The 265,178-nt window shown below is 42.3% G+C and overlaps 13 protein-coding genes and 7 long non-coding RNA genes across 37 annotated transcripts; 8 read left to right on the top strand and 12 right to left on the bottom strand.

Annotated features, from left to right (window-relative positions):
* Positions 1–5,696: 5,696 nt before the first annotated feature.
* Positions 5,697–33,025, top strand: grm2b (glutamate receptor, metabotropic 2b). Of its 2 annotated transcripts, XM_052075454.1 has the most exons (6): positions 5,697–6,251; positions 10,962–11,577; positions 23,762–24,599; positions 26,881–27,944; positions 31,810–32,002; positions 32,164–33,025. In XM_052075454.1, exons 2-6 carry the CDS (start codon positions 11,065–11,067, stop codon positions 32,235–32,237), a joined length of 2,682 nt encoding a protein of 893 aa, XP_051931414.1. In that variant the 5' UTR covers positions 5,697–6,251; positions 10,962–11,064; the 3' UTR covers positions 32,238–33,025. The 2 variants fall into 2 exon arrangements, with proteins under 2 accessions (XP_051931414.1, XP_051931415.1); XM_052075455.1 differs by lacking the exons at positions 5,697–6,251; positions 10,962–11,577 and adding an exon at positions 20,799–21,068.
* Positions 33,026–34,297: 1,272 nt separating this feature from the next.
* On the bottom strand, positions 34,298–38,482 carry rrp9 (ribosomal RNA processing 9, U3 small nucleolar RNA binding protein). Of its 2 annotated transcripts, none has more exons than XM_052075484.1 (15): positions 38,263–38,482; positions 38,048–38,136; positions 37,844–37,956; positions 37,705–37,772; positions 37,553–37,594; positions 37,355–37,481; positions 37,152–37,276; positions 36,989–37,081; positions 36,651–36,751; positions 36,150–36,284; positions 35,956–36,018; positions 35,703–35,860; positions 35,455–35,534; positions 35,291–35,364; positions 34,298–34,450 (listed from the first exon to the last, which is right to left on the bottom strand). In XM_052075484.1, the coding sequence occupies exons 1-15, from the start codon at positions 38,344–38,346 to the stop codon at positions 34,348–34,350; spliced, it is 1,455 nt and encodes a 484-aa protein (XP_051931444.1). In that variant the 5' UTR covers positions 38,347–38,482; the 3' UTR covers positions 34,298–34,347. The 2 variants fall into 2 exon arrangements, with proteins under 2 accessions (XP_051931444.1, XP_051931445.1); XM_052075485.1 differs by having other exon boundaries at positions 35,715–35,860; positions 38,263–38,481.
* A 132-nt stretch (positions 38,483–38,614) lies between these two features.
* LOC127607306 (uncharacterized) lies at positions 38,615–43,760 on the top strand. Of its 2 annotated transcripts, none has more exons than XM_052075504.1 (6): positions 38,615–38,914; positions 39,130–39,284; positions 39,373–39,520; positions 41,339–41,514; positions 41,591–41,819; positions 42,731–43,760. In XM_052075504.1, the coding sequence occupies exons 2-6, from the start codon at positions 39,147–39,149 to the stop codon at positions 42,886–42,888; spliced, it is 849 nt and encodes a 282-aa protein (XP_051931464.1). In that variant the 5' UTR covers positions 38,615–38,914; positions 39,130–39,146; the 3' UTR covers positions 42,889–43,760. The 2 variants fall into 2 exon arrangements, with proteins under 2 accessions (XP_051931464.1, XP_051931463.1); XM_052075503.1 differs by having other exon boundaries at positions 38,617–38,914; positions 39,370–39,520.
* A 1,158-nt stretch (positions 43,761–44,918) lies between these two features.
* Positions 44,919–47,962, top strand: cav4a (caveolin 4a). The gene is made up of 3 exons (XM_052075516.1): positions 44,919–45,336; positions 46,412–46,599; positions 47,476–47,962. Exons 1-3 carry the CDS (start codon positions 45,115–45,117, stop codon positions 47,624–47,626), a joined length of 561 nt encoding a protein of 186 aa, XP_051931476.1. The 5' UTR covers positions 44,919–45,114; the 3' UTR covers positions 47,627–47,962.
* A 3,177-nt stretch (positions 47,963–51,139) lies between these two features.
* On the top strand, positions 51,140–51,977 carry LOC127607330 (uncharacterized). Its single transcript, XR_007964057.1, has 2 exons — positions 51,140–51,542; positions 51,652–51,977. It is a non-coding gene; the product is annotated as an uncharacterized LOC127607330 (long non-coding RNA).
* On the bottom strand, positions 51,377–56,557 carry LOC127607298 (isotocin receptor-like). The gene is made up of 2 exons (XM_052075494.1): positions 55,440–56,557; positions 51,377–52,557 (listed from the first exon to the last, which is right to left on the bottom strand). The coding sequence occupies exons 1-2, from the start codon at positions 56,368–56,370 to the stop codon at positions 52,313–52,315; spliced, it is 1,176 nt and encodes a 391-aa protein (XP_051931454.1). The 5' UTR covers positions 56,371–56,557; the 3' UTR covers positions 51,377–52,312.
* A 639-nt stretch (positions 56,558–57,196) lies between these two features.
* On the top strand, positions 57,197–64,597 carry LOC127607333 (uncharacterized). Its single transcript, XR_007964060.1, has 3 exons — positions 57,197–57,975; positions 61,412–61,524; positions 64,526–64,597. It is a non-coding gene; the product is annotated as an uncharacterized LOC127607333 (long non-coding RNA).
* A 4,987-nt stretch (positions 64,598–69,584) lies between these two features.
* On the bottom strand, positions 69,585–102,647 carry LOC127607273 (SLIT-ROBO Rho GTPase-activating protein 3-like). Of its 6 annotated transcripts, none has more exons than XM_052075441.1 (22): positions 102,201–102,644; positions 94,544–94,739; positions 89,803–89,965; positions 87,702–87,764; positions 85,103–85,294; positions 84,158–84,286; positions 83,856–84,077; positions 83,655–83,756; positions 82,201–82,398; positions 82,008–82,092; positions 81,138–81,165; positions 79,395–79,497; positions 78,417–78,477; positions 77,730–77,807; positions 77,336–77,470; positions 75,489–75,594; positions 75,183–75,410; positions 74,349–74,440; positions 74,083–74,263; positions 73,740–73,883; positions 72,957–73,230; positions 69,585–72,720 (listed from the first exon to the last, which is right to left on the bottom strand). In XM_052075441.1, the coding sequence occupies exons 1-22, from the start codon at positions 102,265–102,267 to the stop codon at positions 72,262–72,264; spliced, it is 3,306 nt and encodes a 1,101-aa protein (XP_051931401.1). In that variant the 5' UTR covers positions 102,268–102,644; the 3' UTR covers positions 69,585–72,261. The 6 variants fall into 6 exon arrangements, with proteins under 6 accessions (XP_051931401.1, XP_051931403.1, XP_051931402.1 ...); XM_052075443.1 differs by lacking the exon at positions 79,395–79,497 and adding an exon at positions 78,705–78,735; XM_052075442.1 differs by having other exon boundaries at positions 74,367–74,440; positions 102,201–102,643.
* A 2,072-nt stretch (positions 102,648–104,719) lies between these two features.
* On the bottom strand, positions 104,720–106,677 carry LOC127607326 (uncharacterized). 2 transcript variants are annotated; one of them, XR_007964053.1, is made up of 3 exons: positions 106,524–106,677; positions 106,045–106,207; positions 104,720–105,048 (listed from the first exon to the last, which is right to left on the bottom strand). It is a non-coding gene; the product is annotated as an uncharacterized LOC127607326 (long non-coding RNA). The 2 variants fall into 2 exon arrangements; XR_007964052.1 differs by having other exon boundaries at positions 106,062–106,207.
* ptgis (prostaglandin I2 (prostacyclin) synthase) lies at positions 105,209–117,974 on the top strand. Its single transcript, XM_052075479.1, has 10 exons — positions 105,209–105,518; positions 105,922–106,045; positions 109,753–109,928; positions 110,014–110,154; positions 110,718–110,830; positions 110,904–111,088; positions 115,788–115,956; positions 116,079–116,260; positions 117,168–117,319; positions 117,650–117,974. Exons 1-10 carry the CDS (start codon positions 105,448–105,450, stop codon positions 117,804–117,806), a joined length of 1,470 nt encoding a protein of 489 aa, XP_051931439.1. The 5' UTR covers positions 105,209–105,447; the 3' UTR covers positions 117,807–117,974.
* On the bottom strand, positions 110,035–114,916 carry LOC127607332 (uncharacterized). Its single transcript, XR_007964059.1, has 3 exons — positions 114,702–114,916; positions 112,721–112,861; positions 110,035–110,166 (listed from the first exon to the last, which is right to left on the bottom strand). It is a non-coding gene; the product is annotated as an uncharacterized LOC127607332 (long non-coding RNA).
* Positions 117,975–119,129: 1,155 nt separating the features above from the next.
* Positions 119,130–162,142, bottom strand: LOC127607325 (uncharacterized). Of its 3 annotated transcripts, XR_007964050.1 has the most exons (5): positions 161,314–162,142; positions 161,033–161,209; positions 159,498–159,645; positions 121,541–123,740; positions 119,130–119,272 (listed from the first exon to the last, which is right to left on the bottom strand). It is a non-coding gene; the product is annotated as an uncharacterized LOC127607325 (long non-coding RNA). The 3 variants fall into 3 exon arrangements; XR_007964049.1 differs by having other exon boundaries at positions 161,033–162,142; XR_007964051.1 differs by having other exon boundaries at positions 119,134–119,269; positions 161,033–162,142.
* Positions 119,187–167,906, top strand: kcnb1 (potassium voltage-gated channel, Shab-related subfamily, member 1). 2 transcript variants are annotated; one of them, XM_052075453.1, is made up of 7 exons: positions 119,187–119,317; positions 121,486–122,140; positions 164,675–165,103; positions 166,207–166,305; positions 166,422–166,567; positions 167,548–167,679; positions 167,753–167,906. In XM_052075453.1, the coding sequence occupies exons 1-7, from the start codon at positions 119,199–119,201 to the stop codon at positions 167,871–167,873; spliced, it is 1,701 nt and encodes a 566-aa protein (XP_051931413.1). In that variant the 5' UTR covers positions 119,187–119,198; the 3' UTR covers positions 167,874–167,906. The 2 variants fall into 2 exon arrangements, with proteins under 2 accessions (XP_051931413.1, XP_051931412.1); XM_052075452.1 differs by lacking the exons at positions 164,675–165,103; positions 166,207–166,305; positions 166,422–166,567; positions 167,548–167,679; positions 167,753–167,906 and adding an exon at positions 151,374–156,859.
* Positions 130,000–132,017, bottom strand: LOC127607336 (uncharacterized). The gene is made up of 2 exons (XR_007964063.1): positions 131,083–132,017; positions 130,000–131,049 (listed from the first exon to the last, which is right to left on the bottom strand). It is a non-coding gene; the product is annotated as an uncharacterized LOC127607336 (long non-coding RNA).
* A 642-nt stretch (positions 167,907–168,548) lies between the features above and the next one.
* On the bottom strand, positions 168,549–176,644 carry stau1 (staufen double-stranded RNA binding protein 1). The gene is made up of 15 exons (XM_052075466.1): positions 176,451–176,644; positions 174,216–174,489; positions 173,698–173,819; positions 173,459–173,615; positions 173,230–173,380; positions 172,971–173,142; positions 172,805–172,900; positions 172,510–172,722; positions 172,109–172,252; positions 171,457–171,603; positions 171,290–171,365; positions 170,899–171,212; positions 170,690–170,812; positions 169,341–169,420; positions 168,549–169,238 (listed from the first exon to the last, which is right to left on the bottom strand). Exons 2-15 carry the CDS (start codon positions 174,412–174,414, stop codon positions 169,151–169,153), a joined length of 2,082 nt encoding a protein of 693 aa, XP_051931426.1. The 5' UTR covers positions 174,415–174,489; positions 176,451–176,644; the 3' UTR covers positions 168,549–169,150.
* LOC127607323 (uncharacterized) lies at positions 169,462–170,683 on the bottom strand. The gene is made up of 2 exons (XR_007964047.1): positions 169,887–170,683; positions 169,462–169,549 (listed from the first exon to the last, which is right to left on the bottom strand). It is a non-coding gene; the product is annotated as an uncharacterized LOC127607323 (long non-coding RNA).
* An 826-nt stretch (positions 176,645–177,470) lies between the features above and the next one.
* Positions 177,471–191,190, bottom strand: LOC127607267 (protein polybromo-1-like). 4 transcript variants are annotated; one of them, XM_052075407.1, is made up of 30 exons: positions 191,024–191,190; positions 190,610–190,768; positions 190,434–190,531; positions 189,686–189,833; positions 189,417–189,566; positions 189,129–189,245; positions 188,972–189,040; positions 188,227–188,325; positions 188,047–188,132; positions 187,704–187,795; positions 187,404–187,620; positions 186,863–187,004; positions 186,693–186,778; positions 186,326–186,605; positions 186,113–186,218; positions 184,068–184,707; positions 183,476–183,684; positions 183,201–183,389; positions 182,778–182,935; positions 182,456–182,701; positions 181,806–181,951; positions 181,562–181,719; positions 181,282–181,465; positions 180,994–181,201; positions 180,695–180,893; positions 180,463–180,618; positions 179,405–179,569; positions 179,112–179,176; positions 178,345–178,531; positions 177,471–177,978 (listed from the first exon to the last, which is right to left on the bottom strand). In XM_052075407.1, the coding sequence occupies exons 1-30, from the start codon at positions 191,153–191,155 to the stop codon at positions 177,815–177,817; spliced, it is 5,055 nt and encodes a 1,684-aa protein (XP_051931367.1). In that variant the 5' UTR covers positions 191,156–191,190; the 3' UTR covers positions 177,471–177,814. The 4 variants fall into 4 exon arrangements, with proteins under 4 accessions (XP_051931367.1, XP_051931370.1, XP_051931368.1 ...); XM_052075410.1 differs by lacking the exon at positions 179,405–179,569; XM_052075408.1 differs by lacking the exons at positions 187,404–187,620; positions 187,704–187,795; positions 188,047–188,132; ... (6 more) ...; positions 190,610–190,768; positions 191,024–191,190 and having other exon boundaries at positions 186,693–186,766; positions 186,850–186,915.
* A 107-nt stretch (positions 191,191–191,297) lies between these two features.
* camk1a (calcium/calmodulin-dependent protein kinase Ia) lies at positions 191,298–206,084 on the top strand. 2 transcript variants are annotated; one of them, XM_052075493.1, is made up of 12 exons: positions 191,298–191,598; positions 193,488–193,606; positions 197,414–197,545; positions 198,215–198,289; positions 199,495–199,606; positions 199,685–199,811; positions 200,054–200,129; positions 200,982–201,094; positions 201,171–201,249; positions 202,019–202,106; positions 202,184–202,346; positions 203,669–206,084. In XM_052075493.1, exons 2-12 carry the CDS (start codon positions 193,521–193,523, stop codon positions 203,770–203,772), a joined length of 1,155 nt encoding a protein of 384 aa, XP_051931453.1. In that variant the 5' UTR covers positions 191,298–191,598; positions 193,488–193,520; the 3' UTR covers positions 203,773–206,084. The 2 variants fall into 2 exon arrangements, with proteins under 2 accessions (XP_051931453.1, XP_051931452.1); XM_052075492.1 differs by having other exon boundaries at positions 191,431–191,598; positions 199,468–199,606.
* A 2,611-nt stretch (positions 206,085–208,695) lies between these two features.
* On the bottom strand, positions 208,696–213,807 carry si:dkeyp-67f1.2 (uncharacterized protein LOC556106 homolog). Of its 2 annotated transcripts, XM_052075514.1 has the most exons (9): positions 213,599–213,807; positions 213,422–213,517; positions 212,878–212,919; positions 212,324–212,441; positions 212,187–212,245; positions 210,663–210,713; positions 210,486–210,570; positions 210,261–210,387; positions 208,696–210,169 (listed from the first exon to the last, which is right to left on the bottom strand). In XM_052075514.1, exons 1-9 carry the CDS (start codon positions 213,609–213,611, stop codon positions 210,083–210,085), a joined length of 678 nt encoding a protein of 225 aa, XP_051931474.1. In that variant the 5' UTR covers positions 213,612–213,807; the 3' UTR covers positions 208,696–210,082. The 2 variants fall into 2 exon arrangements, with proteins under 2 accessions (XP_051931474.1, XP_051931473.1); XM_052075513.1 differs by lacking the exons at positions 213,422–213,517; positions 213,599–213,807 and having other exon boundaries at positions 208,696–208,913; positions 210,034–210,169; positions 212,878–213,091.
* A 17,675-nt stretch (positions 213,808–231,482) lies between these two features.
* On the bottom strand, positions 231,483–259,694 carry cfap20dc (CFAP20 domain containing). The gene is made up of 17 exons (XM_052075458.1): positions 259,351–259,694; positions 259,163–259,252; positions 258,848–258,941; positions 257,813–257,885; positions 257,094–257,208; positions 256,848–257,001; positions 255,502–255,648; positions 253,602–253,774; positions 253,419–253,494; positions 251,744–251,863; positions 251,534–251,659; positions 248,062–248,387; positions 242,183–242,530; positions 240,871–241,110; positions 238,462–238,523; positions 233,671–233,765; positions 231,483–232,242 (listed from the first exon to the last, which is right to left on the bottom strand). Exons 1-17 carry the CDS (start codon positions 259,369–259,371, stop codon positions 232,124–232,126), a joined length of 2,379 nt encoding a protein of 792 aa, XP_051931418.1. The 5' UTR covers positions 259,372–259,694; the 3' UTR covers positions 231,483–232,123.
* Between the last annotated feature and the right edge of the window lie 5,484 nt (positions 259,695–265,178).

Raw genomic sequence — 265,178 nt, 5'->3', positions numbered from 1 at the left:
CAGTCATATCCAGCCGTAGCCTTCATCTCCGAGCAAACAAGAGATCACAGCGAGCTTTTCACAGCAAGCCACTCGGTGGCTGCGAGTGTGCAGGCGGCACACACACACATCATCAAGTCACAGGCGCGCCCTAAACCTCGATATGGAGTAAATCGCCTTTGCTCATGTTGCCTGTCACGAATGTTCATTTAGGACTCTTCAGACTGCCATGTTGGCCTTGATGAAAATGAGCAATATAATGGCTTTTGTCTTGTTTTAAATCAAAGTTCGTGAAGCCCCACCCCCCTCTCCCTCATACCCCCCCTGACGCTTTCATCACTTCATACTTGATGATAGTGTGAGTCACATGTGCAATGGTTCCACAGCTGCCCCAGTGGACTGAGTTAGAGCCTGCCGCAGGATACGACTATTCATTCTTAGCACTTATTACTTTGCACCGTCAGAATTAATCGGGAAACATTTTATCAAAGCCCGAAATAGATCACATTTGGCAGCCCCCCCCAACACCAAAATTTTTGCTTATGCAGATACTTGCCATTCACACGTCGAATATCGACTGCAGTCAATTCTTTTGATTTCAAATAATTCTTTTGATTAATAATAATTCAAATAATTGGTTTCAAAACATTTTTTGGTCATGCAGCCATTCCACTTTGGGGGGAAACTAAACTATCCCGGGATGCCATCTGTTTTATTTTATTTTTTTAAGATCTGATGTTGTATTTCAAAATAATGGTGGCCTGCAGATAAAGCTGTCACAGACCCTGTGGACATTCATATCGGTGCTTATAAATCTCAGAAACTCTCCCAAGAGAAGCGTAGCCCATAACCTGCTGACCTGAGAGCACAAGCCACAACTCTTCCTGCATTTATAGCTTGGTGAGCTGGATTTTCATTCGAACAGCAGTCAGAAATGTCTACTCATCAGCCAGATCTTAACATTAGGTACACCGACGCAACTGACCCATAAATCAATGAAAATATTAGCATATGTATAAATCACAAGTCAGACCAACTCACACATGCCAAGAACATATATATCTCATCATATATATCATATATATATAGATATAGAGAGAGAGAAAGAGAGCGAGAGAGAGAGATAATGACAGACAGAACAATTGAATGCTTTCCCCATTAGACAGCAGCGCATCCGCCATTCACACAATAAAAAAATCATGGCTTCCTGCAAGCATATCAGCTTTGTGTTCAACTAAATTAAAGGTCAATCTTTAGAGATATTTTTGTTTTGGTAGAGTGCAGTAAGATCTACGTGTATATATATATATATATATATATATATATATATATATATATATCCATCCATCCATTTTCTGAACCGCTTAATCCTCACTAGGGTCGCGGGGGGTGCTGGAGCCTATCCCAGCTGTCTTCGGGCAGTAGGCGGGGGACACCCTGAATCATATATAAAATTTGTTTTTGTAAAACATGCACCTTGGCTCAGTAGAGGTTGGAGAACACTGTGCGTGGGGGTTGTTTTAGCATTTGGCATCAAATAGATGGCAAAAGAGAGGGGGGGGGGAACCTACGGACATCACTAATTCTTTAATTTACTTGTAATCGATACGCCTCTGTGATGCTGAAAGAATGCTGAGTGTTCATCTGTTAAATGTTCTCCAAATAAGATAATCTATAGTTGGTTTATACGTTCTAAATCCCAATGCTAAAGGGCTTTTTGTCCCCCGAGGATAAACGTGATGGATGAGATTCACGGATGTAATGGAAGCCCTGAGGTGCTATAATTACCAGCAGCAGATGTACCCCAGCCCTGGTTTGTTTACTGTGCACACACACACACACACACACACACACACACACACACACACACACACACACACACACACACACACACACAGATGTACTGCTGAAATAGCTTCAACTTCCCTCAAAGTCTGAGAGCTTCGAGAAATGCCTTCACACACAAGTCCGTATATGAGTGATGAGAAGAAGGAGATTGACGGGACGGAGGGCATCAAAAGAATGGGACAGAAACAAGGCGCCTCGTAAACACTCTGAAGATTGGGCAAACCTTTCGATCGTGGAAATGTGAAAATCTCTTTCCACGCTGAACTTTGAAGGTTGCCTCAAAGTGGAATGAGGCTAAAGAAAGGGCAGAGTGAGATCATACGCTGATATTTTGGTTATCAGCAACATCACCAAATTGATTCCGAGTCTTGCAGGAAAGCAAGGACAGGGGGTGGCTTATCAAAATCTGATGATGTACAATTCAACCGAAACTTTCAAGATAAAATGTTGCCACGTAAGCTACGCACATGACGTCACGTCAGGCTAAACATAAGAGATATGCTGCACACATGGTGTATTTGAAACAACCGCATGCCTTTTCTTAAAAGTCTGTGAGCTTAATGCTAACACATTATAGAAAACACCATAGACAAGCTAACGAATTGCATCTCTATAGCGGTGTGATAAATCTTTAAGCAATGAATCTTTCCACACTAACGATGCCACAACACACGTAGACAGACAATATAAACAATACAGCCATATCTGTGAAGAATGACTAATAATAATGACTGAGTCACGTACAGTTTTTCTTCCTTTGCATGACTGTATTATTAGCCTACTGCCTTGCGGGTGCCAAATCTCGCAGAGCAATAGGAGTTGCAATGAATTAATCTTGATGCACAAATTATTTAATTCCTCAAACAGTCTATTTCATTCTTGATATATGATTTTACAAAGTACAATATTATAGCTTGCTTGTTTGCCATTCTAAAATATATTGAAAATGTGTTTGCTTTTTTTTTTTATGGTGGAAGCTGGAACCATTAATTGCAACTTCATTCATTTTAAATGGGGATTGACAATTTGTGATATGAGGGTTTTGAGTTACAAGCATGGGCAGGGAATGAATTAACCTTGTAGCTCAAGGCAGCCCCTTTAAAATAAAGGGATGGGAACTTGGCGGTGTTTATATAATAAAAAGTTATGTTCTCCATTATCGGTTAACTTCTTTGTACACTTGTATGACAGTCAACAATTCTTAAAAAAAAAAGTGAATTTACTTTCCCATAGACTTTGTATCCAGCATTAAAATTTGAGTACACATATTTATTATACTGCACTTTGTTTCTTTTTACACTTGTATAACCGTTTCGAAAGCTTGGTGGCAGTTTAACCCCGGGCGAAATGAAGTGGAGCGAAGTAAGAACAGATGAGGTTATTTACATGGACGACTGTATTGCTAGACTTAATGTTTGGGTGAAGAGGGCAAATAAACTCATTAACAGCCGCGGCAAAGTTATCAGCACCAATGAAGAGAACACATTGCAACATCCACTCATTGGTGGTACGAGAAGTGGGTTTCATTTGCATAAAAGTCAGATAAAATATCTTCAACATGGCAAAATCATTTAGCCAGATGTCACCTTTAATAATTGGGCCTTCCTTGCACATGATCTATAGACAACATTTTTTAAATTATTTATTTTTTTGCAGCTCTGGCACAAATGTTAAGCAGGATTTTCAAACCGTTCTTCTCACGCATTTTATTGCGAGCATTAATCTGCTTAATCCAGATGATTTGAAACAATTTATCAGTTAAACAAACAGCAACAAAAAACTATTTAACAAACAAACACATTTCATTATCATGCACTAAACGTGCAACTATGCAAGATTTAAGATTAATTGACCAATTAGTCGAGCTTCTGTCCTAGCATCAATTAATGATCGGGGGGCACTTTTGATTCATTATTTTATTTTTAGTATGCGGCCCAAGAAATCACATAGAATACTGAAATAAATGGGATGAAGCATTTATGGTCAATTCATGGATAATTAAAGGTAGATTCGTTGTCAACGGTTTTTACTCTTTCCGACTTATTCCTCATTGGATACATTCATTGCCTGTTGTCACTGCTTAGCAGTTATTTGTCACTTTTTAATAATTATAATGAGACCCAAGACCGCCGCATCCTCACTACAAGTTAGCAGCATTTTGTTTCAGTCCCCCTAACCCCCTGTTATTTGCCCTGACATTAATTGGCATGTTTCTATCTAAAGTCTGAATTCCGCCCACTTGCCATCCATCATTGTAACGTAAACTACAATTGAATTTCAGGAGAAAATTGGTCCCTTTGTGTTAGTTGAGAGAATTATGTAACAGGCAGGACCTGCTCGTCATTTTAATTGCCGCTGCACAGCGAAAGACCTTATTTGCCCAACCCGTCCTGCGCAGCTATTGTCCTGCGCTGAAGTGTGTGCGGTTGCGCATGTGCTTGAAGTATGTGAAGGTGTCTGAACTGCTTGAAAAACGAAGCCGCAGTCACATATTCTATAGAACCAATTTGATGTTGCTTCCTGAGCCAAATGATGGACGTAATTTGGTTTGTGTAGCCCAACACCTCGCCACTGCTGACCAATTACGCAACAGAAATGCTACTGATGTCACATTCCCCCGGGAAAAGAGGGTAATGCTCAATTAGCTGCGATACAGACTCTTGAATATCCGCTAAATCAGGCGTCACCAACTCTGGTCCTTGAGGGCCCCTAGCCTGCATGTTTTAGATGTTTCACTCTTCCAGTGCAGCTAATTCAAATGATCTAGATTGTTATAGGGGCAATTTAAAGAGTTCCATTCACCTGCCACACATGTTTTTCGAATGTGCGAGGAAACCAGAGTACCCGGAGAAAACCCACGCATGCACGGGGTAAACATGTAAACTCCACACAGGAAGGCAGGAGCCAGAATCAAACCTTGCGCCTCCGCACTGTGACACCGACGTGCTAAACAATGCCGCCCCATCTTGATTATATATTTAGAAATTCATTGCGGCAGTGCACAAACCTGTTGACAGACCTCAGTTTTAAGGGAGGCACAAGACATGCATGGCGGGATTTGGTTTGGTGGGTGGGATGTTGATGGCCCAATTTCATGACCTTACAGTCAGTCTACAGTTTAGTTGAAGACTCTAAATTAGCTGCGGGGGAAAAGGCTTTATGTACAGTATGTGCCCTGTGATTGATTGGCGGCATTCACGGCCAGGAATTATTCTGTGCGCACGTTGTGACTACAGGATATTGTGTGTCCACACTGTGAATGTTGTGTCCAATCATGTCTGGGGTTCCGTAGTAACCAATGGAAATGATTTATGAAGATTGCCTGTCACATGATCGGTGTAGTACATGTTTTAAAATAATATATATTATGATGATTACTACACCAGTTATAATCCCCCAAGGGGAAGTCCACATTAGACATTTCTGTATATGTATTTGTTTTTGTTTTTTTTTATCCTGCACACTACACGGAACCAAATCACAGACATGGAAGTATGCAATGAGAGATCATATTGTGAAAGGGGCTCACAAACACTGCCACCCCTCTTGAGCTCTGGAGGAGGTTATATGACGCGTTGCTCAATGGCACTTCCACTGTAGCCAGGAAGCAGATTAGCATCTCTCTGCATTGGGGCTTAAATTGTAACCCTACGGTTTCAAAGCCCAAGTCCTTCCAAATGCGTAGGAGCACACACACAAAAACCTCCAGCTTTATTGTCGAGTGCATGCGCCACTTAACTGGAGTGTGTTTGGGCCTCAGTGAGATAAAGGTGAATGGGGTTGCCAGGTCCCGAATGAAAGGTCCTCTTTTTGTGTGGATCAAATTCGCTTTATATGTTTATTTATGTATTTATTATTATCATAATTTATGTGATCGCTCCTGTTCGCCAAGCTGTAGTTTTGTTTAAAACCGAGCTTCTCCCAGCCTGCCTCGTTTGGCTTTGTCTGGAAGTTGTGGCAGGCGGGAGCGCGCAGCGTGGTCGCGTTGCGCTCACTGAAGCAGCAGAGGCGCGTCCGCGTTGCACCACTAGCGAGATTTTGCAGCTCCCTCTTGTTTCCAAGTTCGTTCTGACCACTTCCCCGCGAGGAGAGCTCGTGAAGTTTTTTTTAAACAAAAACAAAACAAAACCACAAAAAAAAAACCGCCACTTTATTCACAATCTAGATCGGTTCCATGTATTTTCTATAGTGGCGAGTGGCAGCTCGCGCGAGGTTGGACCTCGCTTGGTCCAGCGGTGCGACGGCTGGCAAGTTGGAGAGTACGAAAGAGTTTTTTTTGCCAGTGTCAGCAAACACTTCAGAACCAAGGACAGATCCCAAGCAGCAGCCTGGCAAACATCTTATTACAAGAGGGCTGGTCACCTGAAGCGGCTCGCGCTGCGTGCGCGATCACCAAGGAGAGCTGCACACCAATAACATTTTGGGTAAGACACCACGCTTTCTTTACTTCCATTGAAATGTATTTTTTCTGCATCATGAGCCTCAATTCACTCTCCATTTGTTGTTGTTGTTTTTTATATATACATATCTGAATGAGAGATAATTCCACATTGTATCCCAACCTGTCTTCAATTGAATACAATTTTAGATTAAAAAAATAACCTAAAAAACGAATTAGTTTATGAAGCAAACTTAAAGCACTTGCTAAAAACAGCAGAAACAATCCAGGTCTGCGAGGGACATTTTATGTTTGTAACGTTTGCTCCAAAATATGTTCAGACAAAATACCACTCCATGGCCTCTTCATTAGGTACACCTGTAGGTACTGATTTTAGGTCTGATAAACAAAAATCTGCTTTGACGAAAGTAATAATGCAAAATCTTTATATACCCAACTATGGTTATTATAGTATGTTTTTTTTTTTTTTTTTTACTTTGATACAGCTCCTGCATTAAAATCCGATCTGTATTGTGCGAGTGTACCTAATCTAGTGGCCTTCAGATGTCAGATCTCCACAGTGATGGATGACAAACGCGGTTGGAGCTGTCACTCTCACTTTTTGCCTTGCTCTTCCACACGGTGCAGCAACGTGTTTGTGTGGCGTGAAAATCAGGGTTGAATCTAAACAAGTGGCATTGTTGCACAGCACTTTTGTACACTTGAAATGCCACACCGATTTAAAAACATCAGACGCCAAGTGAATTGTGGACGCACAGGAGACCAGGATGAAGTACAGGCAGGTTGTCCATATTAGCTGAGAGCAGGTTGATGATTTTAAATGGAGAATCGCCCTTCCTTTATTTTCAAACATGGTCACTTGTTTTTTCCCCCCCATTAAATCCATTTGGTTGATATTGTGTGCACAGAACCTGGTACTCAATCTCGGATATGAATGATAATCTTGTCGGTGGTGTAAACACGTGGAAGCTTTTTAAAAAATGTTCATTCCTTATACCTCACGGGAGGAGTGCCGCGTTCTGTTAGTACTCAAATTCATATGTACGCACTCAATTTAATGCCACCGCCAGTGGGCATCTGATATTCATTCAACATCAATTGATGTCATAATGATCCTTGCACATTGGAGGATTCCACCAAAGTGTGCACAGGCTGATTAGTATCCGATACAGCTAATCGTAAACGGTGCTTGCTTTTGAGTGATTTTCTTCAAGGAGATGCTGAGCATTCACATCGCATCCAAAACATCCAATTAAATCTCATTTGCACCCACCGTCGACTTTATCAGCATAATGTTATGAAAACCAATAGGAGGGATGGATTAAACTCTGCCTTTAACAGACTTATAATACATGCTTTTAATTGTCACTGTTAGAGCGGTATTTATTGAACAATAGTGTATGTTTACTGCGTATTAATTTTCATGATCGTGAGGGACTCTTAACATTCTTTTAGAAGTTTAATTGATCGTGAAGTCTAGTGTATTTTGTGGAATTGAATGTTATCTTGTAGCGAAGCAATATAGAGTGTCCAAACTCAACTCATTTAATTGATAGGTTGAAGTTACTTACCGTAATTACAGAAGTTAATGGAAACGGTTCTCTTGTAATGCACTGGAGTTCAGCATAAGACAGACGAGGGCCAAAAGAATAATCACAACTCTACTTTCTATATAGAGGACTTTAAAAACACCTGCAGCTGCATACAAGGTGCTGTACACAAAGTAAAACTCTTGACTCATTCAATGACGATAACAACTATAACTTAAGAACATAAATGCATCCATCCATGCATCCATCCATTATCTGATCCGCTTATCCACACACGGTCATTGGGCAGTAGGTGGGGGACAACTTGAACTGGTTGCCAGCAATCCAAACTGGTGTACCCAGAGAAATCCCACGCAGGCACCGTGGGGAGAATATGCAAATTAAATGAATTCCAGCATGGCACCCTCTCTCTCTCTCTCTCTCTCTCTCTCTCTCTAGGGCAGGGGTGTCAAACTTATTTTGGTCGCGGGCCACTTCAGAGTTACATCTTGCCTCGGAGCGCCATTACGACAGTGAAACCGAATGAATGTTCAATCACCACACTTGTACACAACAAATCAAATAAGAAAAAAGATAAGAAGAAAAACCTTTATTAGTCTCACAATGGAGAAATACATGGATTACTAGTTTTAAAATCAGTCAACTGGTTTTTTTGTTGTTTGTTCAATAATTGTCTCAGTGAGTGTAAACAAATGATTGCAAAATCTCAACATTATTTATGACACATGACAATTTGACATTGCGGTCCAAATTTGAGCACGGATCATGGAAGCTGATACACGTGATTTGCTTTCGTGGGCCACGTAAACTGACGTGGCGGGCCGGTTCTGGCCCCTGGGCCTTGAGTTTGACACCTGTGCTCAAGGGCGTCACTGAGGTCAACTGGTTAATACGTCTGCCTCACAGTGCGGTGGTGCAGGTTCCGGCTTCGACCTTCCTGTGTGGAGTTTGCATGTTCTGCCCGTGCCTTGCGTGGGATTTCTCCGGGTATTCCGGTTTCCTCCCACATTCCCAAAACGTGCATGGCAGGATCATGGAACACTGTAAATGGTCCCTCGGTGTGAGTGTGAGCGCAAACAGTTGTTTGTCTATGTGTTGCACTGCGATTGTCAACTAGTGGGGAAGACTCAGTTGTCCATAGTTGTGAATGTGAGTGTGAATGGTTGGTTGTCCTCATAAGGCTTGAGCTCACTCGCGACCCAAATGAGGACAATCTCTATAGGAAATGGATGCATGGATGCTTCACCAATGTTCACAGTACAGGTGGTTCTTGTTATGTCGGGCTCCCACTTAACATCTTCACAAAGTTACACATCGTCGTGCACACCGTGCGACTGTACGTGCCAATCACAGCATAGCTGACAGTGAGTCTGCACTGACTCACACATCACACACTGGCTATATTTGGACGAGACAATGAAGAATGGTGTTATCGAGGCATCTTTTATGCTAATAGGGAATGGACATGTACTCTCTGACTGCCTCCTTACGTTTGAAGTTTCGGAGACCGAACACACTCGTCCGCTGCGTCTACATCGGCGTCCTTTTAATGACCTGATTGAAAACTGATGGCATCATTTGAAGGCTGATTGAGCCCCTGGTTATCTTTCAAATCGGAAATGCCTTTTATTTTTTTTTTGGATTACTTGCGTTTCATGTCGTCTATGGCGTCTGACTGCATTTGCACTTCTTAGGGCTTTGAGAGACCTCCAACCTCCATTTGGCCTAGTTTACAAAGGCTCGCCTAATTGGCTGTTCCTTATGGTGCCATTAATTCACACAGCGACCTTGCCTTTGCAACCAGAAAGCTGCCATCTGCTCCAGTGCGGAAGCGCAATTAGACTTTTTCCACGCTGGACGTGTAAGTGGCACTCTGACCTTCACTCTATTAGGTCAAACATGTTTGACGACTGACGACGCCTGCGCCTCTTTTTCTGCTTTTGTGTTGCCCCCCCCCTCAGACGTAACTTCGATCACATCTTCACACTCTCTGCGAACCTCCTCGCTGGATACAAAGCAGCGCATTCATCAATGCGCCGCTCTAGCTGCCACCCACAACCTGATGTAATATTTATCCTGAGCGGGAGAATGCAGCATTCATTAGACACTTACCTTCCTGCTGTTTTCCTGTTGGGAATGCCACACAATATTCTTTGAGCACATTTTGGGGGCGAGCTGCCTGCAAGCAAGGCGGATTGATGAAATGTCAACGGTTCATTTTGGGTCATCACCTGTTTCGGAAATATTACGTATCATGCGTGTGGAAACACTCAAAAGTTTAAAGAAAACGGAATATGAATTCATGAGCGTGTTCGGCATCGCTATTATAATTTAATGAGCGCCCGTCATTTTCATTCGACATCACAACAACTAAAAAAAATCCCAAAGCCCGCCTCTGTCGAGATCCATATTAGCATACACTGCCCGCTTCCCTGCAACCCTCACTTATTTTTTTATTTTTTTTGAACCCACCAAGTTACCATGGCAACCCCCCTTCAATGAGGAGCACCACCATCTACGTGTCATCTCCTAGTAAGCTGGGAAAATCCTCCTGACTTGAGAAGTGTCTGGAATATCTACAGCTTGGATGTGTCACGCCTCATGAAAAATAAATAAACATTTTTCAGGGTTGCCCTATTATGTCCTAACAGAAAGATTTGTCTACACCAGGAGAATGGCAAACAACAACAACAACAACAACAACAACAAAATGACATACTCTTATTGAGAAAAACTACGTTCCTTTATGTTGGTGAGTGTATCATAATGTTATTATCATCATGGAAACGTAATGGAAAATAAATCCCAATAAAGACAATCGTTTAATGGCAAAATTGATACACTTGATCCTTCTCACATTAATATTTTTTTCCCCTCACACAAGCGGAAAACGCGTTTATCCACTTTGAATAGAAAAATGATAAAACACTTGCCCTTTACTTTGATCACATTTGGTGTCACTCGACTTTTACCGCTTTGAATGCGAGTCTTCTTAATTCACCTAATTTCCTTTGTAAATTCTTCCTCTTTTCAAATGTTCTTCCTGCTTGACTGCTCTGGACTCCAATGTCACATCACTGCCAAAAATGTCCTGCTAATCATTCGTCTCTCTTCTATTTCCACCCATATTTTCAACCGTTGGGGTCACATTAATGACCATATTTAATTCTCCATTTCATTTCTAGGAAGTGGTCAACATGCTTTGTCCAATATCAGGAGACACGCACTGTCTGTAAACCACCACCTTCCTCCACTTCGATTTACTGAGCCCAACATCCTGCTCCCGCCATGCTGAGCGACACGCTTCGCCTCGGGTCATTGGCCATTCCGACACCTTCCTACTGGCCCCTCCATGTCCTCCTGCTGGAGCTGCTGGTACCGGGTAGCCTGCCCAGCATGTCCAGATTCCCCCCTGCGGCAAAGCGTGAGATCCTCATAGACGGTGACTTGGTGATCGGCGGCCTCTTCCCAGTGCACCACAAAGGCGAAGGGACGGAGGACTGTGGTAAAATCAACGAGGAGCGAGGGATCCAGAGACTGGAGGCCATGTTGCTAGCCCTCGACGAGATTAATTCCAGTGATCGCATCCTTCCCGGATTGCAGTTAGGGGCGCACATCCTTGACACTTGCTCAAAGGACACCTACGCTCTGGAGCAGTCCCTCGATTTTGTCAGGGCGTCCCTCACCAAGGTGCACGACCCAGGCTTCATCTGTCCGGACGGGTCCCGACCCATCCAGAATGAGGTCCAGCTGGCCATTTCGGGGGTCATCGGCGGATCCTACAGTGATGTTTCTATCCAGGTAAATGTGAGAATTCATTCATGTGTGAATTGAAGCATGCAGCAGTCCAGTATATGTATTTACCGTATTGGCCCGAATATAAGACAGTGTTTTTTTGCATTGAAATAAGACTGAAAAAGTGGGGTTCGTCTTATATTCGGGGTCGAGACATTATACCCATTCACGACGAAAGATATCATCAAAGCGAATGCTGAACTTGACTCCCCAGGCCAAAGTGAACCCCTGCCAGGTTAACCGGCAGCTGAGGAGAAATTATGATGTAATTTATATTTCAAAAACCAGAAGCCATTCATTTATGAATGTGATTGCATTTTAGTTTAAATATTTAGATGTTCAGATTTTAAGATTTGAATGAGGCAAAATAACATGCTTTTTCTCTCAAATATATTGTTATAATAATTTGTTTCAGATGTACTGTCATTATTTTCTGTATAAAAATTAATTTGGTGTTCAAAAAGTCTTTTTTCAAACTTGAGTCTTGAAAAAGAGGGGGTCGTCTTATAATCAGGGCTGTCTTATATTCGGGCCAATACGGTATGTATTTGTAGTGTATTGTACACACTCACAGTACAATACAGAGAAGGTGGGATGGGTGAGTACCTATTGTATACGAGGTATCCGTCACGACCCGATACATCTTTATTTTAAGGTATCGGATAGTTGTGCAGTTCGTCGATACAGAGAGTTAAAAAAGCTGACATTGCGCTAAACTGCGGCAGTTTGACACCTGTGTCAGAAAGAAAGCAAAAAGAAAGGGCGGGGTGTCGGATTGGCGAGTCTGCGTGCGAGTGTCTGTGTGCGAGCGATGGCTGACAGCAGCTTCACTGGGCGTTCCAGCACCCAGAGCTGCCCATTCCCTAACCTAGGTTGATAATTTGGTCACACAAAGTAGACAGCGTTCAGCATAAAAACCGACGCATCTCCATTTTTGTGCTGGGGCGTTCACGTTTTGTGGAATTTGTGGAGTTTTGTGAATTGATCAATGGATTGACTGTTTTCTTGTGTGTTGTCATAAACACTTCCTGAAGCGGCATTGAATTAATAATTGACATCACACCTGAAGTGTTGCCGACTAAGTGAGCTCGTGAATAAGCAGATGTGTTTGTGCATTTTAGTCAGTGTATTTGCCGTCGTGTATGTGGAATATGTGGATTTGTGCACCGAGTTGATATGACTCAACTACAGACAGCTTGATAATGTGTACAGTATACAGTGTTCTAAATCACCGTATAGAAACTGCTACATATTGCTGATTTGCATAGCAATGTCATCGTGTATGTGCTGGTGTGCTCAGTTTCCATCTGTTTACTGTCGAGAAATACTCCAAAAGTGTCAGTTGGGGACTAGTTGCAATGTATGTCTTGCTTTTCGTATTTAATTTTAAGGGGGAAAAAGGAACTATTCAATTGACAGCTTGGATTAAAATCGAGGCCATCAGGGTGCCATTTTTCTCTTTTACTTTAGAAAGCCTTTAGGGCATTGGTGTCAAAGTCAAGGCCCGTGGGCCAGATCCGGCCCCCACGTCATTTTATGTGGCCCGTGGGAGCAAATCATGTGTGTCAACTATTGTGATTCTTGCTGAAATCTGTAGTAGAAATGTCAAATTGTCATGGGTAAAAAAAAATAACGTTTTGAGATTTTGCACCGGCCCACCGAGGGAAGCCGTAACTCCGAAGTGGCCCGCGACAAAAAATGAGATTGACACCCCTGCTTTGGGGCGAAATGTAAAGAAAGATGCCTTTGCAGAGTTTGATATCTCTATGCAGGCACTGCACTGAGTTTGGAGATTCTCAAAATGATACCATTAAGATGGCAGATGCATTATTACAACTCGAGGAAAGGCAGGCATGTCACATTTCTATGACATGACAACCATGCCACACATGAATTATATATTGCAGTAGTAAAACCTTGAGAACTGTTCCTACATTCCATCGATTTGAAAAAAATAAAGCACCACATCATCAATTTTATATCACTCTATGGTTGCTTTTGACATCTGGCCGCATTTAATCTTGTGTTTAAGCTCGACTGAGTCTCTGTTTGAGTTTTGTGCTTTGCATTAGAGCAAAAGTGCGTTGGATGGCTCCTCATCACCAAATCTATTTGCAGTTCCTTTGCCTCTCCCTGTGGGAGTTGAAAAACATTTTGGCACTGTAATTGCCAGCACCTCCACATAAAAAAAACATGAGAGGAGGAAGCAGCGATTCTTTGAATAAGGCTATAACGCCGGCGCCTGATTTAAATCGTTCAGTCTTGAATCGCTTCTGGGCCCGAGTCCAGCATCTCTGTATTGATGCTAAATGATGAGCATATTCATGAGCGTGTCTCCAAAAGACCGCCATTGAAAGTCACGGGCATAATCGCAACCTCCTTTGCTCACTGTTATGCCGACACCTCTGATAAAAGAACAGCATGCTGGTGCCACTTTTCTGCCAAAGTGCAAGAGACCACCCAGGGCCAAAATGAAGCTCATAACGCCACTGTCTCAACGCTCAACTGTCTGTTTTGATGCAAATTTTGAATCGAGCCAAAAGTGTAACCACGCAGTGTACATACTCCACCTAAATATCTGAGGATGGAAATTCTGGTTGAACTTCAAATGCATTATAACTTCCAACTGTTCAATGCGACAGTACTTTTTTTGCGCAATTTGTTCTCTGTTCACAACAGGTGTTTGATCCATGGGAAATTCCAAGGGTGTTCCACTTTTTTTTTGGAGGATTTCAGTCTCTCTGTATCTCTGCTGGAAACTGCTGATGACACTGCGGCATGCTAAGCTCAGCGGTCACTTCCTAAAATCATGAAGATGTTCTGTTGAAGGCGGCCCGGTAGTCCAGTGGTTAGCACGTCGGCTTCACAGTGCAGAGGTGCCGGGTTCGATTCCAGCTCCGGCCTCCCTGTGTGGAGTTTGCATGTCCTCCCCGGGCCTGCGTGGGTTTTCTCCGGGTGCTCCGGTTTCCTCCCACATTCCAAAAACATGCTTGGCAGGCTGATTGAACACTCTAAATTGTCCCTAGGTGTGAGTGTGAGTGCGAATGGTTGTTCGTTTCTGTGTGCCCTGCGATTGGCTGGCAACCGATTCAGGGTCTCATGGTGTCAAAATTTAAACAGTGTGGTGAAGCGGACTGTTTCAAAACGAATTCTATGGATTGAGCCATCTACTTGTTAAATCTCTCAGCCATTTGCCATTCTGAAGCAATCATTGAAGTCCTATTTTCAATAATAACAAAAGACAGCCCAACGGTAAATACAGTTATTTCGGTGTAAAAATGTTAATTACTCATTATACTAACAACCCATTTCAGTCTTACGGTAAAGACCTGCTCGTTCATTCAAATTTGGACACCCAAAACAATATATCAGACATGACACCATTAATTTTTCTGCTATTGTGTGAATGCAAAATGGCTGCCCATCCTGGCACGTCAGATCAGATCAAACATGTTCGAGAAATATCCAATTTAAAATCATGAAATGTCTTTTGGAACACATAAAAGATATTTTAAAGTGTGATTAAGATGACTTATTTTTACATATCTATCTATCTATCTATCTATCTATCTATCTATCTATCTATCTATCTATCTATCTATCTATCTATCTATCTATCTATCTATCTATCTATCTATCTATCTATCTATCTATCTATCTATCTATCTATCTATCTATCTATCTATCTATCTATCTATCTATCTATCTATCTATCTATCTATCTATCTATCTATCTATCTATCTATCTATCTGTCTGTCTGTCTGTCTGTCTGTCTGTCTGTCTGTCTGTCTGTCTGTCTATCTATCTATCTATCTATCTATCTATCTATCTATCTATCTATCATGCCGCATATATACAGAGACGTTTATATGAATTTCTTTCAGAAAATTGCAGGTTTACATAGTCTCTATAGGGTACGAGTGCTTGCCAAGACTGATCCTCATAAACTTTGGGGAAGTCTATTCTTGCCATCTGTGAGATTTCTCCGTTGGCAAGGAGCAAAAGCATCCACCTGTGTGTGAGAAAGAAAGCTGATGGAAGACGAGCCAGTCTCTCGTGAGCCTGACAAGGATTCTCTCATAATTAAACACTTTCATCATCTTTTTTTTTCTTCCCTGTCTAGTCTTAACTGAATATAAAAGAAGCAGTCGGAACCATCTGGTGGAGGATGGAATTAGCCTTGAATACTGATGTTCAGTTACACTGCTGGTCTGAACGCCCAATTTGGATTTTGTGCCAATATTCAGTTTCTACAACAACAGAAGAACCTTCAGTGGAAGTGCAATGCTCTTACGTTGCTCAATTTTGAAATGTGATCAAAAGCTACATAAACACACGCGCACACACACACACACACTATTGAACTACTGGCATACATTAGACAGAGGTGGCCAAACTTTTGACCTGAAGTATACATTTCATTATAAAAACGAACAGATGGGCCACTTTACTCATAAATAGGGTGATTTAAAAAACAACACCAGCACCAGAACCAAAAATAATAATAATAATAAATTAAAATGTGCATGTTAAACATGCCAAGTAGGAAAAATTGGGGCTTGATGTCACACTTTTTTCTGAAAGACTTTTATATATTTCTTCAATACCAGATGAAATATGTAATTTTCACATTACGGTAGTGTTGTTTTTCTGTTTTCTTTTTTTTTTTTTTAACCATGAAAGTGAACACTGAACTGCACCAAAGAAAAAAATCCTTCAAATAGGTGCCCAATCTCAAATGAGAAATTGGCATTTATATATTTCCCACTGGTGGCTATTTGACATCGACATAGTTTCGGTGAAGCTCCTGAAATTCAAGTGCTCCTGTCAGTGCACCGCAAGTGATTGACACTTTGTCAGTTCCGCCTTATGTTTCTAATTGACTGATTTTTCCTCGGGTACGTGTTTTCCTTAAAAAGGATAATGAGGGCAGAGAGGACTGATTTTTATTTTTTCACACGAATCATTTCACTCATATACTCCTGTCAGGTTATACTGACGGTTGGAACAAATGTGACAGAAAGTGATTCTGGAAAAAAAAAATCAGAAAATTCCAAATCTCCTCTTGAAATAGTTTCAATAATAATAATAATAACGGGTCAAAGCAACATTTTGGCTTTGCTGCTCTAAGTCCTTAAATAATTAAACCACAAAGTCAGTCAAGAGGGAATCTTGTCATTTTGAGGCCTTGATCACCAAATGCGCCATATCTGCTTGAAATTAAAAACGCAGTCATAGATGATCGCACCAAACATCGCTGAAGCGACAATTTTTTTTCATATTTCTCCATCCGTTGCGCTGATTTCATTTCAAATGTCTGCACTCACTTTTGCACACAAACCGGAAAGTGGAGCTTTCACGCAGAGGGTGAAAACACGAATCGTGTTGACAAAGGTGTTTTAGTTCATATCTACTTGTTAAATCTCTCAGCCTCCACCATCCTTTCCTCTCACTTGCCTCACACTGTCGTGTTTGTGCCTGAACCTCTGAACATATTCTGTGCAACACACAGTACAGCTCTGCTCCCAATTAGCACATCACACCGACACTCACAAGTCAAGCAAGGCTGGATCACGCCAATTCAGGACCTACACGGTCAGTATTATTGCGTACTTACTGATGACCGGAGTGGACGTCGCTTCGTCGTGTCCATCTCCAGCATGTTTTTCTTGCCTGTTCTCTCATTGATCATTCCTAAGGAATCTGTCGCCATGTGTATCGGCCAGCACAAAAACGGTGCAAAATATACAGCAAGATTGTGTAATGCAAGCAATTCTAAGATTTATGCGAAGTCAGTGATTGGTGGTCGAGTGAGTTGAGTTTGCCTCATTTGTCAATTGGCCTTTCTCAAAAGACAGGCCTGAATCTTGGCTCAAGTAGATCGAATGTCATGACAGATGGCACGGTAATAAACGTCAGCATGGAAGTCTTATTCTATTCTTGTCATGTTATTTTGATATAAGGCACGCAATTCACTGGCATATATTGAGGAATGAAATTAATATATAGCTATACATGCGCATTGGCTAGAAGAAAAATTCCTGAATTGGACATCTTTAACAAAACATTTTAATAAGAGATTCATATAGACCATTTTTGTTAACTAAAATATGTAAATTGCTATTCATATATCGAGAGAGAGAGAGAGAGAGAAACAGAAAGAGCGAGAGAGAGAGAGAGAGAGAGGAATGTGTATTTTTTGTGTGTACTGTATGTTTATTTATCGCAAAAAATAAAAATAAAAATAATGTGTACAATTCTTTGAAGCAATTCCCAACAGTATGTCCAACCATGCCGGCCCGGTAGCCCAGTGGTTCGTGCTTCGACCTCAGTGCAGAGGTCGTGAGTTCAATCCCGGCTCCGGCCTCCCTGTGTGAAGTTTGCATGTTCTCCCCGGGCCTGGGTGGGTTTTCTCCGGGTACTCCGGTTTCCTCCCACATTCCAAAAACATGCATGGCAGATTAATGGAACACTATAATTTGTCCCTAAGTGTGAGTGCGGATGGTTGTTCCTTTCTTTGTGACCCTGTGATTGGCTGGCAACCGCTTCAGGGTGTCCCCTGCCTACTGACCGAAGACGGCTGGGAAAGGCTACAGCACGCCTCGCTACCCTTGTGAGAATAAAGTCGATCGAAAATGGATAGATGGATGGATGTCCAACCATTCTTAAAAATCCCATGCTTGACTCCCTACGGAACAAAGTAAACAAAATATAATGGGGAATTTTTTTTTCTTGCCCCTTTGGAACCCTTATCACACTTGCAATCTTGCTGGATAGATTGTCACATGATGAATTATGCTTCCAGTGGATGATAGAACACTATAGAGTTCCTTCATGCTTTATCTATTATACAAAAGCGTGAACAGTTTTTCTGGAGCGTTCGGTGAGAGGTTGAACCGGAGAAAGCCGCAGGTCTTCAAGTGTCTGCCTGAATGTCATCCGCTGGAGGCCTCCACTTGACACGCACCTCTGAGACATGCAGATGGACTTTCTATGTTGAGATGACGAAAATAATCGACTGAAATCATGACAGCGACATGAGTTAGGAAGCAGTCTATATTCCGAATGTCTTCTCTTTATTTCCGACTCTTTGGAATTTGAATCCCGTAACGCTGCCATAACTGCAAGACATTGCTGTGAACAAATCCTATTTAATTTCTGTATTTGTGAATGAAAACAACACAGTGCACTAACCGCTTTAGATATTCAGGCAAAATTCTCGAATCACGCAATGACGTCAGAGAGTCTGAGCTTCGCGACCATTCCCGATAATCTCATTAGCTCATAATACTCACGGATGTAGAAGTGTAATCCTCCATAACGCATCTTTTAGCGCGCTCACCGAGGCAGAAGTTGTGACACGCAGAAATCAGACCAATTTTTCGGGGGATGAAAGCACTGAACTGTAAAGAGCATCTAATCTGTGACATTCTGGTTGCTGTGCCAAAGTCAATGTGTGAGACTTTGAATAGGATTCTTGGCCAAGTCTCACGCTACGCATCCATCTCAGGCACACGTCGCTGAGCTGCCTACCTGGTGTAACCTTCACGCTTTGCTACTCTACGGAACCTACTTTCCGAATACAAAAAATACTGACAGCATATATGACAAAGTTAACAAGACTGTTTGACAGAGTGAAGATGCCTGCAGGCAGTCGCTTAACCCTTTCATGCACCCTGTAGTAACCCCTGTCCCTGAAAGGGTTAAACATCGTTCAGTTTCACATGCGTGATCCCACGTTCCACAAGAAAAGATATTCCGAACATTTTAGTCCTATTTACGATGTTTTGTAAGACCTTGAACAAGAACAGCAGTGACAGGAAAAGGATCAGCACACACAAGAGAAAATTGCCATTCACGCCAAATGTGGGGATCTCGCTTTATTCTCGTTCATCCACAGCAAAATGAAAGCAGCCCGATGATACGTTGTCCACTTGCTCAGGCATGAACCACGGAAACGAGCAGTTACTTCACCTTCCGTTGCAGAAATGGCAACCAGCCGTCTCTTAACATTTCCTGTGTACGACCTGGCAACAGAGGTGGCTAATCCAGGTCTAGAAAGTAAACGGCCGGCCACTATAATCACTCATATATCCATTTTCTTTTCAACACATGTTAATTTTTACATCTGATTCTCCAAATCCAATCCGGCTTTAGCTGCACAAACACCCGAGGAGAAACACCCGTGGCTAAAGCCAAACTCTGGGTTTTTACTTTTGGACCTGGATTTGTCACTTGCGTCTGGCGGGAACTTTCTGCGTGAATTTATCCACCTAAATAAGACAATCTTTATCATACATTCATGACACTGTCTACCGACCAGCCATGGCTCAGGAGTTAATGCGGGCCATCCCGTAATTGAAAAGTTGGCTGTTTGAATTCCGTTCTGTTCGAGTTTTTGTTTGGTCCTCGGGCAACACTTCACCCAATTGGCCTCCTTTGTCACTCACACGGGTGTACGGCTGGGTGTAAATGTTTGATGCTACAGTTGCTTACTGGCAGCCACACTTATGCCCGCCTGCCCCAGGGCATCTCTGGCTACAGCATGTTCACTGAAAAAAAATTGTGTGTTGGATTTGCTCAGTTGTATTTTGTCAAGTGGTTGTATGATATAAATCCATCTTGATCAAGATACATTTTTTAAAATTTAGATCATGCATGGCCCGCTGACCCAGTGGTTAGTGCGTCATCCTCACAGTGCAGTGGTACCGGGTTCGATTCCTGCTCCGGCCTTCCTGTGTGGAGTTTGCATGTTCTCCCCGGGCCTGCGTGGGTTTTCTCCGGGTGCTCCGGTTTCCTCCCACATTCCAAAAACATGCAAGGCAGGCTGATTGAACACTCACAATTGTCCTTAGGTGCGAGTGTGAGTGCGGATGGTTGTTCGTCTCTGTGTGCCCTCCGATTGGCAGCCAACCGGTTCAGGGTGTCCCCCGCCTACTGCCCAAAGACAGCAGGAATAGGCTCCAGCACACCCAGTGGCCTTTGTGAGGATAAAGTGGATCAGAAAATGGATGGATGGATGGATAGAGTATAGATCCATAATAAATGTACCTCTCTACAGATGATTCAGTCAGGAGATAAAAGAGGGAAACTTTTTTGTGTACAGGGATTTTTTTTCCCATCAAAACAGGTACAGTATCGTATATAATTTATCCTAAATATGCATTTTCACCTTCTACTTGAGTAGATTTTATAATCTGTCTTTTTTTTTTATTTTACATGTGCAGAGTTTGAGTTCTTTTGCTGCTACCTCTGCTGTTGGCTAAAACCATTTTTCAGCCCATTGTATGAAAAACATCGTCCGTATTCATCGTCGAATTCATATACATTCACAAGCCCGCTGCACAGACAGAAGAAGCAACGAGCGGGTGTGTGACGTGCCTGTCTGAATCCATTGCACTGACTCACTTCATACCCTCAAGAGCTGCAGCTAGGGCGCTGCCTGTGCTGTCTCTTGTCTTTGGGCTGTTGTAGCAGAAGGAGGTCAAATGCGCGGGTACGTGCCGATGACAGCTAACGTTTTTAATTTCTCAGGCAACCCGCTGGTGCGTGTTATTGGTGGTGATATATGCATTGTGTCTCTGCTTGGTCATATATGTTACTCTATTTTCAAGGGGAGCAATACCCTTAATACACCTAAAGCTATTAAAGCAAAGTATTATTTGGGAAAATGAAACTAGGCCCTTCCGCACTCTGGCTGTTTCAAATTATGGGCAGAGAGAAGTTCTCATTTGTCTTTTTTTTCAATTTTTTTTTAACATCCTGTGTAGTATTTATCCCTTTCAGGGACAGCCGTTACTACAGTGGACAGCTTATACTGAGTTAACTTTATATGAGATGAAGCTGACCTTGGCTACTCGCGTCACCTTTTCATTTTTGTGTTGATTTACCAGTGCAGTTTTACATTAAACTACTGCCACAGTGACAGCCATATTGTTAAATGAATGCCCCTTTTTACAGTGACAACCAAACCTGCCGTATGTCATCTTTGTAAAGGCAGAATTCCTGACACAGCTTCTTGTTTTGGACAATTAGTTGTGCACACTGAGTGTGTAAGACGCCAATGAACAGTCAATTTCACTCCAGGATGAATGGCTCCCTTTCCTTGAATATGTAGGAATGAATTATGTTATGAAAACATGTTAATTAGGCTTAATCTTAAGAGGGGAATTGTTCAGAGAACATCATTGTTTGGGAAGCCCCCAGGCTTACAATAAAACAAGAGGAAGGCATAATAAGCATGTGTGTGTGTGTGTGTGTGTGTGTGTGTGTGTGTGTGTGTGTGTGTGTGTGTGTGTATGTGCGTGTGTTCAATAATTACCGTTGTGCCCTCGTGAGGATTCATAGAAAAATGCATTTTTTTTGTTAGCCTTCTTGTTTTTTTTCTTTGCTTTGTTGCCCCAATAATGCTGCGTTCAGCACCACGCAGATACCATGTCAATGCAATGCGTCTCAAAGTATGGATTCTACGACGATGACGATACTAATTCATAAGATACAGCAGTTCAAAGAAGAGCCGCCATAATTTAAAACACAAATGCATTCATTCATTTGGAAGGAGTGTGATGAATATGTATGAAGTGCAAATGAAGGTTTCTGTCTTTGTTTTAAGGGAGTTTTGCTCTGAGCCACCTATCAGAAGATGGGAAAATGGGGACGTTGTTGTGTATACAGGTAGCCGGGCCCCCTGGGGGAAAATTTGAAATCCAGTAGGTGAGAGGTACAGACCCAAAAGACTGACACGGCAGCACGTACGAGTCTGAAAGCTTTACCAAAAAAAAGAAAAAAGAAAAAAGTTACCTGTAAATAAAAGGGTTAGAAGGACAGATAGATTGGTGCAGGGAAGGGACGCAAAAAGCCTTCAGGAACAGCAGAGACGCTTAAGAGCAACAAAACAGCCTGGTTGAAATAAAAAAAAATCCTCCTCCGTGGCCATTGCGGGTGTTGGCATTTAGCTACTGATCTTATGGCTGGAGCTACGAGTGATGCAAGCCCTGACGGAGTAAACAGCTTGATATTAACAAACACTCCACTGCTCCATTCAGCCGAAGCACTGCAAGTCAATGAATGGTCCCACTTAACACATGGATGGGTAGAAGTGACGTGTGTTCAACTGAAACAAAGTTGTGGCTTTTGTTTTTGGTGTGTTCGGAAAATCCTGTTCAAGTCATCAAATGATTTTGTTTAGGATAACATTATTCGTCTACATGACCATTCGTTTCATATGCAGTTCACTGCATCAATAAAATCCCTTCAACAATTTCCAACTTTATACCCTTTTTTTTTTTTTTTTTTTTTTTTTAACGAGGTCAGATCCCCATTTAATCAAGCAGATGGGGGTGTTGTGAAAAATCCACAAATCCATCCTTTTTTTCATCTGCTTATCCTCACAAGGGTCGTAGGCGTGCTGAAGCCTATCCCAGCTGTCTTCGGGCAGTAGGTGTGGGGGGGGGGGGGCGCACCCTGAACCGGTTGCCAGCCAATCCACAGGGCTCAAATAGACGAAGAGCCATTCATGCTCACAATCACACTAAAGGACAATTTGGAGTGATCAATTAACCTACCATGCGCGAGTTGGAGTGGGGGAGGAAACTGGAGTACCCGGAGAAAACCCACGCGGGCACAGAGAGAACACACAAACTCCACACAAGAAGGCCAGAATGGAACCGAGCCTGCTTTCTTTTTGTGTCTTACAAGTGTACGGTTCTATGTCTCCAGATATTGTGTTAAGAAGCTGTTATCTATCAAAAAACATCAACAACAACAACAACAAACAAAATAAGCAGTACCTCCCCAAAGTGTGGTGCAGGCCCCGCATCAGGAGGCGTACACACACAGATAAAGCGTGTTGAGTTCCATGCAAATAGCCTCTTGCTTGAGATGAAGGTGGAATCGCAGAACAAAACAGTTACCGGAGGGGCCAAATTAACAAATGCTAATGTCTCTCTTTTGGACGCTCCTTGGCAATAAATGTCCCCGAGTGGACCGTTCCCACAAGCATTTTGCAACCTAGCTAAAGATAAATGTTTAATGCATGTGAGAGAAGCCACAGGCGGGTCATAAACGTCTTCTCGCAAAAAACTGCATTTACTATAAATGTCAGTGTGCCGCATTATATCACGGTCAAATCAGGTCTTTTGCTGTAACATTGTGTCCGAGCGGTAAACTTCCTTTTGTTTTTCTGTGAAGGTGGCCAACCTCCTGCGACTCTTCCAAATCCCTCAGATCAGCTACGCCTCCACCAGCGCCAAGCTAAGCGATAAATCCCGTTATGACTACTTTGCCCGCACCGTGCCGGCGGACTTCTACCAAGCCAAAGCCATGGCGGAGATTCTGCGTTATTTCAATTGGACATACGTGTCGACCGTCGCCTCGGAGGGCGACTACGGCGAGACGGGCATCGACGCCTTCCAGCAGGAGGCCCGCTCTCACCAAATCTGCATCGCCACTTCGGCCAAAGTGAGCCGCTCCATGAACCGCCAGGGCTTCGAGAATGTGATCCGCTCCCTGCAGCAGAAGTCCAACGCCAAGGTGGTCATCATGTTCACCCGCAGCGAGGACGCCAGGGAATTGCTGGTGGCCGCCGCCCGCATGAAAGTCTCCTTCATTTGGGTGGCCAGTGACGGCTGGGGGGCGCAGGAGAGCGTGGTGAGGGGCAGCGAGACGGCAGCCGATGACGCTTTCACCATCGAGCTGGCCTCCTACCCCATCAGAGAGTTTGAAGACTACTTCACGAAACTGAACCCGTACACCAACACCAGGAACCCCTGGTTCAAAGAGTTCTGGGAGCACCGCTTCGGCTGCAGCCTCCAGGAGCACGGATGCAGCGACCGCAGCCTCAGAGACGGCACTTTTGAGCAGGAGTCCAAGATCATGTTTGTGGTCAACGCGGTCTACGCCATGGCCTACGCCCTGCACAACATGAGGCAAGCGGTGTGCTCTAACACATCCAAGGTCTGTGAAGCCATGAAACCGGGCAACGGAAAACGCTTCTACAAGGAGTTCATCCTGAAGACCAAGTTTGAAGGTGAGCAAAGGAATGATAATATCAGACTAGACCAAGACTCGACCCCAACACTTCGGACTGATCGACAGACACATATTAGTCACTCACACTGGAATTGAGTGTTTCAGTCATCTGAATTTCAGATATTACCGATAGGAAAAAACATGATAATATTATCGAGATGTATGTACCGTATTGGCCCGAATATACCTGGAAGACGGCCCTGATTATAAGACGACCCCCTCTTTTTCAAGACTCAACTTTGAAAAAAGGCCTTTAGAACACCAAATGAATTTTTATACAGAAAATAATGACAGTACAGCTAAAACAAATGATTATAACAACATATTTGAGAGAAAAAGCATGTTATTTTGTCTCATTCGAATCTTAATATCTGAACATTTACAGGAAATATGTAAACTAAAGCGCAATCACATTCATAAATGAATGGCTTCTGGTTTTTGAAACACAAATTACATCATAACTTCTTCTCAGCTGCCGGTTAACCTGGCCGATCTTCGGCTGACTTTTCTCCAGATTGTCGCGACGTTTCTCCATTTTCTGTTGTCTCTTCTATTATTTTCTTCTGTTTTCTTTCTTACCGCTATTTTTTATTTTTCTTCTTCGTGCTACCGCTATTTTTATTTTTATTCTTCGTGGCAGGGGTTGCTTTGGCCTGGGGAGTCAAGTTCAGCATTCGCTTCAATGATATCTGCCGCTATCTAGCGTCGTGAATGGGTATAACGTTTAGACCCCGAATATCAGAATCAGAATCAGAATCAGAATCATCTTTATTGGCCAAGTATGTAGAACACACAAGGAATTTGTCTCCGGTATAACACGCTGCACTAGTATCATCGTAAACAACAAAATCATTGAACCATTTTGGAGTAACCAGTAGTTTTGTAGTACCATTTTGTGGTGCAAGAAGAGTGACTATGTCAGTGACTGTTTAAGGAGTTAATGGCTAGAGGGAAGAAGCTGTTTAAGTGTCTACTGGATTTGGTGCGCATGGATCTGTAGCGTCTGCCTGAGGGGAGTGGCTGAAAAAGGTGGTGGGCAGGGTGCGGGGGATCCAGGAGGATTTTCCGTGCCCTTGTCTTGATTCTTGCAGTGTGCAAGTCCTCAAGAGTGGGTAGGGCGGTGCCAACGATTTTTTCTGCCGTCCTAACTGTCCGTTGAAGTCGGATTTTGTCCTTTTTTGTGGCGGCCCCAAACCAAACCGTGATGGAAGAACACAGGATTGATTCAATGACTGCCGTGTAGAACTGTTGTAGCACCTCCTGTGGCAGGCCATGCTTCCTCAGCAGCCTCAGGAAGTACATCCGCTGCCGGGCCCTTTTCAGGATGGAGATGGTGTTGACTTGCCACTTCATGTCCTGGGAGACTGTGATTCCCAGGAACTTGAAGGTCTCGACGGTTGACACAGGGCAGTTGGATAGTGTGAGGGGCAACTGAGGAGAAGAATGTTTCCTGAAGTCCACGATCATCTCTACAGTCTTGAGCGTGTTCAGCCCGAGGTTGTGTCGGCCGCACCACAGCTCCAGCTGCTCCACTTGTTGGCGGTACGCAGACTCGTCGCCGTCTTTGATGAGACCGATGACCGTGGTATCGTCTGCGAACTTTATGAGTTTGACAGCTGGATCTGTTGAGGTGCAATCGTTTGTGTAGAGAGAGAAGAGCAGTGGCGAGAGGACACATCCCTGTGGGGCTCCAGTGCTGGTGGTGCGTATTGATGATGTTGTTGCTCCCAGTCTCACCTGTAGTGTCCGTCTCGTCAGGAAGCTGAGGATCCACTGGCAGATCGTAGGGGACACACCGAGGTGGAGTAGTTTGGGGGTGAGGAGTTCCAGGATGATGGTGTTGAACGCAGAGCTGAAATCCACAAACAGAATCCTTGCGTAGGTCCCTCTGCTGTCGAGGTGCTTGAGGATGTAGTGCAGACCTATGTTGACTGCGTCTTCCACAGACCTGTTTGCCCAGTAGGCAAACTGGAGAGGGTCCAGCAGGGGTCCAGTGACGTTCTTTAGGTGGTTCAGCACAAGGCGTTCAAAGGACTTCATGACCACATACGTCAGGGCGACAGGCCTATAGTCGTTCAGTTCCGATGTTGCCGATTTCTTGGGAACTGGGATGATGGTAGACTGTTTGAAGCAGGATGGGACCTCACACAGCTCCAGGGATATAAGACGACCCCCACTTTTTCAGTCTTATTTCAATGCAAAAAACTAGAAGTCTTATATTCGAGTCAATACGGTATGAAAACTTCTGAAGTTCTAATTCTTCTTCCTCTCCCTCCCAGCTCCGTTTCGACCCGTCGACACAGAGAACATGGTGCGCTTCGACTCGGTTGGCGACAGCATCAGCCGCTACAACATCTTCCACTACCACAAAGAAGACGGGAAGTTTGTCTACAAGAAGGTCGGCTACTGGGACCAGAACCTGACCCTGAACACCACGCTGGTGAGCTGGCGTGGCCTGTTGCCGCCCACCTCACAGTGTAGCGACCCCTGCAGGAAGAACGAGGTGAAGAGTATGCAGCCTGGGGATGTGTGCTGCTGGATCTGCATCCCCTGCCAGCCCTACCAGTACCTGCAGGATGAGTTCACGTGCGCCGACTGCAGCTTCGGGCAGTGGCCCCTAGACAACCTGACGGGATGCTACAATCTGCCCGAAGAGTACATCCGCTGGGAGGACGCGTGGGCCATTGGGCCCGTTACCATCTCCTGCTTGGGAATAATGTGCACCCTGTCTGTGGTGGGTCTGTTCTTCAAGCATAACGAAACGCCCGTGGTGAAGGCGAGTGGACGTGAGCTCTCCTACATCCTCCTGCTGGGGGTCCTCATGTGCTACAGCATGACCTTCATCTACATCGCCAAGCCGTCCACCGCCGTTTGCACGCTCCGCCGACTGGGCCTGGGCACGTCGTTCGCCGTGTGCTACTCGGCCCTTCTCACCAAGACCAACCGAATCGCTCGCATCTTCAGCGGCGTGAAGGACGGCGCCCAGCGGCCGCGATTCATCAGCCCGGCCTCCCAGGTGGCCATCTGCGGAGCGCTTATCTCCTGCCAGCTCCTGGTGGCCGTCATCTGGCTGCTGGTGGAGGTGCCCGGCGTGAGGAAGGAGGTGAGCCCGGAGCGGAGAGACGTGGTCACCCTCAAGTGCAACAGCAGGGATTCCAGCATGCTCATGTCGCTCACCTACAACTGCGTCCTCATCGTCCTCTGCACCGTCTACGCCTTCAAGACGAGGAAGTGCCCGGAAAACTTCAACGAGGCCAAGTTCATCGGTTTCACCATGTACACCACCTGCATCATCTGGCTCGCCTTCCAGCCCATCTTCTACGTCACGGCCAGTGACTACAGGGTAACTATCATTCTGTTAGGATGCTGCAGAGGGAGCTCAAATGTATTTTTATACGCGGTATCATGTATGAAGGCATGATACATATTTCACTGCGCAAAGTCTCCCACATGTTGAACTGATCATATATTAACATATACAATTTACTTTGAACGACATTTGATCACCGGAAAAGCGGCATTTGTTGCCTTTCCACACTTCCTGAATTTCGACTTGACCGCAAAATCCAATCATTTTGATCCTTTAGAAATGTTTATGTTTTGCAAATTTTTATGCTACTCCTTATTTCAACGGTACTTGTGAAGTTTCATCGTTGAAAGAAAGAAACAAAAAAAATGACGCCATTTACTTTCGCTCCTCTTAAAACTGGACTTTCAGCAAACAATGCCACAAAAAATAAAGTGGTCTGGGATGGCACAGTGCACATTTTGACTAGTGTGATCAAAATTTGAGTTGATGGAAAAAATAATCATCATTTATTTTGACAGCATAATAAGAAACAAAAGTGAAAGAACGCTCCGAAATGAAAATACCCATTGGCTCTGCCATCCTTGGTCTTTGGCAACTGAAGCGTTTGTGTATTTTCGTCATGCATTCTTGCATAATTATCACCGTGAAAACAAAGGTGTCACTTTCACTTCATATTTGATCACTCACACGACCATGAAACGTTCTTCTCATGCCTTCTCAAGTTGGAGCGAAAATGTGAACATTTCATTAACGACTGATTCATTCGAGAGTGACTCATAATAACGAGTGAAATTAATTGCAGCCGAAGTTATCCGTGAAAATAAAACAAAGAGTTTTGCATCGTTGTTGCACGTGAATGAAGTTTTGCTTTAGGTGTTACACATATGGCTGAAGGTGGGCTTTAATCTGTGTGTCACAAACAATCAGGAATAAATAGACACATTTTGCATAACTGTGTTGCCCGGCTGCACTGCCTCATACTGATGGCTCTTTCCAACATTTTTCTAATCTAATTTAGTTAAACGACAGGCAGAAAATGACAGAAACAAAATAACAACTCCAAAATAGGGGTTCTTCGGGGTTCAACATTACAACTTACCATTAAATAGAAATGGTTGCAGAATCATTTATAAAAATTTAATGTGGAATATTACTGACTTAAGCAATAGGAAAACACTAGAGTGTGCCAAAGATCCTCTAGTGTGAATTCAGAGATTTGTTTCTAAATACAAATATTAAAACTTCAACACCTTCATGTCCCGCGCGAGTCATTTAAGTGATTATTACCATTTCTCCCACGAAAGCGTGAGCATAGCTAGCTAGCTATGCCTACATGCCGAAAATGTATCTTTCCTGGACATCACAAATTACCTTACATATCTGTGTCATTATTTATATCGTCGAGCGAGGAGGTGCCGTGGACGAGCCCACTGCCCGCCGGCCCCCGAAAAAAGGATCAGAAGTCTGTTAGCTTGTGAGCTAGCTGATTAGATCCTACCTCGCTCGTGATTTAATCATGTAGCGATGTGTAGGCATAGGAAAATTGCTGGAAAAAGTAGCATCCAGTTTTCAGCGGGAGGGGACAACAGCTTGATATTTTTTGAAACGATTTTGAAGCTTCATTTTACGTACTCGTTCAAATTTGAAAGGGTTGTGGTGCAGTGTGTCAAATTTTCACAACATTTATTTTCACCTTGCAGAGACTTTAAGGAACAAATCAAGAGACTATTGGGAGTGAGGCAAAAATATCCAACAGCCTTTGCTGAAGTGTTTTTTTCCCCAACCCACAGTATTTTTCCAGGTGAAAGTTAAAACATGTGAGGCTCCTCCTGCTCGTTTGGGAGGTCATGGGGTGTTTCTATTCACTTCATGCTGCGCATCTGCAAATAGAAGTTCCTGGACTGTGGGGATAGCCAGTGGCATTGGAAGATGCTCGGGCAAATGACCTCACCGGTCAGCACATATTAGAGGTTGAAACATGACTAACATGCCCCCGACTGTTCATTACAACTACATATGATCGGCACGCTTATCCGCTATTGCCTTCACATGCAGTACACACACTCACATTTAGGCTTAAAAAAATATAGACATGTAAGGACAAAAGTCCTTAGAGGTGCTGACTGGATTGCTAAAATCAGTATATTATGCTGTGGGTGTAATCACCACCTCACTGTGTTGTTGTGGGCCAAATTTGTGCAGTACGTTTCTTGAGTGAGTTCTGCTCTGCCATATTAAGTGCCCTGGAGCAAAGTGTTGAACTCTCTGTCTCTCCTCTTCCTAATAACTGTGGGGTGCGATGGTGTGATTCAGCCCCCTTACTCTGACATCTCAGTGTGCAATGAATTTGCCCTTAGGGGAAAAGCAAAGCATTCTATTTATTCATAATACTTTTGTTTATATAATTGTGACCTTTGAAAGGTTCTATATAAATTGTTACTATCACTATTAGTCCGTAGTAATAGTAGGATATACTATACATACACACACCCATGTAGATTGACACATGACTGAGCATTTTTGTTTGTTTGTCGCTGGTAGCAGGCCGAATCTTTGTTCGGCCGTACCTCCAAAATAATCACGTTTTACAAGACCCCAAAAACGGCATGTTTGTTCAACCATGAACATTGCATCGGCAAACAGAATAAGTCTTTTTCAACGCTTTAGATTGGTCACTAGTTTGTTAAAAAAAATAGCACCCACAGATGTGGACTGACAAGGAGTATCTTATAGATTTGTGAAAAAATGTCACATTTAACAAATTTTACAAAGGAAGTTCTGACCCAATGCCAGCGATATATAGTATGATCAATTCAAAACAGGCGGCCCGGTAGTCCAGTGGTTAGCACGTCGGCTTCACAGTGCAGAGGTACCGGGTTCGATTCCAGCTCCGGCCTCCCTGTGTGGAGTTTGCATGTTCTCCCCGGGCCTGCGTGGGTTTTCTCCGGGTGCTCCGGTTTCCTCCCACATTCCAAAAACATGCGTGGCAGGCTGATTGAACACTCTAAAAATTGTCCCTAGGTGTGAGTGTGAGTGCGAATGATTGTTCGTTTCTGTGTGCCCTGCGATTGGCTGGCAACCGATTCAGGGTGTCCCCCGCCTACTGCCCGAAGACAGCTGGGATAGGCTCCAGCACCCCCCGCGACCCTAGTGAGGATCAAGCGGCTCGGAAGATGAATGAATGAATGAATGAATTCAAAACATTTTATAAATAATGAGCGCATTGACTGGAAAGAAATAAATCTGAATTATTCGTTTACATTTTGTACACATTTGTGTGCATGTTTGTGTTTTTAATTGAATGTTATTTTTATTTATTTCAACTGATGGTCTGACATTTGTGTCCATCCATCCATCCATTTTTCGATCCGCGTTATCCTCACAAGGGTCGCGGGGGCTGCTGGAGCCTATCTCAGCCGTCTTCTGGCAGTAGGCGGGGGACACCGTGAACCGGTTGCCAGCCAATCGTAGGGTGCATATAGATGAACAACCATTCGTGTTCACAACCCAAATTTAGATTGTTTTGTCAACCTGCCATGCATGTTTTCGGAATGTGGGAGGAAACCGGAGTACCGGGAGAAAACCCACGCAGGCACGGGCAGAACACGGAAACTCCACACAGGAAGGGCGGATCCCAAATTGAACCCTTCATCTCTGCACTGTGGAGCCAATGTGGCAACCAGTCGGTCACTGACTGGGAAAATCGCACTAAATATTTCAACGTTTGGATATGCACAATTTATGTAATTGGTGACTTAATCATCCGGTGGAATAATGAATTCTTGGTTGCTATGTGATGATGGGGGATGGTAGGAGCACAGCTGATGCATTCAAGTGATTTTGGAGGACGAGTTGAATGCGCATTGTTCACCCTCTGCCATCTCTTGTATCCTGGCAGGTCCAGACTACCACCATGTGCATCTCTGTCAGCCTGAGTGGCTCCGTGGTCCTGGGCTGCCTGTTCGCTCCTAAGGTCCACATCATCCTATTTCAGCCTCAGAAGAACGTGGCCTCTCTGCGGGTCACAGCCAACCGCTTCAGTGCCACCGTGTCGGCCTCCGCATCCGCTCCCAGCTCCAGTTACTCCAAAGGTGCAAACATTCACACAACCATCAACGCCCCCAAAAATCCATAATATACAGTATGATATGCACCAAATACGGTCACCAAATATGGTTCCTAGCCTGGTGACGTGTTTGATAACATCACATGATATGACATCATTGAAACATTTGTTCTGAACATCTCTCAGGGTCAGCGTCCAACTATGTGCCAGCGGTGTGTAACGGTCGCGAGGTGGTGGACTCAACGACTTCCTCTTTGTGAGCGCATGCTATCATCGGTGCGAAAAAAGTCCCGGTTGCTAGAGAGACAATGTGCAGGCTGAACCGATGTTGCCCCAGCGAGGAGTACGGATGGCTTGTATAGATTTCATATACTGTGACTTGTTTGATTTACACTTTGATGTGGACGTATTTTGGTGAAAATGTAGTAGGAAATCATTCAAAAAGTTGGGCACTCTAAGGCCGGAATACTCTGTTGGGGAGAGATGGGGTGTGGGGGGTCAAACTGTCATTATTGTGAAATCTTTATTGACTGTACAGGTTAGCGTGGTAACATTGTCAACAATCGTAGTGTAAAAAAAAAAAAGTTGACCGTGGAAATAGTTTAGCAAGCTTTATTTTTGCTCATTTCAATTCAAAATGAAATTCATCAAATTGCAATCATGAAAAAGGCATTACAAATAAAGCACAAAACAAAAATAATATTGCTTTTTTTTTTGCTCATTAAAACATTTTTTTGGTTCAAAATCCTAAATTCTGGCGAGAAGTGGCTCGTGACACCTTGCACCGTGCCTTGTCCTGACTCGTGTTGTATGTCAGTAGCGTAATTCGGATGTTCTTATACCTTCTTGTCCTTCCAGTGCTGTGAACATATCCAATGTTTGAAGACTAATGATATTTAACTTTGTCTGTAAAAATGTGACCAACCGTAGTAAGCATAATATGGAAAATTAGGCAACTACTGATGTATGAATGTGCCGATATAGACATTCTAGAACGTGTGCTTTTATGTAACTAATGTAAATAAAAACATGTTTTGTAATATCAGAATAGAGTTGTATTTGTTACAAAAACGAGCCAATGAGAAGTGTTATTGAGAAACAACTTGACGCCATCCTCCAAGTATAAATAATTATTTTTTTTTTGTTATTGAGAAACAACTTGACGCCATCCTCCAAGTATAAATAATTATTTTTTTTTTGTAAAGTGTATCGAGCATGAGCAATTGTATTCATAAGGGCATAACCTATGTCTGCTTCCAAGTAAACCTGAGAGCCATCCAATTTCATAACACGAACATGTTGCTTTCATTTGTGCAGAATGAAGTCATTTGCTGAATGTATTTAAATTGAAAGTCTTTCACCGCTTTTACGTGCATCCCCGTAATTTCTTTTCATTTTTTTACAAAAAGGGGTAGCTTGGCGCCATTTAAGTTAAATGGCATCTTTCAAAGCTCATTACTTTGTGTGGAAAATAGTAAGTCAACCTAGAGCAGTGGTCACCAACATGGTGCCCGCGGGCACCAGGTAGCCCGTGAAGACCACTTGAGTAGCCCGCCAGTGCCTGGACATTGTGATTTGCTAGTAGAAATTATGATTTAAAAATGCAAACATTGGCAGTACTGTGAGACATTTCGAAACACGATCAAAGTCTGACAATTTAAATCATCAAGTATTAAAAATAACCCATCCTCATATTATTGAAGGTATTTTGGACAAATATGTTATTTCAGACGTGTATCAATTTGGTAGCCCTTCACACAATCGGTACACATGAAGTTGCTCTCACCCTCAAAAATGTTGGTGACACCTGACCTAGAGAAAGACCTGAGCTAAATAAATCCATTTGGGCACCTGATTCAAGTTTTTCAATACACTGGACATTAATCATTTCAGATCCACTTTCAGACTTAACTGCTCGTCAGCTCCTTGCGGCTCCTTTTTAAAGGGATTAACAGTACAAACTTAAGTATAGATTAGCATTAGCAAACATTAGCATCCATTCAGGAAAAACATTCCAAACATGAATTTTCCAAGTTTAGATTACCCCAAAAAATGTTACAAATAACCAATTTTCCAACACTAAATAACTGAGAAAGATACAAATAGTAATTTCCATCTCATAGTCATGTTCTGGTGTCGAAATTTAAGGTTTTCGGGGTACGGCAAACAAAGGAATGAGCCTCACTGTTTCAATACTTTTGGAGGTGAGTGTTGTGATCCACCCATTTGTTCTCACATCACCCTGTAAATTTTTTCGCTGTCAATGGTGTTACCAAACAAATATCATTCTCAAAATATGTTTTTTAAATAAACAGCAACATTGTGGCAAAAGGTTTGGAACACCTTTAATCTACAACAGAAAAAAGTCCATTATTCTGCTGTCGGGGCTTCATCTTGATTGGGAGGTTTCCTTTTCAGGGGAATGATACAGATGCCGTTGCGAGCCTCTTTTTGTCTCCACCATCGACCCAATCTGCACAGAGAAAGATGAAATGTTAACACCGAGGCTCACAAATGTAAATCCCTATTTTCCAATTGATGCACGGACAACAACTAATGCACTTTAACGACAAAAGTACTGGGATAAACCATTTATTCAAAATGATCTTTTCCTCCTGATTCTTAATTCTTTATTTCATCAAGAGAGTTTGTGCTTCCAACTTTGTGGGTCCAGAATGAGGAAGGGGTTTTGTGATAGACAGTATCCCAAAGAGATGCCCTCTCTCTGGTCCACTTTAAGTGACCTCTGACACCACAATGTTCAATAGTCCCTGGAGGGAGAGCTGCAGAGGTGGAACTTACACCATATTTTCTTCGTGTAAGGTTCAATGGGCACTTGCCCCTCCAGTAAATGCTCGCAGATTAACAAATACTACTACTACTGGTAGGTGTGAAAATTCACAACTGATTACCCGTATATGCCAACGGCTACCTGCTCAACATTAGGCAGAGTAAATGCTCAACTTAAGGTAAGCAGTCATCAGCGACATACTGTCTAAATATATATTTTTTAAAGTACCGTTGACCCATGCAGTCATGATGCATGATGAGTTTCAAATAACAATGAAATGGGGTAGGATCACATTTTGGGTTAGGGGTGAAAAACTACCATTAGCTAATTTCTGTGATATTAATGCTTTATGCTTTAATGCTAGTGACAAGCAGGTGATTTTGAACAGGGAACAGGTCATATGACCTTTCGCTTAAAAGAAAAGTAGAACACTCCCATCTAGTGGACCGAGTACAACAACTGGTGCGGAAAAAGAGGTCAGAGCAGTTGCCATGGAAACAACAGCATTTCTGCAAATCTTACCTGTGCTCCTGGCCGACACCCGCCACCAAGAAGTGACCAGAGTGTGAAAACTTCAAACTGTTGACAAAACCGACCTGAGGGAGGGAAAAACGGGGATGCACAATAAGAAGACATGAAGGCTCACGATGTTGCGTGACGGTCAGTGTGTTTCAAGATGCTTTTACCACTGGAATACTGAAGAGAGGCTCAAGCCCTCGATAATTCGGACCACACTTCCACACATGCACCTGAGAGTTGCTGGAACCTGTCAAAAAGAACCTGCTGTCACCCTGGATCAACGGGGCAGTGTTTGCTGTTGTCGAGCACACTCAACCAAATGGAAATGTGTGTGTATCACACTGAGCAGAATACATTTGCATATTTTCAGATGGGTCATGTAGGTCTGTGAGTGTGTGTGTGGAAAGACGTTCACAGCCAGAGGCACCTGAGGCTACGACGTCGGTGTTCTGAAGTGCGGCCACCGCGGCGACCCAGTGAGGCTGCTCTAGCCCGGCGTCGCCATGGCAACCGTGAGCCTCCTTCACCGTACTGAGGGGCTTCTTCTTATTGACACTCCAAAGACACACTGAGCTGAGGAGGGGGGCGGCCCAGAAACGGAGCCAGACGTGATCAAGTTGACATGCTGACAACAATGGCGACTGTCAAAAGCCGATGACAGGACGTACCCGTCGTCAGCTCCTGTGATCATGTGCTCCTCGTTGATGAGCTGGATGCAATCTATCGAACCCCTGCAAAAACCAAACAAAAAAAAAAACTGTTGTGAAAACTTAAAAGTCGATGTCTGTGTTTTTATTCATTTTAGAAACTTCAACAGTGCAACACTGGTGCCATCAAGTGATAGATATATGCAAACACCCACTCGTGGCCGTGGAAGACGAGTTGCGACTCCTCTGCGATTTTCCACACCCGCACGCTGCGGTCACGACCGCCAGCCGTCACGCAGCGTTCTCGGCTCAGGCTGTCCAGTGCCGTGATGGCGTCTTGATGGCCGAAGCTGTGCGAAGTCATCGTGGTAGGTAAATGCATATTATTAGAAAGAAAGCCATTTCTTTTACAACTACGTCACCCCACTAAACATAAGGTAGAAATATTGATCCCACAGAAGAGAATTTCACTATGACTGTGACAATCAAAATCAAGAAGTACATTATTATTGCAAAAGGTGATTTTTTTGGACAGTTCCTTGGTGTACAGCAGGGCTGGTCTACTTAAGGTGTCACATAGGGACGTCCCGATCAAGTGATCGGAAATTGGTGTTGATCATGTCATTTTCAGTTGATCCAGCAACCCCCCCGCCCCCCCAAAAAACATGATCGGGACATCCATACTCTCACATGAGTGTTAGAGTGAAGTCACCCACAGTGTCTCCACGTAGGCATTTTCATCCACATTCCACACTTTGATGGAGCGATCGTGTGAGGCGCTATACAGATCGTGAGTTCCCCTCCTGAACGAAAGACCCTGCAAACAAGCACGTTCACTCATAAGCGCTTCTCCATGTGCTGAGTTGGAAGCTTGTTTCAACAGCAGATCAGCAACATGGCCTTAAAAAGCTCAATCTCAGCTGCTGCTTAAAATATATATATATATATATATATATATATATACACACACACACACTGTATTATAATAATAATAACAATCACCCTGAAAATACCCCCAAAACTAATCAATGAATTGCCCACAGTGACTACCTACCGACACGGCGCCTTTGTGTCCTGTGAATTTGTAGAGATGCTTGCAGGTTTCAGCTTCCCAAATCATGATCAGCTTGTTCATGTCTCCGGTGGCCTTCAAAAGGGCATTTTGTTACTCAATTTGTATGTGACTTTGTTTGTACTGCAAATGTGTTGGTCCTCACCAAATATTTTCCGTCGGATGATATGGACATGCACAGTACTTGAGCCGTGTGTCCAACATGGCGATCCTCCGTACCCTTCCTTCCACCAGGTATGACTCGCAACTTTTTCCCACTCTCGATATGCCCTGAAGAAATATAGAAGTGGACATTTATAACATTTTCTTTACATCCACAATGCTGAACATACACTGAGGGTATCTTACATTTAATTATGGAGCAGTCTTTTGCAGATGAGAATATGCACTTATCATCGGGGCTGATGACCAAGCAAGTGATTGGGAGCTTGTGTCCTCGTAACAGACGAATTTCAGAAGTGTCGGGTGGTAATAGCTAAAAGACAAAATATTTAATAGACATACAGTCACCAAGTGCACCAAGTGTTTAACTTTGTTATTTCTTACATCTTTGGCAATAAGTCGCTGTAGCTTTCCTTTCTGTTCAAGCTGTAAAAAAATAAATAAATAAAATAAATGACACAGAAGGTTGCATCCCAAATACATGCACGTTCTTCCCACAAAATGAGTGTGTCCATACTCATAGCAGTCAGTCTCACCACTTCTTCTTGAAGTCTTCCCGCAATCAAATCAGTCTCAAACGATTCATCTTCTACCTTTTCTTCTTCTAATGAAGATAGGAGGAGTAAGTGTAAGACAATGTCGACTAAAGAATAAATGACATTACAAGAACCTAACCTTGTTCCTTTAACTGGTTGAGATAAAGTTTAGCTAATCTGAGTTTCTTCTCCTGTGGAGTCTCATCGTAGTCATGCTCCTCTTTGGCCGGTCTTTTCTTGGCAACAACCGGACTGTGCAGCAAAAATAAGACACGTACAGTATATATATTAGTTGTTAGTATTTCCAAACATGTATCATAACAAGTTTATCCGAGTTGTCTACCTCTCCGTCTCAGAGTCGCTGGAAATCTCTTCGTTGTACTTTGAGTTCTGTTTCTTGCCTTTAACTTTCCCAGCCGTGTCGCCGTCACCCTGTGTCAAAAAAGATGTATTTTAAATAGATTAATCGTGACATGCAATGAAAAGTGTACATTTCGACATGCAGGGCTAAATTTGGCGATTAGCAGTGGCAAGCGTGTCCCAGCTAGTCACACTTACTTTCCGCTTCGATATCATTGTCTTTTTCCCAATTTTCGCTATTTGAGGTTTTTTGGACCCCTTGATAAAGAAAGACGACGACATCGCGCAACGTGTCAACAATAACTACGTTGTCGTGGAAAAAAAGAAAAGATCCCAACTTTACGAAGATTCAGTCAACATTGGACCCACATGGGTAACATGCAGGTCAACCTCACTTGAATTACATCGGAATGATATTGGTGCTCATTGGCCGATGCCTACTACATCCCGCCTTTATTATCAGGATCTGTTATCTTATTGGTCTCAAAAGATTTCGGAAGAACAGGAAACAGTCCTCAGGAAAAATAGGTCCCTCGGAGAAAAATGAGTCGCAGGGTGTGTTCCACATATAAAATTTTAAAAAATCATACAACACCGTTACTCCTGACACATTCATACCACATATATTCAAAACAAGTTGAATTAGTTTCCTTAGTGAGTTGAGCCAAAAATCTTCCAAGCTGCTCATGAAACAGTGGGCAGTATCACACCGGGCTCCATGTACTGGAGTACTGCAATAGTACTGCTACTTCCTCTACTACGCAGTATTCGCATTTGCATATATTGCACTGCCTTTGTCCTCAGTGGGTGTCGTTGCACTTTAATTCCTCGATACAAGCTGAGGGACCAGGTGAGATTCATTTCCACCACTGTGTCCTTAAAACGCAAATTTATTTGCTCCTGATACACACAGATAGTGTTTATCACGATGAGCTAAATGGGCAGCGGAGGGGTCGAGCTGAGGACGCGGCGTCAACTAACTTTCCATTTTCGTCTCCCCCTGTGGGGGAAAGTTAGACGCCGTTCCCTAGGGCGAACTTTACAAAACGTGTCTTCCCTCTCTAGATTTCCCTTGAAACCTTATGCCACCTAAGAGAGAGGCGGGGGCGATTCCATCCCCGACGCCGGGAAAGATGCTAAAGATCAACACGGTCCCACTGGAGGCTGGTCCAATGGAGGAGTTGGCCGAGTCCACTTACTCTCCTTTTCTCAACACCGAGGTAGGATACGTTTGTCTTGAACGCCGCACACACGCGTATCGTGCACTTTCCCCCACTATAGGCGTGATTTCCTCCCACCCGACAGCAGGAATTTGAGGGGATTGAAGACGTCGAGAGTCCAGGCATCCGAACAGACACAATCAGCCTGCTGATGAAGATAGAACAGCTGCAGGCCCAACTCAAATATGAACGCAGGTGTCGAATTCTGGCTGAGAGAGAGCTGAGGGATATGAAAGGTGGGCGTAAAGAAGAAAAAGTTAAAAAGATGGGGAGCATCTCTGAACGTTCTGAACTCCTGTTTCCATGCCATTATCGTGTTGAAGAGGATAATGTGGAGCTTAACTTCATAGTTAAGACGGAATATTCCTTCCTTCCTATACTTGAGCCCAGGCGTGAAAAAAACACAAGTTATTGAAAGCAAGTGTAGAGTTTGTAGTGATTTAAAAAAAAAAAAACTTTGTCAATCACACATGCAGAGGTGTCAACAATATTCATTACTCAAGTACAAGTATGCATATTGTGATTTTGTAATACTTTAGTCTAAGTTGTAACCATCAACTCCAGCTTTTGACTTAAGCAAAGGTATACAAATAATGGTTTAAAAACTACCTAAACTATAACAGTAAAAGGAATACAAGGAGAAAAAAAATAATTGAAGCGCAAGTCAACTCTAATGTTTTTTTTTCCAAAATGTTTTATGTGCCCTGATCGTCTAGACATGTTTTTCTGATTTATCTTGCATTTGAGAAACAATAATTAATCTGATGAATCCACACCATCTCAGAACATTTGACTTGACTTTAAGGTCCAAAGCTTGAGCTACATCACAAGTGCATAAACTGTATATATGATCTAAGAGGAGAATATTATTTTGGGAAAATCATCCCTCTCGGGACCCTTCTTATGCGCTAACTGAATTTTTGTTTATTATTTCGTAATTCATCACAGCGTGACTGAAACGAGCCAATCAGAGACTGTAGGGACAAAAGTCATGACCAAAGGATGCACAATCATTTGCTCATGAGCACTGTGGCTCATAGAGGCTCATGAGGAGACAGGCAGGCTCTCACAGTGGAGACTACTATAGTTAAAAAGGATCAATTGAAAAGCTCTCCACTTCACGTGGAGGGATATAAATATAATGTTTGAAGCTCAGACGGCTGTATGTGGATGGCTGCGACCACCGACGTGACTGTTCCCATCAGGTCCTCAGGTAACTTAATCGCCTCTTTTATCTTCTGAAAAAATACATCATCAAACCGGTAACAATTCATTTTGAGTCAATGGAGAGGAAGTCACATTAAGATAAGATAAGAAAATCTTTATTAGTCTCGCAAGGGAGAAATTCCCAATTCACAGCAGCAAAGTTATGAAAGGAAGAAGTAGAACAACACAATATAGGAGCTGCTGGAAAGGCAGCCACTCTCGCGGCGCCATTTTGAAGTCAAAATAACACAACGCAGTTATAGATGAAAGAGGAGAGGATCAAAGTGTCCTTTCACCAGTGGATCAGAGACGTCATGCTAAAAATGTGCACACGTCTACTACAAGCTAAGTTTTGAAAGAAAACACGAAGCTGTCGCGTCCATTGACGAAAACAGATTAGTTTACTTCTCCTGTCCCACGTAATCCGCTTCAAACTCCAAGCCGCGACGCCCAGTTCCAAATCCGCATCGGCGCTCCGCTCTAACGCTCCTTTCTTCTCATCGTCGGCTCCTCAAGCCTTACATCCATCCAGCCGCAGACCGTTCAACAGCACCGATTTCTCCGCTGAACAAACGGGGCTGTGAAAAATGCTGCCCATGACAGGCGCAAGACAAGCGCCCCGGGACGGATTAGCAATGTTAGCATGTTGCCGCACACGCATGTTAGTAAGCAAATAGGTGAGTTTTTCAGTGAATTTCTGACAATTCGTTTCACCCCCCCCCCAAAAAATCTGTAAATTGGGACTATGTTCTCCCCCCAGGGAATTTATTACAGTATTATAATTAAAGCCGTTAGCCTAGGTTGTGGACATGCTAACACATAATAGTATTTTGTGACGCTTGGCGCAGAGATGAACACCCTAATGGTGGAGATGCGACACACGGCTCACGACCTCCGAGCCACACTGGACCACATCCTCCAAGGCGGCGACCCGATGATGGCCACACACAACTCTCAAGAAGATGGCATCTCCTTCCTGTCGGAGCACGAGGCTGACATCGTAGCAGTAGGCGACAAGCCAGAGGTCGGCACTCATTTGTCAGTGTCGTCGGACCAACTCTCTAGTGTGTCGTCACGCGTTCATTTTTTGTCACCCTCAGGACAGCAACAACTACATGTACCTCGCCGAAAACCTCCGGGTTCCGAGGAGTCTTTACGAGCATGTGGGCGAAATTGCAGACTTCAAGAAATACACCGGAGCGCTGCTCATGATGCTTTTTGACAGAGAGACCCTGGCCACACACTCGCTGCAGGGCCGCAGGAACGCTATGAGTGGGGACGAATGCCCCAAGCCCCAGCTCCCACCTGAGATCCTCAGGAGTATCATCGGTAGGTTATTGATTGAGAACGAATGTCATGGAATGAATAATTAAGCTTTCACGCCAGTGTTGCCACGAGTGAGGCTTGCGCCAGATTTTGTTCTGTATTTTATTGATTCTTGTTTGCAGTATCAGTTGGGCATAAGCGGTAGTGCTCTTCAGTGGATTAGATCCTATTTGGCATATTGAAATTTGTGTGTAAGCCCTGGTTGCTCTGCCCCACTGTTGATGGTCTTCTACAGGGTTCACATCTGGGGCCTCTGCTGTTTTCATTGTATATACTGCTCTTAAGTTCCATCTGAAGAGAAAACTTTTTTTCCTTCCACTGCTCTGCGGATGACTGTCAGATCGATGTCCCGCTAAGAAAAAAATGTGCTTTCTCAATTAGGCTACTTGTCCTTTCTGGAAGAAGTCAAGGCCTGGCTAGCACAGAATTTCTTTAATTTCAGTGAAAAGAAAGTCATGTCGTTTGGTCCCAATGGCCCGTGTGCATTCCACCCTGCTGACTTGGGGCCCCCTGGCGCCTCATCTAAAACCAACAGTCTCGAACTCGGGTGTTAAACTCGATAATAATTTCAAATTTGACCGGCAAATGGTTATTGTGTACATGCTCGAACTCACTCCTGACAACATCTGAGTATGCGCCTGAAGAAACAAACGGGGGGTCTCATGTGTTGGAGCATCAGTCTGTGGTGAGTAGTAGATGCAATGCCTTAGGTTCTCACAATTGGTCCATTGCTCAAGCAGTCAGGATTGCAGACTAGCCTCCTTCCCACAGCCACTTTTTAACCACTGTTGCCCTTACTGGATAAGAACTCGGTGAAGGAACACAAGGGTGTGTCCGTGTCGAGATGCGGGATTCACCGGATGACATCATCACCTTTCGATCTGTCTTCATTATCGTCTCGTCACTCCCTTCAGAGCATGTGGCGGTCAAGTTTGGCGTGGACAGAAGCCAGATCAAGACGGCTATCCGGACCAAGTTGAACAATGAGGACAAATTGCTGAAGAAGAGAATGGGCTTGGTGAAAGTGGAACACAAAGCCGACGTATCTCTGCCCGACAACGCGTCAATATGATTGATGCCACTCGGCGGTGTGCTTTGGCCTTCATCTTGTCTGCTCGTGTGTGTGCTGTAATGTAACCGTGTGACAGGTTGCCTCTCCTAATCAACATTATTCAATGTAGTGCTTGAATTAGGTTATTTTTACAGTAGCGACCTTTTTGTAAACTTGGGACGGCTCTCATTCGACAGTATTCTATATCCTGGAGAGCAAATGTACAGTGCTTTTAAGCTCACGTTTGCTAGAGGCGAGTTAAGTTCTTATGTTAACGTTCTATGTTTGCTTTGTCGAAAAGCTATTCGTTAGCCAACAAAAACACTTTTACGATTCACTTTCATGGATGTCCAGCCTTACACATTTTCAACCAATCTTCAACATTTCAATCAGTATTGCCTTTTTAACTTTGAGTAAGATTTTTTTTTTTTAATGAGCACTTTCGGTTGCAGTTTTAAGCACACTTTCTTACTAATCAATAATTGCTTAGTTTCACACGGTTCAACTCGTTGGACACTACTTTAGCTTGTATCCAAGGTACTAATTATTTGTAAAGGGCAAAAATACAAGAGCTGTATCCAAAAATCTTCTTTGACAAAGATACCACCGCTCAGTTTTGATTGATGCAGTCAGACCAGAGCTGTTTTTCATAAATTATATTCTGCCAGGATACATTGTCATCTTGTTTCCAAGGGTCCAAGAGTTGAGGAAACGAATTGAACACCTTCCATAGTAGGTAGCGGGACTACAATTCCATCTGAATGTTCAGGAATGCACATCTTAGATTGTGTCTGGTGAGGTTAGGTGCACATAAACAATATTTGATTAATCACCTTGTTGTTGTGCTTCATTGCATTTGTGCCAATAATAAACTGAAGGGAATGGTTATGTTCCGCTCTTGCAAATTTCATTAGATCCGTGTATGAATGGGAATTTTCTCCAGCAATGCCGTCAGTGCTGAACTGCAATTTTGAAATTTGAAACTCTCAAATGACCCAGAAATATGATCTCAATTCATCCCAATGTTTTGGAGGACATTTTGGAGATAGAGCAGAGTCATCTCGCTTGGGAAATTCCGTTTATATTAATCAGCCTTGGAGGAACAATATACTTATGTTGGCCCAGACTATGGAGGAACTGAAAAAAAAACTGATCACGTAAAGACACAAATTGATGCCTTGACAGCTTCTGCCAAAATAGTTAGTTGCCCTTGAGATGCTCCATTTATTGAAGAGATGAGATGATTAAAAACGAAATTTGTATACACTACCACAATAGCAGGAAGAAGGAACACCAAACCAGTTTTTGAGGTAAACATGCAGTCACATTTTCCGTCTTCATTTGCAATCGTGAAAAAAAAGGCATATCGTGCATGAATCCGTGCTATTCATTCGTTTTGTGAATGTCGGGGCTTTGCAGTGAGATGACTAACACATACAGTGAAGGACCATCGCAGCCACTTGTGTGCAGCTGCCCCTTCAACAAGAAGGCTCATTAAATCCCATTTCAAAAGGATGGAGCAGGCTGTCGTCGATGAATTATTCTCATTGATCACATCCCTTCCGTGACGCGATCCCTTGTTTTCAAAATCCGACTAAATTGCAGCCTAAAAGCATGCAGCCATATTTTTGGGATGACACTGCGAAATTGCAATGAGCATCTCTCTTCTTTTATCTATCACGCACAAGAAAAAGACTCGACAAAGAACCAGTGTGAACAGTTCAAATGTGCAGTCCTCTTTAAAAAAAAAGGAATGTGTGCTACAGTAGCTGCGGGGACTGTCTAAAATGTATTTTTTCAGAGGAATGTAACAAGATTTCTGTTGCAAAAAGATATTTTTACTCAATGTGAACAATAAGACAATGTGCAGTATGCGTTTCTGCATTTAGAAGTGAGAGTTTTGCAGTCACAGCTTTGCGGCAGCAACACTGATCCATAAAACCAGACGAGTTTTTTGACCTCTGACGTAAATGCATTCATGGATCTGCCACATTTGTGAGCCACTCCTATTTGTCATTTAATATGATGAACTGGCATAATGTGTGGTGTGTGTGTGTGTGGCCAGTATTTATATCCCTCGATCGTCTCACAGCTCAGGAAAGTGATCCAAGTTGAAAGGTCATCTTAAAATACCATCCAGGCCAACGCATCCATCTCAATATAGCCCCCCTCGCCCACAGCTGAAAGGGGCTGTGGCCTCAGTTGGGAGTTTGTACTGTCGGTACTGTGTTGTGTTCACCTATCTCAATGGACGACCTGAGGAAGGGGGGCGATTTGGAGGAGGTGGAGATCGACCTGAGGGACTCCAGTGACCCCGAGGAGTTTGAACAACCGGAGACGCTATGGAAAGCAGGGCGCTTTCATGACCAGGAAGAAAAAAGTATTCATTCGTCTTCCCTTGTGGATATCAGCGATACCAAACCCTTGCTCGATGTTCGAGACCCTCGGGGGATGAACGACTGTCTTAAGGTAGCAATTGCTAATATGCTCAACCAATTGAACTGTGGACAGTGACTCGGATGAACAGAATTGTTCACATTCTTTTTTCATATCATCAACCTGTTGCTGGGCGGAATTTAGGGAGCACGATCAGTCACAAAAATGGCGCCTGGCAGCCACGCCCAGATTTATTTACACCCGATTATTCTACATCATTAGTATTCATCCATCTTTTCTTCTTCAATAGTTTTTCCTCTTCAGGGTCATAGGTCAATCTTCATTTAGGGAAAAAGAAAGACTACACCCTGGATTAATCGCCAGCCATTCACAGGGCACATATAGTAGGGAGACAGCCCTTCACATTCACACTATCACTGTGTGGGTACTGAACTCATGACCACTACACTGCGAGTGACAAAATTGCTGCTACTCTGTATGAGCTATAAAATACTTACAGAATGAATACATGAAAGACACTTCCCCAATGCTGATACTACTGATACAACGATGATACTAGTGCAGCGTGTTATACCGGAGACAAATTCCTTGTGTGTTCTACATACTTGGCCAATAAAGATGATTCTGATTCTGATTCTGATGCAATCATAGTCAAGTTCGAAATTATTAAAACACCACAATCGCTACTCTGAATTAAATATAAAATGAATGAATGAAAGAACAGCCGGTGGACCGGTAGTCCTGTGGTTAGCACGTCGACCTCACAGCACAGAGGTACCGGGTTCAATTCCAGCTCCGGCCTCCTTATGTGGAGTTTGCATGTTCTCCCTGGGCCTGCGTGGGTTTTCTCCGGGTACTCTGGTTTCCTCCCACATTCCAAAAACATGCATGGCAGGCTGATTGAACACTCAAAATTGTCCCTCGGTGTGAGTGTGAGCTCGGATGGTTGTTCGTCTCTGTGTGCCTTGCGATTGGCTGACAACCGGTTCAGGGTGTCCCCCACCTACTGCCTGAAGATGGCTGGGATCGGAAAATGAATGAATGAAAGAACAGCATGTACTTTTTGTTCCCGGCATTTGGTCTTGTCAAAGAAACTTAAAACCTTGACCCATGGATCAACATACAATGTTTTTCTCTGGGCCTGCAGGTGACGTTTGAAGATGTTATTGCTGAGCCAGTGTCGGTGCGCAGCGGGGACCGAGTGTGGATCTGGAGCCACGCTTTGTTTGAAGTCTGTCGAATTTGGGTATACAGGATCATCACAGTGCTTCTGGCCATCCCCATGTCCGTCCTCTCTGGAATCCTCTTTGCTGTTCTCAGCTGCATACACATATGGTAATTGTCCCGGTTTGAAGAAAAAAAAAATGCTAACAGTCCACTAGTTTACACAAACACAACAAAAGTTTATGTTGCTAAATCATCTGGTTGAAGTTATCAAAATGCAATCGTTTGGAACGGGTGGAAAAAAAAGTCAACAATCAGTCAAGGCTGTCCTCTGTTTTAGTTTGTTAAGCATATTTTGCAAAGAAAAAAATATTTGGTTTCCAAATATTTGACACATTTTTTGTTCAATCCAAAATATTAACAAGTAAATTTTGAATTGATTCAATGTTAATGTTTAATCACTAAGCATTTTATTTTCGTTTTTTCACAAAATGCAATTGCGTTTAACTGTTTGACATAAAAGTACAAAGTAAATTCAATGTTTCTTTTTTAAATACTCACATTAAGGTAATATAATCTTTAGTTAGCTATAAATAAATACTTTAATCTGTGATTAATGCTTTTGTTGTCATCACAAACATATTAAGATTATCCAACACAAATTTTAAGAAGACTCAATCGGTACCGTTTTACATAAAATCACATAAACACATTAAGTTATCAATGATTTAAAATGAATCACTTAGCTGAGGGCCACGACACGTGTAAAAAAGGATAAACCCTGAAATGTAAAAAAAGAAGTGTTTTATGAGTGAATCTGTGCTCGTATAATTATGCTGTAAATGTAACTTAAATTATGAAAATGGACCATGATGTTGTTATTCAATAGATAAATCAAGACCTTTCACTTTTGCATCCTGCAAAATTAAAAGCATTGTTGCTTATCGCCAAAGAGAAAACCATTTATCAAGCTGTCTGCAATGAGTGTACATTAAATGTACATACAGGACAAAAAAGACACTGGTTGTGTGTTGTTGTGTTCACCAGGATGATCAGCCCCTGCATTAAGTGCATTCTTATCGGAACACGCTGGCTGCAGAACCTTTGGGGCGTTGTGCTGGATGTCATCGCGAGGCCCTTGCTGACCAGTGCCGGGCGGTGTTGTGGTGGCTTTAGCATTCACTTGGCCGAGGAATAACACATACCTAGGCTACCTTTGATTTGTAAAGGACACACAGCCACCAAGTGGATGACCTAATTGTGGACTTCATCATAATGTGTTTACAGCAGCTTTGCTAAGAGTTTGACAGTGTATGAGATTTGTAAACGATAACATGTGCCTGCCACATTTAATAGTTAGTAACAGTGTACAGTTTACAACTTTACGTGGTACAAACCTTTCTATTTTTTATTTCCTTCAGATTTTTTGAAAAATAGATTTTTTAAATGAATGAAACATCACACTCCCGCACAGATGAATTTCTGGAAGATTAAAATAAGTGACCCCTCCAGAAGAGGATAACTTACCAAACTAGTAATGCATTTATGTCTTCTTCCTATTATTATTATTCCTGCATCTTGTCCCAAACTGACCTTTATAAGAAATGTCATTTGATTAAAACTAGTTCTTTACATATTACATTGCATGGATGATTTAAAAAAAGACATACCCCCTCTTCCATCATAAAATTGATTACAACATAGTATAAAACAAAACGTTTTTTGAGTAGTGTACAGTATTGACAAAAAGACCACAGCAGAAGTGTCCCACATCCCTGATAGAGCGACGTGTGGCCACAGGGGGGCAGTCTTACCACACACAGAAGGTACACTTAGTTTGATGCTTTGTAACATTTTGTAGCAAATGAAACGCACGAAAATGAACAAGGACAGAAGTGCATGCATAGTTGACTAAAATGAGTTTTCATTGTATTCAATGTCTCCTTCCAAATTAAAATCAGACTTTCACTTCACTTTCACATGTTCATAGAATATTTCAAAATCGACTGCTAACATAATATGAGAGATATCCTGTCTGGTTCTCCAAATATAATCACAATGACATTTTACATATTCAACACGTCCCCAGAGGATGCGGCAGTAAAAAAAAGCTTGCTACATATTGGGTGGAGAGTAGCCTCATCCGTTCTTTTCTCTGCTGTGTGGCGCATCCCAAGTTTCTGCGGGAAGAAACAGCATAATGTGATTTTAAAGGAAGATTGTTTAGAATTTAGCGCCATCTTGTGATGAAATACTAGGATGCGACGACCAAATCTCGAAATACGTGCAGTCAGAAGCACTTGCACTGTCAGTCGACGAGAGTCGACTAAGCAAGCCTTCCACCTCAGCAGACGTGCAAGCAAACGTTTTTAAAAAAAGCTTCTATAAATCCTTCAAGTGACATTGCACGGATTTTTTGAACCCATGCTGTCGTCATCATGTGACTTCGTTAAGTTTGTCAGTTTTGAGTGTCCGTAGCGGAAAGATGGCGGCGAAAAATGGCAACTTCCCGTATCGTAGGCACGTCCTACGTAATTAGCTATTACAGTAACATTTAAAAATATACGTTAATGTGATAGAATACAGTTTTTGCACAGTATTCAAATAAATTGTGTTTTCGAAGCAATAAACATTGAAAAATAACACATTTATGCACACTGTCCCTTGAAACGACACAAGCCGTTTTAAATTTAGACACTGAGGATTACAGTGGGATAACTCCACATCGGGTTGTTGTTTTTTTTTTAAAGATAAGTGAGGAAATGAACAAAGTCATACATGGTATTTCATCAAGGTCTAATTTTACATCTGTGACAGTCAACTATTGCATTCAGCACTTTTTTTTGATTCATCAGTGCAACACCGGGCCAGCATCCCAGAAAGTGAGGATCAGAGATTGAAAGAAAAGTTGCAAATTAAGTTGTACTTTATTTAGCTTGGCTGCTGGGGCATCAACATATTAATCCAAATGAATATTATGAACTAGGATTAACCCAAACCCTTTTCCTTAATCCCAGTTTATTTCTTATCTTTCAGGAAGTTTAGATGACACTGACTGGGATCCAATTTACAAACTCATGCGATCCCAATATTGTATCTTAGTGGCTAAAAGTATACTTATGTTTCATCAGAATCAAACTAATGATGTATGAAAAAATGCCAACATCAATTGTTCTCTTGTTATCACGTGGCTGCAACTGCTTGGAAAGGATCCCAGTCAGCAAAATTGGTCTGGCCCAGCTCTGGGGCAGACACGGCACGTACACTCGGCCCACATACCTCAATGAATGACGGTCCTGCAGTGGCCCATGTCTGGCATCAATGATGTGGGCCGCGTTCGGCCCAGAACTGAGCCGCATTGTAAAACCATATCTGGCCCTACTCCAGCCTGACGCTGGACCAGAACAGGTTCCTTATATCAGCCTGAGTTCAACCTCAACTAAGCCACATCTTTAATGAGCCATATTTGACCCACATTAAAAAAAAATCTCAAAACCGACAGTTATAAAAATATGTTTATTGTCATAATTTGTGAACCACACATATAACTCCACATACACTGGAAAAATGCACTTTTCTTTATTTAAGAGTGAACACAAAGTCCAAATTGGGATGCAGCTTACTCTTGAACAGTATTTTTCTGTCCATCAAATGCTCTCCTTCCTGTCACCATCACATCTTTGAAGTGAACGATGAGCCGTTTTTTGCCAAAAAAACGACCATGTAAGGCGTTTTAACAAAAAAAAAAAAAGACCATGTATAGTAAGGCGTTTTTAGACAAAAAACACGACCGTGTGAAGTAAGGCGTTTTTTGATGAAAAAAACTACGATGAATGGTAAGGTGTTTTTCTACGATAAAAACGACCATGTATAGAAAGGCATTTTTAGCCGAAAAAAACGACCATGTGTCATAAGCCGTTTTTAGCCGAAAGAAACCGACTATGTATAGTAAGGTGTTTTTGGCCGAAAAAAAACGACCATGACTAGTAAGGCGTTTTAACCAAAAAAAAAAAAAAAACCCGACCATGTATATTAAGGCGTTTTGAGCCGAAAAAAAGGACCACGTATAGTAAGGTGTTTTTAGCCGAAAAAAAGGACCACGTATAGTAAGGCGCTTTTAGCCAACAAAATGATCATGTATAGTAAGCCGATTAAAAAAAAACAAAACTACCATGTAAGGCATTTTTAGCCCAAAAAAACCCGACCCTGTATAGTAACGCGTTTTTAGACGAAAAAAAGACTAGGTATAGTAAAGCGTTTTTCAAATAAAAAAACGACCATGTATAGAAAGGCATTTTTAGCCGAAAAAAACCAACCATGTACAGAAAGGTGTTTTTAGCCGAAAAAACGACCATGTATAGTAAGGCGTTTTAGCCACAAAAAAAAGTCCATGTTTAGAAAGGCATTTTTAGCCGAAAAAAACGACCATGTATAGTAAAAAATGTATAGTAGAAAAAACGCCTTACTATACATGGTCGTTTTTTCGGCTAAAAACACCTTCCTATACATGGTCGTTTTTTTTTTTAAAAACGTCTTATTATTCATGGTCGTTTTTTATCGGCTAAAAACGCCTTCGTAGATACATGGTCGTTTTTTTCGGCGAAAAACGCCATGGTTGGTTTTTTCATCTAAAAACGCCTTACTCTACATGGTCGTTTTTTTCCAAGTTAAAATGCCTTTCTAAACATGGTCTTTTTTTGTGGCTAAAACGCCTTACTATACATGGTCGTTTTTTCGGCTAAAAACACCTTTCTGTACATGGTTGTTTTTTTCGGCTAAAAACGGCTTACTATACATCACTGGTGTCAAACTCATTTCACATGGTGGGCCACATACGGCCTCGGTAGATGTCAAGTGGGCCCGACCATTAAAATGATACCATACTTTGCTACAAACATCCAAAACAATATGTTTTTCCTTTGTTTTGGCATAAAGAAGCACAAGAACATTTGGAAAATGTTGAAATTTCATGAATGTATCTTTTACAAAACATTTCATGAAGCAACTTACATTTCCTTCAACAAATGTGCAATTTACTTTTATCATTCACATATATGCATTGCAACTGATCCCATTGATTGTACAAACTTTAACAAGTAATTGGCATTGAAAAAGTAATGCACTTTATGATTAAACAAGATTTATCAAGAAAGGAAGTTTTAAACCATTTACACGTGCATATAAAATCTAAATGTAATCCCTGCCTACACCTTACAAACTAAGGAGAGTGCTATTAATAAATGAGTTAAGGTGAGAGTGCTATTGATAGCGTCTGCTGTCATGGGTCTGTCTCAGTGACGGACTGAGGCTGTTTTCTTCTTCTCTGGACAAAACAGTGTCCCCTGGCGGATACTCAATGAATTGCACCTTATTAAAAATATTAATTCTGTCTTTTATGCTTTTTTTTCATTTTTAAATTATCCTGCGGGCCTGATTAAACCTCGCGCGCGCGTGCGTGTGTGTGTGTGTGTGTGTGTGTGTGCGTGTGTGTGTGTGCGTGTGTGAGTGATGAATGGAATTCCGCATCGGTGTGCAATTGTAAAACAAGGCTGTGTGTTGAAAAAATAAATCTGACACTGCATTTAAGGGTGGCTCAACACTGGCTGGCCATATACGGGCCGGAGTTGTAAATTCATTTCTGGCCCAAATACTTCACTCCACACTCGCCTTCATCTGGTTTGCCAGAGTCAAGCCAGTGCCTCCTTTGCCACTCCTGGGCAGTGTTCGGCCCACATACATGCCAGTGCCGACTCAAGGCCAGCTGTGCCAGCTTCATGCCGAAACCGGGCCAGATGCCTCTGCTGACTGGGATGTTTCCATTTAGGCTGCGGAAGTAATGACGTGCCCGTGAAAGAAGATGCCAAATGGACTGTCGGATGGAGTCTCAGTGTGCTGGCTCCCCTGTGGTAGATGTGTGCGAGAGGCTTTTATGGCTGCCGTCCTTCTTGATGGCGTACGCGGAGGAGTTGCTGTGATGGTGGCTGCACGAGGATGCCGCCACACAGCGCCGACAGCAGAAGAAGTCGCTCGGCACACCCTGGAACATGTGACCGGCGAAGAACATGTAGATCCACGGGTTACAGCAGCTGTTCAGACTGGCCAGCAACATGGCGATGATGAAGGCCGTGTCTGTCAATTACAAAATGTTGTTCAGTATGACTACATGTCCAGTTGTAACTCCACTTACGAACGTTTCTCCAACGCGAATTTCCCAAGTTACGAAATTCCTCAACAGGAGAGTATTGCCTCAAATAATTTTCAAGATACGAAAGGTAACAATATTCGCAGCTCCGACTTCCCTGAACGCAACATACTAATAGCTGCTCTATCATTGGCTATTACCTAGGATCATCCTGGAATCCCATTGGCTGGGAGGGAGCTATACCCTACTTGTCTGTGTGTGTAGATAAATAAATAGACAGATTTGTGTCTATGCAGCATCCTCATCGTTCGCCCCTTGGGTCACGAGTTTTATGTGGAAAACGCTTCTGTACTTACAAACTGCTCTAGTTAAGAAATTTCTTCCAGAATCAATTACTTTCATAAGTAGAGGTACCACTGTAATGTAAAACTGGTGTCCCGTGTTTATCGGGCAGTTGGATGAAATAAAATAATTAATTTAAATTAATTAAACATGAAATTAATTAATTAATTTCATGCAATTTAATTTGTTAATTTGTTCCAAACTCTGACCATTTTACCTTTCTTTGTGCATCTTTGCCAGTTATGTTGATAGGCAGAACAATGAAATGCTCCTCATCACATACATGTCAGAATGTGGTACTGGGCCTGTGTATCTGGTTTTTATTTGGTTGTGTGCTGTGCGATTTTTAAAATTTTTTGTTTTTCAAAAAATAATGCCAACCACACAGAGGGATGCCAGAGGCACGATTAAAACCTTGAGCCTTAGAACTGTGTGGCAGACAGGCAACCGCTTGCCCGGCATGCCACACTAACATGAAGTTATTTCTTTAAAAAAAACTCTTTGATACATTTGCACGAGTGGAAAAGAGACATTCGACAATTTCACTTATGTACATCGACAGTACCAAGACCAGCCACAACTTGGGTCAACTGGGGTGATCTTCCAAATCAGCGATAAGACCGCAGAAACATCTGGCATTATAAGTAACCTTGATGGATGCCACACAAATTAAACGTTAGGTTGCTTGGCGCTTTTCCGTTGGAACAAGTAATGATACATTTCCTCAGTTCGTGTGACTTTCCTGCATGGAAAGAAATAATGTATTCATGAAAATGATGACAATTCCAGTGATGGGAGACACAAAACACACAGGGGGGAATTTGCCATTGGGAAAGGGGGAAAGAATCCCTTGCATGGAAACATGCAAGGGATTTAAGCTTCGCCAAAGGGTTTTTTTTTCTCCTGAAGATGCTGACCTCTCGTGTGCGAGATGTTAATCCTGATGAATAAACCGGGTGGGAAAATGATTGTGACGGAGTAGTTCCGCAGGGAAACGACGGTGAACTTTCAACCTTGTTTGACTTATTGTTGACATATATCCGAAGTCAGAGATGAAACACTTGTCTTCATTTCACGCCTCTTTAACGAGCGGCGGTGCGAGTATGAAGTTGAGGTCGTGTTGAAATCCAATTTTGATAACACCATCGTGTTTCCGATTAGGAGCGTGTGCGATATCAAAGACCAGAAGTTAAGCAAACAGTGGATGAGTGCTCCACAAAATCCCGTTTGGAGTTCAAGCCCTGTTGGGCTCATTAAAGTGAACTTCCCTACATGGCTTCGAAACATGAGAACCGACCGGGAATCCAGGGATGAAACTAGAACGGAACTCGGGAGAGCGCAGACACCCACTCAGAAATGAAATATGCCAAATAAAAATTCACGTTAAGTTATATTGTGACTAAAAGTGGAAACAATTCCGAGATATGCACTAATTACTCATCCGTTTTTCTCATCCAGAAAATCAGATCGATTTTCCGATCTGCTTCATCCTCACAAGGATCGTGGGGGTATACATCTGGAGCATATTCCAGCTGTCTCCAGGCAGTAGTCTGGGGACACCCTGAACTGGTTTCCAGCCAATCACACGGTCACAAAGAAAGGAACAACCATCTGCACTCGCACTTAGGGGCAAATTATACTGTTCCATTAATCTGCCATGCATGTTTTTGAAATGTGGAAGGAAACCGGAATACCCGGAGAAAACCCACGCGGGCACGGGCAGAACATGTCAACTCCACACAGGGAGGCTGGAGCTGGAATCGGTACCTCTGCACTGTGAGGTCGACGCGCTAAGCAGTCATGGCAACAAATTAACACAGCACATATCGTTTGTTTTGCTTCTCACGTGTTCGAGCGACGTTTGTATGATTTGACTTTATCGTATACAATATTTACCTCTAAACGATGAAACGCTTAGAACGCTGCCAACTCTGTATTTCTGTCTGCAGAAGACGTGCGACATCCATGGCTGTCTGAGGACAGTTCAATGCACTTTGTAATCACCACGAATTGACCGTTTGAGATCATCCGAAGACTGACTTGATGTCGTTTCTCCCAATGGAGAGCATTGATCCAAATAAGAATATAACCCTCGAATTATAGAAGAAAAAAAACTACTTCATTAAAGATTTGCACGATTGCATGACAAGAATAACTGAAAGATAATGAACTTTGAATCTTGTGTCCACTCTTTGGAGTCCTCCATTTCCCTTCCCTTGTGGCTCCGGGGGACTTTTTCCTTCCACTGATAAACACTGTCAGTGATACCCTCATTCACTGAGGAGAGGTCCCATTGGGAACATCTTTCAGGCCCAATACTTAGAAGATATTCTCTCTTATCTTCTCTGTAAATGAACGACTTTCCAAACACATGACCCTTTTTTTTAAACTTCAACTGCGTTCAACTGACTCATCTGTTAAACTCAAAACTTCGCTCTTATTTATTGATGTATTTATTTCCGGTTTGTCCTGTTGGTCAAAGTTAGCGTCTATGAGCGCGTAAAAGTCCATTTTGAGCGCAGCTTACCTTCCCGCGGAGCCGCATCATCCCACGCAGACCACATCTGGACAAAGAAAAAGGGGGTCCAGCACACGATGTAGGCCAAAACCACCACCAAAGTCATTTTCACGGTGCGTATCTTGGCTTTGGAGATGAGCCTGACGCTGCTCACCCGACAGAGATGACGCGCGTGGTTGAGCGACGGAGCCAAGACTTGCTCCCTCCTGGTTTTCAGGTTAAAGTTCTGCCAGATTTTGACACAAATCAGGCCGTAGCACACGCCGAGGACCCCCACGGGGAGGATGTAAATGCTGATGCTCATCCATGTTATGTAGGCCTTGGCGCCCCACGGCTGCACAAAATCCCCCCAGCAGTCGTACACGCCGTCCCCGACGTCCCGCAGGGAAAAGATGTACACTTGAGGCGTGCTGAATATCAGACTGAGCAGCCACGACGTGCACACGCACGCGCGGTCCCTTCCCCGGCGCACCGGTCGGAGTGGCTGGCATACGGCCAAGCACCTGTCGATGGACATCAGCACCAGCATGTAGGTGGACGCGAACATGCCCACCACCTGCACGTACTTCACCAGCCTGCACAGCGCGTCCGGTCCGTAGAAGCGGAACGTGATGTCCCAGATGAGCTGCGGGAGAACCTGGAAGACGGCCACCACCAGGTCGGCGATGCTCAGGTGCCTCATGAAGTAGAACATCCGAGATTGGCGCGTCTTGGCGGCGCGGATGGCCCACAGCACGCACAGGTTGCCGGTCAGCGCGAGAAGCAGCACCAGCACCAGCACGGCCACTTCCGCTTTCGCCACTTCGTCGTTGCGTTTTAAAGCGTTCGCGGAGGCGCTGGCGTTGGCGTTGGCCGAGTGACTCTCGTTCTCCCACGCGCGACACCTGGTCCACGACGAGTTGTGTGGTCCGGTGTCGTCCGCGCCGAAAAAGTCCTCCATCGTGCGTCAAAAGCGCAGCCGTGGTCACATCATGAAAACGGAGTCCACACAATGTCCCGCCAATTGGGTTCCGTTTACTGCTCAAATAGAAAAATAGGACATGATGTGGTCTCGAGCATTCCTTTGAGAGTTCAAGAACACAACTCTACACGTGTCTAACTGAGTGCACTGTGGAGGTCTGTTCAGCGGACGGCCTTTAAGGGTACAGTAGTCTCCTCCCCTCATCGCATTTTCCTCTGGGGAAACCAGATGGATTATCATAAATCACATGCAAGCTCTCTGATACATATTGCATATGTACAATCAATATGCATATCTATGTCTGTCTGTCTGACTGTCTCTATTGGTTTAGCTGTCGACAGTGAACAAAAATGAGTGTTGAATTTACTCAATTTTGTATCATCAGGTAGTCTCACAAAATGAAATCATCTGGTTGCAGATAGATGTGAAGTAGATGTACAAAATGTTTCTGGATCCATATTATTTCATTTCGTGCAATCGCATGACGAAATAAAATTGAGTAAATTCAACAAAAAAAAAAGGTTGTTTTTAAACATAAATACTCTTTGGCCTCCTCTCCCGAAAAAAAGTGCTTAAATGTGACCTGTGTTTTTAGATATCCTCCTCATGAAACAAGTGGTCATCTGAGAAAATTTCATTCAGAAAAAGATTTACAGGCAATCAAAAGTTCTTAGAAGAGGCGATGCAGTTGAAAAGAGAAAAATCAGAAACTTGGCTCAGGAAAAAAGACCACAAATTGGAAAGGGTCTATGTTTTGGCTATTTATCTTCATATTTTCTCCACTTTATTCTATTTATATCATGGGTGTCAAACTCATTTCACAGTGTGGGCCACATACGCACTCTGTAGATGTCAAGTGGGCCGAACCATTAACATTATACCATACTGTGCTATGAATCACCAACATATCATCATTTTGGTCTCAAGAAGCATTGATTGGCGCTTTCATCTCATTTGCTACGTTGGGTCGATCGCAGTAACAGACGGGGACTGCTATTTTCTTCCCCTATCAAAACAATGTTGTCTTCTGCTGTGATCAAAACAGTATGCCTATGCCCCCTAGCGGATAATCCACGAATTGCATTTTATTTAAAATATTCATTCTGTGTCTTTAATGCATTTTCTTCACTTTTAAATGATCCCGCGGGCTGGACCAAACCTCCTTGGGGGCCGATTCCGGCCCGCGGGCCGTCTGTTTGACACCTCTGATTTATATATACATTAGGGTCATGTTTTGTCATTTTTCATCCGTTCATCAATTTTTATTTCACTTCCCCCGATTGCAATCCAAGACACAAGGCCACATTCTTTTTTAATTTAAAAAAAAGAGGGCAAGAATAGAACTTACTTTCAAAGGTCATACAATAGACATTCATTGGATCCTAAAACGTAACGTTCCACCTGATATGGACTCCAACTGCGCACCCCAAACGCATCACCAGACTGGCATGTTGTGACAGTCAACCGTGATATAAGCGCAAGCGCCGCGGCACCGTGGGACTGACAGGGAGCCGGCAGAGGTCACGGGAAAATACATTCCGCTCTTTCTACTGCCGCGTGCGGCGTCTCTGAGCTCTTGCACAGGTATGAAAGCGGCGGCCCTTCCGTCTAACCTGAAGGATGTGTGTGGCGCCGGAAAGCTCACAAAGCGGGGTCATTTTAGTAGCTTGCGGGACCGCTGCAAAGCTAAACAAACGCTCTCGCTAACAGTTAGTCTCTTTCACTCACACGCCTGTTGTGTGTACGAAACGGCAAAGCGCATGAGCTCATGTTATTTCCCGTCTCGTATTATATTCAATATACTGTATTGTCATCGCCGCAATGTGAAAACATACGAGTTCTCTTTCAAACACGAAGGGGAATTTAATCTCATTTTAACTACGAGGAGTAAATATGATGTCGTTGTGGACTAAGAGGCCACATTCATGTTGTGTTCATAAATGTTTATGCAGTGAATTGAAAGCAGGAGCGGTCTCAAATGCAGACACGTAGGTGGTCAACGTGCGGCTCACGGGCTTGATGACACTCCGAGGATCACCTTTAAAAATATAGAAATGAAATAGTTTTGAAGCATAAATAAACACTCACCATTTTGTAGGAGACTGGACTGTCTTGTTCAATGTTATTTATTCCTTTGTTGTGAATGTTGTGAATTTTGTGATTTCCTCACTTGATTTTCTGTTCTGATGGATTATTTTTGATTTTCTTCGTGTCATTGAAGTTATCGTTAATTTACGATTTTCGGAGGCGGTCCTTGAACGTCTCTCGAAACGAACGCAAGAAGAGAAGGCATGGAGAAGGCGAAGGACGTGCCTGTATTGGTTGACATTGTGAAAAGCATTAATAAACGTATAAATAAATTAATAAATAAAGCATTAATAATACGTTCTAAAAAAAAACAACACCGCAACTCTCCTTTTTCAGAGCTGCAACAAATTGATTATACAACATTTAAGTATATTTGTAGTCTGTTGCTGTAGGAAATCCATTTGGGATGAAAACAACTTTTTTCTTAGAATGCTTGATTGATTGAAATGCACACATAACAATTTTTGTCATCAAATATTGTCGTGTGTCCATCTTATAGGTATACACATTCTCCCAAGTGCTTCAGTCAGAAAAGCGCACCCTGTTGGTTAACAAGCCACTTACAGTCAAACCTTGGTTTTCGAACGTCTCTGTTCTTGACCAAAACGGTTTTCGACCATTCATTCATTCATCTTCCGAACCGCTTGATCCTCACTAGGGTCGCGGGGGGTGCTGGAGCCTATCCCAGCTGTCTCCGGGCAGTAGGCGAGGGACACCTTGAATCGGTTGCCAGCCAATCACAGGGCACACAGAGACGAACAACCATCCACGCACACACTCACACCTAGGGACAATTTAGAGTGTTCAATCAGCCTGCCACGCATGTTTTTGGAATGTGGGAGGAAACCGGAGTACCCGGAGAAAACCCACCCAGGCCCGGGGAGAACATGCAAACTCTACACAGGAAGGCCGGAGCTGGAACCGAACCCGGTACCTCTGCACTGTGAAGCTGACATGCTAACCACTGGACTACCGGGCCGCCCACCAAACATTTTGAATTTTTTATGCCTAGGATTACGAGCGAAAATCGGTTCTCGACCAAACTGAGCGCACTTGAATGCGCCACTTGACTCCTCTTGCCTTCCTTACACAAGAAAGTGACGCTTCCTCGTGTAGCGTTCCATTGTGAGCAGACGTATTCAATAAAGATTTTTTTTTTTTTAAAGAGCGTGGTTTCAGTTTTCGAACAGCCTTCTGGAACAGATTATGGTCGAAATCCAGGGTATGACTGTACTTTAAAAAGTTGCTTGACGGCTCATTTGGAGAAATCTTCAACATTATGCTCACTTTGCAAAGCCAAATTTCACCCTTTTCTGCACCCTGTAACCTGATAACATGAACTGTCTACTGCAGTTACAAATTCAACAAATTACATTTTGCTTTTTGTTACACCCCTCATACAAAGTAGATATTGATAGGAGTACCACAGGCACTGTGAGGGGGAGAAAAGCAATGATGGTTTTAAGGGCCTATGACTGACAGGAGCCCTGCAAAATATTATTCTCAATATGTTGTGTTGAAGTGGCAGTTGCCCAAATCCCATGCAATTATCATCAATAGTAGATGATAATGACATACAACTTTTCCTTAACTTTTTAAGGGGTACACCCAACATCAACATCCCAAAGGATTTGGTGCACGTCATCTCTCACCCCATGTGTCGAAATAGCCGCAGCTTACTTAAAAAAAAAGTCCAAACAATGACTTCATGATGAAGCATCCAAAGATGGTGACAACATTTGATGAAAAAAATAACGCATCACTGCACCAAATTACTATTTTGCTACAGTACATTGCTTCAAGGTGACACATATGCACAACAGTTGGAAAGGACATAACGTGCAGAGCTAAACAAATAGCAAGTTGTTTTTATGATGTGCTCACTTGGCTTGGCTGTGGAGGGGGTTGAGGGGTGGGGGCACTCCAAAAAGTTGGCATGGATTCTCAAACCACAACTGAATTTTGGTGAATGGTTTGATGTTTGAATTTTTGTCATGCGAGTCAAACTGTCAGGTACATCTCAATAAATTCAAGACATAATGGAAAACTTCAGTCATTCAATTACAAAAAAAAAACCCCTTCACTCTGTTATATGGATTTACCACGCAGAGTGAATTAATTTCTATTTTAATGTTATTCTAAAGATTGTACCTAATAAAAAAAATCCCCCAATTTACCATCTTAATAGACAATGAAAAAGGTTTTTCATTTAAATATTTGCTTGAGATTAATATTCTGAAATGTATTTTTCGGTATGCGGTGATTCAACATTACGCTGGAGTGCGCCTTTTTGAATTATCGATTCAAACGAACAAATCTCCAATATCATAATTGATGAAACTGCACCCAGATTATTTTTTTAATCGGAAACATTGCTTGCCACGACTTTATTAAGTGTTCAAAAGGACTTTAGCAGTTATTAGATGAGCTATTGCGAAAGCAACGTCCCGGTTGCCAACTGGTGCTTTCCCCCCTTTTGCCAGTGAAATAATAGCACCAAGAGCACATAGCTAAAATGATCGTTTATAATAAGACTTCCGTTGGTTAACAATAGCAGTGCCTGGGGTCCACAGAACAAGAGACCAGACAGATAAACAGGAGCTTGATGGCACAAACTGAGCCCACAATTATCGTGGGAAACAGTCTTTTATTTGTGCTTTAATGCATCATTAATAAAAATATTTAGATTGGCTTTTCAAGGTAAACAATGATTTGATGATCCTTGTTCTTTTGTGCTTCCTCCTTTTCATCAATTTTGCTGCTGTAAATTGCGAATTTCTCCCATTGTGAGACAAATAGTCCTCCCCCGTCTTTTTCTTCTTTTTTTCTTTTCATTTAATTCTAACTGGTGTTCAATTCATGTTTTGTCGCATGGGTGCAGTTGTGAGTCAGCCAAACCTAAAACCATCCAAAATATTTTTTCCTCCTGTAGAATCAACATGCGCGGAGAAAAAGCAGACCAAAACTGTGATGTCGAACAGTGTTGTTGCAATGTGATGACAGCACTTATTGCACGGTGGCCTGATAAGCAAATAAGCGACAAAAGTAAGCATCCGTACTAAGACCACATCTGTTTTTTCAGCCCGTTCACCTCTTACTTATGCCCTCAAATGTTTCCCATATGCTCCATTAAACTTTTCAAAGATAACAGCGCATAGTGCCTCCTCTTCTTCTCCTTCTAGTGCCATCTGCCTTCCTCTTCGACCACTTCAACTATTCAAAAACACGTTTGTTTTAAGATAAGATTCCAAAAACCTTTATTAGTCTCGCATTGGAGAAATTCTCAATTCACAGCAGCAAATTTGTATGTTCGTTGTCCGTTCGTCCGTTATTCGTCCGTTCAGTCATTGTTCGTTGTTCGTTCACTCATTCGTTATTCATTCGTTGTTCGTTCGTTGAGGTGCGGAGACAAAAATTGGTTTGACAATAGCGGGCGGCATCCAGTTTTATCCTGTTTCAAATTTACTTTTACCCATCATAAGGTGAAAAAGCTACTAACCCCCTAAAGAAACATTAATAATAAAATTATAGTCATTAAATAAAACAAAAGTACAAATACCAATCTAATACAAAACACAACATGTAAAAAAAACTACATCTTAATACAATAGGTGGAATAAAAAACAAAACTATCTGCATGTGAACGATTTCTTTGCGCCATCCACAATCACTTTTGGAGGACAAATCAGTTGTTCTTCCTGATATGCTGTCTTCGATTGGCGGACCAACCCCTCCCCTGGTCGCCAGACAGTCACAGGGCACATCGAGAGACAAACAATAATAAAGCCCCGCAATAATACACGCCACCACTGACTGGGAACCGATCCCACGCTGCTCACACACAAGTCAGGCGAGTGTACCGCTACACCATCAGCGACTAATACGGAAAAAACCCCCCAACAAACTGATTCATTCGATAAAAATGCCATCTGGCAATGTCACGATTGGGAATGATTTGGGACCTCTTGTCCTTTTATGATCAAAATTAACCACAGAGCCTTGGGGTTGTTAACGTTTCTAATTTGTTTCTTCCTGACGTGGAAACGCTGATTATGTGTGTTTGTTTGCTCCGTTGCATGAGAAACTGAGGAAGCTTCGACAAGTGGTTCAGATGTAATTGGTGTGATGATGATTGATCAAGAGAAGCGGATTAGTTCGATTGGGAGCACATGCAAGCAAAAAGAGGATGTTTGGTGTTGAAAAATGTTTTTTTTTTTGTAAAGCAAGTAAAATTAGAAATGACTGTAAAATCTCTCCCAGATGGCCGCCATGTAAGACTATGACTACTCGTGTAAATACCGGAGAAGATTATGACTTTGTTCAGGGTTGATTTATCATCAAATATTGAGCGATAAGATGTCTCGTGAAATTTCATTGACACTTGTCCATGAAGCAAAGAAATGCAGTTCATATTTTGCAGAGTCTGACAAATTGAATTAAATTGTTTTCAATTAAAACATTTTTTGAATGTAATGATAATGCAGGCGGCTTGGTGGTGCAGTGGTTAGTGTGTCAACCTCACAGTCGAGAGGTCGTGGGTTCGATCCGGGCTCCGGCCTTCCTGTGTAGAGTTTGCATGTTCTCCCCGGGCCTGTGTGGGTTTTCTTCGGGTACTCCGGTTTCCTCCCACATTCCAAAAACATGCACAGCAGGTTGATGAAACACTCTCAATTGTCCCTCGGTGTGAGCGTGAGTGCGGGTCGTTGTCGATCTCTGTATGTGACCTGCGATTGGTTGGCAACCAGTTCCGGGTGTCCCCCGCCGACTGCCCGAAGTTAGCTGGGATCGGCTCCAGCATACGACCCTTGTGAGGATAGAACAGATCAGAACATGAATGGGTTCTTATTCTTAGTGGTGTCAGGTTCTTTACATGTTCAATTTTGAGTTCTTTCTTTGCCTCTCTTATGGTGCCATCACAAAAAACAAGGCAAATGCAGTTAATACGACTGCACTGAAGATTGGCGAGATGTCACCGTCATCAATCTATGCGGATTTTGGCTAATTTAAAAAAATGAATTGAATTCCCAATTGTGCGCCCTGATGGCAATTCGGTGACGGAAGTTGTCACGTAGTATGTAGCAATAATGCCCAAGGGACCAAAGCGATGGCGCACAGGTGAAGTGGAGCTGGGAGAGAACAAAGAAAGACGGGAAGTCAAACAAACTGAGAACACGTCAGTGACGTTTAAAATGAAGTCAAAACAGGAAAAAACACAAGATTGCTGAGTTCCTCCTTTGTGGCAACTCAAGTGGCAAAGCCTTCCCCAAAAGTGATTTTCAACATGTCACTGGTTGTTCCGCATCGCTATCAATAGGCCTCACCTTGACGGCAGCCTGCTTCTTTCGAATCCGGTTCTGACCTTTCCTGTGAGACCTGAACCTTTGCGCTCCTTGCCTTTTCCTCCCTCGCTCTCGTGAAATCAAGAGGAACTTTCAAGGAATGTTTCACCGGAATTGTTGCAGACCTGCCAAGCGACACGATTGCATGTAGCGTCCATACTTGGGCCATTGAAGTCTTTGGTGTCCCTGTCGAGTGATCACCTTCAAATGGACATAACCTGATTTAGAGTCAAGCAATGATACTTGTTAATGACTTGAGTATGTTATTTATTTATTTATTTTTTTACGGAAGGACAGCAGGGTCTATCTTTTCATTCACACAGTTGCTTAATGATCTCATCCAATGTCTCTTTTATTAGCCTCAAGCTCAAATGTTTGGCTGATTGCTTCAGATATTTACTTTCATTAACAATGTTCTGTTCCAATGAACTGACATTAGATAAAGAAGTAAGAGTATTTTGTTGACAGTTGTATGCCTTTCCATTTCTTTTTTACTTTGCAAAAAAAGAAAATCATGAGAGGAGCGAGCGGTTTGCAATGGTCGACAACTAGTGTCTGTGCGCGCGTGCGTGTGTTGCGTGTCTGCCGTTCAAGCTCGGACTGCCACCGCACAATGATATCTTTCAAGCGCGTTTCTGGTAAGAAAAAAGTGTGAACAGACCAGAAAAAAATCTGAGCTCATAGATTTATTTTTATCGTCCATTCAGCAATCCAAGAAATCAAACAACCGACCAACCAACCAACCAACCAACAGACCCACCAACGAACCAACCAACGAATGAACGAACAACGAACCAACCAACCAACCAATAGACCCACCAACCAACCAACCAACCAATGAATTAACGAACAAACCAACCAACCAACCAAACAATGAATGAACGAACAACGAACAAACCAACCAACCAACCAATGAATGAACGAACAATCCAACCAACCAACCAACCAACAACGACTGAATAAACAATGAACAACGAACAAACAAACATCATCAAACAATGACATCACTTCCAACATCCCCCATCCATCCATTCATCCATCCATTGTCTGTTCTGATTATCATCATGAGGGTCGCGGGTGTGCTGGAGGCCTCGGGTAGTAGGCGGGGGACACCCTGAACTGGTTGACAGCCAATCGCAGGGCACACATAGACAAACAGTCATCCGCGCTCACACTCACACCTAGGGACAATGTGGAGTGTCCCAATAACCTGTCAATTAGGAAAGGGAGGAAACTGGAGCACCCGGAGAAAATCCACATAGGCACGCGGAAAACATGCAAACTCCACACAGGATAGCCAGGGCCAGATTTGAACCCAGGATATCTGCCCTGTGGGGCTAACCAGTTGTCCAGCGTGAACGACTCTTATTTTTTTAATCACTGTTTACTCTTTTTAATTTCACTAATGCAAGATTATTCAGAGTAGTGTGTTTCGACTCGTGCTGGCACATACAATACATTCGCGGTTGAATAATCTTTGGGTTTAGCTCCCTTTGAAAGTGAAATCCAAACTCACTGGACTTTACAAATGTATTATATTAGATTGAAAAAAAAGGGGCGGCCTGGTAGTCCAGTGGTTAGCACGTTGGCTTCACAGTGCAGAGGTACCGGGTTCGATTCCAGCTCCGGCCTCCCTGTGTGGAGTTTGCATGTTCTCCCCGGGTCTGCGTGGGTTTTCTCCGGGTGCTCCAGTTTCCTCCCACATTCCAAAAACATGCGTGGCAGGCTGATTGAACACTCTAAATTGTCCCTAGGTGTGAGTGTGAGCGTGAATGGTTGTTCGTCTCTGTGTGCCCTGCGATTGGCTGGCAACCGATTTAGGGTGTCCCCCGCCTACTGCCCGGAGACAGCTAGGATCGGCTCCAGCACCCCCCGCGACCCTAGTGAGGATCAAGCGGTTCGGAAGATGAATGAAAAAAAAGTATAAGCCATTGTAACATTAAAATACAAATATTTGGCTCATCAGCAAGACATCGAAAACATGCTGGGTACGGGGCATTTGAGGTCACCCCTGTACGAAAGGGAGACAATACAACACCAGCGGTACGCATACAACACTTGGCAAATTACATTTTGCAGACGCGGTCGTGATGTATGCGCTACATCCGGGTTTACATCACAATGTCTGCATGCAGGATGTGAGGGATAAAGTCGAGCTCCGTCATGATTCTGCTGGAAACATTGAAAGGAGACCTGCCGGGTCAGCTCGCTTGTTGTCAAAAGGATTAGTCTGACTTGTCAGATAGACTTCATGTTTTTCTTCTTTCTTCCCTCCAAATTTTGCTGCTGTAAATTGCGGATTTCTCCATTGTGGGACAAATAAAGGTTTTATTATCTTATCTTAGCATTCTTTGGTTCTAATTCATTTCCTCAAGACCTCTGAGGTCTTGACAAGCACGTGGAAAAAGTCCCACTGTGCCTTTGGACGGCTTCTCCTACGTGGCGAGCGGCCCACTTTAAAAGCCATCTGACGTCTCCAATTGACTTTTTGGGCTTAGGAATGCAATGCTGCTCAAATGATAAACACTTTGCGAGAATATTCGTGCGGTGGTGCTGGGAATATTTTCTATTTGCTTTTTTCCATTGGTCACGGACGTCGCAATCAAGCAGCGACCGCTCTGGATCGAAAATAGAACATCAGTAAGAAAGCAAGGCTACAGTTTTATTCACACGCGGTTACCGTAAGCTTTCTATGTTGACATAGGAAGAGCTCAGAGTGAGCAAACAAACTGGACCCCCCCCCCCAATACACTATTCCATAAGTAACGCATTACAATGGTCATGTGGGAACAAGATCCGACATCTGCGTCTCATCCAGACACAGATGATAGCCATGAAATCTGATGACGCTCCGGGCATTGCCGAGAAGGCAACATTCTTGGAGCTGCTGGGGAGATTTACAAGAGTTTATCCATATCCAATGGCTCACGGCCATTTACATAACATGCATCTATTCCACATGGAAATCATAGAAGCCATCATGCGAGAAGACATTTAAAAATCCCAACAGAATATTGTGCCCGCATGTTGATACGTCGTCTAAGCATACCTGCTTACCGAACATGGAGAACACACAAACACATTTTTGAAACATGCCGATAATTTTGAGGCTAATTCATCAAACCCAGAAGTCTGTTCCAAGGTGGCAAAAGCATTCAAACTCATACCGTATGGGTTCTTGTTTAAAAGGAGAAATATTAATTTTCAAGTACAGATTGAAATGCACCCAAATACTTTTATTAGTCGAAGCATCACGTTTATTTTGTGCTCTTCCATTTTCCCCCCAATTTAAAGCCATTTTCACTGTGTTGAAAAAGTTGATCGAATGTGCCAGATGATTTCACAAGAATTATTATCTTCAAATCAAAACTGCCATACTTGGACCTGGGAACCAAAAAGTCCAATTGAAAATCTTTTCAAATGTCATTTTTGAGGGAAAAAAAGTAAATCCGAACTTTTAAGTTCTGTAAAATTGGAACCTTTTTTTGAGTGTGTGTGTGTATATATATATATATATTACTCTTTATTTATAAACTAGAAATTGTAAAGGCCTTAATAGGAGAAAAAGTTGCCCCGCTTTAGTGCTTCTGAAGAAAATTGCAAGTAAGGACATATTTGAGAGCGTGCATACCTCACTCAAGACAGCAAATCTGCATTTGATTGAATAATACCACAAAAGTGGATAACGCTCGTGCACAATAACACGGCACAGGATTTGGTTGTGTAGACAGATGTTCCCTCATAATGCGTGTGTTTACAAACTACTGATCCTCTTAATCAATTGTTTTTTCTTCATGGTAAATTGCCCGAAAATACAATTTGTAGTGACCAATGGTTTCGTGCATGGTGGCCATTTTTAACGTGCTAACTTTAATTTTGCATTCCAAATTTATAAGGTTTACTTTTATGGCACACCTGTTATTTTGTTGATTTAATTGTTTCCTTCTCACGTCATTAGTGTTACATAATGTGGATAACTTTTCTCATGATGCTCTAAATCAGGGGTGCCCATTAGGTAGATCCTGATCTACCGGTAGATCTAAGACAGGTCCCAAGTAGATCCGAGGAGTGTCGAGGAGAAAAAACAAAAAAAAACAACAACCATTTGTGTGTCTTTGTACATGTTAGTAATATATATATATGTTTTGTGTTAATGTATGCTGCGCCCTAATCATCCTATCAGTCTCATTTTCACCCCAAAAATTTTTAAAAATAAAATAAAACAGGTAAATCTTGAATTTACGGTGGCGCGTGATTACGTCACCGGAAGTTGCACTCAGCAGTCTGCAAATTGCAGCTTGTAATCATAGCTGTTGCGCTCTATCTTTTATCGTCATTATTCTCATTCAGAGTTTGCTCCGTGTACAATTCACCGAGGGCAAAGAATAGGAATCTCGGAGAGCCCAGGGAAGCACTTTAAAACTGTACATGTGAGCTACGATAGTTAACAGGCTGCAAAAGTGCATTGCATGCCTCCGTTTTAGGCTGTTTCTCATCATGGCGTACATGTGTGCGTGTGTGTGCGCGCGTGCCGGTAAGGGTAGATCCCGGGAGGTTAGTTGATCGAGAAGTAGATCTTCTGTCCAAAAAGTTTGGGCACCCCTGCTCTAAATGAATATCTGCTGTTTTTGCAAACGTTTATGGATAAAATCCAGTCATCAGTTTGAGTCCTGAATGGAAAAAAGTATGAAAATCTATGAAATTCTGACAGTGATGATCATTGTGGGAAACCTTTAGAATCCAATCTTCATTTATAGCAAAATCAGAATCCAAATGTAATGCAAATTAAATAAATCTAAGTTTACATCAGTAGATTTTATTTGTTATTATGATCAAAATGCTTTGAGTAGTGTTATGGAAGTGATTTCAGTGTCGCAGGAGGACAATGTCTCCATCTGAAGAGCAGGATGGGAGCTGCGTCCTGAGTCTGTTGCATTTAAACTGCCTTTAAATGTAAATAAAATTAATACTTTTTTCATTTTGAATCGTTGTTTTATCCGTAGTTGTCTTCTATATGTAATGGTTAGAGAATAATTGACTTTCAAATGTGCATATGTATACTATAGTTTTTTTTCCTTCCAAAAAAGTATTACTATAATCACAATAGATCATAATTTTTTTATAAATCTATATGATAGCTGTCAAACGATTACCATATTTAATCTGATTAAAAACACAACTGTCATAATTAACTCATAATTAATCATGATTACTCACATTTTTTATCAATTCTGAATTTCCTGATATTTTCCCCAATTTTAATGCTCTCATCAACATGGAATCATTGGAAAATGTGTGAGTAATCACGATTAATTATGAGTTAATTATGACAGTTGCGTTTTTAATTAAATATTTTAATCGTTTGACAGCTCTAATATATATATCAAGAGAGAGCGCGAGATACTGTATGAGCTAGAGACAGCCCTTTCTTTAGTGTGATGCTGTATATATTTTTATTGTCCTTTTTATGTATATTATGTTCAATTGTCAAAAGTTCTATTTGTATTTACTTTATTTCAACTGTGGTTTTATTAAAGTGCTCTACAAATCGAAGTAAGGTCACTTGAGTTGAATCGATAATATAGTAAGTATCCTTATGTACGACATAGCATACAAATTTGCACCAATCAATAAAAAACGTTTTTAAATGTATAAAAGCTATATAGATGTAGCTTGGCAATACATAATTATTCTATTTAGTCAGCAGTGAAATGGCAAAATGGTTGAAAAATCTACGTGTGGTTGCAGACAAACAATGTGACAATGTCCCCCGATGTATTCTTTAATTAATGCTTGTGCAAGGATAAGAGTTACAAAAAACATCTACAGACTAGAGATGATAATATATCCTGTTCCTATTATACATTGTTATTTATACAAGTCATCATGTCAACAGCATTTACGTATTTGATCAAACGTACCTGTTACAATTGAAAAGATATCGTGATCATCCTTGCATGACGGATGACGAAGCGTAAACTGGCTCATCTAAGGGGAAACCGTGTGCGATCTATGACGACACAGCCCCAAGTTTTATTGATGCGCTAGTATCAAGTTTCTAGAAAAAGACAAAGAAAAAAAAGAAACAACACGAACGCAGCACAATTCCCGCAAGTATTTTAAGTGTGTTAGTTCATTGCAGGAAGTCGACTAGTTTGCAGATTGTTTTCCTAGTATATATTATTGAAATATGACTTTGCCATTTCCTTCATTTTCTATGTAAAAGTTACAGGAATGCCATCTGTGGTTAACCCTTTACAAAGTGCCAATGTTCTTGAGATGTTTCTAATAAATACCTTAAGCAAACACACACACACACGTTTTGATTGTGCTCGGTCGGTCCATCGAAAGGTAAAGGGAGCAGCCCACTGGTGCTAACATGCTATCACACTGTTTGCTGAGATGGTAAAACTGGCGTAAACCAACTGGTAACTTTTGTGCTTGAGATGCTGAAATTGGCAATGTACAGTATGAGTGACAATCACATTTACATTGTACAAGATTTCCTCAAATAGCGGCCAGGGGAATTCATTGACTCAACTACAAAGTACGAGACATTGATTCAACTCAACAACCCTAACGACCAAGTGGCATGAAAAAAAATTGACACTCCCGGTTGAAAGGACAATGGCCCCAACCCACCTTTGTTGTTGGTTTTTTTGTTGTTCCTTTTATATTTAATCACGACTGCTAGCATTGCGTACTATGCTAGGCTGTCATGCTTTTTCTATGGTGCTGATGTGCCAGCTACTCGGGGAAAGGAGTTCACGTCTTCAGGTGGGACTAATTGAAGCACATCTATTAAAATGGAGGCCACTATTTGAGGTGCGTCAGTACGCATCCGTCTTGAGTTAATAAAAGCAGTCTGCTCGATCAATGAAGCCCATTTGTTTTTCCAAAAATTTTGTTTGTGTGTGTGTGTAAAATTCTATTCAGCTGCCATCCACATGGTCTTACCGGTTAAATATTTCCTACTAACACTGGAGGGAGCCACAATTCAAATCCACCACAGCATTTATAATATGCAGCAACCTCATTGCAAGTCAAAGTTCCAGCCACCTTCATTTAAACCGTGCAGTTGTTTTGTTGAGCCACACACTGGCTAGTAGGGATGTTCCAATCACGTGATTTTAAACTGATCGTGGATAGGAGAGAAAATATTGTTTTGTTTTTTTACTTAATTTTATGAAATTTACAAGGTCACAAAGTGACCAATTAATCCAAAGCAAAACAAATCTTATCAAATGGAAAGGTAATAGCATACATGACAAAATGTTTTGCGGTTTATGCAGTTTGCAAAAAGCAATTGGCATTGATTTAGTGGAACGGCCCAGATAATATAAATACTGTTTATATGTAATAACGAGTGGTATAAGAAAAAACACATAGAATAGGAAAATTGTTTTTCATTTGACAAACCAAATCAAATCGCTACATTTTAAAATTGTGGCGTCCTTCAAGTCAAGTCAACAGTATTTATAGAGCACACCAATCGGTTGTCTGTTAAACTCTTCACGATGTACTGATTGAAATAAAGGGAGCTAGTCGGGATGTCCCGATTGCACTTTTTATGGCACCCGATCCCACCCCATATATCGAGATATGTATCGGAATCGTCTTTTATATGCGATGTACACCAGTTATAAATCACTTTGACGTTGGTGATGATTATTGAACGTAATTGATTTGGACAGTTATGGATTTGGAGATCTTTTACATGTTGCGTATGAATAAACATGACTAAAGCTACAAGTGTACCATTTCGACTTGAAGCTTAAAGCAGCTCAAGCAAATCGTTCCATTTTAAAATCGTTACATCCTTCAGACGTCATATTGAAAATTAAATCTTATCGTCTTTTGTGGAGCGATGTACACCTATATTGATTTTCATGTAACATATGTACGCATTTAGATATACCTAAATGCATGTTTGTATGTACATTTCGATTTGGACGCATGCTAATTTTTTTTCCCCAACGCATTGCCAAGGTAACGGATCAGTACTCTGTATCTGCAGATACTTAAAACCAAAGAATCTTACTCGGGTGCCATAAAAAGTGCAATCGGGACATCCCTACTAGCTCCCTTTAATTCAATCAGTACATCGTGAAGAGTTTAACAGACAACCGATTGGTGTGCCACTTCTTTGCCTCACACTGGCGAGGGCAGAAAAGTCTCAGCTCACAGCATGCGTGTACCCTCATAAAGGTCACCAACGTGATCCATATTATTGGGGAACAAAAGGATTTTCCAGTGCATCCATTTTAAATTCCGCATCTGTGCTATATTAGTGTTCTATTTGACAGCTTAAGTCAAAGTGTGAGTGGAAATTCGTCAAAAACCAGCAGTTGGAGTGACCAACTACAGATTTAGTGCCGTTTCAGTTGAGTGAAGGCGACCGGATGCTCGTTCGCAATTCTTCATTTGTGTCAGACCGCTGCTCCTACACGTGACCCTGTTTGTCTGAGGACGAGGATGAAGTGGACGGGGAAGGGGAAGGAGCTTTAGGAAAAACCCTGTCCGTGGGAGTCATGCCCGGACTGCCCAGACCTGATGAACTGGAGCTGCTGGATCGGTGCGGCCCCTGAGTGAGCATGGGAGCCGGCCGGACCGGTCTGACGGGCGGCGGCCTGACAGGCGCGTTGGGCCTGCGCACCGCCAGAGCGGGTTTGAACGTGGTCATGGTTTCAGAGGAGGAGCTACTGCTGCTTCGCCGCTGGGCCGCCTCGGGATCTCTGATGGCCATGGTGTGCAGGGGGCTTCCGGGGACGTCCTGGCTACCGCCGGGGTGTTTGAGAGGTTCCAGCGTGTCCAGGACAACATCAGGAGCATGTTTGGCAACATTCTGTCGCTCCAGCTCACACAGCTCATGGAGGGCTGTGTTCATTGTTTTCTCAATGTCCTGACAAACGAGGTTGAGGGAGAAAATAATGCAAATATTTATAAACCGATGCTAGCAGGCGCTAGGGCTGAACAGTTAATCAAAGTCAAATCGACATGGCAATTTGTAATTTTCAACCATTCGGCGTTAGCAGGAGGCTTGATTTAAATTAATAACGTTCCAGGGTTTCTCAAACCTTTCGAATCCAGGGACTCCCCAGAGAGACGGACAATCCGCGAGTACCTATCACCACTCACCTCAGCGAGCGCTTCCGCCTCCAGGGCTTTGTGGTCTCCCACGCTGGTGTGCCGAGTGGTGACGGGAGACGAGCGCTGAGGGTGTCCGGCGGCCCCGAAGGTGGCGAGTCGCCGCTTCTCCGGACTGTCTGTCGGGCCCCTGCTCATGGCAATTTTGTGAGGGCTGCAGGGCCGAGGCGCGACCCTCGGGGGCCCGTCGGCAGTTCTGGTGGGGCTGTGGCCGTCGCCGTTCCTGTGGCGTTGAAGCGGCACTCCATCCGGCCGCACTTTAGCCCTAGAAAGGTTCATTTGAAATCGGTTCATTGCTCTGGTTTTAGGTGGTACAGCACACACATAGACAAGTGGGCCAAATATTTCCTATCTCACGAGCAGTGTCAGCAAAAGCTTGAGAATGGTTGGGCCAACAATTACAAATATTATGTGATAATATTTACAATCACAAATTGCGATGTGGTCAACACCGAGTTCCACCAATGCACTCACTGACTGTGACGTGAAATATAATCGCAGTCAATGAGGAAGTGACATGATGCTGTTGACTCACAAGGTATTCACCAGTAAAAATAACAAATGGAAGAGTTTACAAACACAATGGCGCCAACAATTAGCCTAACTTTTTCTACTTCACTGACACAACTTTGTATGTCTGGATGGACTCCAGGACTACGGTTAGTCTCACAAGTCAGTTTTGGTGTGATAGCATGTGCTGAGCGTGCTGTTGGTCGGTCATCTTAAGTACGCCACACACTATAACAGAAGTACTTTTTTCTAATTTTAACTCACCTTCCCATCGGTGCCCCATAGCGATGTTCCAAAGGGTGTTCAGAAAAAGACTGGTGCTCATGCCTGGTTGACGATCGGTCCTCATGGTATCCGCTGCTGCTCTCACTGTCAGTCCTTTGTATGCTTTCTGAGAATGCATCATCCCTGTTTCCCCCCAAAAAATAAAAGCAAAAACATTGCTTTTTCCTCTTAAGCGGGGTATCATTTTGTAAAGTTCTGAACTGCTCCAACTATTTTCTTCAAGAGCCCCAAAAATGCTAAACAGCTGGTCACTTGCACATCGTCATGTATGTCTGGATGAACATTTTTTTTTCTTCAAGAAAGCAAAAAACATTTTACGTACATGTCCTGCACCACAATGTACTGGTGTGGGATGAGGCCGTCCACCCCGTTATGTCGACCCTCCCACCAGTCCTCGGAAGCTCGTAGGTAAAGTAACAACGAGGCTCCTTTCTTGAAGGAAAGCTCTCTGGGAGTTCGGCCCACATAGTCAAACTTCGCGATGGCTTCTATCTGCTCCAGCTCTGCCAAAAAACAAGTAATTCAACCAAATCAGATCCAACACTAATAAGACGAATGATAAACGGAACTGAATGTGTGTGTGTGCACTTCTCAGGTGTGACTCACCGTCATCACTGGTGTTCGGTCCGGTACCGTTGTCCACCTCATCAAGAGCACCGGCGTCACTGTGTGGGCTCTCACTGTGTGTAAAAAAAAATTATAAAATAAAAGATGGAATCACATCATATAAAGAGAAAGAAAACAACCATTTTATTGAACAACTGGGATGAAAAGTAATGTCCATTCGCTGCAAGGTTTTGAATTTCTGTCAAAACTTTCAGGGACAGCAATTACTACAGTGGACAGCTTATCATGATATCAGGTTATAGTACACAAGTGATTAAGAGCAATTATTGTCATCCCTCGTTTATCACGGTTAATACAACCACCCGCGATAAACGAAAATCCGCGAAGTAGCGACCAATAAACATGTACAGGTAAAAAAACAATCTATATACCGGTATATTATTATGATTTTTCTTTTTTAAGTTCGCAAAAAGCTGCAAAACAACAGCGAGTCACATAGAGCAACATATACAGTACTGTACTCCATGGATATGGATTAAAAAAAAAACAAATTCAAATGAATGCGTTTGAAAAAATCCGAGATGCACTGAAGCCGTGTAGCTTTTATTCTATGCGCCTTATAATGTGGTGTGCCCTATAGATGGAAACCGTTTGAAAATAGACCATTCACTACTCTGAAGATGTCGATAGTGCGGAAAATACATTTGTTCTTCTCTTTGTTTTGAATATCTTTGAGTATCTCAACCTTTCTTTTAACTTTTAACTGTATTTTTGTAAGTCTTGATACATTTTCGTGTCAATTTGAGCATTGCATTATTTATTGCCACATGTTGGACACCTTCCCTTCAAACTCACCAGTATTCCTCGCCTCCGGCCATGCACTTCTCATAAACAGGTCCCTCCAACTCACGCTGGGGTGGGAATATGGCTTCATGGTGAATAATGATAGTCTTAATGACTTCGTTAACATGCGCCTGGCAGGCAACCGGATCCTGGTCCTCCGGTATGGGCATCAGCGTGGGGCCAAAGCAAATGGCCAGGTTGTAAGGGTCCATCATGTTTTCGTCACTGTACTGGGATAGACTGAAGGGGCAGAGGCAATTAGCGCCACCGCAGAGCTGTCACTCAGCGGAGGAGCACACTTGCTGCGAGGCGACTCACTGATTTAGAAAGGCGAACAGGTATCTCATGACGATGACCACAGGCGGCTGGAGAGTGGCAATAATCTGCTGCAGGTGATGAGCTCTATCAGAACCAAAGTCCAGCTCTGAAAAACAACATCAGCTAGAGAAGTCAGCTCCACCAAAGGCTTTGTCACCTGCAATAGCAATGAGTGAACGGCTAAAAAAGGACGACATTCATTCTGGATGTGACTTAAATCTTAAATGTGAATTGCCGCATGTGATCCATATTGGAGAGAATGTCCGTTTTTGGTTATATGGTAAGTTTGTTACGTTCAATTTACTGACAAATGAAAAAAATTTGGAGGAGATTTCGAGCGTTGGGTTTTATCTGAATTTGTTCAAATGAAATACAAATTAACATTGGTGACCTTGCAAAGATAGGTGTTTTTCAAACAAACAAAAAATTCGAACATAAACCAAATGTGAGTTATTACAGATCTGAGTGGAAAATAAGTAACGGTAAGTAGGGCCACACTGGAGAAAAAAAAAAAAAATTATATATATATATATACACACACACACACACACACACACACACACACACACACACACACACACACACACACACACACACACACACACACACACACACACACACACACACACACACACACACACACACACACACACACACACACACACACACAACTACGGCCCGCATTTGGTCCGGCCCCCCTGAACAATACCAGAAAGTCTTTTGATTTATTTTTCATCTATGTATATTTGTATTTTATCATAAAATTTTGCTTTTGCAATAAAATATTCATTGGTTATGAACTATTTTCATGATTTACTATTAGCTAGTAACAATTTCATCAACACATATAACGTGACATTTGTTCCATCCTTCTGCGGTCTGTGCCGTTATCTGGCAACCCCAGAAAAAAAATCCTAAACCCTTCCCTCTCAAAGAGAACGTAATCATGGCGAAAAGGTGAGGTAAGAGGAAAAAAAAATATTCAGAATACAGGGAATTTAACCCAAAATGGAGAAACTATTTTTTTTTCAATGCAAAGAAAAGATTGTCTGTCTCATCCGTCGGTGGCGGTATTCAAAGAATACAATCTGCGGAGACACTATGAATCCCGTCACAACAAGTACGATTTTTTGCATGGGCAAATGAGAGCAGACAAACTGTCAACGCTAAAAAGAGGAACGTTAGCTCAGCAAAATACATTTGTACGCCAAGCTCAGCTGAACCAGCCATCTGTTCGTGGTAGCTTTCGGTTTGCTCAACTGATAGCAAGCAGCGGTAAGGAGAGTTTGTCAATAAATGCATGAATGCCGTCGCGGAGGTGGTGTGTCCCGAGAAGAAAGACGTCTTTAATACCGCGGGTGTATCAAAAAAAGTTATTTGATTTTGTGTGGGTTTCTGGGAAACAATACATTTTTACGTCTAGGTACTCTTGCAGTCATACTTTTGCTGTTACAAACTGACCCCGGCACACCCTGAACTTTTCGCATCAGAGAAGCGAAAAGTTATGTGTCCCTCACAGGAAAAAGTTTGGGGACCACTGATATACAGTATATATATATATGAAACAAACTAAGGAAAACAAAAATGGAAAAATAGCCACTTATCTCGTTTCTTTTGTTGGTGTGAGAATTTTCACATTGCCATGTTAAAATTGCTGTTTTAGTCTTTTTCTTGAAAAAAAACTGCCTCACTTATGTAATTGGACTCCTCCCCACCCCCTTTCCTCCGAGTAATGCTTTACAGAGAAAGTCTGCCACTTTTAGAATGTTCAAAGAAACAAACAATGAGTGGCCTCCCAAAACCGAGTACAGCTTCATGCTTGACAAGTTGCCCGGAAGATGACTCACTCGTAGTGGATATGAGGTCAAGGAAATGCTCTTTAGGGAACAGCGGCTTCTCCAGGCCCCTAAAGTAGAGTTTAAGAACGCCGGCCACAGAGTTGATGTCATGATCCGACTGATCGTCCACCAGTGGATCTTCTCCTACAGATGCAATCAAACCTTCCTCTTAATCAACGTAACAAATAAAATTTGAGATTGTGTGTGGAATATGCCTGCTCATTTACTATCACGCCAAGATCTCATGCAAAATGCATCTACAAAGGTTGAAATATGCATTACAGTTGGTCCAAGCGGTGCTCTTTCTTGCTTTGCACTTGAGAGACCTTCGTTTTTTTTTTTTGTCGCGGACAAAATGCAATCTATAGACTCAGTTGAGATGGACGAAAAGACTGACACTGACCTCTTTCAAATGCATTTTTAATGTCGTTGACTTCCACTTGGGATCCTGGAACTCGAAATATACCCTGCTGCTGAAGTCCTGCGGAGAAACAAATCCTTTGGAGTACATTATAAAAGGACAAAAAAATCAACAACAACAACAAAAAAGTCAACCATCAGCTAGTGTACAAAAACGCATTATCTGACTTCTAATTTCTTTTTCAAGGGATATAACAGTTTGGAATTTTTCATTATAGTTAGTTTTTAAATAGTTTTTGACTTTTGGTTTTTCATTCATTTAATTCTAATTAGCTTTTAGCAAATATTTGATTTAGTTTCACTGCAATTCTCAAATAACTGTTTTGACCTTCCTTTATCCTGTATGGACATAGAGCAATACTAAAATACCAAAAATAAATGCATTTAATATAAACCCCGAAAGCTTATGTATGACATGAAATGACAACTAAAAACATTCTAGCTGCAGTTATAGTTTAGTTTTAAAAGCATAATCTGTCTTTTTTTTTTTTAAACAAACATTTTAACTTTATTTTGTTCACGACAATGTTTCTGGATTTGTTGTTTATTTATTATTATTAGTTGTCGGTAATTACACTAAGCTTGCAGATTTGGATGTGATCATTTTTCCCTATTCCAAACATTTATTTTTTAATCAAACTTTTCTCCCGAACACAACATGGGAACCCACCATAAAGATTGATGTATCGGACACAACTCTCAACCACCACTGGTATGGGCTGTCCCGAATCCTGCGGTCACATTCAAATTATTATCATCAGATGAATAATAAGTACATTGAATAAACCAAGTATTCAATATTCTTAATCAAATCATATGAAATTTTACAGCTGCAGAACAAAACTATGAAATGCAATGAATGTTATGATTTAAGTATGTCCACATAAAGGAGTATCAACAGAACAGAGGCCGAGAAAGTAGCAAAATGGTGATGCCACCCAGCTGAAGGACAGAGTACCTGAGTCCTGGATCGGACATTCCGTCTTCCCCTGGGCAGAGAGCAGTAAGGCATGTAGACAGTGGAAGAGAGGCGACAACAACCACAAACAAGTTAGTGAGGAAGACAGATCTCACAGTGAGAAAAAAAAAAAAAAAAGAGGAGGTCTGGAAATGCCAAAGCATCGATTCAGTGCCTTTTAGGGATGCGCACATGAGCACATTGCTTCGAGGAACTGGGGAGCTACATAGGAGAATACTCGTCTCAATTCAAAGCCTGCAGATGCTTTCGTTAGCACCATCCCGCAAATTACCTTTTAAAATGAGTTGGACTGAGGAAGTACCAAAACAGCAGAACAGATGCTGACTCTGCTCGCCATGTGTTTATTTCAATAGCCTAACACGGCTGGTGCACGGCCAACTGGCATGTTTCTCCAGCCAGTGGACTCAATTTTGCCAGGCCGACTGGGCCGAGAGCATTAAAAGCAAACTGCAGCTCCGCCTTTGGTCGATTTGCTGGTGCCTGATTTGATGAGGAGGCGGCGGGGAACAAGGGGACGAGCAAGAGAAGAGTCAGAGCGTGAGCGAGCCGAACGTATGAGTAAAAGAGTGGCCAAAAGGTGAGTGGAGAAAAACGACCACAACCCCAAAAGGGACCACCGACGAAATAGCAGAGCTCACCAAGAGACAAAGAGCACACGAGGGCTCGTACCTGGATGAAGGCCTCCATATTGCCGTTAAACAGCTTACGCCTAAAAATGGAGCGAGGTCTAGACTTCCGTATTCTCTGAGGTTTAGGGGGAAGTATGGGGGGCCTGGGGAGAGGGTGGGGGTGGGGGGTTGCACCGTTGGTATGACAATTATGAATAATAATGCAATTGCTATTCTGTACTAGTTCACAAACATCGCATCCGCCCCACATTGTTTACAAGTCCTCGACTCTCCGGTCTTGATTTGACTCCTGTCGGCAAGCTCATAAATGCTTTAATCAAGGAAAGTGGATATCCCACGATTTGACGTAATGTTCCAGATGGAAGCAAATAATTGCATTTATTTTTACAATGAGCGTGCCGTGACAGATCACCTTGCGTGCAACGGGAAATTACCCAAGTTCACGTAATTGGTTGGTCCATAAATGATTACGACTTTGCCACAAATAATGTTTCCTTGCTCATCTATCCATGCTAGCGACGTGTCCTGACAGGCACAATGGTGACATGCTCTCTCAGTAAATGGCAAAAGGCACAATTAACCTGTGTGACCTGCCGCAATTCACGCGACATTAATTCACATAAATCAAGAAACAGGCCCAGATTTCCAACTGAATTCCAGTTCAGCAATTTGTGAGTACCGGTAACTTAAGACGTCGTTATTTCATCACTATTCTTTTTGTGAAATGGATGTCTACAGTAAGGTTTGACCCATCCATCCATGTATCCATTTACTACAGACTACTGCATATTGTATTCGGATTGCAGGGACCAGGAGCCTATCACAGCTAACTTTTGGCTAAAGGCAGTCCATAGCCTCGATTGGTTGGTTGGTCGGTTAATGGAGCTTTCTAAAATTGTCACTTGGTGTGACTGTGAGTGTGAATGGTTGTTCGTCTATGTGTGCCCTGCGATTGGCTGGCAACCAGTTTTGGATGCTCCCCCGTCTAGTGACCGAAGACGGCTGGAAGGGACTCCAGCATGCCCGCGACCGTCGTGAGGATAAACGGCTCAGATAACGGATGGATGGATAGAAGGCTAATCTTTTTCATAGGTATCAGATTGCTTGCATATGCGACGGCCTTGCGACAAGGAAAAACATTTGGCAAATTGGAGGCATTCCAGTGCACTGTTCCAAATCGGAGGCGGAGAATTTCCAATTTCGTTTTCTGGAATGCAACACATGAAACGGCGATCGCCACAGCTTAGCATTTGGCACATGACTGGGGATGTAGATGCTGTACGTGTCATAGCTGTCAATTTATTTTCAAAGACAAATAATAATTAAAAAAGGCTATCTTGTCTGTTATCTAATTTGTGGTTTCTCCATTTCTAATTTGTGTGACATAGAGTCTTAAAGCGGTACTAATCGCCTTAAATGTCAAACATTTTGACCTGTCAACAGAAAATTACTGCAATGAAATACTCTGGACCTCAGAGAATTCACACAAATGTGACTCGGTGAAGTTTTAACGACAACATGAAAGTAACAGAAAAGCCCGGGCACACTTAGATTGTAATAACATCATGTCTGTAATTGCAATAATCTGATCTTGTTTTGACACAATGTTATCCCGTCTTGCGGAAAGCTTCAGAGGAAGACTCATTTCCATCTCTTGCGTAATGTTACCATTGACATTCCCATTCCCACACCGGCATCTCATTTTTGCTCTATCCAGCGACACCAAGGGAAGGATTTTAATCAATGCCTACTTTATTTGCTCTTTTGTCACTGGACATCTTACCTTGTCGTTCCATATTCAGCCCTCTCCCCTAAAAGGCAAAAGAGCACAAAAGACACAAAATTAGTATGTGCCGCTTTTCAAATGGTACAGTTGAGTGCCAACCCCCCAAAAAAGTGAGGCTGCCAGATTGGAGACGGAAAGGGGTGTGATGAGAAAACAGGCAACTATTCAGACGCACTCAATGGGGTGAGTACCATGGCCGCATTTGTCACACCGCCAAGCTGCCAGCCATTCAGCAGTCGCCCTGGTAACGGAACACGAGCCCCCCGAAGTGCCCCGGATAGCCTGACTGCTCTCTCTGCAGAGTGCAAGCATATCCACGAGCAGCTTGTGGAATGCTGCCTGATAGAGGAAGGTTTCGTAAGTGTCCTATTTTGACCCGCACATTTTGATCAGTAAATTAGAAAGGATTATTTAAGCATTTTGTCACGTGTAAAGGAGCTTCCTGCACAACCCCACTTTATGTCGCATACTTGTAACCATACAGCAGACGACTTGAATGACTTGATGTTGTTCGGTCATTATTTGGATACAAGTTCAAGCCAATGTAAAAAGTCAACGCTCATCTTTTAAGAATCTAATTTGTCTCAATAAAGTATTTGCGTTGGCCCTAATATAGGACATTTCAAGGTTACCAATGGTGCAGCGTCTTATGAATACACCAAGAAGGTGCGCTGATGTTTCTCAGTGACTTTGCAAGCACTATTTTGTCTTTCTTTAAAAGAGGCTGAACAAGTGGATCGTTATTTACACATAAATAATCAATATCAATTAACACAAAAACCTTATGGAAAAGCTCTCTAAACTCGCAATGGTACGTTGCAGTGATTTTTGACTGCACCGTTTTTGTATGCATGTCATACGACTCACCTTCTCCCAGTGTCTGCTTCAGAAGGTCATGTTTGGCTTGAAGTTTGACAATAAGGTTGCTGCCATTCAAGTACTCTTTGTATTTCTGCAGGGGGAGAAAGGGGATAATTGAGCTTTAAAAATATATACGAACAATATATTTTACAGATGATACGCCAATATATTGTCATTGTTAAAGCTTATCAGAACTCACGGTGAAGTAGAAGCCCTCTGTCTCTTGCTGATTGGCTCGTCTCTTTGAGATGTTGACTTTGCTCATGTAGGAGTCGGATGAGGCTGACTTTACTGACTCTGTGGACTGACTATGCTGGAAGGCCTCGGAAACATCAAAGTCCTCCACTGTGAGCATGTCCTGAAGGGTCTGCATTGTGGCGTCCAGAGTTTTCCTCACCTGACATAAACAGGCACACACGTATTGAGTATTAGATAAGTATTTCATAAAACCTCTACCATCTCTTGAATCAATCCATCGAGTAAAAAGAAAAGCATTTTGATGAAAAATATTAACTACATGTGAGCAATGTGTATTTGGATCAAACAGTGTTACAAGAACTAAACCGTGTGACGGTGTATAATACCAAAAAAAAAAGGGAGAATACTACCATGTAATCATTCAGACACATTAAATTCATATTAAATTTCAAGGTAAAAATTATTGACTTTTGTAACAGTGAATGGTTCCAATACCTAGCAAAACTATGTTTTAGTAGCTATGTAGCAGGTGCTGCGCGAACAAACAGCTGATGTAGTATAAAAGCGCCTTACAGAACATTTAACATCAAATAATAATCCAACAGAACACATAACATAAAACATCAACAATGGCACAGTTGTAACAAGTATTCCTACGTGCGCCTCGCTCTTTGAAGTGGTTATAAACGAAAGAGGAGAGAATCAAAGTCTCCTTTCACCAGTGGTTCAGAGACATCGTGAGAACAGCATGCGGGATCTCACACATGTCTGCTAAAAAGCAAAGTTTGAAATGAAAAGTAAATGAGAAACTGGAGCAACACTGACAAACACAGAAATTGGTTCAATTTTCCTGCCCCATGTAGCTCCGCTTCAATTTCAAGCGCAGACTGTCAGTTCGATCTTAAAGATTAACACTGTTGTAAATACAAACATTAACCCGTGCGGTTCATTTAGTCCTTCTGTCAGCATACTAGCTAGCAGTAGCTAAACAATGCGTTACGCGAGTGACATATTTTTGAGAACTACATCATGCATTTATATCAGTATACAGAATTAGTGAGCATATAGGGTCCTTGTTTCAGATTTAAAGCCCTTCATAGTGTTGCTTCGCTTCACATTTTAGACATCAGCTGTAGCTTCATATTTAATGTGGTAGTTCAAATAACCTCTCAGAAAACTGCCTACAGAGCAGCCGATATCAATCTTTCAATCATTCCCCTGTTCTACTACATTTGGCTGGCTTATGTCTGATGATTTATGACAAGACATTTCATATCCTACCACAGCGGCAATTCTTTCAGTAAATCTGTGTTACAGGAAATTGTCAAAACCTGCATGGCGGGTTATTTGACTTTGTGCTTTTTGATGGTATGTACACTGAAGTAACAGTGGCACCTATCATTGAAGTTTATGTCAAGCCAGTCAAAGATTTGTGGGAAAAAAAAAACATGTCACCTCCTCATTTTCTATTTTGAGCGTTGCCAGGCGAGTCTGAAGCTGCTGGTATCGCATCAAGAGTTCCGTCTGGACAGGCTGCTGCGCGCTCACCTGGCACACCTGGCAGGAAAGCAGGACACAAACTCTGATGTGAGGACTTGATAAGGATCACGCAAAAAAAAAAAAGACCTTGAAACAAGCTCGACATCTCCCACTCACCTCGTCGCCCATGTGCGGCTGATAGTCAAAGCGTGCCGGAGGACAGAACATCTGAGAGTGCATGTCCATGAACTTGTGCTTGTCTCCTCGGAGATCCATGGCGTCCACCGCTCCTTCTAGAACATCCAAACCCTCATGTCGAGATGTCTCCAGGCTATATTCGGCCGACAGGTAGGTTCTCAGGGTCCGCGTCAAGCTAGCATGGTACCCCATATCACAACACTATGTATGGGAAGTGAAACATAATCCTGATTAATATATTCAACCGAGTGTGTGTTTATCCACTGAGTGGTTGTACTTACATCGATCATATCGGACACATCATGGATATAGTATTTTGCCACCAAGGCATTAGTGGCTGCCAGATTGAGAAGATAGTCATTGCGGGCCTTAGTACACTTGAGTTTGTTTTCAAAATACTTGGCTTGTCTCTATGAGAAAGAGAAAAAATTGATGCGTGATGATAAGGAAAGTGAGTGCAGCTGACAGAATTGCGACACAAATGAATAACAATGTGCCATTTCAAGACCTTTAAGGATATTTTTAGGAATGAGTATGAAATTAATATCGGGAAATCAATTGAAATGTACCGTATTTCCCGCACTAAAGGGCGCACCTAAAAGCCTTCCATTTTCTTAGAGGATCCAGTGTGCCTTAAAATCCGGTGCGCCTTGTGTATTACGGTATTACGGTAATATGCCAACCCCAAAACGGCTTCTTGCTCAAGACATGCTTACAACGTAGAGTTCAAACTTAAGGCGATCGGTTTCGCAGTTAAACACGGAAATAGAGCAGCGGCAAGTGAGTTCAACGTTAACGAGTCAATTTTATAACTTGCTGTTGTTAAGTGAACTGTGTCACTGCTTTATTAAATAAGTTTTACTGACATCTGATCGTTGCGATATAAATCAGGGTGTATATAGCGTTCTGTTGGCATTTCCTTGAGCTTAGCTCTATCTAGTGGATGCATTGTAGATTGCGTCTTATGAAGTGGTGCGTCCAACATATGAAAAAAAATACAAAATAGGCCATTCATTGAAGGTGCGCCTCATAATCCAGTGCACCGTTTAGTGTGGAAAATACGGTATATTTCCCTCTTTGACAGCATTTACCGTGCATTCATCACTATCTATTGAACTCTCACGCGGCTGTAAATATTTTTTTCATATAACATCAGATAGCCATGAAGTAAAATAACAGCATACACAGTATCTCATTTGTAACAACAAGTCCATCACAAGACACACCTTCTCTTTCATTTTCTCCATCTTCTTCACAGAGCTCCGTCGCGGCGGCCTTTCGTCGTGACCGTATCGCAGCAGGGCGGCGCTGATGTCGTTGCTCTTGCCGATGTGCTTCTCCTCCTGCTTCTCCGCCTCCTTCAGCTTGCCTTCGGCGCTGATGCTCTCCGTGTGGTACATGTGGTACGTCTTCATTACCTGTCGCGAGACACACACACACATACACACATGCTCAGTATGAGATTACCTACAGCTTGATCAAAGGGTTGTCATAAGAAAAATATCCAAGGAGCCTTCAGAAGCAATATTTGTAGCTCACAACACTAAGAATGCAACCTACCGGTAATTTCATCAAATTAGTTGAAAATATTATATTTCGGAGTCTTATTTTGCACCCTTTCATGCACCCTGTAACCTGATGACATGCTAAGTTGTCCACTGTAGTAACCACTGTCCTTGAAAGGGTTAAAGGGATGGGAGCATACGAATATGTTTTCATATTCGTTTCCATGGCAGTGTTATATTTATCGGACTAATCAGAGTGGATGTAACTCAATTTACCAGAGATGACATCGTTTTGTCTTCTTTTGAGAGCAAACTAGCTGAGACGACAAACGATGCATTCTACACGGTGCATTCCATTTGCTTTAATTGCTTCAAATACTCCCCAATGAATGCCACACAATCATCAGAATTCTTAAAGCTCAGTTCATCAAATAAATTAGTTGTAAATTAAATTAATTTACAAGGGTAATGGCCGTTATGGTAAACCAAAGATTAGAAAGACAACAATGGAACTCAAAGATAAACTTCAGCTCTTGCGTGTTTATGGAAAATGAATGGATGACTCCAAAAGTTCGACTCCTGGATCAAATCCATAATTACTAAAAAAAAAAAATTGTCGTCAAACGGCCTTGTGGAGCCAAATGTTGCATCAGAAAAATATGAACAAATGAGAAAATAAATGATGTAAATATGAGGTTGTACATCAAGAACAAAATAATGACCACAGGATACAGAAGGGGGTGTACATTAGCTGAAAATAGTGTAGAAGGCTACACATGTCAGTGTTATGCATTTGCTTCCTCTACCCTTCATCACACCAGGGAGTGTAACTTAATCATCTTGCTGAACGGGAGGCTTTTGAGCTGGGTGTGTCTTTCTAATGTACTTGCGTCTCTCTGTTTGCCTGTTTGTCTTCATCTTTGAATAGCAAACCAAAACCATCCCTACATGTTTTAGACCACGCTAGTTTCCCTTTCCTTACCCTTTGTTTGATCCAAAAGACAAACACAACCGAGACACAAGATTGTAAGGTCTCAAAGGAATGTTTCTATCGGATATTCCTTTGATTAATCGAATCATCGGACACAATTTTAGTTTGCATTAAAGTGTATTACGAAACCATTTCCCCTTCAATTACTGTTTATCAAACTATTATTGTTATTTGGTGTCGTTTACACAGTCTCCCATGAGAGATTGTCACACCCGCCAACCTTTTTGAAACGGATTCATTTACGGTTTCCTTCATTGTGTAAATGCCTGATTTTAATCAAACACAGAAGACTCATTGGTGTACTTTCATGAAGAACTGAAGCTGAAATCAGAGGATTTGGAAAATTTTAAGGCAAGCAATGGCTCTGAATAATTATTCGATAATAAAAATAGTTGTCGATTTATTCAGTGATTTGGATACCTCGAGTGGCCACAAACAATGACAGAAAACAAAGTTCAACATGTGATGTTGCACGAATCGATGAGTTGACTGAAAGAAAGCCACAAAAACAACCCCGATGTGGATATTTGCTGTACTTATCATCGTAAACCCCAGACAGGGAACACAAATCCTAAAATTAAATATGCCTTCTTTCAAGAACGCCACACTAAACTAACTAAACTACGGTAAACTAATAACCACTAAACAACCACAAACTGAATCTCCCTCAGTCTCACTCCCTGCCAAATTATGGTTTCCTAGGCAACACCGTCTATAAGCGATGCACCAAAAAGGACACCCAGATCGATTAACAAGGGAGGAAAGGGCGCTTCAGCAAGCGGCGCTACAAGTCGCAAACCAAATAGCACAAGAAGCAGTCAGCCGATCAATAGCGTGTCACGTATGCAGCGAGCTCCCGAGTTTTGCGATTATCATGTGAGCTCGACGCAGCTGTTTTCCATTTGCCACACGGACCTGCTCTGCAAATGAACGCGCGTGTGCATACGACGTGCATACATGCGCTCTTCGTGTCAATGGTAGTAGAATCTTCCGAACGCACACATAAACGAAAAACCTATCCCAACAAACAGATGTGTCCGACCTTCAGCAGCTGCTCTTTTTCGCCTTTGTGAGTAACACAACCACTCTACTCTCTTCCCCGGGGAGAAATTCACAATAGATGAATGCAAATGTGCGTGACCTCAGGAGAAGTTAGAGGATAAACTGCTGATCCAAGCAAGTCTGCCGTGTGCAGTGTCACGGCTGGCCAGCTGTTTCACGGGTTATGGTCTGACAATTGAGAGGAGGAAGATATAGCAACGCACGCACGCAATGCCAGACGACCTGTTATGGACATTAAAAAAGGACAATAATATTTGGTTGACTCACTGTGTAGAGCTCAGTGGTGACTTTCACAAGCTCCTCATGCATCTGCACTCCGATGTCTTTGCTCTGTAAAAGATATTAGTCAACATTAGAAGAGAGGTGGAAAGAATTGTGCTCAAGAGCATGGGTGGTTCTAGGATCAGAGGTTTAGTGGGCTGAGCTCCCATCCTGGTAAGAAAAATGTGACTGTTTTGTGTTGTTTAACACAAATTCGATGAAATAGAAGCGTACCACTTTTTGGGGAAGTCGGTGACTAACATATAATATTAACACGTGCGCATGACACTACAGCCAGCTTCTCTCATTCTAATTCAAACAGGACAGTGGTGCTCTTCCTAACCGACGCCAACATTTCTGAGTCGGAATAATTGTCAGGTATCTCCTTCCTAACAGCATAAACAGTCAGCTATCATTAAACGCATCCGAATTTTAAAATGGTAATGATAATAGAGTGTTGGTATTATGGAGTGGAAATTGAGAAATGTTCCACAAATCCCAGTTCAGGCAACGTAATGTACTTTCACCACGGCTGCTTTTTGACTCGACGGAGCTAGCTAGCTAGCTAGCATGCTTAGAGCCCTGTCAAGGTGGGATTTTGGGTGGAACAAACCATTTATGAGCCAAGGAGGGTGCTATATTTTTGTTGTGAAAATATTATGCTTCAAAAACCAGAACCAATGACATATAGTTAAATAAATAATCTCTCAAATTTTCGTGATGCGGTCCTTCAATCTAGGTTTAAAAGAAATTGGTAGAAACAGCTGTGCTAGAGGGCCCGAATTGATTGTTTTTTCAAACTGTTGAGATCCATTGCAGGAAAAAGTTGATATGAAATGAGCAAAGCAATTTATAAAATGATAAGTATATGTCACTTTTATGATATTCTATGTAGTGTATTTTCTAATCATAGGCTTCATTGGATTTAAAATAAAATAGTTCACCGACTATTCAATATATTTAAATTTGAACATTTGACCGTCCAGTTTCGCACAGAGGAACAACCCACTCTACGAAGCAGTTGACGCTTAGCATCCAACGGTGTAAAAGAACCGCGGAAATGCGAGCATGAATGTAGGCCAGGGAATATGATGAAGCAGACATGTCGCCGTGCCAATGCTAACAGGCCCTGAGGAAGAGAGGGTTCAAAGGTAAGGAACTCTGTGAAGTTCATGTCTTTTCCACCTCCCAAGGGCCCACTTGTCAAACACAACAAGCCTGTGTTTCCCCAAAAACTGAAACGTCTGCCCATTCGCTCCATGTATTCCCCAATAAACACGCAAGTCATTCCAGTCCCACACGTGCAATATATTAGCAATGAAGCAGCGCTGCGGATGAATGCACCAGAATGTGATTTTTTGTTTTGAATAACTTCTCCAGTTGCTCTAAACTCTTCACAGGGGGAGACAGACTTTCTGCAGGCTGTTTCTAAAACACCTCTCTTTGTGCTGGCTGGCTGAAGACAAACCAATCATGGCTCCTATCGTGACAATGCAGTACCCCCAAGAGGGCATAAATTATCCTCCATTACCTCTGCTGTCAAGCGATAGTGATTTCAGATCGCTTGGACAGAATATTCATCACAATTACACCATTTTAGTTGAATTACATACAGTCGACCGGGGGTCGGCAACCCGTGGCTCGAGAGTCGCCTGCGGATCTTTAGCGGCACCCTAGTGGCTCCTTTGAGCTTTTTCCAAAATATTTGAAAATGGAAAAGATGGGAAGGGAAATATATTTTTTGTTTTAATATGGTTTCTGTAGGAAGACAAACATGACACAAACGTTCTTCACGTTTTCAAATGCTATAAAAATGTGTAGAATAAATATTACATTTCAAGAGTTCTAGTCATTTTGATAGTAGGCTAATATAGCTACTAAAGATACATATAGCGTGTGTTTCCTTCATTAGAAGGCTGATATAAACCTTTTGTTTTTTTGTGGCTCCAGACATATTTGTTTTTTGTTTTTGTCCAATATGGCTCTTTCAACATTTTGGGTTGCCCCTGCAGTAGAAGGATAACACATGACAGATGACGTGTGACGATGCATGTTATGGCCATCAGTCTGGCTTGCACGCCTTCATCAATTTCATTCCACCGCTGACCTTTTTGAAAAGTCTGAGGACATCATCGCCCACGTGCGTCAGGCGGACAATGACGTTGTTGTTGTAGATGTCACTTAGTGTCGCGTGGTCTCGGCTCTCCCGTCGGGTCTGTTCCAGAACCAAGTACCAGCAGTTGATAGTGGACAGCAGATTTTGGTCCTTCCTAAAACCACCATGGCAAGACGCCAAGAAAAGTTAGTGGGGGAGGGGGAGGGGGGGGGACACAACCCAGGTTACGATTTACTTGACTTTGTTGTTAATATTTCACACATAGATCAAATCACTTGTTCCGCAAAGTCATTCTTACATCAGATGGCACAAGAAAAGAAAGACTTGTGTGTTCATGTGAGTTGACATTGTTTTCCGATAGAATGAGCAAGAACACTGAACAATAGTCACAAGCCCGTCACAAGCAACAGGGAGGCTAACAACCATTTAAACTTATCGTCGCACCTCTGGGTAATTTAGAGTCTTCAATAAGGCCAGGAAGGTAAATGTGCCAACCACTCGTCCACACCTCATAGGAATTAGTCGTGAACACATAATACATTCCCTGAACCCTTCGACATATTCTATATTTGACTCAGTTATTGTCTTAATCATAAAATGACACGTTGACCAAACACTGCACTAAAATTTACGTTATCTCTTGTAAACTCGACTTGGTCCTCACAAAGATAGCTGGATGGACACACACACACACACACACAACCAGCATGCGGGCTGCTCTTGCCTCATTGCTCGAGGGAGCATGTGAGTTCAATTACGTTCACACCGAAGTTTGTTTATCTTCTTTTTTCTTCTTTAGGGAACATGAGACTGTTTTTTCCATCATCAAACTGTTTTGACTGAGATACCCATGAAGCCAACAAAGACTCTTATCATTAAAGGCTAGCATTTTGCTAACAGCCAATAAGTGACCATCACCAAAATCTGATCAAAGTTCAATCTTTTCTACCGCTATGACTGATGCGGCAGATGGCTGGAAATGATGTTGGAAAGAATGGAACACTCTGAAGTTGGAGGGGGAAATGACATCTCTGACAAAGATCTCTTCTAATTCTCTCCTAACTGCACAAGAATCATTGCTATTGATTTGGAAGAAGGCAGCCGCAATCAACTTTACATTATTCATTTTGCAAACAATATTTAATTGTTGATTCAGGTGCTTTTTATGTCCCTGCTAGTTTTCTTAACGGACAACTGTCATAATATTGGATGGCTGGTCAGCACCATTTTATTACATGATACTCACTGGGTCATCTACTTTCATGCTCGATCCAAACATATGGTGTACCAATAGCAATATGGATCAAAGATTGAAAAGTATACTATTATTAACTGATGTCTGGATTCAGGGCCTGAACTCTGAAATTAAATGACAATTCAGAGACAGAGTGTTTATTTTTGGAGCTCGTCTCACTTTTGAAGAGCATTTTCAAAAGAATCTTCCATGTTTCTCTGTCAAGTGATGAAACGTTCTCGATTGTTCTTGTCCCTGACGAGTCATTGTTTGGCTTTCTCATTTCTTAAGTTGATACAGAGAAGCTCAGCGTCTTTCCTTGTTGTTTTCAGGACATAAGTTTATGGAGTTTTGGATTTATCATTGTAGCACATTTTTAAAAATGAGATTACAATGCGGCGCAATTAGAAAACAACATGCATGACAATTTCTCTTAAAAATACACAAACATAAGTTTAATTAAATTTGAAGTGATCTCAATTCATGAAATCATTTATCATTAAAAATTTGGACAATAAGACAAAATTTATTGTTGACGCATCGTAAATGAAGTGCAATACTTGGAGTGAACCAGCAGAGATGCTGTTGATTTAATTTGAACTACTTTGCATTGATGTATCTTGTACTTATGGCTAATTGCATACTTTTGCCTGGTTGAGGGCCATTTAAAACAAATGCAACATAAAAAAAAGTATACAGTCGATTTAAAAAAAACAACCATTCAGGTAAAAGACACAGGTCGCGTTGCTGAGCATCAGCATCTTTTTTTAATTCCCTTTTCATTCCAGTGCAGTAAAAAGATAAAGCCACCCTCCCCGCAGGCTTTTCTTTCAAAGCCAAGCACAAGTTTGATCCTTGACACTCGATGCCGTGAGATTAACTGAAAACTCTTTTGCTTGTTGGCTGCTCCTCAAGAACGACGAGAAAAAGTAATATTCATGACCAAGCTTTCTCAGGTCAAGAAAACAGCACTCAGCGAAAGAAAAGCAAAAATATTGCCAGCGTTCATTATTTGATGTGAAATCCTCTTCGGTAAAGTGCAGAAAGTAATTGCTGCATGTTGAATTTACACTGATTGACATTGGGGGGGAGAGTAACAATTAATCTATGACGCGGTCCCCAAGCCCTGAGCCTGTTTCTCTTCAAGAAGCTGGCCCCATCTTTTATTGCCAGGTGCTGGGCTCCATGCACCAGAACAGTTTTGATGAGTTTATTGCCTCATTTGTGAGCCTGTTGCGACATATTACGGTACTCAGAGCAGGTTTGGTGTGTGCGATTCAACCCAAAAAAAAAAAAACCTAACAAACAAACAAAAAACTAATCCTTTAAGTAGGATTGCCAATAGTGTCTCTTTAATGCAGAAATTCGTACGACCTCTCATTATTTGGCCTCTTCTTTTTGAAGAAGCTCGCTATACGTGTTATTTTTTTTGTTTGTTTGTATATTTAAATATTTAAAGTATATTATGACTGAGACAACTGTATTTATGGAAGTCAAAGTAAATGCACCTGATTTTCAAAATAAAACAAAGATCGATAAAATATTTTTTGTTCAGTCTTTTGGTCCCTGTCCATTGCCTGGTGGTTGTGGGCTGCTGAATTCAGTAATTGTCATTGAAAAACTTTATTTATTTAAATCAAAGAAAATATCTTTGGATGGTCTGAACTCCTGTTTCAATGCCAGTGATTGATTGAACACCATGCTTCTGTCCAGAGGTGTGATTAAAAAGTTTTAAAAAAAACAATGGAAGAGATTTAAAATTTTGGAGTAGAGAACCAAGCCTTTGGCAGACATTCGTAATGATGATCATTTCAAGAGATGGGAGTGGAGTTTTAGGAGCGGGTGGTGGAGGGGTGGGACAACGGATGACATGAGAAGTGGAGCAATGGGAATATCTTGAAGGGGTCTCCCTTTGACTGAACGCTCCATTAATCAACATCCCAGACATGGCAGCTCTGTGTGCTTTGACTACATTTAAGTAATTGGCCGAAGAGAATGAAATCGAACTGGACAGATCACCATTGTCAATGAAAAAATAATATGACAGAGCCAGACAGGTAACATGAACTTGACATTGACTGACTTGGTTCTTTTTCAACATGTGCATGAATTGAATTCATGTTGACATGTGAACATGTTCCATAACAAACTAGAACTTGGGTGCCAAAATCTAAAGAGCTGCAGGGTGTGTTTGATTCACAACCACACTTAAAAACGACAACAACAAAAAACATTTTTCAGTTCGAGGCAACATTTCATTCCTTCGACTCTAAGCGCAGTTAATTCTCTGTGACCGGTGAGGAAATTCGAGGATTGGAGAGTCGGGATCTAGCGTGAAGTGAAATGACAAGCACATAGAGAAGACGAGCTTGGCGGGGGTTGGCAGAGTGGGTAAAGTCTGACCTAGTTGGGGGGAACACAGTAGCCTGAGGCGAGGCTTCCTTGGCCCTGGCTGCATTTCAGGTCAATTCTTCTACATTTATACTTCCTTTTTTTTATTGTTCATTCCTTTGTTCCCTGCCCGTATAGTCCTATTTCTACAAAGCAGCACTCACCAGAGTTGAATTTGGGCATGTTGTGAAGGGTACCAATACAGAAAAAAAAACTACATAATACTGTGCCCTCCATAATCATTGTAGTAAAGTAAAACCTATTAAATTATTAAAATTGAAAAACAAAACACATTTTCGTTAAGAAAATAAAATAACGAGAATGCCGTTACCAAAAGAAGAGCACACAAACTACATCATACATTTATAAATTTATTCATTCATTCACCTTCCGAGCCGCTTGATCCTCACTAGGGTCGCGGTTTATAAAATTAACCAAAACTAACTATAATTATTGCAAAAATTTCCTTTTTTTGGTCTTAGTTAATTAATGTCATAATGAGCCTGCAGGGTTCATTTAAAATGTATTTATTTCGGTAATGCTTTCTGTCTGCACATAGAAATGTGCAGACATAGAAAGGTCAAAGAGTCGTCTATAGTTCACTTACCGGTAATTACACGATACTTAGTGACATTCTTTTTTTTTTGTTAATCTAACAACAAATACTACATAAAAAAGTAAAACAAATGAAAACTAAACTGAAATAAAGCATTTAAAAAAAACAACAACAAAAAAAAAAATAATATCCAAAACCATGATAAACTTTGTGTCTTCAATGTTCTTTTGTTTACTGGCCCCATTTTTCTCATTAGTGTAATTAATAAACGGGTTCATCTTGCTAAACCATACCAGACCAAGCCCTTTAGTGACATTTGCACACTGCTGATCCCTGAGAAACAGGGAACCCAGGGACCAGATCCAGATATTGAGTCAGAACCTTGGTCAGGAAAACCGTCTGGAAATTACTCTTTCAAACAGGTTTTTCTGTTGTGGAGTAAATTGAAGAACCCAAGAGTGAAAATGACCAAATCAGGACTCAAACACAAACCACAGATCCATCATGTCGCCAATGTAACTTATGTAGCAGTTACCGATGCAGGAACTCACTTGAAATGCTGGTGCTCTCTAGAAGTGCGGATCTTGGATGAGTAGCGCTCTGCAAGTTTGTCTAGTCCTCTGGAGAACTCCAGTTGGAGCTCAGCCTTCCGGCGGAAGAAGTCTTGTAGGTCCTGCAGCAGCTGCAGGCGGGACTCCGACTGCTGCTCCAAACACCGGAATTGCTCCACCAACTGGTTACGGATCTCTGCCGATCAAGAGGAGGGAATCGGACTTAGTTAGGAAAACAGCCAGGGATGGTTCATGGGCCATGTCTGATGCTGGCATTATAACATTGTTGCACACTGCCATAGTATCGCGCTTGCGGAAGCACTTGTTTAAGAACAAAGACACCCTAATTGGATAAAAGCAGATGTCTAACTGCATTTGTCTGTTGCATGTGTGTGTGTGCGTCCGCGGATGCATTGTGACATGCATGTCTGTTTATCGCCGCAGACAACACAGAAAACAAACTAGGTCAGCATGCATTGTGCAGTGAGAGCCTTCAAAAAGATGCGTTTCCAAACATCAAATATGAGGAATTCTTTTAATAGCAAGATTGCTGCTGTTTTCACATGAAGAGGTTGGGAAATTTGCTGCTTTCCATTATAGGCAAACACAGGGAAGGGATATAAAATAGATACATTTTCTAGATTATGGGGACAAATAGGACGGATGCAGCTCCTAAAAAAGTAAGAAGCTATTGGCTATACTGAACGACGGGATGGATAGCTGCTGCTTGTCGCAAACTTGTGAACAACATTTTCACACCCAAATTCATTGCAGAAAACAAAGGTGTTCTTCAACATAAAAAAAGTTACTTTTAAGATTGCGCTTCAAAAACAAACTATTGTTTTATCAGAAAATCAGACCAGCAAACTGAAAGACAATCAAACTTGAAGCCTAACTAAATGTCTTTACATTAAATTAAAAAAAAATCAATTAACTACAGCTTGCCGGTTCTTGTTGAGAAATACCAGCAATCCAGCATTCACACAAACTACTAGCAGTCATTCCGTAAAATGCAAACAAACACAGATGAATGAATGCTAACATTGCTAGCCCGTATGTTAACTTCACTAGCCTAGCTAAACTCACTCCATTTACTTTCCGTCAGTGTGCTTGAACATTCTCAACTGCAATTTCCATACCAGTGTCATATGTACAAATTTTTTCAATTCGGATGAGGCTTTTGCTGATGTCATATTGTCTTCTTTCGACAACAAACTAGCTGACAGGGTCTCAGCTGTATGAGCCAAGTGGTGCAGTCCACCAATCGCACACAAACATCTGAATTCTCAACAATCAATGAAACTACAAATCAGTTATTATGACCCTTTCTGGTTAAGATATGTTGATTAGCCATTTACTGACGTGCGCCATTTACTGACGCACGCACTTAGCTTACACACACACAATAGACAAAGCGCCATTAAAACATTTGAGGAGCATGAAGGAAGGCAAACAGACGTTTTCAAGTATGCATATGATTTCTTCACACAAAAAGGAACTCTGTAGAACTTTGTTGAAGAAAAGAGCTTCTATTCTTCTTCAAAATGATGGAAACTGAAGGACAAAAGGTGTTTGTAAATGGGCGCCCATCCTGTGAACATGTGAATGAACCGAGAGGAATACGAATCGAGACAAAATAAATATGCGGTCCCTTGTCGGGAGGATGTTATTCTCATGGTCCCCTTTAGTATTGCAGTTGCCCGGTTATGTGTCTCTGGAGGCATCGGAGCCGGAGCGAGCTAGTCTTCTGTTTGACACTTGGACCAGTCGCTCGAACTGGCGTTTGGGCAATGACAAAGGCGACTTCCTCTGCTTGGAAATGACCAGTACACAGCCAAGGATGAGGACCAGCGAGGCAGCAATCAGCTCCAAAATAGAACAAAATGTCACCGTGCTGAAATTGAACAAAACTTGGGATTTTTTTTTTAAAACAAACAATGAGTGTTTGCTGTGAGCAAATGAGACCATTTGGATTGCAGTGACAGCACAATGTCATCAGCGAGACATCAAATAGACTATTTGCATTCGCTTTCCTGCAAGCAGGTTATTTTTAGGAAGCTAAACTGTTCCAAGGGACTGTGCAGTATTGCACTACATGCCATGAATGATTCAAGCTTTCGCAGAGTGCGCACATAATCACACGAGGACACGGGCAAGCACTTCACAGTTCCATGTAAAACACCAAAAAGTTCCCCTCGACATCACACACATCAAGCTCTCAAATGTAAGCGTACACCGACCGGGATAAGGAATTTGTATAAAAGGACCTATTTATAATGTAATTAGTCTGCCAAGCCTAATAATCAACATCCTGGTGTGTTCGGACACTTTGAAGAAGTATTTTGTACATATGTAACACTTGGCTTGTAGAAGCAGAATACATTTCAGTGGAACCTCCACAGTCAAATTTTCCATTGGAAATAATGTAAAGTGAATTCATTTGTTCCAGGCCCAAACTGCCATCAAAATACAGTAGCATAGTAGGACTAAATGTTCATTAATGCACAGACAGAGGTTTTATTTATTTAGTACCAGTCAAAAGTATGAAGACACTTCTCCAGTCAATAGCATGAGAAAGTGTTTCAAAAGTGTACATTTGATTGCAACCACTGGAACATGATGCACGTTTTGAACAAATAAAACCGCACAATGTATTGCACATACAACCTTTTAAAGTTTTACTGAAATAAAAGTTTAGAAACAGTTCTTTAACATTATATTCTAAAGTCTTGCAAGAAAAGTTTAAATAAAAATTAAACGTACGGCGGCAATGATTCTTTCCTCGCTCCCATGAGTGAGCCCGACTACCACGAGGGCTACTAGTGCCACACTTTGGGAATCACTGCACGAGATGACAGTGCTGCCACAACAAAAACATGAAAATAAAACAAGTCAGACTTTAAAGATGTCTGACAGACACTTAACAGAGAGGGAATGGAAAACAGTTTGTTGGTATGATAAGTCGTTACATTCTACTTGTTAGCTAGAGTCTGCTTGGTAAATTTAATATGCAATTAAAGTTGCCACACATATTTTCCTGAGCAGTTCAATTGTTTCCGATGTGGTACCGAAGTTCTCAATGTGATTCCAAGAATATGACTGTATTTTTTTTTCTTTGCCAATAATGACATTCCTGTGTTGGCAAAGCATAACTTTTCGATTCTTTCTTGAGTTTTGCAATTGAATTTCCCTGATTGTTGTGTCTTTTAAGCATATAATTAAAAGAAAATCGCGGTTGAGACTCCACTCCGATATATTCTCTTCCTTTGCATACCAGATCCTGTTTTTAAACAAGCAGTGTGATATTTATTCAGTGCCGCTCCCATGTTTAAAAACACAATTCATGTATTGGGAACATGCTCTGATGCACATGCATGTGGCGGCTACATTTGTGGACTTTTGCTGTGCACGGAAGTGAGTGGGCCGTGTTGCCTTGAAGGCAAGGCTGTTTGTGCGACAATCCCAGATTGAGGAGTCATTGTCGTGGAAGCAGCCCGCTCCGGTTAGTCCGCCACAGCTAGTGTCGGCTCTGCGGGGCTGCGTCTGCAGTTAGCCATGCGTGGCTAGTCACATGTGTCCTAACCCAGACTGACACGTTGACATCATTTGGTTCGAATCAAGGCCGTGAGCGTCTGAATGGATTCTTTTTTTTTTTCTTCTGAATCGTGAGTTCACGTGTTTTTCTCTTCAATCCAAATGCTTCAAAATGCTGTCTGTGCAACCGCAGGACAGGAAAATCCACATTCTGCTGTGCTGACATTCCACGCAGGTTTTACTTTAAATGATATGACACCACAAGGCAGCGTCTGCAGCTTCACACGCTGGCAACAAAGACGTAGTTTCGCTGTCATCATGCAAGACCCGACATTTCTAGGCAGTGTCACCATGACCATTCTTTTCTTATGATGAATAAACAGCAAGGGCCGTCGGCTGTGGCCACGTGGGCTACATGGAATGCATAGATTGACGCTCAAAATGGCAAAATATGAAAGCTCATACCCAGCATGAAAAAAAAATACAAATGTGTGAATTGGTAGTAAAACAATTCTGTTACAAAGCATACGGTACCATTTTGTCATCATTTCTAAACAGTTTTTAATGGCATTTAAAGAAAAACTTGTGTCATGGTAAAGTGACGAATATTAGCATTGATGTTGATGAACAGTCACTGTTCAGAACTGTTTCGGAAGACATTTACACACAAACTGAAATTATGTCAACCGTATGCTTAACTGGCATGCAAAGTAAAGCTATGTTGAAATTTCACCGGAGAAACAAAACTTTTTCCAGTATATGGTACACTGGCTAGTGGCAAACATAGATGCTAATGCTAATGTTCACATCTCACTTTCTTTTTTTTTAACATTTCAAAACACACTAAAATGTTAACACATTTAGAGAATATGAAAAAATGACGATTGTATGTTTGAAACGTATTCAAAGCAAGACTATGAAGTAATGTCAAAATCGAAACTACTACAATAAACTCGCTAACCCCAGCATAATAATAATGGGCGACGCGGTGGTCTACTGGTTCACACGTCTACCTTACAGTGGAGAGGTACAGGGTTCGATTCCGGCCTTCCTGTTTGGTGTTTGCATGTTGCATGTTGCAAGGAGGGGCAAAAACAGCATAGTTGCTCATGCTTTAGAACACACTAAAATGGTCACTAACTGACCGACCGAGATAGACAAACAGACAGACCTCATAGCTGAAAGCTATGTGATCATTTGCTCAACTACATTTTAATGTAAAGATCACGCGAATAAAACAAGCTAGAATAAGGGAAGGAAAGCATTCCTGTATGAGCTCTTACTGTATATATTGTGATACACAATTAGAAGTGGAAAAACTTACTTTCCGTTGAGTTTACAGAAACCGTCAATCAATTTCAGAACAGTAGAAAATCTTTTTTCCATTTCATGAATGAATATTAGCTCATGAATGAAATATTTGGCTATATTCATACATTCAAATCCAAGCATGTACAAGACTTCACTCGTCAGTAGTATTTCTGTGTGTATGTGTGTGTGTCCGCGCATGCATGTGTCAATTGTGCTACTGTGCTGCCAGTAAATTAGTATTACTCCAGCCTAGTGTCAGTGTCAAATGAGCCCACTCTCCGCTTCACGCAGATCGAATCCCAGTTCCAAAATGAGTTTAACATTTCAGTTTAGAAGCCTCTCATGACACAGGGCCATGATAAAAAACCTTTTGGAGGCCTTTCTAGTGGTCACCGAGGTCGTAGAGTAAATAATGGACCAATAAGAACATGCATGAGGCTTTTCTTTGATAACTAGCTTTGATCAACTTTCATTATCAGGCTGGAGTTGTCATGATATAAAATATCTACATCCAGTGCCAATAAAAACTAGATTTTTACTGGTGACTGAGGAGGGCCCAAGTTACACCCCGCACCCCCGCCCCCCGTGTTGTTAAGATATAAACATGATCAGTTTACCCTAAAGGCTGTCATTTTGGGAAACTTCAGTGATGTCATCACTTTGCATGGCACCGTGGTGAGTACTGTATCACCCTTTTTTTGGTAAGAAAGAATGGCCTCAACAAGGGTTGTGAAGAGAAGAAGATGCTGAACAGCACAGGTGTCAAACTCAAGGCCCGGGGGCCAGATCTGGCCCGCCACCTCATTTTATGTGGCCCGCCAAAGCAAATCATACATGTGAACTTCCGTAATTCTAGCTAAAATCTGTACCAAGATTTCAAATTCTGATCTGTAATAAATAAGAAGGATATTGTAAGCATTTTCTTGCCGCCAAACACGTCATGACAGTGACCAAACAAAAGTGGAGTGGACCGTTATTCTTGACTTCTTTATATGGTTTCAGTCATAACGACCCTCCAAACGGGAAACGGGAACTAAAATGTGGCCAGCGACAAAAATGAGTTCGACACCCCTGCTGTACAGCTATGTGAAGCCGCATACTAGCATTCAAAGCCGTAACTGAAAGGGTGACTTTTTTGCACTAGTTAACTTATTTTTACGCTTGTGCAACAAGCCCATCTAACCATTTTTGAATAGCACATGCCTCATTAAGGTGAACTGGTGTCTAGCTCGCAGAGCTGACTTTAGGAAACTGATCGCCAGCCAATCATAGGACATGTACAGCGAAACGGCCGTTCACGCCCACAATCACACCTCGAGGCCATTCATAGTCTTCGCGTAACCTAATATGCATATTTTGGGAATGTGGGAGGAAGCTAGAGTACCCAGATAAGACCCATACAAGTCTCGGGGAACATGCAAACTGAGCTACAGTAGAAATTCGAACCACAAACCTCAGAAATTTGAGGGAGACGTGCCAATCACTGTTTCGATGTGCTGTTGTGCAACAAGTTGTTGTTGATGCATGAAATGTTAAAAAGTGCATCAAGCACAGCCGCAGTGTTATGTTTGGCATGTCCCACACACTGCTCTCCAAACTACACTGTGTGCAATGCGTGGTTAAATGTCAAATGTCAGCAGGACTTGACTTGAGGTTATTAAACATAGCTTATTTGATAAAATGAGTCATTTTAACCATGAATAGTTTCATAATCAAACGGAATATTTTGCATCTATTTGAAATTAATTTCCACCCCCTCATGATGGGGTAACTGCCCCTTTGGCAGACCCTCTGAAGAACTGACATATGTTGTCATTTTCATCGTATTATGCATGGAATCGGATGTTGGCAAGCTTATCATGTCCAGTCTGTCACTGCAAAATATATTTGTTAAATAATTTCTTAGTGAATGAAGGTCGACATGCGGTGTGCTCATTAAATGCTTAATATTAGCAAGAAAATGTCCACCGCGTCATTGTCCAATGTCCACCCTGTAATCTGTAAGCTTTGTCTCTGTTCACTGGAATGGCTCTGTCAACAATGAAAAGTTGATTTTAACTGTTTTGTTGACCAAACATGAAAACAATTACAAAAAAAAAATACTGACTAATCAATTGATTCTGACTGACTAGGACATGGGGAGGACAATGCACCATCTGCTGCACGAAAACTACTTCAAGTTCACTGCCGCATGCACATCCTGCACAGGGTTAGTTCTACTCCTTCTCAGCCACAAATTTAGCCTCAGAAAGGAAAATCCTTTCATGGTTTATAATTGATGCAGACGCCATCCATTATTGATGGACTTTCTCAACTGTTTGCTGGTTGACCTTCTCAAGCTTCTCTTGCCAAACGATCTTTTTTGTTTTACTCAGCATTATCTTTAGTATTGTGCATGATATCTGAGATAGATGCGTGACAGATTTTAGCGAAGATTTTCCATGCGAGGAATCGGAGCCATTTCCCCCCCCCCCCCCCCCCCCCCCCCCAGTTGGGTGTGCAGCTTAAAAGCTGCAATGTGAAAGTCATCTGCAGCAGCCTGACAATGCAGCCTTGCTTACTAGTCATGCAGCCTGCAGTCTTCATGGCTCTATACGAACCGGTTTGGTCAAGTTTGAACCTAAGTGTACTGCCAAAAAGATCATAAACAAGGGTGGGGGGTATCGGACATTTCCAGTGGGATGCATTTAGGAGCAAATGCAGCCAGACCCACCCCTCAGTTTTGCACGCGCGCGCACACACGCACGTAGTCAGTCATTAAGCTTGTTGTAAAGTTGCACAATTAACCAAGATGAGCCGCGGCAGTACCGACCTTTCACTTGGCTCTCATATTCGGCTATGATCTCTTTGTCCTTCTTCACTTTGGCCTGCGTTGACATGGTTGGAAGAAAGCTGGCTGGCCGATGGTCGAGGCGGGAAGAGACGCCTTTTACTCCGTCTGCACTCGCTCCGTCTCCGCGGCGGCGATCAGAGGGCGGACATAGCCCGAGATTGGGGCTCAAGTTCGGAGGGGCGAAAAGAGGCAAGAGGCTAGAGGGTCTCTTCTGTTCTGTTCTGCTGCGTTGTGTTGTGTTGTGCTCTCACGCGGGGCTGCGTTTAAGGAGACGTCGAGCTGGAATGGCACACGCGATCCAGACCACTCCTCCCTGCAAGGACTCCTCCACAAGAACTCCACGAAAACGAGTGACGTTTGACTCGCATTTCGAGAGAGAGAGAGAGAGTGGGAGAAGAAAACCTGAACGGAAAGACGGTGGCGCTCTCTCTCTCTCTCTCTCTCTCTCTCTCTCTCTCTCTCTCTCTCTCTCTCTCTCTCTCTCTCTCTCTCTCTCTCTCTCTCTCTGGCAGTTCCTGCTGCTGTAGACAGGGGAGAAAAAAGCCTGAATGGACGTGTAAACCAATGAGAAACTCCTCCCCTTAACATGACCACCTTCATGCATAAATATGTAATGCGTCTATCTATCTATCTATCTATCTATCTATCCATCTATCTATCTGTCTGTCTGTCTGTCTGTGTCACGTTGCGAGGTGGTGGTGGACCCCAAAAAGCAGGCAGCAGGGAGGAGCAGGGTTTATTTGAAGAATTGTATTTAAAACAAAGAAAACTAAATCCAAAACACACAAAGTTCAAAGTATCAAACAAAAACCATGACTAAACAATGAACTAACACGACAGAAACCAAGAGCAAACAGCAACATACATGACAGTAGCAATAAGCAACAATGACCCGACACTGAGTGTTCGGGCTGGGAGTCCTTTTAAAGGCCTGATTACCTATGACCAACAGGTGTGCAGCTGCCAGGGGAGCCCTACAGTGCCACCTGTTGGTCCTTAAACCGAATCATGACACTCTGTGTCTAGATAGATAATCGATTCGGTTACAGTTGATGCAGTCACATATTTTCCCCGTATATCTATCTGTGTAGATTGGTACCAAATGGCCCATGGGGCGGTATCAGGCCATGGACCGGTGGTTTGGGACTGCTTGTCTGTGCTCATTTAAATGGAGTAATATCACCCGTTGCTGGGAGCCCAGCAGCCATCAACAGCTAGTTAGGCGATTTTCTGACACGTCGCAACATCGAACACAATGCTATTGCTCGCGGCCTTAGGCAATTGCTTGGGTTGCCTTGTCTGTTGTGGCGTCTCTGCTCCAAGCTGATGTGAACTCGATTGTGCATCATCCTCATGTCCTGCCATCTTTATTACAGCAGCTTTATGACAATCACCCATACGGGTTCCTCACAACGACCGTCTGTTAGCCACAAAGTAAAATACAATTATGGAAACCATTATAGTCTGCTTCATATAAAAAAAATAAAAATGAAAAACCACGTGACTTGTCTCTCTGACGTGTCCAAACATGGTAGACCGCATATCAACGAATCATTCTAACAATTTAACCAATATCCTCACTTAAAAACGCATACATTTAAAAATATGTTCCCCCCAACCCCCCACCACCCACTTTTTATTGTTCTTTTAACAAGATCATTCTTTGGTTTGTTGCTACTTTGTTTTGCACTCTAAAGAATCTGAGAGGATCATTTTGATTGTAAATGGGGTTGCAATCATCCATTCATTCTCTTTCACACTTGTCCTCATTGGGATTGTGGGTGAGCTGCGTATCATTGAGGGGTTTTCAATACGTGTCAAAAGGAGGGGAAATGTTTGTGCTCAAATTACAATTTTAACCCTTTCAGGGACAGCGGTTACTACAGTGGACAGCTTATCAGGTTATCAGGTTACAGGGTACATGAAAGGGTAAAAATGCACAGAAGTGCTAGGTCATTCGTAGACGAAGTTCAAATAACAACAGGAATAATAATTTAACATGTTTATGTAGAATATGTGAAGTACTTTTTAATCATTCAGCGATTGCCATTTTGAATGTTTTCCCTATAAGGCATTTTCTAATTAATCAATTAATTATCAATCAAAACACAGTTTTACTGGATAGGCAACATTCAATAAAGGTGAAGAAGTCAATCAATTATTTATGCCAATAAAACATTTATTGGAATTAATTTAAATTACTCTGAAAAAATGGATATACAATTTAATGATCGAATCCTAGGATGGGGGGGGGGGGGGGCTCAAATGAAATGCCTAATTAACGTATCATTTGTTACAAGTCACTACTGGATTGACTGACTTTTCCGGATCCAAACTTGCAGTGTAGTGGAAGCCAGGTTGACTGTTCAAAACGAATTCGAAAGGTCCAGCTTTCAAAAAGTGCATGACTTCCCTCTGCTGGTGCGGTGGATGCATCAACCACTCTTTGTGTGTCAATGTAACTGCAGTCCATTAACAAATAAATTCAACCCGTTGTACTACAAAATGTACAGTATCTCAAAATATTTTTAGTCAATCTCATTACTCACAGTGTCACATACAACACGAGTGGAAACAAAACATTCTCCCCTGGATACAATTTCGAGTGAGGTAAGATTCCCCGAGCTTCCATTCAGTGTGTCATCAGGTGTTCCTTACGTGTACCTGCTCATCTTGACTGAAATCCTAAATATAGTCCGTTTCTCTACGTTGAAGGGCTTGCGTCACAGAATGACGCTTGCCTTGAAGTATGCAAGTCCCAACATCAACCCTCGTGTTCATGAAACATGAATCCTTTCGCCATGATGGTGATGCTGATGTCATTGCACTCCAAAAAACAAAATGGGCTTATCAAAAAAGAACATGAAGTCCTGAAATGAGGATCGCATTATTTCATTGAGGCAAAAGTATTTGCTAGTAGAACAGGAAAATTTGACCTAGCAGAAAAGTAAACAAAGCTAGCTGACCTCCAAGCAGGCCCTAAGATTGTAATATTATATAATCCTTTTTGTTTGGTTGTTTTATAAATGATCGCACGATGTTGACTTAGTGGAATATGTCAGTGCTGTATGCTTTGTTACATTGTGTAAGCCATGTCATGTCAGCAGCCACACCTTTCCACGCCTCCTGACAAGAAAGAAACTCATCTTGAGAACACATATAAGTCAGTTACCTCTGGCTATGGAGTACATTATCTCGGGGGTAGGACATCTATCACTTCACAGACATGCTGTGGGTGCTGTTTTTACTACTTATATGTGTTCCTATACTCATTCTCCTCTACTACACTCGCACCAGGTAAGTCATTCATTCATTCATTTACAGTATACGTGCATACATTTGGATTGAGGAACTTCTTGGACAGCTTAATACATGTTACCACATGTATACTGCAGTGCGTAGTACTAAAGCAAGTGGCAATCTGTGTGTGGTGCATAGCAGAACGCATATTTGTGATCACGTTTAATTGCAGCAAGAGCATTTGATATAGTTCTAAATCAAAGGAATCTCGTTTTGATACGTAGAACAACAATCGAATAGGACAGTCCACACGGGCGTTCAAAGTGAGTTGCATTCTTGCACGGAAGAAGCAAATTGGTTGAGAAATGTCGTGTGACAACTTCGAGTTGATATTTGTGGAAAAATACACAAATGAGCTGTCTTAAGACATGTTTTTTTTCTTTCTCTCTGCTTGACACAGACAGGAAAATGAGCCTCCTTTGGACAAAGGTGTTATACCATGGTTGGGACACGCACTTGCATTCCAAAAGGATGTCGCAAAGTTTTTGTCCCGAATGAAGGAGAAACACGGGGATGTCTTTACCGTAAGTAAATACGAACGGAAGGTTCCTTTAAGGCTTCACAGAGTTGCAGGCTTACAAAAGTGGTTAGACAACAGGAACAGGAAAACAGAAGCAATCTTGCAAACTAAAGAGACCGCTTTTATGCAATCGGTGAGGGCATGCACACGACATGCGCACATACTTCTACTGCTACAGCTTCTTGTTGACTTTGAAACTTAGCTTGTAGCCGACGTGTGCACATTTTGAGCATGAGGTCTCTGATCCACTGGTTAAAGGACACTTTGATTCTCTCCTCTTTCATCTCAAACTGCTTCAAACAACAAAGCGTGTGACGGAAAAGTGGTTAGGACTGCACGACCGTCCGTGTTTTATGTTATGTGTTGTGTTTATTATTTTACTTTATGTTAACTGTTTTGTAAAGCGCTTTGTTACAGCTGCCGCTGTTGTGAAAGCGCTATATAAATCAGCATGTATTGTATTGTATTGTATTGTATTGTACTTTGCTGAAAATCATAGAACGACTCGCGATATCATCAGAATAATTCATCAAGAATAATAGCAAGTTGTACATGTTAAAAAGATACCGATTTTTTTCTCTAAAAACTAATTGGTACAAGTATTATTTACAAATTAACCAATGTAAAAATAACTGTATTTAACTCATTGAGTACCAGTCAATTCTAGACCAAGTCTGAAAAGACGTTTAAAAACGTCTTTGGGAGTGAATGAGTTAAAGTGGGTCATTCATTCATTCATTCATTCATTCATTCATCTTCCGAGCCGCTTAATCCTCACTAGGGTCGCGGGGGGTGCTGGAGCCTATCCCAGCTGTCTTCGGGCAGTAGGCAGGGGACACCCTGAATCGGTTGCCAGCCAATCGCAGGGCACACAGAAACGAACAACCATTCGCACTCACACTCACACCTAGGGACAATTTAGAAGGTTCAATCAGCCTGCTACGCATGTTTTTTGGAATGTGGGAGGAAACCGGAGCACCCGGAGAAAACCCACGCAGGCCCGGGGAGAACATGCAAACTCCACACAGGGAGGCCGGAGCTGGAATCGAACCCGGTACCTCTGAACTGTGAAGCCGACGTGCTAACCACTGGACTACCGGGCCGCCCAGTGGGTGGGTTAAAGTGGGTGTTAAGTCAAAAATTTTCTTGATAATATTTTGATACATTGGTCACTGGTCTACTAGTCTAGTCTACTAACTAGTCACTACTGTAGTTGTGAACAGTATAAACAATATGAATTTAGCAGAAAAATGAACCAGTTCTCACTCATTTTTTTTTTTTTTTTTTTCCAAGATGACGCCCGAGTAGGCAGCCTTCGGCAAGTGCTCTTCAAGAGCCTTGCTTTTTTGTTCTTTTTTGTTCTTTTTTGCTGTTTTTGTCTTTTGTTTTGTCACATGTTGTTTGTTGTTTCATTGTGTGGACCTGATATGGACTGTTTTCAGCGCTTTTTGGCCACGACATTCGTCAAAGGAGCAGTATCTGTGCTTGGTGGTTGCGCCTTCTCGGCAGCACGCCTGTACCAGCACAGATTTTGATTGGGAGGAATGTCGGCGCCATTGACTGTCGGTGCTGGACAGACCTGGGGCGCTTGTGTTTTTTGCGCCAGTAATGGGCAGCATTTTTCACAACCCCGATTTGTTCAGTGGCTATGTCAGCGCTGTTGGGACAGTTGGCGTTGGTGCGGCTGGATGGATGGCCGCTGAAGTTGAGGATGAGGAGAGAGGAGCGTTGGCGAAGAGCGCCGATGCGTATTTGGAACCGTGAGTTGCCGCTTGGAATTGAAATGGATTTCCATGGGACAGGAGAAGTGAACCAATCTCTTTTTTCGTCAATGGATGCTACAGCTTCTTGTTGACTTTGAAACTTAGCTTGTAGCCGACGTGTGCACATTTTGAGCATGACGTCTCTGATCCACTGGTTAAAGGACACTTTGATTCTCTCCTCTTTCATCTCAAACCGCTTCAAACAACAAAGCGTGTGACGGAAAAGTGGTTAGGACTGCACGACTGTCCGTGTTTTATGTTATGTGTTGTGTTTATTATTTTACTTTATGTTAACTGTTTTGTAAAGCGCTTTGTTACAGCTGCCGCTGTTGTGAAAGCGCTATATAAATCAGCATGTATTGTATTGTATTGTATTGTATTGTATCATCTCTGTCGGCGGCCATTTTGTCACTCACTTGCTGGTGACTGAAAGTGACATCACAATCGCTATCAGCTCACCTACTGTCCAATCAGTGCTCAGCTTCTGAACATCATATGGCCAAACTCAGAAACAGGTGCGCCTGGACTTGTCGTGACCTGACCCCTGAGCAACTGTGATGTCATTTTCAGTCGAGTGGCAGAACAAGGCAAACTGTCCTCCCCGTCAGATGAATGGGAACCTGTGCATTTTTCTTTTTAATCCATATTCCACAAGCACAATATTCATCAGAATACCGTATTTAGACTTCTGGTGCTGCACAGAACAACATGATATATATGAAATACATGTACATAAAGCACCTTTATTTTATTCTTTTATTTTTTACTTCTAAACTCATTCATTTTGTTTTAAAAATCCATTTGAATCTTTTCATAAAACGGGCAGCGAAAGCGATTTTTATTCCTGAATAGCTGTAGACTTTGATACTGGGTACAGCAGGCATGTCCAAAGTCCGGCCCGCGGGCCAAATCCGGCCCGCGGTCGAATTTCATCCGGCCCTCGGCCCCCGTCATAAAATCAGTGCCGTCTGGCCCGCAGGTTGGGCGCAATGGAACACGTGTTGCATTGACTGAGGTCTCGTAGACTGGTGAGTGATGTTTCATAGAGTACTGCTTCCCTCTAGTGGCTAAATGAGTAATAGCATTCACTAAATGAGTAATAGCATTTAGACACTAGAGGGCATCACTCACGAGTTAACAAGACATCGCTGCGTGTTTATATTGACTGATATGTCATATTTCAAATTCCTGTTTCAAATGAACCAAAAGAAATTCTTAAGATTGTTGAAATTAAAATAAAAATGGAAATGTGAAGGGCGGCCCGGTAGTCCAGTGGTTAGCACGTCGGCTTCACAGTGCAGAGGTACCGGGTTCGATTCCAGCTCCGGCCTCCCTGTGTGGAGTTTGCATGTTCTCCCCGGGCCTGCGTGGGTTTTCTCCGGGTGCTCCGGTTTCCTCCCACATTCCAAAAATATGCATAGCAGGCTGATTGAACACTCTAAATTGTCCCTAGGTGTGAGTGTGAGTGCGAATGGTTGTTGGTCTCTGTGTGCCCTGCGATTGGCTGGCAACCGATTCAGGGTGTCCCCCGCCTACTGCCCGGAGACAGCTGGGATGGGCTCCAGCACCCCCCGCGACCCTAGTGAGGATCAAGCGGTACGGAAGATGAATGAATGAATGGAAATGTGAAACAGACTGAAAACTTACTAAAATTTGTTGAACAATATTGTTGTTCAATGTAAAGAATGTCAGCCAAGGTCGGCCCCCCGACATTTTACCACATAAAATCTGGCCCCCTTGGCAAAACGTTTGGACACCCCTGGGGTACAGAGTACAGCAGTTGTTAAACAAATGCACTCGCCCAACACAAATTAAAGGACAATAATGAAAAATGCATTACCTGTTGCATAATTGTCGGGTTCTAGCTAATCTCACTCTTATTTTCTGTCATCAGAAACAATCGGATATGACAACATAAGTGAGTCAACGAAAAACTATGTGCTTCCAGGTGTGCGTTGCGGGCCATTACGTGACGGTGCTGTTAGATCCGCACTCTTTTGACGCAGTGTTTCAGGACAACATCCGCCTGGACTTCAGCCACAGCAGACAGCAGCTCATAAAAAGAGTTTTTGGCCTGCAGTTGCCAGGCGTCGAGCCCTCAGCGGAGAGGATGTTTATGGAAACGTAATTAGTGATTCACTCAATGGGAATTGACGTGTTGTAATTGTGCAAATCTCACTAAGATTCCCCGTTGATATTTGGCCTACAGACATTTTCGAGGTGTCTGCTTGTCTGAGATGAATCATTCCATAAGTGCTCACCTTCACGAGCTGCTGTTACCAGATCCGTCCAGCCAATCGGAATGGAGACGAGAGGGACTGTTCAGCCTATGTTACCGCCTCCTCTTCAGGTAACCTCACCTCTGGATAAAGACACAAGAGGAATATAGCCCATCTGACACTGGACGGCCTTTAAATTTGCGATGCACTCATGGCTTCATGTTAGTGTTTATAAAGTACAACATTGTTGGGCACAGGTGTCAAACGCTGGTCACTATTCTGCATGTTTTTGATCCCAGCTCCATTATGATTGAGCATTTTGAACGCTCAGGCCTGTTGCAAAGTGACCTAATTATCTCAAACTGTCTTTTTCCTGTGACAGTGCGGCCAGACAATTGGTTGAAGAATGTCATTAATATCCATAAATGCTTATAGTTTTGCAAGGAGTGTGTTGATCATTTGGAAATTGAGTGTAAGAATAGCAATGAGCTGTGTGCTACAAAATTACAAACTCGGTACAAGGAAGTGTTTGTGCTTTTGGTTTTTGCAAACTCGATGAGCCGTTTTGCGATTACCGGTTGCTCGGATTAGTTTTAGACGTTGTGCAACAAGAATCACTGTTAAGAGTTCAAGGATTATGAAAATAAAAACGAAACAATATATCACGGACTGAGGTTGTTGTTGTTGTGCACAGAGCCGGCTACTTCACGTTATTTGACAGCACGCAGGACGTCACTGCAGTCTACAATGAATTTCGCAAGTTTGATCATCTTCTTTCCAAACTGGCTCGCTGCTCACTCAAAGGAGGTGAGCTTCAACAATCACCCTTGATCATTTTCTGACCTTCTATCAGTGGGTTGACTTCAAATGTGCCTGACAGGGGAGAGCCAGGCAGCCCACTCGTCACGGAAGCGACTTTGGGAACTGCTGTCTCCAAACAACCAGCACAGCGGGGAGGCCGAGTGGAGGTCCTGGCAGAGGAGCTACCAGTGCTTCCTCCAGAAAGAAGGAGTGGATGCTGAGATGCAGAAAAGAGCTCTTTTGCTGCAGCTGTGGACCACACAGGTGAGGTTTATTTTATTTTATTTTTTTTTGGGGGGGGGGGGTCAGCATTATTATGGCTTGTATAATCTGGTTCAAAGGCATTTAAACAAGCCGGCTCTATTGCTAGGAATCAACTGAAAAAGGATTTGAAAAGCTTAAAGACTTTAAATGACATGAACGACAGGGAAATGAATCTCGTCACGCCCAAACAGCCTCTGAGAATTTGGTGCATTGAACAAACAAAGAAAAAAGGCTGGACCAGAAGATTCCTTGACAGCAGGTAGTGTAGGAACCTGTCTGGACCTGTACATCAAACTTATATAGTACGACTGGTTTTTTGTGTGTTTTTTGACTAAGTGATGACACACCTTTTCTTCTTTTGAGTGCGCACAGGAATTAAGTATCGACCTTTATCTAAATTGTGTATGTACTGTATACTTTGCACTGGTTGACATCTGCGCTCTTCGAGTACGACTCGTGAACTGCTAAATGTTAGCTGGTAGAAACCGTCACTAGAGGTAGCAGCACAGATGTCGACTAGTGCACAATTATGCCTCACTCATAACATGTAGTTGTCCTCCTAGTATGCCAGTTGTACTATAAGTGAGGACTAGTACCTGACCAGTCAACCTTAAGATGGATACCAGAGTCGATAAGCGAATCGATATATCGAAGAAATGCGAAGTCGATGTTCCAGTACACACTTTCTACAAGACAATTACATGCAGTAGTAGTCGTACTAGCGTTTTATTTTTTGGCCCACTCCAGCTAAGATAAACTTTACTAGTCGTAAACCACTGTCCTGTATGAGTAACACTGCTAGACCCCACTGGTAAGCATGTCACACACTCTGAGCCTCCTTATTAAGGAGGCATCCATCCGTCCATCAATCCATCCATTCATTTTCCAATCCGCTCTTCCTCACAAGTGTTGCGGGGGCGGGGGGGGGTACTGCTGGAGCTTACCCCAGCAGTCTTCGGTCAATAGGCGGGGCACACCCTGAACCGGTTGCCAGCCAATCACAGGGCACACGGAGACGAACAACCACCCGCGCTCACACCTAGGTGCAATGTACAGTGTTCAATCAGCCTTCATGCATGTTTTTGGAATGTGGGAGGAAACCGGAGTACCCGGAGAAAAACCACGCAGGCACGGGGAGAACATGCAACCTCCACACAGAGAGGCCGGAGCGGGGATCGAACCCACGACCTCTGCACTGTGAGGCACTAACCTCTGGCCTCCTATCAGATAAATACTCAAACAACTTGATGTCCATCTTAAAATCCATGTGCAAGTCTCCTTTTTGTCACAACTTTGGCCTGACAACTACATGTGATTATTGAGGCAAAACTGTGAACCCGTTCACATTAGCATACAACTAGTTAAGTGCAAGATGTTAACTAGTCAAATTTTAGAAAGTCTTTATTACTACAACAAACCCCAATTCCATGGAAGCTGGATGATTAAGGATGTTTATTGCTCAAACTCCTCATAGTGTGAAACTTCCTTGTTGCTTCATATGACCAGTAGGTGGCGATAGCAAGCTTAAATTGTGCCCTCGACCGCTGCTGCAGAACATATTCACACCCCTCATTAAAACCCCACCGGAGCAATGACGTTTTGCTAAGTGAGGAAAGCCCCCCAGTAAGTCACCTGCTGACTGCGGGAGCTCTGGCGTGCTCTGCAGATCAGGGGAAAGACCATTAGTCAGTCCTCCCGCTTGTTTGTTTGTGCTCCATCATGCCTGCTGGGATCCCCACAGCACACAGTCTGGCATGGAATGTGGAGCAATCCCTGCAGAGAGAATAGAGGGATTAGCAGGGAGGCCGGAAAAGGTGTTGTGAAACGTGTCGCACGCAAGCAGTCGCAGAGGTGCGCTTCAAAATCTGTCTCGTCGCCTTGCAAAAATGACGCTAATGGGTGATGCCAGGTCTCCCCTTGCATATGATCAACGGTGAAATAAATAAGCACAGAAAGTAGATTTAACTTCGGCTTTCAGCCTTTGAGGGCAAGCAAGGGCGCACGACTACGTGCGCGCATGTGCGCACGCACACAAACGCACACTTGGATGGGGACTCACAATCACTGGCGAACACGTTTTAGTCCTGAAGTGGTAAATTATTTAGGAACATGAGTTTTCATCATCATCATTAATATTTCACTGCAGAACACAGGCAGTCTGGGGTCAGTGCTTCTCTATTTTTTGGGGGAGGATTTATCAACACCGCGCCTCAAAAACGTAAACCACCAATTTTAGAAATTATTATAAATAATAATAATATTAATAATGAGCAGTGGCCTGGTGGTCCAGTGGTTAGCACGTAGGCCTCACAGTGCAGAGGTCGTGGGTTCGACTGTGCCTTCCTGTGTGAAGTTTGGATGTTCTCCCCGTACCTGCGTGGGTTTTCTCCGGGTACTCCGGTTTCCTCCCACATTCCAAAAACATGTATGGAGGCTGATTGAACACTCTAAATTGTCCCTAGGTGTGAGCGTGAGCGCGAATGGTTGTTTGTCTCTGCGTGCCCTGCGATTGGCTGGCAACCGGTTCAGGGTGTCCCTTTGCCTACTGCCCAAAGACAGCTGGGATAGGCTCCCACACTCCCTGTGACCCTTGTGAGGATAAACTGGATCGGAAATGAAAAATAATAATAAGCCTGAACTTGAATGGTTGGTTGAATGAACAGTTGAATAACTGAAAAAAAGACTAAATCAATCTTATTTTAAAATGACTTTCAAGTCCGCAAAGAATGGGCTCCAAATGATCTATAAAATTAAATCACAAATGTTGTCGCGGACCACTTGGAGTTTTTGTGGGGACCATCAGACGTCCACAGACTGGACTTTGAGAAACTTTGTTGAATTTACAATTGGTCCTCTTTGCATAGAACAACCTCTCAAAAACAGGACCTCATGAAGGCCCACCAGATGGCATTGTGGCTAAACAACTCATTTATTTCCTTTGCCCATTGCTATTTTATAGTTAATACAGAGTAGTACAATAAAGTTTTTGAAAAAATTAAATATCGCCTCTGACCCGCCCCCCAAAAAAACATCATACAATAAAGGTACAGTAGAATGAACATGTTCCTGTCGGCTCTCCTTATCCTTTTATTGCCATGTGGGCAGTGGAAACTGCTGCTCCTTTTTGCCAGGAATACAGCATTGTGAAAAGCAATGGTGAGAAGTAGTTGGGACTTTGCAGTGTGGGCAAGTCAGCCAGTGCACCATCAGGCCCAGCAGTTGGCACTGTGGTTAAAAAGAAAATTTGATTTCGCAATAAATAACCAATGGGAAATCAATAATGCTTATCATACTGCTGTTAATCTATTGAGTGTATTCCTGCTGTTCTTTCTATCCTTTTGTTGCCGTGTGGGCCAATGTAGCTCTGCATCCTAAATTGTAAAGGAAGCAGCATGATGATCTGGCAACTTTTTTTTAGGTTTGTCCACGAATTCTGCCAAGCCACAATACACAATTCAACATTTCTGTTGATCTGCCTTTCCGTTGTTTGCTTGCCAAAGTTGTTATTTCAAGCATAAAATTTTAGAAACACAGACTAAATGTCATTAGTGCAGATTAGCAAAAAATATTTTTACAAAAAAAGCACATCGGGCTATTAAAGAGAATAGGCTACCTCAGTATTTTTTAAAAACAGTCTCAGGAGAACAGATGTGAAGGTTATGTCCTTTATGGAGAAGTGATTGCCGTAATAGCCGCAGGCCAGCAATGGCATACAGCTCCTCATCAAAAAAGAAAAAAAAAGACCTAATGATCTTTCATGAAAAAAAACGAGCATCGTATCGTAAAAAGTCCAACAGGTCACCCACTGCCGCACATCATTTCACCAGAGTCCATCGTGTGTCTCTACTGGCATGATAAGAGGGTCATTACCTGAGGATATAAAAGGGCAGGGAGGACAAAGTGTTGCAGCTTGTGCCCAATTGGCCTGACTGTCAGTGCTCAAAAAAAAAAAAAAAACGCCCCCCCCAAAAAAGGCTCCCTTAACCCTGAGCTATTACTGTCTGACAGGCTCAGGTGTCTCTCAGCCAGAGGCTGACAGTGCTATAAAATCCAATCTCATTGCTTCTGCTCACTTCATTAGGTACACGTGTAAGAGCTGTGTGCCGGATCCTTTACACGGATAATTATGCTCTATTTTGATTGGCCATTTTGGTGTGCTGTGCCTAATGAAGTGTCCAGTCAGTGGGATCCAGGGATGGGTGACTTAAATATTGGAGGGGCCCGCAATTTTTCCATCAATGCTACTGGGGGAGGTCACAAAGGGCTTGTGACATGCACTTTCAAACCAGATGTATGACAAACAACAAAACAACCAGATACTCTACTTTTTCTTTTCTTTTTTTGCATAAAAATTACCATTCAAGGACGGCACAAAACTGCTGAACAAGAAATATACATTAAATGCACTGATTGTTTTCTTTTTTTTTTCTTTCAATAAGTTTTAATATTTGGTATTTTTTCCTAATTTTCCAGGATCCCCCACCCCCAATTTCCCCTCATCTTTTTGTTTTGTTTTGGGGTTTTTTGGGTGGAAAATGAACATATAATATTTATCATCTTTTAAAATGTATATGTTGCCCATCCCTGGTACAGTACAGTAGATAAAAACAGCATGCTTGGGAATAAGATCACCTTAAACCCCCTTGTCCAATTCCCAAATGAAATGTCAATACCGAACATATATGATTTTTCTTTTCAGTGTAATGCTGGACCAGCAGCCTTTTGGCTCCTTGGCTTCCTGCTCACTCACCCTGAGGCTATGAAGGCGGTCCAGTCAGAGATGAGAGGTCTTACTCTGGAGGACAGCTCCCCCCAGCACGCCCCCAGCATTGCTCGAGTGAAGAAAGCACATCCTACACCCGTGTTAGGTTCGTGGCGACATTCATCCACCTTCACTTTTGTGAACGTCACAATAGATAATTCAGCAATAAAGCCATTTTTTGTTGGAGACACATTATTCAAGTCGGCTGAGTTTCCATCCATCCTACAGACAGCGTTCTGAAAGAGACCCTACGACTCACCGCCGCCGCAATGATCAGCAGAGACGTGGTGCAAGACAAGGTCCTGCGCATGGCCAACGGGGAAGAGTACCGCCTCAGACGTGGGGACAAAGTGTGTCTGTTTCCCTTTCTGAGCCCCCAAATGGACCCGCAGATACACCAAGAACCGCAGGTACTGTGTGCTAAGAGGACAGTGCAGGTTTTAAGAATATTCATGTCATGCGTCAACACATTTAAGACTTTAAGATATCCTTTATTTGTCACGCAATTGGGGAAATTTACAGTCAGAGTTCAGAAAGGAAAACACCGGGTAGGGAGAGGGGAAAAAAAAACATGCTCGAACTATCCTCTTCTGAGGATAATTTAAGTCCAGGATAAAAAAAAAGACCCAAGCACATAAATAAGCCTATGACAGTTACAACAAGTCACAAGACATAACATGTAATGAGAGGGCGGATGGATTAGAGGTCAAGGAACTATTTTTGCTCACTCAGGTGGGTGTAAATACCCCATGCAGCTCAACATGCAGCACCAAAAAACATTTTATTCATCCCAGACAATCTCTATGCAAGGGATATAAAATGCGAAGTATGTGTACGATATATGTGTATGTAATATATAACCAAATTTGGGAAAAATAAAACTGGTAATGGTATTCTGAGCTCGCTTCATGTGGCCCTACACATATTTTCGAAAGTGATTAAAAACATTTCTTCACTTTTTTTTCCTAGCGCATCAGGTTTCTGTGATATTCTTATTTCATTATTTTGAACCCTCAGGCACGATGCAGACGGAACCATCCGTTGGGATTTATAACTATGGCATTTGAGAAAAACATATTGAAACCTGATGTACCAACTAGGGAATCAGCACCAAAAAAAATCTCGAAAAGTTCACTTGCCTCTCTGTTTAAAAAAAAAAAGTAAACATTTGTTTAATCAATTTAATGGTATGTCAATAAAATCATAAATATAGTTAAAGTGACATAAATTTTTTATATCGTGACTACTGCTACGACTACTCATACTAAAATAATATAAAAATGAATAATAATAATAACCATCTTTCCTTTGTGACAGCTTTTCAAGTATGACCGCTTCCTAAATGAAGACCTGACAGCCAAGGATGATTTCTACAAGGACGGCAGAAGGCTGAAGTACTTCACCTTGCCTTGGGGAGCGGGGACCAATATGTGCGTGGGGAAAGACTTTGCCGTGACAACCATTAAAAAGTGAGTGCTTTAAGATGTGTATCTCTTCTGTCATGTACGTGCAGCACATTCAGCCGGGAGATGATGTGGCGTCACTATCGTTTGCTGAGAATCACTTCAAGGCAGTAGATAGACTGTAGTGTAGTGATTCCTTCGATTCTGTAATTATGGGAATTGGGGATGGGGGGTGCGAAGGTTTTGGGGGGCGGGGGGCAATGAGGCTTCAAAGGGTGAAGATAGCAGGAGCTTGTATGTTCCCAGGCATAAAGATCCAGTCACATGATTGAGTTTCACAAAGCAGATTGAAGACCAAAGAGTGTGGGTTTGACTTTTACCCTCCTTTGCATCCAGATTTGTGCTCTTGATGCTGACCCGTCTGGACCTGGAAGTGTGTGACCCACAGGCTCGAGTGCCGCCTGTCAATCAGAGCCGCTACGGTTTCGGGATGCTCCAGCCGGAGGGAGATCTTCAAGTGCGCTACAGACTAAAGAGAACGACTTCAAGTTAATTCAGTCAATGGGTATTTTATTTATATGTGTATATTTATTTATTCCACAATTATTCCTGTATATACAGAAATAGGGTTTTTTGTGTTGTTGTCACATGGTTTCATTTCATGTTTGATGTATTTCAGAACTGACCCCAAATACATTAAAAAAAGTGAATTATGCTGTACAGCATTCCTGAAAAAAAAACCCAATACACTACGTTTAACTTTTGTTTCTGCTTGTATTATGAATATGTTGAGCAAGTTTCTAGAAAACGGTGCATTTTGTCACATGAAACTGTTACTGTAGATGGTATCATACACCTTAGCTCCTCAACCATGTTGTTTTTCAGCGATGGTGAGAAAATAATGGATATACTTGCCACTGCAAGAATCAAATGTTCTATTTTAAAGACAGTTTCTGACCAAATTTGCATTCAGACATGACTCCTGGCTACCACAGAGCTCCGGCTCTGCCACCAACTTTATCGGTTCAGTTTGTCGTCTACAGGGTAACTTGATTAATGGACTGCTCTATTTCAATTTTGGGCTGGTCTCTTGGGGTAAAATGGAGGGGAAATAATATATATTAACATTGCATCTGGCCTGTACGCCAGATGGCCATTTCAGCTATGGATGTGAAATTTTGCCAAGGAAATATAAAAGCGAACAATATTGCACGTTTTTTAAAAAATCTTTTGATTTGAAAAAAGCTGAACAATGGTTTCCCTGATCAAAGTTAATTGCGTGTTTTGTTTCACACAATATATAATTCTCAAGTTCATTCTAAAATGATCGCAGCACTAATGGGGCAGTCAACAAAGAAATGAGCCACACCTCGAGACATAATTGCTACTTGTTATTGATACAGTACCATTAAATTGCAATATATTATATATATACAGTATATGTGTGTGTGTGTGTGTGTGTGTGTTAGTTGGAATAGGTATATGTAGTATATTTTAATGTAATTATCTTATTTTGCTTGGAATTAAAAGGAGCTAGCCACACTTTATAAAAACTAATTCATAAATTGATCATCTTCCAAAAAAATCGCACCCCCCCCCCCTCATACACACACACACATACACACACACACATACTGTGGTGCGTTCAGGTGTCAGGGCCAGGCTGAGAAAGAGTTAACTCCAATGTGAAAAAAGACCGGCGCACCGCCTGCCTCGAGAAGACCTCCTCGAACTCCTCCTCCCCTTCCTTCTCCTCCTCCTCCTCTTGCAGCTGTTGCGGCGGACTGGGAGCACTGGTCCGATTCCGAATGAGCACCCCCTCGGTACTTGTTGATCTCGGGGCCGGGTTGCAAGGTGCTGCGGGGCGAGGAAAGCGGCGGAGTGAGGCGTATGGAGCTCGCTAGACGCGGGTGACATGTCGGGGGGCTGAGGAGGGTGGGAATGGATGGCATCACAGCTCGGCTCGAGTAAACCAGTGACGGCGGCTCCTTTTCTTTTTCTGCTCCATCTCCGTCTCTGCTGGAAGCCAACAACAACAACAACTCACCACGGTACTGCCACGACGTGTGTGTATCGTTACCGAAGCTTATATCATCATTTGATCGCGCTGCATGATATGTATGGCTGGGGCTCGGCTATGCGCCAAATGGAGCACTAACGCATTGGAGGCGATTAGGATCCACAACGTTATTTGACATCCTGAAACATCGCCATGGGTGGGAATTGTAATTAAGCTGTTTTGGCTTCTCTTGAGTCATATGTGAGGGGAGGCTGCTTTACGAGAGGGTGGGAGGGGTTTTGGGGGGATCATTACCGTCCTCGTAGTGTGTGCGCGTTAGTTGGATCCTCACAGTGGCATACGTGTGAGAATGAGGCTCAAGTGTGTGAAAGTTTTTTTTTTTTTGGTGACAGTGACGGGCGATCGCATTTACAGACAGGAAGCACTAAAAAATAACGTCAAAACAACCTCAGAAACGAGCATTAAAATGCAAAGCACGCCCGGCCTCAGAAAGAGTCAACCCTCGAGGGAAACAAAACAAACGACAACATCAAGGCTGTTTGTGCATTTGGAAACGGGAAGGGACGGGACCGGTTTCAGCACTGGACAGCTCCGCCGCGGGTCCCCACCCACGCCGCGTGACAAAGATCCACTGGCTCACAAACAATTAAAGAGGAAACATGAGGAAAGACGAAGCTGTTTTCCCTCCAGGGCTGCCGTGCATGAAACACATAGCAGATTTATTGACGCAGATTCGATTATTTCTCCCTGGGGAACTGATTTGATGGGGCGTCAAATTGATGTATGATTGGTCAGGAAGTTTTATTTAACCCAGGTGACATTCTGTGTGTGCACCTGTGAAATGCAAGGACATCCATGACAAGAGATGCGTCAGTAATTCTGCCCTTACAAAGATAAAAACACTCAGATTGACACAAATTTTAACAATAAATTCATCCCGGTTATGATGTGCAGTGTCGTAGAACAGCATCGGATCATAATGAGATTATCTTGCAATTTTGGATGTGCCTTCCAAAGTGTGCGGACTGAGCCCTGCCAGGAATATAAATAAACGGTCACAGTTGCCCATATGAACAGCCAAAAACGTAAATATACAACGCATTATGAACTATAAGCGCGAAAACATAATTTCAAACTCATCATACGTTGCCTTTGCAACCCATAAAAGTAGCACTTACCACGCAATATAATATGAGACCTCTGTTGTTGTTCGTGTGAGCTTTTTAATTGTCACTCAGTAGAGCGAAAACATCCACGTGACAAAGACTGCAATTTCCACTAACAATCCTTGCTACACTTAGCGCCTCGTGTACACAATATTACGTCCATGTTTTTACAAATCGGAATGAACTGTCACACAGTGTGCGGGGTTTGGCAACTAGTTTTCGTGAGTGGCTGATCATCGGCCATTAGCTTTGCTGCAATTTAAAATATGAATTGCCGTCAAAGACGTCACAATGCCACAGTTGTAAAAGCCAATCAAAAATACGCGTGAGCTTTCATTAATAAATGACATTTTCTGATACTAAGCATAAATGACACCAAGCCATCATGCTCTACACATTCATTAATATGCAGTATGTACAAATGTTTTATAACAATATTTATAATTTCATATGTACCTGTGGTGAGAAAGCATAGCGCGGAGAGACTGTTGCTGAAGGACACAGTGAACGGGGGTGATCGATTTGCCAACAACCTCTTAAAATATACACACTCAAACTTTTAATCTTCTCTTTTTGGGGCAATCTATTTATTCATTGACAATCTCGCCATGTCTTTGTGGTTCAATTATAGTTCATTTACAAAAACAGGACTCTATATTGGATCCGCATCCTCAAAACTAGTTAGAGGGTGACCGTTTTCCTGTTGCAGCGTGTTGATAGATCGGGTGTTGGTGTTCAGTGGTCCTGATAAAACTATGCAGCTCTGCTTACCCTTTTTGGTTTTGATGGTAAGCAGCGGGAGGAGAGAATTTTTGCATGATGGTGCCTCTGCATGAAAATGTTTTAAATGTAGTATCTTCATTATGGCTCTGCTGGACCTATTAGGTTGTTTTTTTAAATACATAAAATCGTTCCGATAGTGATCTAATATTGTAAGGCGTTGTGCTAAAACATGTAAACAATCTAAGAGAGTTTCGCCCTTGAGTTTAGTGACATAATTTTGCATACTAATTGTCATTTTTTATTGCTTTTTTTTTTTTTCTTAGAGACAATAATGACAGCAAATATGACAAAGTGGACGCCATAGTCGTGGGTGCTCACCCGCTTCTCTTTTGTGAAGTTATCATGGAGAAGTCCTTGGCGGAGTTCAACAAGGCCGACTCCCAGTCAACGTCGTCGCTCCCGCCCGAGCCGGTGGACGTCGTCAGTAGCAAGTCATGCTTCCGGAGGGTCCGCCTCAATGTGGGCGGCCTCCCGCACGAAGTCTTGTGGCGAACGCTGGACAGGCTCCCGCGGACTCGTCTGGGCAAGCTGCAAGACTGTAGCAGCCACGAGTCTCTGATGGAGGTGTGCGACGACTACAACCTGGATGAGAACGAGTATTTTTTCGATCGCCACCCGGGCGCATTCACGTCCATCCTCAACTTCTACCGCACGGGAAAGTTACACATGATGGAGGAGATGTGCGCTCTGTCCTTCAGCCAGGAACTGGACTACTGGGGCATCGACGAGATCTACCTAGAGTCTTGCTGCCAAGCCAGGTACCACCAGAAGAAGGAGCAGATGAACGAGGAGCTGAAACGGGAGGCGGATAATTTAAAGGACAGGGAAGGGGAAGAATTTGACAACACTTGCTGTGCGGAGAAACGAAAGAAACTGTGGGACCTGCTGGAGAAGCCCAGCTCGTCGGTTGCTGCAAAGGTAATTATCAGAGATGAGTGAGTGTCATTAATGTCACGTGTCGAGGTGGCGGTGGACCCCAGAAAGCAGGCAAGAGGAAGCAGCTAGGTGTACTTGAAAGATTGTATTAAAACTCAGAAAACTAAATCCAAAACAAACCAAGTCCAGAGTAGCAAACAAAAATCACAACTGAAGCTAAAACATAACAATGACCGAAACAAACCTGGCAGCAGGGGACAAACGGCAACAAACAAACGTGACAGTAGCCAAGAGCAAGCAATGACCCGACACTGAATGGTCGTGCCAGGAGTCCCTTTTAAATGGCTAACGACATAACGACCAACAGGTGTGCAGCTGCAGGGACAACACTACAGTGCCACCTGTTGGTCCCAAACCAAATCATGACAGTTAAATACCGATACCGCAATGGATTGTATTGTTTTGGGATACAGTATCGCAGACGTTTCCGTTGATGAGTCAATACATTGTGGCAACTCAAGGTGGCGCAAGTGGAATGACAAAACAGTTAAAGTGGAAGAACATGTTAGACTGTCAAACTATTAACTCATGATGGCATCAGTTGAAGCTACACTGTGTGTATGTGGCACAAGGACACATGACACCCCCCACCCCCCCACCCCACACACACACTCAAAAACGCACTTCCATCACATTAACCGGGGAACCTGGTATGTGCCGCTTCTCAGAAATGCTTTAGATTCACGCTAATCTGTGCATCCCAAAGAAAACTCAGTGCAGCTCTGCTTAGCTTTAGGCTTTGATGTGATAGCAGGGGCATTACGCCGATGTGGAAATTGTGATTCCGGATTTCGACTGATCGTGCCTCTGCATGAGGGTGTTTTAGAAAGTGGAGTCAGCCGTCGCTTAATAGGGTTTGGATCTTCGCCCAGACTAAAAGACCATTTCTTCGAAAGATTAACTTGGTGAGTGTGTGTGTGTGAGCGTGCGTGTTGGGATTTGATCAATTTCACATTTGATTGACTCAACTATGTGGATATGAACATTTAAAATGGCGGTTTTCCATAAGATGTTCACTCCAATTACATTTTAGGAAGCGATTTAAAACAGACCTTTTTAATACATGAGTGGGTAGATAATCTCGCTCGACAATATTGTGATACTATCGGTTCGGTTGGCAAAACTTTGCGATCACACCATTTTACCAGCTTCTCTGTGATTGTTATGAATCGTGTCTTCTGTAACTCTTCATCACAATTTTATGACTAAAGCGGCATAAGCATCCCGAGTCGTGACTATTTGCAAGTGACATGACAGCTCGAGATGAGATGAACAGGCTTGTGGTGTCTCCGTACTTTGTTTCATAAGGGGACGGGGGGGCTCAAATCGGGACGACAAATGCAAATTCATCTTCGTGAGAATATGGATGTCAATTTAAGAGAGGAAGTAGGTCCTCGAGTTTGGAATGATTATAGTGTGAGATGGTGAATTTCCCATTTGAATAAGGTCGTTCCTCTTAACTGCAGTTGTTGCGTTTGTGTCAAAACACGAGAGCCTGCCGAACAACGGGCCGCTCTTCGATTCTTGCTTCATGTTAGGACTGTAACCATGGCAACACACCCTCAGTCGGTGGACATCGATCCTGGATGGGAAAAGGATGTGAGTTAAATAATGTACATGCATTAATTTTGACTTTAATATTTTTTATTTTAACATGCTAACATTGAATTTGAAATGCAGCAGCAGTGTTGGATTACTGTGATGTAGTCAAGATCAATGATCAACAATCATTTTGAAAGTGAGACATTATTGTCAGGCACTGATTAATAATGAAGGGCGACCAGTTTGATCCACACTTCTGAAATAACAAATGTGCTCAAGCTAGCGTTCTTTAGAATTCGCTATTATTAATTGATATTCATTTCTGTGAAGCCACCGATCATGTTTAAAATCTCAGGAGTTATTTACATTTTCAAATCAGCACTTCCACAACATTGCTAAGAAACCTCAATGCCCCATCGCCGGCGAGCTATATTTAGAACAGACCTGCAGGCTACTCATGTGGTCCTTGGGGGCACCATGTTGGTGGCTTCCGCTCAAGAAAGAGCAGAAGCATTTTTTTTTTCCCCGTATCTTGATCCAAATGAGTTTGTTCAGTAAAAGTGTACCGATTGGTGAGTATTATGATTATTTGTCACTGTGTTTATTATTGTTGTGTAGGGTGCAGTGGTGTAGGAGTACATGCCATGTTGAGAGATTTCTAATATTTTGGATAGCTTATGAAAATACTTGAACTTCGAACAACTGCTCTCATTCTGTACACCACGATGACAATAATAAACATATTGAGTTGATTCTTTTCTAATGGAGTCAATCAAATCGGAGTATTTTTATCTTGTGAATCAAAATAGATGGTAGAGGTGTCAGAAATAGTTCTTAAAAGAACGGTGTTTGATGAGTGTTTTTGCTTCAATACTGACTGCTTTTAGAGTGAATCCAGGCCATTTGCTGGAGCTGCGCGAGTAACCAAGGAGAGGCTACATTTTGGTCAATGCCGCCATGCATTACAAGACATCAAGAGTGTCACTCAACTGCATTTATTTGGTGGCATGTGCGATATGTTAGACAAACCCTTTCTGAAATCTGAGCAGTAAACAAACATAAGAGTCGAGATACCACAAGGTGCCTTTAAGTCAGTTCCATTAACCTGCCATGCTTGTTTTTGGAATGTGGGAGGAAACCGGAGTACCCAGAGAAAACCCACACAGGAAGGCCGGAGCTGGAATCGAACCCTGTGCCTCCACACTGTGAGGCCGATGCACTAACCAGTTGTCCACCGGGCCGCCCATAGTTAACGTAAAATAACAAAATACAGTAATATAACACAACACAAGACATGGGCAGCCATATGCATATTCCAGCATATGCTTTGTTGTTTTGAAGCAGTTCTAGATGAAAGAGGAGAGAATCAAAGTGTCCTTTCACCAGTGATCTGAGACGTCATGCTCAAAATGTGCGCAAGTCTGCTTTAAGCTAAGTTTGAAAGTCGACAAGAAGCTGTAGCATCCATTGACGAAAAAAAAAAAAAAACGAAACTCGAAGCACTGACCTTGGTGCTGTTTTCTACATCGCAAGAGGACCTACTGCGCATGTCAAACTTTTTATAAGTCAATGGCGCCCAAAAGCGAAGCTAATTTGACTCATCAGGAACTACATATTTATCCTGATCATCCCCAAAAATATCTAAACAAATATTCTGAATATAAAATTTTATGTACATTAATTTTTTTGTCTTATTCAGGATGACTCAGCTGAGTGGCGAGGCAGCTCCCCGGTGCCCTCTATTAATCAGCTGATTCACGCATACGAGACCTTTAAAAGTCTTCATTGAACACACCATTCACATTTTTGGATTGTGGGAAGAAGTCAGAGTACACGCAACCAAGATTTGAACCCGGGACCTCTCAACTCATGAGGCAGATGTGTTTACCAAGTGTGCATCTTTTCGTATATTGAGACACACCTCTTTGTCAATCAGTTATTGAATTAGGGGATTGTTCAGAACTTAAATGTTGATGCTATCATCTGAACAAGAGCATTTTATAGACTTGACATTGTGGAAGCGGTTTAAAGAAAGCACCTTTCTGTCCCAATGCACAAAGCAAGGGCATGCTAGTGTGAGCATGGTGGTGATGAAAGCCAAACAAACACCTTTGGGATGAACTAGAACAGAGACTGTGTGAGTCAGCCCCTTTTCTGCAGCACAGGTGGCAAAGGTATACTCACATTATGTACCGACACTTAGATATATTCAGAGAATCGGAGAAGAACTCAAATCGAGGCTCTGAAAATGTACTGAAATCCAAACAAGTCTTAATTATTATTGTTAAATGATCTAAAACGGCTAATATTACATTATTACAATTCAATTACATACAATACCCCTTTTGATAACTCGGAATATGAAAGTAGAATTGGTAAAAGTAGAACCCGTGCTGTAAAAAAAAAAAATCCATCAGAAAATAGCCCTCTTTTTCTCCATGTGAAGGAAAGCGATGTCAAAATCCATATTTATTGTGTTAGAGCAAGAAAGCCAGTCTGGGAGTTGGAGCTCTGCGATGGCTCGCTCCATTAAGACCTCCCGATAGCGACGGAGGACAATGTCCCGCGTACCCCGGTGCACATTGTTCTCACTGAATCCAGCGCTCCGATCAATAAGCCACCCGGTGATAAGTAGATGCATTACGACTCGCATCGGTTGAGGTAAAGAACTGCGATCCCGAATCAATTTCCAATTAGCTAACACTCCATCTACGACAACAACGTGAACGCTTGCACAATTAAACATGGGGAATTGGGTGTTTTTAAAAGATAATGACGCTTGGATTGGATGGATCGAGTGGGAATGGTTTACAAACGTGTGTAAAAATGATCTGCATCAGACTGTGGCGCAATAAAGTCATCAAAATCATCAAAGCACATCAACAATAGAAGATGGTGCAAACAGGGCATCCGATTGTAATCTGTGTGTGTATGTATATATGTGCATGAAGACAGCATACACACACACACATATATATATGTATAGTATCCTGTTATGATCAATCGTTAAAACTAGCTTTGGCGGCTACATTTTTTCCAACATTTCCAATCTTCCTCAGAATTTGCTTTTTACCTTTTTATATTTTATAATCACAGAATTTTAACATTAAAAGGAATACTTTAGTGCCATCTTGATGCAGCTATGTTAAAGTGAGTTGAGGAGTTTCACGAACACAAAAGTAGTTTGTCTTCCACCGTCTTGTGGCATTGTAAGCAATTATCTACCTTTTAGGGCATCGTTTCCTCATGTGTTTTCGTTATTCGTGGCATGGTTGGATTCATAGAGACAGTTTTTGATACATCTTTTTCTGGATCTCATTAGATTGTACACATTGACCTAGTAACGTGTCCTATTGGGTGCCTATGGCAAATGTACTAAAAATAAATCCTCTAATTGGGATTTCTATATTAAATCCAGATGCATGTGGGCTTGTCTGGCATCAACCATGACAAGTCCCAACGATGGCTCATCTGCAAGGGTCAGCGATGGTAACAGGCCATAAACGCATGGGGAATTGGTGGCGGATACAAGCACGAAACAACATGTTGCCGAGCAACAAACAGGCACACCGTTGTTGAATATCTTGACCGAGCAAGAAGTGCAGCACACCTGAGAGGAAATCATTTCAAGAAGAGGAAAGCTTTGTTCTCTCTTCCTATTCTCCATTCCCATCTCCACTTCCTCTTGTATACCTCCGACTAAATGTCAGAGAAATGTCACATTAATTATTCTCTAGGAGACCCACTCTCTGTTTACATTCTTGGGAAGGCACGCCGTCATCTGTCTCCTGTTCAAATCACATTCGAGCCACCATCAAATGACATTCTGTCTCTGAGGATTATAACAGTCATGTTGGCACGCTGAGATTTTTTTTTTAATCAGCTGTTTGAAACGCATCTCCCACATTAAAATCACAATGAAACTATTGCCCACTATGATTCAATCATCAGTATGGTGCCTTTGTCTGTATGGAGGTCAAAATGACTCTCTTTCATAAATCAGGACGTTTCTTGCTAACAGACAGAAAACGCAAATAAACGCTGCGGTATCGCGTCACTTTTGTTGACAGTTGAGGGACATCGTACTTTACTTTTTTCCAACTTCTAAAAGGTTACCAGTTTTGTTTCATCCTTGTTGTATTGCACAATAAATGCATATAAAAAGCCTACACACCCCGGTTCAAATGTCTGGATTTTGTGATATAAATACATAAAACAAGACCAAAGTGTATCATTCGAAAAACAGGTGACTTGTATCCCACTTTGTTGCAGACAACAAAAAAAGGATCATCCAAAAATAGTTTTTGAGAAGTGAAGTAGTTAATGAAACTGCTGGAATGGAGAGTGCAGACAGTGAAGATTAAAAAAAAAAAGAAAAAAAATCCTTCACTGTGATTCAAGACAGTATCATTTTTAATATTTAATTATATATATTCATTCATTCATCTTCCGAGCCGCTTGATCCTCACTAGGGTCGCGGGGGGTGCTGGAGCCTATCCCAGCTGACTTCGGGCAGTAGGCGGGGGACGCCATGAATCGGTTGCCAGCCAATCGCAGGGCACACAGAAACGAACAACCATTCACACTCACAGTCACACCTAGGGACAATTTAGAGTGTTCAATCAGCCTGCCACGCATGTTTTTGGAATGTGGGAGGAAACCGGAGTACCCGGAGAAAACCCACGCAGGCACAGGAAGAACATGCAAACTCCACACAGGAAGGCCGGACCTGGAATCGAACCCGGTACCAGTGATGCCTGTGGTGGTCGGAGCACTCGGGGCAGTGACCCCCAAACTAGATGAGTGGTTGCAACAGATGCCGGGAACAACATCGGACATCTCAGTCCAGAAATGTGCAGTGCTGGGAACAACAAGGATACTGCGCAGAACCCTCAAGGTTCCTGGCCTCTGGTAGAGGACCAGAGCTGAATGAGGGACGGACACCACCCGAGGGGGGGTGAGACGAGGAATTTTAAATTTATATATATATGGCGGCCCGGTAGCCCAGTGGTTAGCGCGTCGGCTTCACAGTGCAGGGGTACCCTGGTTCGATTCTAGCTCCGGCCTCCCTGTGTGGAGTTTGCATGTTCTCCCCGGGCCTGCATGGGTTTTCTCCGGGTGCTCCGGTTTCCTCCCACATTCCAAAAACATGCATGGCAGGCTGATTGGACGCTCTAAATTGTCCCTAGGTGTGAGTGTGAGTGCGAATGGTTGTTCGTTTCTGTGTGCCCTGCGATTGGCTGGTAACCGATTCAGGGTGTCCCCCGCCTACTGCCCGGAGACGGCTGGGATGGGCTCCAGCACCCCCCGCGACCCTAGTGAGGATCAAGCGGTTCAGAAAATGGATGGATATATATATATTATATCCACGCTCTCCAAGTCCATAACTGGGGGGTCTAGAACATCCTAGTGGGCAAATGATTTCCTCTGCAGTCGATGGAGAGCTGAGATGGCGAACGTGGCTGTCAGCACGCAGTGTGCATCAGATGGGAGGTGACAAATTCCAATTACGCCGCGCTCAAGTCACACTTAAGATGACACAGAAATGTGGCGCGGCTATATCCCCGCTCATAAATCAGTCTGCCGCACAATCCGAGACACGGGGCGAACCGAGCGAGATCCATCAGGCCGCCTGATAGCTGCGAACGCGTCGCCACTCAGATGGATAATGATGTATAAAAGGTTCTATGAACACAAAATGGTGTCCCCATTCAGGGGCTGGATCATCAATTGGGGAGGTATTTCTAGACAGACAATAACAGGAGCCAAAAGTGTCCATCTGATGAACGTTTGTTCAATATTTTCTGTCAGTTTTGGGGCAATCCTCATCTGCTCGTGTGTGAGGGAAGCCGCGATGTCTTCACCTCAACACGATGAAGAGTTTTTCAAGAACGGTGCGGTCACCAATGATATTCTGTTACATTCAAATTGCATTAATCAACAACAGCTCAACTCAAGTTAGAGACTGATGAACAGGGAACGGCCCAGCTATTGAGCTGTGGCTTGAACTGATTTCATGGTCACACCAACACTTATCCTACTTATTTACATGTACACACTAACTGACACTTTACCGTATAATAAATGGAACTCAAGCAATCCCACATGAAGGAAGTAGTTAAACTCTGCTGCATTATTTTTTATAATTATTTTCCAGCGTATTCAATCGTGTCGTGAGCAGACGGATGATTTTGTGGAGTAAATCTTATAATGCAGAAAAATGGCATCCGTCCTTTTCTGGCTTTCTGGAAGCCAAATGTGATTGTGATTGTGTTGGGTTGATTTTTTGGTTCTATTTATTTACTTTTTGCGGTCTGAAATCGTGTTTTGGATCCGATTAGGTTGTGCAGGTGTGCCAAATGAAGAGTCTGGTTGTGTGTGTGCATGTGTCTCAATGTCAACAATCCATAACTTTATATTAGAACCAAGAGCATGCGGAAGTCTCACTGATTGACTGGCCCACGTACGCGAGTCATTGAAGATTTATTCGTATGACTTCAGCTTTGTAGTAAATACCGCACAGGTTGTGGCTTCGTGTACAAATCCGAGCCTTGCGTCTCATCCGCACAAATGCGTTCAAGTTCCCCTTTCAAAAGTGTCAGACTTGTCTGCATTGAAGATTTATGAGCAAGAGCTGTGAGACGGGGGTACTTAGAAATTAACACGGCATTGTCATAAATAAAAACAAATAAAAACAGCTGATATCTTCCCACTTATAATAAAATCTAGTGAACTGTTTTCCAGATTGTACATTAAATATATATTTTTTAAATTGTTCAGTAGAAACAGCTGCTGCATTGGAATGGTTTCCACATCCAGCAAATGCATTTTTTATGGGGGCTTTTTGGCAATAAAACTCCCCAAAAAACAAAAGTTTGTGCCACGCTTTGATCCTCATTTTTAAACAGCCACGTCCACCCCCCCAAAAAAAAGTTACATGACATCCACTGTGTCTGCAGTCTGTGTGATAGACTGGAGGCATGGGGGATGTCTGACAGTGTTTCGCATGCTGACATGTTCCCATTCTCATGCACTGTTAATGCGCGTCTGCGGCAGCGGAGTCGTGCTTGCGAGTTTTGGTGGGAGTCATGTCATGCATTTTGTAGTGGATCGCTAAGGCTTTTGTCAGATGAGCCTTGTCAGGCTTTGCGGCCTTGATACGTTTCACGACTGCACAATTGCGTTAGAGCATAGGTGGGCGAACGTTGGTGCTTGGGGGCCAAATTAGATTTTTCATATGGACAGATGGGCCAAGTCATTCGTAGACGGGATGAAAATAATCATTTGAAAAAGACATGTCTGTAAAATATGTTATAGAGTTTATTTTACCCTTTCTTGCCCCCTGTAACCTGATTACGTGATCAGATGTCCACTGTAGTAACCGCTGAAAGGGTTAAATTATATAAAACGGTATATTTAAATTTTTACATTTCTTACTCCTTTGATATGTTAAACTAATGCTTTCCTTTGCAAAATAACATTATTCAGTCTTTTTTTTAGTGTATGATTAAATTAGAGTACAAAAATGAATCAAACCATTCTTTCATAACTGTAATAAATTGCAGAATTTTGCTTGAGCCACAATTTGATTTGCAAAGTAGATATTTCAAATTTCGAAAGCAATCCATGATTTACCTCCAGATAATGGCCTTAAGATGCAAACCTCGAAGGGGGAGCTTTCATACCAAAGGAACCGACTGCATGCGGGGTCACTCGGCGGACTGGAGGTGGGCAAGAAAACAGCTCGACAGCTCCTCTGTCGATTCCAATTTGAAGCGCGGCAGGGAGTCAATGTCAGGAAGACGTGCAGTGTGACCCACGAGGGCGGGAAGCCGGAGCACTTACACATGAGGATGAAGATACACAGAGGCATCTAGACAATACAGAAGTACAGTTGCATACTGCAAACGTGAGAACGGAAATGTAAAATCCGCTTGGCGCAAAATTGCATCCAGATGAGCTGGGGCGAACGTTCTCTCAACTGTGACAACTGGTGTGCTTCAACTGCATCAGTGTATGACTTGAAATTTGTTATGAATCATTTGTGTCCTTCTTGCTCTAAATATTAAAATCCCTTGTGGGATTGCAAATTTGGAGCCTAACAAGTCTTAGGCTTTCTTTCCAATTGTGCATTTATAATGCCGCTGCTATCAAGGGAGGGAGAGACAAGGAAGCAAATCCGAAAAAGGATTCTTATTCGCTAAATGATAAAAAGAGCACATAAAATGTTTTTATATTGTGGGATTGGTAGTTCAGAGTGCATATGGTTAACAGAGGGAACAAAAACGAAAATATTTGGAGAAATAAATCAGTCACAAGACTTAAAAAAGAAAATAATAATAATAATTGCTTTTTAATTGTACTTTTGTACATTGCATAGCTCCCTACTTCCCTTTTTCGGTAACCTATTTAAAATAGCTCTTTTTATATTTTTGGATTAGTGGAGGGAGACAAGCAAAGCAATTATTTCATTGCTCATTCCGCCCGTTGTGCATATGAAAACTACAGTACATGTTGTGAATATTGACTTAAATTACACGAATAAAGTTGAAATATTACCAACTGCCGTAATAGAGGACAAAGAAAAAGTTGTATTTTTTTATGGGGAAAACATCACGATTTTACATACAGTATATAAAAATAGTAATACAACAAGTTTACATCAACATAGTTAAATTAACTTCAGGGGAAAAAACAGTTCTAACTTAATGACACCCCCCTCCCCCCCAAAAAATCATGAGACTAAAGTCCCAATTCTGGGTGAATAAAGTTAAAATATTAAAAGGAAGAAAAGTCTCAATTTTAAATTTAAATTATGGTGGAAGAATGAAACCAATAAATAGTCTTTTTAACGTAATTTTTTAAAGAATAAAATCATATAATGAGTATTCATTAAGACGACTATTATTAAATCATGTATATATTTATTTTTTTCTTTTCAGTGCATCTCAAATAATGCATCACATCCACAAAACATATGATGTGATCATTTTCTAAATCTTTGTCATTGTTTTTATTTTTACTTTGCACAATCAGTGAGTGGTATTAAGAAGCTTCATCACATAAAGACAATTATGTCAGCTTGAAGGCCTCTTCCAAGCACATAGTAATAATTTGGGTCCTTAAAAAAAAAAAAATCTCCTGCTACTATTGTAATGCAAATGAGTTTAATTTACTAGCCCCAGCTGTCGTGAGTGTGCAGAGACAAAAGCAACATGCCGAGCACTGCACACTGGCCAGTCAAGTAGCAAATACGCATTTGAGTTGGCAAACTCATTTGGAAGGGATCCACAAGGACACAGAGCAAAGAATGCACTTGAAAATTGATATTTGTCATCTTCGACTGAGAACGCCACATCCACATACAGTTTATCAAGCCAGTTGTGAATGCACTCACAGGAGCAGAATTGGAATTTTAGAATTAGAATTGGACAAAATTGATGGCGACTAAAGGCATCGGTGTTAGAGGAGAGGCTGAATCATGAGCACGTCAGTTGCACGAGATAAAAAAAGGCAACGTGACGCAAAACAATGTGGCATCGGAAAGCCAGTTTGTCTCCTTGAGAATGTGCACGCTGTATAAGCTACTCGACATTACGAGGGGATGCATCTGTCGATTGTATCCACCGACTGCAATTCAGCCATCCATTTTCTGATCCGCTTATCCTCACAAGGGTCGCGGGGTGTGCTTGAGCCTATCCCAGCCGTGTTCGGGCAGTGGGCGCGGGGACACCCTGAACTGGGTGCCAGCCAATTGCAGGGCACACGAATAACCATTTGCGCTCACAGTCACACCTCGGGACAATTTAAAGTGTTCCATTAACCTGCCACGCTTGTTTTGGGAATGTGGTAGGAAAACGGAGTACCCGGAAAAAACCTGCGCAGGCCCGGGAAGAACATGCAAACTCCACACAGGGAGGCCAGAGCTGGAATCGAACCCGGTGCCTCTGCACTGTGAGGTCGCCCCACTTACTACAATGTGACCCCGCCTCCCCCTCCCGGCCCCACAAAAAAAAAAAACGTTCGCAAAAACACTTCAACCTGATCTGAAGTTGCATGGCCAGGTTTTCAGCTCGAGCCCAAAAGGCTTTGAGTATGTGAAAATGCGTGATTTTCAGGTTTGTGATTCTCCAGCACCCCCCGCGACCTTAGTGAGGATAAGAGCGGTTCGGAAAATGAATGAATGAATGCTTGAAACACCCGGAAAATAAGTACCAAAAAAAACTTTTCCAAGTTGGAAGCTATGAGAATCTGTTCCAATAAATACTTGGAAAAATGCGATACAAACACACACACGTGCACACACTAAAAGACTGACCCGAAAGCAAGTGCAGGCTGCAGGTCTGCAAACAGGCCACGTCGCCATCACTTTGATAAACCGGCCCTTCCACATCAAGTGAACCTCCCACTGATGTGGATGCGTATTCAAACGAAAAGCTTTTAGAAATCAACACTCCCGCAACCCCGGGAGGAGGGGTGGGGGGGGGCTGCTCCGTTCAGCAACAAAGCCCCGTTTCTCTCCACTCGACAGTTTGGGATGGAAAGATGAAGAAATGACTTTGAGGACAGTCTCAAGGCCAGAGGCTGAAACAGAATCCACCTAGGCGAAAAAGAAAACATTCATCAAGCCCGAGCATGATTATGAGAGCGGAGAGAGCTCTGGACCGGCGAGCCGGTAAGCCTCTCACCTTGATCGGCACATGACCTGGATTGTACAATGTGCCACATCGATTCACTGCAAGCATAAATGTGTCAAAAGCTTGAAACAGAACATTCAGGCTGCAATTTTGTCCAGCGAGCTAGCAACCACTGACTCCATACAAGAGTGTTGTTCCCATCCACGTCACAAATGTATAACCAAGGTTTTTAGGACACATTAGAAGACAGTGCAGCGAGGATTTGATTTATTATTATTCTGTTTTACTGTTCCTTGAATTCATTGACAAAGAAGAAAGCCAAGGACATGTCTTTTTGCTCTAAGTACAGAACATTTTTATGAGTTTAGTCAACGTAAAATGTAGCCAGGGCGTTTAGACATATTTATTCTTCTTATTGCAAATCATTCAAATGAATTTGAGATACAATTTGCTTAAAATACCCCAACAAAAAAAATCATCTCGACAGACACGGCAGAGGGGAAGTGCAGAAAACACACTCCAAACCCTTTGACACACACGCAATCATACGCACACACGTGCAAACGCGTATCCACAGACAGGCAGTCAACAATGACGTCTGAATAGGCAGCGCGAAGTGTCGGCGTCACACGGTGGTTGCCATGGCGACGCTGAACTTTTTCAGCACGTTACGAAAGCAGTCAAATAAAAGAGGGTAATAGCGAGTAAACAAAAGGCATTCAAAGAGGAGAAAATGCGAGACATGTCGGGCCGCACCTTTTATTCACTCTCGACTGAGATTCCAGAAGTCGCCGAGTGCAGATTTGGTGAGTTCAAAGGTCAGGGGCTGGTTACTCTCAAGGAGTCATTAGGGTCATGCACGGAGAGACTTAATGCTCCGATTCGTGTAATTCTTCTATTGCCTGTTCACAGCTGCACATGCAGCATTTATCTTTGAAATATGATCTACGTTGTGCAGTCGGAACTTTGTGAACAAAAGACGTGCCTTTGAATCCACAGGGGTTTGTCAAACTCATTATGCCAAGCTTAGAATGTCTTTTTAATTCAACAATCAATCATTCATAACAAAGAGAAGCAGGCTTTTGGCATTTCTAAATAGCAATTTTAATTTACCAAACAAAGCCAGGCTCTTTGGAAATCAAGCCGTGCAGCTTTTGACACTTGAAGGCACGAGACATCACGGCACTTATGCTGATAATTGCATCCTCATTTAATCATGACAGGTACAAGTAAAATCCATCCATCCATCCATTTTCCGAACCGCTTGATCGTCACTAGAGTCAAGGGGGGTGCTGGAGCCTATCCCAGCCGTCTTCGGGCAGTAGGCGGGGGACACCCTGAACTTGTCAACATGAATTCAAGCCGCAAATCTAATTTAGAAGTTGACAACTTGGGGGGGGATGAAAAGTGAGACCTAGCTTTATTTGAGACTTTAGCTTTGTGATGCATCACACTTTAGAAGCTGTGTCATGCACTGTGCCAATTGTACTTTAAATGCAACAAGACTTGACTGTTATAAAGTGCTTGTATTTAATTTGGGTGAATGTTTATTTTTTATACTTTGCAAAGAATATTTTTACTAAATTTTTCGAGCAAAATATTTACTAAGAGTTTTTTTTTCCAAGTCTTAATCAATAGACATAAAAAACTAATACTAAAACTAAACTACAATTAACCATTTTGAAATTCAGTAAAATTAATTTAAAAAACCCTCTCAAAACAAATTAAAACTAACTAAATACTTTTTTTAAAAAGGAACTCTAAATGAAATAAAAACCTGCCAGGCTATGATGAAAATTTCAAAACAATTACAATATAACCCTTGTTGACATTGAATCCCTGCAAGCGGCCATAATACTATCAGCGACTTTCCATGTTTCAAGAAGAACTGCTTCAAAGGTTTTACACGGGAATCCGAATTCCCATGCTGCCCATTTGGGTAGTAACCCCAACTATATTTTCTCAAAACTAAAAAAAACAGTCTCCCGTCCCTTTTCCAGTTGTTCTAAATCCAATATCAAGTCCAACATATGAAATTCCCAGGGAGAGCATGCTCCTGCGGTTTGCCAGACCCCCCCCCCCCCCAATACAGTACAGTGTAGTGTTTCTATTTATATGTCCACTATGGAGCAGCCAGGTTTTAAATTTAGATGCTGAGTCTGGATTCTCTTCTTCATCTGAAATTCATGAATAATTGAGAAGAAGAGAGGAGATGAGGTGGTATTCATTCAGTAGATGGATGATCCAGGCATATATTTCCTTCCTGAATTTACTTGAACAAGGATGCTTGGCAGTTTTGCGGATGCAAGCACTGTATGAGTTTGCCAAAGTTGACCCCTCCCACCTTCCTTCGAAAATAGTTTTTGGAGGACGGCTGCAAAATTTACGTGACTGCAAAATGCACCAAAGGAGCCAGATGGCAAAAAACAGCAAATGAATAATTTGAAAAAAAGAGCAGAACTTAGCTTAGGCTGTATTTTTTTATTGTTTTTAAATATATTGGCACCCTCTTAAAATAATGTTGAAAGCTAATCGGCTCAAAAAAATAACGGAAATTATTTTTATTTTTTCTATATTAATTTTTTTTTTTGCTTTAAACATCTCATCAGAGTGTTGGTACCTCTGCGAAAATGGTCAACATACTAAATTCTGATTTAAATATTTACCACCTTGGGTCTGATTGTTACCTGCTTCTTTCTTTGTATATGTTGATGTTTATCGGTATTTAAGAATTGGAAACTAGAGTAGAGTGGTCGGTTGGAGAGGTTTTGGACTTCTTCTGGATTTGTATAATTTTTTTATATTTTGATGCTCAGACTTCTGCAGGAAGATAGAGGCCTCGTTAAAAGAACCGAAGCAAAGCGGCAGTGGGCCTTATCATGAGATGTGTCTGTCACCTCTTTAAATCTACACATTTGATACTATTGTGCATATTTAGCTAGTACGAGATGTGCGAGACCAAGATAAATAGTCTACTGTTGCTCAAAAGTCTCCTCCTCCCGTCTCTATGGAAACGCCAGGCTGAGAGGCAGAGCCCTTCTGTATATTCTGAATCAGGGGTGTGAATTATTCCATTATTCAATGCTCACATTACGACTTTATTGCTGTTTATCACCGGCGCTGGTGCCATGAACGACTGGCGCGGCGTGCGGAGAAAACATCTGCAGCCGATGATGCCTGCCAGCACTTAAAATAACAGATGGGGACATTTATGGAGTTTGCGCGGTGTGAACTGTGACATTTACAAAGCAAAACAGCCACTGAGCCGTGCGGAATATGGATGGGAAATGAGAGGAAAGACTGAAATGCGGATGGTTGGAAAAATGGGGTACGGTTGGTGTAATTCAGGGGGAAGTGAGAAACGGGAGGGTGAGTCGGCAAGACGGCGTCAGACTTGCAGGCAGGTCCGCGTCGCCGCCTCCTGTCGAGCTTCAAGAGGGTTGTCATGGCGATTTATATCCCGGCCTGGGCTGCCGGAGGGTTTGCGTGGCATCTCTTTGGCCTCGGCCGCTAAAGGGGATGAAGGGGGAGAGATGGCGAAGGATCGAGGGGAATCTGCCTCGTAGCAGTTTCACTTCATGATGTTTGGCGTGTCGCTCCGGCGTGTTTTCCAAGTGGATTGGTGGCTTCACGTGTAAATCACAGGAACAGGAGATTCCGCACGGTGCACGGTGTTCCTCCTAATGCTTACTAATAAGGAAAAGTCAGAGCACTGAGACTGCCTCGAAGGATGGAGCCAGCATTATGTGTCAGTGGCTCGCTCACTCGGTAGGAAAAGAAGAAAGAGCTTCTTTTTGGACGCAGCATAAAGTCAGAGCTGCAACACACGCTGAGATTAATTTGACCGTAAGGAAGAAGAAAAGTCGAACAGTCGTTTCGGGATTGTAGTTTAATTAATTACACAGTACTTATGTGACTTTTTTTTTTTCAATTATCTTGCGCATAACAAATACGACGTGCTAAAAAAAAATTCAATAAAATAACTGACCGGTGAAAATGTTTTCAATAATGTTGAGTAGGGGTCCCCAACCACCCTGCATAGCTGCAGAACAAAAAAAAATCTATTGAGTCGATCAAGGCGGTTCTGTCTGCTAACCGTGCTGCCCTAACAGGTTAACTATCATTTCTTATTGTGTAAATATAAGACACATTTTTAGGTGAATCGTCTTATTGGGTGATGATAATGAAAAAGGGCAGTGGAGAGGCAATAAGATGTAACACAGGTGCCTACAATTGCATTGTGGGTATAAAATGGAGACCCAGGATGTGTAATGAGTCATTCAGTGATCACAGTCCCCATCTTTACCATCTGCTCATGCATTGCATCATATTGAGAACGGGGAACACAAGATAAGACCGGCTAATAACGCAAAATGCAAGAACTGCACTGCAAACTACAAGAAAAATAATCAACAATGTTCAATGAATAACTTTCTAGCTATGTCATCTAAAGATAATTAAAGGCGGAATAATTAAAACGTCCTCTGTATTCCTATACTGCTAATGAGAAGGAATATTTGAAAGCAACGAGCATGCCCCCTACCCCCTCAAACAATGGCACTGTTTGCGTCAAAGAGCCTTGAAGAAAAAAAAACCCTGCAATAAAGTCATGATAAAGTCAAATAGCAAAGCAGAGGAAGTTAGCAAATATTAGCAGAACATTTCTCGGTGAAACGCGCCAAGAATCTCAAAGCTGAGTTTGGTTTGCTGGCTGAATGCAAATGTTAGCTCTGGTAGATGAGGGAAATCACATCGACAACACATTGGGATCACTGTTTTATATTGTCTGTGGGAAGAAAAAAAACCCAAACATGACTGATTTTGAATCATTTCAGCTCGATCAGAAAGGGGAGCCCAGTGGACTCGGAGTTAGCATACGCATGCTAACAGGTAATTGAAGACTGTAAAGTATCCAGAGTTATGAATGAGAGCGTAAATGGTTGTGTTGCTGTTTGTGCGATTGACTGGCAACCAGTCCAAGTTGTCCCTGACAAATGTGCTCAAGTTCTGAGGCAGTGGAGAAGAAATGACTCGAAATAGATGCCGAAGAGTATCATCGGGCGCCATTTTAGCCACGGCCCAAAAAAATAACAACCAGGAAAACCGAAATGATTTCACGCTATCTCACCACAAAGGAGTACTACACATTGTTGTCTTGTGGAATTTTACAGCAATTATTTTCAAACATGTATCATGTATTCTGTATTCACTTTACAAGGTCTTAAAGTAAGTAAAATAATCCCCTTTGAGTGGTGAACATCTCATGGGGCAGCTTAATTGAAGGCCGGTGTCACCCTGTCTTTTTTTTTGTACTTAAAAGGGGACTTTCGTGTCTTCTGAGCCACATGAGATGAGACACTCGATGGTGTGATGTATCAGGTCTCCTGGGGGATTTCCTGTCAGTCTACTCTCGCTGTCTCATCTGTATATAAATATCCGCTTGAGATTTTTTTTTCCCAAGGCCACCAAAAATACATCTGAGTGTCAAATATCATTTGCGTGCATGAAATACTAATACACAGCCACTAATAGCATCTTTTATTCTAACGTCAGTCCACCCGGGATGCTATAAATAGTCATTTGGGTGATGCAGTTGCAATTTTGTCCGCTGCTCCGTTCGGCCCTGTTTCCTTGACATGTATGCGTTTTGTCTCTTTAGTGGGATGATATATAGCGCAATGCTTTGATGAAATTAGCGGCCGATGACAATAAAGCTGCCAGGAAGGAAGAAAGGAGGGCGGAGATAACGACAGGCAGGCAACGGGCAGTCACCACAGGGACACAGGCCTGTGGGAAATGTGCAAGGTTTCAGAGTGGAACTTTACTTTATAATCTTACAAAGCGGTGCCGGTGTGTCTTCATTAGTGACCTTTTTATAACATCTTAAACCCATTACCTCAGTCATTTTTTTTATATATATTCCGTAGCGACCATAGTGACAGTACCCCCACTGATTCAAAATTGGTATTTGTTAGGAGAATAATTCTGTTCTCATTACAAATGTGCTACATGTGGCACCTGAGTGAATGGGAGCAGCAATTTTAGCTATTTGGTCAATCGTGTGGAAGGTTTATTCACAACCAAAAATTAGCACTTGGTGTTTACAAACTAGCGGTGCTCCTGATTTAAAATACATACATCCATCTATCTATATATATATACATATATATACTCGCTGGTTCGCCGCCGTCCGGGCGGCTCATCAGCTAGTTCCTGCGGAAGGCTGGTAAGGTGGGCCTTCGGCCCACAAAAGTGTTGTTGCTTCGTTCAACTTTTTGTTCATCTTCATCGCTTATCGCGAAAATAAAGAGATGTTTAGCTATGTTACTAAATAACTAACAATTTCATTGCAATGCTTGTGGGTAGACAACATTTTTTCGCTAAGATGCCCACGCGATCGTAGTGAGCCACTGCCTGAGCGGCGCAGTGGCGGCGCGGTGAAGTAGGTACGTTTTGAAAAGGGACAGACGGAAGGACAGACCGCGTGCGGGACGACGCGCAATATATATATAGATGTATTTTAAATAAGGAGCACTGCTAGTTTCAGCTCCAAAATTTTATTCAATATCATGATGTTTCAAATATGTACAGTGGCTATAATAAGTCTACACACCCTGTTCAACTGACCAGGTTTTATCCATCCATCCATCCATCCATTTTCCGGACCGCTTAATCCTCACTAGGGTCGCGGGGGGTGCTGGAGCCTATCCCAGCCGTCTTCGGGCAGTAGGCGGGGGACACCCTGGATCAGTTGCCAGCCAATCGCAGGGCACACAGAGACGAACAACCATCCACGCTCACATTCACACCTAGGGACAATTTAGAGCGTCCAATCAGCCTACCATGCATGTTTTTGGAATGTGGGAGGAAACCGGAGCACCCGGAGAAAACCCACGCAGGCCCGGGGAGAACATGCAAACTCCACACAGGGAGGCCGGAGCTGGAATCGAACCCGGTACCTCCGCACTGTGAAGCCGAAGCGCTAACCACTGGACTACCGGGCCGCCTGACCAGGTTTTAGTGATTAAAAAAACAAAACAACCACAAACAACAACCAAAAACCAAGATGAATTATTTCAAAACCTTTTGGACCATTCATGTGACCTATAACCTCAACAACCTTCTTTATTTTAAATAAAAAAACATATCCAGATGGAGATTAGTACTACTGCTACAACTGAAATATGGTTTTAACTGGGATGTCTCTGTGTTCAGAATTAACCAATCACAGTGGGAGTCAGCACACAACTGCCACTGTGTAAAGTGGCTCTCATAAACCCCAGATAAATTTCACTTGTTCTAGTAGGCTTTTTTTTTTTGCTTTGTAGCAGAAAGATCTGCGCAAACACTGACTGCTATTTGGAAATGGTCATATGTCGCTCAACCTTGACTAAGGACTGATTATTATTATTATTATTATTATTATTATTTTTAAACAAACTCAGTTCAGTTGTACAGGTTACAGGTTATACTATTGTTGGTGGGGAAAAACGTTTTAAATATTGTTCTTATTTATTTTATATGTAAAAAGTAACCTGGTACCTGAACAAGGATGTGTAAACTATTTGCATTCCCTGTACTTGTGAGTCTCAATAAGAATATTATCCAAAAAAATGTTCGTAGTCTTATTAAAACAGTTAAATCCATGATATACAGTATCATTAAAATCAGTAAAACATTTCACCAGAGCAATTCCTCCCAATAATAATAATACCCAATATTCTTTTTTTTTTGTGAGCTAAGCTACAATAATAAAAATGATGAATATGTAGAATCACAGAATGAAATATTTCATGATTTAAATGTTTGGGTTTAACTGTTTGAATGTAAAACTTGGTTTTCCACAATATTCAAATTAATTGATTTTTAGTGCCGTACCTTGAAATTTGACACCCATCACCGACATAAGCTACTTATCTCTGTATTTATTTCATAATGCAAATCTTGGACTGGAGCTCCTTTCATTCTAATGTGCAATTCACAGCTTCACTCCAAGTACCTCAATTGCTCATCAATATTTTGGACCTGAACCAATTTTTCTTCAAGGGAGGAGGAGGAAGAAGTGGGAAAAAAAGAGTACGGAGAGGAGCAAATAAACCGATAGGATCATTATTCTTGTCTGCCACGATGCTATGGCAACAGTTTCCCCCTGCCCTCATTGGTTGTAGATAGGGGCGCCTCTTTTGCCATTTGGCGCGGCCACTTTAGCTTGTGGGAGTGGACAAATTATTAGGCTGTCGTCAAAGCCCGAGCTGTCAATCAAACGCTTCACGACCGCAGCCATTTCCCCCTGTCTCACGTGCTTGCAATTTGTTTTGGTTTTTTGATGTGATCAAAAAATAAGAGGATATGGTGCAGGATATTAAGATTTGATTTGATGATTCAGCATTCCTACAGAAAGTGGCCGTTTTATTTCAGCTGAAAAATAATAGAGATGAGTGACAAACGTAATAAATGAGAAATATGCAAGCGCCGTGTGTTGGGAACATGGAAATAGAGAAACAGCAACATTTGGTTTGGGGTCATATTTTAATTACATTATAGAGATAAATTCAAAAAGTGAGACTTCGGACCCAGTTATATGCAAATTTTTAGTCTTATGGCAATGACATTCTGATAAAAAGAAGCTCGTGAGGCATCGTTTATGCACTGTTAAGATTAGAAGGCTTACTACAGAATGTTCCAAAACACTGACTCATAGGCAAACAGCCAGTTATAGAGAGACTATATTTAAATGTGTACTTTTCTGTTGCAATTAAGTGTGTTAATTGTCTTTATCTTCTTTTTAATCTGTCCTACTGACCTACCTCCTTAGTCATGCAGTATGGTGGCACTATAGGCCTTATCATGCCGGATCAGTTTTTCTGTCCAACAAGAGAGTTCGATTCTATCCCTATATTGGAGTTTTTATTATAATATTGTAACATTCATTGGAAATGTGGTCAGATAGGGCAAGGTGTGAGAAGGCACTTGATGGAGAGATAATAGGAGAGAAAATAGAGCAAAAAACGCTATTGCACTGTAGCTCTACCGTGGATTGGGAAAGCAGTGCTCCACGCGTTAAGGAACGGACGCAATAAGTGGCAGGTCCATGACACAATGGGAGAGGACAGAATAGGGGACCTAAGGTTGTCAGATGGGAAAAAAAGTGGTTTATCAAGAAAAAAGTTGCAGCCCAATGCATTTCGGTTACGCTGGTTGTCTTGAAGTAAGCATTTAATAATAGCTCACCGGGCCTATCTGTCCAAAATGCTATGACAGTTAACGAGTGCAGTTTGTAGAGATCTCAATAACAACTGAAAAAAATCGTAAGCCCCTCCGTGAGTCGTCCTGGCAGACCCAAACGTATATTGAGGGTTTGTTGGGAGCGTCTGGCGGAATCCCCTGTCAGAAGGAGTTTCAACTCCCACCTCCGACAGAGCTTTTCCCATGTTCCGGGGGAGGCGGGGGACATTGAGCCCGAGTGGACCATGTTCCGTGCCTCTATTGTTGAGGCGGCCAATCTGAGTTGTGGCCGTAAGGTGGTTGGTGCCTGTCGTGGCGGCAATCCCCGTACTCGCTGGTGGACAACCAGGAGTAAGGGATGCTGTCAAGCTGAAGAAGAAGTCCTATCGAGCCTTTATGGCCTGTGGGACCCCAGAGGCAGCTGACGGGTATCGACTGGCCAAGCGGACCGCGGCTTCGGTGGTCGCCGAGGCAAAAACCCGAGCGTGGGAAGAGTTCGGTGAGGCCATGGAAGCCGACTTCCGGACGGCTTCGAGGAAATTCTGGTCCACCATCCGACGTCTCAGGAGGGGGAAGCAGTGCACCACTAACACTGTGTACAGTGGGGATGGGGCGCTGCTGACTTCGACTCGGGACGTTGTGAACCGGTGGGCAGGGTACTTCGAAGACCTCCTCAACTCCACCAACACGCCTTCCTTGGAGGAAGCAGAGCCTGGGGACTCTGAGGTGGGCTCTCCTATCTCTGTGGTTGAAGTCACCGATGTTGTTAAAAAGCTCCTCGGTGGCAAGGCCCCAGGGGTGGATGAGATCCGCCCGGAGTTCCTCAAGGCTCTGGATGTTGTGGGGCTGTCCTGGTTGACACGCCTCTGCAACATCACGTGGTCAACAGGGAGAGTGCCTCTGGTTTGGCAGACCGGGGTGGTAGTCCCTCTTTTTAAAAAGGGGGACCGGAGGGTGTGTTCCAACTACAGAGGGATCACACTCCTCAGCCTCCCTGGTAAGGTCTATTCAGGGGTGCTGGAGAGGAGGGTCCGTCAGGAAGTCGAGCCTCAGATTGAGGAGGAGCAGTGTGGTTTTCGTCCCGGCCGTGGAACAGTGGACCAGCTCTACACCCTTAGCAGGGTCCTTGAGGGTATGTGGGAATTCGCCCAACCAGTCTACATGTGTTTTGTGGACTTGGAGAAGGCGTTTGACCGTGTCCCTCGGGGAGTTCTGTGGGGGGTGCTTCGTGGGTATGGGGTACCGAACCCCCTGATACGGGCTGTTCGGTCACTATACCACCGATGTCAGAGTTTGGTTCGCATTGCCGGCAGTAAGTCGGAATCGTTTCCAGTGGGGGTAGGACTCCGCCAAGGCTGCCCTTTGTCGCCGATTCTGTTCATAACCTTTATGGACAGAATTTCTAGGCGCAGCCGAAGCGTTGAGGGGGTCCGTTTTGGGGGCCTCAGTATTACATCCCTGCTTTTTGCAGATGATGTGGTGCTGTTGGCTCCTTCAAACGGGGCTCTCCAACTCTCACTGGAGCGTTTCGCAGCCGAGTGTAAAGCGGTTGGGATGAAAATCAGCACCTCCAAATCTGAAACCATGGTCCTCAGTCGGAAAAGGGTGGAGTGCCCCCTCCGGGTCGGGGAGGAGATCTTACCCCAAGTGGAGGAGTTCAAGTATCTTGGGGTCTTGTTCACGAGTGGGGGTAGGAGGGAGCGGGAGATCGACAGGCGGATCGGTGCAGCGTCTGCTGTGATGCGGACGTTGTATCGGTCTGTCGTGGTGAAGAAGGAGCTGAGCCAAAGGGCGAAGCTCTCAATTTACCGGTCGATCTACGTCCCAACCCTCACCTATGGTCACGAGCTATGGGTCGTGACCGAAAGAACGAGATCCCGGATACAAGCGGCTGAAATGAGTTTTCTCCGCAGGGTGTCCGGGCTCTCCCTTAGAGATAAGGTGAGAAGCTCAGTCATCCGGGAGGGGCTCAGAGTCGAGCCGCTTCTCCTCCACATCGAGAGGAGCCAGATGAGGTGGCTTGGGCATCTGATTCGGATGCCTCCTGAGCGCCTCCCCGGTGAGGTGTTCCGGTCATGTCCCACCGGGAGGAGACCCCGAGGAAGACCCAGGACACGCTGGAGAGACTATGTCACCCAGCTTGCCTGGGAACGACTCGGGATCCCCCGGGGAGAGCTGGAAGAAGTAGCTAGGGAGAGGAAAGTCTGGGCTTCCCTGCTAAAGCTGTTGCCCCCGCGACCCGGCCCCGGATAAGCGGTAGATGATGGATGGATGGATGGATGGATGGATGGAAAAATCATAAGAATAAGTACTATATATGCATGTCTGAAACCTGTTAATCAAGAAAGTGAATTGGTCGCGGAAAGGAGGCTGCATAATTTTGGGTACAGGACAATCTGGACCCCCTCCGTGAGCCGTCACCTTACCGTGGTGGAGGGGTTTGCGTGTCCCAATGATCCTAGAAGCTAAGTTGTCTGGGGCTTTATGCCCCTGGCAGGGTCACCCATGGCAAACAGGTCTACGTGAGGGGCCAGACAAAGCATGGCTCATAGACCCTTATGATGACTACAATATATGGACCAAGGTTTCCCTTGCCCGGACGCGGGTCACCGGGGCCCCACTCTGGAGCCAGGCCTGAAGGTGGGGCTCGTTGGCAAGCGCCTGGTGGCCGGGCCTACACCCATTGGGCCCGGCCGGGCACTGCCCGAAGAGGCAACGTGGGTCCCCCTTCCCATGGGCTCACCACCCATGAGAGGGGCCAAAGGGGTCGGGTGCAATGTGAGCTGGGCGGCAGCCAAAGGCGGGGACCCTGGCGGTCCGATCCTCGGCTGCAGAAGCTAGCTCTTGGGACATGGAATGTCACCTCTCTGGCAGGGAAGGAGCCCGAGCTGGTGTGTGAGGCAGAGAATTTCCGACTGGATATAGTCGGACTTGCCTCCACACACAGCCTGGGTTCTGGTACCAGTTCTCTCGAGAGGGGTTGGACTCTCTTCCACTCTGGAGTTGCTCACGGTGAGAGGCGCAGAGCAGGTGTGGGCATACTCATTGCCCCCCGGGTCAGTGCCTGTACATTGGGGTTAACACCGGTAGTCGAGAGGGTTGCCTCCCTCCGCCTTCGGGTGGGTGGACGGGTCCTGACTGTTGTTTGTGCATTTGCACCAAACAGCAGCTCAGCATACTGAGAGTACTCCTGCTGGGGACTCCCTTGTTCTGCTGGGGGACTTCAATGCTCACGTGGGCAATGACAGTGAGACCTGGAGGGGCGTGATTGGGAGGAACGGCCCCCCGATCAGAACTCGAGTGGTGTTTTGTTATTGGACTTCTGCGCTCGCCACGAATTGTCCATAACGAACACCTTGTTCAAACATAAGGGTGTCCATATGTGCACTTGGCACCAGGACACCCTAGGCCGCAGTTCGATGATCGACTTTGTAGTTGTATCATCGGATTTGCGGCCGCATGTTCTGGACACTCGGGTGAAGAGAGGGGCGGAGCTGTCAACTGATCACCACCTGGTGGTGAGTAGGCTCCGATGGTGGGGGAAGATGCCGGTCCGTCCTGGCAGACCCAAACGTATTGTGAGGGTTTGTTGGGAGCGTCTGGCGGAATCCCCTGTCAGAAGGAGTTTCAACTCCCACCTTCGACAGAGCTTTTCCCATGTTCCGGGGAACATTGAGCCCCAGTGGACCATGTTCCGTGCCTCTATTGTTGAGGCGGCCAATCTGAGTTGTGGCCGTAAGGTGGTTGGTGCCTGTCGTGGCAGCAACCCCCGTACTCGCTGGTGGACACCAGCAGTAAGGAATGCCGTCAAGCTGAAGAAGGAGTCCTATCGAGCCTTTATGGCTTGTGGGTAGGAGTGTGGAAAATAATCGATATTAATCGATACATCGATGCGCACGTCCGCGATCCGAGTGCATCGGCTCATTCACTGGGTACGATGCGATTGACGGGTGAAATCGCGATTCATCACGATGCATTGATGTGTATCGGTGAAATCGCGATTCATCACGATGCATTGATGGGTATTAGGGGTGTGGAACATAATCGGTAAAATCCGATTCTAGCAACCGTTTTGACGGGTGAAATCGCGATTCATCACGATGCATTTGGTGGGTATCGGTAAAATCCGATTCTAGCAACCGTTTTATTCATGTTAAACGTCACCTATTTGCCCTTTCCTAGGCGCAATGAATGCACCATCATTGTTTTGCGTTTTGTGTTGAATACGGACGGTACACAACTAGCGAAACATGGAAGTTAGCGCAAGCAGCAGCGAGGAATCTATTATATTTAATGCACCCGCAACATTCAAATCCTATGTTTGGAAATACTTCGGCTTCGAAAGGAAAGACGGAAAGCTTGATAAAACCTCCGTAATTTGCAAGGAATGTCGCACTAAGAAGCCATACAACGGCAGCACCACAAATATGCAGACCCACTTAAACCGATGGCACCAGATCACCGACAAGTTTCCCTCCCGCTCCCCCGCTTCCACGCCCAGTTCCTCGTCGGACACCGGAGAAACTCTTGGTAAACCAGGTCAGGATCAGAAAAAAATTGCCTCTTATTTTGGGAGTCCCCTTGCAACTCACTGTGACCGCGCAATGGCTATAACTAAGATCATTGCTTATTTCATATGCAAAGACCTCCAGCCTTAGCGTGGTGGACAACGAGGGTTTCAGACAGCTCGTGCACATTTTGGAACCCAGGTATAAAATACCAGACAGGTCTGTGTTCACTTACAAACATATTCCCGATGTGTACAACAAAGTGAGAAGTGAGATTACTGTGTCGCTGAACAGTGCGCAAAGAGTTGCACTTACAGTGGATGGGTGGACATCTTGCGCTAGAGATTCATATACATATATATATATTATTATTATATTTCATATAAGACACTCAGTGAGAATAGTCTGTTTGTGTTTACACTATAGCAACAGCTGTGAGTCTCAGGTGCCAAATTGTTTACATTTTCTTTGCACAAAACCCAATTGTGAAAGGGCTTAAATAAGTTGTTTTACAAGTTCTACTCTTTATAAGGAATAAAGTGGTATCCTTTTTGTAATACCATACTGAATTCCATCTTTTTAAAAGCTTTTTTTCTTTCCTTATTTGCATCATGTTTAATTGCACAATATCGCAACAAATTGCATTGTATCGTATCGGATCGCATTGATTTGAACTTAATGTGTATCGAATCGTATCGCATCGTGACGACGGTGAATCGTATCGCATCGTATCGCCAGAAAATTCCATGTATCGTTTAAGTATCGCATCGCTGGCAGTGGATCGTGATGTGTATCGAATCGTCTTCAGTGCTGAGATTCACATCCCTACCTGTGGGACCCCAGAGGCAGCTGACGGGTATCGACTGGCCAAGCGGAACGCAGCTTCGGTGGTCGCCGAGGCAAAAACCAGAGCGTGGGAAGAGTTTGGTGAGGCCATGGAAGCCGACTTCCGGACGGCTTCGAGGAAATTCTGGTCCACCATACAACGTCTCAGAAGGGGGAAGCAGTGCACCACTAACACTGTGTACAGTGGGGATGGGGCGCTGCTGACTACGACTCGGGACGTTGTGAACCGGTGGGCAGAGTACTTCGAAGACCTCCTCAACTCCACCAACACGTCTTCCTTGGAGGAAGCAGAGCCCGGGGACTCTGAGGTGGGCTCTCCTATCTCTGTGGCTGAAGTCACCGATGTGGTTAAAAAGCTCCTCGGTGGCAAGGCCCCAGGGGTGGATGAGATCCGCCCGGAGTTCCTCAAGGCTCTGGATGTTGTGGGGCTGTCCTGGTTGACACGCCTCTGCAACATCGCGTTGTCAACAGGGAGAGTGCCTCTGGATTGGCAGACCGGGGTGGTAGTCCCTCTTTTTAAAAAGGGGGACCGGAGGGTGTGTTCCAACTACAGAGGGATCACACTCCTCAGCCTCCCTGGTAAGGTCTATTCAGGGGTGCTGGAGAGGAGGGTCCGTCAGAAAGTCGAGCCTCAGATCGAGGAGGAGCAGTGTGGTTTTTGTCCCGGCCGTGGAACAGTGGACCAGCTCTACACCCTTAGCAGGGTCCTCGAGGGTATGTGGGAATTCGCCCAACCAGTCTACATGTGTGTTGTGGACTTGGAGAAGGCGTTTGACCGTGTCCCTCGGGGAGTTCTGTGGGGGGTGCTTCGAGGGTATGGGGTACCGAACCCCCTGATACGGGCTGTTCGGTCACTATACCACCGATGTCAGAGTTTGGTTCGCATCGTTTCCAGTGGAGGTAGGACTCCGCCAAGGCTGCCCTTTGTCGCCGATTCTGTTCATAACCTTTATGGACAGAATTTCTAGGCGCAGCCGAAGCATTGAGGGGGTCCGTTTTGGGGGCCTCAGTATTGTATACCTGCTTTTTGTAGATGATGTGGTGCTGTTGGCTCCTTCAAACAGGGCTCCCCAACTCTCACTGGAGCATTTCGCAGCCGACTGTGAAGCGGCTGGGATGAAGATCAGCACCTCCAAATCTGAAACCATGGTCCTCAGTCGAAAAAGGGTGGAGTGCCCCCTCCGGGTCGGGGAGGAGATCTTGCCCCAAGTGGAGGAGTTCAAGTATCTTGGGGTCTTGTTCACGAGTGGGGGCAGAAGGGAGCAGGAGATCGACAGGCGGATTGGTGCAGCATCTGCTGTGATGCGGACGTTGTATCGGTCTGTCGTGGTGAAGAAGGAGCTGAGCCAAAGGGCGAAGCTCTCAATTTACCGGTCGATCTACGTTCCAACCCTCATCTATGGTCACGAGCTATGGGTCGTGACCGAAAGAACGAGATCCCGGTTACAAGCTGCCGAAATGAGTTTTCTCCGCAGGGTGTCCGGGCTCTCCCTTAGAGATAAGGTGAGAAGCTCGGTCATCCGGGAGGGGCTCAGAGTCGAGCCGCTTCTCCTCCATATCGAGAGGAGCCAGATGAGGTGGCTTGGGCATCTGATTCGGATGCCTCCTGAGCGCCTCCCCGGTGAGGTGTTCCGGTCATGCCCCACCGGGAGGAGACCCCGAGGAAGACCCAGGACACGCTGGAGAGACTATGTCACCCAGCTTGCCTGGGAACGACTCGGGATCCCCCGGGGAGAGCTGGACGAAGTAGCTAGGAAGAGGGAAGTCTGGGCTTCCCTGCTAAAGCTGTTTCCCCCGCGAACCGGCCCCGGATAAGCGGTAGATGATGGATAGATGGTTGGATGGACAATCTGGACTGCCACTCCACCAACCTCCATTCAAACATGCCGCTTGTTTGACGACGACTACGTTGGGTATGTCTGTGTGTGCATGCAGATGTGGGGGTCAGTGATCCAGTGTGACGGCTCAACAGACCTATACAGTATGAGTCAATCTGGCCATTGTCATGTCCGTATTCTGAATCTGAGGATCTTTCTGGCTCCAATATGTATCCTTGATGGCCCATTTCTTCTTGACTGTCCTCGCAATTTTGTCAACGGACAGTATGACAACAAAAACGATCTGGCGTATGAATCAATAGCAACTGGTGTGGCCGTGATGTCACGTCAGTTCCTGCTGTGGCGCCTTGCATTAAAATTAACCACTGGTATTGCTACCACGTTGTTTTAGCAAATATAAGACGGGCCACAAAGATGGGAATGCCAAATATTTATCAAACTTTCAAATATTGCTCCTTTTCCCCCATCGATACCTTGACATAGGCAGTCAGAGGTACCCTTTAATTCACAGACAAAGGCACACTTGGTAGTCGGAAGTACGACTGCTAATGAAATGCACTTCCTGTCGGCAAAGCGACAGCAATTTGAGTTTATTAAACTATTTCAATTTGCTTTTCAGATCCTGGCTATCATCTCCATTCTCTTCATCGTGCTGTCCACCATCGCGTTGTCTCTCAACACACTACCAGAGCTGCAGGGCACAGATGAGTTTGGCCAGTCCACCGACAACCCGCAGCTGGCCCACGTGGAAGCGGTGTGCATTGCTTGGTTCACCATGGAATACCTGCTCCGCTTCCTCTCCTCTCCCAACAAGTGGAAGTTCTTCAAGGGTCCTCTGAATGTCATTGACCTACTGGCAATCCTGCCGTACTACGTCACCATCTTCCTGACGGAATCCAACAAGAGCGTCTTGCAATTTCAGAATGTGCGGCGCGTGGTTCAGATTTTCCGGATCATGCGAATCCTGCGCATTCTCAAGCTTGCCCGCCACTCCACGGGACTTCAGTCTCTCGGCTTCACCCTTCGGAGAAGCTACAATGAGCTGGGCCTACTAATTCTTTTCCTTGCCATGGGTATCATGATCTTCTCCAGTCTGGTGTTCTTTGCCGAAAAGGATGAGGAGGACACAAAGTTTAAAAGCATTCCGGCTTCTTTCTGGTGGGCGACTATCACGATGACCACTGTAGGCTATGGCGACATCTACCCTAAAACTCTGCTAGGAAAGATAGTTGGGGGTTTATGCTGCATAGCAGGAGTACTGGTAATAGCTCTCCCGATTCCCATTATTGTAAACAACTTCTCAGAATTCTACAAGGAGCAAAAAAGACAAGAAAAGGCACTTAAACGGAGAGAGGCCTTGGAGAGGGCAAAGAGAAACGGTAGCATTGTGTCCATGAACTTGAAGGAGGCCTTTGCCCGTAGTGCAGAATTAATGGATGTGGTCGTGGAAAAGAATGACAGGCCACATGACAACCACCTCTCACCGAGCCGTTGGAAATGGTCTCCCAAGAGAGACGTTTCGGAGACGAGCTCCAACCGTTCTTTCATCGTCCAGGATTTAGGATCTGAAAACAAGGGCAGAAACAGCAGCCCTCAAAAGTTAAACGTTCAGAAGCTGGAGGAGATATACAACCAAATGGCCAAGACCCAATCACAACCAAACCTCAACGCTAAAGGTTCCAGGGTTGGAAAGCGAAAGGATGAGATCGAGCTGGGAACCATACAGGATCATGGTCCACCAATGTTGGGAACCACGGACGGTGTCGGCGACATGAAAAGTTTGTCCAGCATTGACAGCTACATCAGTTGTGCTACGGACTTCCAGGAGAATTCACGTTTCCCTCAGAGTACAGCAACGGACCTTTGCCACAACGAAAGCAACCGCTCCTCACATAATCAGGCGACAGCTGTTCCCCAGCACTCTGTGGCCAAAACAGGCCAGCAAGGCACCCGTGCGCCAGTGTTGACTCCCATCACCGTTCCCAAACCCTCATGCTCAGAAAATGCAAGGAGATTCTTATTCTCTGGAAATGCCTCAAAAAGCCTTTTCTCCAAAGGAGGATGTCGCAATGAGAAAGAGCCCGGACCGTCGCCGCTCTCCGCCAGCTCAATCCTTTCCGACCACTCTCTGCTGAGTCCCGAGGTTTCCGTTTACACCACCGCCAGCAGCAGGACGCCGCCAAAGTCCCCAGAAAGCACCACCCTGGCCCCGACCGTTTTCACCTTCCATGACTCTTCCATCAGTAAATATATCGATGCCGACACCGATGACGACGAACACCTGCGTGACATCTCCGACGCCAGCCCCACAGATTGCCTGTTGAGCGGCTCCAGCCCCAAACGCAGCATCAACATCAATTACCAGAGAGCCTCCAATCATTTGGAAGCAGCTCAGAAAATGCTGGGACAAAACTGTCTCTTCCCCCGGGAAGGAATTTGCGGGGTTCCTCACGAGAATCACTTTGGTCCGGAGATAGGACGTAGACAAAAGGGGGAAAGGGTCCGTCAAAACACTTTGGACAAAAGCCACTGAGGTCTGAGTGCGTAAGTATAAACCATAAATCGGAACAAGAGTGATTGTGACAGAGACACCAAACACTCAACCGGCCAGACACAGAAAAGAGAGTCGCTAAGTTTAACCGTTTTACAAATGACCTGAGCATGCCATTGGGCCATGGGCTCAGGGAGAACTCGAGGGCCGAATACTCTGGGAGAAAAATTCACTGCCCCTCTTTCGATTCATTCCAATCAGGAGTTAGTATTCCGCAGCCTCCAAGCAAAGAAGCACCCCAATGTAGCCGGCAGGTCTGTTCAGCGTTCCAATGAGTCATTTTAAGAACGTCAAACTTGGTTCTGTGTGGTTGTTAAGGTTGACTGTTATAGAGGGCTCCGTCCTTTTAGCAATTACCCACAATGCACTACCAGTGGCCATATTGGAGGTCTGTTGTAAACAAGCCATACACGAATATATTTGTGTATGGCTTGTTTATAACGAATAAATTTGTGTATGGCTTGTTTATAACAGCCCTCCAATATGGCCGCCGGTAGTGCATTGTGGGTAATTCCTAAAAGGACGGACCCCTCTATTGCTACATTCTCCAGTAAAAACAGTCCAAGCGAAACAAGTTTTGTAGTCTTGGAGCTACAGGAGAGGACTTAAAAATGTGTGAGCTTCATCATGCCCTCCATTCTCGTACCTGGCCTTAGTCATTTGCAATTATTGGGGGGGGAGGGGTATATATGTCTGCGTTCGCGCGTGTGCATGTGAGGACGACCGATGATGGATGATCCGATGCTAATTCATGTATACTCATGTCAAAGATTGTCCGATCTGATTTATTTTTTTATAAAGACAAAATATCTTCGATATTGGCTATTTGATAGTCTGCTTTGTCATAATCAGACGTGACAAGTAATCTCACGTCACGGATCAGCGTCATGGAACAGAAGCTTCCGACAACGGAGGGTACGGCCCGTCATCCAAAGTATTCCGTCATATGAAATCTCGAGGAGGATGGATCTCATTTAGAGCACATTTTGCCAGTGGTTAAAATGACCTGTGCATCTTTCTGTTATTCATAACGGATGAAAGTAATGGACTAAGAGGTTTTATTTTCTTCCTATGGTTAACTACTAAACATAATTTACACTCACAGACGACTTTATTAGGCACACACACAATTCAGCAAAACCCATGATAAGTGCTGTATGTACCATATTGCGTCAGTTTTGATTGAGACAGTGAAAGAGGTATAGATTTAATACTGCTTTACATTGTGGTTGTAGTTTGTGCAGGCAGGTTTTAAAATTTTGCCTATGAAATATTATTATTATTATATAATAAACAACTTCAAGTCGCTTTGAAGTGAAAAGAAATGTCTTGTGAAACTGACACCTCAGAAAAGAGTGTTGCCAACAACACTGCAGAGTTTGGAAAAAAATTGCCACAGACAAATAAATCAATGTGTGCATGTGTGTGTGCGAGATTAGGGCACCATCTCATTTACTCTGGCTTGTTTTCTCTCTGCTTCTTCCATAACAATCACTCCATGGTTTTGTGATTCAATAAAATATAAGATACTGTACATTGTATGCAGAGCCTCAAAACCCAAAACAGGTTGGTCTTTTTCTCACTAGAGCACAGCTGTATTTGTGTGGTCATTCAGGGCTGTTCACAAACTACAACAGCAAGAATAAGCATCTTGTTAAAGGAATGCCTCAATCAAAACTGAGCATTACGATGAAGGAAGAAATGAGGATTATACAGCTCTTCCTCATATCAGTGGGTGATGTGTGTGCCTAATGTTGTCGCCAGTGTTTACGTTCATTCACCGACCTTGAAATAGTATAAAACATATCAAACTATTAATTTGGTAATCAGCTAAACAATCTGTCATTTTATATCAGATGTTAACCCTTTCAGGGACAGGGGTTACTCCAGTGGACAGTTTATCATGTTATCAGGTCATTATTAGTGCATGAAAGGGTTAAAGATGACCCGCCCCCTTCCCAAATGTTCATCATGCATTGGCCTTATTTTGCCCACTAGAAAAGTGACCAAAGAGACAGGCTTGATTTAAATACAGTCGAGGTGATGTTGAGAGGGGTACAGTTGCTACTTGGGTGCTTAAATCTCGATAGAACTAAGTCATACTGCATATAAAGAAACCTGCACATGAGTTGGAATTGACCTGTGCTAACACGCCCACGGAAGATGCACACCACTTAACTTCAATATAAGCAGCATTCCAACGCGTGGTTGCCACGGTGACAGTTACCATTGCAAAGTCTTCTAATTGGGGTGGCAAGGTCTGACTGCATGAAACATATACAAGAGTGCACAGACGCATATGAGAATGGCAGTTATGCATGGCAGTCACACGTTGGCATGGCCACCATTCATCACCCATGCTGATGACTCACGGAGGCGGCGTTACAAAGATGTCACGCCAGGTGACATGTTTACGACCTATCTTTGTAGCACATTGCGCATATGTGACTTTTTTTTAATTTTGTGAACTGCATAACACAGCAACAGTTAAGGGAATATAAATATTTATTAATAGAAGACTTTACATGCACTTTAATATCTAATTCATATGGGAAGCGGTCTTTGTTTATGCTTGCCTTTGAAAAGCCCTTTAAGAGAAACACGTGAAAGTATGCGGAGTGAACCAAAACCGTGAAAGAAAAGCATAACGATGCTGAATTTGGATCGAACAGATTCAAGTTCGACCTGCAGCGAAAAGGGGGTGGAGTCAATCCTAATTGTTTACCGTACAGTATGTGATAAGTCAGCACCGCGTTGACAAGTGGCTCTCATTCATTCCTTTGTTTTGGAGTCCCAAACCCTGATTTCAGATTGCGTTTTGTATTGTAGTCAGAGAAGCCAGCGTGTGAAAAGAATCGCAACGAGGGTGCGAATGCACGTCAGAGCGAGGGAGAGTGTGAGGCCTCATGAAAAACCATCGGCCAAACGAATGTATGCATGTCAGGGGAAGCCGCCATTCTGTGTGTGAAACACCAGGAAGCTCCCCCGCACTCCAAACATATCACGGAAAAGTACCACATTTATTTTTAAAGAGAGATTTCACTTTATGATTTCGCTTATGAATGGAATGGGAGGCGCATCAATCACCATTATTATGGTGAAACCTTTTAACTGGTGACAAGTGACTTAATCACCCCGCTCCATACTGGAGTTGGATTTTTAATCCGATATTATTTCCAGCTAAACCCCAAATTCATCATACACTGAAGACATTTTGGCCATCAATTAGTTTTTTTTTTTGTTTGGGTTTTTTTTTTGCTGCAGAGGAACAAAGAAAGTGAAAGAGGTTGTTTATTCTTGACTAAAGCAAAAGTTTGCCTCACCCAGAAATGCCATTTTTATAGATTTTTACATTTTGCATACTGTTCAATTGAGGCATTTTCTTTTCACCAGTATAAAGGATGGTCAACAACGCAGTGTCTGTGAGCCCCAGGTAGCCCGCAAGGAACATGTGAAAAATAGCTCATGACCAATGAGATTTTGTGATCTCCCAGGAATGTCGTGTACAAGTGATTTGAAAATGTGAAGACTTTTGTAGAAATAGTCATGGGAAATTTTTTTAACAATTATTGTGAGAAATCAGTCACACGATCAGTGTCTTCAAATTGATGAAATAAATAATTCACAGAACGATAAAGATCATTTTAAGTAAATTTGTTTTTCCGGACACACGCGTCAAACGGATCCCTTGAGCGAAATCATTCCATTATGCGAAATATTTACGACATTGGTTAGACATGTATTGATCAAGTGTGTGAATCATTTTAGACTTGGAATTTTTGTCAATCAATTAATCAATCAAAATTTAACAATATTTGTTAGTCTTTTGCCACTTTCTTGCATCTTTTCATTGATCCCTTCAAAACAAAAACAACAAAAATAAGATACATACATCTCAATGGTAAAAAACAAACAAACAGAAATCTTGAAAAACTAAAATATTATATGTCCATATCTTGCATAGGTAATATCTGAAATAATAACCAGTGATTTGAAATAAGAATTCTACCCACTTATTTAAGTGTACTTATTTTATGAAGACTGGCTTTTCTTTTTGTCTTATGAATTATTCCAACATTTGATGAAGTGGTAATTGTACAAAAGTGAGGAAAAGGGACGTGAAACATTTCCAAATGACTTTCAGTGACACTGTCCTCTCAATATCCAGCTCAACGGTGTTGAATGGACCTTTAATTGCATTTTGCTTGAGAAACACAATTAGGAAAATCGAAGGCCAGTGTATGCCGAACATTTCATCGCCGTCGTCAAACTCTGCCACATAAATCTCCTTGACGTACATATGTCACACATTATGAGGTCACTAATAACCCGTTGACCCAGTTAGGAGCGACGTCATCATCAATATCAAACAATAAAACGGGGAAGGAAAATAAATATATATTCCTCAATTTAAGGTCAGTAAACAGCTGTCATCACGCATCAACTGTCCAGTCATTTGGGCTTTCATTTTTTAAAAAAAAGGCTGTGGGGAAGCATTTTGGCTAAAATATTTCAACTATGATGACAATCAATATTACATGACTTGACAGGAAACACCATATTCGAGTTTTGAAACACAACACACAACATTGACGGGCAAAGTTCTGACAGGATTTTAGGAGGGTACCAAACAAAAACGTTGAGCACCATTTACTGTCTGTATTTTTTGATAACAGGAGTGCAACAGACTGCACAGATGAGGCAGATTTGTGTTCGAGAAACACTGTATTTGGGTTTGGGCAGATTTTTGTTCCATAAGATGCATTTGCTGGAGCACATTTCAAGGACCCCTTAAAAGAGGTAGTCTATGTGTTTTAATTTATTCATTGTAGTTATTCTATTTGTTTATTTGTTTGTTTGAATTTTATTTATTAGGTTTCCTGTCACAACAGTGCATTTTGGTACACAATCTTAAAGTTTTTATCCTGGTCATTTGTGACAACAGTATTGACGGGTGGAAAAAAATAGATACCTAGACTGTGATACTGTGATATGATTTTTTTTTAATTCTCACACTTTTATAGATATTTTTCTGTATTTGGCCATACTATAAGATACCTGGGTGGACCTTGCTGTACGATGGAAGCATTCGGAAAGTCATGAAGTGTTTTGTATGAGAAACACTTTTTAGGCCATAAAAATAAAATGGATAAAGGAAAAAGAGAAAGTACACCGGTAACTGAGCACACCATTTGTAGCCTCAAAATGTCACCCCTTGGGTGAACTCCAAATCAGATAACACAACCAAGGGACTTTTTTTTTCCTTTTTGACATTTTACAGCAAAAATGAAGAGCACAGATTCTCCGCACGTACCAACAAGGCGCCTCCTGGTATCTCGTAAAAGATTCTGAGTTAGCTGCAAGACTTAAAGGGATGCAGGTGTTTGCTGTATTTCCATTGCATTCTAAAGCCCCTCTATCGCTGTATCACAGGGTTGGGGTCCATTCAGGGCATGTTTATAGAGGGGAAGACAATAAAGAAAAGCAGTATAGGAGTATGAGGCCAATGACCAACTAGAACAAATTACACAAAAAAAATCTCTATATATTTTTTTACATTTGAAGCTCTCAGTGGAATTGACCCCAACCTTGCCTAAGCCATCGATCGGTCTTTGTAAAGTACACCAGAGACAAAAAGATTATCGGGAAAGCTCTTCTACAATGGTATTTATGGGGTCCCCAGCTTGGTCCGTTTCGTACAAAATGCACAAACAAACAAAAAATTTCTACTTGTTGACTTTCTATGCTGTCGTTTCTGTATAAATGTTCTATCGTTTGGTGCATGTTGTAACTTTTTGGCGTTGCGGCTGCTTGTGACTCACATGGAGCCATCCATGTTATTGTCTTGTAAGGAAAAAAACAAAAACAAAAAACAGTGTCTCTATGTCCCGGGATGTTTCTATTTCTTAAGAAAAGTGACGTCCCCCCACACCTCTCGGATGACTCCAAATGAAATAAAGCAAATCACTTTACATTTTGATTAACAATGGATCACTTTCATTCTTCTTTTGTTTATATAAAAAAAGTGTCCTAAAAGTCACGCCAGATGTCAAATGCTGATGGCCTCACATCAGTCCGAATGATGGAAAGGAAATAGGGAAAAAAAGAAAGGGTGTCGTGATTTTTGGAATGCACTATATATAGAATACAAATCAATAACACAGTAACACAAACCAAATAAAAGATTTATACTTGCGGACTTGTGTGGATTGACCGAGGAGGAGGATAAGGTCATGAGAAGAGGCAGCTGACGTAAGGTGGACTAAAAACAGGTCTTCATCCTCCCCACACTGCCTTCCAATGGGGGTTTCCCACAGCCTGCCACCAGAGAAGCTTTCTCCTGCATGGGCACAGAGGCAGTGAGGTGCTTCAACTTGGCATCCAGTGTACTAACCAATGTGGCCATCTAGTGGTAGACACGCCTTGGTGAGAGCCACAAGCAGTTTCAGGTCAAAGCTTGATTCGTCTCAGAGGAGGAACTTCACGAACGGAAATGTTCTGAATTCTTGGCTAAAAGTTAATACCTAATATAGCGGAAAATACCAGGAGTCAAATACTGAGTGACAATACAAAAATGAATCAAATGCTGCTCCCTCGAGAGAGACTGTTGCCTGCGTGGGAATTTTTACATTCGCTGATGATTTTATCCTCAGATTATATTGTAAAAAGTATTCAAATTTAATTACCGTGCCAATACATTTTTTTTCTCATAACATTGCAACAATGACTCATCGAGGAGGTTGCAAAAGAACCCCAGAACTCGCTGGCCTCAGTTCAGGTCAGTGTTCAACGGCTCTACCAGAAGAAAGACATGGGCCAAAAACAGCATCCATGGGAGATTCCCCAGGCAAAAACCACTGCTGTCCTAAAAGACCACAAAAGGCTTGTCTCCCATTTGCCAAAAGACATCTTGATGATCTTCATGACTTTTGGTAAAAACATTCTGTGGACTGATGAGTGAAAAACAAACATTTGGGGAAGATGTGCGGCCAATTCCGTCAGGGGTAAAAATAGCACACCATTTGATAAAAAGAACACATTTTGCTACCAGTGAACCATGGCTGTGGCAGTGTGATGGTCTGTGGGTGCTTTGCTAACTCAGGATCAGGATAACTAGCTGTGATTGATGGGACAATAAATTCTGCTGTCTCCCAGAAATTCCTGAAGGAGAACATCCGACAATCGGTTTGCGCCCTCTAAAGCAAGCACTCTTGTATCATACAACGATCCGAATCACACCAGCAAGTCCACCTCTGAATGGCTAAAAGAAAAAAAAAAAAAAGTTTTGGAGTGGCCAAGTCAAAGTCCAGATTTGAATCCAATGACCGTAAACGGGCAGTTCATGCTCAATCCTCCAATATGAAGGAGTTGAAGAGTACCTGCGAAGAAGAGTGGGCCAAAATTCCTCAACAGCGATCTGAATGACTTACCACCAATTATCGAAAACGTTTGATTTCAGTTATTGCTGCCAAGGGTGGCACAACCCATTCGTAAAATCAGGGGACGTCAGATTTTTTATTTTTTGTGTGTGTGTCTAAATAAATTCAATTGACTTTTGAAAACTGTACTTTGCATTTCCTCGGGTGTTATCCATATTATATTAAAATTGGTTTGATGAACCGAAACCTTCGTGTATCATAAATACACAAAGAGCACAGAAATCCGAAAGTGGGCAAATACTTTTTCACGGCACTGCAATACTCATTTGGAACACTTTACTGACTTACCCGTCGTCCTCACTGCTCCTCGCCTCCATCTCCAGCACAGATCTCGTGTCTGGCGACGAGAGCAGGCGGCCGCCAGTCAAAGCACACCCGGTGACCCTCCCTCAGGTGCCGCATCCAACGACTGTGCTGGCCTGACATCCCTTGGTCATGGAATTTTGTTCAAACTGCACGCAATACCTCAAACAATTCACACACAAAAGCGTTTTGAGCCAGGCTTCAGCAGGAAGATTTTAAAGGTTGGAAAAGGTCACCCATTTGCATGCACCGTCTGGATGTGTTACCCAATCGTGTTGTTGCCATCGGGGATGTGTCACTTCTTCCTGGTGTTGCCATAGCCACCGGTGGTAATAAGAGCTGGGACTGTCTACAGGGAATCCATGATGATAAGATTAATTATGAACATATCCGGCAATACCGGGCCTCACAATGGACATTGAAATAACCACGTCATTACGGGACAATCTTCTCTAGCAATAATGACAAAAGGAGAAAAGGTCAATTTTATATTGCACCTGACTACATGAGCTATGGCCGTTAGCGTAGTAGCCTATGTACGTAGTTGTTTTTCTTATCTTTGCCTTTCCACTGTGTAGGAATTGGGTGAGCTTTATTTGCTTATATAACAAAAGCCAAATGGTGGAGTTTACATCATAATTCAACAAATTATTGACTGATGAAAAGTGTTGAAAGTGACTTGCTTTCTTTCGCGATGCAGTATTAATCGCTCAAGAAGCATGCCCTTTTTTCTTTTGTATTTTGTTCGTTTCGTGAAAAAGCTATTTTTTTCTTGAGACATGAGGATTCTGTCCGGTGCATGCATTATACAAAAAGCATACAGCCTGCTTAGCACAGAAATAAGAAGAGATGGCAGAAAGATATCAAACAATGATATTCAATTAAAAAAAAAAAAAGTAAGTTAAAGCAACAAGCTGCCATCGGAGTGCCCTGTGGTTCACGGGGTCACAGTCTCCATGGCAACAGCACATCTTAAAGTGTCTGTGTGTTTGCTTGAAACTGATGGGAATTGTCGGTGGTCTCTCGACTGATCTGCTCGCCATGTGTGAGCCTGAAATATGCGAAAAGGGCAGATTAATGAAACTCCCGTAGTTTGAATTTCATTCATTCATTCATTTTCCGAGCCGCTTGATCCTCACTAGGGTCGCGGGGGGTGCTGGAGCCTATCTCAGCTGTCTTCGGGCAGTAGGCGGGGGACACCCTGAATCGGTTGCCAGCCAATCGCAGGGCACACAGAGACGAACAACCAACCACGCTCACACTCACACCTAGGGACAATTTAGAGTGTTCAATCAGCCTGCCACGCATGTTTTTGGAATGTGGGAGGAAACCGGAGCATCCGGAGAAAACCCACGCAGGCCCGGGGAGAACACGCAAACTCCACACAGGGAGGCCGGAGCTGGAATCGAACCCGGTACCTCTGCACTGTGAAGCCGACGTGCTAACCACTGGACTACCGGGCCGCCCTTAGTTTGAATTTGTACATGGAAAAATACCAACAGTGAAGGCCAAACTGAAATGTGTATCAAGGGCACAAAAGACACTAGAAGAAATCTCTCAGGAATATTCATATCCTATGCTTGCACTCGTATTGTGTTTTGTATTTAAATTTTGCATTTATACTTTGTAGTTCAAATTAAAAATAATATGTAAACTAGTTACTCAATAAATTCAAATTCTGGCATTTCATATTCCAATTGGAATAATTGAGGCTTGAATGTTGAATGTAACAGAGTAGATGTTGGATCAACATGATTATCAAAGAATGTTAAAAGTTTTCAATGACAAAAATATTCAAAATATATACATTAGTTGTGATACAGGATGTCACCCCAAAATATTACTCACTCTTGGACCGTTTTATTTTATTCCATCTTCAATCCAATGTCATTTTCTTTCATTTAACCTGTTAGCTAATTGAAGACAAAAGAGTCTGAGAGTACATTTTCAGAGCGACAGCCGCCATTTACAGGTATGTCAAAAGGAGAAAAAAAAGTACAGCACACCACTTGGTAAAAAGTGTGACGGTCTTTATGAGGACTAAATAAATACTCATTGGTACGAATGCATACGTGAATGGCTCACATGCCAAACGCTGCAGATAAAACAAGGGTGCCAGTGTGGGGAGAGAAAAAAAACAACAACAATCCTCCTTGAGGTGTAATACCACAGAGGTTTACGCTTGAATAACATAATCTGCTTATGCTCTCAAACTGCCAATAAAACGTGCCCCTTTCACACCAAACTCGAATGTTATAATTCATTGCAAAAAAACTCCAAAACAAAACGATATGAGGTTGGAGTTAAACATAACATTCTCATGTGGAGCTTTTTTGTTTTAGCGCTCGTTATAATTTTTGGATGATACAATACAATACATGCTGATTTATATAGCGCTTTCACACCAGCGGCAGCTGTAACAAAGCGCTTAACAAAATAGTTAACATAAAGTAAAATAATAAACACAACACATAACATAAAACACGGACAGTCGTGCAGTCCTAACCACTTTTCCGTCACACACTTTGTTGTTTGAATCAGTTTGAGATGAAAGAGGAGAGAATCAAGTGGAATCCCCGAAGTCTGACCAAAAATATATGGAAAAAAGAACCCATAGCATCCAACTATTGATGTGAAGGAACCAAATATAACTCATTAATCTGGACTGCTATGCTGCCATAAAAAGAAAAAAAACCAAGTTGGTGTCCCATCTTTGCAGTTTATCATTGACTATATTGAACATTTAAACCGCTCAGGGACAGCGGTTATTACAGTGGACGGACGGCTTACCATGTTATCAGGTCACAGGGTGCATGAAAGGGTTAAATGGGAACAGACTATGACAAACTGTGATCCCAAAACACCCGAATAAAACCATTTCAAACTGACCTTACAATTCGACCCTTCAAATGCACAGCATATATACACTTGTCCTTATTAATAGCCACTCAGCACAGCAAAAACAAACAAGTGGGAAAAACTCTCCGTAATCTACCCTGGCAAAAGTTACCTCCCTCCCGACATACAAAGAGCTTCGTCTTCCAGTAAGGATGTATGACTTCAAAATATGGGTTACAACGCGGCATTTTTTTTCCTGTTAGGTTTCACAAAAACAAAATATGAAAAGGTGAATTTGAGAATAGCAAGCCACAAGTCGGAGAGGATTCAGTGTGTCACGTTAAATTTGGAATAAATTCCACCTGCCCTGGCCCCTAGTTGTAGAAATTCCGGAATTATATGCTGCGTTGTTGTGTTCTGTCTAAAGGCGGATTTTCTGTTCTGACTGTTATGTGTGCTACTGAATAAACTGTCTGGTTAGTGTTAAGTACTGTTTGTGTTGCACGTGTACATGTTTAAAGCTGTGACCTCTCCTGACAAAGACCTACATTCAATGCCCTTCCAAGTGATTTTCCTTGGCACTGGTGCAAATGCATACATTTAAGAGCAGCGGTATTGAGGAGCTCAAAGTATTTCTTCTAATCCGGGAGGAGGGTTTTTAAAGCCAGAGGGGGGCAGGCTAAGGGCCACAGACGGCTTCAAACAGCAGCTTGGTCGTCTGCAGGTTCTCACGCTGAACGTCAGCGAAAGTCAAGCCGAGCAACCATGATATTCCTCATGGACCTGCAGATGATGCTGCTGGACATGATTTACTTCATCCTACGCAACACCGTGAGGGCCGTGCTGCGGCCGCGCATCAAGCCCATCGATGGCGAGCTGGTGCTGATCACCGGCTCGGGAGGAGGCCTGGGTCGTCTCTTCGCCCAGGAGTTTACTAAACGAGGCGCCGAGGTGGTGCTGTGGGACGTGGACGGCGCGGCCAACGAGCGCACGGCCAAGCTGGTGCGCGACTTGGGGGGCAAGGCGCACGCCTACACGTTGGATGTCACCAAAAGAGAGGAAGTGTATCGCTACGCCGATGTGGTGAGGAAAGATCTGGGCCGCGATGTCACCATGCTGGTGAACAACGCCGGAGTGGTGGCTGGCCAACGAGTGCTGGACTGTCCAGATGAGCTCATTGAGAAGACCATTGGGGTCAACTGTCTCGCACTCTTCTGGGTGAGGCAAACTTTTGCTTTAGTCAAGAATAAAACCATTCTTGGTATTTACTTTATGGAAAACAAATCTTGACATTCAGTCCAAAAATCAACCTCACTTTCAATGAAAACACATTGTTGGACAGACAATGGTGCCTTGAAATACAAGTGACCCCAATTTCGACTTTTACGAGATTCGAACCATCACTCCGCTGATTTTTTTTTTTTTTTTGGTGTGGCTTGTTTTTCCAAATACTGTGAGTCAAGAGAGACAACATTAACAGACACAGACCCACAAGAGAGTAGCTGCACATTGATTGTATGTACTGTACTTAGGTACTGCAATACTGTATTTAATATATATTGCCGGTATACATATATTTGTTTTACTATTCATAAAGCTTCTTGTTCTCCCATGATGAAAGTAACTCTTTCTTTCTTTTAAAAACTTTTGGGACTCCCACTTCACAAATGTAATTTACTTTTAACCCTTGGCGGTTCATCGAAATAAATAGTACTGTAATAAATGCATGTTCAACAGTACCGATATAATGCTGTGTTCAGGCTGGTCCACCGACACTAAATTAGGAAGGAATGCAGACGGAAAACTATTGCTCTTATACTTGACAGTGAGTTAGCCATCAATTTTTTTTTGCTTCCATGCACATATAAGATATCCTTTATCTGGATATCTATCTGGGGAAATTTACAATGACATATGATCCAATCATGAAAATATCAGGCAGGCAACTGATGGTATTTAATTATTTAGCTTTAATAACTAAGGTTATAAAATAACCTAATAATTAAGGTTATTTTTTTTGGGGGGGGGGCATAACAAAGAAAGAAAACTTGAATTGCAAAATGCATTTTCATCCTCAGCTACTGGCACACAGCAGGTTATTGTTGCTAAAAATAAAGCAAAGCACACTCACACGATCCCCCTTTTCACAGCAGTGCTGACAATCCTCTTAATGCGAAGCCGCTCATGCAACAAAAGCGTCCTTCACGTTGAGCAACATTCAGTTCAATTACACTGGAACATTACATACCTTTCTATCACCCTGTGCCTTTGTGCCTACGTCACTCCGCCTGCGTTTGTGTGTGTGTGTGCGTGTTTGCCAGACAGTGAAGGCCTTCTTGCCTCAGATGAAGGCCCAAGATCACGGCCACATCGTGACGATCGCCAGCGTGCTGGGTCTCTTCAGCACAGGCTGCGTCGAGGTGAATCAGGGCTGGAGAATGACCCGTAACACAGTCTCAATATGTATCACAAATGAACAACCCGAGTTGTTTTTCCCCATTCGTCCCAAACGGATGCGTTTACTCATCTGAGACAGGACTACTGCGCCAGTAAGTTTGCCGCGGTGGGTTTCCATGAGTCGCTTGCACACGAGCTGCTGGCTGAGGAAGTGGAGGGTGTGAAGACCACTCTGGTGTGCCCTTACATCGTGGATACGGGCATGTTTGAGGGCTGCAAGATAAGGTGTGTCAATGTTAATTCCATATCACTAAGTGGTGCCTTGAGATCTGAGTGACTCGACTTGTAGCAGGGCTGAAGGATTTTGAAAGCGATTGAATATAAATGAACAAATTGATCTATATTACAATAAAACAATGTTGAATTCGTTACTCATACTGTAAATGTTTTGCACTTGTAGGTAAAGTTTACGTGAAAGTAAAGGCAAATGGAGCATGAATTAATATGAAAGAGTTGCCTACTTCAATGAGGGATGTTAACTTAATTCACACTCTGACTTGCAGTCGTTTCAGTATTCACAATGAAAATTCCTTAAAAATTCAAAACTACAAACATGCAAATAAACAACTTCAACTATTCATGAAACAATGATACGGAACACGTGTACTGCACTTAAATCACTTAAGCACTGTACTTATCTACATACTAATAAATAAATGGATAAAATAAACATACATCAATAAATATACAGAAAAGAAATAACGCCAACCAACCTACCAAAATGAGAGGGTTTTTATTTGCCAAATTTAAGCCCTTGTCATTTGAAAATTGCATGCAACTACATTGCAATGTTGATTTTCATTAGATTAATTGTTGAGCCCCGCGACCAGGTTTGGACTGATATAAAAAATTATTTAGACTATGCCATTTTGCTTTCCTGTATCAAAAAAAGGAAAAAAAACATTGCTTTTGAAGCAGATTGATTTCCATTCAATCATTGATTTCCGGGGGAAGATGATTTGAGATGAGAGGGTTTTGAGTTTTGACAGGGTGACTGTCCAAATTAAACTTGCATCGCAAGGCACCAGTGTATTGGATTCCTATTATGCATTTACCTCCATACAGGCTATAGAGGTACAGTATACTCAAATTATTTTTAAATGCATTGGATGAAAAATAAATTGGGGAAGGGGAAAAAAAACTGCAATGTTCTATATTCCCATTCTGTCTGATTTCACCCTATAAAATTCTGTTTCGACCAACAGAGAGGAAATGGAGTTCGTCCTGCCCCCTCTCGAGCCTCAGTATTGCGTGGAGCAGGCCATGAACGCCATCCTCATTGACCAACCCCTAGTGTGCATTCCACGTCTCACTTACCTGCCTGTCCTGTGCAGAGCGTCAGTACCGCGTCTCGTCCCACTCACAGCAACTGAAACCTGCTGATACTTTTTTTTTTGGTCCGTCTTTCAGGTTACTGCCGTGGGAATCCAACGTGGTTTCGTATCGTTTCATGGGCTCCGACAAGTGCATGTATCCCTTCATTGAGGCCAAGAAGAAACAAATGTTAAACGGTGTCCACCCGTTTGCATAAATTTTAAAGCTTTGAATGAGAGAAAGAACAGAATACATTTCAGAAGAACAGAATACATTTCAGACAAGAAGGTCAGATGAAACAGGATAACTGGGCTACTGCCAGGATTCACTCACATATTGAAGGTCACGACAGTAGAACAACCGCAGAAGGCGAGATGACGACTCAGTCAAGTAGTTATCAGCTCTGCAGTTATGTCGAATCAAACAAAAACATTCATGAAATGATACAATTCTGTAAACGCTGCGTTGTATGTGTTCATGCAATTAAAGAAGTGAGCTACACTGTCAAAATTGGTGTTTTCCGAGTCAATTTTCACCATTGACAATCTCTGAAGGCACACTCATGGTGTCAATGCCAAATGAGTTGTGCCACCCCAACCCCGCAGTGTATTTGTAGGCACCAAGTGTGATATTAAAAGGGGGGGAGGGGGGTCTAAACTTAAAAGACCCTTGTGAGGATAAAGCAGACCAGAAAATGAATGGATGGATCTTGACTACTCCTCACTGACTGTATAAGAAGCAAGCACACATGCTAAGTCTCTGTGTGGGGGCACTCCCCGCCAAAAAATACGTTCGTACATAAGTACATCATATAAGCAGTTTTTTTTGTGATGAAGGACAAAAAAAGAAAAAGCAAAACATTTTTTGGAGTCGAACAGCCACTGACCAGATATTTGTTTTGTGCGCATGAACACACAGGTTTATTTCCAGAAGGAGCAGAAAGAGACGGGAGGCCGACATTTAAGGAGAGAAAGGGAGTTAAGACTGCTTTGCCACGCACAGTGGAGACAACATCACGTTACATCACACGCTACATTTAAAGTAACACACTCTTTCTTCCTGGCCCTGCACGGCGAATGTCGGTAACACGTCACTGGCGGTTTTTGAGCGAAAGCACTGCAGAAAGCTGCACCCTAAACACAGGTGAAAAAAAATTGGACTTCTCGTTTTTTTATGAATAACCTAAAGGAAGTAATAAAACATAATACTTAAAAACAATGGTTAGCAGGACATAATTCACAGTTTGCATTTTCAACTGAAGCCCCAAATCACTGGTCAGGATGCAGCTACTCCCACTTGTGAGCAACAAAAGAATGTACAATTAAACAACATCAAGGAGAGCAAAACCAAAATGTTCAGTTCAATCTTGTTTAACTGTGAACACGGTGCAACGGTGAACATGACTCGCAGCCGCCAAAAATGTCCTGCAGCGACTTGGAACGCAGTGTCTTCAAGTTTTCTCGAGTGCTTTTACAGTCTAGCCAACCTAATGCTCTAAACGCTGCCGTCCAGGGGCGGGGCCAGTGTGCTTGAGTTAGCCGGTTTGGGGTGCAGCTCGCCCTCAACCTCCTGTTTCACACATCTGTCGGAAATAAGTCCCAGTTAATGAAAACAACGGTAGTTGTTTCCATGGGCATATTGAAAATCTGAAAGTCTTCGACAAAAAAAAAAAATGAAGGCTTACCCAGAGACTGTTCCGTTTCCTGTCCGCTCATTTAACCGTTGGTCGTACTCTGACAGCAGTTTCAATATATTAAGTGCAGCCTGTAGGGGTGAATAAGAATCATTTGTGTCTTTTTTTTCCCCCACAGCTTTTGTTGAACAATGAGGGAAGAAGAAAAAAATGCTGATAACCAAAGAACCACAAACGAAATTCAATGCGACACTTAAAGGCTTGGATGACATTATTAATTATTATTATTAATGGACCAGACATTATTAGAAGTCGAGCCTTTTCTGTTGCTGGCCCCTCTCTCTGGAATGACCTCCCAATGAACATTCGGCAAGCCTCCTCGCTGCCCATCTTCAAAGCCCTCCTCAAAACTCACTTGTATTCTTTGGCATTCGACTCAGCAAGACTTAGATTTGTTCTTGATTTTACTGTTTGGTGCTTTCTACCGCCTTTATTACCGATTTGTCTTACTGTTTATTGTGCATGTTAAATTGCTCCATGTACAGCACTTTGTATGTAGCGATGGCTGTTTGTAAGTGCTCTATAAATACTGTTGACTTGACTTGACACTACGTTAAGTTGATAAGTTTATTACGAGGGATATGTTCTAGACCCACCCATGTTAACTGAATGTCTACCAAACAAAGAAATATTTTTTTTTGCTCAGTTTTACCCATGCCCGACAATTTCAACATACTCAAACTTATTGAATCAAGTTTTTAAAAGACATTGTCAAGATTGCCGTGCCTATGACTTTAAGAGGCGGGGCCTGGTGAAATAATGTGTGAAGTCGGGCGTGGGAGTATCTGGGTCGTGAGCTGCGGCTGACAGCAGGTTCAGCATGAGGGTGGCCCGAGCATCTCGACCCTATCAACAATATTCTGTGCCGGAATGAATCTTGTTATAAATAACCTATGTTGTTAATAGCATAAGAAGACTGTAATGCAATACGTAAAGCCAAAGCAGAATTAAAAGCACCACTTTCCTTGGTTATTATGTAACCTCTTTCAAAGAAGTGTTGAAAATGGTCGAAGAGCGCAAGGCGAATGTGACTCTCCTTTCCCACGTGTAAAGGTATTACAGAAAGTATAGTATAAAAATCTACAGTATATTTTTAAAAAATGGTTGCTTATTTATTTTTATTGTTGCGCATGATGTACAGTAGTAGAGATAAGTGTCTGTGAAGCTCAAGTCAGGTTTTGCTTAAGGTTAATTTTATAAGACGAGAATTAAATTCTCCTTCCGCTTGTGAGTGCTAATGGTTACTTAAACGTTGCGTGTACAATTAATGAAAGTCTTATGATGGTGAATGTTTGAGTACGGAAAGAAATAGAAATGAGATCATGCATTGACTGTCCTACCACATCATGACAGGATTCTACATCTTTTCCCATTCCATGGCTGATGAGCGGTGGCTGGGAGGAACAGTTTATCAGCGATACAAACTCATTCTTATTATTTTTGGGGAAATCTTTATATTCCACCTGTAAGCAGAAAACGAACGCACTTACTGCTAATCACACAATGATGAGCTGATTGAGTGGTTGAAGATGGTGAAGAAGACGGCTACCTGCAGACCCTGCACAGACGCAAGGTAAGCCAGCTGTTCAGAGGGCCTGGTGAGGGGACCGTGGGGCGTCTGGATACTTTTATTCTTGAGGATGGCTTCAGCCGTGTGGGACGTGCCGGCGTACAGCAGTTCATTGGCAATCACGGCAGTGACGGTGGCCTTGCCTGGGTTTGGTGTTGCCCGGGCATAGTCCTTGGTATGCAGTCCTTGGCAGGCACCGACCGCTTGAGCCACTTCAGGCACCATGGGAAGGATGCCCGCGGGAAGCTGCTGGTGGCTCAAGTAAGGCAGGCGGAACTCCTCCTCCTTGTAACCTGCGAGATTATGTCGGAGGATGTGATTAAAACAGGAAGGGAGTAAGAATTTGTACATTCCAACCATGAGCACTCACCCAGGGGCACATCCTCTACAGAGCCAGGCTCAAAGAATGTCACCTTGCGTCCATCACCAGGCTTTTTCACAGGGGTCTGAGGATTCCGCAAGCAACAGAGATGGAAGATTGAACATTCAAACATGGTCACATGCATTTGTATGACTCTAAAAAGGTCAAACAAATACCCTCTCGTCAGTTTTAAGTGCCGGTTTAGGGGGCTGAGGCTGAGGCACTTTATATCCCAGCAACTCCAACATCTTCTCTGCCGCGTTCTTCTTGGCCACTTTTTTGCTCGGCCCCATGCCCTCTGCAGACTGGCCGCACACTCTCACCTATTACAAAAGCATGCAGGCAGCACGCGTTGAAAAACGCTGACAGACTTAAGGCCTTTTCACACTGCAACTTAGCGAACAACAGCGCGGTGCAGACAAAACGATTCATTATGTGCTACAACGGCAAAACCAAAATGCACCGTGTCGTGTTACGTCGCTCATGAGGGGTGTTTCCCAATTGTGGCGCCGGGCTTTGAACTGAAAAACGCTCATTCTGGAGCAACTCTGATGTGATACCGGACAGTGCGATCATTAGCAAAAGAGGTTGGCAGAGTAAATTCAGGACAAATGAGAAATAAAATGGGGTCTACTTCTCACCAAGTGGGGAAAAACTCCCGGCTAATTCCTGGTCGGCCGCTAAGCCACTTCCAAATATAGACGAGCTTGCACTGGGGCACTGCCGTCTCCACAACGTGCCCCATGGAAAACACCAAGTAGACCAAGTACAGTGTGGAAAGTCCTCATAGGGGAGGACTGATAAGTGCTTGGGTTTCCGCGGACTCACTTGCATGATGAACTCCCGACGCCGCGGCAGGCCTCTCTCCGTCACCATGCTGTATTCAGGCTCCTTCTCCTTCTTGGCCTGTTGGATTTGAGCCAGACGGCTGATGGGATTCATTCCCTGGCCGTATTCCGGGCTGGTCTGCAGCTGTGGGCACCACGCGTGAGACTGACTTGGATTCATTTCCATTTAACACTTTTTTTTTCCATCTTGAAGAATGTTGTCACAGCCTTGAAGCAATGCAAGTATACAGTAACTATACTACTTGGCAGAGGTTTTCCATTTAGTGGCTTTAGGATATCTCCCACATTTAGGCCATGGTTAATGGAGGCATTTATTAAAAAAAATATCTGTTTCCCAAATGTCTTTTTTGAACTGTTACATGTGCAACATTTCAGCAGTACCTTAATAATGGATTTGGTTTTCTTCTTGATGCGTGGCAGCGTCTTCTCCATGCTGGGTATATGAGGTAGCCTCTTCAAGTCGCCGAGCACAGCGGCAGCTGCCAACCTCTTTGCGATCTTTTTACTCTTCCCCTCGCCCTCTCCGGTGAACTCTCCCACTGCAACGCGCACCACAAAGCTCTTGATGTGCGGCGGACCGTCTTCTTTTAATACCTGGATAACGCAGTGATGTCGACAATTGGGAAATGCCCAGCCAACATGTTGCTAATGAGTCTTCAGTTAAAATGGGCAATACCTCAAAATTTACTGGTAGGTTGCGCTTCAGTGCAATTTCAAACACTTGACTGATTTCGGACTTGTTGAGGTTTTCTTCTTCAGGGTCTTCGTTCACCTGAGATAGAGAAAAAGCAATGAATATCGATTCAATTGGTCAACAGGAATGGTGAGCGCAAGCCTCTCACCTCTGGCATTTGCTGCAATATGGGCTCCCTCTGCAGCACTTTCAGGGCCTTGATGGTGGCGTCCTGCTTGGCGAGCTGCCGCGTGCGTCCCTTCCCGATAAACTGCTGGCCTCCAATGGAAAGTTCCATGTGGTAGATCATTGGTCCCATGGGGGCAAATGGGTAGTAGTAACTGGACGCACAATTCACGATGCATTTTTTAAAAAAAACAAATTCAATAATTGACAGACGAATAAAACTGAAAATGGGCCAAACGTACTGTTGCATAGAACGCTGATAGGGCCCCGCAACACGGACACCATAACTCATGTGTGGCGGTCTCATTGGGTATTGGTCGATGGGTTTGTATATGGGCTTTTTACTAAGTTTTGAGCACAATGCGTTCAACTCCATGATTTGAATCATACCATCTGCCACATACAAGAAAAGCAAGATTGAGCATTAGAGCAAACAATTTATCTGCCATGAGAGTATTGGTAGGCACCGACCTGAGTTCTTGCCGATGTTGCGTTGTGTCCTGATGGTGGGCTTTGGAAGTACAGTCTCAGCCAGGGCAGATGTAGCGGCGGAATGCTGAGCCTTCTTGATGCTGGTCCCCTCGGCATCCCAGTGCTGATCTCCCAGGGTGAGCCGCACTGAGAAAATCTGATGGGGACAAGGTGCATCGTAAGCTCTCCCTTCATACGATAATAATCAAGAAATGAAGTGAAAGATTCTCCCAACATACTTTGGAGTGAGCCGGTCCTTGCTCGCTCAGTAGCTTATATTCAGGTTGGAGCTTGTTGAAACGGGCTAACTCATTCACCAAACACATGGGGGTCTTCTCTTTAGGGTTTGCCATGTTAGATACTGGAAGACCCCAAAAAATTCAGCATCTTATAAAAAAATTCAAAAATTGCCTAATCGTAACGCAGTGAACACAGTGGAACATTTGAAGTCATAAATATTCTTGAATTTGTCCATCTTCGACGCATACTTAAATTGGAGTTTTAGGGGAGTTAAAGTATAGCACAAAACTGTTGAATTTAAGCTTCGCCCTTAAGATTGTTGAGGATTAAAGGCTTCTTGGCATACAATGTTTTTTCCCCTTTGGATTTTTCATGATGGATATTCCGAAATGCCTGAATAAGTGAAGGAAAATATTACTTGAAATTTTAAATTGAAATAAAAACAATCAATATTGTGTTTATTTCGTAGATCACTTCAAACAAAAGTATAGCTTTGTGAGCAAACAAACAAACATACCTGTGATGGTACTGTAGGGAGTGGCTGAGCCCGCAGGGAGAGCTGAGCTCCTTACGGGCTGGCCGGCGCTCTCCGACGCCAATGTGCTCGTAGCGCAGGGGATGCTGAAAGATGGCCTCAGCTGAGGCTGCCCCTGTTGCCGTGGGACAGGGGCAGCGGGCATGGGACTCGCCGGACAGTGGAACTGGAGCTGGGACATCCCTGCTGCTCTGGGTTTATCAGCGGGGTGGGGGGCTTTGATTGGAAACTTTTCAGTGTAGCAATGATAGGGGAACTGTTGATAGACAAGAGGATAGGTTAGCACTGTTCTACAAATGAGAAACAAGATCACAGTAGAAACCTCTCGCGTAAAACTAGGGTGCACAAGAGCATTTGATTCTTGAAACAAATATAACCTTAAACCTTATTGGAACTGTGAGTAAAGCTCCCAAAACATTTAACCTAATAACACTTCTAATACATGATAAAACTGTACAACCATCGATTTTAATTGGCTAATTCAAGTTTGTGAGGAGCAGTGACTTTAACTGCTGCGAGGAAACAGACAACATGAATGGAATCCCTATCACAGGGCCTCATTTTAAAATAAATAAATGAACAAATGCAGCAACAGTACTCTCTAAATATGTGTCTGAAGTCGGCAGCACTTTTTCCTCAGCATGTGTGCAAGATGGAGAAATAAACAAGCGAGGTCTATAAACGTTCTCACTACTGGCGAAGTTCCAGACACAAGCAGGGTCATCTGGAAATATTTTGCCTGTATGGCCAACAGCCTGTAGCAAGGCGACAGAAATGGCAAAGCCTAATACTGTATTAAGTTGAATTAATAAAAATAAAGAGAATGTGAAGCTTTTTCTCAGCTATTATAGCACTGCTTTGACTGATGTTTAGGTTTTTGCCGTGGTATGGTTTCAGAACTAGTATTGAGAGGTACTTTTTGAAGACATATCATGGAAGTCTGAATTTTGGTATTGTAACACTACTAATCACTTGCATGGATCGGTGCAATTTAATGCTGTGAAAAAAATGTTTCAAAGCTCTTGTGACGCCATTGGAAGTGGTCAAGGATGCACTTCAGTTGCTTTATTCCCAAGAGCGGTAAGAGAATGCACATTCATTTCAGACCTGCTATCCGCTTGAACTTAAGCCACAGCCACGGCACTCGCAGACTACAAACCCAGACTGACTCATTTGAGCAGGTTCTCTTTCATCTTTGTTCATGTCACAACCACCAATCATCAAGCCTGCCCCTAACAGCCAATACGGTTACAGACATTACACTACCCTCCCCTTGACCAAACCCCTGTCTCTGAGGGCTCGCGCACGCACGCACACGCACACGCACGCACACGCACACGCACAGGAAATGAGAGGTCATTGAATGCGGACGACGTGGGGCGGAACATTGAATTTTCAATCAGCAGTACGGTACTTGAAGTGGCATGGCCACAAGTAACAACTAAAATGTGTGTACAGCCAGAAAATCCAACTAAATTGTGTCGACTTTTTGAATCTTAACACTTGTTAGATTTTGCACCATTGTAGTGCAACATATGAACACACACGAACCGAGAACGACTGGAATTCAACGCGGGTTTAAATTGTCACGCCATCCATCGTTTAAACGCACACGCACTTGTTTCCCCTCAAACAAAGACTTAATTCTTTTTCTCAGAAGAGGTACACAAATGGGAGGGGTTCACGTCTAATTTGTTTCCCGAAAAGCTCTATTAACTATACACGAACACACAAACCCTTCATGGGTGATAGAACAGAAATGTGTTAACTTCGGCAAGATTCTAACTAATCGAGTATGAGGGCTACACAGTGAGCTCATCAGAAAACCTTCAAATGCAATTTAGATTAATTGCATTTGAAACGTCTTTGCATAAACACGCATTACACGACAAGAAATATATATTGAGTCAGTGTAGAAATAAGGCCGCCGGGTAAGTGGTGCTCTCCATACAGACAACATCCGAGATGACTAGCGTCCTTTGCTAATGCAGGTAACCACGTCAGACCCTTTTGTCTAATGTGGAATTTATCACATTATAACGCAAGTCAATTGCTTCGATGCAAGGATGAACAACCATCCTAAAAACTAAATCAGCTGACATTTTTCCAAACACAGGTAAGAGTGTATTCTCCATTTTCTCCCCCATCAGAGATCCAATGAAAGTGCTAGCTTTGCTACATTAGCCTCGAAGAAGTCTGTACAATACAAAACCTCACCTTTGCGTTCTCCTGTCAGGTTTGAAGCCTCTCAATAGGACACACTGGTTAGGTGTTGTCTAAATTATTAAATGGCCAGTTTCAAGGGCTCATTTTATAATTTTTAAATCAAATCGTGGGCGTTGGACAAGCAGACATGGGAGACAGGGCAAACACTAAAGAGAATGGTTCGATGTTGAGACGGCTTCAGGACGTGACGTAATGTTAAGAGGAAATGTTACCAAAATATAGCAGCCATGTGAGGCGACACGCAACATCCCAAACAGCGTCGGTAGTTTATTTAAACAACTATCACGTATTGAGACTTTTAGATTTAAGATGTTATCTGCTAATATTACATTGCAGGTGTCAAATCTACTATGGAAACAACACATGGGAGATTTTTTTCCCCCCAACCCAATTTTTATTTCAGTTTAATGTTGGATCATTTCACACATTTTGTTTCCCAATATACCGCAGTGCGTACACAAGCACGTGTGCTTTAAACTGTAGTCAGCTTTACAGGTGTCATGGTGCTGTGGAGCTCCGGCTTCCCTGTGTGGAGTTTGCATGTTCTCCCCGGGCCTGCGTGGGTTTTCTCCGGGTGCTCCGGTTTCCTCCCACATTCCAAAAAACATGCGTGGCAGGCTGATTGGACGCTCTAAATTGTCCCTAGGTGTGAGTGTGAGTGCGAATGGTTGTTCGTTTCTGTGTGCCCTGCGATTGGCTGGCAACCGATTCAGGGTGTCCCCCGCCTACTGCCCGAAGACAGCTGGGATAGGCTCCAGCACCCCCCGCGACCCTAGTGAGGATCAAGCGGCTCGGAAGATGAATGAATGGTGCTGTGGTAATGACAACTATAACACAAGAGACCCCCTCTCCTGAACATTTCAACACTCTTATTTTAAACTTCATTGCCAGGTTTACAAATAGCACGTCTTCTGTGAAAAAGACAACCATGACAAATTAGGGTGGAAGATGTCAAATAAAAGGTAGTATGGTGGAGCCACTTTCCTGTTCTCAAAGAAGGGGAAGGGTCTATTTGAGGTGTGATGTTCATTTATTCCAGTGGGGTAAGGCATCCATTTGAGGAAATATTGTACATTTGCGTTCCACTCGCCACAGCAACAACTGTCGTACTCATCATTAAATAGTATTTATAAGTTCATTTTAACAGTACCAATAAGCCAAAACACTTGTTTTGCAGCAAACTTAATCAGCAGAGTAAAAAAAATGAAAATGCATAAACAACAATTTAGCTCATCATAATTACTAATAAATATAAAATTGGTTAGCGATTGCTATAAAATATTGCTTCTAGCATCTACAGTTTCTTTCCAAGTTTAAGCCTAAGGTGTGGTTAGAAGTGGTGCGAGCCCTACACGTCACACGTTGTATGCTTGACAAATATTTAGAGAGTCCCTCAGCATCAGGTCACGCAGACGCCACAACGCGTCCGCCATTGTGGAGTGGGCTCCTTTGCTCTTCAACCAGTGAGTCGGCAGCCGGCTCTCTTGCTCTTTGGTCATGTGAGCGTCTCGCCTTTTAGCTGTTGTGGAGACAAGTTTGGGATTTGAGTGATTAAGGCAGGATTTCTAATGGATAATTCAAGTGATGCAATTGGGATATAGTTCAATGCAGTGTAATGGGGGAGAAGAGGGCCAAAAAAAAAAAAATGGAATCGGTATAGTCAGGTTGGAATTAGGCCTCTACCAGATGTGGCTGAAAATCAGATGTTTATTAGACATGCAATTTTTTTAAATTGTTCTACTTTTATCCCTCTGAATTGTTAAATGATTTTTGGAAATCATTAGAACAGTTAACACAGCCATACTAGATTTGTGTCGATTGAAAGGTACATGCAAATAGTCAAAATCATTTGGAAGAAGTCGTCAAAAGTCGCATACTTTCGAACCTTTCAGTGTCTGGTCCCACTTGCTGACTGTGCTGGAGTCTGAATTCAAGCCCTCAATATACTTCAGGTAGGCCTCCGAGTGCAGCACCCTCTGAGTCTTCGGCGGTGGCGCTACAAACATGGGCGGGGTCTGGCCCTGTCCTGGGTAGGGTGGGGGAGCATGCTGTCCTGGGCTGAACATCCCTGGCTGAAATCGAAAGAAAAAGTGTTTTGTTTTGTTTTTTAATTCGGAAATGTCATTCTATTAATATGAGTCTGTGTGAAAATTGCTGGTGGGACAACTTCATTTTGCTCACAGGTCACTAAAGCATCCACAGTTGTATAAATGCAAATCATTAAGAAAATCACTACTGTATTCCTATCAACATTTGAAGGTGTGCCTGAATGTCGTGGGGGCATAATCAACCCCTTTTACACAGTAATCCTGCAAAAACTGTCACATCGCATAAAATCTTCACATGTTTCCGCCAGCAATGTAACATGCCACCACCAGATCACAAGATGCATGATAAATTCTGTGCCACTCAAGTTATTTGTATGTAAATAAAGCCGCAAAATCTTTGCTCATCCACCTACACCAGCCGCGCATCGTGAATTCTCTTCTGCAAATGCCAGAAGGTACAATTAATGTGTAAAACCAGGATTTAAGAAGCTACACTTTTTTGACGTTGTTTTGGTGGTGTGCCACAAGAGTTTTCTACCAGTTTTGAGTTTTCACGCGGCAGGCCTTAGGGGCAGTGTTATATGGACAACTGTTTGTGGCTCACCTGCTGCATGAAGCCCCCTGGAGCAGGAGATCCTGGCATGCCGTTCACAGCAGCGCCCATCATGCCTATTAAAGAAGAATCGTTACTCTATGGCGAAGAACTACAACGGCACTTGTACTTTCTAGAAGAAACCGAAAAAAATAATATAGTGACCTCAGCTCAGTGTTAGTAGCACCAGTGTTGTCACATGCGTCAGTACTGTGAATGAACAGTCTGTATGTGCCCCAACCCGTCACGTGGAGCAGACGAAGCCCACAAGTGATCAGGCGTGGCTGCCATCAGTAAACCCTTACCATGATGAAGCATGCCCGGGTATCCAGGCATACCACCTTGTTGGAGATGGTGAGGAAGTAGGTGAGGTCCCCCTGCTTGGTAAGGTGACATTGGGGCCACACTCAACAAACCCTCATGCGGGCCCTGCAAGGGCATGTAAGGTGGCCCGTAAGCTCCCATCATGCCTTGGGGGAAGAGGGCGAGGAGAGGATGACAACATATTCATGCCTAAGTGACATGCAGCTGACTATGAAGACGTGCACTACCGTTACACACACTCGGCCCCTTTCACCCAGAGGCCTCACAAATACAAATTCTTTGCTATCGAGTATGGGCAGGCAATCTCACTTTTAAAATGAATTTATTTTTACCGGTAATTATTATATTTTTTAAGTCATTATTGAACGATCACCATTAAATGTATCTGTAAAATATCTGTTTGGTAAAATAAATATTTTCCACAATACTTTGGTTGAATTGCAAACAACATTTGGGGAGTTTGAAGGTGACACTGAATACCGTATATATTTGCATTCTGGAAAATAGCACCAAGCCAAAGTATGGCACAATCACTGCATTTGCAAACACAGATTTAATGGTGCCTTGATAAGCATTTTATCAACGAGGATATCCTCATAACCAGCGATCATACGACAAATTGAAGGATTAAGGTCAAGTATTAAAAACTGTGAGCCTAAAAGTGACCACCAGAATTTTGAAAACATCGCATTTGTCAAATTTCCACGTTTAAAAAAAAAAGTAAATCATCAAGGGCCTCCAAATGAAAAACTACAAGCTCTGTGCGTGAAAGGGACGAGAGTAGTAAATGAGTGTTAGCAGGCAAAACAAGAATGGAAGATTTACAGTCAAAAATGTTATTCATGCAATATCACAGTCATGCAGTTGTAAACAAGAACCTAGTGATAATAAAGGTGTCAAATGTAAATCAATGAAAAAAAAACAAGAGGCTTTTGCATGGATGCATTGTTTCTAAAGGTTAAAGACATTTTAAATCATCCTGTCTCATTTTCTTGCTGCCGTGTGGTCAAACACTCGTGCTGTGTCTGAGAGGGGTTACCTGACATAGGTGTCATGGTCTGGTTTATCATGCCCATAGTGCTAGGCGAAGGCACGACCCCCATCAGTGACCCTAAGGGGGTACCTGATCTCGGGGACGCTTGCTTCAGGGCTGGCCTATCCCGTTCCTGTTGCTCCACGATTTTGGCTGCCCGTTCTGTGATAAATCGCAAATGGTCAGGTCTTGACCACAATTCAGGATCAGGAGTTGACACAATCGCCTGTGGGTTCACCTTCATAGTCTGCTTTCTTGACGGCTTCGAGGTTCCTCCATTCGGTTCCCACCAGACGACTCAGTTCACCGAAAGAAAAGTCCGGGTGTCGAGCTTTGATGACTGCCCGCATCTCACTGCTGAATAGGATGTAGCCGCTCATGTTGATCTTCCTTTTGGCGCCTTCCTTCTTTGACAAGCCTTTAATCTTTGGTGTGGACTGCAATTACAAAGACAGTGTTTCGGCAGTTTAGTGTATACTTCTTGATACGAGAGAAAATATTGGGATATTTAGTTGTCTGAGGTCCGTGAATGCATACCTGAGAAGGTGTGTAAGGCATGCCGTCCATATCGCTGGTGAGAGAGGTCTGCATCTGAGGAATTGAAGGCGTTTCCATGCCCTCATCGTCATCGTCCATCTCATCCATGTCGTCATCTCCATCCTCTACATCTGCTAGTTTCACCTCAAGCTCGTCGATCTTCTTATTCAAAAAAGGAGATGCTTCCTTCTGTGGAACTATTAATTTCCTGCAGACGACAACTACATAAATTCAGCCTTGTACCGGTTGTGCTTTGAATCCCTACTGCTTTGTAAAAAATGGACTCGCCTGAAATAATAGACCTCGTCCTCCGCCACTTTAGAGGAGTACGAGAAGCGCTTCAGCCCCTTGAACTTTTTCACCTGTTTCTCAGAGTCTATGTAGCGGCTCTCGCAAAGAAGATTGTCCTCCTCTGCAACCTCCGTAGGTCTGCATGACAGGTAGTCTTTGAACGAGGACACCATGCATTTGCCTGACAAAACAAATACAAGGTCGATAAGCAAAACAATTAAAAGGGAAAATGGGCACATGATTGATAGATTGTCTTTGTCAGGAATGAGCACAGCACCTATAACACATGTCATGGGCAACGTTTCCTCCAGGTGACTCAGAAACACTTCTCTCTTGTAAAACATCTTTGTGGGCTCATGCGCAGTCTCCTCTGGATGAATGAAGATGGGCCCAAAGAAGAAAGTGGTTCCATTCTGCACCCAAAGCTTCTCCAAACTACACCCCAATCGAAAGGGACCAATGGTCAACAGTGAAACACACAAGCAGATCAATGAAAACAAAAATATTGAAAACACTTTGACCTGGCAATCCGATGCTTGGAAAGGCCATGTGACTGGATGTAAACGCAGTCCCCCACTTTGTACCACACATTGTTGTAGCGTAACTGTTCGTAGTACTGCCAGCCCGGGTCTGCACCGCTCACCTCCATGGGGACATCCTCCCTCTCCTAAAATATGAAATATAGACACTCATGACTTAATATCCCTTCTCTTTTATACCTCAGGCTGAATAGCTCACAATCTGTCAACTATATACAGCCACTTCATTAATTCATTCAGTACCAGCCAATTCTGGACCAAATCTGAAAAGAACGTCTTTGGGAGTGAATGAGTTAAGTCTAGTGAACATTTGTCTTGAAAAATGTATGTATCCCCGCCCCCCGCTCTTCTTTACACCCAATATTGTTCGCAGATCAACTGGAGCAAACGCGAGAAGCTAAAATCAATGTATTTAAACAATATGTCTGTCATGTCCCTTAAATTGTTCCTGTTATAACCCAACAGATAGGCAAAGGGTGGATGTTCGGCACTGATGCTAAAAGACTGCAGCATCGAGGGAATATCAAGACTTGTAGAAAGCTATGCAAAAAAGGGAATATGAGTTACCTTTAGATTTAGCAGGAGCAGCCTCATCAGCTCAGATCTCAGAAACAGGAAAGTTAAAAGCTCACCTTGTCTACAAAACTGCTGCCGTCTACAAAGGAGATTTTCTCAAGTTTCTCCAGGTCTGGCTTAGCAAACACGGACGCAAAGCGGACGACGGGCAGGGGCACGTCTCGTGGGACATATTTGACGGGGCTTGGAGGCACGGCCCATATCTTGATCTTCTTGAACAACTTGCACCGGGCGGTGTATCGGGATTCGCAAACATACACGTCTTCGGCTTTGAAGCCCTCCGGTTGGAGTTTGAAGTAATCCTGCATTTGTCAGACAAGCCTCATGAGTGGCCTCAGCATAAATTAAGAGGGAATTCTCTTTGCGTTTCAGGCTTACCTTCACAAACATGACGACACATTTGCCCAAGACTTTACTAAAGGACACTCTGTTGTAGTAGTCACTCTTGAAGGCCTCGTTTTCCAGGAACTTGCGAGTGGCCATGTGGAAGGTTTCTCTCGGCCTGTAAAACCAGCAGCCATAGAGCCACTTCTCACCTGCATACATACAAACAAAATGAAATTAGCTCGTGGATTAAAAAAAAAAGTCTACACGTTCAAATGTCAGTTTTTTGGGTGATATATTAAACAAAGACCAAAATTAATCATTTCAAAAATCCTTTATCTTTGTCAGATTTTTTTTTTTACATCAGGAAAAGAAATGGGCATTTGAGTAGGTATGTGTAGACTTTTCATCGCCATTGTGTATCGATCGCATTCATTTTGTGGTCCCAAAAGGGTTGATTAAAAAAAATTGAGTAACCTTGGTCATCCTCCCAAAGACGCTCAACCAAGACGATGTGAGGCTTCAAGTTGGCCTCTGATGGCTGCACATAGACATACTCCCCCACCTGGTAGGTGGTGCTCTCAAAGGTGCATTGTTGCTGGTACGTGAACTCTGTATGCGACTCGGGCCGCCATACTTCACTTGGCAGGTTCCTCTCCTTTAGACCTATTTTTTTGAAGAGAACATGAAGAGTTTACTTTTGAGGATCAAATCAACATGGTGCCGATGTGTTTCTGTTGTGTCTCGCATACTTTTGCTCGGCTCGTCCTTGTCCTTATCCTCCTCAATTTCTTTGGGTATTTTCTCTCTCTTCTCCTGCTCCACGTCGTTGTGCAAGTGTTTCAAGGTGTAGTTGAGTGCAGTGGTCTGTAGAATCTCTCCGTTTTTGCACAGCTCATCACGGATCTTGATGAAAAATTGCTGCAGCTCCACTGCGTCGTCAAATACCTCAGAGTCAGTCCTGCAAAAGGCAAACGAGGCAATAAGTCAGTCACCCGAGAGTCACTTACAGAACACAATTGCAGCATTTTTTTTAACATTCTTTTTCCATCAATTAGGTAGATTCATCTGCAGGATTTCTGAAGAACAGTTCACGAAACGATTTCAATACATTCTATGCGCGTAACAAGTCTCGACCACATGGCCGGACTGAAAAACAAAATGATACGTTGTTCGGTGGGGGTTAAAATGTGGAGGCGGGACGACTGTACTAAATTCTACATGAGATATAGATCTCTAGATTGGTAGTTAAATAATTTGTTTGGCCTGAAGAGATGGGAGCAAACATTTTGGTTTTGTTTGACAAATCCTTACTTGTCGAAAAGACAGCTCAGGAAAACTTACCTGTGCAGCCTCCTGGCCTTCTGCAGCACTTCAAACACATGCTCCTGGAAGACGTCTAGTCTCCTGTAGCGGCCACGCTCCACATTCCCTCTGATTATGTCAAAGTTTAGCGGAGGCTTCTCTGGTGTGTCTGGATCCATGGCGGGAATTTCGGCCAGCGAGTCACTGTAGCATCGGCCCTCTTCATCCTGGTGGCCGAGAACTGACACCAGCAGGTTCCGAATCATTTCACGCACCAGAGTTCCCACAGCAGGCGGTCCGGAATCCTCCCCTCCCTCCTGCTGCTTGCGTGTCTCCAAAAGCACCCGGTGCAGGACGAGAGCATCCCGGTAGATTAGCGATTCGGGCTCATTGTACATGCAAGCATTGTTGAACATGACAGTGAAGTCCTCCGCAAGGGACTCAACGTCCTGGTAGCGTCCCGCCGCCATGTGGCTGCGCAGGCGCTCCATGTCGATGGGTCGTTTGATGGTAGCATAGTAGTCGGGCAGCTCGGAGCGAGACGGCAGACGCAGGAAGATGGTGCTCAGGCGGCGGCCGCGGCGGTCAGTGAAGTTCCGCACGGCGTCGTAGAGCTCGTTCAACTTCTGCTGTAGCGGGGTTAGGTATTTGGTTTTCTTTGGAGAAATGCCACTCTTTCCTGGAAAAATACATGAAGAGTCAATGAAACCAGTAACCCAAAACAGCCTTGAGGGAATGTGGAGCCCATTGACCAGAGTTAGCTAACAGTTTTTGACATTGACTTTTGTTCAACTTACTGTAATTTATCTAGTGACATGCACAAACTACACGTACAAACAGACATAAATCAAAAAGCCATGTATGAGACAGTGTGCCTGTTCGATGAGCAATAACTGCATTGTATCCTGTGATAAAATTCTCTCTGAAAATCCAAGTCTGTTTAACTAACTGAATTGACAGGTTCGTGGAACAAAATTGTCCACACTAAATTGTTAATGTGTCTAAGAACCATTAACTCATTCAATCCCAGCCATTTTCACTGGAGCAGCCTCCTCAATCCCAGCGTTTTCCTGGATTTTGACTGATCTTGCAAGGCCCACCAAATAATTGCTTCTATAACTATGTAAACATGGAGCCTACCAAAATAAAGACTCTCTTTCAGCAGAAAAAAATGTGTTTCTATCTTTTTCCGTTCTTCAGCAATCGGCATTACAAAATGGCTACGTTTCATGAAAATGGCGATTCCTGGGTAAAAAAATTGAGAAAAAGAGCTTTTTGCAAAAGCATGCATTTCAAGCATGTGAGGCACCACTGCCACCTACTGGTCGCTTTTTTACATGATTTACAATGCAAACGCCTTACATTGATCCCACGCTATTTCGCGGTTCGTTTATTGCGGCTTGCACCGCAGATGTTTACAAACATTCATTAAAAAAATTTGGGGGGGGGGAGTCTGGGGGGGGAGGGGAAAGAGAAAGACAGAATTAGAGAACAAAAACGGGTCTCTCCATCCTTAATTGTCTCAACAACCTGAATTGATTAATCATTAACACATCTGCTGCATGCAGGAGGGATCACTGGCCTGTGTGTGTGTGTGTTTTTAATATATATATATATGTTAATTTATCACGGGTGGTTTTGGTCCCCATTAACTGTGATAAACGAGGGATTACTGTATTCTCATTCACAGATTGCATCAGACCTTCCTCCTCTCTATGACGCAAAAAAAAGCTTGATAGGAGGGGCCTAATTTTAAAAAGACGTACAGTATTCTTGAAAGTGCTCTATAAATACTGTTGACTTGACTTGTGGAGTGAAAGAATTAAGTGTGTCATTTTTGGAATGTGACAGCAATGCCAATCCTGCTGATCTCCTTACATAACCTTTTACACTACATTGAAAACTGATCGACCAACAAAAGGATCATCTTATATCTTAAACAAATCAACAACCGCAAATCAAATTGATGAAAAGATAACGTTGTTGGAAGCGATCGCGCCTCTGTATTCCTATTAAGAGTCAATGAACATGTTTACATATGGATTTAAAAACAAAACAAAAAAAAATAATACAAATAAACCTACTCAGTTTTAGTTTGGGAGAGCTCACATCCTCTTCATCCGGTGGCTGTCCCAACTCCTTGCGCTTATCTTTAAGTATCTTCTCCAGGATGTCAGCATCGTTATACACCTATGGCGAGACAATATATATAATATATATATTTTTTTTTTTATGAGAGCAACGATGACATTGATATTATATTAATAGTTTCGTCCCGTATAGTTCACATCTCCTACCTGAGATCCTTCCTCATTATAATGGCGGGCATTGCGGAACATCAACTTCATGTCATCCATCAGCGCGTCCTCCGTGGCATAGCGCTCGGTGCGGACGTTGTTCTCAATGGTCTTCAGGTCCATAGGTTCCAGGATAACCTTGTAGTAGTCGGGGTAGTCCTTCTTAGATGGCTTCACCATAAAAAGATCGCAAAGGCGGCGACTAGTGCCCACTTCCCTGGCGTCCGTCACCGCAGCGTACAGGGCTTTCATTCGGTTCTTTTTAATATTTTTCTTGTGACTTCAAAAACAGAATGGAATCAAATGAGAAAACAGCAACACACACCAATGATTAAATAGTAGAGCTGGAGAGAAAATGACTTGATACCTTTTTCTCTTGGTACTGCCTGCATCAGATGACAGCAAACTGTCACCATCCTCATCTTCTCTTCTCTGAAGCTCCTTCTTTTTGGCCTGGAAAAAAAAAGGCAACACTGAATTATTAAGATCTTGTGCAAAACGAAACGCAGCACAAGGGAAGACACAATAAATTATTACCTGCAAAATCTGCTGAAGCCTGAGGGCCCGTTTATAAATGCTCGAGTTGGGCATGTTGTATCGCTTTGCATTCTCAAACATCAAAGTGAGGTCGGCATCCATTTGTTCCATATTTTCATATTCACCATTCTTCATCTTTGTCCTACAATTAAGGGAAAGAAATGCCACCAAAGAAAGGACGCTTATCCCTTTACAGGGGTGCCTTTGTTGACTACAGAGTTCTGTTCGTAGAGCACTCGCGTAACCTGAATTTGGAGTCGGAACACATCAGTGTGTCACAAATGAAAAATGGTGCTCATGGCAGTTAGAAGGAATGACACAGAGAGCTACAAGGCACTTTCGAGCTCAACTGCGTCATTAAAAAAAACAAACAAACAAAAAAAAACAACAGACAAAATTAGTAACGAGCGTGTCTGCGAGAGTGTGTCAACGCACCATTGCAGTTTATTGTGCATTGTTTCCACCACTAAAATGTCTCGTGAGATATGTAGTAAACCGAAGACACCTTGAATGTGCTTTGAAATCCATTTACAATCTGTACCTGATTTGTTGCAGACAAATGGTCTGTTTTATCTGCTGGTAATAGTCGGGATATTCCCTGCGGGAGGGCAGATTCTGGAAGGGTTCGGAAAACAGCTGGCCCTGGCTATTCCTCGCGCCTCGCACGGCTTCATAAAGCTGGAAGATGGGGTTGCTCATCTCCATGCTCGAACTCTGACTCTCAGCCTCCGACTCGCCTTCGTCATAGCACACAGAGCCTGTGGAAAATTTGGAATGGTTGGATGCTCTTATGGAAGGATTTTTTTTCCCCTAACTGTCGGTGCTGCCCAATGACACTTACCGGAGAGCACAGGGTCATCCTCACTCTCAGAGCCATACTGAAGAGCTACGCTGACACCAGAAAGTCGCTCTCCCTGACCAGATCTTCGATTTCTTATGAAGGGAAAAGAAGAAGAAAAAACTTGGCCCGGAGAATTACAGCTCAACATTGATTCAAAAACTTTTAAGGAAAAGTCACTCAGATTTAAAATGACTCAGTCTGACTGGACACTAAGAGGCAATACTGTAATATTCTAGATGCTGCATCCAAATGTAGGGCATTTTTGCAATGTGTGTAACATCCAACAACAATTTTTTGACAAAACTATTTTAACGCCATTGTTTGTAAATAAATCCTAAATTACCTGATGCGAAGACTCGATTTGGTGGGTTCAGCGTGTTCCAGGTCCGTTTTCTTCTGGATGAACACTTTCTTTATGGTGTTTGCATCCTATAATATGACAACATATTGTTTCAACAACTTGATTGTTACGTAACATAAAAGTACATAAAAATTAAAAATAAATACATAAAAAAGGGCATACCTTAAAAACCTGAGATCCGGGTTCATTGTATGTTTTAGCATTTTTGGCCATGAGGTCGATGTCCTTGCCCATGGCGTTGACGCTTTTATAGTACCCCATCTTAGCAAGTGAGAAAAATTAAGAAGTTTTAAAAACGAATGCTTTTTTTTTCTAAATTCCAACAGCAGAGAGAACCAGGCAGATATTTAGGTTAAGGCATGATTACTACCAGTCGTATGCAGGACAGGGTGTTGGAGTTTTGAAAATATTTTAATTTTTCAACATGAAGCCTCAGAAATTCCATTTCCCTTTTATAATTGTATTCAATATCAACATTTGTCCCCACAAAAATATTCACACATTATGTCATTTTTTAAGTCAAGCAAAAACATTTAGTTATTTACATTTCAGATAAAAATAAAACATTCAAGATTTTTAGGCTATGAACGGTGCAGCACAAGATAGGAAGTCAGCGTTGTACTCGCCATTTTTTATGTCTGTGACTAGTGGCCTACAGTTGGCCAGTCGTGAAAACCGCAAGACAATTGACTTGGGTTCGACCGCGTCAGGCCAAAGGCACGTTCTGACACGTGGGTTATGTCGCTGCTATAGGAACGAGACTCTGTGGTAAAAAAAGCACCTCTTGTAGCGTGTAAGGTTGATTTGTGTCACTCTCTTACCAGGTTTATTTATGTATTTCTTTATTAAAATGGAGCATTAGAACAGAAGCTACAACTTTTTGGAAGAAAGGGATAAATGTAGCTACCTGTATTCTTTGAGCGATTGTTCTCAGATCAATGGGATCCTTTATCACAGCATAGTAGTCCGGGTAATGCTATCAAAGAAACCAAAAATGGCACGAGAGACTGCAGTTACATTGACTTGGTAACAAAAAGTCAATTGAAAAATCAATCAATACTAACCAATTTGGAAGGCAGCTTCTCAAAGAGTTTACTGACCACATGACCCGAGGGGTCAGTGTACAAAACCACCGCGGCTAGGAGTTGCTCTAACACTTCCTTTAAACTGCTGGAGGACGCCTGGCGGACCATGATAAAAAAAAAATTAATAAAATGCCATTACCACTAGTTGGTCTGAAGCTCAGTGTATGACATAGATATTAACAAGAGAAAATGTATGTTTGCTTTAAATTTGGACAGTGAATACATGCACATGACATTAGGCTGAAAACAATGCGTCACCGGACTGACCTCATCTTCTGTTGACACCCCTGGGTTTTCCATCATCTCCTCCCCATCCTCGTCATCGTCTTCGCCATCTCCGCTCTGCAAAAAGTCATTCCTTGTCTGCAAATACATGACCCACAGCTTGCTGGCAGCTTGATACTCCTCGCTGTCCCTCTGGTTGATGGCAAGAATCAGAGCACAATTTTAGGAATCACAATAATACTCATGAAAGCCACTGGAAATGAAATAATTAGGGCTACAAAAAGACTAAAGAGAGTTTATACATTTACTACCTTGTAAAAGGATTTGGTATTGTTGAACATGAGCTGGAAGTCTGCGGTGAGCTGCTCCACTTCTTGATAATCTTCAGCCTTCAGTTTATGTGCAATTTTTGTCATGTCTATCGGCTGGGACACCACCTCGTAGTAATCAGGCAGATTTCTGGTGAATACAATGAGCAGAGCACACAATTAACGACCTTCAAAACTGTTGTTACTCTTTGGTCAGAATAAGTTGATCAGGGAAAGTTAAACATTAGTAAGAGTTCTGTGTAAAAAAGCAAAACATACGATATACATCTATCTCCACTTGTCTCGTGGTTCAAACATTTCAGTCACACGGAATCTCCACGAGGGCAGCAACTAAAGTCAGAAAATGGGCAAAATGTGTGTGTGTGTGTGTTTTGTTTTTTTTTAATCTCAAATAAAAGCAAATATCTTACTATGGGGCAAAAAATACTGGTAACTTTCTGCTTTCACAAATAACTACAAAAATCAGAAAATATAGAGCAATATTAAAAAATGGAATTGTATAGGTGTACAAAAAACTTTGCAATCATTATTTGGTGGATGGCATTTTAGGGTAACATGATTCGAGAGGCAGAGTGGTCATTTTGTGTGTTAAAGGTTTAGGTCTGACACAAACACCGGATTCCATGTCAAAGTGTCCTTGGACTATTGTACTTTTGATGATGTGCCATGGTGGAAAAGCAGGATATAAGCGAAAACTAATTTTTCAAATATTTATAATGCAATACAGTACCTTCTCTTTGGTACCCTTAGAAAAAGTTCGCTGAGGTTTCTCCCTTGATCATCCTTGTAGTCCCTGACGGCGTTGTACAGCTCGTGGCATACAGCAATCTAAACGTCAGACATCAATTAGCGTTGTGAGCACTTGGAGATTATCCAAATACCTCATCACCAAACTCGAGTACTTACCGTGTCTACTGGGGGAACACTGGAAGCCCATTTTCTTTTACGACCACTTCCAGGAGTGGAAACGTCGTCGAGATCCCCTCCGCCGCTCACACTACTGGAGGGTGAAGTCGCTCTTCTCCTCTTCGCGCTCGACATTGATGGGCTGCTTATAGCGACGGGCTACAAAATCAAAGAGAACATGCCCATTTTCTGAAACGTATACGCCATTCTTTACATTGAAAACGGTACAAGAATCGTGCTACGAGTCCAAAATTAGTCGCTAAGCACGATCATCACTTGGATGTATGAAACAAAGCAAGGAGCTTGTTAGCATGTTTACACCCGCTGGCCGAACAAATCGACAAACTGTACATCTATGTAAAAGAAAGCAGACTGAAAGTATGTCATAATTCAGCTATTGCAATACGAACTTACCGCAAATATGGAGAAGACGGTCTTAATTCCCTGAGCTAAGATGTAGCGGAGAAGTAGCCAGTCCAGTGTTTGAAAACTCCAGCCCGGAAGAAGTTGAGCTCGGGTTGTTTGTATGGTGAAAACAAGCACCATGAACGGGCACTGTCTCCACCTACAGATTCGGAATAGTACTACAACTGCGTTCAAGCTACCGGTACATAAAAATCGCGTGCCAAAAATAACACGACTGAAATTTAGTAGAAACAAACTTTTTGTAACATAAAATAACAAGTTGATTGAATGATTCGTGCTTCCCCAAATTATTTTATTACATGATTTTATTTACAACCCAAATCTCTCAGTCTCAGCATTTGGAACGATAGCTCATTTTTTGATTGACAACGTATTATATTCCCCCCTGCCCCCTCCCGCCCCATCCAGTGATTTCATGCTGCACTACGTTCACAGTCGTGCGTGTCTTTGACGTCAGGAGAGCACAAGCGGAGCGGAAGCGCTGCGCACAAGCCCGGCCAGCAGCATCAGCATCTCTCCCGGAGGCAAAGAGCGCACAATCCCGGGCACAGATCGCCATTTAGGTACGTTTTATCCACCCTCGCATTGATGTCCATGATTCTATGAATACAAAATATCAAGTGTCCATGCCTGACACCCGTGTGGATGAACCTATAACGATGCGGTCTTGCTTTGCGTGTCACATCCTTGAGTGGTGCAGTCCACCCACAGTGCTTTCTGCACGCTTGCAAGCACAATTTAAAAATTTCAGCAAACATGTCTCTCCGTTTAAGACTCATTTTTTTGTTCATATCTTTATCCATGCATGACAGTTTCATTTAAAACTTTGAATTGACTTATTGGGGTTGATATTTGTCTAAAATCTTTCAATGCTGTCATCATTCTCTCTACTGACCATGCATGTTATTCTTTTTTTCTTTTTTGTCTCGACGCTTTTTTTGATTGGCCCTCTTTGTCCTACTTCCAGCGCCTATGTTAGTCCCTTTTTATCAACGCTGCCTGTTAGCAAAAGATGTGGCTGTACATTTTTGTTCATGAAAGGTACAGTTAAACGGTCCAGAAGGCTTGAAATATTGTTCAGCGTCCTTGAGTACCTTGAAAGGTGCTTTATAAATCTAACTTATAAGTTATTTGGGCCCTCTTGGAATCGTTGCATGTATTCTTGCAATGAAATAATTGTCCTTGATTTTACTGTTTGGTGCTTTTCCACCGCCTTTATTACCGATTCGTCTTACTGTTTATTGTGTATGTTAAATCGCTCCATGTACAGCACTTTGTATGCAGCGATGGCTGTTCGAAAGTGCTCTATAAATACTGTTGACTTGACTTGACTTGACTGAGGGGCTTCAATAGACCTCCCCCCCCCCAAAAAAAAGTGTGTATATATCTTGCTGTGAATGTATGTACAGTATTTTAGGGCTCTCGGGCACTGACAGAAGAATGCACCTTTTGGCAGTTTTGCTGCACAACACGGAATTCAATGGGCTGTAATACCAGGATACCAGGAACAGTCTCGACCCAAGTCTGGAATGAAACATGATGTCAGCTATTTTAGTTGGAGGAAGCCTTTTTGGCCGAAATCCAGGGCTCTTAGTTTGTCAAACTTCTAGGGCAGTGGTTCTTAACCTGGGTTCGGAGAATCAGTCTCAGGGGTTTGACAGAGCCACTGTTCGAGGGAAAGCACCCAAATGACACTCAATGCGAAGCATCTATTGTGGGTATGGCGTCAAAGTCGGATAATCATTTCCAGCATTCACCATTAGGGGCAAGGGTATTGGTGCACATCCTGTGCGGACCAGCAATGCACGTCGCACATTTACCACAGTTGAGAGCTTCTGAGTTTAAACCTGAGCTACGGCCCTCCTGCGGAGTGTATGCATGTCCTCCCCATGCTTGTGTACGCAAACCTTTCCCACAATTGACGACTCAAATTGTCAATGGATGTTAATGTCAATGTGTACATGTGCCCAGCGATTGCCTGGAGGCGAGTCAGGTGTGCTGTTTTTCTTGCCCAAAGTCAACTGGGATAGGCTCCAGCTTACCTGTGGCTATAATGAGGACAAGCACTACATAGAAAATAGATGGATTGTATTGTGTCATTGTCATTCAGTGGAGTCAAACATGAGCTGCACTAACCATTACTCACATCAGGCTAAGTGAAGTAATGGATCTATTGTGCACGAGCATACTCTCTGCAGTCCAAATATAATTATGGATATGGGATGCCACAGCACTGTTCAAGTTTAACCCCTACACACACACACACACACACACACACACACACACACACACACACACACACACACACACACACACACACACACACGCACACGCACACACACACACACACACATTATTCCAACTTGTGCGATAATGCTTCCGCACGGATTGCTAGCTTTTGCTGAGGGCTAACAAATGAATTGTGTATGCTGCTCGTTTGGTCTACTTGCAGCTGTAGTGTGGTGAATCCCATCAGTGCGACAGGATGCCCCTAGGAGAGGACAGCAATGGGTGGAAGAAGAAGACGTCCGACATTAAAGAGCATTATGACTTCAAAGAAGTGCTGGGGACGTAAGTTGGAACATCCCTGACACAGCAAAGGATGCAAAATGGGATCCTTTTTACAAGGCGTTTTAACAACCATTGTTTTGGCAAAACGATACAATTTTTCTTTTTACAGCATACCAGTAATCCTAACCTCTGATTTGGATGATAAATAAATAGCCTGGCTACTAGTGTCTAACTAGCCTGTTGTATGAACTCATTCAGAAAGTAAACATGAGAGGCAAAACGTCTTCACAAAAGAAAACCACAACATCACATGTAATTAAATAACAAAGTACATGACACACAATGTTGCATTTCTACTTCTGTCCCTCAAAAAGTAAAGATGTGTAATTTGCAGTCACATTATTCCAGGTTATGTAATACAGACAGTATTTGTAGTCAAATTGTCAGTGTTGCCGGACCTGGCATTAATGTGTCGATGAAAAGCTACTGGCTCAGAGAGACGATTACAAAGAAGCTCATACAGGAATTCAGTGCATGAGGTTAATTGATTTAAATTATTTTATGTTCTATTCTGTCTAATCCTCACAGTTTGAGGCTCAGTCGGGTCTCAGGACAAAGTGTCCTCATTCAAAGGGATGACACAAGAAGATGCTTGTGTCGCGTGTTCTTAGTCACACAAGCACAGTGCAGTGAAATGACATAATGAATAATAGGATGTGTTGCTGCACTGCTCATGTCTCACTTTGGCTCGGGGCCCTTTGAGCCATCGACATACAGTCTGCTCAATACAATTAGTATACACTGTAGATGAAAGAGTCAATCAGTTTGATCGCATAACAGTTGGTTAGTTAAACAGGATAGCCAGTCATATAGTGAGACAGGTTGTTAGGTTATCAATCAGCGTCAACTGGATAGTCATTTAGTGATCATATGTAAGTTAGGCAGTCAACAAGCACAGTCAATCAGTCATCAGATATTGTTAGCTTGCCAATTCGTACAATTTGCCTCGTCAAATCTGTTAGTTGGCCAGTTTTTCTGTTAATTAGCTGGCCAATTGCCATTATTAGCATGGTCAGTTATCAAAGTTAGACTGGTGGATAATTAGCAGAGTTGGAATGGTAATTAGCACAGTCAGGCAGGATAATTAATCGGTTGGTTAGTTCGCTAATTACATCGTCAATTACCGTAGTAAAGCAAGGCTAGACAAGGCAATAAGTAAATTAGCACAATTAGTCAGCTGAGATAACTATTCAATCAGCACGGTTAGCATAGTCACTGTGTTTATGGACTCAGTGAGCACGAGTCAGTTAGTTGGTTTGCAGCTTAGTTAATTCGGATCGCTTGCATAGTCAATGAGTCGCTGCTTGTCTAGGCAGTGGCAGGTCGTCTATTAGCACAGTTAGTTAGTCAGTTGCCATTGTTGCCACAGTCAGGTCAGTTAGTTAGTTAACCTTTAAGTATAGTTTGCCTAAATCAGGAAATTTCCCTGTATTAAATTCCTTGTCTGTTTTCTTTAACATAAAATATATAAATAAATACATTGGTATTTCTCAATGTCTACAAAACACATTTGATAGTGTGCTTGGGTGACATTTTATCCTTCACGTCCTTGAGAATATAAGCGCAAAATGCAATCATATACAGTTATATCGTAACATAAACACAATATGCAACAATATACAGTTACTGTATATCGTAACATAATCATACTGTATGTACAATAGCCATAAGGAGATACTAAAAAATAAATAAATAAAAAGGACATGTAAGTGCAGACATACACCCATGGATACCTATAGCAGTCTAAACAATCCTTGTGGTGGTTAGTTTAGTGCGGGCCAGCATGATCGAAATAATCAATGTTATTTATTTTTCTCGTTACCCATGCATTGAAAAGCTTTTACAATGGGCTCTTAGGTAAATGTCAGCCATGCCAAATAATAGTATGTAGTGCTCTGCTGCAAATCCGCAGAGAGCGAAGTCTCCAAGGTGCAATGAGCAAGTGGATGCTTAATTACATGTGTCTCACAGCAACAGTTGCAATGTGCGACTGAGCACATGCTCTCTGGACTCCAATTTGTGAGAGTCACTGACAAATATTAGGTTTTGTGTGCATGAGCTTTAATTCTGGGATGAACGTAATAGAGAACCCCAAAATGTTCTTTGGAAGGAAGAAAGAAAAAAGATTTTCAATTTTTGTTCCTGTACCTTGCATATTGCTGATGGCCACATGGTCTTTTTTCTTGTCTCACAGCACAGTTGTGGTCTCTAACAATGTCCATGGCCTCCTTCTGTGTTCACCCCACGCAACTGTGTAAATGCATGTCATTCTCCCCCTCAGCATAATCTTTAAAGCAGTCTAATATCTTCTGGAAAACAGCCATGCTATATTTATATCTATTATGAGCAAATATCTTATTATTTTTATTGTTATTATCATTGTTGTTTATTTATTTAGAGCAGGTGCTGTTCCTGTAAATATCTGTGTGAGTGTTGTGGCGGACTCATCTTTGGGACTTTTCTCAGACCCCTAGCCCCATCTCGATAATGTAACCACTTTGAATTATTCATCCATCAACTACCACACACACCACAGACAAAAAAGTGCATCCAGATGCTTATCAGCAAAGGGTGCTGGTTATTTGTTGAATCATCATATCTATCGCCTCAAAGTTAATCCAGTTCAGCTCACGGTATCTTGCTAAAGTGTTCCACCATGCCATTTGATATGCCTAGTCACTAGGAGGTACATTATGATGTCATATATGCACTGACCAAACAATTACAGATGAGTGACTCAGTGTGTTTTTTTGGACAAAATAATTATGTATCTGGTAGGAGTGTAAGAAAAACTGATTTGAATCGGAAAATTGGTTTACATTTAAAAGATGCGAATCAGTGGAATTGAAAGCAATCAAATTGTTCTACTTCAAAACATTTACAGAAGTGTTAATTCATCTGTCTGAAAAATGACATCAGGAAACTATCAAACCCTCTCAAACTCAGCTGTACAATATTGAATGGAATCGTAATTCTACTGAATCGAATCATCCTTGAATCATACTGCATGTTACGTATCAAGATACGTGACGAATTGTCCTTATGGCTTGATATAGTGTGTTGCCAATAGATTTTTTTCTATCCACCAAGTTTGGTGAGGATAGGATAAAAATTGCAGGAAATTAACGTTTTTTGTATGAGACAGGATTGCTGTAAGGCCTTTATACATACGGAACATTCAAAGGTGATTTCTGATTTTGGGGTGAGTTTTTCGGGCAAAATAACACTTATTGTGCCATAAAACCGCAGCAGATGGATTTGATAGATATTGGTATGTAATGCCCCCAATACTTTTCATTTGACATATGACATCACGGTTTGTCCCATTGAGTGGCTCTCTACAGTTGATGTAAAAAGTCTACACACCCATGAACAGCTACCAGGCTTTGGGATATGAAAGTACAACTCAAAGTTAAATCATTTGAAAACGTTTCCAAAACAATAATCTAGCCTGTAACATGAACGAATGAATTGGAAAAAAAAAACTTTTCGAAAGGGGAGGTAAAAATACATGAACTGACTTTACATGGCTGCACAAGTGTGCACATCCTCTAAGTGGAATGTGGCTGTGCTTGTAACATTGGTCATAGATGTTTTTTTTTTTTAAAATCAGAAATACAAGTAAACCTTTCTGGATGATTTTTTTTTCGTTGATTCCTAATCTGCCCTGGTTTTACTGTAGCACATCATGTTTTAATAATAATAATCAAAATATATCAAGCGTTTGTGATATCAAGCAGTCTTATCAGAATTAACTTCTCTGGAATTGCTTCATACTTCATATGTCCACGGCTTGTTTTTGCCCAGGGGTGCTTTCTCTGAGGTGCTTCTTGCCGAGGAGAAGAGGACACAAAGGCTGGTGGCTATCAAGTGCATCCCCAAGAAAGCGCTGGAAGGCAAAGAGAACAATATAGAGAATGAGATCGCGGTACTGCACAGGTGAGTTGACCACCCTCAAAAGTGACTCCTGTTGTCCAATTGAAGAACCCCAGGCACATTCTATGCAGGAGGTCAAGTGAACAGGCCACCGAATGCATGGTGTCAGTAGAAACAGTAGGATTGTGCACCGGAAATGTCAGGAGTAAAGAAGATAGACCTATTTTTAGTGTCCCAGTTGCCAGGGCAACAGCACACAGAGGCGGAGATGGTGTGGAGTTCCCTGAAGCAATGTATTGAAGAGAAGGAGGCATAAGGGGTGGAGAAGAAGAGAGGGTGGGTGGTATGGACTGAAATTTGAAGTCACTATTAAGCCAATAAAAGAGCAGCGTTACATGGGAAAAAAACAATCTGGAAAAGAGCACACTTGCTCACCCTGCAATATCCTCTATCATCTGCCACAGTGTTAAAGTGACATATTCTCACAATCTAACGTGTTGATAAGCGATGCCCTGCTGGAGGTTTCACACTGCATACTTTACACTTCCCGTCATTTTAAAATCTGCTCCGAGTAGCACATTCATCAGACCAACGCTACTGCGTGCATTATCTTACACTTGCGAGGCGTTCGAATGGTGACATAACGCAACAATAATGCCATCTGGTGACCGCTTTACAGCGAGCACAAGAGGAATGTTCTAGACAGTAATTATGCTTTCATGGCTTTTTCAGAATCAAGCACCCTAACATCGTCTCGCTGGAGGATATCTTCGAAAGCACGTCTCATCTGTACCTCGTCATGCAGCTGTGAGTTCTGCTTTCAATTCAAGAGCTGCTAATTTGGATTTATAATTTGGAGGGTAGGGGTCATTTTGAAACAAAATGCAGATGTCTGTTTTTTTTTCTTCCTTGGTGCCGTTTTATTACATTCTACACATTCTTTTAAAATGACGCTACGCTGTTATGTTACACTGTACATGCAGCATACTGTTTGTAGTCTCTTCCAAATGAAATATTCAAACCTTTCAGCAGCAGCAGAAGCAGCAGCAGCATTTTTAATGGAAAGAGATCCGATTCCAGTTGTTGGACACTCCTGACTAAATTGCTCGGAAAAAAATGCCTGATTTACTGTCCAACCAGCATTTCATTACAAGTGATCTCATGGTTCAAGGAGTGTTTGTGCAATATCAAAGGGGCACACTGATATTCTCATTTTTACAGACAATGTGGCATGTATGTATAGTGTCAGCTTTAGGTTAAACCTGCGTTAAAATAAATGGCTCAAAAACGGAGTCTGGAGGAATCCAGTCTGTCATTTTGCTGTCATTGTCAATCCAGCTCGAGCTGGTGTTTGTAAATGTTTAACCTATCTATGTGGTACTGTGAAGCAGAGTTCCTCAGTGCTACGTTCTCAACTCATTTAATTTTAGCAAAGGCTTCAGAGAACAGCCTTGTCGAACAACAATTTTTGTATTCTACATTAACGCAAACTGTAATTTGTTGGTGTGGCAAACTTTACACAGGAGTTCCTCAAGGCGCGGGTCTAAAGCCACTTGTGTTCAGAGCCTTGAGCAAGAAAAGAAAGGGCCCTTCCTTGGCTTTTTTTTTACTCAAATGAGAAAACAGCTTTGAGCAATGGTTTGAGATATATTTTGAGATTTTTTTTTAATGTCAAGGCTCTAAGCACAATTGGCTTGATGGAATAAACATACATATTCCTCAAGGCATAATTCTCGAGCATCATGTTGTACAAAGGTGTCTCAAGAAAAGCACCAAATTGTTTTTTTTTTCTTGAACATCAATACTAATCCAATGTTTGTAGACGCTTTAGCAATTACACGCTATAGTGACGTGGAACTCTTCAAGGCTGTTCAGGAGCCATTTGTGTTCAACTTGTCACCTTGTCATTTTTGCCTTCAGCATCAATACAAACCGCAGCATGTCACTCAGTTACAATTAAGATCAGCTTCACTTTTATCGTTCAGTGTGTCAGGTGGCGAGTTGTTTGACAGAATCGTGGAGAAGGGCTTCTACACAGAGAGAGATGCCAGCCAGCTCATCCACCAGATCTTGGATGCGGTTAAATATCTTCATGATATGGGGATCGTGCACAGAGACTTGAAGGTAGGAGGGGAAAAATATGGAGCCAAATTTTGCAGCTTGCATTCTGTCTATTTGCTCTCATGATACATCTATTTGCAGCCGGAGAATTTGTTGTATTACAGCATGGACGAAGACTCTAAGATCATGATCAGTGACTTCGGCCTGTCCAAAATTGAGGGAGCGGGCAGCGTTATGTCTACAGCCTGCGGGACTCCCGGATATGTAGGTGAGGCATTTATTTCCTGGGTGAGCCACTCTTCGCTTGTGTATGCTCAGCATTTTGTGGCTCAGCTGACATCCTCTTGTGCACGTTGCCTCATAAGAGGCTCTCTCATCCCCTACTGAGTCAAGTACAAGCGATCTATAAGTACTCTCTACTCTCTTTAACGTGACTCGGCTGCTCACCAAGGTCAAGATGACTTTGAATACTACCCTCACCCGTGCTGTGCATTTGTTTGTGTTGCACAGCTCCTGAGGTGCTCGCGCAGAAGCCGTACAGCAAAGCAGTCGATTGCTGGTCCATAGGAGTCATTTCTTATATTTTGTGAGTTTGAATTTCTTTCTGTTTGTTGCAATAAAATCTGCCTTTACAAAGGTAAAAATGTGCTCATTTGTCAAAATAACGTGGCCCAAAGATTACAAACAAGACTCAATGTGATGCAGTGTTGTTCTAAATCCTTCCAAAACACAGCAATGTCTACAAAATGCAATTTGTGTACAAACCGTGATGATGTGTAATGTTGATTAAATTAAAAAAAAAATCATATAGCGAGAGCACAACAGGATTATAAGCACTAAGATATATCTGGCCCTGTATTCAGGCACTAGAAAATATTTCAAATGAGAATTGATGAAACGCTACCATGCTAACATGATGGTATGCTAACATACGGCAAAATAGTGAGATGAGTACCGGTACATAAAGAGCAAATGTCCTGAATGACCAAAACAGTGAAATGTCTAAAATGTGTCCATTAATCTCAGAATTTTCCCATATGAAAAAAAGAGGGAACATGTAACAGCTCTCCAAAGCCCTAATTATCAAAGTTCATGAGATGCAAAGAAACAATAAATCATCAGCAACATTATATCTGGTGCGCATTTCTCAAAGACGATTCGATAAGTATCTTGATACATGGGGGGGGTGGGGGGGGGCGATATGATTTATGGATGTAACCATTATAAATTGCAACAATTCAATTTGGTTTGTCAAATCAAAACCGATTTTCTGATTTGATTTTTTTTTTCACCTCTAATAATTGTCAAACATGTTGGCGCATTACAACAAAAAGTTCATACCTTTCAGACAGTCTTATTATTTTCTTTGCAAAGAAATAATCAGCAGACTTTATTGTACCTAATCGGTGGTGTGTTCTTTGCTTCGACATACCTTTAGACTTTGCGGTTATCCTCCATTTTACGACGAAAACGATGCCAAGTTATTTGAACAAATCCTGAAGGCAGAGTATGAATTTGACTCGCCGTACTGGGACGACATCTGCGATTCAGGTATCACTAAAGTTAATACTTGGAGCATACAAAATCAGAAAACACGTCATGATCATAAACAACTTTTTTTTTGTAGCGAAAGACTTCATCTGCCATATGATGGAGAAAGATCCTTCTAAAAGATACACATGTGAACAGGCCCTCCAGCACCCATGGTAGGAACTGTTAATCAGACCGCAAATAATTCCCCTCTCATTGGAACAGCGGAGAAGTGTGGAAAAGTGTGTGTGTGCGAGTGTATGTGTGTGTGTGTGTGTGTGTGTGGTTGTGAGTGGAGATACATAAACTGTTCATGATGTACATTATTTGGAAAAACTGCGACAGGAAGTGAAAATGAAAGAACCAATTCTGGCAGAGTATCAAGTGATACAAGACGAAATGTACATACACACACACACACACGCACACACTACAAAATACAATTTTTAATAAATGGCATGCAAATAGTTTAAGTTTCTCAAATGTTAAACTGTTACAATTGTGATATTTGTAAATATTTTATTTAGTCATTAAAAGCACATTTTCAATTTTGCTCTTGGTATTTTGAAGACGAAAATGACTGTTCAGTAATAATAATATCAATAAGCTACGAGCCTTGAATGATCAGTCGAAGGATCTAAACTGGTTGGCACTCAGTCAGTTCAGCGAAAGAGTGAATGCCTTCGTTTTTCTTTCACCCTTTCAGGGACAGCGGTCACTACAGTGGACAGCTTATCATGTTATCAAGATACAGGATGCATTAATTGGTTAATGTCCTTCTGGTTCACCTGAGACTCATTTAATTGTATTTGAAACCAGGAGTCTTATAAATGTATTTTTAAAATACACATACATGACATCTCCGTAAAATACAACAGATTAACAAAAGGATGAAGACAAAAATGTATTACCCTGCTTAATATGTGATATGTGTCACTTACCCAGGATCTGTGGAGACACAGCTCTGGACAAGAACATCCATGAATCCGTCAGTGCTCAAATCAAGAAGAACTTTGCCAAAAGCAAGTGGAAGGTTAGCGCTATGGTAGAAGCACAAAGTTTGTGTACGCTTTTGCGAATTACCCTACCCTCTTTCTCTACACAACACAGCAAGCGTTCAATGCCACGGCAGTGGTGCGTCACATGCGCAGGTTGCAGCTGGGGACCAGCGTGGAGGGACCTAGTCAGATCACCCCGACCAGCCCCTGCCACGGACTCCTGCTGCCAGAGGAGGAAGAGGAAGATGAGTTGGGGAATGGCGAGAACGACAGTTGTGAGTTTTCAAAGCACTTCATGTTTTTATCTGTTTGAAAATCGTTTATCATCTTTTTTTTTCAACACATACACCTTGGTTTACTAAATCGGAAGATGAACTCATCATCGAGTGTCACAAATTAAGAAAGCCTGACTTGCCGCTTCGTAATAACAGAACACTGCATTAAATGAGACAGAAAAGCAATTACTCACCGCAATAAAACACAAAATTAATGAACGCATAACTCGGAGCTGTCAGCTCACAATATTGTCAGTCTAAACCCGGAACAACTCAATAATTCAGAGCTGATAGGTATGACGGATAAAGGGTCATTAACATGGTAATCTATTTGATAATGATGTATTTTATTCTGTTTACCCTGCTCAGTCGTCCTCACTGGATTACTAAATACAGCAGCACCTTCTTAGTCAAAAACAGATTGCTCTATGAGACTGGTTAGCTTCCATATTGTTCGAATTTAAAAACTTTTTTTCCCCCGACAGGAAATCACGTTCAGCAAAGGAATGCATTCCAAACTGTCAAATAACTGTACATGCAATGATGCTACTTTTAACATTTCTGTCATGAATAAACCACTTTAACCCTTTTAGGGACAGTGATCACTACAGTGGACAGTTTATCATGTTATCAGGTTACACGTTATCATTATTGGTGCATGAAAGGGTGAAAATAAATCTAAAATAAAAGTATGTGTGGTACCCAGGCTAAGACTGGAGATTTACCCGATTTAAGACACCTCTTAATACCATCACCTGGTGAAATTCAGCATCAATATGTATTAAGTAAAATGACAAAACAAAAAAAGTACATACCTCCTTGCTGGTGATTTGAAAAAAATTCTTCACTTTTTTTCTGGTGTATCAAGTGTATGAGATATTTGTATTTTTTGTTTTAAATTTTGACCTATAAAAGCTAACACAGTATGGATTTTTATTGTGTTGTAATCTATAGATATTACCCGTTTTGGAACCTAACACCTGATTCCTAAATATAAATAATAAACTCAAAGTGACTAGATTGATTCTGAAGATCCTGGGCAGATTAGATTGACTTGGTCACACACAGAGGGCTGAAATCTGATTGGAAAACTACATACGTGTACTGGATGCAGTGCATTCCATGGGAAACGGTATGCGGTAAAGAGATGGGATTAATTTAATATAAATTCATGGAACAAATATCAGAATTGAAGTAATAAATGTAGGTCACTGCTTCCCGCCTATCACTTCCCTGAGGTGCGATACTGCCACCTACTGGGTCTTGAAGGAACTGTTGAAATAATAAGTGTGTGTTGTGTATCTGGCATCTGTCCCGTCCAGTGTCCCATTACAGCGATGACCGCCGTGGAAGTGCAGAGGGCAGCACAGACAGAGACAGCCTGAGGAGCTGTACTTACTGCTGCAGGCCGGCCAGTCGCATCTGAACACAACCTCACTGTCTTTTGTTTAATTGACTTTTCTTCCCTTCCCAAAATGATTTTATTTAGACCCTCTGGAGTGCACAGAGAACTGGTGCTCACCCAGTCTGGCCAGGAATGCAGAGTAGCGATCGTAAGGTGTCCAGTGCGTGGACCATTATCTTGAGACAGTCCCCGAATGGCAGACATCGTCATGCCTACCCTTAGGTTAGTTGTGACATCTATCTAGTTTTACCCTTTCAGGGACAGTGGTTACTACAGTGCACAGTTTATCGTGTTATCAGGTTACAAGGTGCATAAAGGGGTTAATTAAAGGCCATCTGCTCGTTTTGCCTTCATTCGGCCCCATGCCAAAATCCATGCATTCTTTATATCTCCACAAGGGGGTGCTAAAGACTAAATGCATGCTTGCAGGCTCATCAGATGGCCCTGTGCGGCCACAAACTTTATATCGTACATACCAGGAACCCACCACTCCTGGGAAGTGGCCACTGAGCTTAGATTGTCAGAGAGTGTCATCAGAATGGTGCAACATAGCGACTGGAAGACTCCCAGAAAAATTTAGAAGTGGAGATCATTCATGGAGCCATCACCTGTTGTGAATTTGGGCATTCCTGACAGAAGCACAAGTGGTGCAGAAAGGACCGAAACATTGAGCAGTTTTCAAATTGTTTACCTGTAAGGGTTATAGTGTATTGTACCTGTAATTTACTTCTGAGTGTGAATCAGGCCATGTTCAGTTGAACCCAAAGCAGATAGACTCGCAGGAAACCTCATGTGGTTACACAGATTAACTGTACCTTCAGCCATCGAGTGGAAAATAATGTACCGTAATGGTTTTGTTAGTATCTAAGTTGACCGGCAATGATTGATGAACAAAGGTACATATTTGTAATAAGGCCCGACCTATTAATCGGTTACAAGCAATGCTTTGGTGAGCTGTGCAAGTTGTGCAAGTAATTTGTAGTAAATAAATAATACTTTTCAGACTAATTAAGTGAAAACGAATAATTTCTTGAAGCACAATAAATGAGCTTTCAAGATATACTCAATAGAAATGCTTAGGAGTCACTGGTCAAAGTGGTGCGTTTAAACGATTGTTCTGGCTCAGACTGGGTTGGTAAGAAGCGGTTCTGACCTGAAAGTGTATGCATGTCGGGAGGGTCGGGGGTTGCGGGAGGGAGGAAGGGGGGTTGGACAACATGAAAGCTTATGAAGATTATTTTTTTGAGGGGGTTTGTTTTATGGCTGTTTTGTTGTTAGAGTCTCACACTGAGATCCCCTCACCCCCAATCCCTATCCTACAACATTTGTTGTAATAGGACGTGCCACTCAGTCTCAAAAGTGCATGATGTGGAAAAGTCCCCCTCCCTTCCAAAAAGATCAATCATCCATTTTCTATGCGAAAAGGTAGACGACACCCTGGACTGCTTTCCAGTCAATCACAACTTAAGTGTTCAAACCCACACAAGTCAGGCGACTGAGTCGTTATATCATCAGTGATCCCCCCCACCCCCGCCCCTCCCTCATGCAAAAATTTAACCCACAAATTCTCATCATATAAACTAAAAAAATGCTTGCTCAATCGTTACTGTCTGGGATCTCAGTGTGGGCGCTTGGCCTGCTCTGTGCTGTGCAACCTCTAGTGGAAGTTGGTCTACTGTTTGCATGACCTGGTTAATTCAATATGTTTACATGAATGATAACTTAGTATACACATGATGATGACTATGATTATTATTTTTTTTAATTATTATCTTTATTATTATTATTGCTACTCTGTGGTATTGACAATGATGTACTTGAAATTCTTTTGAGCTCTATAATGTGAAGTGAGTAAAACCAAAAGTAATGTTGACAAAGTACAAAAACACAGCACAGTAGACGTATTGTTTGACATTTCTCGCAAATGATTATTATGTTTTGCGTTTATTCATTTGTAAATGACTACTTGGACAAAAGTATTGGGACACATTACATCTACAAGAAGGGAACACGGAGGAAAATATGGAGCTGGTCCCTCTTTACAACGTTAATAACCCCCCTTTTACACAGAGAATCTGCAAAATGTAACAGAAGATTTTCCTCACCTGAGACTTTTACACAGAAGTCAGCAAAATAGTGTCTTTGGATACAAGTTTTTTGAAGATATAAACCGCCGTGCTGTTTGGTGTTTGTGAACTCAACTCACGTCAAAACAAGCAGCAGTTTGGTAGACAGTAAACAATTTTTTAAAAAGAAAAAAGAGGCATCAAGTTGTTGACTGCCATTCCCGCTTGGAGTTTACTGTCAAACGAAACATAAAACAACTTGACTTAGTTTACATAGTTCATGTAAAAGGGGAACAGTGTCCATTCTTCTGGGAAGACCTATAATATTTCCTCAAGCTTTTTTTTTTTTTTGGTAAGAATTCTGGGTCATTGTGAAGTTGGAGGGCGGTGAAGTAGGACCTGAGAGGGTCTGATTAACAATTTCATTTGGTTGAGATTAGCACTCAAACGTGATGATAAAAGATGAACAATTACATAACCGTATGAATACTTCTTAAGATGTGTGCCCCATACTTTTGTCGTTGTCTTATTCATCTCAAAGTCCCCTGATGTGTGTAGCGGTTAAAAAAAAACATATCCTGGTTGGACAGAAGTTTCAACTGCGAAACAAAAAAGTTCAAAGGTTAAAAGGGAAAAGTCACTTGGACTGCGGTCCCAAAGCCATACTCATGAAGTAAAAAATGCTTGTGTGCACAGTCATCTTTTAGTATGTGACTGAGAAAAAGATGCGATTCTCAGACAGAAAAGTAGACAATTTGGGGATGGTGAAATGAATCTCTCCGTGAGCCACATAATCATCAAATTAAGCTATTTCATGTTTATGTATGTGTGTGTGTATATATAATTTTTGAAGCTGACCCATTCTTCAAACAGGTTCACCATATTGTGCAGTTAAAAAAATGAAAGCAATCACTCTGTGTTTCTACAACATGTGAAAAATATGCAAACCGCGCATGAAGGGCTTCATTCAATGTCGAATATCCATCTTTGGGCCACTTTGATATACATTATTAATACGTGTTGTGTATTCTTGTTTTAGCAATCCAAACACATCCAAAATGCATAAAAAGAAGCACTGTATATATAAATACATATACATATACATGTAAATAAACACACACACACAAGTATATATTGTATATCCTTTTTGTAAAGCTGTTTTGAGCTACAAACATATGGATGCAATGCATCATGGGGTATTGAACAAGATGGAGAAGAATTCAATTATTTGTACCCACTGAGAGCAGGAAATTGAATAAATCTTCCTTGTCTATGCATTGTGTGTGTGTGTGATTGTGTGTGCGCGCTGTCACCGTGTTGCATTTGCACAAGTACAAGGAGTTGATTATGTGTGCTAAGATTATAGATATTTCAGTCAGCCGCAGATACCATTTTTCCTTCAAATTTTTTCAAACTTGTGAATTGTTTTGACAATGTGGAACGGATCCCACTTCTACTCTCCTCCATGATGCTTTGTTTAAAGTGGTACAAGTAGTATTTGACAAGAACTACTCTGCATTATATGGAGTGGTTGTACTATTGTGCTTTCTTTAGTTTGTGGTGACATCAGGATACAATGCATCCAAAATAATGAATACATTGTTCATCTTATTAATATATTTTAACAATGGGTTGACAAAAGGGTTAAATTAAAGCTTACAATATCAATATTTCAGCCAGTGAGCGCAGGTATGACACATCACCGACGGGACCACAAAACAAACTATCATAAAATACAAGAAAGTTCAACTGACACATTTTCTTTATCCTCGATGAAAAATGATTGATAGTACTGCAGCTGTCTGAGTAGTTCTCACTGTGACCCTGTTTTACAACCCCGTCGATTGTACTACCCCGTGGTGCAGTCTATTTCTTACACTGCCCTTCATAATCATGTGCACCTCGGTTAAGATGTGTTTTATTGAATACATTCCGTTTGTTTTCAAAACTATATATGACCCCCCCCCCCTCACCCCCAAAAAACAAGTGAAGAAACAGTGAAAAATCATCAATTACGACAAAGAAAACTATGGAAAAACAAAACAAAAAGCAGGAAAATAAGGCAAAGGCAGTCAATATGACGTAAGAGCAACTACCATATTGGTAAAAAAGAGAAAAAGTGCTAAAAGGTATGTACAGCTTCGTATACAGTATACAGTACAACCCTGTTAAGTGAGCAACATGCTGTCTGAAGAATTGTCTACAGCGCTCTCTGCTGGCCAACTACGGAACAACAATGTCCTTCCGATATAACTGCGATACACAGTCGTGTACAAGTACATGAAACTAACAGTCGTGTACAGGTACATGAAACTAACATTTTATATTACGTTTAATTAATAAACTGCACCAATTCAATTAATTATGCTTAACTGAACTTAGTAATTTGGATTTGAAATACTGTATATATTTGGTGCCTGCAACTTTGATGACACGGACTCCAGTTTTCTCCACGACACAAACACACCACGAGAAGAAAATGTCACCCATCTCGTTATGATTATTACGACAATGATCATAAAAATAATATACTTTATGGATTACAGCGGCAGCTTAATGGTCGACACCTTGCTGCCTCTCAGTGCGAACCCTCACAGGTGTGCAATGACAGCATCATTTGTTCCCCTGGAAGTTTATTTGTTGTATTGAATGATGAATTGTAAATGATGAAAATAGACATGGCTCAACAGGTATTAAGTAGTCCGCTTCGTGATATTTACAAATGGTATCTCAAAACAGTGCACACTGCACAGTCATACATATAAAATATCACAAAATAAAATAACACACACGCACACACAAAAACACTAACAGCGTCAATGAAATGAAGATTGTGCAGGTGTAAATAATGCTGAGCCAGTGAATATATTGTGCTTAATGCTTATACATTTATTCAAGGAAATAGACTGTGTGTACATTTTGCCACATTGTGTATAACCATAAAAGTGAATTAGTTTTATTTGAATTACATGTGACACCTCGAAACCATCCAGAAATACGTCTGTTTGCAGTTAATTGTTTTATTCTTTTAATTGTGGCAGAAAACATTTTGGGTTTTATGCCTCTGTCTGGATGCTGACATATAGGGTCCTCCAGCTGGAAATAGAAAAACAACCAGAGACAAAAGGCGCGGCTGATGAGCTGCCAGTCATTTGCTGTGCACTTACATTCATAGCAAGCACAGACTACGCACAGGTGGACTTGGGTGACGTTTGAAGGCAATTGATTCGCGCTGGATTTTATTGTGGTCAAGGGGAGTTGATTCCCTTCGATTTGCGTTCGTCATATAACACTTCAAATTAAAGGTGTATAAATCAATTCGCGGGGCACTTTATATTCAAATTCTACTGGTTAAACGTGTAGCAGGCTAATTTACACAAGATAGTGCGTCTTTCTTGTTGGCTCATTTGCACTCTGACACTTTTTTTTTCACGCTGCAGGCAAGTGGGAATTTGTCACTCACTGAAGTTCTCCTATTGTTCAAATGGGAATTTACATTTCGTTTCAAGATGATAGTTCATCTATATGTGTAAAAGGGCAATGGGGGTGAGGGGCATTTAACGGTGTGGAGGGGCGGGGTGGGGGGGATTGACAATCTTGCACTTGACAAACTGACACCATTTACTTTTTGTCAAGTGTTGCTGTGACGCTAAATGTTTGGGTCGAACTCAAAGCAAGAGAATGTCACCTCTGCTTTGAGTTTATACTAGGGAACCTTTTGTCTATCAGGGAAATGGCCATGTCAATTTTCTACCGAGCCCCCTGGTGTCAAGTTGTGAGAAAAATAATATTGATTGAGAATCTGTTCCCTCAGTTTGTTAATTTGCACCCTGTGTTGTGTAATCTGTTAAGATTTGTGATTTGAGGGTACAGATGACTAAACTGAGGGTACAGTATTTTTTTTAACGCAAAATGTGGATAGCAGGTATGAAAGTTCTAAAATGAAGGGAACACATTTTAAAGGGCTTTTCATTGTACTGGTACATGTGCAAATGTTTGGCCACTTTAATAAGACCTCAGAGTTTCATTATTCTGCTCCATTTGCATGATGATTTAGCAATTTTGATTTGGGACTCTAAAGGCGCTTTGTTGTGATAGTGATTCAGATGATTACGAAACATGGGAAAGGTTTTAGATAATTAAAAAAAAGTCATACTGTATTATGCTTTCAGACACTAAATGGAAAGGGCAAAACATGAGAACATTCGACTCTTACTTTCAGAATCAAATGTATTCCTATCTTCCCGTTGATGAGAAAATGTCCTTTAAGAGCTTCTGGGGAAACAGCCGCCCACCTCCACTGCAACGGGCCATCCGTCATAAACGTTGCTTGTGTCGTCATTAGCAGCTCGCTGACAGGTGAACAGCCGATAAGACGTTCAGTTGTCAGCGCTGCATCTTTCCACGTGCATAAATAGAACGAATGAGGGCAGGGTGACTGACCTTCTCAAAGGAGCTTCTGCTTGCTGTCCCGCCTCTTCCCGCAAACACCCAGTTGTCACGGTAACTTACGGATTCGATCAAAGCGCTGCCCATTGCGACAAAAATCTCCCTCATTTCTTTTGTCATCCTGCCGCCGAGAAGTGGAGGGGGTGGGGGGGAATGAAAGGTGATTTTTGTGGAGCAGTAAATCGTTTTAGAGGATGAGCGTCTGGGAATTGGACCTACTTTGTTGTCACGTCGTCAAAGGAGGCCACAATGACAATCTCTCCAGGTTTAATCTCTTTCAGGTACGCCAAGATGTCCTCTGGGACTATGGCAGCCGAGGAAGTCGTTTTAAATTTGAAAAAATGTAAATAAATCATCTCTGTGAAAAAAAAAAGATTTATAAAACACGTCCCTTACCTCCGTCTTTCATATTCAGATAGCCACATCTGTCCACGGTGCCGTTCTCACCTGAGATGAAACAAACAAACATGCATGCATGTTTATCATCTTCGGCAGCTTGCATTCATCATCATATCATCTTCCTCGAGTGCAGATATCTGTTGGCCCAATTAAAATGTTCTCATTTTCCATCGCCCGTTTGTCAGTCGTTACATCTATGCACGAAAAGCCGCGTTGCTGATGAAGAAAAAATGTCGACAGAAGTCGGTTAACAACGTAGAAATCACTGAGGATTACATATGGGGAATCAAACTAGCAAAGCATGAAAAAAACATCCACCCACATAAACATTCAATGTCAGTAGGGCTCATTCTCTGACATGATGAAAAAATATGAAGGCTGTTTGAAAATTGAGCCCAGTGTAACCCTGACGGGGAGCCTGTGCATATCAATTTGAACCCCTGACTTCAAACATCTGTAAATCGGTGTAGTTTTTCAGATATCCAGGTCATGGTAAAGCGCAACAGTTTTGTATTGATGAAATTGGACTATTTTGTTTGTGAAAGATGTCTTGCCGCCCTTAATCATAAATTCCAACATAGTAAATAGACGAAGCTGGCATTTAAAATTTTGAACTGGAGAAGCCTTTTTTGGGAAGAAACGTCTTCAACAACCAAGGCTGCTTTTAAGCTGCGGCTCCAAGTGTCCATTTCTGCGAGCAGAAAAACAAAACTTATGATTTCACCTCGTCCTCGAGAATCTTGGCTCTTGGTCGGTGTCATTTAAATTCAAATTTCATCGATTCCTTGCTTGTGTGATATTACGCAGTACAGAGGTCCCTGACTTTTTTTTTTTTGCCCCACAGACTGGTTTAATGTCAGACAATATTTTCTAAGGTGTGTCGCATAAATACAACAAAATAATATGATACGACGTGCATGAAAACGGTGGTATTTTCAAAACAATAATAAACACGAATCATGACGCGGGGAACGTGCTATCGGGCAGCAACACTCTCTGGTTCCTCTGGTAATGTTTAAACGTGCCTTCAAAATAAGATAAACCACAAATCGTGGACGAAACATACGACTCACCATCGCCGCATGTTATGCAGAGTGGGCTTGGTACGTGAGAATCTCCCATTGAGAAAAGTCCATATTTTAAGTAGGATTCATGATACTGTCTGTTAACCCTTATATTATGTTAAGGGTCAATTTGACCCGTTTCAGTTTTTAATAATATACGGGTTAAATGTAGTCTTTTTCTTTTTGAACGTCGGAGGCCCCTCTTCTGTCTCCTGGCTGGGCCTTTCCCTTCCCCAAAGAAACGTTTCAAAGACGTTCGTGTTTTACTCATTTTGCTCGCTTTTCAGTTTAGGTTTCATTTTAACAGTAACCTATCACGTGACCGAGAAGCACGCCTTGACCTGCGTTAAGAACGACATACTGTAAGACGGATGTAACCGAGCATCCGGTTATTTTTCTAAATAAAACATATTTCAGATACCAAATGACCCACAGAGTTTAAAAGTGATCAACTCACTGTTTACGACGACAATGTTGAGCCCAGGTCCCACGTTGTTCAATACGTGACTCATGATGCTGTTGACATACAGTACATGAAGTTTCACGGGGGGAACGAACATTTGTTGAAATGTTTCTTGCGCACAGGTGACTTACGTTTTACCATCGAAGCAGATCTTGGGCCCGACAACGTTAGCTGCTCCGCTGCGCATGTGTATTGCAAAGTGATCAGAGGGGCAACCTCCGGAGAGGTTGCACACGGATGAAGACGTGACTGCAAGAGTATTGACAAAAATGAGAACAGTTATATTAAGAGGAAAGACTCATCGGAATCAGATTTAGAATAATTGATATATGAGGAAAACGTAAACATTGTGAGAATAGTGTTTAAATATGACAAGAAATGCTAGATTCCGTCATGATTTCATGGCAAGTTTTAGTTTTATGATAAAAAGTGAGAACATAGAATAAAGATGAATATTTAATACAGTTGTAAATTCATAATTTTATCATGGAAGCTATTTTCCAACAAAGGATAAAGTCACAATTTTACCCAAAAAATTACAACAGGCTGAAATATTACATGAAATTATTATTTTATTTTTGACAATTAAAAAAGTCCTCATTTTGGGAGAGAATGCCATTTTTACAAGAAACAGTCAAAAATAAAAATTCTGTTAAAAAATATGTTTTAACTTCATACTGCTCACTTGGTTGGACTTTTGGTTTGAATTGCTCCGCGCTTTTCATCCCTACAACAAAAAGACAAAAAAGCAAAGTCAATGAGGTGTGATGACAATATGACATGCGTCAATATCTCGATAAAGTGCCTTCGGTGTCCACCTTGGAATGATTTTGTAATCCTGAAAGTGGATCAGAATAACAACATTCTTGAGGTTCTATGACAAGTGGCCAAATATTTGCACACATAGCAGTCGGGTGGGAAGACATTGAAAAAATAAAGCTGAAAATAACGTGTTTCCTACATTACATATACTGTGTATATATTTTAAGTTTCATTCGATGTATGTGATTTTTGTCATGTGCCCACACGCTACTCTGCGAATGAGTGTCTAAGTGTCCCTTGCATCCTTTTTTATGTATGTCGCCCCTGGGGGGAAAACGTTTGGACACTCCTGATCTACATATAATGCATATGAACTTCAATGGAAAAGCTGAACCTTTCTGGGCGAAATGTGCGAGTCCTAAAGGTGCCGTAGAGTGATACTGACTGACTGAAAACGTGAAGCTCACCCCAAAGTTTTCTTGCTCTCAGCTGTATGCGTATATAGTCGTGCGAGATGGCCCATGTGACCACAAGAACTACAATTACAGCAGCGTAGGGAGCAACTGTCAACCACAAAGAGCAAAATGATTTTAGTAAACACAGCATGCGGGCCGTGAAATTTACATCGGCAAGAAAAACCTCACCTCGATGCTTCATGTCTCCGGAAAAAAAAAAAGAGTCTGTTCTGCTCCTGATGTATTATTTGCTGTCAGCACCACAGCTGGTTGGTGTCATGTCATCCGTTCAGGCTGCCTTGCCACGCATATATGCATGGGAAGGACCTTTGGATATGCAAGAGCGCTCATCCTTGTGTTGGGAAAGTAAGCAGGATGTGACATTGTACGGGCACACACCCACAGTGAATATGCCGTTCAAGTTTCTCCCACACACAATGTCAAACATGGGACAGCATCCATTCACAGTTCATTGATAGAGCTTAAAGCAAATAGCCTGAGTCTTGTTTGGACACGTCACTATCCTGGCATAAAACAAAACGATGAGAGAAAACAATTTGTAATGCATACGTTCCCGTCCTTGGGTTCTGTTGTATGGAGGCGTGGAATTGCCAATGAGGTCTCAAAAATTTTGACTGGCAAATAAGGTTGAACACACCTGTGAGTATGTTTGAACGTATTTGCGAAAATGAAATCTCTCTGATGCTGTGGAAGCTTTCTACGGCCCATTGTGCGCTATAAAAAGTGATTACAAAATGTCAGGAAAAGCCTACTAAAACATCTGAGTTTATTTGGGGTTAATCAAATGCATGTTGTTTGCTCCCAGAGGTCCATTTACTTCTATTTAACATGAGTTTGAATGTTGTCGATTCATTGTGAACACATGGTTGTCCATGGTTGTAAAAGGGTGTGTACATTTATGCAACCATATGATCTCAGTTGTTCATGTTCACTTTTTACCTTCTTGAAAGGATTGTCGGATTGGACCATTATACGCTGAGCTGCAGTTACAGGTCACATTAACAGTGAGAAAAATGTTGAAATGGTTTTTCATGGTCATTTTGTTCGTGTTACGCCAATCTCCCCGGAAGATTATTTCCGTGGAGCCCGACTCTAACAACTGGATATTTGTCATCCAAGAATCTGATGTATCCAAGGACTGTTGGGGAGGAAGAATATTGAAGGGAATCGTCTTGTTGCTGTTGCTCATGGACATCTGATACAGAGGAGGATCTAATACGGCATCCAGTTGGGCAAGACTGTGCACTTTTCCTTCTTTGGCAAAAGTTTGTGCGAAGAGTGACTCCCATTGCTTACCTCTATGGTTACCTCTGATTATTAAAAAAAAAGAGCTAAAAAATAAACTTGTAGGAAATGGCATCCGTTATTTATTTATTTGTTTATTTTAACGAGAATAGAGGTGACCAAAACTAAAAGGGAAAAGATGCAATCTTACAAGAGTTAAGGGACACTTTGATTTTTATTTTTGTTTTAAATTTTGCAATACATCGACATACCAGACATCGACATGCTCCACAACAGCCTGTTAAAGAAACTGGATGTCAAAGGTGTCCTTCTTGTCATACCTTGCGCGGCATGTCGTTTCACAAGAAACAAATAAAAGAAACCCTTTCTAGTTCGGAATCTAACAAAGGTGGTTTTTCTTTCAGTGTGGCCCTCATACAACTTTGTAGAAAATGAATTTGGCTGATGCCTTGACAGAAAATTGTCACATTGAGTTTCAAAGGGTTGTTTGCTTGAAATATAACAATCCTCCACAATTTTTAAACTTGTGATACTGATCGTCCTCGGTCAGACAAATCTCTAAGGGTGTGATGGTTAGGGAGACGGGGGTAAGAAATATCATGGATTCAAGGTTGTCTCAATCGTTAAATATTGTCATACATTACGTACTGAAAATATGAAACATTTGTGTGCTCACCAAGCAGACTTTCTGACGGTAATACAAACCTCAATTCCAATTGAAGTTGGGACATTGCGTAAAACATAAAGACCGAAATTCAATAATTTGAAAATCTTTTTCAATCTTGTGTCAAGTGAATTCACAACAAAGACAAGCTCTTCCATGGTCAAATTGAAGAACCTTACGTTTTTTTTGTTGGGAAAAATTCCACAAGTTCATTTTAAACACGCGAGTGTCATGATTGGATCTAAAAGCAGCATTCCTAAAAGGCTCAGTGATGAGGTTCACCACTTTGTGAACAACCGCATCAGCAATTTCGTAAGGAATTGATTTACGGTCCAAAATATATAATATAAAAAGGTTCAAATCATAAGTAAAGATGTATAGAAACACAATCATTCACAAGCTATGGACAATTTTAGTCTTCAATGAATGGAACATGCATATTTTTAGAATGTGGGATTGAGAGATTCAAACCCAGAACCACCGAACTATGAGGTAGACGCGTTGACGAAAAAATACACCACTACCCCTTACAAATGTTACAGTACAGCTTTTAATTACTCCATCAAATATTGCAAAAGGTCACTGAGTCACTTCAAAAGGTTCATATACTGTAAATCTAAGTTACTCCCACTTATTTGATAGCAGGGCAGCATGGTTGGATAATAGTTAATCCACCTGCCTTATCGTTTGGCGTTCGAAACTTGGCTTTCTGTGTGGAATGGACATGCACTCTGACTTGCTTACATGTTAGGTTGATTGAATTATAATTTCATGAAAAAAATGCTCAGTGTTTTGAATGTGTGTGATTTAGCTATCTGTGCAACTAAAAAAGGCTGCAGCTACTGTACTAGAATGACATGGACTGCTTTTATCCCCATACAAATTTGCAGGGTTAAAACACCCACACACATACACAGACAAAAAGACGCAAAATATGACCGAGCCTTACACATTTTTATTGGTCACATACAAACATGAAAAGCACACGGACACAAACACGACTTACCGCGTGAGAAAAGGGCCATTAAAACAAGAAAGCACAAGGTGGCATAATGCAGAACTGCCTTAAACTGTGAGTGGGGAGGTTTACTGTGTTGTTCCTCATGAACAAGGTCAGGTGATGTAATGCTTCACACGGCCAGCATAGGGCGTCTTTGCACTGCCAGTCACACATTCAAATGAATCTTGGCATTTTTAACATCATGGGGCTAAGAAGCAGATTCCTCCCAATATTTGATAATATAAACTCTAAGGTACATGAATACTACGGGTTTTTTGGGGGGGGCGGGCGGTGGTGCTAGTAAATGTGCATTGTGTTCCGAAAAGGCAGACTAAAACAACAAAATCAATCTCTTAAGTTCAAATCAGCAGCGCGGTAAAGAAATGGTTTGCAAGGCCGCCTCACAACTGTGTTCTAGGTTCGTCCCTCAGCTCAGGCTCTTTTGAATCCTCTCACCGTTTTCTCCAGCTTTCCCACACACGTTCCCAAAACATGCGTGTTAGCTCATTGAAGACTAATTTTGTTCCTAAATGTGAATTATGAGTGTGAATGGCTATCTGGCCTCGATGGAATTTGTATTATCAAGTTTTTGTACTGTACGTGGAAGTAGAAGGCATTTCTATACAATATCAGGCACATTACAATTATTATTTATTGTATAATTTATTAGCTATTATTGAGAGAATGTCTGCTGTTCTCTCATGAGGACAAGTGATATAGGTGGATACTCTACATAGAAGTTCAAGCGTCACCAGGAACTAGACCAGGGGTGCCCAAACTTTTTGGATCGAAGATCTACTTTTTGATCAACTAACCTCACGGGATCTACCCTTACCGGCGCGCGCACGCACGCACACGCACACACAAATGTAAGATTTACCTGCTTTATTTTATTTTTTAAATATTACACAGAATACGGCTTAAATTTTGCAACACATGCTAAATAATGAGCAGAATCTAGCTTCCGTTTGGGAACATTTTGCAGTCACACAATCATAGTCATAGTTTTTCTTTGTCCTCGTATGACGTGCAGCAAGTTTTCTTCAAGTTGTCTCATGTTCGCACAAAAAGAACAGAAAAAAAGTAAGGAAAATAAGGCTTGAAGAGGGAAGCCGGCCGCCTGCTCGCAGAGAGAGAAACTATTTTTAGAAGTCAATTACGGCGCTTGAGACATCCAAAATGTCACATCGCCACGTGACGCCACTTATGGGTATTTCAGAACAGGATAATGTTATATATTCACTGACAAAGAGATCATTTTCAGGCCACTACCAGAAATGAGTTGCAAGCGAAATATATAAATATATATATTTTTTGTATTTGTCGCTTGAGGTTTATTGCATTTCGTGCGCATTTAAGTGCCACTAAGAATTCAGAATTGACCAGTGAGGGGTTATTGCATCAGATTGAAGCCGCCCCCACATTATTTTTTTTTTTTTTGCGTGTGCGTGTTTTAAGGCACATCTGTCAGGAAGAATCTGTAACATGGGCTGTCAGGGTTATCGTCTACCCACAACACAAATATATCTACCGTTCAAAAGTTTGGGGTCACCCAAACAATTTTGTGTTTTCCGTGAAAAGTCAGACTTATTCACCACCAAACGTTGAGAAATGAATAGAAAATAGAGTCAAGAGATTGACAAGGTTAGAAATAATGATTTGTATTTGAAATATATATATATATATATATATATATTTTTTTTTTTTTACATCAAACTGCTTTCGTCAAAGAATCCTCCATTTGCAGCAATTACGGCATTGCAGACCTTTGGCATTCTAGCTGTTAATTTGTTGAGGTCATCTGGACAAATTGCACCCCACGCTTCCAGAAGCAGCTCCCACAAGTTGGATTGGTTGCATGGACACTTCTTGCGTACAATGCGGTCAAGCTGCTCCCACAGGTTCAGATCTGGTGACTGCGCTGGCCACTCCATTACCGATATACCAGCTGCCTGCTTCTGCTCTAAATAGTTCTCGCACAATTTGGAGGTGTGTTTGGGGTCATTGTCCTGTTGTAGGATGAAATTGGCTCCAATCAAGCGCCGTCCACTGGGTATGGCATTGAGTTGCAAAATGGAGTGATAGCCTTCCTTATTCAGAATCCCTTTGACCCTGTACAAATCTCCCACCTTACCAGCACCAAAGCAATCCCAGACCATCACATTACCTCCTCCATGCTTAACAGATGGCGTCAGGCATTCTTCCAGCATCTTTTGATTTGTTCTGCATCTAACAAACATTCTTCTTTGTGATCCAAACACCTCAAACTTGGATTCATCCGTCCACAACACTTTTTTTTCCAGTCTTCCTGTGTCCAATGTCTGTGTTCTTTTGCCCATCTAAATCGTTTTCTTTTGTTGGCAAGTCTCAGATATGGCTTTTTCTTTGCCACTCAGCCCTGAAGCCCAGAATTCCGCAGCCGCCTCTTCACTGTAGATGTTGACACTGGTGTTTTGCGGGTACTATTTAATGAAGATGCCAGTTGGGGACCTGTGAGGCGTCTGTTTCTCAAACTAGAGACTAATGTACTAATCTTCTTGCTCAGTTGTACAACGCGGCCTCCCACTTCTTTTTCGACTCTGGTTAGAGCCTGTTTGTGCTGTCCTCTGAAGGGAGTAGTACACACCGTTGTAGGAAATCTTCAATTCCTTAGCAATTTCTCGCATGGAATAGCCTTCATTTCTAAGAACAAGAATAGACTGTCGAGTTTCAGATGAAAGTTCTCTTTTTCTGGCCATTTTGAGTGTTTAATTGACCCCACAAATGTGATGCTCCAGAAACTCAATCTGCTCACAGGAAGGTCAATTTTGTAGCTTCTGTAACAAGCTAAACTGTTTTCAGATGTGTGAACATGATCGCACAAGGGTTTTCTAATCATCAGTTAGCCTTCTGAGCCAATGGGCAAACACATTGTACCATTAGAACACTGGAGTGATAGTTGCTGGAAATGGGCCTCTATACACCTATGTAGATATTGCACCAAAAACCAGACATTTGCAGCTACAATAGTCATTTACCACATTAGCAATGTATAGAGTGTATTTCTTTAAAGTTAAGACTAGTTTAAAATTATCTTCATTGAAAAGTACAGTGCGTTTCCTTAAAAAATAAGGACATTTCAATGTGACCCCAACCTTTTGAACGGTAGTGTGTATATATATATATATTTTTTTTAAGAACTGGGTTATTTTGTCAAGATCTTTTGAACTTACAGACAGGAATATGAACATGCCTTGCAAAGACTTGAGATTTTACACTTGTAGAAGGGTATTTGGTGAAACTGTCAGTGTGTTTTAAGAATGCTCGAGCAGTCATGGAATGGTCACTTCCAGCAGTCATCGGGCTGCATTGTAGCCATTGATTTACTCCAGCAGATCCTGTCAAGAAAAAAACAAAAACGCGCATTACATTTGATGTGGGAACGGTGGCTGCATTATCTTGCATTATGTCAAACGGACTCATGAGAATACAGACATGTAATCTAACCAGTCCATCTCGTTGAAATGATCCCATCGTAGTGGTAGTCCAAAAAAAAAAAAAAATGACCAGACTAATCAGTGTCTTGGGGTGGGGCTAAACTGTATGATTTTTGAAGTGTTGTTTCTCAATTCAAACTCGCGCACGTAATTGGAAAGTCAAAGCCAATTATTTAAGCCCTTTTGATACAGCACTTGGTTTCTGTGGTGTTTACTGGCTCAAGGACGATGGTGGCCAGGCACGATTGGCTATACAAGAGTTTACCTTTTTACTGTATTGTACACAACTAGTTGGGTATTTGGAGTGCATACACAACAATTAAGGATAAAATTAAACAAGCAAGTCAATCATATAGCTGCCTCTTTCTGAAAATGTATACCGGGTAATTTATTTTTTTCTTTCTCTTCAACTTGTCCCGGTCATGACCGACAAAGAATCCATGTCGCTTGTTACGCCATAGCAGTTTTTCTGTGCGACGGGCATATTTGATATACTCCCTCCGTGGTTATTGATCTTGCGATAGACATTTATTTAATAGAAAACGGAATGGGACATGAGTTATAAGAGCAGTCAGACAGAGAAAAGAGAGAGCCTAGGGGCAGGTCAACACCCTCTCTGTCCATTTTTAAAACACGTCTTAAAACACATTTTTATTCGATGGCTGTTGACCCAGCATGAGAATATGTATTGTTTTGGTGTTTATGATGCATCGTTTTTATGTGAGTAATTTATTGATTTAACCGTCATTGCTTTTGTATATTTGATTTTTACTCCATTTCCTCAATATACTGTGCTTTGGATGCAGTTAAAATGAGTTGAGTTAGGTTGAGTTGCGTACTGACTACCCACCTCCCTGACCCCTGTGTCCATGTTCCATGTTCAGCTGTACTAAATTCTTTTGAAACTGTGTCCTTGGCGCTTTTGGAGGATGTAGTTCACCAGACGAAGCCATCTGGCTCCCCTTGCGACTCTCTTACCCCGCACTTCTTTCAGGAGGTTCTCCCGAGTGTTGGCGCATCGGTCTTGGATATCATCAACAGCAGCCTCTCTTCTGGTGTAGTTCCCCAACAGTTTAAACATGCTCTGGTCCAACCCTTGATCAAGAAACCTGGTCTTGATCCAGATCTGCTGTCAAGTTTCAGGCCCATTTCCAAACTGCCTTTCATTTCCAAAATGCTGGAAAAAGTGGTGCACCTGCAGTTGAAGCTTTTCTTGGATGAACATAACATCTTGGAAGTCTTCCAGTCCTGTTTCAAGACGATGCATAGCACGGAGTCAGCCCTGTTACGCGTTTTTAATGACATCCTCCTGGCAAATGACTCTGGAGACCACGTGTGTCTGGTTTTATTGAACTTAACTGCAGCATTTGATACAGTGGATCACAGTATTCTGCTGACTCGTTTGCAGCACTTGGTGGGCATTGGCGGCAGTGCTCTTGAATGCTTTAGGTCCTATCTAGCTAACAGAACCTTTTGTGTCAGCCTTGGCTGCTCTGAGTCACGCACTGCTCCCCTGTCATGTGGTGTTCCACAGGGCTCAATTCTAGGGCCTCTGTTGTTCTCGCTGTATCTGCTCCCATTGGGTTCCATCTTAAGGAAACATGGTATTCCCTTCAACTGCTATGAAGATGACTGCCGGATCTATGTCTCACTGGGCAAGAAAGACGCCTTCTCATTAAGGCCACTCCTATCCTATCTGGAAGAAATCAAAACCTGAATGGCACAAAATGTCTTGAAATTCAACGAAAAGGAGACAGAGGTGATATTGTTTGGTCCCAGTGGCCCTTGTACATTCCATCCTGTAGACTTGGGCCCCCTGTCTCCTTATCTTAAGTCAACAGTCTCAAACTTGGGCCTTAAACTGGACAGTGATTTCAAACTCGATCGGCAAATTAGTGCCGTTGTTAAATCCAGCTTCTTTCACCTTAGGCAGCTGGCCAAAATAAAACCTCTCCTCTCACATGAACACTTTGAGACAGTAATTCATGCCTTTGTCACATCTCGGCTTGATTACTGCAATGCCCTTTACTTTGGAGTCAGCCAGTCCTCCATTAGCGCCTTCAGCTGGTACGCCTTTTGACTGGTACTCGTAAGAGGGAGCACATAACTCTTACTCTGGCATCCCTTCACTGGCTCCCCATTCATTTTAGAGTTATTTTCATGATCCTCCTCTTTGTTTTCAAATCTCTGAATAATCTCGCGCCACCTTACCTCTCTGAGCTCATCCGCCCCTACACACCTGCCCGGCGCCTCAGGTCTGTGGACCAGACATTATTAGAAGTACCAAGGACTAAACTGAGGCTCAGAGGGGATCGAGCCTTTTCTGTTGCTGGTCCCTCTCTCTGGAATGACCTCCCACTGTACATTCGCCAAGCCTCCTTGCTGCCCATCTTCAAAATCCTCCTCAAAAATCACTTGTATTCTTTGGCATTCGACTCAGCATGACTTAGATTTGTTCTTGGTTTTACTGTTTGGTGCTTTCTACCGCCTTTATTACCGATTTGTCTTACTGTTTATTGTGCATGTTAAATTGCTCCATGTACAGCACTTTGTATGCAGCGATGGCTGTTTGAAAGTGCTCCATAAATACTGTTGACTTGACTTGACTTGACTCCCAACCTCTATGATCAGCAAGTCCCTGACTTTCAATCGTTGTCCTTGCACTGTTTTGCGTGTGGACCTCAGTGTGGTGTAGCGCATTGAAATCTGGAAAGGCTGGTGGGAATAAAGCGGCAAGTCTACCGGGCGCGGCTGACCTGCAGCCTGCCCCACACAGCACCACAAGGCGTGCATGTATGTGGTGCATTACAAACAATGGGAGATAGGAGATGAGTGTGTGATATTAAAAGTAGAGGGTGGAAGAGCGAAACAGCAGGGCCAGCAAACAGCCCAATTGTGCTGAAGCCCGGACAGCCTGTCGCATCTTCATTCCTTGCACCAGCCCCCGAGGGAACCCTGAAAATGAGTGTGTCCAATAGTGTTGAGTGAGGAATATTTAGTGTTAGATGTGGACAGAACCAACCAGCCCTAGCCAATTGTAGCACCCGGGGTGACATTTTCAATGGCACCCCATTCCATCGGCCATTTTCTAATCCGCTTATCCTCACAAGGGTCAGTCGGTGGCGCGCAGGGGGGTGGGGGTGATGGAGCCTATCCCAGCTGTCTTCGGGCAGTAGGCGGGGGATATACCCTGAACTGGTTGCCAGCCAATCACAGGGGCACACATTCACGCTCATAATCACAGCGTGGGACAATTTAGCGTGTTCCATTCGCCTGCCGTGCATGTTTTTGGAATGTGGGAGGAAACCGGATTACCCGCATAGGTTTTCAAAGGAAACATTGCCTTTATCATTGTCTTTAATTCATAAATTATCAGTCACCGAGTTTACATCTGATTAATTGTTTTTATTTATCTATCATTTAAACTTAATAGATACATGTTTTCTACTGTTCATGCATAGTATACAATATATTATTCGAAGCAGAATTACCGTACACTCTAATTTTACTGTCATTGGAGAAACCCTGATTAGCAGATGAGGTTAATCTGGCGTGTATGAATCTTAAATTATATCATATCAGTAATACTAATCATCACTAATCACTAATCTTACCAATCATGTGGGTAAAATTCAAAAACAATGAACAGGCTTAAGACTATTTGTACGGCAAAACAATGACCAACTAAACATAAAAAGGGGTAAAATGGAGTACCATTTTGACTATTAAAAACATGAAAAACGTTGACTAGCCAAGCCTAAATAGAACAAATAATGTCAGTTAATATTAAAATGTAATTTGATGTATATTAGGAAGTTGGAAGTAGCCTATGTTAGTTGGAAAAAACAAAAAGGATTTATTTACTGTAAAGCATTGTTTAATACATTTTGAGCTTCCTTTAGTCCACAAAAAGCACACACCTCATCTGAATTGTGTTGCACCGCTGCCCTCGTCGTGTTGCCAACTGGAACTTCCTCATTCAGATTTCTGAGGGAGACGTATTGAAGGTTGGTCTCACTGGAAAAACTAGACATAATGCACTAGGGTGAAAATAGTGAAGAGATATAATGCTGAATAAACACAAGCTCAACATGCTTACCTGAGTGGGTAGCAGTATGTCCGGATAACTAAGACAAAAGCTGCCAATGCTATCAGTGAGACAAAGGCCACCAATACGAAGATTACAAGGGGAAGGCTCATCCCAACCTAAAGACAAATGAATCCAATCAGTTTTATCCGCGGGCTATTTTAACAGCCCGTAAAGTCAACCAATCGCTTCATGGTTTATGGCTCAGATTAAAAAAATATATATATATGACAACGATGGTAGTGATTCACACACACACACGTGTGAAACGTAAAAAGGCTAACAGAGAGCTGCGCTTTCTTCTCCAGGCAGTTTGCGCCTCAAACAGGCTTTCACAGCCCTTCAGCCCAAATGTCAGAATTCCTCAAGGAGGTTTCCAGGGTATCCTTGAAGCCATTTTTTGCAGCTGGTTAGCTCCCCAAGGAAGACATCTGACATCCTGAAGTGAGCTACGATAGCCCGTGTCATATAAAAGCCTGACAGATGTGGTGATGTGAAGACTTGAATCCTAAAAATATATATATATATATATATATATATATATATATATATATATATATATATATATATATATATTAGAGCTGTCAGTTTAGTGCGTTTTTATTGGCATTAATTTAAATGAATTTTAACTGGATTAAAAATTTTCTCGCGAGATTAACGCGGCACACGTCACAAGCGGATGTTACGTTCCTCTATAAATACACCAGAAACAAAACAACAAGCGCTGCAGAAGTCCACGCCCATGTCTGTTTTGCCAGCCACGGCAGCGCAAGACACCGAAAACGGATACTTAAAGAGTTTATGAATGGAAAGTTTACTTTTAAAAAGTTGCCATATTGCTCCACTGACAAGACCAAAGTTATCTCTTCTTTTCTCTCTCTCTGTATCATACAGGTATACGATGTATGCCACTGACGCGATTGTTACTTGTTTGGAACTATTTTGTGTGGAAGGTTACAGTGTTCTGTGTCCATGTAAATAGAGCGGGTGGAGCTTCTCTGTGTTCGTCTGACAGTGACAGTGCGCTACAGTGGTAGCGACCTAGCGAAAGTAAAATGTCTCCAGTGTTGTCATCGAACCAAGTGTAGTCATTCGAAATGAGGTCTACACAAAACCGTAGAGAGATTTCCGCGCAAGATGGACCAATACAATCAACATAGCCTGACTGTGTTAGGGGGAGTGAACCCCCCCCCCCCCCCCACTTTCAGAATGGTTTGCCCCTGCAGCATGGGGGAAGTGCGTGTGCTTGTTTGTAGGGCCGGCAGGTTCCAATACAGCGGCACATAATGAACACTGGTGTCCGGTGTCTCGTTATTCTTCAACAAACATACAGAAACAGACTGCTGTGTTCAAAGCAAACTTGAGAAAAATGAAGTATGCAACCATGGTTTAAATCCACTATAGGCTGAGTACTAGTGTACCTTAGATGTGCACTTTACAATGTTATATTGCTAGGTTTTGATTTCATAAAAAAAGCTGTTAAAGCAGCTGTTGTGTGACAAAATATTTTTTCACCGTTATTGATGGACAGTAATATTGTGTGAGAGATTATGTGTGAATAACTGCACCAAGTGAAAAATGTTTATGTAAAATTGAAAATCGAAATTGTTATTTCAGTAAATATTTGCATTTGGCACATAGAAAACTGATTCATGATTCCATGTTGATGAGAGCACTAAAATGGGGAAAAAATAGGACAAAAGGAAATTAAGAAACGATAAAAAATGTGTGAGTAATCACGATTAATTTTTTAGTTGATTTGAGTTAATTATGAGAATTGCATTTTTAATTAGATTAAATATTTTAATCGTTTGACAGCTCTTATATATATATATATATATATGTGTGTGTGTGTGTGTGTAGGTGTGAATTGCTTCCCAGGCTGTTCCACTTTCACCCAATGTCAGCTGATGACCATGAACCCACACAGGGTTAGTGATATTGATTCTCAATGCGTGGATAGTAAACACAACGATTCAAGACTGAGTTTTGTTTGTGGGAGCAGGGAAGTAACAGAAAGACATGATACAATGAATTACTCATTTCCAAAGCCACCACTGCGTTTCTACTGTACTTGTACTAAATTTCCCATCAGCCTCAAACTCTTCCTTTTGGCATGCCCCATTAGGTATCACCACAGGGGACAGTCTAAAACACTTAATACACATGCAAAAAAAAAAATATATATATATATATACTAGCTGGTTCGCCGCCCTCCGGGCGGCTCATCAGCTAGTTCCTGCGGAAGGCTGGTGAGGTGGGCCTTCGGCCCACAAAAGTGTTGTTGCTTGGTTCAACTTTTTGTTCATCTTCATTGCTTATCGCGAAAATAAAGAGATGTTTAGCTCTACTAAATAACTAACAATTTTATTGCAATGCTTGTGGGTAGACAACATTTTTTCGCTAAGATGCCCGCGCGATCGTAGTGATATATATATATATATATATATATATATATATATATATATATATATATATATATATATATATATATATATATATAGTGTTGCATCACATGCATATCTCTAGCTATGCCCACATCAATCTCCGAAAATATGAAAAGGATCACTTCAATATTTGGGATTGTATGGACATCAAGCGTTTTCTTCAATAAAATGTAGTGAACACCTCTGGAGAGCGTGACGTTAATATCCATAATATACAAAGCATTAATTGTGTTGATATCAATAGAGATTGACGTGGGTAAAGGCATAGATGCATGTGAATTTCATAGTTTTCTAACATTAACCAATGTTAAGCGTTTTAGACAGCCTCCACCACAGCACGCCATCGTTTCCAATTTAAGCCATTAATAAAGTAACAACGAATGTCTTTGAATTAGCGGGTTTGACACTACTTACGCACATTGTAGGACAACCAGAGGTGTTAAATGACCACAGAATTGCATTGAGTTGCTTTTATCCTGTTTATGTTTTTCTCTTACAACATTCCATCTTTCGTGAAATTCTTCTTTAAGACGAAGTTCAGGCACAAACGTTCAACACTTTGTGCTAAAGCGCAGTAAATGCGTGATGCAATGCGTTCACGTACCTGTGTGATGACGCACTCAAGCAGAAAAAATGCGGAGCAAGATCCAATCCATCCTCAAGCCATCCTCAAGCCGGAAAATGAATTTTCGACCGAATAAAGTAAATACAGTATGACTTTAAATGGTGCCTTTACTCGAATGACGTGTTTCTTTGTTTCGTGACGCGTGGCCACTTCCGGTTCACGCTCACCTGTCCGCTTGCGTAGCCGCACCCACGTCGACGCTTTTTTGTCTCCAAAGAAGACTTCACCGGAGGCAGCGTGAAGTTCATCCCCGTCAGAAAGACGTCTCTCACACAAACAAATGACTGCAGTATTTTGCTTGGCCCCGGCTGCTCTCATTATGTCGCTTACCGCTCAGACAAACTGCTCGTGATGACACACACAAAGCTGGTAAACACGCCGTGGAAAACAACCTTTTTCTTTTTGGATCCACACGAAGCCCCCCCCCCCCCCCCCCCCACCCCCAACAGATTATGAACCTCACATCTGTGATTATAAATGAGACAAAAATTCATCTTAACCCAGAAAACAGTAGCGCAGTTGATGCTGCCTTCTGAGTGACCTCAACAAAAAGTTTTAATGGGATGAAACACAAGAGATAAATTGCAGTGAGCTTTATTTTCATCGCAATATTCCCCCCCATTTAAAACGTGGCACCACGGCGGAGCTGGCAAGTTTGCTTCATTTTTGGGTTCAAACCTCGGTTTCAGCCTTTCTGTTGCTGTTGTATTTCAGAAAGATGATTCACTTTCTTTTTAATCCCATCACTCGATAACCATTTTTACTTGAGCTTTTATTCTTTTTACACATTAAACGCGTATGAGCAAATTGCTTATATGAGTATATTCAGAAGTTGGAATCAGAATTAGAATCGATTTTCCTGCCATTGTCAGTGAAAGGTGCATTCACAGCAAGGAATTTCAGTCCAGTGGTGCAACAACAAACATTATGCAACTAAAAATAAAGTGTAATTGAGCAACAAGTAAATCAGCGTGAACTAGCCTAAAATAATGGGCAATATATTAAAATTTCACGTGATGATGGGAGTTGCCATTCAAAAAATTCGTAAAAGAACTCAAGAGTAAGAAATGGAAAGAAACTCCACTCTTTGTGAGCCGTGGTTGACCCCATTGTATGGGAAGAGCCATCATTTCAAACACTGATTTTTTGTCCTATTAGTGAGAAAAAAACCCTCTAATCTTCAATGTTTTGTTCTAAATATTATTTCACGTAAAAAGAAAATAGTGAAATGAATTGTAAGCTATAATGTAAAGTTATCCTTTCTTGAGGGCTCGTTAAAGGTTGCGACGGATCGCAAAGACGTTCGGCAGACATTCGCTAAAAGTTTTAATGCTAGCAATTTTTTTCTTGTTGCTAAGAAATTTTGACCGTGATAAAATCTGTTATGGGGCGGCCCGGTAGTCCAGTGGTTAGCACGTCGGCTTCACAGTGCAGAGGTACCGGGTTCGATTCCAGCTCCGGCCTCCCTGTGTGGAGTTTGCATGTTCTCCCCGGGCCTGCGTGGGTTTTCTCCGGGTGCTCCGGTTTCCTCCCACATTCCAAAAATATGCACGGCAGGCTGATTGAACACTCTAGATCAGGGGTCACCAACCTTTTTGAAACCAAGAGCTACTTCTTGGGCACTGATTAATGTGAAGGGCTACCAGTTTGATACACACTTAAATAATTTGCCAGAAATAGCCAATTTGCTCAATTTACCTTTAACTCTATGTTATTATTAATAATTAATGATATTTATCTTTGTGAAAACACTGATCATGTTAATGATTTCTCACAACAAATATATAGAAACAGATAAATATCAATATGCAACACTTTATTTTTATATTTTTCAAACATTTGAAAATGATCACTTCTACAACAGTATTATGAAATCACAATATCCCATTTTAACTAGCTAGCCACTAACATTTTTTAACAAATCATGAATTACTTTGCACCATGTTTGTACAAATAATAACTCATGTAAAATACAAAAATCAACTCTCAAATTTTTAAATAAATCATGTCACACTTTGAACTGGACACCAAATCTGTTAGCTGTTTCTATGTCAATTAGTGGGAAGCCTGGCATTGCATGCTGTTAACCAGTGTGTTGTACTCTGGTGTGTAACTTGACACTGCAACTCTGAGTGAGTCTTGCAGATGTGCATCAGTGAGGCGTGTTCTGTGTTTGTTTTTGATTAAGTTCATGTCAGAAAAGGCGGATTCACAAAGATAAGTTGAACCAAACAGGCTTGCAACCTTCATAGCTGCTGCGCATACACCACTGTACTTTTCTGTGTCAAGAAGGCACCAAAAGTTTGGTGCAGCCTGATGGGCTTTGAGGTGGAGGTCATTTTGCAGTGTTACAATTTCAATCTCCACCTGTTCAGCATCCAGGCTGAATGTTGCACTTAACTGCTCAGCAATACATGATATGTCCACGTTCATGAAAGGGTTAGAAATGAACGACACACATGGCTCAAGCTGATCCAGGTCACAAAACCTGTTCTCAAACTCTTGACCAACTCTGTTTATGACCTGAGAGTACTTTTCTGCAGCTTTGTCAAAAGCCTCAGATGCAGAAGCATTGTCTTTCAGCACCATCTGCACAGAGGGAAAGTGCAGCACTTTTTTTCTCTGTAAATGCACAGAGAAAAGGCTCATCTTAGCTTTAAATGCATTTAAAGCACTTATCATATCGGCAACAGTCTTACCTTTGCCTTGCAGCTCACAGTTCAAACTGTTCAGTTTCCCAGTAATGTCCGTTAAAAATGCAAGGTCATCATCATTACTTCTTTGACAACATCCCCGTCTGTAAATGCCTTCTTTTTCTTAATCAAGAATTGCGTAGCTCTAAACGAGGCTTCGGTTGCTTTTTGGGAGTTTTTAACCGGTCTAGTGAAAAAAGACTGCCGTTTGCACAAAGCAGCCTTTAACTCACGGGCTTTCTCTGCTCGCAGTGCGCTGCCCGGTGGGTAGTTAGCGTGGTAACTTGTGTGACACGTAGTGAAATGTCTCTCCACATTGTGCCGCTTTGCTACCGCCACAGTTGCCCCGCAAATGAGACACACGCAGGATCCTTTCACAGTGGTAAAAAAAAACTCTCCCTCCCATTCGTCGTGAAAATGATATGTTTTCTTTCTTTTTTCTGCCATTTTTTGGGGTAACTCTTCTCCTCAGTTTCGTTGCGTCTGCTAGCTTGTTTGTATGAGCGCAACAAACGCTATGAACTATACTAGGTCAGAGTTCATTTATATTAAACACAAAAAACATTTTAAATTTTAAGTGTTTTTATATATATGTTGTCATTTGTAAGTTACATGCAAGTCTGATTTAAACAACAATAGCAAAAAAAAAATTAAATAAAAAATAGAGGCAGCTCACTGGTAAGTGCTGCTATTTGATCTATTTTTAGACAAGGCCTGCGGGCGACTCATCTAGTCCTTACGGGCGACCTGGTGCCCGCGGGCACCGCGTTGGTGACGTCTGCTCTAGATTGTCCCTAGTTGTGAGTGTGAGTGCGAATGGTTGTTCGTTTCTGTGTGCCCTGCGATTGGCTGGCAACCGATTCAGGGTGTCCCCCGCCTACTGCCCGAAGACGGCTGGGATGGGCTCCAGCACCCCCCGCGACCCTAGTGAGGATCAAGCGGTTAGGAAGATGAATGAATGAATGAATGAATGAATGAATTTTGAAGATGTTGGCGACAAGAAAAAAAAAACATTTGCTACATTGGCGAACCTTCGCAACTTTCCGGCTCAGTGAGAAACGACCTCTAGGCCCACTTGCACAGTATTCAAATAGTGATATGTATATATATTTTACATTTGCTTCTATTAATTGTCCCGATGTCAGCTGGGATTGGCTCCAGCAAGGGTAAGCAGTGCTGAAAACTGGTGGATATATTAATTGGCATGCTGGTAGTTTTTGCACTTTCAACATTTATACTCAATTTTGGCAATAACTAAGGTAAAATCACTCATTTTATAAATTCACAGTCATCCATTGTTTGGAGAATCTTCGATGGGCCATTTTGCCCACTGAAGGAATTCCTGAGGCGCTTAAAAGTCCTCTTGCCTGCTCTTAGTGAATTTCACCTTCACTCTCTTAAGATACTTCAGGAATAGCTCTTATCTTTGAAAGGATCGGCTCTTCACTTTCAAGAGAAATTCTAAAAAAAACAAAACAAACCATCATGTTTCTCAGACTTTTCTTAGAATTGACCCATTATAGGTTCAATGCTTTGCATGAAGAATCTTGAGAAATCCAGCCCCAGGTTTAGCTGTGAAGTTCCTGGGCAATGCAGTTGCAGAGTGTATAGCATGTCTGCCTCACAGCTCCAAGGTTCTGGGTTCAAATCTCGGGCACCAACCTTGTGTGGAGTTTGCATATTCTCCCCCTGTGCCTGTGTATGTCCCCCATTAGGCAGAGGAGATTTGAACACACAACCACAGAACTGTGAGACAGATCTGCGATTCACATTTCTGTATCGTTTGAGTAATAATGACAACAGCTCCCATGAAAATTCATCGTTGAATGTTTATTACTCGGCTGAAAGAAAACAAAACTAAACAAATCTGTATATTCAGCAGATGCAATTAGTACAGAGGATCATCTTGTAATCTTTAACATATTATTTGGAATTCAACATTTCTTATTTTACTGATGTGTTTTTTTTATATTCAGCAAAGCCACGTGCGTCACATTTCACCAATGGAAATCAATTGAGCTAATATACACGTAGAGCTTTGACTTTTTTTTCAAATAATGAAACAATAAGCATATACAAAACGAGCACAATCAAATATGAATCCAAATCAGAATTTGAATAAATAAAAAAATTAAAAAATGAGGCTGCAGGATGTTCTTTCAAATCGCTTACCATTTATCTACTTGCCAAGGTTTCCCAAAAAGGGATTTTACCAGCAGATGTGCTAATAAAATGAGCAGCTGCCGAAAAAAAAGGTTGCGTTTCACTTCCTTTACATGCTAACAAGACCATTGGTGTCGTCGTCAGTTAGCAGCACAAAAACAAAATGCGGCTAGATGAAAAGCTCCTTGCCAGCAGGGTGGGTATTCATTGCTGATCAATAACAAAACTCTTCTGCCATTCACCCGCTGTCAATGTCCTCTGATTTATCAACTTTGACTTTTGCAAGCTTTTAGTCAAGCTAGTTCGTAGTACTTCCCCGTCTTAGGATCAAAATAGCAGTTGAGGCATGGATCATAGAGCAGATTTAAATACTCGTCTTCTACCTCCTCTTCCTTTTCAGATTCGTCCCCTCCTGCGGTGAAGCAAGTTCATCACTCGGCAAGGTTATTATTATTATTTTGTTTTTTTTATGCAATTCACAGCGTAATGAACAAAAACAAGCACGTCTAACAATATCGTCAAGATGCTCATTGTCTGCAACATTAGCCCGCACAACAATAATATCTGAAATACAGACGCCTATAATTAACAACGCATTTATTATTGAGGTGGCAGCGGTGGAGAACTGCACGGCATCATACCGAGATGTTTCCACTATATTATTTAGTCTCTCTCACGTAGCCAAATAGCGTAAGTATGCGTCACCAATTCGAATGAATAAAACAGCATGTCAAATAGACACTCCCATCTGATTCTTGCTGAGGGGGAAACAAGGGCAGGCGGTGTACTACTACCGATACCACGATGAATTGCGATCACTGCGGCATCTGTAAAGCTGTAGCAAAACATGCCAACAATTACACCAACAGAATTAGCAAACATGACGTGCGGGGACCATAATCTGCTGCTTTCTACTGTTTCTATCAGCGCTCAATAAAGAGCTTAAAAGTACATCAGTGTGACTTTTCTGTGTGTAAGGGCATGACGATATGTGTAGTGTCAAAACACATTTGAAAAAAAATGGATTTGCCTACGAAAAAAACAAAAACTAAAGAATACAGCGAAGCGCCAACATTCAACCGCGATGGAGCGGTGGGAACGCACAAGAGCAGTTCTACTCATAGCCTCTGCGGCGAAGTGTATAAATGTACGCTATATTTTCCAGGCACGTTTAGGTGATAAGAAGGCGAGTAGACTCTCCCAAGTGGAATAAAAGGAGAGTCATGTGGGGTGACCTTCAGACTCAGGTGGATTTAAAAGTTTTCTGCCATTTTCTCACCCCTCATCAATCAAGAGTTGAGACGCGATGAGTGACGAGGACCTTACGAAGCCGTAAAGAGCCCCCCTGTAATCCTCACGACTTTAAAGCACACCAATTTGGCTGTTCAATTGACAGGCAGTTAAATGCTAAAAAGGTTATGGAAGGCTCCGGGTGGAACATTTTATCTTATCAGAAGTTGGGCGACGATAATGAAAACTAATTATGAGACACATTGTGTAAAGGGTTTAAAAAAACGATGTTGTAAACTGGAAAGGTTTCATCAATTAACCTTGTCGGTGTGTCTGGGGGGGGCGGGTAAAGACCTGTAATGAGCCCCGTTTGTTTTGACCTACACAGGACAGAGAGCTTCACTCTCGTGGGGTTTTTACTCCTAATTACAGTTGTGTGCGCATTCCCATCATGCTTTGCTGCGCTGTTTAGTGTCTTGAGTGTTTCCATCAGTTCACCGCGCGCGCGTGCTAACGTGACGGGGGCATGTGGGATGCGTCGTCTCCCTTGACCTCGACAGACATAAAGAAGTGACGAGTGCGGAACGACCAACTTTCAGGTTTACTGTACCTCTGATTAGAGCCTGACGATGGTTACTTGTGTTCTCTGACATGCTCTTGTTGCTCGGAGGCAGAATGTGGGGGCTGAGTACGTCCATCCAGTCCCTGGGAAAAGACCATAAAGGATCACAGCCATGACAACACGCGCCATTACACTCGTCATCCCACCGCAGCGCCCGGCAGATCCGAATTGCCTCTTTGACACGCTAACAATGAAATCCCCATCATCGTGCAGCGTCCCAGGCCTAACCAGTGGTCCACTGTCCTTGGGAGCCCCCTCAACGCTTGGCCTCGCCAGCCGCCGCGTTCGCCCAGCTATCATTTGTTCCGTCCCGGCTGGCGCTGCGACTTTAAGCCGACAACATTCTGACCCAGATAGCTCCTCTCAACCTTGCCCGTCTTCTGCGAGTTCTTTCTCCACGCGAGCGAACTCTCCCAGGTTTCAATTATACATAAGTCACTGCGCAGTGTTTCAACACGACGCGTCTCCGGAGGAAATGTGACTTGGCAGTGCGGCAGAGATTAATCTTTTGAAACATAATTCACATCAGTTGCATAATCACCCATTTACATCTTTTGCCTCTGGACAAAGCATCTCATAAAAGCACATCATAGCATCTTTAATGAGGAAACGATAACCTCTGTATGTTTTAATATTCATCTGGCTGCGGGCAAATCAAACATCCATCACGTCAGCAACAACAGCGAGGATGGGTGGTGCCACTCATTTTGATCTAAGACTTGTTCGCATAAACTTAAAATAGGATGGGGTTGGGGGACAAGTACAACAACTTATTGACACCAGATCTGAACTTGCCAGTCTCCGTTTACCAATCTAATGAGATCTAATACAAGAGCCGTAGCTGTAGATAATGATGCTTGGATTGAAATTACCGTACATGTCTTTACCGTATGACAAATGCCTTGGAAAAAAAAAATGCCTGAAATTATTCTCATTCATCCAGATCATTTCATTCACAAGGTCAGAACATTCCTGTTGCGATCAATTCAATGCTCTGAGAATGCACAAAGAAAATAACATCGCTCGTGATGCTTTGTCATATGCTACCGAGAACTCCGGCTCCAATAATAACGCAATTGTTGCCAATCAAATTATTACCTCGATAAATGCTTGATTTGAGATTTGATGGTGTAAATGCCATTCATGGGTTTGTATGCTGGAAATATATAGGCTAATCAATTTTCCTTATCACGGTCTGCTTGCATCAGGGCCTAGCATGACATTGACCCCCAACAGATCCAGCAGATGGAGCTAGTTTAAAAAAAACAAACAAACAAAACGACTGTATCACACAAAATAGTCATTCATGGAGATTTTTAACCTATGCTGTGCCATACTAATGAATTATTTGAATTTTTAAAGGGGGAGTGTGCAGTTTAAAAAAAAAGATCGGGAACGGATTTTAATAGTACTAATTAACTAAAATAGAAGCTGTTCTATTGACTGAAACACAGGCAACAGTCATTTAACAATTAAATGAATGTGTTATGTATGTTCTTTATCCCCGGGGGAGGACGCAATTGTTCCTAGGTCTTGAGTTGAAGGTTTGGCAAACCCTCTAATTGACTGTATTTGGGTACCTAATGAGAATACATCCCTCCATATGTGTAATTATGCTCTGAATACGTCCACGTCGAACTGTCATCGCCCGAATCCGCGAGCAAAACTGAAAATTGGACTTGAAATTGTCCAGTGGGACTTGGCAGTGATTATTGACATTCAGCTCTTCCAAATCTTTCCAACTGAAACAACATCAAGGCCACTCTCTTTATCACCCTGGCAATTACTTAAAAAAAAAATCAGACGGAAGAAGAGAATGTGAAGAGGCATTTTAGGAACGTATTTAAAAAAAAAAAGCTCTGGCAACACTAAACACGGCAACAGAAGCATTTCAACTGTCTGGAAAACTGTTCTCCTCAGAGAGGATGCCTTGCAGGACGCTCCAAAAACCCCGCATGACGGATCCCAACAGTAGCACGGTGTCAGCATTCAATACCTAAAAGAAGAGGGAATGGAAAACCAGCCACGGAAGCTTTTCATCAATATGTAAATCAAGGCCTGCTTCAAAGTAAAAGAGAAACAACAACGCCGAGACTGGAAGGTGTTTGAGGTACTTGTCAATAGCAAATATTCAATCCGGCAAGGAGAATCCCCAGCCCCACTGGGTATTCAAAACAACCCAGGGACAAATAAGCAAGGAAACATACTGAGGAAACCATCTAAAACTGTAAGCCCATACATCATTGCACTGCTTTTCATCAATAAATCAAAAGTATTCCCGTGGAGGAGGGTGAATTTGTCCATGATGCAACCCCTTTGTGTTCTTTTGTAACATGCTACACGCTCGTGATGCGGGCCAGATAGGATGAGGGACAAAAGCACAAAGCAAGTTCTCCATCCATTCTTGCTCGACTCCTAATCTGCTGCCATTGTTAACCCGTAACGCGCGGAATTAATGGTAGCCTGGAGCGCCTTGCTGGACAAGACTTTGTCTGAAATCAATATTTATTCTCCTCTTCTCCGAGAGGTACTTCAGTCTAAGGATGTTAATTATTCTTCCAGGAAGATGTCTCAAACACACTTGAATTTTAATGAAGGTTACAGTTAACACCATTCAATCCGCTTTGCCTTCGCAATTAAGAGTAGACCTATTGGCTGATTATTTATTGGTTCGTGGATCTGGTTGTTGATTCATGAAGATCTTTTAATAGTCAAGGAAAGACGGAATGTAACCAGCGTGTGATTCCATTTCAACGAGTGTAATTTGTGGCCTGAGGAAGAACATGATCCCGGCTATGAGTAGATGAGCCACAACTCGGCAGGCCTTAAAGGCTCCGCTACATCTTCTGGGTATAATTATCCTGTTCGTGGGGCACTGGCGCGGAAACAGAAGCTCAGAACAAACGGAGAGCTTCGCCTATCCCTTGATTGCTTGAATATATTACATTGTTGCTTTGGGATAGGAGTTTAATTTGTTACGTGAACATGCTCGTGTGAAAAATCACTCAAATCTGAAATCATTCATTCATTCATTCATTCATCTTCCGAGCCGCTTGATCCTCACTAGGGTCGCGGGGTCTGAAATCATCCTTCTCTATTGAAATGAATGCAAATGCCATATGAAAAATGTAACATAACTATATTCAATGGGAACAATATTATACAGTTTGTGCATCATGATTCATGAACATATGACCAAAAAGGTTCACAGCAACTTTAACCCGCAGAAAGCTGCTGCAATATTAGTCATTTTATGCAGAGGACAAAGAATATATGCTCGTGAGTAATGTCAGTCTTACACGTGCTACTGTCTTGTGTTCATGTTGCTGAAAATGTTATCACCAGGGGTGCGCATAAGCAGTGCGCCGGTGCGCATCAGCAGTGGAAATTGGAAACTCAGCTCCAGCTCAAGTCTGTCATCGAGCTGTTATGCATTAATAACTGGTCAGTCCAGCCTCAATTCACAATTACGCCAGCCGTCACAATGATTGCTTCCCAAGGCCAACTTAAAAAAAATGATATGTAGGGCATTGTACACGCCGGGGTTACTTGCTTTGCTTTTATTTTGAAGTTGACCCTCACGGTGTGTTGCGTAGTAACCGATGCAACAATCTTGCAAAATTTCCATTATGCAAGAGAACCACAGGTTTGAAGATATTGTAGTTCATATTTGCATTTAGGTTTAAGAGTGTTCTGCATAAAAATATTTACTTTAATTGTGAGTTTTGAAGTATTCAGTTAGCGACTATGTTGTGTTCAGCTACAAACTTGGGTCACGTCCGTTTTGTAGACACAGACCTCCATGAAAAGCCTGATCCCGTGGTTTTTGAACATCAAAATTGACATATCTGTGGAAAATTTGATTTTTGTTGTGATTTTCATCCTGAATGCAAATAAAAAATACCCACTCCACTCCTGCTTTTTCAGATCTATCACAAAATAATTGAATTTCATTCTTTAAGGCATTGGCTTTGCCGTAAGTGTACATCAGATACACTTTTGTCCTCCAGTCAGTAAATTTTGTTTAGGTTAGGGTTTGGCTCGAAGCTGCGCAAACCTAATCCGAGGTGAAATGTGTCCATATCCCTGCAAATCAAGTTCTAGCCTTATATAGCGAGTGCAACTCAAACTTTTTGGATTTTGTCAAACTCTGCAGAGCAGAATTTGATTTCCATCATCATTTAAATAGCATTATAGCTGCCAGCGATGTGGTCTGACAGGCACGAAAGAAAATGGAAGGAAAATAATGTGCACTTGCAGGGGGAAAAAAAGACAAACAGCAGTTAAGGGAGAAGAAAAGAAACACAAAAGGCATTTATTTGCACTCATCTGCGAGGGAGATGAGGCCCCCGTCTGCATCTGACAGCTGACATTTAGCCTTAATTCTGCAGTCGGTTATCATGTGTTTCATTTCATTGTTTCATGTGGATGCAATGAAACACAAAGGCAGACCCCATCAAGGCAGGGAAATCGATTTATCTGCATGAATTGTAATTTTCTCTGCAATATTGTTTCTCAAGTAGATACGGGTTTTTATGCATTCGGAAACCAAACTTGACTTATTCTGATAATTTTTTTAACAAGTTCATTTGTTACAGAAGTGGGAATTGGCACATCATTGATAGATGTCATGAAAGTGTCAAATTCTAAGGTGTGTCTTTTAACAAACAAAAATATGAACATCAAGAGACAATTATGCCATGAGTACACACGTTACACTAGAATACATCTTTACAGTCATGTCAGTAGTACCTCGTTACATGTTTGGAGCTTGCTTACCTGGGGTTTGAGCACTGGAGTGCGTTCATTTCCTTCTGGTAGTGGTGACCCTGATTCTCTGGCTGGATCACAAAGAAAACAAGTTTTTTTAAACCCCTCCCCCCAAAAAAAATACTTAAAATGAAAGTTATTGATGGTGGTGGTGGTGGGGGGCTTGGGGGGGGGTGCTGGGGTGACAAGAAGGGAATATTGCGACAACAACCAAAAACTCTCCAACACCAAACACCCAAAATATTCTCATACTTGTATATTTATAGTCAGCTTGCAAATGGATGCAACGCAATCTTCGTGCGCGAGATTTCATCCTGTACTGCAGATGAGACAAATGCAGACACTCAACAAGGGTGGAAATTTTGATGTGGAGAGTAAAAAAAAAAAAAAAGTTGTATTCCAGTATCAGGCACACTCATCCCCTACCAGAAACAATAACACATTACCTTGTGCATCTTGGCCGAGCAAAGGAGAATATCATGACCCCAGGAGACTATTTAGGCTGCGTGGCTATGTAAAGGCGCTTATATTGCTCAACTGTGATGTAAACGTAGTCATACTGAGGTCGGAGTCCTCACAACGCTTGAGTCCATTTAAGTTCTCAGGGTGCATTGGTGCCTGATTTAACTGTGCGTACTCTTCTAAAACGGTACCCTGTGGAATTCTGCCGGAATTACGTCCTGATGAAGACGAGTGCCATGTAAAGGGGATGCATGGAGGGAATTCTTTTAGGGAGGTTATGGGTAATCTGACACGCCAGATGGTTTGTTTCAAAGAGCTACCTTGAGAAGGTCTTTTTTTGGAAAAGGGCAGATGCTCCAAAAAAAAAAACATTTTTAATGGTTAGCACGTCCGCTTTACAGTGCGGAGGTGCATGATTCGATTCCATCTCTGGCCTTCCTGTGTGGAGTTTGCATATCGCCCCGTGCCTGCGTGGGTTTTCTTCGGGTACTCCGATTTCCTCCCACATTCCAAAAACATGCATGGCGGGCGAATGGAACACTCGCAATCGTCACCAGGTGGGAGTATGAGGGCGGATGGTTGTCCGTCTATGTGTGCCCTGCGATTGGCTGGCAACCGACTCAGGGTGTCCCCCGCCTACTGCCCAAAGACGGCTGAGATGGGCTCCAGGATGCCCGCTACCCTTGTGAGGATGAAGCGGATTAGAAAATAGATGGATTGACGATGCAATGGTGTGACAATTGATATGATTACAAGAATACCATTATTGTCATTTATTACCAGAAATGTAATCGATTTTTTTTTATGTGCAATGTTTTCTGCATGCGTTACTCGGACTGACATACTGCAATGCCATTTGATATTTTGTGTTTATGCTGTACCATGAGAAGAAATCAATCATATTTTTTGCCGTCTTCAATTGAAGCCAAACGTGCAGCTCCATGTCGGTACCGTCATTTAAAAAAAAATTGCCATCTGCTGCTACATCTTATTCATTCGATCAGTGATTTCCACAACGTGGAGGAGCATATTGCTTCCTGCCCTTGTGTTAGCAAGTGCCATGAGCGAGCTCAGCCTTGTGGATATAAGTCAAGCCTGCATCTAAAATTGGACCTTGAGCATTTGCCCTCGCGTGTATGCATGTCGTACCGGGTGCACTGCCAGGGTTGCAAATGAGGACATTACTATTGCCGAACATATTTACTTAAGGAGTGACACCTGTATATTGTCTTTACCAAGTTATGGAACGGCACGCTTCACTGTTGTCTGGAAGATGGGGATTCCAACAACATGGAATCACCATCTTCCACCCCCCCCCTCGACAATCTCGAAACAGGGTCAATCCCAGTGCTAATGCAGCTATGCGATATGCTGTACCTGGATCTAAATCACGATCAAGATACCTGCGGTATGTCTCGAAATGGTAACAGGCTCATAAAATTAGCATTTGTAATGACCACATTCACTGGGGATCACACAGACGAGCCATTTGGGACTCGACGGGGCTGCACTCTTCCTTCCTAAGTGCAATGTGCTTATGCTAATCGACAATAGATCCAAATGACCTTCAAGGGCCTCTATAGCATCTTTGAATTCTAAAAAGACCATCGGGGATCATTTCAAATGACCTAAATAATTTCGAGCCGTGTGGGGAAATGCCTACTATTCAGCCAGTGTATCTTTTAAAGTGGTAAGAGCCCAATTAATGCGTTCCCATCTGCATAATCTTTTGTAATGCAGGAAACACACCAGGAAAAGAGGTGCATTCGTACTTTGCCGTAGCCGCGGATGAGGAGCTTGAAATGGAAATGAGCGAGCGTGCGGGTCAGCCGCGGTCAGTGAAATTATTCCAGATGGGAACTAGAGGGTCAGCGTAGTCGTCATTACCGACGGTAAGCGCACATGTGCACAATGCTGACTCGGATGAAAGTAGCTGAAGTCGAATCTTGTACAAACCACGGAGGTGTGCGTCCAGGTAGACGTGTCCTCACTGCTCAGGCTCATGCTGACGTTACACTGGTGGATCTGAGACGCACTGAGGCCCGAGGCTTTGTGCTCGTCTTCTTCCTCCTGCTCCCTTTTCAGACTGGCAAGCATCTGGAGCTCCGCATCATCCCCCCCGTGCAATTGCAGACTGTTGGCTGGGATTGAGTGCCAATCACCGCAGTCACCGGGCTGGATTGTGTCGTCTTCGTCCTTTGAAATAATTTCCCCAAAAACAAATCACTTATGCAGACTGACTCCGTCCAAAATGAAACGGCTTTGCATTCTGCCAACCTAATTCCGCAAAGCCTCCAACATTGTGTGGATCTCTCGCAACAGCAGACGACAAATACTCAAATATCAAAGGCTAAATGTTTTCTTTTCATAAGGCCATTTGAGAGAGCAGTGTAAAAATGAGCCCGGCTTTGCCCCGGTGTGAGTGGTGGGTCGGTGAATTAATTCTCATAAATAATGAACCGAGGCCCGGGGAGAACGAAATTCAAACACGTCATATTTGGATGACAGCCTTTCAGTCAAAGGCGTCACTGCATGCCGCCTGTCAGGAGCTGCCACAAATCAGCAGTCAGGCGCTCCAGCCATGACGAGGGATGCGAAGACGTGTCGCGACGCCGTTGTGTAAACGCCGGGAAGAAAACAGCCGTGAAACACATCTCCCTTCAGGGCCTCGCCGTCACTCGAGCTGACTATGCTGATATCTTGGATTCCTGCCTCCAGCTCGTGATCACACCATATAGTCTGATCCCTTTTCTTCATGACTTGACAATCCTTAAAATAAAATCAACACATGATCCCTACTCTCGTTGTTTTGCAAGCTTTCGCTTCTTTTGTCTTTCCATAACCACTCTCCTCAATATAAGCCAAAACAATGTGCCAATATGAATTCAGAGGATCAGGCTAAACTTGCAACGGGGTGGGGGTGGGGGGGGGGGGGGGGGGTTATTGCGTTTCATGCTTTATAGCGTATTATCAGCTAACCCTGCAACATCCTGTTTGGAATGGAATGTAAAATATGGAAATACTTACACCGTTCATTTGACTATCAGGCTGTTGATTTTATCCACACGGTGAGTTCAATTTATACTTCGCAATGGAACACAATTTCCAGGGCTCCAAATCAAAGTTAGGCGGGAGTGAAAAAACAAAAACAAAACCCCACTTGTAAATTTGTGTCACATCTCCATTGCCATCTTTGTGTCAAGGTGAGTCTTTTGTCAACCGCATTTAAACTGTTTGGATGAGCGTTGACGCTTCAGGCAGACCTTACCTTGAAAGGGTCATCCAGTGAGACTTCTTGAAGACGACTCCTTGACAGTGATACGCTGTTGTTCCAATCCGCAGCCCAGTTTCTTCCTTCTGCTTCACCTGAGCCACACCTCTCATCTTGTCTGGTACCAAACGTTGAATGACAGTGTCCGGAAGCCATCCGATCGTTTGCGAACGGCAGGCGCATTTCACTGGCAGCTGGACAAAGATCTTCCACTGATGCTGTTTGCTCAGTGTTTTGATCCTCAGGCTGAACTTCCAGTTCCAAATTTGGATCAAGACATTGGGAAATGTCAGGAGTAGAGTCGGACGGTAATGTTCGATGTGGGAATGCAGAGTAGCTCTTTTCCTTTTAAGAAGAACAGGAATTAGGTTAATAAAAAATTGCTGCTCAAGTTAAACCATCCATCCATGTTCTGCCGTGTTCAAGGTCACTGGTGAGCTGGAGTCTATTAGAGCTGACTTTGGACACAACACAAGTCCGGATTTTGTGAGCACGAAGCATAGAATACATTGATGGATTCAGATTGGAAGAACATTTCTTTCTCGCGTAACGAATGCACATCGACCGCGGTTGGTTTTTATTTAACACAGTGGCGTATAAGTAAATAGACAAAGCTGTAGGCTGAGCCGGGGGGCTTGGGGGGGAATGTTCACGGTTCTTCAAACGTGAATATAGCTGCCATCTTACAACACTGATGCCAAACACAATCCATTACAGGACGTTGCGGACTACAACTTGCGCCTGAGGTGAGTCGCTTATCATTAAGACAAAGCACAACTTGATTCACAGTGTAGAATTCGACCTTTGATTGCCAATGTTGACTAAGTAAGCAGCATTGTGCTTATTTCTTATACTGAAAAAAAATATGTGATCAGAGCATGTTTTCTTTTAATCATCACGGGTACATTTCTATGCTGGAGTATTCTTTTTCTTTTTTTTTTTTTAGGGTTGTGCTGCACATGAAAATACAATACTAGATGTCTGAGTCATACGCATAGAAATGAGATACCGCAGAGACCCCACTGACGCATAAACTGACTTTGTTTACTGGGATTAGAACCTCCCAGCAACATAGATGGTTAAACTGTTGACAATTGCAGAAAATAAACAATCACAACATTGTAACAAAAAAAAAGTACAGTTATGAGAACCCCAAAAAATCTGCCTTTTCAAGGGAAACAATGCTACCGTTTTGATTGAGGGCGGCCCGGTGGTCGACTGGTTAGCGCGTCGACCTCACAGTGCAGAGGTTGTGGGTTCGATCCGGGCTACGGCTTTCCTGTGTGGAGTTTACATGTTCTCCCCGTGTCTGCGTGGGTTTTCTCCGGGTACTCCGGTTTCCTCCCACATTCCAAAAACCTGCATGGCAGGCTGATTGAACACTCTCAATTGTCCCTACGTGAGAGTATGAGGGCGGAATGTTATTCTTCTCTGTGTGCCCTGCGATTGGCTGGTAACCGGTTCAGGGTATCCCTCGCCTACTGCCCGAAGATGGCTGGGATAGGCTCCAGCACCCCCGCTACCCTTGTGAGGATAAAGTGGATCGGAAAATTTATGTTTTGATTGACACTCCGTCTTATATTTTGACTCTCGTCATGTAGCTAAGTGAGGTCGACAAAATAATAGAAACAGCTCTCAGTATGACGCAGTGCGATCCCGCACTGCTTCCAAATGAAACTTCTGTGATAAATATATCACCTCGTTATGACCCCTTTGTGTCATTCAAAATTGAGCATTACCAATTGGCGAAAGCATGATTGTTGATACAGATCTCGTTATGGAGCTCATTGGATTGCATAAATCACAGGTGTCAAACTCAAGGCCTGGGTGCCAGATCCGGCCCACTGGGTCATTTTATGTGGCCCGCGAAAGCAAATCATGTGTGTCAACTTTCTAAAATCGGTACCGAAATGTGAAATTGTCATGTGGAATAAATAACGTTGAAATTTCGCAAGAATTTTGTTACCCAGTTTACACTCACTTGAACAAAAATGGAACAAACTATTATAATTGACTTGACTGATTTCAAACTAGTAATATCTTCATTTGCTGTCTAGAAGTAATAAATTTGTGGTTTCACTGTCATAACGGCCCTCAGAGGGAAGATGTAACTCCAAATTGGCCCGCGACTTAAATTAGTTTGACACGCCTGCTCTAAGTGATCGTAATTATGTGCCAGGTTGGTCTTCGTGTGGGTATAAAAGCACATACTTTTAAGTGAAGACGGCACAAGTGATTATTCTGCAAAAGGGCCGAGATCGGCACTTGAGTACGTACAGTTTCTCACACTGACTAATAGATGAAGCATAATGGTGCCGTGTTGTTGACAGACGGGCCATTCCACTGAAATCTTAAGAAGTCATTGTAATAAGCAGAATCCCCCCAGACTGGTTTGTGCCAGTTTTGAGCGGGAGAGGGAAAAAAAAAGAGTGAGAATCGTAAGAAGCGAATCTGGAGACATAAAATCGGCAAATGCGGTAGTTACTTCTCCGGAAACAAACACAAAGCTCCCTCAGCACGAAGAGTCTGCCTTGTCTCAGTTTCTTCTCTCGGCTGGCTCCATTTGCGGCGAGCTTTATTCTGAGGTGAAAGGTTATGATAAGCCCTTTGAGGCTTAAGCTTATCAGCGCCATATGTTCATTGCTTTCTCCTCCTTTCGATCCTTCATCATTCGACTTCAACTGCAAGCGAGTAAACAACTATTAATGAGTATTATTGTGGCCAGATTGCTTTGCAGTCTGTTACGATGTTGAAGGCGTATTAATATGCGCTATTGTTCAGACTTTTTTTTTCTTTTTTTCCACAATTGCATTTGCCGTTTTATGTACAACCGCGGCATAGCTCACGAGATCACAAGCAAAAAACGATCAGTGCTTTTAATATTTCTCTGTGTTTAAAAACAAGATGGCTCAAAAGAATTCCACGAACCTGACGCAACACCTTGAAAGATGAGTGAAGAAATGAGCAAGCTGTCAGAAATGAGTGAAAATCTAAATCAAGCCGGTGTGTAAGATAAATCGTGTGTGCTTTTCTCCACCATGTTGTCGGCTCAATATCAAGGAAAGCTCTTTGGATTGCAATGATTAAGTCATGTGTTGCAAACTGGTTTTACAACCACCAATGTTATTCTACATATGGTTTAAAAAACAGAGCTCTAATAAATGATTTAAATCAAACGTTTAGCAAATAAATGAACATTTTTATGAACAAAAAATTCTGAATGATTCAACGCAAATGTGTTAAAAAGTCACGGTGAATAGAACGACTGTACTGAGTTATTCTTTCGTCTACCACTAGAGGGAGCCCACATGGCACTTGCTGTCAATTGGTAGGACAAAGCAAGGGTGATCTATTGCTAGCCAATAAGCGATCAATGACTACTACTGTATGCAGCACCTAATGAATGTATACATTTTTATTCAATAATACTTATATGTCCTTCTGCCACGTTGTGCTATTATCTAAAGTGTGCCGGTATCTAATTAATTGTTAAAAAGTGTTGCACTGGATAAATATAAAGCTGCGTATTAATGAATTGATGTTACAGCGTTGATGTTACAATGAACAACATGTTTCTCAGCAATTTATATGAGTTTATAAGAGTGCACACATTGCCCTTCAACTCGTGTAGTGGATTTTTATCGAATTATTGAGATGTTGTGGCCTGCGCATGAATATACAAGTAGCTTTTATTTTAAAAAGCTGATATTAGATGCCAAGGTCTTGATGTTTTGGGGTATTGTCTCTATCAAAGGAAATCTTTGAGCATGGCACAGTTACTGATTTGCTAGACGTACTATTTGGCTTAACTTGATTAGAAAGCACAAAAACCCCCTCCACAAGTGTGGCTTCCGGTAAGTGCGCCCAAGGCTGGTTTAGTGCCACCAAACTAATTGGACACCTTCATAAATATTATTTTCCTTCAAGATTAAAGAAGTTTTGGTTTGTTTTATTATTATTGTTTTATATTTTATTATTAAATTAAGAATAAGAACTAAAACGCCATGCAATGTTTACAAAAGAGATCCCCCTCCACAAAGCAGTTGGCTTAATGCTGTGAAGTGCCAAACAAGCCATTCTTCATCCCAACACGTGATCACTTTTGTCATTATGCTCTAATATTTAGTTTGAGAGGCGCAAATGAACATGGCGCCATGCGTGCAGAGCAACATGGAAGGAAGTTAAACATTGTTCATTTGCTTTCACACTCCACGACGTAATGAGTGGAAGCCAGTTGGAAATCAGTTGCCATTAAATTGGAATTATAAGACTTATTAGAGCGTTTTAAATAAGTAAAAGCAATTAGCATTTCTTTGAAGACAGGAGGCTTTAAACTCAATTTCCTTGCTCAGCATAAAGAAAATGACTCCATAAATTTCAGAACCATTCATACATTATCTGATTGCAATAACCTTGTTGACATTTTAACTTTAAGTATAGTTCAGACTGGGAAATGTACAGTGTGAGAAAGCGCACTTAGAGTTAATGTGCATTTTGACAACACCAAACTATGCGAGCATGAAAGAGGAAGCAGTTTTGTTTTTCCCCGTGAATTACATTCTGACTGTACAATACGATGCCAGAATTGAATTAGATAAATTATTAAACCCTAATTGAAATACCATTAATACACTGAACCCTCTTAAAAATGTTTGAAATGTATTTTTTTGTTATTTTTAAATAAAAAGCCTGTTGTTGTGATGACAAATGAGATGAGTACACTGGCACTATTTCGCGTTTGTTTCAAATAAAAAAAAAGACAAGAAAAAGGCTGAAACACCGGTGTTAGAGCCATAAGGAAAATTTGGTTAAATTATAAATGCAGCCTTTTGAATAATTACAATTTAATGGATGCAAGGCGTTTGGTTTATATTTGATATTTTATTTAGAACAAATTTATTAAGAACATCGAAGTATCTGGGCTCCATTGGTTGTCCTGTTTTTAGTCTGTTAAGAGGCTAGATTTATGTAAACATCATTAGGAAGACAGTAGGGCATGGAGCACCACATTTTTTTGACCGTACTTCGTGTTTGCTTATTTCGTACTTTATGGGAACTGATTTCGTATTTCGTTTAAGTGTATTGTAGAATTTTTATTAATCCATTTGATAAAGCCTTAATTTGTGTTCAAGAAAATAAAGCGATTCATTTTTTTTTGGATTAACGATGGCGGCCAATGTATTCCTTGTCGTCGCCGTGGAAAGGAAAAGCCCGTCGAAGAAAAGCACGAGTCAAAAACCTACATGCCCTGCTGATGTAGCGACAAAAGGATAGTAAGTTTCCGCTCCAACCGGCACCGCTGCAAATTAAACGATAGAAATTCCTTGAGAGTAACACACACCCATGAATCCTATGCCCACAATTTTTGGGAAGCATTCGTAAGTATTACACTCCCCCGATATCCTGGTTGTTACCTCCTCCTAGGGCAACTGGGATAAGTCACCTCCAAAACAAGTCGAAAAAGAATCTCGGGCTGAAAAGTAAACAGGCACCAAATTCTTGGCCATCTTGCAATATGATAAAAAATCAACAGTGCGGCCTGTAATCCGGTTCGCCCGATGTATAAAAATGTATGAAAATAGAGCCGCTCATTGATATTGCGGCTAACAATCCGGTGCGCTTTATGGTCCGAGAAATGTGCACATTTCGAAATGAGAATTAGGGAGTCAACCAGCATCGTGGAAGGGATTTGTGTTTGACTTTGGACGTTCCGCTGCACATTGTTACGCCACTAAAATAAAAACGCCACGCTACAAATCGTGTGGCCCAAGGCAGCTGCTCATTTATGTCAAAGAGATAGTGAGCAATGTATCTAGCTGAAGAGGGTGCCTTTGTGTGTCCCCCCTACTCTCCCCTCCTCCCCAGAGTGAGCGTACCTCATCACTTTCACTGCCAATGAAATCATCTTCGGGCTGGGCTTCACCGCGTGTCCCATTTGGGCTTTGAACCTGATCGCCTCTCATCTCCGTCTTCCGCTCACCCCGGCCTTGGCCTCCTTTGGGTGAGTGGGGCGGGGATGCGAAAGTGAACACCTCCTCCCGCAGAGTGAGCCGCAGCTCGGGCTCATCGTCATTACTCTCCCAGCAGCTCCGGACCTGCGGGTCAGGAGAGGAAGCGGGCTGGGTCGAGTCGGGGAGAGGCTGTGCCGGTGTGGTCGGAGGCGATATGGAACTTGCGCCCGGTGAATTCAAACTGCTTTCGTCTAGAAGAGAAGATGATTTGACAAGAGAGAAAAGACTGAAGTATTTAAATCTAAAATAAATAAATAAATAAATGACAAAATGAAGGATATATATATAAATGTGATAAGACTCACAGGGTCTAGAATAGAGGATTCAATCTATTGGAACGCAGTCTTCACTTCCGCTAACTCGACTGAGAAAAATGGGAGCGTATTATTTAATTACGTCCAACCTTAAGAAAAAGCTGCAAGCATTCATGTGTGCACATGAGAGACGCTCGGCGCTCAAACTCCACAGCGGGCCTGAGCTCAAACATGGGGGCACCTCTCGATATGAATGAGCAAGCACGTTTCAACCTCTCGTCAGTATAATCGCTTCCTCTAATTGCCCACTGTGTGGCAATCCCTGGACCCGGGAGATGTCACTCTGACTTTTATTTAACGTGCCACATTACCATTAATGAACTAACTACTGTGAGCACGATTGGCCAAAGGAACTCGCAGCTCCGGAGGAGCGGCTATATATAAATTGTGCTTCCCTTCAAAATAGCGTGTGCGGCTAATGAAAGATGCTGCTGTCGAAGAAATTAATTCAATGAGGACTGCAATATTATCACATCCAATCAAAAACTACTGATGGAAGTGAATAATCCCTTCTTGGCATTTTTAAAATGTTTAATTAACTCCATCTATGCTTTTTCTATAGCAGATGTGCTCATTCGGGTCAGGTGGGTTGAGGGGTGGGGTGCACCCCAGACTAGTTGCATATTCACAAACAACCATTTATATAGATTCACATGTATGGATAATTTAGAGCAGAGGTGTCAAACTCATTTTTTTCATGGACCATATATTAGTTACTGTGACTGAAACCATATAAAGAAGTCAAGGATAACGGTTTACTCCACTTGTGTCTAAGTTACTGTAATGACAGATTTGGTAACAAGAAAATGCTTACAATGTTGTTCTTATTTATCACAGTAGAGAATTTTACTACAGAGTTTAGCTAGCATTGTGGAAGTTGACATGTTTGATTTGCTTTTGCGGGCCACATAAAATGAGGTAGCGGGCCTGATCTAGCCCCCGCGCCTTGAGTTTTACACCGGCGTCTTCAACAATGAATCTATTGAACATGCATGTTTTGGCAATGTGAGAGTATGCACACAGCACATTTTACTCTGAAAATTACTCAATTTGTTCCCAGTACAGTGTAAGATTTGCAGGAGGAAGAAAGTAAGATCTTGAGCGTCATTTTTTTCCTCTCTCAAAGTTGTGGATTCATGTGTTGTGGAATGATTGAAATCAACTTTTATTTTATGGGAACATAAGTTAGTCAACATTTTACAGCGATGAGAGCCTCATGTATTATGAGCAAAGACATTTTGAGCCATTCTGAAGATTTCATGCCGCTCGAGTGTATTCCAAAATTTTAAATTCAACTCAGAGGAAAAAAAAAGTCGTTCTGTAAACTTAATGGAGCAATTGTACTGTGTAATTGTTTTATTTTTATTTTTTTCATTTATTGAAAGTTGTCAGCAAAACGCTTTTCTGTGCTGTGTCAAATTTATAAGTCATTTACTTTCACGTTAACGGGACTTTCAAGTTTCATCGACTCCTCGAAATGATCATTAAACTCTGATGTTGTCTGATGTCCTCTGAATTGTTGACTCTCTTCCAAGTGTAAACTCTACACTAGACTGCGTCCAAGTACAGTATAGTCTATTGAGTAAAATGTACACTCTACGAAATATACTGTGCAGAGAAATCCCACACAAACACGCAGGGCGAACAAGCAAACTCCACACAGCAAGGCTGGCGCCCGGATTCCAACTCCATACGCCCTAACTGTGAGGCAGCCGCGATAAACACTGAGCGAATGAGCTGCCCTGACCACTATTTAGAAAAATATCCTGCTTGGTTTATTTCCCTCCCTACTCCAACAGACCTGATTCAATTGCTCATGATCGTGTTAGGCCTCTACAGCGCTTGCTGATGAGCTGATCATCAGAATCAGGTGTGTTAAAGTAGAGAGGGAGAGATCTAAAGCAGTCAGGATTTGGCTCTCGAGGAAACTGAGCTTCCTACCCGTGTTGTATAGCCACAGCTCACATCAATCCATTCATGCATCCATTTTCCTATCAGCTTTATCCTCACAAGGGTCGCGGGGGGGTACTAGATTCTATCCCAGCTGTCTTCGGGCAGTATGCGGGGGACACCCTGAATCGGTTACCAGACAATCGCATGGTACACACAGAGACAAACAACCATCCGCTCTTACCTTCACACCTAGGGACAATTTAGAGTGTTCCATGCATGTTTTTGGAATGTGCGAGGAAAGCGGAGTACCCAGAGAAAACCCACACAGGTACGGGGAGAACATGCAAACTCCACACAGGAAGCCTAGAGCTGGAATCAAGCCGGGTACCTCTGCAATGTGAGGTCGACGCGGTAACCACTTCGATCACCGGGCGGCACAGCTCATATTTGAATCCCAAACGTCTGTGCTCACCACTATAATTCAGTGATTCCAACCTCTCCTGAGCCAACTCACTCATTTTACTTTGGAAAAATCTCAAGGCACGCTAATAAAACAAAATTCTGAAATCCCGATCTTGTCTCAATGTATTCACAAATGGACATCCTCGGCGTGTGCAACGCTCAGTGTTTATTAGTGAACCGAGACAAAGTATGTATGATTACCATTTCCTGATGCGCGCCGCATTCTGTTGTGCAACTGTGTATGAATCCAAAGATATGCGTTAAGCATTTTGGCTTTGAAGAATAACATCAGTAATCATGCGTGCCTCTCCCAGCGTTCGCACGACGACCTTCCAAATGCACTTGTTTTTGTTGTGTGTGAGACGAAAGACTAGGAATAGCTCGGCTCCAAAAATCCGCAGTCGAGGACCACGGCGTGGGTGATGCAAAATTGAAAAAGGTGGAACAAAAGCGGTGATGTATGCAACCTAGAATCAGGCTCATTAAAATTCCGGCAACACTTTCAAGCAAACTGAAATTTGAAAAGAATTACAGCAGCTTGGATTCAATGCTACGCTGGTGCCAGCTCACTCAACGTGTCTTTTGAATAATTAGAGGAAAAGTAGCCATTATTTTGCCTGAAAGTGCCATCGTGCTGCTTCAACATTCCGAGTAGATGTGAGCCTCACCTGCTTTTAGGACCTCTGTCGTTTCTTTTGAGGTCAAAGGTTCTTGTCTGCTCTCCAGCCCACTTGATGGAGGACTGGATTTCTCTCGGGTCTCATTTCTCCTGCCGTGGCCAACATGAGCGGGCTCTTCAGTGGCAGAAAAAAAAGCACAATTTCAAAGCAGAAGTGGTTTTGTCCTTTCATACATGCATTCGAGCGTTTGCGGTGTACCCAGCAGTGCTTGGAGCCTTTCCGACACTGCGCTTTGGACTCGTAACTTTCGCCTCTCAGATGCTTGCTTGTTGAGCACTTTGCCTCTTGGAGGATGCGCCTGCAAGCTGGAGGGTGCTCCTATGTACAATAAATGCCAGTCGACCGTGAAATAAACCGGTCGCGCAGCGCAGCAACAACGCGGGGTCTTGTTTTAATTCACAGCAAAAGCTTTATTAGGAGTTTTACTCATTCGACTTATTTTGATCTCAAGTGAGCTTTCTGCTACAATGGCGATCAATGGCGGTCCACTTGCCATATGAATGGGGTATCAACGGACCACCACATTTGGTAAACAACCGTTCACACTCACCTTCACACCTACGGAAAACAAATCTAAGTTTTCTTTGTTTGTTTTGTTTTTACGTGGGAGGAAACTAGAGTAACTCTAGAGTAACTAGAGTAACCACATGCAAGCGGAAGGAAGGGGCACCAAAATTCAGTGTGGCCCTGAAATATAATATTGAGCGCTGTTTCCATCAAGAAAACTTCTTGAAAAGCTGTATCAGAGATACTAAATATTAGAATCGCATCTTAGTATGCTGCAATGCAGTTATACAGCACTGCAAGTCACAATCAGAATAATAAACATTTATTTTTGAAAGAGTAACTCTATGATGGAAAATGCAAATTTTTTATGTTTATCGACAAGAAGTTGGTATTCTAGGGTGCCTCTCAACCCATCCATCCACCCATTGGATTTTCTGATCCGCTTTATCCTCACAAGGGTCGCGGGGGAGGTGGTGTCCCAGCTATCTTTGGGTAGTAGGCGGGGGACACCCTGAACCAGTTGGCAGCCAATCGCAGGGCATACACAGACAAACAACCATCCGCGCTCAGACTCACACCAAGGGATAATTTGGAGTGTTCAATCAGCCTGCCATGCCTGTTTTTGGAAAGTGGGAGGAAACCGGAGTACCCGGAGAAAACCCGAGGAGAACATGCAAACTCAACACAGGAAGGCTGGAGCCGGGATCGACCCCACGACCTCTACACTGCTCAACCCGTCAAGTGTGAAATTAATGAACAGTTGCCGCTGAGGAGAGAGCCAGTAGCCCACAGGAACATGCCAGCGAGTTTCATCCCACTCATCGTCATTCGAAGGGAAGCCCGGCTTGCCATTGGCCCAGCCGTACGTCGGGTAGGATGAGGGTTGCCTCACTGCTTTCGATGGGTCTGCCCCCTTTAGCGAGTTGATTTCACCAAGGCAAGAAATATACCGTAAAATATGTCTATAATTTTTGATCCCGATGGTTGTATTCATGTAAAGCATGCCACAAACATGTCAAGACACTTGGGAACTGTTTTATAACGTGAAAAAAAATGCATATATATATGTTTCCTTTCACACTGACTTTCACCCTTTCAGAGACAGCGGTTACTACAATGAACAGTTTATCATGTTATCCGGTGACAGGTTATCATCATTATTTGTGCATGAAAGGGTTAAAATTGCATTATTAAATTTGTAACGGCTGAAATTGTTTATACCGCCCTTGTCTTGGATACCTAATCATAGATGCGGCTGGATGTACAATCGACTTTTCATTTGAACTGCTGCGCATCAAGGTGACATAATACAGCGTGATGTATATACCCTGTAAGTGCCAAACCAGATATCAAAACGAATCATTACCCGCTTGATGAAGGTGTGATGATTCTGCATCTCCACCGTGTGCATTAAATTGCTGGCGTGTCGGATTTAAGGATGCCTGTGGGACATATTGCAAAGACAAAAAAAATAATGATGAGTAACACCATGACATGAATGCCCGAATTATAAACATGGATGTCTTGTGTGTGTGGTTTGTGTTCTTACTGTTTTTTCATTACAGGGTTCCCCTTTTTCCATCCCAATCGTGGCCTGGCCACCTTTTCGTCCAGCTTGTGTTGCCCGTGCAGCGGCTCTTGAGCCCGAGGCCGTGTGTGGAGATGCCTGGGGCTTGCTTCTGTGAGAAGTGACTGATCTGGCGGCAGGATGCTGGTCAGGTCCTTCACGGACAGCCACATTACTTATTGACAGTTATTGATCTTCAACAATAGCAAGTGCGCTCCTGCTTAAAGTGGGGCTGCAAATAATAAGCACTTTATCTAATGCCGAAAATGATGATGATCAATGATGATATCAATTGCAGTTGCACGATCAATTTGGTAAAGCTGTGAAAGGTGTGGACATGCTCTCTCGATGGTCTGGGGAGAGCAGGCGGTGGCACATTTCCAGCCTTGTATCATGTCGCATTCGGACGGGCCTATTTGATTCTCGGAATAAAGAACAGTTCCATTGACGACACGGGACCATTGGCATTTACACGGCCATTTACTTTGGCGGCGTGTTTCAGTCTCCTATCAAAAGGTAAAAACTTGTGTGATGTTTTTCGAAGAAGGCGCAGCGATACAAAGAGACGCGCAGGGAAAGCAGCAGTCCGCGAGAACTCATGAAAGAATGTGGGCAAAATAAACTTGCAGTGACAGATGGCTAAATCCTGGAGCTGTAAATAAAAACAATCTGCGACCTGGAATCAAATGCGTTTTGCGTAGGAATGAGATGTTTGGGTTGTTTATTGCGACTTTGTACGTAACAGTTCTTGACAAGGCACTGGGGCAAGCAGGCGGAGCTGTCGCCTTTTAACCGGAACGTCTTCTTTATTAGCAATCCTTTTTAATTGTGATGAGGGAACGGTATATGCTAATGATGCGAAGCGACGATAAGCTCATTCTAGTAGGTGGTCGCTTCTATCTTTTGCGGGCACCGCCGCTCGAGTCAACACGACCGAAACGGCTGTCAGAACAAATAAATATATGCCGATAAAAGCGGCCACAGAGGCTGCAGGACTGGATTACTGGTGCATGTCTTTGTATATGAGGAGGAAATAAAGTACAAGTGACTCCGTGCAAATAGAAGTACAAATGATGTGCCCATTTAACTGTAGGAAAACAAAATGCACTCGAACTGGAAACCCTTTGCCATTTGCCTTCTGGGTATAAGTGCTGCAGTTATGCACTTGAACAGTTTGTGAGAACATAAAATCATATTTGAGCGTCCTGCAATCAAATATATATATATATTTTTTTAATCAAGATGAAAATCATTTTCTTTTTTTTTTCCAATAAGAGCTGGACTGGCGAACAATAGTTCAGCCATTGCCAGGGCAACCGTAAATCGGTCAGAAAATAAAGGCATGCAGCCACAATGAGCGAATACGATAAACCGTTTTCCCCTATTACTACCTGAAGTCACTTTTCTTTACTTAAAAACCCCCCACTGCAAACCACTTTGAGGAAAGATCACCGGATTGTTAACGAAATGGATCCGAGGTGCAGTATCCTCCTCGGGTTGCCGTAACAACCGGTTAGGTCCTTTTTTAAAACCCTTCCATCCTAATTGATGCTTGTTTGAGAGTCAAGTGCCGGTTCTTCCTTCCCCCTCGACTCCATAGGTCATCAGACATTCCCATGCCAACATAGCTGACCGTTTGGCATTTTACCGCACACGTTTTACAAGGCTCACATCTAGATTGAATTTTCATCTTATTCCCTTACATTTATGCATTGTTTGAATTTGTATTGATTTTGTTTGGGTTGAACGGGATCATCCGACTTGGAAGTTGATTTGAAATGGCTAATAATGTGTTTTGGCATCTCATCTTCCAATCTGCCAGTTTGCAGAAGACAGAGCCCCGACATTTTCTTTACCGATTCATTCGACCATTAGCGCTCACCAGAGTCGACGTTTGCCTGAGTTGTCCTCAAATTGGCCTTCTGCAAGATGGCCATGTTCAGAAGCTGACACTCATGGCAAATGTTTGGTGGGAACTGGCAGCTGCGAGGGATTTGATCCATAACACTGGGCCCACCGAGAAACATATCTGGAGGAGACGATGCCAAAATAAATCAACGTGTATGACACCGCGAACACAAAAATAACACAAACACCTTCATAGGTTGATTTACATTTTTTGAGATAATATCTCTCAAGGTCCAATAGAACTTGAGTCCACACCATCACAATGCCTGAAGCCCTGTTACATACGGTGTGGATACAGTCTTAAAGCAATATTGTTACTTTTTGTATACTGCGAACACCTTCCTGTTCTGTCAAGTGCCAGGTGTCTTATTTAATTTTCAAGTCCCTAGAGAGACTATCCATGGATTGGATGCTGAATACATTTTACACATTGGAAGCTAATGACTGAAGACAGGTGCAAAGATAGAAGCAATGCAGTCACTATTTGTGGGACTTTCGTGTGAAAATGTTTTTCCATATAATAACTTGAACTGCCCAGTGACGTAGGTGGGTGACCAGTCGGCAGTCACGTTATGTCCCCACTAAATGAGTGTAAATCACCATGTGTTTTTATATGTGTATATAACTATACAATTTCTAAATGTATTCCAGAGTACCTTCTCAATTTTGTTGCTGAAGCTAATAATGTAGTTTTACATTATGCAAGCTAGCGTCGTTTTCATAGTGCATGTAACACTACTTTCAGCTGTGGTAGTGAATCGATAATTAGGGTTAATCGAGCAGGGTGTGTTTGCATCACTTTAAGCAGATAATCCCAAAGTATTTGAGAGGGGAGACACAAAGGCTTGATTTATTACTTTTTTTTTTGTTTTACGTGATTGAAGCCTTATTTCATATACGTGGCGATTTTTTTTAAATCATTCAAATTTGACAGGGTTGTTAAAACTCATGTGTGGTGTATATAGTTTTCAACACATTTACGTTTGCGTATAAACGTCTAATTTAGTTTTATTTTAAAGTGTTTTATCTTCTCTTTATGCATTTAGGAACATTTCATGTTGATTCAAAGATTAAAAGATCATATGTAGATTTCATCAAGATTTTATGTTGACAGTTTGTAACGAGAACAAATCATTTCACTTTATATTATTCTTTTTGTCTCGAAATCGAAAACAACTTCGAAGTCAACAAGCTCCAGGGAACAGTGTGTTAGACTTCGGAATGTACAGTGTGACAGTAACCGGTAGCAAGTTAGGATGAACAGAGTGTAACATAATCCATTTTGACATTAATGGTGAATGTACGATTATTAGTCTTTACCATCATTTGTCGGTACAGTTGGCTCCGTTTTCATGGTAAAGATTCTTCGCACTTTACAGCTGGCAAACAGGGTGATGCCATCCAGGGACAAAAATTCGGCAGCCTTGAACAACTCTCCGGTAAAGGACACAAGGTCAACAAACAACATGGTCCACTGAGACAAGAGCGAAAGGATTTCATATGGTAAGGGACACAGAGCTCACCTAAAAATAATGACAGCATTTCTGGGATGAGTCAGATACTCACAATATTGCGTTTCACTCCTGCCAGAGGTAGTTTTGCATGCCAGAGTGTGGCGGACAACTCTTTATGCACGGTCGATAAGCAGAGTCGTCGCTTTAGGTGGCCGACATCTGTTATTCTGTGGCAGAGGTAAAACAGGGAATGTTGTGAATATACGATGCCGTGACCACAGAGGCAGTTTGTGAGTGCTGTGAAATCAGTGCCGAACACATACAAACGTGCATATATGCAGGCATGCAAGCACACACATGCACACTAAAAAGAAAAAAGAAAAAAAAGAATGAGAACATTTCACTTGAGTCTAAAAATATGATGCATGAGGAATATCAAAATAAGCAAGTTGTATTCACACACTATTTTCATCTGTTGCTAGTTTGTTTTTTTGGAAAAAACAAAAACAAATAGCAAACCCAATATTCTATTATTGGTTATAAAGTCTCATGTTTACCTGCAGTAAACAGTTTGTTGAAACAAAGTTTGACTGGTAGTTGTGTGCTACAAAAAGATAATGACACTTTGGAATAACCTGAGCTTCATTAGAATGAACTGTTTTTGACATGATAACAGCATCAATCACAGATTTTCATTTTATTCAGTAATGTATAATTCAACGAAATATGACAACTCCAATCTGCACAAGTTGAAGTCTGGTTTATGTATTTGAATAATCATTGTCAAGAACGTTGCGGAAATCTTTGCCATAGAAACATTGACAAACTTACACCAGGTCCATAGAAAAGTCCTTGCCTTGAGGAATATAGACCTGGATGGCCAAGAATCTTTGGAGAAGTCCAACTAAATAATTGAAATCAAAAACAACGTATTATGTTAGCAGCAAGGTCTTAAAAATCATGAAAAATATATTGCGTGGAAGTTCCCAAGACGAATACAATCCATTTCATGGGGATTGCAGATTTCCAAATTGTTCTTATTAAAAAAAAAACAACAACAACAATAATTAACATTTTATGTACACTCATATTCAAAGAACTTTATTCCACCTATACGTTTTTTGTTTGTTGTATCCTTTTCTTGAGTTATCCCATTTTAGTTTAGGTGAGAAGCAGGTACACACTGTACTGGTTGTCAGCCAATCTCAGAGCACATCATAAACCATTGACATTCACACCAATATAAGATAAGATATTCTTCACAACAGCTGCAGCTATAACAAAGCGCTTGCAGAACATTTCACAACAGCACATATAACATCAGTTCTTCAATTCATGTACCACATACATTTAGGGAATATGGTGAGAAACCACACAAGCGCAGGGAGAAAATGCAGCTAAGATTCAAACCGTGAACCACCAGAATTGTAAAGTCGACACTGTGGTGCCAGGACCACTACTCATAAAATCAAATACCTTACCCAAGAGAGTTGAGTAAATTGTCACCTGGTGTTTTTTTGTTGCATATAATGTGTTGCAACCGTGTATGAAGTTGCTATTTAATCAATTGTAGTGCTCATAGTTTGCTGAGCAGCCAGACCTTGTCCGATGTCGCACTAAATCCACTTCTGATTAGTTCATGACACTTCTTTGCTGGTATCCTTAGTATGGCATCTCTCTTACACACACACACACATGAAACTGCTAAAAAGGGCAACAATTCACTGGGTTGATTTTGGATTATATTTGCATAGTGTCTGTTAGCACGCCCCATTTTGTCTGGTTCTTGTGGCATGTTCCAACAGAAAACAATTTTACCCCAAGTACTACTTCCTACTTTTCAGGTACATGTTATTGTTAACTTACGTGACATTTTCCCATTCTCTGGCATTTGCATCTTCACAATTTTTCCGCTACCCTCCAGACAGTAAACAAATCCTTTGACTTCTTTGTCGTACTCCTGGAAAAAGATGTATGATTATGGAATTATTATTTTTTTTGAGTCACTGACATCCTTTCAGAATGTTCATGGTCCTCTGCAGTCAATGATTTCATAACTGGTTGTTACTTTGTGGTATGTGTCTTCAATAATGAATTCAAGGACACCTTTAGTCGATGTATTCCAGTTACCTCAAATATACCAAACCAATTGCACCTGTTAAAGAAAAGAACTTTTCTCACTTTACGTATAGCAGACTGGCCTCCACAAAGTTTCCACTTGGCCACGGGGTCTTTCCCTTGTGCACTGAACACCTCCACCCCGGCGCCACCCTGCAAAACAGGCACATTGTATCCACCATTTAGCTATCGGATTTGTTTGATCTGCAGAACTCCGCTACGAGAACATCTAATAAACACAACACGCTTACCTGATAATTGTGCTTGAACATTTTCTCCCCCTGGCACCCGAGCGGACAAAAGATAGTTGGTCAATTAACTTTATATCCAGCAACTTCACATTCGGTGACTTTTAGGGCGTGTAGCCGAAAAATGCAAGCAAATAAACATCCGTGGTATTCGTTGCCATGGTTACCCCAAAGCGCCGCTCACAAAAAAAACCAACACCCCAATCAATGAACGAGCGTTGCTCCCCGCCAATCAGAGATGTTGTCACAGGTGAGAATACACCAATCAGTGACCATGTACGATGACTGCAAGCGCTACGTGGTTTTGAAGCGAGCGAACGACACTCTTGTAAGTTTATTCAAACTCATTTGAGTACCATCTGTTGAACGGCAGAATAACTAATAGTGTTTAATCTGTCATCTGGCAACAAGTAAAGGTTGAAGAACGTGTGAATATGACATCAGTTTGTTTGGGGAGAATGACGTCAATTTACGTAAGTCTTCCGTGTACGTCAGAGTACCGTTTTTGTTTGCCCATCATGAGCATGTCCACTTTCATGTGCAACGAAGTATGACCGCTAAATTGTATTCCCAAATTTACAATCCTTCCTCACTTTACGTGGTTTTATCCCCTTGTCTTGTCTGCATGGTACACAAGTGGTTAGCACGTCTGCATCGCGGTTAAAAGATTCACTTCGAATCTCTCCTACCTGTGCGGATATCCCACGTTCAAAAATGGAAGACTCCAAATTGACAATTGTTGGGAATTGTGGTTTGTTTGTCTGTGCCATGATTTTGACAGTTACCCAAATAAGGACGAATGCTAAAGGATGGGTAGATAGGTGTCTTTACAAAATGTTGCTGCAGGAAACTCAAAATGAGACACATAAATACCTGTTTAGTATTGAGTCTGATTAGTGTGCATTGGAAAAAAAAGCACACCACCAGCCATCAATTGAAAACTGTTCTTCATCCAGGCTGGACAACATCTGCATGGAAAACAGAGTAATTTAATGAGATCCATACTTTTCCAAAGCCAATACATTCTGTTTTTTTTTTTTTGTCGAGTCAGTCAGGAAAGTAATATCAATACTTTATGTTCATTATTGAGCGCCAGTACGCTAATGTTGTACGCCGGGGTGCGTTACATTGAAAGGTGCTTTCGATTTATGACTAGATGTTTTAAAGGAATAATCTAATAAAGAGCTTTAAGATTCCTATCCATAAAAGAGGAGTGCAACTAGCAGGAGGGAGAAGGCCCAAAGAAAATGAATACATTTTGAGTTGTTAAAGCATACTGCAGGACAACCTGGAGTTTTGAATATGAATTACTTGGTTAACCTGTTTAAAGATATCAGGTTTGTGAATTTAACAATTTGCAGAGTACGGTATGTAGTGGTCAGTCTAAAGTACATTTGCATATCAATAAGGATGAGGAAAAATGAAGTCATCCTTAATCCTGGAGGCAAATGAGTATGTTAATCTGTGTTAAAAGTCACCATAATGATAAGTGGTGGTGAATATTTTTAATCATCCCGATAAGTGTCCAAGTAGCTATCTTACCCACAGATATTTTGTTTTAAATAGAACCTATTGAAGTTGCATCTTTTTTTTCGAAATACAAGGTGCCACCGTGGATGTTTTGTTTGCTTAAAGAAGCGAGCTATTATGGGATCAAGAAATTGTCTTGCATGGGGTTTAATTAGCCTGAGGACGGCCGCATGGCATAACAATCATTCGCATGTTTGCATCCATCTGACTTCAAACGCGGCATGGTCTTAATTATTTATTGCGATCAAAACAAAAGAAACCACAAGCACTGTCCTGTTATGCTCGCAATTAAAGTGACTTTTGTTGTTCTTTGCGTTGCTACATGTTTGATGTCACTCGTTGGAGCTAACATAAAAAAATAAAAAATAAAAAGCTTCTCAAATGCAGAGACATGCGTGTGGTTAAAATTAAACATTAATTGTACACCTTTGTACTGCGAGGACAAAAATAACTAGAGTGACACTCAGGGTGATCCTTTAACAAAAGCAATTGGAGTTTGTCCTGCCGAAGATCAGTTTGTCACTTCTGGTTTCTGGAGGAGGACATAAGACTAAAGGAACAAACACGTTTTCATTCTGAGGTACAGAGAATCGTTCCATTTTCATTCAAATAGCAAAAAGGGAATATATATGTCAAATTTGTGGAGAGACACATTTTTTTCCTCAATTGAAAACAAAAACTTAACCTACTTTCTCGTTCATGGTGAGGGCCTAGAGACTTTAGAATCACACTTTTAAAAAAAAATTCTTAATATTGAAAAATCTATGATCAGTATCAGAATTGGTAGCGGCGGAGCTCACTCATGGATGATCGGAATCGTCAGCATAAAACCTTGAGTGGAGTTTGCGGGCTACTCTTTGTTTCATGTATGATGACATATAGCATATAATTCGTAAATGGGGGTCGATCTGGCTTACTCCAAAAAAGAAAACAAATAGCAGTTTATATTCTCGTGCAGGAAGACAAAAAAATTCTGTTGTGTGACTTAAATGGCAAGAATAGAATATTTAATTCAAGAAAAAATATAAATTGTTGTCTTTGAATACTTTACCAGACCAATTATTTATTTATGTAAAAAACAAACAAAAAAAACTTTACTTTTCTGATTCTAAGATGGTAGGAAACTATTAAAAAAACAGAAGAAAAATCTGTAACACTATCTTTGTTTCAGTTCAGTGCATTGCACAACACAATGCCTTTATGTTTGTTTATTTGTCCATGTGCTAGTTAGCACAAACCGACCAATGGGCATCAGCAGACCAGTGCCCACACGCCAAGATCCTTGTAACCCTTCTGTTATTTTCAGAGGTTCAAGTGCATGTGAGTAGAGTTTACATATACTGTTTGCCGATGATTAAGCAAAGTTTAGTTTTGTTTTGATTCAAACGGACGCATTGACAATCCGTGCGTAGAGGTACAGCTAAGTGTCTGCCCCCCCCCCCCCCCCCCCAAGTATACACATTTTACTTTGTTTATTGATTTTCAGCATCTCGCATGAAGACTGACAGGCTTTTACTACTTCCTGACATTGACATGTCTGCCATTCTCACACTAGAAAAGGCGCTCACTAATGGACGGACTAAATGTACTGTCTGTACCCCGTCTATGTAGGTCACTGCCACTCACTTGTATTTTTCATTTTGCTCAAATGAGCCTGAACTTCTTTTCACATCTATCAACCTTATCGCCATCACCTTTTATTGCTTTTTACCTCTGCCAATTGTGAAAGTGTGAAGGCTAGAGGTATTGTTTTGATAGCTGCTTGTTACACAAAAACTACACAATTGATTTCCGGGAACGTAGAAAGCTGAAAATGGGAAAATATGAATGTTATTTTTTGTCATTGTTTGAGGTACAAACGAGCAGAAAGTTGCCAGCTCACGAACAAAAACACAATATTTCACATTTTTAAATGACTCACTGATCTTACCTGCATTTATATTAGTTGTTTTAAGCAGAGGATAAATATATGCCTGTGAGTATTGTTAGGAGTGTCTACGTGTGCTGCTGCACCGTTTGGCTTCACATATCCATTCCTGAAAGCAAGCCACATAGGTGTCATTATTTAGCCTGTCGATGACATTTGATTGTCAGTTGAAAGCTAGGGCACCTAAAGAGAAATAGACGTGGTTGGTTTCATAGACATAATAGGTACCTCTTTGTTTGACAAGCCAGTCACTCACAGTCTGCTGTGATATCTATGCATCCATGAAATGAATACTTCTTCGCTTATAGGCCATAAGATACTTACTAATATTTTGTTTTTTGTTATTGTAAAGTGTCCTTGGGTGTCTTGAAAGGCGCTTATAAATAAAATGCATTATTATTTAAATTGCTTGCTATTCTACTGTTTCATGATTACATGTGACTTCTAGGTTAGCTTTACAATTGGCACCACATCACCATTTCCTCATTATCCCTTCGTGACGATACTTGTCAGAAGCGTGGCTTATATTCCGCCTTAGAGACAATGATTACTCACTTGGGAGTGACTTGGCAACATGTTCAGCCGCACTCGTAGCTATCAGCCATCTGAAGCTAATTTCTGGCTTGCTGGTGCGAGCCAAGACACACCAAGCTTGACTCCACCCCGACACGTAGGTGACGTGCGTCCAGACCAGCTAATCATTTTGGGACCATCTCGGCGGCTTAACTGTTTGGGGGGGGGGGGGGGGGGGGGACATCTATGATTCTCAGTTTTGCTATTAAATGAGTGTTTTGATGAGACATACTGCGATGCTAAATGCTGTTCTGTCTGTCAATTTAGGGGTGTAAAAACGTATGCTCTTGAATCGTATCGCACCTCATTTATCAACATAGGTATTGAATTGTATTTTTGATCATCTTCAAGAGGTGCCGACCTCGAATAAATCGGTAAATCAATCAATTAATCAATCAACTTCAATTTTTCAGGTGCTATACTGTATGTCAACACATAAACCCTCTAAATGGTATCTGATCAACAGTAATATTTATGGCTGGCCAGGGTCATCATACCTTAACTTGCATAGTTCCTTGTTCCCTGTGCAGGGGCGAGTTTGTATCTTGTTTAATTAGACGGTTCACTAATGTCACGTTGTGGTTTGACTTATTTCAGATGTCTGTAGATAACCAGGCACCGGGGGCCCAGTGAGCCTGCATGCAGTTAAAACTTTATGCTTGTTAACTGTAATTACATGGGGGGGGGGGGGGGGGGGCATTTCCCAGCATGCAAACACAATGTATTGTGTACTCGATTGTGAGAGTGCTGTGGCCGTAGTTCAGTGAGCCGGAAATGTTAAGGCTAGTGTAGAATTGGGCTTCATCCATAACTTTTGAGATTACAATTTTAACTTTCTACCAACCTTTCTTGCACTGCCCCCGATAATGAAGATTGCCCACTGTATCACTGATTTATGATCGCACTGGAATGCAGATTGTGTAAGACAAAGCAGGGCACAATGAAAGGTTCATTAGTGACTTTTTTTCCCCTTCCCCTCTACAGGAATGCTTTGACACTGATTGGGACAGACAGCATCATTAAAATACAGCTTGGCATGCAACGAGCACTGACAAATGTGGTATGGAGAAATCAGTTAATAAATCACGCTTGTTAGCGCACTTGATTGTGATTAATAATTCATTATTTTCAAAATAATCTGTTCATTTGCATCTATCAAAACACATCAATTAGCAAAGGCAATTTGGGTTTCTCGCACAATGTAAATTGACAAAAACCCAGATTTTACTTTCCATTAATGAAACTTTGCATGTCGTGACGGCATTTGCATAATTGGACCTGCTATAATCAGCCAATTTAAATATGTTCAACTACTTTGCTTTTTGTTTGAAGAGCATTGTTGTCATTATTAGAATAGAAGGCGTAGTATTGCCATGGGAACATTTATTTTTATGCATCTCACATGATCTCCTCCATCTATTATCAACCTTTTTCCCATTTATTTAGTCCTTACTCTGCGCTCTGGTGTCAGAGATCACTGCACGCCTCCTTCAGAGTGAAAAACAAATCACACACCACAAAGCTGCACTTTAAACCATTTCCCAAAAGGCCAAGCATAAGCCAAGCCACTTGCATGCAACAGCAGAGGCTTTCATTTCTTTCTTTCCAATTGATTTCTAACCATCTAAACATAAGACAGAGGTGATATTGTTTGGTCCGAGTGGCCCTTGTACATTTCATCCTGTAGTCTTGGGCCCCCTGTCTCCTTATCTTAAGTCAACAGTCTCAAACTTGGGCCTTAAACTGGACAGTGATTTTAAACTCGATCGGCAAATTGGTGCCGTTGTTAAATCCAGCTTCT

Source organism: Hippocampus zosterae, chromosome 9 (genome assembly GCF_025434085.1).
Source record: "Hippocampus zosterae strain Florida chromosome 9, ASM2543408v3, whole genome shotgun sequence".
NCBI classification, from domain to species: domain Eukaryota; kingdom Metazoa; phylum Chordata; class Actinopteri; order Syngnathiformes; family Syngnathidae; genus Hippocampus; species Hippocampus zosterae.
The sequence above is the reverse complement of the archived record's forward strand: the minus strand, read 5'-3'. Positions and strand labels throughout refer to the sequence as shown.

Bases quoted from the DNA above. Each gene is read 5' to 3' on its own strand.
- grm2b (XM_052075454.1), top strand. From the start codon at position 11,065: ATGCTGAGCGACACGCTTCGCCTCGGGTCATTGGCCATTCCGACACCT. The intron at 11,578-23,761 runs GTAAATGTGAGA...TTTTCTGTGAAG, and splicing joins ACAGTGATGTTTCTATCCAG to GTGGCCAACCTCCTGCGACT. The intron at 24,600-26,880 runs GTGAGCAAAGGA...TCTCCCTCCCAG, and splicing joins CCTGAAGACCAAGTTTGAAG to CTCCGTTTCGACCCGTCGAC.
- rrp9 (XM_052075484.1), bottom strand. From the start codon at position 38,346: ATGTCGTCGTCTTTCTTTATCAAGGGGTCCAAAAAACCTCAAATAGCG. The intron at 37,595-37,704 runs GTGAGACTGACT...ATTTTTTTACAG, and splicing joins GAAGACTTCAAGAAGAAGTG to CTTGAACAGAAAGGAAAGCT. The intron at 35,365-35,454 runs GTAAAAGCATCT...TCCCTCCCTCAG, and splicing joins CTCTCTTCAGTATTCCAGTG to GTCGGTTTTGTCAACAGTTT.
- LOC127607306 (XM_052075503.1), top strand. From the start codon at position 39,147: ATGCCACCTAAGAGAGAGGCGGGGGCGATTCCATCCCCGACGCCGGGA. The intron at 41,515-41,590 runs GTCGGCACTCAT...TGTCACCCTCAG, and splicing joins CAGTAGGCGACAAGCCAGAG to GACAGCAACAACTACATGTA. The intron at 41,820-42,730 runs GTAGGTTATTGA...CACTCCCTTCAG, and splicing joins GATCCTCAGGAGTATCATCG to AGCATGTGGCGGTCAAGTTT.
- cav4a (XM_052075516.1), top strand. From the start codon at position 45,115: ATGGACGACCTGAGGAAGGGGGGCGATTTGGAGGAGGTGGAGATCGAC. The intron at 45,337-46,411 runs GTAGCAATTGCT...CTGGGCCTGCAG, and splicing joins GGATGAACGACTGTCTTAAG to GTGACGTTTGAAGATGTTAT. The intron at 46,600-47,475 runs GTAATTGTCCCG...TGTGTTCACCAG, and splicing joins CTCAGCTGCATACACATATG to GATGATCAGCCCCTGCATTA.
- LOC127607298 (XM_052075494.1), bottom strand. From the start codon at position 56,370: ATGGAGGACTTTTTCGGCGCGGACGACACCGGACCACACAACTCGTCG. The intron at 52,558-55,439 runs GTAAGCTGCGCT...TGTAATTGACAG, and splicing joins TGATGCGGCTCCGCGGGAAG to ACACGGCCTTCATCATCGCC.
- LOC127607273 (XM_052075441.1), bottom strand. From the start codon at position 102,267: ATGTCAACGCAGGCCAAAGTGAAGAAGGACAAAGAGATCATAGCCGAA. The intron at 87,765-89,802 runs GTCAGCGGTGGA...TATCTTTTACAG, and splicing joins TCCTCAGACTTTTCAAAAAG to AGCAAAGACATCGGAGTGCA. The intron at 73,231-73,739 runs GTGAGTTAAAAT...GAACCTTTCTAG, and splicing joins TATGGGGCACCGATGGGAAG to GGCTAAAGTGCGGCCGGATG.
- ptgis (XM_052075479.1), top strand. From the start codon at position 105,448: ATGCTGTGGGTGCTGTTTTTACTACTTATATGTGTTCCTATACTCATT. The intron at 105,519-105,921 runs GTAAGTCATTCA...TGCTTGACACAG, and splicing joins CTCTACTACACTCGCACCAG to ACAGGAAAATGAGCCTCCTT. The intron at 116,261-117,167 runs GTACTGTGTGCT...CCTTTGTGACAG, and splicing joins AGATACACCAAGAACCGCAG to CTTTTCAAGTATGACCGCTT.
- kcnb1 (XM_052075452.1), top strand. From the start codon at position 119,199: ATGGCATCACAGCTCGGCTCGAGTAAACCAGTGACGGCGGCTCCTTTT. The intron at 119,318-121,485 runs GTGTGTGTATCG...TTTTTTTCTTAG, and splicing joins CACCACGGTACTGCCACGAC to AGACAATAATGACAGCAAAT. The intron at 122,141-151,373 runs GTAATTATCAGA...TTTGCTTTTCAG, and splicing joins GCTCGTCGGTTGCTGCAAAG to ATCCTGGCTATCATCTCCAT.
- stau1 (XM_052075466.1), bottom strand. From the start codon at position 174,414: ATGTCCCAGCTCCAGTTCCACTGTCCGGCGAGTCCCATGCCCGCTGCC. The intron at 173,820-174,215 runs GTATGTTTGTTT...GGGGTCTTCCAG, and splicing joins TCCCTACAGTACCATCACAG to TATCTAACATGGCAAACCCT. The intron at 170,813-170,898 runs GTAGCCGTCTTC...TTCTGCTTACAG, and splicing joins CGTCTGTGCAGGGTCTGCAG to GTGGAATATAAAGATTTCCC.
- LOC127607267 (XM_052075407.1), bottom strand. From the start codon at position 191,155: ATGGTGCTTGTTTTCACCATACAAACAACCCGAGCTCAACTTCTTCCG. The intron at 183,390-183,475 runs GTATGCGAGACA...TCAAAAAAATAG, and splicing joins CAAGGACGAGCCGAGCAAAA to GTCTAAAGGAGAGGAACCTG. The intron at 181,202-181,281 runs GCGAGTCCATTT...TGTCGTCTGCAG, and splicing joins GACGAGGTCTATTATTTCAG to GAAATTAATAGTTCCACAGA.
- camk1a (XM_052075492.1), top strand. From the start codon at position 193,521: ATGCCCCTAGGAGAGGACAGCAATGGGTGGAAGAAGAAGACGTCCGAC. The intron at 199,812-200,053 runs GTGAGGCATTTA...TGTGTTGCACAG, and splicing joins CGGGACTCCCGGATATGTAG to CTCCTGAGGTGCTCGCGCAG. The intron at 201,095-201,170 runs GTATCACTAAAG...TTTTTTTTGTAG, and splicing joins GGACGACATCTGCGATTCAG to CGAAAGACTTCATCTGCCAT.
- si:dkeyp-67f1.2 (XM_052075514.1), bottom strand. The intron at 212,246-212,323 runs GTAAGTCACCTG...GTATGTCAACAG, and splicing joins ATCTGCTTCGATGGTAAAAC to CATCATGAGTCACGTATTGA. The intron at 210,571-210,662 runs GTAAGGGACGTG...CGGCTGCCATAG, and splicing joins TCTGAATATGAAAGACGGAG to TCCCAGAGGACATCTTGGCG.
- cfap20dc (XM_052075458.1), bottom strand. From the start codon at position 259,371: ATGTTCAAGCACAATTATCAG. The intron at 253,495-253,601 runs GTAAGAACACAA...TATGTCCCACAG, and splicing joins AACCCTGTAATGAAAAAACA to GCATCCTTAAATCCGACACG. The intron at 248,388-251,533 runs GTGAGGCTCACA...CTTCTCTTCTAG, and splicing joins GACAGAGGTCCTAAAAGCAG to ACGAAAGCAGTTTGAATTCA.